This window comes from Strix uralensis, chromosome 3, assembly GCF_047716275.1.
Source record: "Strix uralensis isolate ZFMK-TIS-50842 chromosome 3, bStrUra1, whole genome shotgun sequence".
Taxonomy (NCBI): domain Eukaryota; kingdom Metazoa; phylum Chordata; class Aves; order Strigiformes; family Strigidae; genus Strix; species Strix uralensis.
The window spans coordinates 101,127,492-101,415,849 of NC_133974.1; the positions used below are offsets into that span (position 1 = coordinate 101,127,492).

The 288,358-nt window shown below is 38.4% G+C and overlaps 3 protein-coding genes across 6 annotated transcripts; 2 read left to right on the plus strand and 1 right to left on the minus strand.

Annotated features, from left to right (window-relative positions):
* Window positions 1–57,991: 57,991 nt before the first annotated feature.
* On the minus strand, window positions 57,992–200,225 carry MTA3 (metastasis associated 1 family member 3). 2 transcript variants are annotated; one of them, XM_074863601.1, is made up of 20 exons: window positions 200,120–200,225; window positions 197,880–197,947; window positions 195,947–196,040; window positions 177,191–177,317; window positions 161,621–161,684; window positions 160,314–160,431; window positions 143,438–143,540; window positions 132,158–132,257; window positions 126,973–127,161; window positions 123,345–123,419; window positions 118,050–118,108; window positions 115,410–115,534; window positions 114,003–114,154; window positions 113,275–113,497; window positions 104,699–104,785; window positions 99,285–99,431; window positions 87,466–87,497; window positions 79,901–80,055; window positions 75,053–75,080; window positions 62,260–62,376 (listed from the first exon to the last, which is right to left on the minus strand). In XM_074863601.1, exons 1-20 carry the CDS (start codon window positions 200,145–200,147, stop codon window positions 62,365–62,367), a joined length of 1,986 nt encoding a protein of 661 aa, XP_074719702.1. In that variant the 5' UTR covers window positions 200,148–200,225; the 3' UTR covers window positions 62,260–62,364. The 2 variants fall into 2 exon arrangements, with proteins under 2 accessions (XP_074719701.1, XP_074719702.1); XM_074863600.1 differs by lacking the exon at window positions 75,053–75,080 and having other exon boundaries at window positions 57,992–62,376.
* A 19,689-nt stretch (window positions 200,226–219,914) lies between these two features.
* On the plus strand, window positions 219,915–235,163 carry KCNG3 (potassium voltage-gated channel modifier subfamily G member 3). 2 transcript variants are annotated; one of them, XM_074863596.1, is made up of 2 exons: window positions 219,915–220,655; window positions 229,597–235,163. In XM_074863596.1, exons 1-2 carry the CDS (start codon window positions 220,000–220,002, stop codon window positions 230,240–230,242), a joined length of 1,302 nt encoding a protein of 433 aa, XP_074719697.1. In that variant the 5' UTR covers window positions 219,915–219,999; the 3' UTR covers window positions 230,243–235,163. The 2 variants fall into 2 exon arrangements, with proteins under 2 accessions (XP_074719697.1, XP_074719698.1); XM_074863597.1 differs by having other exon boundaries at window positions 219,915–220,622.
* Window positions 235,164–248,171: 13,008 nt separating this feature from the next.
* On the plus strand, window positions 248,172–259,197 carry COX7A2L (cytochrome c oxidase subunit 7A2 like). 2 transcript variants are annotated; one of them, XM_074863598.1, is made up of 3 exons: window positions 248,174–248,460; window positions 256,847–256,981; window positions 257,868–259,197. In XM_074863598.1, the coding sequence occupies exons 1-3, from the start codon at window positions 248,389–248,391 to the stop codon at window positions 258,009–258,011; spliced, it is 351 nt and encodes a 116-aa protein (XP_074719699.1). In that variant the 5' UTR covers window positions 248,174–248,388; the 3' UTR covers window positions 258,012–259,197. The 2 variants fall into 2 exon arrangements, with proteins under 2 accessions (XP_074719700.1, XP_074719699.1); XM_074863599.1 differs by lacking the exon at window positions 256,847–256,981 and having other exon boundaries at window positions 248,172–248,460.
* Window positions 259,198–288,358: the final 29,161 nt, after the last annotated feature.

A 288,358-nucleotide genomic window follows, 5' to 3' on the forward strand; every position in this document is an offset into this window, starting at 1 on the left:
AATGCACTCCTGCTTACAAAGCGCTTGCTCATGCATGTCCATGACAACACACCAGCACAAAACCACATCCTATGCATAGACACAACTGTTCTTCTTTCCAGCTCTTTTTATACAAGATGCACCTGCACCCTGATTTGGGCACCCATTTTCTGTCTGAATCATACAGATATTGTGTCACCTCATATTTAATAAACTTACTACATTTTAGCAGGATTGTGCTAACCTCATTAGTACAGTATTGCATAGACAGTCCATCTGTTGCTCAGTTTCTCCGGGACTCAAAAGCAAAGCCTTTATACAAACACATATTCTAAGCAGTATTACAATAAAGCCTACGCAGACCAGAAGCTATACCTGCATCATGCTTCATCAATTAATTATTACCTTAAAACACAGGCAGGATTGTCTGGAATCACACACTGGAGCTGACTTGAAAGCTTAGAAACATACACAAAGGAGTTTGAGTCTACCTACAAGCATCCACAGAGAGTTATTCCAAGCCTGAATCTCTCCTATCGTGGAAGGCAGGAGCTTTCCCCTTCACTTCAAATGGGAAAAATTGATGCAGCCCAATCCTGGCAGCTGTTAAGTAAAATATCAAGAGAAGCTGTGGTTGTTCAGTGCCTTTAAAATGTTTAATCCCAATGAGAAAACTAGTAAATCTGGTAAAGAAAGATAAAACACTCCTTTTTAGCTATTGATATATTTTGATTTCTATTATTATAGCATTTAAATGGTATAATGAGCGATATAAGCATTATTATAGTACTTCAAATTGAGCAAGTAGCTTACATCTTACAGTCAGTCTTTCAGTTCATGTAAATTCACAATATAGATTCAAAATATTTAAAGTAATTAGTGTCTCCTATTGCCACTAGGCTAGACCTGATCTGATAGGGTACTCATGTTCTTGAGTTATGCTGACTTACATGAATTATGGAAATAAATTGATAGTGTCTCAATACAGAGGAATATAGTAAGTGTTGAAATATGAGACCATAACAAGAATATGTTGATTGGCAAGGTTACATTATACATCAGCACCACAACTAATATTTCTTGAAGTAATCATAATACTTTAAAAAAGAAATAATCCCGGTACAGTAAATAAAGCTTAAGTCTTCACCAGCTGTTTCTATAATATTGAAATAAGATCTACAAAAAGCAACTTTATGCAAAACATGTTATGCTTGTGGTTCTGAGAGAACTACAAGAGAAAATAATGACCTTCAGAGATCATGTAGTAAACATATCAGAGATCAACAGCAGAGCTCAAGATTGTTCAATTAAAAAAAAAAAACCACCAAACAAAAAACCAACACAGAAGAGTTAAGGCAAAATAACAATCTAATGCTAACTACATTTCATCTTGCAGTGCATAAATTGACAGCTTGTAAAAGTCAAGAGAGGAACTCTTCTTCCTCCGTGCCTGCTTTATTTTTAGATCTTGCTTGTTCCTTTGAAGTAACAAAACCTACCAGAGGCAGGAACTAGACTAGATGGATCAGTAAACTGGTAAAATCAGGTGTGTTGTAGTAAACTCTTTCCTGAAATCCACACAGCATTTACTCATACCTGTAAACAAATCTTATCTTGTTGCAGGAAGATAATAAATGCTTTCATTCTCTTGTTAAAATCATTCATTGTACTCTGATTTCAGCTCTCCAGCCACATTTATTTTATAGAACAGATGCACAGAAAGCAACCCTCCCACCATCATTGCATATAAGTAAAGGAAGAAAAATTACTTAAGCTATTTAACAAATTCCTACAAAACCAGCTTGTGTTCATAATGCAGCCATTTCAGGGCTTTGGGCTTTCTTTTTATTTATTTTATTTTCAGTTAATAATCCAGAGTGCACTTGAATGAACACTTCAGGCTAATGAAGGTCATCACCTCCTGGTCTGTTTCTGATTGAAGGCATAAATACTTGGAGAGCTACTCTTCAACATCAAAGTATGCAGAATAATAGCTGGTTGGACCCAAAGTAAAATTGTTGATTTTAAAGTAATAATGAAGAAGACAAATTTAATACCCACTCTGCAGCTCAGGATAAATACCTGACCTACAGGTCCTAGCACTATCTGGTACAGAAGGATCTTATGCTGGATCCAGTCAGCAGTATTTTCAGTGATTGTCCAGAAAGTGGGGACGTGCATAAAAACTGTCCCTTTTAATATTACTGGAATTTTGATTGAAGCTTGAAAGCTAGGGTAATAGATACACACACACATGATGTCAGACAGTTTGTATTCAGCACCTTTTCAGAAACAAACCCTGAAATGACAAAATCATTTGGCAAATCAATGCAATGCACACAACAGATTCTTTTCTGCAGACAGCTTTCCTATTTGGGGGTCTACAAATCATAGAACAATTCTTTCTAAATTGCTGTTGCTGTAGGTTAAATACATCTCCAAGATCTCTGGCCTGGTAATTCATTATAAATTGCATCAGAACCACGCGTGTAGAACTGAAGCTTGAAAGCTTCAGCATAGAGTTTCCAAACACTACTGGGGTTTGATCCTGAAATACAGTCATTCCACCTTACGTAGCTTTTTGGTACCTCTCCCTTCCTCCAAAAACCCCAGGGCAGCTTCTGGACTCTGTGCAGAAGGCAGATATGGGCACCTCCAAATAGGCTCAGCAGTAACTGCTGTGCTGAGCAGAGAACTGCAGACACAACACACAGCTGTCCACGGCTGAACCACAAGGAAATGCCTGGAGGGTCATTTAAATGCCATCCTGCCGCGCTCTGCTCTCAGGGTGCTGCAGAGCCACCAGGCCCTGTACTTTACTTTTTCAAGACCCAAGCAAAGCTCATTCTCTTCTTGCAAATCACAGCAAGATCTAAAACCTCATTTCACCCGATAGTCCCAGGAAAAGAGCAGTCTCCCAAGAAGCCACCCCAGAAACAGCTCCCATCTCTGCACAGGAGAAGGAAGTCAAACTCAAATCTTTGCTGTCCTTCAGGAACATCCCAGTCACAGAGACTTCTCCTAGAGGCATTTCCACCCCCTCTTGGTACAGCTCCACAGTATTGCAGCAAGATCAACTGAGCCATGCAGGAAGTACCACAGTGTTGCCAGCAAGCTAGAGGATAATTCCTATTCCCCAAATACAGTTACAGAATATATTACTTTATAAAATAGAAGCAAGTATTGACAGAAATCACATACCATTACAAAGCCATTCTTCCAGTGGCAATTATTTGCCTGAACACATTTGTGATCTGGGCTGTCTATAGCATCTTTGCATACATTACAAAAAGAAGGTGAACAACACATTTTGACTTGGGAAAAAATCATCAGCAGATTGTCAAACCACAAATAGACCAGCTTTGTTTATGACAACCTGAGGAAAATGTGAACAGTTACTGATTGCTTCCTGATATTTGTGACTAACAACCCACATGGTTCAAACCCTATATGCTTTATTACCAAATGGCAAATAAACATTCAATGCGCAGGTCCCCTCATTAGACAATATCTTGTTATTCTCTTCAGGAGGAGAATTGTAAACACTGAAACTCAGTAAAAAACTTCACAGAGTGACAAGAATTTATTTCATTTTTTTATCCACCAAAACCTACTGGATTAGCTTTACTTTTAAACCAAGATAGGAAACTGTATGCCAGCACTGGAATCAGGAATCAGATTGCCTTATCCCATCAGACTTAGAGTTTAAAATGAAAATCAACCAACTCTGGCTTCTATTTCCAATACGGATGACAATGTTCAGTTGTCTAAAGCTATTTCTTTCATCTTTTGGATATAAGCTAGGCAATTTACACCCAGTTCTTCAATGAAAGCAATTTGCCACTACCTACCTCTTTGCCATTTATATGCAGCTGCCCCGATTTATGCCAGTATGTTAACAGAATCAGGCTGCTATACTACAATGATGCAAATTTTACTTTGCAGAGTTCTGCATCCCCCCGAATACCATTGCATAGTTGTAATAGAGTTTATTTATGTTGTATATATACACACACATACCTATATGCACCTTCTGAGTATTTTTATGCAGCAATTAGTTGTATCTTGCCCATACTGGTGAAATTCGTGCCAAGCATACCATGTGTGCTTGGCGTTTTGTAACATGACTAGCCCATTACTGGCAGTCAGAGAGACAGAGATTGATACTAAAGGTCATTTTTATTTATGTCAGACACAGGATGTTTCAGAAGCTTTTATGGAGCAGCTACATCTGTGCTCTCTGTGGGTTGGATCCACTCCATACATACTGCTGGAGGACAGAAAAAGCAGATCATACAAGAGGGAAGCACTATCCTGGGCTTCATTGGAAGCCGACTACACTAAATGCTCTACCTAACCCAGCCTTTTCACAGCATCCCAGGCAGCTGTGCAGCTCACAGATGTTCCTCATGGAGGGCCAAAGGTTGTTTTTTATTATCAGTTTTAATCTAATAGAAAGGTTTCATGGCATTTATTTCCTCTATAGCAAAATTAACTCTACTTGCAAAGCTTCCTCCCCCTCAGAGGGAAATAAGATGTAGGCTCGGAAGCCCAAATCTGCAATGATATTTAAGTGCCTGAGGAACTGTGCCAGAGTGTCTGGCAGGGGAAGCTAAACAGACTCAATTTTAAAAGGGAACATAGTGAATGGAGAGACAGACTGAAAGCTCAGGAGAATGAAGTACTCCTTTTATCTACTATGGGGGGAGCTGTTAGGTGGCAAAGCAAGCTTCTTTTCTGTTCTTGCTCATCTGTGTGCTTTAACTCACCATGAGTGCCATTTCCACCCGTATTTGAGACTGGCTTTTGCTGCAGCTGGCACCAAGTTAGTCACAGATGCTATTTCCAGGACATCAACATCAGTGCAGTAGGAGCTGGACACAGATAAATACAGTTTGTATGATCACATGGACATCTTCAAGTTCTTTGCCCTGCAGGACTAATAAAAATATTGTTTGTGAAAAGCACTAATATTCATCTTGCTTAAAAACAAGCCACATAGGAACAGTAGAAAATATTTTGAAAACCTGTGTTACTGATTATTTTATTCAGTCTGTGTGTTTTCTCATTAAACTGCTATATTCCATATTTATTTCTTAACATTTTGCATTGAACCCATTTTATTAATTTCTTCATATTTCTATATTGGGACAAATGCTATTCTCAGCTGTATTTGTGTAAATATGTAGCTAATGGAATTACCCTGATCTCAAAGCACTGCAACACAGGACAGTTGGTGTTATAGCTAAAGGCTGACACAAAGATGGAACTGCATCAACACGTGAAGCTTAACACATGACACGCTCCAACGTGACACTTCTAATCTGCAGGTTATAACTTTTCTCTGTAATGTGCCTTATTCAAGGTAATAGACCAAAACTTTTGGTGCTTTAACACCCTTATTACAGGTGAGTTAGTCTTTACAGAAATGCTAGAAAAACAGAAATTATTAGCTACATTCTGTTAAAAAGGAACAGCTTCCAGATGTTGATGTTAACATTTAAATACATAGAGAAGACAGCACCGGAGAGCAATGAAAACATCTAAAAAAAAAAAAAGTCAGTTTACTAACTTCTTTCTCATTATTTTGGAATTCAAATAAAAATTAAGTGTAGTCCAAAGCAATCTCTAAAATAAGCTTGCTAATCATCTAAACAAAAGAGTTATACATTGAAACTGAAAGACCACTCATATATTCCATTTTTCAGATTTGACCCTGCCCTAGCAAAGATTATACCTGCTCAGAGCAGACTCTACAGTACAGCAATGGAAAACATTCAGATGCCAGTAATGTCTCCCATATTTGTATTCCTAAAAGCTCAGCATACATAAGGTTCATCTGAAAATATTTTAGGGGACTAGAAGCTAAAAAAGATTTCTTTAATTCATAGTATTGCTTTCCCAAATAAATGCACACTATTGGAATCTGACATTCATTTATCAGATTTGAAGAAGGTTAGGAAACGTATGCTAGAACAAGCAAGTAGTAGTTCTTGTGCATGTGTTTTAAAGGCATGCAAAAACCCTTTCACTCTAGTGACTGATGTGTTTAAGGAAATAATAGACATAATTTAAGTTATCTGCCATAAGGTCTTCACTGAAGAGGTTCATGCTGTGAGGATTTCCATGGCAACTACTTAAAGTGACATAAGTGTTCGTTTTTGAAATTGAGAGTCCAGGGACATGATTAGCTACAGTAATAATACCACATAAACTACCTAAACAGAGATCTTTTGTTCAGGGCCAAGTAAACTATCTTTCCTTTTTCTCTATGGGAACCAACTTCAGAATCATTCACTACATTAAAAATGTAGTATGTTTTCTATCAAATTTTTTACAAGAAGCAATAATGCATTTACATATACACATATAGCTGAAATAACGAGTTCCTTAAATTACCTAGTATACAGTACATCAGGTAGCCTGTAGAAAGTCTACGTGAAGGAGATTATATCAGGGTCAACCCAAAGAGGCACAAGACCAGATTTAATAGAAAATTTCCAAGACTATTGAAATTCACCCGCAGAGAGACTCCAAAGAGATGACAAGTGCTCAATAGTCATTATAATATTTAAAAAATAGGTACTCACCAGTATATTGAAACTGCTATAACAAATTGAAGTTCTGGCATGGTATAGAAGTAAAAAGGGAGACCTAAATTAATAAGCATTGCTCCAGAGTGAAGAAGAAGAAGAAAATAATAATCTGATGCCTGCCTTAGCAAACACAAAATGGAGCAGCCAGATCCTTAATACCCATTTCCCTTCCCTCCAGGTGTGGCCTTGATTTTACCAGGCATGAGTTAGGGGCAGGAATTAAACACACTCGGCCAATCCTAACCTGCAGACTCTTTAGAGATCACAACCAGCCAGCATAGATGCAATCCAAGGTTAATTTATAATGGGATTGGGCTGATAGGGAACAAGTCCTAAAACCACTTGGTCCCAACTAAATGTTCTCAGCCCTGGTCTTCATGGTGGTTGCTTGATCCAGCTGGATGTATTCATCTCACAGAGCTGATGGCTGATACCTTTACACATCAGCCAAAGTCATACTTTAAGAGCTCTCCTTCTGCAATATAGTGCAGTTGATATAGATCATTAAAGCCAGCTTGAAAAATACAGTTTACTTTTATACAATTGTCTGAAAGAGAGAATTTTATATCAACTCAAGTAAAGTTCCACAGAATACCTAGGTTTTATATTCTCTTTAATTCTCACATCTATTTCAGACCCCCATTAAAACTGTATAACATTAATTTATTAAGGAAAGCTTAACAGTCTCCTGTTGGAAGTTTTCTCCATTAAGTTGGTATTACTGTCACTTCATGGAAGGCCTGAACAGATGTCCTTTTTTTCCTATAAGGGTTATTATTCAGAGCTATGCTCGCAGAGGCAGTTTCTTACAATAAAAGTGCCTGGAAATAAATGTTCTCTGTGATATACCGTTTCATCTTCTTATCCTCTGACTGGTCAAACAATGGCAAAACCCTATTGTTCATTTTAAAGGACATTTAAGGACTCCTTCATGAAAGACATAATAGTGGTGAAGAAACGTATCAAGGAAGAGCAATGAGTCAGACTGTCGGCAGCCACGTTAGCTGGAGAAAGCCACATACATCCAGGCTGCACATGAACTCCCTGAACAATTCTACTCTGACTATTTTTAGCACTGAAAAATACTTTAACTCTCTTGGGAAAAAGGAAGATGGCAAGGTTTAAAGGGACTTGTCCTGGGACTGCAGTGATAGGCAGCAGAGAGATCGCTATGGGTGCCCTTCAAATGGGACGAAGGAAAGGATGAGCTGAGCTACAGAAGAACAAAGGCAGAGTTAATGAACAAATTCCTATACCTGTTCATCAGTGTGTCCTGCAAGCAGGCACTGGGCACAGAAACAACTCCATTGCCAGAGGTGAGTGGGGAGGGGATATTTATTCTCACTGGCCCCCAACAGCTAATGTCATTGCCTGTCAATCTGGCACTGGAGAATGGCATATCCTCCTTGTCTTTATTTGTTCCCAAGGAGTTCATTAAGTGCTTTTCTTCACTAGGGATTAAAATACTGAGTTCCTGAACATGCTGTGTGTAGGTTTTTTACTGCATTCACTACCACATACAGCTACAAAGCATGTGGATAAAACAAAGTGTGGTCCCATGTGGCTTGGATAGACTTTGCTATTGCAGTGTGCTCAGGGGAGTTTTTCTTTATGATTCCCTATCCTCTGGGAGAAAGCTAACCCTCTCTCTGCTTAGGCTTGTGCTATTGCTGGAGACTAGGAAGGAAAATAAAAGCTGTACAGAAAGTAAATCCCAGCATATTTGAGTGATCAATAAAGCAAATACTCTATGATGTAAGGCTCCCATGCTCAGCAAGGCACTGTAAAAACTTAGATTGAGACAATCTGTTTCCCTGAGGCTTGTAGGCTAAATAGCAAGCTAGAGAAAGGAGCTACACAACAAGCAGAGAAAGGCATCTGACAAAAGCCTCATTAACCCTCCATTTCCTTCACCCACAGCATATGTTTGTTTCTTCTCAGAGCTGGCATTTCTGAAGGTCTGTATGCTCAGTACTTATCCTAAATATCCAGCAGTGAGAAACAAAGACTGCATAGTCTTCTGAGTTAAAGAGTTATTGTGTTAAAATTTTGCTTCTCTAATCACTCGATGTTGTGAAAATTCAGGTGCCCGACTGAGAAGACATCTAGAGTAGAACAGAGATGACTGAGAAAAAGATTCCTGCCACTTTAATTGCTTTTGTACCGAGGTATTACCTCTTGATGTGTTAACATCAAATTAGCAATATTCTCAGGGTGAGCAGTAGTACAGCAATCAAATTCCTTCCAGCTATATAGCAACAACTATGTGCTCTCCTGTCCCACTGTTTTTCCCTCTGTGTTAGGCACACTGCGCATTGAGTATACTTAAAAACATCCCTATGCTGTAGACAGTATTAAATTCCAATTATTTTAGCCCTTTGTACTAACTTCACAACTTTGAAGCTTATCAGCACTTGTGTTTCCATTTTACAGAGAACTGTATGCTGTGGTTGGCAGCAGTAACATGGGAGTCAGTGAGCCAAAATGTTACTTCAAGACCTGTGTTTATACACTGATGGCTCTCTCACATATTCCACTGGAATATGCTACAGGGAATTTGAAATCCAGCATTATCGAAACCAAATTAAAAATAATCCTAATATTTCTTAGCATTAAAAAATAACTTTCATGTAATTTTCTTTTTTTAACCACAGTTCTACTTTAATCAGATCAGTTTCTGAATATTACTGTCCTATCACTACCTCACACCCTAATATCCTTTGTAATCTGAGTACATACTTTATCAACAGTTTAGACATTGTCTAGGGGATCTTAATTCCCGTTGCAAAAAGGAAACCACTCACATTTTGGAACTGTGAACATGGCACAAGTTCATTCAGTCTTGGATTGCCCTGTGACTCAGGATGCATCTCTGTTGCTGAACAGGCAAGTGCTGGAAGCGAGACTAAGACCTGTTCCCAGTCTCATCCCGCAGCTCTGTTCTGGGGTGTTCCAGCTAGTGCCCTTCAAAATTAGGGAGTGCTTTGAGGGAAGAGCACTCCTAAGGACCACTCGCTGCAGGATGAATGAGGTTACAGGTTTGTCTCCCTCCAGCCTTTGGAATCCTCTGGCATTACCCCACCATGGTTTGCATTCTCTATCACTCCCGACATACCCTCATACTACATCCCAGACCATAGAACAAGTGGCACGAGCTCCTCAAATGCACCATGTCCTCTCAGTGAACACACTATGTTTTAGAAACTTCTCATTTAGACCATCTTGTTTTCAAGTCAAAACAAGCTTGCATTATTATCATCCACCACTCATTTCCTCCTTTCCCCAGACCACAGATCTATACATTTATCCTTTTTCTATGCCGTATCAATTTACCTGGCTATGCTAATACACATGGCCACATTTAATGAATATTTACAATGAAAATGTTGTTTCAGTGAACGCTAAGGATGTGTTCCCTGTTCTCTGAGTTCAATCAGCAAAAACGCAATGGATGTCAACAGAGTCAGTTGGGATTTTCATCTGTATAAATAGGAGCAGGATCTGACAGCCATACAAATCACATCTGTTCCATTGCAGCCATCTGTAATTCAATCTCCAAAATATTAATCAAGTTTATCTGACATGATTTTTCCTCCATCATCAGCTCATGCTGCTTATTGCTTCTTGGTCTGTCACCCTTATACATTAGATTTTTATTCCCCTTAATATTTATGCCTTTACCTTAAGAGAGATTGAGTTAGATTTATTGGACAACATTTTAGTGATCAATACCACATTACCTTCTCTTTAATCATTCTATACATATCATTTGTTTGATATATGGCTCTCTGTGGTCTGGTCTTTCTTTGCACTGCTAACCTAACACGACATGTTTAGGTTTAGCAATACATTTCAGTATTATAACCCCCTACACATTCAAAGACTAGTAGGTCAAGCACCATCTTGATTTTTAGGCCAATTTCTTAGAGTTTCATTTTATTGTCCTGAGTTCTCAGGCCTTACTGTGAAGTAAGGTTAAATTTCAATTTTCTCAACAATGACAAGGACTAGAGTACTTCTTCCCCCTACCCTTTTAATAAAAGCTTTGATTTCTTTAAGCAGTTCATTTCTGCCAGAATTCAGAAAAACACTACCTGTTTTGAGATCTGACAGAAATGGCTATACTATAAAGACTTCCTGAAAAACCTGTTGATACTTAAGTTTTTCTACAGTGAAGTACTGCACTGTGACATTGTTTTACCTTACTGTCTTCTCCAGGGATGACTGGCTGTCCCACTTTTTTTCTGTGCATTTGTTCAGCTGTACTTCATATTATTTTTTCCTAGAATTAATAAACCATATAAACATAAGAATCAGAAAATACTTGTCTAGAGCTCCCCCCCTCTCACATCACAATATATCAAAACACTTCTATAGTCCAGTCTTGGCTACTGAATCCACTTAAATAAATATGGGATTGTTTCACCACAATATAAATTTGCCACTTCCAGATGTTATGTGATTTTGAAAGACCTCTACTGAGCTTCCTGAAGGTATCATCTTTCCAATTCCTGTTAGATCTCATGAACTATTCTAAAGAATATTTCAGTAGAAGCAAAGAAAATGATCCAGGTGTTTTATATTTTTAATAAATATCTTTGACTTCCCTCTAGTTTGACCAGGAACAGTCTACCTTTTTTGATCTTTGAGTCTTACTGATGCTATGTATGGCATATGGAAATCTCTGTTTTTCTTAAAGAATCTTTTTATATCTTATTAGTCTCATTACCCAGCATAGAACAGTGTACCAAACCAGTAATTTTTCTACAAAAATACTTATACTGTATAAGCCTACAATAGCTTGTATGGGTTAACAACAACTAACATTGGGTCAAGCCTATCTAATTTCCCTCTAGAAACAAGGGAGATAAAGGAGAAATAGTAACGGTCATATTTTGACCACACTAAGACCCTAGACACTGGTTCACGTAGGAGGAAAGCAAATCATGAAAGTATTGTCTAGGTAAAAATACTCACAGTTGAACTTCAAGCAATACTTAAAACTAGTTGAATAAAATACTGGAGAGAATTGTTAGCCCTTGACTGGCAAAATGGTCTTGCATTCAATGTGTATAAATCACAGTAATCTGGATGGTGCAATAGACAGTATATGAATTTAAAACACATATAATACCAAACCAGGTAGAATTCCAGTATCCTAGAGGTCAGACTTAGATTTCAAAACTTTCTTGATACATTTGTAGAAAGTTCTAAAAACAATAGAGTGACGTTCACGGAGGACAACTGAACAACAATGAACACACATAAGCACAAACAAATCAACTGCATAAAACATGGGCCACAACTTGCTATGCAAATGTTCTACTGGAAAACCTTTGGAGGTTATTGTGAATCACAAGATGAAAATAGATCATCAGCAGGGCATTAGAAAGGAAAAAACAAACTGTACTGAGATGCACAAACAAAATCCTAAAGGAATTCCTTTCAGTCTATGGGGGACTCATAAGGCTGCAGGTAAAGTCTTGCTTCCAGTTGTGAGTACCGCATTTCAGGAGGGAGGTAGGCAATACATAGTTAGGCCCACCCCACCTCAAACAACCACTCTGCAAAAATGTCAGTCTAGGTTTTTTGATTAATATGCAACATCTGAACATGTTCTCCATTAAGATGGAAGATACTTGTTCGTGAGTCTTCATATAAAGTTTGTGTTAGACTTCTCAAAGCAAAACACCTTCCAAAGATTCCCACAATATCTTAGGTTTTTAAAAAAAAAAAAAAAAAATTATTTGTAGATTTTAAAAACTTGTCTATATCAGGTTTTTTTTGAAAAAAAATTAATTAAACACAGGCTAATTTTCCACATGAATGTTGATTTTAAGTATGGCTGATAAAACCTGAAAGGCTGAGGTTAGTAAAGCAGTGTCTCTCTATTAGATGCTTATTATTCTTGTCATTCTTCAAATGGAGACTTCAAATTAGAAAGACTTGACTTGTTCATCCCCTGATAGAGCTACCAAGGAAGTCAGAACAGCCAAGAAGACTGCTGTTTCTACCCAACACTACCAAGCGAAAGTCAAGAATCTTAAATGAAAATTACCTCAAAGTGACCAAAGGACAGCCAGTGTTAATGATAAATTATAATAAAATCTCAATAAAAGTTTTCTACTTCTGGCACTGCAGCTCAAGAGGACATAAATTACTGTTTCATTCCCCAGAGGGAAATTCAGCCTTCTTTTTAAAGAAATTCTAAACCTCGTAAACTCCAGACAAGTCTCCCCACATTTGGCCACTGCTCTGCAAATATTAAGGGTGCCTAGATTTTTAAATATTTTTAGGCATGTTGATGTGACATACACCAAGATGTAAATTATCTAATTTTGGCCTCACTGTTTCGCCCAACTTTTTATTAAAGTAAATCTAAACTAATACCAGGTAAGTTTAGGGGAATTGGTACTGATTTCAATAGCAGAAAGTTGTATCAGAACACATTTCCTAAACAAAGGACACATTTACAAAGGTTTTGTTGCCTTCTGCAGAAATATATGAGTTTACCCCTTAACAGTCAATATTGCTACTTTCAGATACTAAAAATCCTAATCACAAAACTGATTTAAAAATCATATTTTGTAAAAATAAAAAAAGTATTTAAGATTTCCATTTTTACCCATCTACTTTAAGGTTTAACCCACCTCATTTACAAACTTTCCAGCATCATCTCAAGAGCTAGAGACATCTAGGAAGCAGGAAATATGCTGGAATTTATCCCTCTCTCCCTCCCTCTCTCCCTGTCTCGCTGCCAAGTATTATATGACTGAAAAAGAGCTGGCAATCCTGGTTATCAGCATTAAAATTTCAAACTTTCTAGGGTTCAAGACCATAATCCAGCCAAGCTGTTGCTCCTTCCCCTTTCTCATATTTATAACAGCATCTGTTCCCTCAATCTTCATAGTGAGTAGCAAAGTTGAAGAAATAAGGCAATTTTTCCTTTTTTTACTCATCTGCATGGCCTCTTGCCTACCTACCTGCCTGCCACTCAGTACACGTAGCATGTGAAGCCCATTTTGACATGAGCCACTACCTTGTTATTTTTCATGGAAAGAAGAGAAGGAATTTTCAAATTGTAGTGAGGGGGGATGATTACAGAAGGCATTCTTTGTAACTGCTGCCAGCTTTGCAGAACTTGGCTTAGTAAAAGAATGAAACATGTTTCATCATTGAGCTCTCCTGCCCTTTCCTTATCAGCAATTAGCACAAATACCAGAATGTGTGCACTTCCTCACTGGAAGCAATTACTGTGTAGAGGGCCAGAAGTTTTCAAACTAAAGCTTAAAAGACATCAAAATGACATAGGCCTTCTGCAGGATTTCTAAAGGGACAATTTTTTCCTCTCTCATTCAAAAAAAATTCATAACTGTATACCATAGTCTATATTTATAAAAGACAGCATAATAGTGACTAGGCATCCTTCAAGGCTGGACCAAAATTCTTGTACTGTCATGATGAACTATCACAGACACAACAGATATCCAGCCTGCTGTCCAAATCTTAAAGCATTTTTGCTGTCACTGATGAGTTAGGCTTTCCAACTTCACTCCTGTCTTTCACAAATCAGCTTTTCTTTTCAGCAGGAAAATACTTCAGTCTCTGGAAGGAAGAAAACAGGAAATTTGTAACCAGCCAAGAAATTAAAAACAATTCTAAGTTTAGGTTAAAAGCAAAACTCTTCCCTGCCACCCACCCCCACCCCGATTAAATACAATAACTCTGCCTTCTCTCAACAGACCTGCCTCTTCAAGTCATGTAAATGCTCTTCAGTCTCAGGCAGAAGAGTAGAAGAGATCACTGAGGTCAGTGTGAGACAGGTCTTGCCTTTCCTGGGACTACTGAAGACACTGAAATACACCCAACAGTCCTGTGTTCATGCTTATCACTCATTTGTGAAAGGTAACCAGAAACATTTTCAGTGAGTTCATGATACTCAAGGCTGAACAGAAGAGAAAGAACAAGCACAGACTGAAGATAATGTGTGAAGAAGGGAATAAAAAAAGGTAACAGTGATGAAGAATGAGGGACAAAAAAATCACCACTGAAAATAATTACATCCCCATAACAGTGGCTCTCAGAAGAGGCTTTTCTACTGGTTCCTACAGGGCTGAAAGGCGTAACACTGAAGAGAGCAATTATTACTGGTAAATATGGAAGAATATCATACTGCCATAACTATGAATAGATGTTCCCTTTCCAGTAACTTGAAAAGTGCAGCTAAATGTTTAAGAGAGGTGTAAGTTTCCAAGTCTCAGACACTAGCGTGGGATGCCCTAGTGGCATCCTAGCAGGTAAGTGACAGTGCTGTTTTGGAAGCCACTTTCAGCATGTACCCAAATTAACAGCATCATAGAGAACACATTTCCTCTACAGTGTTCTAGGGAAGTTTCAGAAACTGAGATGACAATATGATACCAAAAAGCAGCCAAATATATCTGCTATTTTAAAATAGTCTGAGTAAAGAGTCTCCTTAAAGTCATAGAAACAGTTGTTCAACACCATGTGCCAGAGAAACATGCTAATAAATCCAGCATTTCACCTGTGGCTCAGGATCACACATTTGAGTGATGAAGGCTTTTGGTTTTGATAATATGTTTTGTGTTTAGCAAGGAATGGTAAAGCAAGAGAACTTGTGGTTCAGCCTGGAGGAGATCTGCCCCCAGAATACGTGTGCTACACACTGAAAGAGAGCTTCAGATACAAGTGCTATCAATACTGTCATTAGACATGACTCACTGATTTCATCTTGGTGGTGGTCTCTAACATCATAACAAAACAAAACAGTTTTTGAAAAGGCCCAAAAAAGCTAGGTACTTAATTCCCATTGAGGTCTTTGTGGAAAGGATCTCAGTATCATTGAAGAAAGATCAGATTAAAACAGATCAAGAATTTTCCTGTATTTGTAAGTGGGAACAGTTTTTAGGGTAAGCTGTTGTTGAACGGTCATGGCAGATAATAGGGTTTGTGGGGCAGGGTTTCTGGCTTCAGAGTACAATTTATATATAAATATCATTTGAGACATGGACCATTTGCAAAATTACTCATCTGCCTCCTCATGGATGACCAGGCAAGTTGGTTTTTTTTTATTCTGTGTAATTAAATCAGCTAACTTGAAACTGAGTGATTCATATTTATACAGAAAATTTTATCACATAGTTTACCACTGATTTTTTCCCTCCCATTCCTCTACAAAGAATTTGACAAGGCTGGACTTAGTGGATCATTTGGCTTTTAGTTCTGTTCATGAAACAGGTGCATGGATCAGATCTCCTGTTCAGTCACCCAGAACTTTCTATTGATATTTCCCAGGTAACATCAACAGCTACATGAATTCTTAGCCTTTCTGCACCTCTGTGTAATGCTAAACCAGGCACATTCCACAAGCTCTGGAAAGGTCTCAACTCCATTTGTTTTCCGGAAGGGGCTTATTCCATTAATCACACAGATGGATGGGCTCACATTTTGTACTATTGTCCTACCTGACACAGCTTTCTTTGGCTTTCATAGCAAGACATTCATTATTGCTGATGTCCAGGGAATAGCAGGACTTCTGTAGTGTCCACGTGTCTCCTTGAAAAATAGCATGCTCCTGAAAGAATCCCTGTCTGGTCTACAAGTTCCTTTCCTGAGATCCTTCCAGCCTTTTTCTTCCTGCTGATGTCTGAAAATAAATTAAATTAATGTTCTGGATATCTGGCCACATCATTTCTGAAAATGCTTCTTCATGAAAGCACTGTACGTTTGCAGCACTCATTAGAGTGTGCCTGAATAAATGTGTGTGTGTATAGTCCCTACCTTATATCTTAGTCAACCTACCTCACTCAAATTTTGCCACCCCAGAATGTGACAGTTAACTCCTGTTAGAGAATCTGGGGACTCCAAGTGCATAATAATGCAGGTACAATTTAGGACAGGTCAGAGAGAAGCTCTATTAACTATGAACACTGGGACAGCATCTCTCTCTCTGCTCCCTGGTTCTCTGTCAAATGTTTGCAGAGACCCAACCTATATACTGTTTCAGAAAAAAATGAAAGAGGTGAGGAAAACCAATCATTTCAATGTTAACAAAGCAAGGTATCCATCCCTGGGAGGGATGAACTCCTTGAGTTGCTTGCTAATGGCCATGTTTCAAGGAATCAAACAGTAAATAACATGACAATATGGAGAGATGTCTCTTGGTGTAGCCTACAGGAGTGGCACACTCAGTATTATCTTGGCTCAGAAGTGGGGAGTTGAAAACAATCACAGACTGTTAGCTTTTAGTTGAAAGGAATGTTCTTTAAGTAAAAGCTCTTAACAACTATCTTAACCTCTCTATCTTAAATATTAATAATTTTACCACTGCACTCTTTCCTCTCATCATAGACAATAAACGGTCTCAGCATGTGGGGAGTATTTTGTAGGTGTTTGAAGTTACTGTTCTGGATTCCAAGCGCACAGTAGCTGTTCCTTCTGCAAGAATTACCACCGATGGACTTTAACTTGCCATACAACATGCTGCAGTGGATTTCCTACACTGTCCTGTAAAGACACTCTATACTTCCTGAGTGGGCAGAGAGTTCTCTCCTAAGTGAGAAAAACCAGCTGAGAGTAGCTGTGGTACAGCACAGATAAGATTGCCAAACTTGCAAAAGACTGACTGCTTAAACAGCCAGATTTCAGAAAAACCCAGGGACCTCGAGAATAGGACTTTAAAAATAAATCTTCAGACTTACCTACAATGCATGACAGTTTTAGTGTCCCATAAAAGATGTCCTTCCTTTCAGTGAGAAGGGGTTTATAGGAAGAGAGCATACCTTTTATTAGAGCAACACAGATAAACTCTGCTTACTCTTCAAAGTCTCACACTCAAGGTAGTTATTTCCTGTCCTCAGACTAAATGTAGTGCCTAATCCTGCCAGGACTAATCCTGCCCACATTCCTCTCCCTCTGTACCTGACTTGTCACATGGGGCCCATGTCATATGCCTGTGACCCTAGAACATCATTTTACTGGGGGCAACAGTGGAGGCTGTGCTGGCATGACATTGCTTCTAATGGCACATCAGAGGCAGAGCACACCATAACGTAACCCCATGCAAGATGAGAGACAGGCAGACTTTCATGTCAGCGGGAATCCCAGCTAGCTGATCACAGGAGGGCAGCAGTCCATGACATCCCTCACAACACTGGCAGCACACAAATATGAGAGAGATGAGGATCCTCAGCACCATCTGTTTTGATCTACTGTTCCACTCCTGTGTGCTGAATTACAAATGTAGACAGAGCCCAAGGGAACTAATTAGTTCCCTCCAGAAGAGGGCTGGGGAGTGAACTAATATATCCACAAGTGTGTATAATCAGGGAACCAGGAACCACATCAAGAAGCTGTGTTACACAACAGCATAGATGCACCCTTCATCATCTCTTTTTGCAATGATCCCCACTGGTCCTGTAAGGAAACAGCAACTTACAGCTGTTGGTAACACCAACGTAACACCATTCGTTTAAAAGAAGAGGCGATGTACTACATTCTCTTTTTCTTTCTTACCTACCCCTCCTACATCAATAAAAGAGACATAAAAATTTAGGCAGATCTTTGATTCCTATGGATAGGATACAAAGGCACAAGTGATACTGCAGGAAAGGAGGAGCGAGGCATTACAGATGTGGGATTTCTTAGGAAAAAATGTTAAAAGGAGACAAAAAACAGTTTGCCTTAGCTCCTTCCATGAGAAGAACATTTAAAATCTGTCAGTTGAATATTATTGTCAATTGCAAGCAAAATCGCAGTAAAAATTGTGGCTGGACCCAAGCATGGTGGAAGCTGAAGAATGAGGAACCATCAAGCAAGTTACATGAATCCCCATTGTGTTGCAGCTGCAAGTCTGGTAAGCAAGGCTGTGAACAAAAAATTATTAATCCCCTATGCAATTCACATTGTTTTATTTAATCTGGCAATATACCAGTTTATAACCAGAACAATCTGGGTCCTTATCTATTTTTATTGCCTGTTCACCTGGTGTACAGTTCCAAGAAGAGATATCACCTTCCTTACAAGCTTTGTATGTCCTGGATCTTCAAACAATCATGTTTACAACAGCAATGCAACTATCTCTATCTAACAACTACTGTTGTAAGCAACAAAGTGGTGTGTGTTAATATTTTTATTATGCAAGAACACTGTATTGAGCCAGATTAACTCCTTATACATTTTCCCTACTGTTTAAAGGGCTTGAAAACTTTATACTCATGTGGTAGTTGTGTTCTCCACGGTACCAAAGTTTCATTTACTACACACAGAGAAAGCTGATTCCTGGAGAGCTAACACCATTGATTTGTTCTTGTTACCACTGATTTGTTCCTTATACTTCTACTGTTTAGAGCCCATAAGAGTACCCCTAATCTAGGAAAACACTGTACCCCTTCTTCCCAAGTCTCATTTTATTTGGTTTACTGCCTAATAAACATGATTATTACATTATTCTTCAAGTTGAGCCATTTACTACACATTTACATTTTTAAAATACTTAGCTTTTTTAGAAAGAGAAGCATATAATCCACGAGCTGTAAAAGTTGATTTATGCTGAATATAAAGACTCTTGGGAGAGAAATTACAATAATATAAACACATAAAAACTCCACTAATAAAAATTGTAAATGATCTTGAAGCATGAACTGAAGTAGTCATATATAATTACTGTATATATGAAAGGCAGAGACACTTCATGTCATGCATTCTTTGAAAAGAGTGATAATTTCTACTTGTTCTCAGGCCAAAGAGGGAACTGGTTTCTGAATTTGAGGCTTTTCCAGGGCTAAGTGATTTTTTTTTTTTTCCCTATCAGGCACTGAAAGTCTTTTTTAGCTTTAGCCCTACTTCTAGACAAAATCCAATCACACAAACACAAAGGCACAGAAATAAGCTTACTGTGAGGGAAGTTATCTAAACAATTAGACACCTGGAAACCTCTGCTTGATAGTTATATCATCTTGAAGTGTTTCATAAAACCTCAGAGGAGAGGTGAAGGACTCACTCAGAGTTTGTCTCCATAAAATGGCAGGCATTCTTGTGAAATATTTACATCAAATTTTCAGCAAAACTAGTGGGAGTTAAAGACTCCCACCAGCTCCTAGAAAAGCTCAGCATCTTGCAGTAAACCATAAATGAGCAAGAGGATAAAATATCTTCCTTACACTGTATTTCAGTGCTTTTAGATCAGAGTTAAATATAGGCATAGTGGCTAGATAGAATAAGAAACGTATGTTACCTCTGCCAGTGGTATGAAGACTGTCGGTTTGGCAGCTTCCAAGACTATAATTTTGTACATGGACTTTTATCAAGAAAGTTTCCTATTCTACATCAACAGTGCAAACAGTACACAGAAACACATGTAGTCGCCAGCATCTCTGTACTTTCTTATCTGTGTGACTCATCTCTCAAAATAGAAGATATTTTATGCCTGTGAGATCCTCGGACTTTCTGCTCTGAATTTTCAGCTAGGATGCCAAATACAATTAGTGTCAAATGTGTGATGGCTGTTTCTGAGACCATGAAGGTGTGGTCAACTGATCGCTAACTTTCAGCCAATCATTTTCACTGAAGTTGTTGGGCCTTCTACTTCTTTCCTGAGCAGATAAAGCTATTAAGAGTTTGTATAACACAGGAGTGGTCAGTGGGGGGTTCTGTGAAGTCAATTACCCTCAAACTAAAATTCCACTGAAAGAAGCCTACAAATATTGAGCTGTTTATTTCCCATTCCTGTTGATTAAAGTATGAGGTCATTTTTCACTCTGCCTCTCTCACACTCTTAATAAACTCATGCCCTGTGGTACAGGTGACTTTTACAAATCAACTTCTCAACTACCCATCAATCTTTACACAGAGCATTAATGTTTTATTGTTCTTGTTCTGGTAGTAATGATTTTTCACTTCCTCTGCTGATTTTTTTAATCAAAAGTAATTTACAGCACTCTTCAGGATGAGCCTTTGCCAGTTCTAAATACATCATATGTGTGTTCTCTGCCACTTGGTCAAATTAGAAATTTGACTTATATGCTTTGTTAGCTTTAAATCAAGCCATATTAGATAATAAATAAAAAGTTCCTGTAGGAATTTCCTTAACCATTCATTTATAAAGAATAAATATAATTTAAGTCACTTTAAATTCTGTTTTTTCTGTAAAGTGTTTTTGCAGGTAATTTTACTATGCATAACTGCATGAAATAGCCTTTTAAAATATCTTATAATGCTTTGATCTGCAGTCTCATTAAAAAAACAGGTTTTTTAACACAGCCAGATGATTTGTCACTTTTTATGAAACAATCACTTTGGAAGTTACTGAGTTGATTAAAAGCTGTTCAGAATCAATATGAATCAAGGCAAGCACCTACCTGGCTTTTCATGTATGGTCTATTCTACAAGAAGCTGTTCTGAAGTTCTCCAAGACCTCACTTAACAGGTGATCAGCTTTGCCAAAGATTTTCCTTATAACATTGCCATAAACCTCATTTTCAATTCTTTGCCATGCAATAAAGATAAAACTACTTCCTTTCTAACTGTTTTGAGTGCTTTTAAGCTTGTAAGATCCTTGGACTGTGATAGCTTTCTACTATAGGCATTGTATAGTATTTCTTATCACTTCCAGTAGGAATGATAGTAAAAATATAAAAATAATACCTATTAGATCTTCTCAGCAATAATTTATAACCATTTGCTAAATGCTCAGCAAATATTTTCTAAGTCTTTTTTTACATTTCTGCAACCAAAAAGTCAGCTGGTTATACCCATCTGTGAATTTTCCATGAATGTGCTTTATAACATTGTTAATGCTTAAACATCCAGTCAATATTTGTTAACCTTTCTAAATTTAATATTTAGATTTGCGTATACTTGAAATTTTTTGTATTTTGGAAGTTTTTCGGAGCTGAAAGCAAGAAATTATCTCGTCCCTTGGCAGAGACATTGTAAAAATCCCTTTTTCTGTCCATCTCCCCGCTGTTTAAGAAATAGGCTGATGAGATCACAGACAGTAAGTGCTTCTTCCTTCAGACCGTGTTGCCAGAAAGCTTCAGTCTACAGAAGAGATTCTTCTGGCAGTGTGTAATCCTTGAATTTTGAACAAGCCTGACATTTATATTATATAATTAGGAGTAGCAGTTATGTTGCTATGCTGCTTTTCCCATATGGCACAAAAATCCAACATCAGAGACTGAAAGTTCATGACACCATTATACATTCAATAGCCCATCTCCACTGAAGTATATTTTTCCCTTCTCAGTTGTGTTAGGTAGTTATCAGGTTTTATTACAGGGAATATTGCCAGATGGGCAATGGAGGAACTGGAGTGCAAAGGTATGTAGGAGGGGAAAGGGTGCAGGGGTGAGTTACCAGCTCACGAGGTGCAACATGAGGACACAGAGTAGGCACGTGGCTGAAAGCTGCATTTGAAAAAGAAAAACAAAGTAATTAAACAAAAAAAGACCAGCCTACGCTATAGTTCTTTTTTGGCTACGCACTGTTTTTGTGAACCACAGGCCCCTTAAAGTGCTTGATTCACCAGAAATGGAAAGCAAAGCTGCAGCAAGCATTGTAAGACCTACAAATCTATATGCTGCCTCAAACAGCAGCTGAAACCATACCGCTATCAATCATACATTAGAAGCAAAGAAAATTCAGACCCCATACCATTATAAATCATAATAAGGAAACATTTGGAAGAATCTGCATGAAACTATGAGGACCTTCCACCAGACTTATCTCGTTGCCTACTCTGTGGTATATTAGAATATATTTTTTCAGAATTCTGCACAGATTTGTTATCAGGATGGTTATACTTAATACTAACATTCAAATGTCTAGTATTGTATTGGATATCCAGACATGTTAAACCATATCACAGATGCCAGTGTCCCTTGGAAAGAAGTTCTTTTGAGTAAGAATATGATGTTTAGAGAGATCAGAAGAGCCCACTTCCTTTCCTATCTTCAGTATAGACATCTTGTGATGAGCTAAATATTACCCAGTCTTGTCAGCTGCTAAAGAGTACCACTCTCACACTTACACTGTGAAGACAATATTGGGTATCTATTAAGCAAGAGCTCTGTGAGGCATAAATCCTGGAAGAAGAGCTAGGAATGCAAATTAGCTTGTTCAAAAAGAGTCAAGAGCCAAAGGCCTCAATTATTCTTTAAAAAAGAATAAATGAAGTCCATGGTCAGTTGTTAAAAAAATGCTGTTGTCAAAGGATTACACCAAGGTCACAATTCAGCTTTTACATTCCCCCTGAATGCGGAAAAGGTAGTTCAGGCATAACCTTGATGTGCAGAAAATATATTTCTAATGAGCCCTTCTGTCAGCGTATAGCCCACTAAGTAAAGACATGACTAAACCCAGTATATTTTTATCAGAAAATAGGGAGTTTGGAGGATATTTGTAAAATCCAGATTATTTCACTCACATCTACCCCTATAATATTCTTTTTTATTTGATAGTACTGAAGAAGCTCAGCTCCTTTAGAGTGAAAATAACTGGAATTTGGTTTTGGAGGGCTAAAGTTTTTCACATATTCAGGACTTAAAGTGAAAAAAAAGTCATTTCAAAAGCTGAGATAGAAGGATTTTATTAACAACAGCTGGCCTTTTTCATGACACACAAGGAAAGAGAGCGGGACTTTTTTTAAGATAAAATTATTAATTTAGCTTCCTTTAATGTTCTCAAAACTCTAGCAGTATCTTCAATGATATTAAATGTTAGGGGAAATATATTTTAGGACTTGTCTGTGCATAGAAAAATTGCTTCATTCACATCTGTTACTATTGATGCAATCACAGCACTTTTGTAGAATAATTTGGAAGAGAAAATAAAAAAAATTCATACGTGGGAAAAACGTTTGTGCCAGGAGAAAAACTGTGTGTAGACCAAACCTTCATTATACAATACTTACAAAGTCTCATCAGTGGTTATTTAACTTTTTTTTAGAAAAATAAATTGAATTAAATGCATCTACATGAAGATCTTGGTCCTAGAAGTCACCCTCATCTTTGAGAAAGGCATCTTCAGGTCTCACTGGTATGTGAAGATACTATTACAGGAAGATAATGATTTACAGTAAGCAGTTATATACTGTCAGTATCAGAGGCACTGTTACAAGATCGTGCTTTAATATTTTCCTCCCTACTATCTATCAGTATTTGGCAGCTGAAATGCTGAAGCGCATGATTTGGAGTCTGCTGGTATCTCGAGAGACAGCATAGCACAGCTAAATATATAAATATTTAGGGAAACTGAAGTAGTAACACTGAGCTTTCCGAAACTGACGTAGGGGTAACTAAAAACTAACCATCTAATAAATAATGGGAAAGCAAACTCAGGGACACCCTATAGCTTGCTGCAATATACAGGGCCAGGAAGCTCTCAGACAGATCCAGACCAGCTGAAGGCCTTAGAAGAATCAAGGTGAACTTCCAGAGATCCTCTGGGAGTTTCTGTGCAGAGGAACAAACGTGGGAGTGCACATGCCGCAGCCCTGAGATGTGCACAGTGCTCACTGCTCAGTAGAGCGCAAACCCAAAAAGCAAAAAGTTGGCAAGGGTCCTGTGCCCTAGGGACCACTTTGCATTCTGGGAATTTCAGATACTTGCCCATGCCTCACTCTTATTTCTCCCCCTAAAAACAGGGGGAAAAAGGAATGTAGCATTTTGTCTAATAGCTTTTGTGTGATGCTCTGGTAGGAAGGAGTACTTAAAAGAAATAAGAACCTGTCGAGTCTCTTACACTGATTAGCGCTCAGAGTCTCACAGGGTAGAAGAAAAGAGGCTTGAGAAGTCTGCATTAGCCAAAGTCTAATTTGGAAAGGGGAGCTAGAAAAATCAATGGAATTACGGGTGGAATGAATAGCAGAAAATGGAAAATAGACAAGCAATCAGTGAGCCAGCAGTTAGAAAAGCACATTATACTACTTTCACCACAATGATCTGAGGAGGGACTCACTGAGGAAGTATTGGAATGATCAGAAGGGTGTATGATCCCTCCACAAACAAAGTAAATGACGAAGAAAACACACAATTATTTCTCTCTTGGGCACCTATAGAAAACAAAACAAAACAGCAGGGAACAAATAAAAAAGATGCAAAATTGCCGGTGAAAGCTGTGATGACCTCAGACTATGACTAGCCTTAGAGAACACCTGCTGTGTGAATTGCTTGCGCTTTTATTAAAAATTCAATTAATATAAACAGTTGTAATAATGGAACAAAAGCTAAACAGTGGTTATGTACAGCCAAGCCACAGCCCAATAATCCTGTTTCCTTTCTCAAGCAGAAGCCCAATAAAAACAACAAAGTACTCAGAGTGCTTGGACGGGAAGAGCTCAGGGTGTAGCAAAGCGAGACAGGATGTGCAAGTGCTTGGCCACTGCATTTGGAAAGCACAGGCTCCAAATCCACAGTCCAGTGACACACATATGAACAAAAAGCCACCTTTCACTCTGAGGCAATTGCAGTTGAAATGTAGTTGAACACAGTTGTGTGTCCTGTACTCTCACAATATCTAGCTGCCACAAGTATTCAGTGCATTTTGGCAGCAGGTAGGTACAGATGTCTTAGACTGCAGCAAGGGTCCAACCTCTTCTGGCAGGCCCTAAACAGGAGAGGCAGGCATTGCCTCTCTACGTTCATATACATTCCTGAATTTTCCTCCTTCTCTAGAGATATTCAGCTGAGAGATCTTCCTGCAGTGACCTCTTCTTTTGCGGTCTCTTGCAGATGAAGCTCTGAAATAGGATGTCAGGGGAGGCACAAACATCACAGAGGAAACTATGTCACAAGACTAAAGAACTAGGGATAAAAAAAAAATCTCTAGAGCTCCCTAAAACTCCAAGGAAAACATAAGCTCTTTGCCCTCTTTTCACAAAATACATGCAAAACCCATCAATTGAAACCTAACCCAACTTTTCTCTGGGCATTAGCACAGGAAGAGGAATGTACCAGACACAATCCAGCTAACCAACTAGACATGTCAGACAGCATATCGCAATGTCCAGCAGTAGAAGGTGATCAGAACAGTGCAAGAGGTTTCTAGAAGTAAAATCTGTGAAGATTTCAAGCTATCCACGTTTTTTAAAAAATATAAAAATATTAGCTGTTGGTTCTATGCATAGTTGTCTAAAACAAAGAGGCCTTTATCTTTCCAACTCATCATCTAAACTAATTCAAGGCAGAGAAGCAATTAAAATGCAAAAATAAAACAGACAATGTTCTTTGTGTTCACAGCCCTCAATGTGGTTTGGAGTTAAGTTTACATGGGCTTATGTTGGTATGGTTGAAGGAAAAAAAGCAATCATCTTGTTATTAAAAGAGTGTATCAAATCATAAAGCTCACACAACTGGGAACAGCATTGCTCAATTTCTGTGTTGCCCAAAATAAAGTATTCAACAGAAAACACAGCAAGAAATCAGCCATGCCATAAAAGTGCAAGACTTGAGTATTATTTCTACTTCTCACTATGGCTTCTGCCCCTGTTCACTAGCTCCTTTAACTCAAAAAACAGAGTTACAGTATCTCTCATAGGATTAATAAATACTTCAATCAAATTGAAGCTTAAACTCATTTAGCTAATTTAGAGTCCAAACAGGCTCATGAGGCAAAGTGTCCCCATGTCTCCACTGGCAGTTCTGCAGAAAGACTCTCCAGCACATCAGGGTGAATCTCATATTGCTCAGCATTTGTGCCCTTTCCAGAGCTCAGGAAACCACAACAGCTTATTTAGGGCCTGTGGAGGCAGCCTTACTAAACCCCGAAACGGTGCGTACTGCCTCAGAGGGTTCCCAGGGTAGGAAAGATTGTGTCTCTGTCCTCCCCTACATCCAGGCACCTACCAAGAAGGAAAAAAGGCTTAAGAAAGAGCCCAAACCCACTGGATTACCATGTAATTCCTATGGTATTTATATTGTTATAATTTAATTTCTTCATGCATTGCAACTATGAAACCATATGATGAAACTTAAACCAACAGAAATCACTTGGGTTACTGTCACCCTGTGTCACAACCAAACACATTTCAATTAAGAGGACCATTTGACATTCAAAATCTTTCACTGGGATTTATGTGCACAAAATTAGTTTTATTGACTGGTGCCATGCAGGCCCTTCTGTAACTTTCTGTGTGAATTAGGGTCACCCTTTTATTGTCAATACTGGAAGAAGGGAAGTAGGCATATGACAAAATAAGTTGGTTTTTACACATCACTTGCTCTTCCTAACACTCCAGGGTAGTATATATCTTCACAACTACTTCTAAGTCAGCAATATTGGGAGAATAAAGAATAATACTAGGAATATAGAAGAGCACCAATGTTACAAAATGTTCTGGGTACCATCCCATAGATTTTTTTATATATTCTATAAACACACATGTGCATGCTTCTGCAATGACTGACCAAAACCAATAAGAATGGCATTTTGCATCTAAACTTTTCCCAAGATTAATTTTAAATGGTTGAGCAATAAATACAAATATATGCTGAGCTAGTTTTGAAGTTATTGTTGCATTTTTACATCTAGGATCTTGGTTTGCCAATCACACATTTCAGTTGAATTGTAAACGAGTTTCATTTGGCCTGATAGTATCCAAAGATAGCTGTGAGTAAATGGAAAAAGTGGGATTTTTTACATGTTTGAGAAATCCTGTGTAAGCTGTAACTTTCTTGCATGTGTGGAAGTTGCATCAAGAATTACCATAGCACATTATATCTAAAATATAATGAGACAACAACAGTTCACAGAAAGTCAGAACTGCTGCACATAAAACCATCCTATTAAACTTGGTAAACCTTTGCAGGATGATGCAGACTTTTCTCTTAGCAAACAACTTCTGTAATAGTTCTGAAATGTGCCATGAAAGACAAACGCTGCCTTACATTTTAGGCATGGATTATGCTAAGAAACCATTCAGTCTAATCTTTCTATTGCTGTTATGTCAAATATACTATTTTTAGCTGAAATTTTCTGAGCAATTTCCTTTTGCCAAATCTAAAACATGTCTCAAGAATTAAATCCATACAGAAGCACTGAGAAACTACCACAGGGGCACAGCATGGACCCTGCATGCATAACACTGCATAACAAAGATAACACAGAGCAAATTCCCCACCTTCAAAGTATCATAGGTGAGACACTGGAAAAAGACTGTAATTTATAAAGGTTCCAACGAAGGATCCTCACAAAACCATGTCATGATCCTTAATTAGTTGACTAGTGAAAGATGCAAAATTAAATGCACCAGAGCACAAATAAAAATGTAGCTCTAGGAAGAAAGGGCAGGCAAATTGCTGACTTCTAAATTCTGCTTTCCCACATGAAGGGACAAGCCAAGTGACATGGGTGTAGCGCTCTTTACATCTGGTCAATGGCCTGAACATTGCTTGTTCAGCTCATGCGCAGCTTCATGGGTCTTTGCCAATACAAGCCCTCCAGAGTGGGCAGCAGGAAGGGTAAAGCATGGGGTACTCCCCATGATGAAGAAGCCTAGGAACCTCTGTGTCCAGCTTTCACAGCTGTTAAGCTACCAAACTAACAGGCTTTGGGGGTTCCACACATCCTAGTGAACTGTAGAAATGTTTTGTAAGGGTGAAATTATAATTTTCTTACTCTCTTATTCAAAACAGAGGTCTTAATTCACATTATACAACAAAAATCAACATGTCAAATTTTTTTCCTATTTAAAAATTATTTGCTTCTTGTTAAGAATTTCTTCTAGTTTTCTGACAGCTGTGATTTAATCATAAAAACCATAATTCTTCACATCACAGATGAAATGAGTAAGTAGTACTGTGATAAATGCTTTGAAAATAAAGAAGCTTTTTCTTATTTCCTCTGACAACTCAAGAAAAAGGGGATATGCCAGAAGACCACATACCTGAAATTAATGCATAAGAATACATTATTTTACAAGGTACAGACATGCCTGTAAAACTCATTTCTACTAGTTAGCTTCAGCTATGTCTAGACTTCATATAAACCTTAAGTCCATGCCCCCGTTCATACCTGAATTGAATTGTTTGGAGATAAGACCATATCAGGGCAAATGGTGCCTGCTATCCAACAGAACAAAAAGAATAAAGTGAATGGCTTAGAAAGATTACCTGGGAATGTAATATTTTAATGGGGAAAAGGAAAAACAAAAGTTTAGTGACAGTTTAAAATTTTAAAAGACATTACATCATTAAATATTTTGTTTCAGTGAACAGTCTGGTACATCTGATGAGGGAGCACAAGGAATCTTTCCCTCTTACCTGGCTTCTTAGCTACAGTGTTCCTTCCTTGTGCTGATGTTGATGGCTGTTGATGGCACTTGGAGAAAGAAAGAACTGAATGGATGTGACTCTGATGATTACGCTGTATTTGTTGACTAATGAACACTGATCTACAGATTTAGTAACCCAAATAAAGGAAATCACTTGTTGGTGTTGGACCAGATCTCACAGAATGAGACTGAATGAAAGCAAGAACAAAATCAATGGTTTTAGTGTATATATGGGTTTTCTGGAGACCTAAAAACTGTACAGACAGGTTTTGCATGCTATGGCAATGCTTTATCTGAGCAAATATTTCACTAGTCACCTCTTTCAACAGTTTGAAAGAGTCCATCATACTCACTATGACTCATAATTTGCATATAAATATACAACATCTTGAAACTCCACTGTACTTCACTGCAGCTCACTTCATGGAGTCTTGGCTAGAAAACAGCTCAATTTACCAAGTGACTGTGGGCAGTAGGCTTTGAGCAACAACAACAACGATTATGATGAAGCCAGGAAAAGCTCCAGAACTGCAGCAATGATTAAAATGACAAGTGGACATTATACAGTTTTGATAATCCTTGACCCTGTGCTTGGTAATAGAATTGCTTTGAGCATCTTTTGAGCTTTTATAGGAATACCTGGAGACCAAGCACCATTTATCTATTCAGCATAATTGTTGCTGATTTCTTACTGCTGATTAGTTTGTCATTTCATATGCAGTACAACCTGAAAAGAGAATATTGGATTTCCAAAGAACTTCTCGTTTTAGTCTATTCATGTTGCCACTGAACAACACAGGGAGTATTGTATTTCTCGCTGTCATCACATTAGATTAGTTATTTAAAGTTGTTCATCTGCACCACCAGTTGCATAAAATATCAATACTTTGTGCTATAAAAATAGTTATGGTCTGTATTGCTGCTGTGCTGCTGAACCTCCATGTCATTGCCACGAAAGCTTTTCATTATGACAAATCTTGTCAGAATTACACACAGTAAGATACAAGCAGCAGTTGTATGGCATAAAACTTAAATTTGTTCTTGATTTATTTTCTGCTTTTTAGGCATTTTCTTCAGTATTTTCTGCATTATCTTCAAACTGAAGCAGCTGGCTGAAGGGAACACAGTCCAAAGAGCTATAAAGCACTAATAGGCATTGTTCTTTGTTTACTGTTGTATATAGTGCCTGCTTCTTTTCTGCTCTTTTGTTAGTTCTGACTGGCACTGTGGAAAGCATTAAAAGAACTGTTGGTGTTGTAGTCACCTTATTCTGTGCTTTAATTGCCTTTACATACCTAAACAATGTGCCTGCCTGAACAAGAATGTATTGCTTTTAAAGTCCAGGATTCATAAATAGACACAAAAAGGAAAAAAAATCTACACCTATTTAGAGAGACTCCTGTAACAGATGAAAATGACAGTTCAGCAAGAAGTGCAGAACAAAGACTGCAGTCTCTCAAAGCATTAATGTTATGACAGTAGAACTACTTCAGAATTGTGTTTGCATCGCTCTGTTACTCCTGATTTTTATTTACTAAATTGAAAGGGTGCTTTTGGGGTTTGGATACAACACAGCATCATGGATATATGTGTGATCTGGATACAGTAAGGCATCATGGCCCAGCATTTCAAGAAAAATGAGCATGAGGGAATCCTTAGTTAACATTTCTAGTCTTTTTCAAGCAGGTAAAATTTTGGGCAAGTCAAGCGCTTCAGAGTTCTGATTTGGCTTCACTTAATCTTGTATGTATTCAGCTAATGCTTTGTTTGATTTTTCTGGGACATTAAGGTTTCAGATGAAATCTGAGTTGCCCAGACTTGGAGTCTAGTCAGTGCAAACACCACTGTAGTCACTAGAAAGAGACAAGAGCACATCCAGATGGTGATACATATCATAGAGAAGTAGACCTGTCTCCTTAGACTGCTTCTCTCCACCTACAGATTACAGAGGAAATCTAGCATTACTCAATTCTTGATACAGAAGCCTTAGCTAAATTGCTGATAGTAGGTAGGGTGAATGAGTGTAAATGTTATTACCTCTGAAGTCCCAATCTCAGAGGGACTCAGCTTTCATTTAACAGGAGTGGAAAAATCTTTTTAGAAGATCTTAGCACTCTAAAAAATTATAAATCTGGCCAGTGTATAACCATAGGTGATGGAAATCTATCCAATTGTCTCTGCCCAAATACTTTTCAGTCTGTCTTTGACAAATCCAGATGCAACAAATTAAATTTGTCTCTCAGAAAGCCAACGGGAGTTTTACAATTATCTTCAATGAAGTCAGAATTGTGAAATAGAAGTATGAGACGAAAACCAAGGTATAAGAAATAGGTTTTGAGAAGCACTTTCAATAATGTAGTTTACATGCTTGACATACAAAATGAAAGGCTTGTCCAAGCACAGGACATATATCAAAAGAGGCACTGAAGTATGAAGCAGAAGACAGAATAATAAAGTGAGAGTGGAGGTGAACAGATGAAGCACTGGCAGAAAAAAAGAGGAGCAGGGCTTTGAAGTCATGGGGACCACTTCAGACTGACACTCAAATACTAAGATCAGAAACTGGCTTCTCACAGTGTAAATTCTGCCTTGGTTAACAGAAAAGAAAACAAACCCCATTTTCCATGACTTGATTACCACAATCTAAAATCAAGCCAAATTTTTTAATCCAAATTTGCTTCCCTTTGTATCCAGTGCAGAATGAACAATGCACGAACAATGTAATGAACAGCAGATTGTGAGAAGTCAGGTCCAAGTCTGTTGTTTACATTATTACCTAATCTCTAGAAAACAGCTAAACAGCAAGAGCAGTTTCTCTTAGGAGGCATATATCATGTTGTGAGTTATCGTCTTTGAGTCATGCAGAAAATAATCCGTGAGTATATTTTTTTATTGGTATCACTAGCTGATCCAGCTATGGTTTCACAGTATTTTACTAAAGCAGCAGTTCAGTTCTGTTAGCATTGATTAACCTGTATTAACTCCGTATTAACCTGGCATTAAATCAGAATTCTCATATGCTTCATTTAAAGATCACAGTGTTTAAATTTTTTATATGGCTGAATTCTTCTTGCCTTCATAGACATTAGAAATCATGTGTCATCTCCTCCTTTAGTAATAGTCAACATTGTGAAGTCAAATAGTCAACATTGCAAATGGAGCAATGTCAAATTGTATCTGTTATGAAGCTGGCCAAGGTTCAAAATTAATTTAAAATTTCTAAGCTATCATAGAGCAGGCAACAGTCATGCAGCTGAAAGCATTACCAGAGAAAATGCCAGCAGTAGAAGAAATATAGTTAACTTCATCTGCTTATTCCATATCCAGATAAGTGAATTTACTGGCTAGGGATGGTAAGAACAACTTCAAACTTTCAGGTGTTCTTCTTCAAATGGTCATGCAAAAATAATTTAACTCTGCTATTTTTTTCTTTCTTTTTTTTTTTTTTTTAAATGAACATTGCTGCCTGAAGGGGTTGTTGTAAGATTAATTCCTTGATAGGCTGCTAGATGGACAGTGGCAGATCACCAGTAATTCTTATCAGAGAGGCTTATTGTGGATATATTCAGAATTACCATCCAGCCTCAATTTTCATTTAAAAACTCCAGAAGGAAAGGCTATGCCATATTGCTACAAAAGGCTGATCTGATCTTCTTCCAACTGAATGAAATCTACCTTATGCTGATATCATTAGAGTCAGGCCCAATGCTTTAAAGGGAGACGCTGTTTAAAAATCCTGATTAAAGCACATTGGATTTTTATGGTTAATTTCACACCCTGCACATGTTCAGAGCCACAGCTGAGTTCCTTAAGCCCTTCATTTTTGTGCAGAATTAGCCCCTTCCTTTTGGGCTAAAGCAATAGCGCTGTAATATTTCGTTTTATCTCATGAGATTTTTGGTAGCTGGATCCTGAGCAGAGAAAACCAAGCACTGTTTTCATTTGCCATTATCTTGTACGCTACACAGTGGCATGAAGTTAACCAAAGTACAACTGATGGCATGGAATCTTCTGATATAAATTTCAAGAAGTATTTTAAACTGTTAAGAAGTCCCTCAGTATGCCATCCCTCTATTTTTGGCTGTTGGCTGGTACAGAGTAAGATGCAGTGGGCATTGTTCCAAAAGGTTTGGTAACCACGGATGGGGTTTATCGCAATTCTTGTACGCCGTGAAAGTTCTCCGCCAAACACCTGTCCAAATATATTTTCCTCACTGAATGGGTTATTATTCTTAGTGTGCTAAGAATATTTCTTCTCTGTAGTTGGGCATAACTGCAAAATTAAAACTCACTCAGCCTATTTGGCATGAAGTAGTTTTCCTGTGCCTACAGATTACTACCATACATTCTGAATCAGAGTGTCACAGCAGTCGATGACAGGTGCTTCAGTTATATTTAAGGATATACCTACCCTTTCTCCATTTTTCTTCCTGCAAAGGGACAAACCAGCTACATTCATTCATTCTGGTCAAGAAATAAGGAAATTTGCATACCTGCTTTTTTGCAACATTTATTAATCCAAAACAATAATGGAAAATATTTATGTCTAGCTAGCAATCTGTTTTGGACGGGTCTTACACTTGCTTTGCCTTCTTGGACCTAATGCTATGAATACAAGACTCAAAAGCCAGAAAGAATAAAAACTTTTATCTGCAACACAATCCTCAGAGTTTTGAATTAATTACAAGCCTTTTACTTAACTGAGAAAGGAAGAAATATTTCTGGGATGAAAGTTCAACTCCTGTTAAAATTACATCTTTGAAGCAGTCTGCTTCTACAACCGGGGATGCAGACGTGTGCATGTGTTGCATGCAAAAGCAGTCTTTAGCTAATCCACATCTGCTCTTCTGTGAGCGCCCTGCAGCAGCCTAGCCATGTTTTACAGCAGCCAAAAAGCTGCACTGGGAGCTACTGATCCACAGAGTAAGGATGAAGAACAGGACCACTAGTTGCAGAAAAGGCAAGCCTCCATAGAGAAACAGTCTCAGCATCTGAGACACCAGGTTGAGGGCCAAATAGCACTTTCCAGCTCCTGAGCCTGACTGCATATGAGCCAGCGACATCTGGACTCCTTGTCATCCTAGATTCAGATGTATACCAGCGTCACAGGGAAAAGGAACACCAGACAGTGTGACACTGCTAAGCTCAGTTTATTAAGTGGATCAAACGAGGGATACACTTTGGCTGTAACAGCTTTACACTCAAATACACCCCCCCACCCCCACCCCACCGCCCCCCCAAGACCCACTCCAGTTACCACTTGAGCGGGTTGGCTCAGTCTTGCCTGGAGGAAGAGGTGACACCCACTGCGACCAGATCCAGTGCCGGGCTCTGTTCAGCAGCTCAGCACCAACAAGTAACACTTTCACCTTGGGTCCCTCTTCTTCCACACAGTGTTGGATGTCTGTCTGCACAGCAATGTTTCCCTCAATCTCAATTACTGGGGGGTTTTATAGACAGGATTTGGCGCAGGCTGCCAATCAAATCAAGACCCAGCGATATCACTATCTTCCTAGCAGTTTCAAATAAAATACTTGTTTAACATGTTGATCCATGGCCCATGACAAGGCTCAATAAACTCAGTTCTTGTTTTCATTTTCTTGGCAGCTATTACTCATTATACTCAACTGTGGATCAAAGCATGGTCATGAAGGTACAGTGACAATCAACCTGGCCCCTTCTTCCTCTTGATCTTCCCTCTGACAGTCCCTCCTCCTCATGGAGGAATCATTCATAGAAGCAAACCAGAAAATCTGAACAAAGACATTCCTGCAACATGCTCTGGACAGAGGTCAATTCTTCTTGTCTAGATATACTTTAAAGATCCAGACTCTACTCAGAGTGCCGGTGCAAACAATCAAACAGCAGATGATCCACCTATCCAAAAGCAAGTTCATACATGAACCTGACCAGAAAATGCCCCGATAAAGTGTTTCTAATTTGGCCCTGCTTTGAGTGGGGATCAGACCAGATGCCCTCCAGAGGTCCTTCCCCACCTATAATGTCCTTTCCAAACTGGTTTTCTATGATCCTCTGACATGATCTTCTTTCAACACAAGCTGTTTGCTGTTGACTTTACCGTTTACATAAGAAAACCCTGAGGCAACCCTGAGGCAATTTGCATGTACCAAGAAGGCAGACAAATCCTCAGCTGGAACAGGTATCAGGAGAACTTTCCAACATCTCTCTCAAAGTACAGGGTAGAAGCCAGCTTTTGGAGAACACATTTTCAGGGCACCTGTTCATTGTAATAATTGAAGTTGTCATATATAAGAAAAATATTGGTTCTTGCTACTGGCCTAGCAACCTTTTTTCTCTTTAAGGTTGCATTCAGGAGCTGTAACATGTTGATTCAATGCTGCAACATACTGAAAAAAAGCTGTGTTGATGTAATGTAAATACAATCCATTGATCATCTTGACACGCAACAAATAACTTTCCCTCTTTAATCTGGAAGTGATGGCTGTTGTATGTGTTACTAAATCATGCTATTGTTATCCTACAGACAGTCTTTATTGTTCGGCTTTAGGTTTTGGTTTTTTTCTTTTCCACTGGCCCATATTTCCAGCTTTCTCCTTTCAGGTGCCATTGTGACATTTCCTTTACAGGGGAATGTGGGTAGAGCCAGATGAGATACTTACAGTGTGCAGTTCACATATTTGTTATTATCTACAGCTCACATGATACCAGAGAGTAAGAAAAAGCCCTTTTCCCAAAGACCAGCCAGGATAAAAACAGCACAACCTAAAAAGACTACCAAAAAAAGAGAGCTGGGAATCCTGCTGGGATAAGAAACCAGTACTTACAGATTTTGGTTCAGTACCCTACCTTTCAGCTGACTGTGCTGGCCTTCCTCATCAAATACCCATGAGATGTTACATTGATTGAAGTACTTAACAATTTCCCCTTCTTGAAAATGATTAATGTGCAGATTTTTTATTGATTAGTAATTTGTTGCTTTTTTGAGATATTAAAAAAATTACTTCTAAGAATATAAATCAGACCATAGATTCCCTGAGAAATACTTGTTATATCATTTTACTAGGTATTCAACGTTTATGCTTATTACAGCTATGCAGCTGCCCTGTCATCTAATTTACACATCTTACTTGGCAAAACCCAAATATTTTCCATGGGACATTCAGCTTGGTGGCCTGAACCACAGCTCCTTTCCATCTCTCATTACCAGGTTTCCTTTCCACATGGAAGAAAGCATCAAGGCAGAAGGTCAGCATACACATCTGAACCTGGAGTTCATGTTCACAACTCCAATTTAGACAGATTTGTATCCTTTTTACCAGCATTGAATACAATTTCCAAATCAGTTCCCTGCAACAACCACAGACTAGTCACCATTTTAAAAATAAATATTTGCCAAGAGTTGCCAGTGCAACTGTGTGAGTAGCATTAACATCACCAAAGACATTCAATTTGCTTCTAATTAGAAATGTGATTTAATGTTTTAACCACCCTTTTTGTTTCCTTTTTAAAACATCCATATGTTTGACATTTTGTTTGGATGAATATTCACAGAAATGAATTCTGGGTCCATGGCTGAGATAGATACATAAGGAGATTAATATTTTTGTTTCAAGTATAAGGCACTTTTAAAGGTTCATTTGTTGAGTCAAAGAACTAAAACAGTAATGTACATTCATAATATAACATGTCACACAGCTTCATTATTAATCATGAATACTAAGTACCTAACTAAATGAGCTGGTAGAAAAAAATTACTTTTCCCAGTAAAATGCTAACAAAAATGAAAAACAATGAAAAAGAGCTATCGGCAACTTTATAAGGAACTATTTCTGTTCCTCACCACCATACCCACCCCCCTCAAAAGGAAACCTAACAGCAAAAATTATTTCAGAAGAAAACAAAATATTTCACTTCAGAAACATTGCCAACTGGGAGATACAGAGGAACTGTATTTCTAATATTTCATATTACTAGTCTCCCTCACTGATTTATCTTCTCAGTTGCACACTTTCAATGGTGCAACATAATCTTTCACATCCTGAGAGAAGCCAGGTATATCATGAAAGTCTGTGGTCAGAGCGCATCAAGAACAATTTAATGGAGCTTGAGAGTCCAGTCTTATAATCTAAGAAAAGACAACCGTGATTCCCATGATGCACTGTAGCAGAATTTTTGAATGAAATGTCTTATTATCAGCCAAATATCGGCATATTCAGCCACTTGTATTTTTGAAGGAAAATAGCTGACCCGCAAGATACTTCTGAAAATATCTGTTTTGTCAAAAACCACTTTTTCTACAAAATAGCAATATTGACTATAAAAAAAAAATACAATCAACCTGACTATTTAGAGCAAATGGATGTAAACACAAATAATTTCATTGGTTAGGGAAATTATTTACCTATTTAACTTTGTATTCAGGGTGCTACAGTATTTCTATTTCTGTTGGCAAGGCTGGATTTCATGGCAGTATATTGCCCCAGCAGTACAGTGGCAGAGAAAAAAGCTATTCTACAGCTTCCTCTGACACAGTGCATGAAGAGTGACACACAGACCAACCATTTAAGTAAATAATATTTGGAAGCCTTTGAAATGTAGAAGCAATATAAACATAAGCAGGGAACTTTATTAAATGGAATAGTTACCTACTTGAAAAGGATCTTTTTCTCTCACGCTCCCACACACCATTTCATTGATTTCTGTGAGATTGGTTGCATGCATCTGGGTTGCAAGAACCTCTGACAGACAACCTTTGAGCAAACAAAATGGCTGCCTAAACTGCAGTTTTGTATCCAAAGCCAGTTATGTCTCTGCTTGCCATCTACCATGATTATTATTGGTTTTTCTGAATGTTCACTGCATTTGAAACGTGTTTGAACAACATTGTTCTTGCTAGTTCTAAAATGGTTCTTATAACGGATTACCAAATTATTAATTCAAAGCTTTGTCATAAGTCAGCCACAGAAAATAGCATATTCCATAATTATGCATTTTGCAGAGGCTTAGTATGAAAAAAAAAAGTAACTAAAAAGACGATTTTTTTGTTGCTTCTTTTACCTTACTTATCCATCTCTTTTGTCTTAAGTATATTTTCCATAGTTGATCCAAAACTACTATGCAGGAAGAAAATGATCAATAGACTGTCAATTCTCATATATTGATTACTACAGTGATTAAATTTTTGATGTCCAAGTTCGCAGAGTTCAGGGATTATATGAAAAATTTAACACACTTTTGTGAAGTGAATAGAGAAAGTGGAGAGGCTTGAGAATATCTCTCATGCATTTCCTTGTGTTTCAGAGAGCTGAATGCTTTTTGGAAAAAAGTAATGATTTTACTGAGCCCGGAGGGTTTTTTAGAAGTGTAAGTCAGTCCATTGTGAATTTCTTTTTTCTTATAGGAGTTTGATTAACTGTTCTTCATGCCAAAGAAGTCAGCTATTTAATATACAGGGTGGGTCTCTAATGTGGTAAAGAGCCCAGCTCTCATGGTGTTACGCACTGGAAGGGCTACTTTTCTATTTCAGACAGAGGAATGAAACAATCTGCATTACAAAACATTTTGCTGAAGCAACCGCCCCTTCTTGACTAGCTTGTAATGGACTTTGGAGAGTGATTCGTTATGGGCCAGGACATAAGGCAGGGATAAAGTACTGCCCACTTCCATTAGCAGCCCACAGGGTCTAGGATGAAACAGGAACAGCCAGGCCAAAACTCTTAAAGTGACAGAGAATGCACCAGATTTTTAAAAGCTTTCTCCTAAAGCAGGGTGCTGGGGCAGGAAGGGCTACCAGTGTTACTGAAAACCCCATTATAAATCATGTATACCTGTAGCACACCCAGAAAATGTCTGTCACCAGCTCTGGAGATTGATGATTTGCGTGCTCTTCCCTGAGCGCAGTGTTATAAACAGCGGCTGACAAGGCCCAGACAGGCCGTGCCGAGTGACCCACTGAGGCACGCTCAGCCACTGGCCTCCACAGCAGCTCACCTGGAGGGCAGCCATTTCAGGGCGGCCATTCCTAGGCAGCCATTTCAGGGCTCCCTGCTGTCAGAGCTGTTCCCAGCTGGAAGCCATGGGCTTAGAGGGTGGTGAGAGGTCAGGTTTCCTGCTGCCTTCCCTTTCCATTTCGATGTACTGACATGCTCCACAACATGTGCCTCACAGCATGGCAGCCTGAATCCAGGCAATCAGCTCTGAGTACTCCTAGATGCCTCATCAGATGAAGAGTCCAGCTACGCACAGCTCTCACCAATTCTGTATTTCTTACAGCAACAGAATACTTTCAGTTTTTCCATGACCAATACCTTTAGATTACATACCTGTAACTGTAACTATCATCTGGTTATTTCAGGATACACAAGCCTTTCGAAAATCACCAGCATTTCAGCAATAAGGCGGCTATAACTATTTCTCAAAATAAAGTAAGCTTTGAGTGGAAGGGGGCTCTTGACACTTTATTCTACTTTTCATTAAAAGTGACTTTAAATACTTTAAAGACAAAATTAAAACACAACATGGGATAAATCAGGTTGGAAGGTATCTCAAACAAAAAGTATAATGAACTGCTTAAGGATTTGAATTTATTTCCCTTAGTCCATGTCTTTAAAATTCTCATTTTCTTGCAAAAAGATAGGAGACAGATATATAGAAGCTTACCATAAAAAAAAAAAAAAAACCAAAATGTTGGGAGCATAGCCTGCATGTGCAACTCAGCACTTTGCTAGAAGAAGCTATTCTTTGCTTGCCAAACAAACAAAAGCTGTTTTTAAATAAGGCTCCTGTAATTTAGTGAAGAGATAATGCCATGTTATTCAATAATAAATGGTCTCCCTCATATTGTAAACAAACACGGCAAAGAAAAGACATTCATTTTCAAAGGGGGAAATATTCCTAGTGTGACAGAACCATTACCATGCCTTTACTGTCATGTGAAATAATTGATTTGGACACAATACTAACATGTGGTGTGGGGAGAGAAGATCTTCAGCACAGAAAAGAAATAGTCTATGCCTTAGAGTAACAGCAGTTATTCATGCTTCTACCTTTCTGGTAGAAGACTGCTCCCAGTGATTGAAATAGAAACATTTATTGGTACCTACCCATAATAAACATTCTCAGTTTGGCTTCAAATACTTTACCTCCAAACTATTTATTGAGTATTGGTTTTCAGAGATTTAAACTGTTTCTTAAAAATGCGTAACCATTTTAATGTAGCCAACAATAAAGGAAATAAGGACTTCATTACACTAATACAAAGATATTCACACAGAAAAATCATGACTTAATAAAAATTCTGCAACCTGTTCTGTGGATTTGTTCTTCTTATGCATTTAATACTACCATGGGTCTTTACAGAATGCTAAAAAAACAATTTTTGCAAAAGCCTTTTCTCCAAGGACCTTACAGTCTTGATCAACCAACTTAATGATATTCCTTGTATATCTAAAGACAAGGATAAGATATTCAAATATCAGAATCAAACCATATGAAATTAAGTGCTTCCATCCACTTGCAAGCCTGTGGTATTTCCATGGACTAAGTTTAGGACCACATAAGATCTCTGGATTAAAAACTTAGAAAAGTAGAAAATTTGATGGGATTTTTTCATTTAATATTTTTATCTCATTAATTTTCTGTCTACTTTTATCTTTTGAGAAGAATTAGCAATAAGAGATGATGAGATCTTGCATTTTGTGACAACTGTATTTCTAAGGACATGCTTGAGGTCAAGCTTGTAAACTCCTGCCTAATACCATATCCTGGAAAAAAAAAAATTATGTAACATAAAAATATCTAACGTTATACTTTTATCAACAGAATCTTAGTGCTGGCTGCAATTTATTCATATTAAAGGCATTTTTTTTGTCTTTGAATTTGAAAACAAGATTTTTACCATTTTGCTAAGTTTCAGACAACCCTTAAATGAAATTCCTTTTTTTTTTTTTTTTTTCTCTGCAGTTTGGTTTGGTTTTGGAAGCCCATTCTTTCACATTTGTGATACAGAACTCTTCTGAAATCAAGAAGTAAATGGGGTTGGTTTCACATATCTAGGAAAATGACTAAATAGCTCTATGAGAACTGAGCCCGATCCCTACCCCTTCTGTCCGATTCTTCCATGCAAAGCATAGGAAATTGAGAAAGAGATGCCAAGCAGCTTGCCCATCAGTGTGTCACACTCTTGAAGTTACACTCTTTGTCCTTGCACATCTATGAACAACGGACAGTCTCTTGCTGAAAAGTGATTTCAATAGTACCTATTAATTAATTCCTTTCTGTACTATCTCAGATGCTGACAAGGAAAGATTTTTTTTTTCCCCCTGATGTGTGTTGTACACAGCCTATGTGCATCTTTGTTGCTTTTCTCTTGGACTTTTGTTGTAGTGTTTTCTAAAAAGTGAAATAAACTCCAAATTTAATTTAAAAACAGCAATCCAAATGAATTGCAGCAAATTCAATGGCAGTGACAAATGTAGCATGCAGTCTTGAGTAAAGTTATCCAACTTTGCATATTTACCCTAATGGGTTTTTTTGCTACTGAGGTGTCATTGAAAAATGTCCCTTTAGATGTTTCATTTAATGTATCGTATAATGGATTAATTACTATTCTATAATTTTATTTACTTTATATCCTCAAGTTTTAAACAACAGTAGAGTAAGAATACACTGAAAAAACTAGATATCAATTTGTCCAATGGCTTTTACAACACAATCTCTTAATTAGTTCAGGATCCATGCGACCTAAAAGTTAGTTCCTGGAAAATACTGAAAGAAGTTCATGAAAGGCTTTCACTTTAATTCATTGTATGCAATGGTACTTACACATCAGGATTGTTATACCTGCATGGAATAGTCTGCAATATATACAATCCAACATCTTAATTTAAAAACCCATTTGAAAGCAAGTGGGAAGCAGATGCTGTTTTCCCTTATACGACACCAGCACAATTCCACTGGAATTCAGAATATTCTGGTGTAAAGGCGCAGTCAAAATTTATGCAGAACTCTTGAGCAGCTGCCAAAGTCAGCTTTAGCTGGAAGGCACAGCAGCTCTTTCCCAGAGACAGCTTTCTGGGACTGCACAGATGTGTCACCGCCAGATGGGCTATGGGATGAGCAGCTGCTCCATCCACCATGAATGGGCAGTATGAAATTTCCTGACTGGACTTCCCTCTGACAGCTGAGGCAGAACAGTTGCTCTCTAGAACATATACGAGCATTGGTAGGAGTGAGGCTCCTCTCTTTTCTAGTCCTGTGAAGGTCCAAGGAAGCATAGGGACCCCAGCCACTAGGAACTGATTATTCTGACATAACTCGCATCACAGGTTAAACACACAAAACGTATCGCTACTGTAACCCTACTGGTCCTGAAAAATAAGACAACCTCTGTAAAAAAATGAGAAATGTATTTAAATTTCCCACATACTCAAGTACTAAAATATTATATTCTATAACCAATCTTTGGTGATTACCACATCAAGCTTGTCTCTCCACAGCATGTCTCCATTACGCTCTTCCTAATAGAGCACGGGAAACCGCATGATCTGTTCTCAGTCTCTCTTTGTCTTGGTAAAATCCCTAGTCATTTTTATCATTACACACAAAAGTCATTTCAGGTAACTGCTTTCCATTTGCTAAGAAATGTCACAAGAGCTTGCCCCATACCCTACCTGCCCTGTCAATTAAAATTTGCCATATCAACAACGTTTCATCTGTGGACCTCTTCTATAACTTATGAAGGGACTGTGAATACTTTGTCCACAAATACAAACACCAGTCAACTAGCATGGGCAGCCAGTGCAGGTTACGGAAAAGCAAAGTACTATGGACATCCCACAGCAAGGAAGCCTATGGCCAAAATTTAGCATTTGATCTAATTGTGATATGTTTTTTTTTACATATTGCCCTGCAAAGCGAAGTGTATTGCAGGAATCAGAACCCAAAGATGGAATGCCATCATTATCATGATATTACAGCATTAGAGCAAATGCTGCAAATTACAACAAAGCCAAGACCTGGAAAAAGATTTTTCATTCTTCTTGATCACAGGTACTGACTGAGCATCTAAAAACTGTCTAAAAGCTAATAAGGTTCCTAAAGGGTGAAGCAGAATAAACAGCTGCACTGGGACTGTTTAGCTTAGAGAAGAGAAGGCTCAGGGCAGATCTTATCAATGTATATACAAATACCTAAAGAGAGGGTGTAAAGAAGATGGAGCCAGGCTCTTTTCAGTGGTGCCCAGTTAAGAGGACAAGAGTGCCTGGGCACAAACTGAAACGCAGGAGGTTCCCTATGAACATTAGGAAACACTTTTTTACTGTGGGGGTGACTGAGCACTGGCACAGGTTGCCCAGAGAGGTTGTGGAGTTTCCCTGTTTGGAGATATTCAAAAGCTGTCTGACTATGGCCCTGGGCAACTGGCTCTAGGTGCTTGAGCAAAGGGTTGATCAAGATGTCCTCCAGAGGTCCCTTCAAACCTAAACCCTTCTGTGATCAATACTAATATAAAATGCTAACATAAATTGTTGATACAAGCCATAGCTATTTTACTGATTGGGATACTACAACTTTATGTCAGTTCAACTTCTGTCTGTTTGTCCTAATTGATATTTCTGTCTTATTCAGATATTGTTACTCATGCAGTTTGGGCAGCTACAACACTTGATGTCTTCAGTACAGTAGAGATATTGCCCTCTCTTCCCTAATACAGGGAATCCTGATGAACTGTACTCTCTAGGGAAAGAAGCAGATCATCCAAGCTGTCCCTTGGAATTACACCAGAGCATCCCATCTACACCCTGGTTAGAAACTTCAACCACAGCCAGTCTGTGTTAACAATGGACTTTCTAGCACTAAGAGTTCATTAATTCCCTTACCATTCTCCTGTGCCATATCCAAGCATCAAAAAGAGGTAAAACGGAATCAATTGCAACAGGCATTCCTGCTAACCCTCATTCTGTTGGAAAGAGATAACAATTAAGTCATTAATAAGCACACTTAGATCTAAACAGAAGCCTTTACAAGCAGCTAGCATCCCTTTCCTATGAATACAGACATAATCTCTAAACCTATATTTTTGTGCAAGATGTAACCAATCATTTCCATTTATTTCCCACCTTATCCAGAAAGGCCACTGGTTTCAAGGAGATGAAAATATCATTCATATTTGAACTTCATCAAAATTCTAATTTTGAAACTTAGCAAGAGCGTATTGAGAATGAGGTTCTATTTCATCCATTGCAAATCATCCGCAAACTGTCATGAGATCACATTACAATGGGCTCTCATATCCAGCTATTTTTTAGTCCTCAAGTATGCTTCTGTCATGCAGTTTATGCTGTGATGATGACATTTGTAACAGCATGCTTGTGCATTCTTCAAGATAACTGTCATTGCAAATGCCTGGTTTCTTTCTGCTCATCCAAGGAGATACATCGTTTCAGGAAGCACGCTTTTCACAACAGTAAATCAACTTCATTTTAAATTGAAATGGATTGCTAAAAAGAATTACTTCCAAGGAGCTGGAGGTTCAGTCCCCTTCCTGTTCACTGAAAACAGAGTTCCCTTGTTTCCTCTTCCATGAGCAGGACAGTCAACCCCTGACACTGCACATCACATTGCACAGTGAGCATTGCATCATGACTCAGATACTGTCAGTAGCTACCTGTCTCCTTCAGAAGTTTAGAGTTTACTGTTAGCAAGTGAGAGTTCCCTGTTATGCTTTTGGTAGGGAGTTTGTCCTAAAAGCAAAACAATAAAAGGGATACAGAGAGATCCTAATGTTCCCTTTTTGACCATGTTTGCACAGCATCACAACTATTTATGATGAAAGAGACCCCGGGAAGATGTTTTACCCATCTTTCTCAAAAACCTCTCTTACCCTGTACCAGAACATTCCTAAGTGGCTGTAGGAGTACATATAATCCGGTTTTGAAGGGAGCAGAGGTCACTACCTGCAGCTACACTAGTTATTTTAAGTAACGCCATTTCTTAGTGGCGAGAACATATCTTGAGTAAGCACTTGGGAAGGGAAGACAAAGCGCTTTCCAGCTGGCATCTCCACCTCTGAAAGCTCTGAACAGAAGGAAGTGGCTCAAGATACTTTGATTTCTGGATAAGGTGAAAAATGTGGTGAGCCTCTTCAGAAGAGCTGTCTCTTCATAAGGAGGACTATATGCACAACTGCTGAAAGGTAAGAGCACAAAAAGAACATTCACCCTTAGTAACACACTTGTAATGGTAGCTGCATATGCAAACACTTACTGAGATACTCCTTCTGTAATACAAAACACAAGAAAAACAAATCTGAATATGATTCAAATACTAGGAAAAATGTATTTGAATCATGATCTCTGGATTTTTAAAAAACTGAACATGAGATCCCAGACAAAAGACACCTGGCTCCAAATTTTTTCACAGAGATAAACCAGAGAACTTGAATTTAATACATTGCAATTGTTTGCTTTTTATGGAAATATTAGCACATGTTCCAGATTTTTAGCTACACCTGTCAAAAGGAACCTAAGACACAAAGTTACAAAGCCTCATGCACCAGTCTTTCATCACTGTCTGCTATAGTCTGGAAATGCTGGATGAAAAAAATCAAAATAAAGTTTGGAGTAAAGGAGAGCCCAGAAAGGTGCCAATTACAGGCAATAATTCTGAAGACAGGACATTTTATGATGAAGATTCCAAATTTTCTTTTTATCATTAAAAAATACTACTCTGCTTTCTGATTCAGCAAATTAATTCAAGGTAACTTGCTAAAATAGGAGGAATGCATTAAAATACAGCTTTTATCTAGCAAATAAACCCAGAGCAAAAGTTAAAGCCAGAAGAAAAACTACAGTCACTATAAGTATCTAACTAGAAATACAGAATATAACCCAGATGAGAAAGAAAGTCAGCAAATTCTTGGTCTGCTCTTCAGCTGATTAAGAGGAAACATATTAACATTGAAACAAGATGCATTGATTTACAGCTGCTGAGAGTACCTGTGGATCTGACATGGCAGACAAGTCTGATGGTATGAAACGGAGTCAGAGCTCTGTGCTGATAAATCTACAGACATGGGACTTGTTTTAAGCAGCAAGATCCAGATTGATTGTACCTTGTTTCTGACAAAGGATCTAGGGCTTGGATCATTAAAAATTGTACTGGGGCATTATCTACTGAAACCTGGTAGCCACTTATTCCTGCCTTTTCTCAACTAGCTTTTTGGTTTATAAACAGTAGTCTTTTGAGGGAAAGTATTCTTAGTAGAACACCTTGAGTATGGAGACATTACTGTGGGTTCTAGAGAAGGCCCATTCCCAGGAGACAGCCCAGAGTGAATCCTTTTAGTCTACCTGTCATTGCCAAGTTCTTTGTGGATACGAGGAAGCACACAACCCTGATGCCCACTGTAATCACTGGGAGTTTTGCCTTGATCAAGACTTACACTCTTCATATGAGCTGTGCTGGTTGGGGACAGTTTGGGACATTTGTATACATGTATTAAATGACCATTCAAACTCCAAATACAAGCAGACAAAAGCAGAAGTCTGTTTAGGTTGTCCTTGTACATCTTTCTCTGGCAGATGATTCCTTCCAACATCTCTCTCCTGTTTTTCACATCCAGACCAGAAACCATCCTTTATGCCTGTGGCACAGTATTTTAAGGGTTGCATTGAATTAATAGAAAAAATGAGGACATGAGGGAAATGAGAACTTGCATAAGGACAATTTCTAGTTGCTCTGCTGTCAACTGCAGTAATGTAAAGTTCAAGCAAAACAGTCACTGCTGCATCACCTCTCCTGCAGGGTGGCTTCTGCTGCAGGAACAACGCAACTGTTGATACAGCAGATACTGAATCATGGCTATTAGTCAAAAATATTTAGAAGAACAAGCACTAAGGTCAAATTACTTTCACATGCTGGGTTTTAAATTGTGATGGTTTAACAGCAACTATTCAGAACAGTAAATACACTCTCTAAAACAAACTACTTGGGCCATCTCAGGCTACACTTGTGGTTGCTAATGAAGAAGAATCTTAAAGCATGCACTGAAGAGCTCTAGTTGACACTGTATCAATCTCAAATCCCCTGCTAGGCTTACAGGCAGGGAAGATGCTATAAGGCACAATTCTGCTGCTGGGTTACAGAATTGTTGATGTGAAAGACTAAACAGAACAACGAGCAACACGTATATTTGAACAGCTTTTGTTGTCTATTTCTATTTTCTGTTATCTCACTGATAGCTAGGGTGATTACCTTCAGGAATAACACAGACAGACTAAAAAAATTATCAGTCACATTAACGACCAGACGCAAACAGGGAAGGGATTAACATAATCTAATCCAATTACTCCTGAAAGCACAATATGCAATAGACCTATATGAAAAAATAGCAGTTATAATTTTCCATAAAGGATGCTCTTCAGTATAACCACAGCCAAATCAGTCTGCTTCTCATTTGGTCTTAATTTCCCTCTTCAGAGTCATTATATAAACATTCCCTGTTAAACTAACCAATTCTCCTAAGGCTGTTTCATTTTTATAAGATCAACAAGATTTTAAGTATTCTTGGGAGCTGCTCTCAGGCCAGCATGTGGCCTTCAGACTCTGGCACAAAGAAGTATTCACTTATGATCACAAAAAAAAAAAAAAAAAAAGTGAAGATTTAAGGTCCCTGGACTCTAAAAAAAAAAATATATATATATATATATACATGAAAACTGGAAATGCAGATAACCTATTTGTTCAGTCAGGCAGTCTGTCTTCTTTCATGAGAGATCAACAAATAACTAACATCTGGTAAGATGAGCTCAGCCTATTCCTTAACTTCACAGGTGGTATACCAGTAGCACATAGACAGATGACTAGGTCGGGGAATAGGACTGGTTGCTACTTTTTCCACAGAATGAAATGACAGAAAATGACATTTTGACAGAATTATACTGTGCCTCTCAGGATACCTCTCTCAAAGCCATTTCAGTTGTGCTGGTAGGAAGCTTGGAGTGCTGGTGTTCAGACTTCCCCATTCACTGGCGGCAGACCAGCAGCTCTCCTCTTCATTCACTGCCTTTAAGAATTAATTGTTCCAATTTTAACATTTTGTGTGGGACTGTCACAAGCACTCAAGCACAGACCCCCCTTGCCCTTGCGTCTATGTAGACTGTGAGCTCTGTGGTGTTAAATCTGCCTGGCTTCAGATGGCAGTTCATGCTGGGATGTCAGATGTCCCCTCCTCATCCCATGTGATATGATGACCCAAGCTTCTTCACCCATCTGTCAGATTTTGACTTTTAAATAAACTCTTGGAGGGGGTGGGGACCTATAAGTGTTTGCAGTAGACTTAACAGTCTTCAAGTATTACATAACTACTATTGAAGAAGAAAGGAGTTAAGCCAAAACTAAGTGCCTTTAGAACCACGCTCTTGAGAGAAAATAATACATATCTCTGCTTACAAATAGAAACTCCATTGAACAATACCATCAAAAAATACAATTTTGATGAAAAGGTAGAATGGCAAATCTCTTGAACTATATTCCAAATAATAAAGCCAAATTCCCTGTGAGATACTGAAATCCTGTATTACCAGTAAAGCCCTACCGGGAAGTGGTTCTTTTCCACACAGATAACTTTAATAGCTAACTGTGCAGGGTGTATTAAAACACCCAGGAATTAAATGCTGAACTTTTTAGAAATTACACAAAGAAATGAAGAACAACTGAAGCAGGGCTTTCTAGGAGACTGCACCACCAAATTCTCTTTGCTCCGTGCTTCAGGTAAGCAAACCAATTCCAGTCGTGCTAGAACCAACATGCTTAACTCTTAACGTTGGTGGCATTTTCTATGCTGCATACCAGAAAGCAACAGTTCCGCCTGAACTTTGGCAGGACTGGAATAGAAATCATGCCTTAGTGATGTAGGGGGCTCTGCAAGTCCCTTGATATGTGTGTGTGGTGGGAGGAGTAAGGTTGAAGACTAATAATTTTACAGCCCTTATAAATCACTTCACTGTGGCTCTCTTCAACATATTCCCACTTAAGGGAAAATAAGTAGTTCCTGTCTGCTTTCAAGCCTCTGACAAAGTATACATTTGTGTGTGCTTTTGTAATCAATTTACCCATGAAAGTTCAGATCAGACACAACATCTGGTTTGCAGCAAGATTTTCCTTTCCAAAAGAAAAAACTGAATTAGTCTGTTATGAATCATTCAACAGTATTGATATTACAATCTGAGCTGAAATAAACGTCATAAAACTACCATATAGTAAACATAACACTAATAAGAGTAGGGGATCTAACTTTTTTCAAAAAATTTAACAATTTTCAAAAAATATTTTCATGAATGTTTGGCATTCTCAATTTTTTGCCATCTCACCTGAATTTAACACTGAGCCACCCCCTTCTTTCCAGCCCAGTATATTTTCCATTTGGTATCTCACTCCTAGACTGTATCAAATGGCTAGAAAGAAATAACTTCCTCTACCTAAAGAGGCTACCTCACATTGCATAGTCAGCATAGTCCAAAGATAAAGTGTTTTGGATGGAGAAGGTAATTCCCACCAGAGGATCCCCCTGACACAAGCGTTTCCTAAATCTGTTCCCTAGATCATGTGGCATACAACTCTCACACATGCAAGGGGATGAACAGTTTTCAAACCCCAGTGGGTGACAGGGTCACTCACCATAATGTAGTTTTTATCACTTATTATCTGGACAATATATTTTGAAAATTCATTTAATGTGTGGTTTGGTGAAAAGTCCGCAGTTTGTACTGCACTACAGACCAGATGTCTGGGTAGCAAGTCAGCAAATGATAGGTCAAGTTCAAAAGCTTTATACAAATACAGCTATTAAGCATTAAAAATTTCAGTTATCTATCTGAATTATTTCAGATTAGAGCTAGGTCACACAGAAACACAGTATCAGAGCAGGGAGCTCTTAAGTTTACCAGAGCACACAGGCCTGTTGAGACCAGTCATGTCCATTCCCAGAAGCCTCCCTACCTTGTTTGAACTAAGAAAGAGAAATGCCCCAGATAAGCTTTTTTCTTTCCTTAGTCCTATAAAAAGTTGATTCTCTGGGTTTAGTTTTACCAGCTTTGGCTTTCATTTCAGGGCTTAATTACTACTGTCTTGTCTGCCCTAAGCAGTCCCTGTTTCATAAAATAACAGCAGCAAAAAATCAATAGGGTCTCAAGCCCAAAGTTTAAAAAATCTTGGTAACATCCCCTTCCTTTGCCTTCCACTTCCCAAAAGAATAGTTCACTTGATGAAAAAACCATAAGCTTTAAAAAAAAAAATAAATCTAATGGTAGGTTTTGATGTCCTCCAATTTTAAAACCACTCAGAAACCAGAAGTGCACATGGGAGCAGGAGATATTTCCCTCATCATGGGACTGGTGATGGATGCATGAGAATCAGAAATGCTCCCCAGCAGCAGCTCTAAATCTTGTTATACTGAGCAATGCGAGGTTGTGGGGATTCTAAAGGATTTCCTGCTAGGAAATCGGCATGTGAGCAATCCTGCATAGGAGCAAGGCTGGTAAAGCCTCAGCGTTGGCAAGGATGTGATGAGGCGATGACCCTGGAAAAATGAGGAAGAACCCAGGAAGTCAAACAACTTCAGGGTGTTGGTCTGGGCAGAGAAGAAGTTTGTACAATGTCGATGTGGCAGTTCTCATCCAATCAGAAGAGAGCTTAAGGAGCATGTGCAAAGCTAACTGTCCAATCAGAAATAATTGTACCATGTGATTGTATCTTGTGATTCTCACCTGCATTATAAAAGGCTTGTCCACCATATTAAAGTAGGCATTGCTTAATCACTGTGTGATCATCTGCATGCATTTAGCTCCCGCTCTTGGCCATGTCCCTGTTCGGGTGCCAGGTGCCAAGCAGGAAATCCTTTAGAATCCCCACACGAGGTGACTAGAAAGAGGGCAGAAGTTACTGCCAGAAGGTCTTTGCAACACAGGTGCAAACAAAATGTATTGCAAACAGCAGTATGAAGTTCATCAGCAATGGTAATAATGGATGGGCCTCTTCCATAGTATGCCATGGAACACATGCTGCATGAAACAACTCAAATAGCAAAAGTAACAGCAGAACTTCTCATAAATGCATTCCACTCTGATCCAGGCACACAGGAAAGAAATTCATCTCTGACTGTATTCCAAGTCTCAGCAAGATCTAGAGAACATCTGCCAAGATACATTTAGCTGAAAGCTAGGGGTTTGGTGGAGCAGACAGTATCAACTTCCAGCAATGTGCCGGACTCCGCATTTATATTTGCATGAATATACAAATTTATATTTGCATTTGGAAAAAAAAAAGCTGTTGATTTTTGATTTTTGTATTTTTAACCTGCTTGTAAATAGACACATTTAGGTTTTCTGCATTTCATTTCCTGCATTTATTTTAAGTGTAAGCAAGTTTTCAAGTGAGGCACAAATTAAAAGCAGGAGGGGGTCCATAAGAATGTATGTCACTTGAAGCTTGTTTTACTGAAAGTTAGCAGGTCTTAACTCTGATGTGCTTGTTTGCTTTTGATATTGAAAACATGCCAGCACTTCCACTGCTAAGTGCCATAATGAACTGGCCTTCTATTTATTTTTTAAATTATTTTTATCATGCACACTAGATGGTGCTCCAGTTAAAAAATAAGTGGCAACTTCAATAAACTTTTCATGAGATTAGCAAAACACATGTTCTTCCTTTGCAGTACTTATAACAAGAAATCAGGAAAAATTGCCCATTTACCTGAGTCTCTTCCTGACTGCTGATCATCATGCATTTTACTAAAATTGTATTTCACAGGCTTTGTTCATAATCACTGCTGATTTTTAGTTGGATATTTATGAAATTTTCACAGTCACTTATAGAGGCCTGCATTATTGAGAGATGAATGAATTACGTGAATGTAAGTACAGTGCTACGAACAATATGGAAATACATTTCACCAGCCATCAGAAATACAGTATCTGTGTTCATGACAGTACTGACTTGTGGAAACATCTGAAAATAGAATTATTTCTTTCTCAGTGATCATATTGGATTAACCTATTAGTTTATGGAAAAGTTATCGTGTTACTTGACATTTCAAACAGAGAAACTGTACCAAGTATGTCACGGACCTTTATCCTAGCTGCAGTCTAAGTTTTGAGCAAATCAGGCTCTTTTCAAGCAGCACAGAGAGAAAGGACTAAGCAATTCAGAGTTTGACACTGTTTAATAGGTGTCCAGTCCTGGCTGAAGACTGACAGACCCTCTTGAATTGGCAGTGATTGAACACAAGTGGTCACAATCAGACAGATGAGAACACAAAATTGGTGAGGAGCAGAGACTGACAGCAATTTGGATTGGTCACAGGCTGAGAGACATGCAGACCTTGAATTAATCAGAAATATATAGATCCTTGAATCTGGCAGGTGACGTTCCATTGATTAATTTGAGATCTTTTCTACTTTTTCAATACCTTAATAGCTCCTCAAGGAAAGTTATTTATTTCTGCAAGGTTAATAATTCCTTAGGTAAACGCAGAGTCTAACTTGGGCTGTGGATAGATGTCCTCTTCCAGCTGAAGATGCTGCTGAAAATGCTACTGACCTGAGCTATTTGTCTTCCACGGCCATCAGAGGTTCTTCTCTACTCCCCTCCCTCCTTGTTAGTGGATTCACATGAATCCTATTTCTTTCATTTCAGAAAATACCACACAGTTAAGCCTAGTTTTCAGCCTAACTTTGAAGCAGAAAAGAGCAGAATCCATGCTATTCTCTCTGCTGACCTCTGCAGAACCCCCCAGCAGAGGATTAGCAGCAAGTAGCTGTTCCAGGGTGACACCTTCAGTCAGCATGGCTGTTTGCAAAGCGAACACCAACCCCACAGACTTAGCCCAGTCCAGCTACCAGCTCCAGTTTTGGAAAAATGATGATAAATTATTCCAGAATTGCAAACCAATGGTCTAGGGAAAAGGAGGTAGGAAGCAAATCTAATTGAATTTTACAGTACTCCACAAATGCCCCTAAATATTTGCACAAAACCTGAAAGTGATCTTGATTCTTTTTATCTAACACCTGCTGCTCTGTCACAGTTCAGCATTAAAAAACAAATGACTCCAATCTGCTGAAAATAACAAAAGGTAAGAGAGTGTCAAGTGCTGTTTGCACAAAGAGAACTGTGCAATAAAGTTCATAAAACCATGAGCAAAGTTCACCTTTATTCTCTACAAATAACATTTCAACTTCCCTGTGTGTCTATAATAAAAAAAGCAATGTTTCATCACATACAACTATCCTGTACCTTTCACTGTATTATCCTATCTTTTTTTGCCATGAAGTGAAAAGCATTTAAAAACCTGTGAATAGAAATCACCGCGGATTTAAATGTGGAGAGACCATTAGGAGCTAGTAACCCTCACCCACCCCTTGATTCAGAGAAGAATACATCTTTTTCTTCCTCACATTAGATAATAGCACACCTCTTCTGCAGAAACTAGTGACATCCTCTCCTGTGTCCGTCACTAAGAAGATCCTATACTTACTACCAGCTCTTGAATCTTTTTTTTTAAATATCATAGCCATTGTCACAAAGCTATAAATCTAAAAAGCATTTTTTAATAATTACAGGAGGATATTAGCCCTAACCTAAAGAGCTCACAGCTTAGCCTGCAATCCCACTTCAGAATTCTTTGTTGCCTTCAAGAGGATTTGCACAGATGCAGGAGTTTGACCAGAAGGCCATTTCTAGAAGCATCATGTGACTTTACAGAGATTAATTCTACAGTTCTTACGGTGAGCATGGGATTTTTTCAGAAGATCCCCAGACAGGATAAACTGATCAGCTCAGAAAATAATTTCCCTGTCTATGCAACTCCACAGTCTTATATACTGTCACCAGATTTGAACATCCAGAGAACTAAATGGTTAAATGGGATATTTTTGGACGGTCTGTTTGATTCTTTCCCAGGCACAAGACAGAATTAATTGCAGAGTAAAGCCCCCTCTTTCACTGAGGATTTTACCCATAAGAAAACAGAGGGTCGATGTACACTGTTGCAGACAGCACTTTGCTGAGTTGTCAGGCTGAGTATCTTTGACTTTAGTGATGTGCACCAATGAGTTTACACACTGGTTTTAGAACAGTATACGTAGGTTGGCCCAGATGGGCAGAAGGCTGAAATCAAATCAACAAAATGAAAAGAGCTAGTGAATCAGATTTTCTCAAATTAACTGCTATTTAAAAATAATAAGCAACTGCAATTGATTCTCATTAGTGCATCAAGGGAAGATGGAGAAAATCCAGAGCTAGGCAGTCACTTCATTTATATTCTTCTACTGAAATCTTTCAAATGTAATCCACACAAGCAGTAAACAGAAGAAAGCTAGTGAGCATTCTAGTAGCAGGTCTAATTACAGGCTGGCAAGGCATGTGTAAGGTACAGTCAAGCCAAACCCTAGAGCAGAACTCCTCTAAGCCTTAAGGAAGAGTAAAAAAGCCAAACATTCAATGTGATGAAAGTCTGCAGTAAGCCCCAGTCTTTGAAGGGGACAGTACAAAACCACTGGCTCCAAATACCTGAGAAACTGAGCAGCTTTAAAGTATTAATCTGGATTTGAATTCTGATGATTTGGCTATATCTAGGTTTATTGAGCTATAAACCCACATCAAATGTTCACTGCCCTCACCCCAACAGGTACAAATTTGTGATTTTGAAGACTATGTCATATTTCAAGTAAGAACTGAACATATTAGATGAATCTTTATCAGTAAAGGAAATAACAGTGGAAAGGAAGGTGAAAAGAAAAGACTAATAGAATAAAAATGGCCTTAAAATGGAAAATGAAGAAGGGGTGAGAGAGCAAAAACTTATAGATGCTTATAGCATCTTAATTATAGTCTTCCTTGACATCATTCTGAAAAGTGAGATAAAATTCACAGAGATTAGGGTTCAAGGAAGCAAAGTGAACATAACATAGCAGGATTAGGGTGCCTGAGCATCGGTGAAGCAATTTAGAAGGGGAGTGTATCCAAATATGCCATTAAATGAGAGGGCTGGCAGCATATTCCAGTTACGCAGCAGCAGAATGGGAGTATCTCCAGAGGACTCAGCCACTCTGAACCATTTATTACACTGCAGAAGTGCCACAGAGCCTGCTTTAGCCACAGAACAGGACACTGTTGTGCTATGGGTGACAGCAGCATGAACCAGGCAGGCTGACCCCATACTTAACAATTTTAGAATAAGAAGTATCAAACTGGTTTGTAGTGCCCAGCACACAGTCTGCACAAAGGGACACTCCGCAGTGTTTCAACTTTTCCTTCTGCCAGGCATTCAGCAGCAACTGAGCCAAACCAACACACACTGGGAAGGGGAGCAGCAGCGGGCTCTCCTTTTTTCTGAACATATATAAGAAGCAGGAGAGCAAGCAGAGATCATAATAAAGGAGAAAATATTTAACCATGCCTTAACTGTGCACATACAAATTGCAGGATGGAGTCTAGTCCACTTGAAAAGGCCAATCAATACTGCACTTAGTGTTACTAATAGGGAAAATAAACAATGGGGCAGGATTAACAAACAGCTAGAATAGAATCAAGCTCCTTCAAGCAGATCATGCAACACAACTACCTTATGGATTATGGATTAAATGCATACTCTAAGGACCAAAGGCATCTAGTATAACTTTTCTTAGATTCACTGTCTGAAAAGAGATTAAAATTCTAATGGAAATCTAGACTGAAGGAAAGAAAACAAATATGGAGCCATTCATCAATATTATAGTCTCTACATTTCCATTGCATATGCCCTAATAACTTATCTTACTGAAAAGTTAAAAGTATCAGTAGTTCCTGTTTCCAGTATGTGACTACTGGGCAGAGCAAACGGCACAAATGGAGGAGTTTGATGAATACAGCAAAAGCAAGTGCAGTGTCCAGAGAACTGGAACGGAAAGGACTGCTTGAAAGAATGATCCTTTCAGTCATGGTCAATTGTACCCATGTAACAAAAGGAAATGATGTTCAGTGTCCTATTCTGCTATATCCTGCTAGTTTAAGGTTGTACTTTACTTATTTCTCAGCTTCACACAAATCCTTGTGAAATTCATTTTTGCTATTATTATACAGAATGTTCTTTTATGTGCCTAAGCAGAAGAAACTAAAGAAAGAGCCACTTTTAGCCCAAAGGTGATACGAATGCTTCCTCCACATTAATGAAACTATTGACTCAGATTACTGTGGAACAAACCTCCAAAGTAATAATACAACTAGCAAGCAGGGGAAAAAAAAAAACCCTACAAACAAATTAGGAAGTCATCATACTCAACCAGGCTCACTGCAGCTTAGCTTTGGGGAGGAAATTCTGCAGCCATGAATTGCTAACTTGGTAAGAAGTCCTTTTCCTCCCATGCTATTGCCCAAAGCAGTACAGACTAAGATTTTATTCCTGCAGGAGATTTTGTTCATTACAAGACTCTGTTAAGCCACTTAAATACAAATGTCCTCATCACATAATATCAGTGCCAATTCTAGGGCTTAAGGAACATACCAGCTACACAAAGCAGACTTTGATTTGAGTGTGTATCTCAAAAATTATTGGCCACAGACAGTGCTTTGGCCTGACATATAGGTTTTATCACCATTTAAATGAGTAATAAAGAATTTAATTTCCATAAAGATCCCTCTGCTTAATTTATAAGGAATACACATTTAATGTATACACAAATAACATATAGTTGAACTTTTTGGTCTTGTCACAGTGGTAACAAGTGGCTGTAATATAACAGGGTCCTAAGCCCACGTATGGCCTTTATGTTAAATTGAAATGGTAACAGTCACTTATCTGCTAGTTTCCAATTGTATAAAACAGTCATAGTGCATCTGACCTCATAGAAAAGTGTCACGGTGTCAAACCAGTCTCACAAACAATGTATTTTGCATTTACAGTGTTTTATGAAAGTTCTGCATATACCAAGGACTGAAACAGAACTCAGCTCCTAGTAAAACAATAATTTCTGCTTTCATGTAGATGGAAGAGCCTTTTAAATCTTTTTCTTTTTTTCTGACTGCTAGTGCAAGCGAAAGAAAAACACTTTAAGTCCTCTCATTGCTGAGGCTTTGTATGTGTGATCAATACCTTTACAGTGGGCTAAAGAATTAAGAGACTGAAGTGGTCCCTCAAGTACATATTTCAACTAGACAAGGGAAAGGCTTTACAGTTGTACTTTGGAAGTGATGAGTATCTCAGCCCTCCTCCTGTTTGACTGAGATTCCTTGTAAGCCTGGTTAAAGAAATGCCCATTTCCTCAGTTCCCCCAGCAAAGGACTGCTTCCAGAGATTATACCCTCCTTGATACCAATACAACTCACCCAAGAGGACTAGTAAATGTAACCAAATAAATCCAACCACCACAGAAGAACGAGTTTTACTACTTGGAATCTGGACAGGTGTCTTCAGGGGAGGGGGAAAAAAGAGAAAAAGATAATCCATTCTAATGCACACACTTGAAACAGAAGTTAGTGTGTGGATCAAGCAGCATAGATGCAAGTAAATCCTGCCTTCCCCAGGACAGATGGGGGAATTAGGACATGGAAAGAGTTGCCTTGAACAAACCTGTGAAGTAGTAGCCATTACTTCTGTTCAGAAGCCCTTTGTATGACTCTCCTTCTTTGCAAAAAACATCTAATTTAATTGGGGAAATTACTTCAGATGTTAGTAAGGAAGAGGGTTCAGATTATGTCCCATATTCAGACAGAAGTCACCAGTTCTATGTTCTATCAAATTAACAACATGCCAAGTTTTTGACACTAATGCTGACCTGCAAAGTTTAGATGGGCCAATGCACTGGGGACTGCAATGCACTGTAACTTCTAGTATTTTTTGTGGACTAGGAGTCCTTTTGCCTAGATTTCAGTTCAATCCTAACAAGTTTTCTAGTGTTCCAATGCAATGACCAATACCTCATGTCTCTCTCTCTGCTTGACTTTTGAGTCTTCTTTCCTCATCCCCATTTCAGCTGCTTGTGCCTTTAACTCTAGTGCAGTTTAAACAGCTCATCAGTTTTTAGTCTCTTGATTATTTAGTAGTCTACTGTAAAACACGATGACCGTGTCAATGCAGAAATTTGGTTTCCTGCAAGAAGGGCCAAGAGTCACAAAGTTTGTACACAAAGACACTTTAATGCAAATCAAATAGTACTATGTTTCATTCTAAGGTGCTCCACATCCTCAAACACTCAACATTGAGCTTCCCAGTTTTACCATTCCATTGAGAAATTCACTTTTAGTCTAAACAACAGAACTGAAAAAAGAAATCTCTTTAATGCTTCTCTTTTTTATTTAATCAATACTGTATTTCAATAACCAACTGTTAAATCTTTATGAGCAACAGGAGCATATTCTGCAAATTTGTTGATCACTATATAGTACAACCTCAAAACTCTTATCCAAAACCCATGTATTCCAAAATTAGGTTTCCTCCCTCAACATGCAATGTTTGAATAAAAAAGTCCTGACTTACTCAAAAAAATTCCACTGTGCAGTTATATAAACTCAGATCTCTTGACACCCACTCTGGCTTATGAAGACACAGGTTTATATAAAGGACCTTCAAGAGAAAATGAAAAATGAACATTATTCTGCTGAAATTTCCAGAGGATTCTAACACTTCCATTACCATAGCAGTACACACATATAAAGACATTGTGTCCACTATATCGTATTTCGCAATATAATATTTCTGAAGGACTATAATTGTTCTCTGCAAAAGGCTGTGGCATGTTATGCTGTGACTGTATCAGAAACTACTATGCAGCCATTCCATTTTATTTAAGCCTTCATAATTAGGAAAGTACCTGTGTCGAAATTATATTTATTAAAAAACCCTCTTAACTTTAGATTAATAAAAAGTGCACATTTTGTAAGTGCAGATTCCATTTCACCATTTCTACTGCTTGTTTGTTCTTCATTTCAGTTTTAATGCTCAGATTTTCATAACATGCTGCAAGGTTTGGACTCCAGAAATGAAGGTTATATTTGCCCTTAATCAAAACACTGGTTTAAAAAATGTTGTTTTCATACCACCAACACATTTCAAGCAGTCTCAAGTATTTCAAAACCTCACTTTTCCACCCCACAGACCCAAAAGTTCCATCACTAAATAAGGGCCTTTAAAAATAATCTGAAAACAATATATAAAATATTTCAAGAGAGCAGAATAGCTATATAGTTGAAATCAGCAACACAGACATTTTAAATGTTAAAACAATCTTCCTACTTTTTATATGAGACCTCTGGAGACAAAAAGATTGTGCATTTTGCATGTTTTTCTAGCCCCACATTTGTAAGAGGAGAGGCAGATTTTCAGATAGAGTTCTTATTTAGATAACAGGAAAATAAATCATATTGCAAATGCAGTGCTGATTCTGCCTAGATTCTCTTGCTCACATCCATGGTAAGTACCAAACTTCTTGTCCTTGCTTCTGAGGTTTATGTTTATACTCAGTGTCATTGCTGATGACTGATATATGTTAGCTAGTTTTAAAATAACTATCTTGGAAAGCTTGATAAAAACAGTACTGAGCTCTCATTTGCTGTGGATATACTGTTACAGTTTACACAGGAATGTGTTATCTTTGCTCATAACCAGTGGAAAAACCTTTAACTCAACAGAAAGCATGGAATTCCATGACATTGTGGTAAGGAGTGTCACAATTTCTACAAAAATGTAAATCTTTATGCCCAAACCCATCAGGAACATGTCTTCATCTAATCTTCCATCAACTCTTCCGGTTGAAATTCACAGGTAAATCCTGTCTCCGTATCTGGAGAACGTCTTGCAGGAAAGGTAAGATGGAGAGAGAGCAGGTAAAGACAAAGGTGAGATACATGGCGTGCAGTTTCTCCGTGCACTGTGTGCATTTCAGGGGAGGGAAAGTCTCTGTGCAGCTGCATGCGAAACAGTTTAAAGACAGAGCAGAAGTGATTCCAGCAGTCTCCTCCGTGCCTTACCCACCTCAAGGGTCAGCTATTGCAACCTGTGAAATGAATCTGCCAGGCAGGGGCACAGCATTATTTCCAGTGTATCCAGATGAAGCACCTCAGCTTGAAGCTGCAAAGGATTCTTCTTTACCTTGGCTATTTGATGCAAAAGATAACAGTATCAGGCAGCTGGCTGCATAACAGGGAGTCGTGTTACCAATCTCTCTCTCCTCGGAGGGAAAGAAGTAAAAATGACTTCACATGAGACTATTATGGATACTAATACTTTTGTCAAAGGCAGAAACATACAGAGATTTTACAAAATACTGTCTAGACACTGTAGCACACTGACTAAAAGAAATAATTTCAGCACAAGCTTAATAAGGCATGGTAAAAAATCCACCACCTTACAGCTAATGACACTTTGAAAATGAGTCTGCTGTGTGTGATTTCACTGATGCCTAAGGGAGACAAAGCTCTTTCTGTTCATGTTTTTCATACTTTCAGTCAAACAGATTGCTGAATAATCATGTTTTCTTTATTCTAATGGGTGAGGAAGCTATTATACAGAAGGTGTTTCCATATGTCATAGTCAATAAAGGCAATTCTTACTAGTAAGAATAGGTTGTCTCCACTCAGTTATCTGATGAAAAGCCCTCCTGTTGTGAGGAAAAAGCAGATCCTGTGGCTAGAAAAGACTCCTAGGGCTGCACACTTCAGTGGCTACTGAAAAGAACTGTAAGCAGATGAATCTCAGGTCTTCTCCAACTGAGTCTAAATCAGTGACATTCACTAGGGTGCTCAGGGTACTGGGAGCACTTTGTGTCATAATCTCTTCTTCATATTCACCCTTTTCTTGCTGGTGAAGGACAGTGGACAAGACCTGAATCCATCACTCCAGAAAATCATCAGCAAGTCCCTTCAGGAGGTCAAGGTGCTTTCTTTTTTGAAGAAGCATCTGGGCCATTGTCTCAAGAGCTCAAAATCCTACACTGAGAGTATCACTACTTATAGGCTGAGACCACAGATGCTCTTTCAGGCTGGAACCTTAAATTGCATGGAGGGGAAATAATTTTTGGGGAATCACCCAGAGGTATGAGACACCACTACGTCTTTGTTTTTCTACCCACATAGCTGAGTGCACGTCCACAACTGGATGAAAACCTCACATCTATACTATACTGTTAGAGCTACCTAGTAAAGAGAGAGAAAAAAAAGTCTTGAAGCTCATCTCAGCTTACTATATGTTCAGTGTCTGACTATCTCTTAAAAAGCCGTATGGAAACCAAACCTATTGAAGGACACAAACTTGCCTCAGATAATCAACATACCCCAACTAGGTTTACACAGCAGTGCTACACACTGGTGGCCTCTTGATTTCAAAGTAGGGCAGAGATTGTTCACCTATAAGTACCTGAGTAGAAAAAAGACCTGCCTCTGTTGCCACTCCCACTTTCAGGGGGACTGACAGTTTCCTACAAGTAGTTTCAAAAGGCACATCATCTCTCCATGGTAAGTATCTACCTGTAGCCTTACAGTTAGGATCTTCAAAGCATTCTGCAAGACATCTTTTTATCCAGACATATCAAAATGTAGAAACTATTTTGTGGAGAGACATTTCTAATAGGAAATACTGGGAAGGGTGTTCTGCTGGCTTTCACTATTCAGAATAGGCTTCAAGAAATGCAAAAAATACCCAAAGAAATAGGTGGATGCCTGCAAATATATAGACAATGGGACCAGTTCCTACACATGCAACTAGTCCAGCTGGATGTTCACTGCCACACATAATACTTTCCAGGATTTTAACCAAAGCTAACATGGCCAGCATTTTGAAAATTGGCCACTAATTATGGGTACTTCCTAATTCAGATTAAGTTTCAGAACTGCTAAACAACTCCCTGTCCTCATTTCAGGGTCTGGATGCTCAGCAGTTCAGAAAATCAAATCCAAAGTGACTCAAGCCAATACTGAAAAATATGAACACCTAACGTTTGCAGTTGTTTTTGAAAATGCAAGCCGCTCAAGGCTAAATCCCGCTTTAAAGACACTGCAAAAGTTTTGAAAGCTGCATATTTTTTGTATCAAGTCACTAGAAGGCATAGACAAACATGGTGGGTGGACTTTGCATCCATACTCCTTCAGTGTGGTCAGTGCAAACAGTCCCTCCCTGACCAGCCAATGCTGATGACTAGGAATGGAGGGAATAGCAGGACAATCCTGGATAGGCCTGCACAGTGAACCAGAAGTAGCCCTTGCAGAGACGAGGGAAAACAAGGGCTGCTGTTGGATCCTGCCCAGAACACAGAACCCAGACACAGTCTGTCCGTACTGTGTTTCTGTCTCGAAGATGTGGAAGGTCTTGTTGTATCTGCATTCACAATTAAACATGATTCTGACATGATTATGGTGCTGATGCTCTGATGTCTTCAGTGCATGATGGTTCCTGGCTCTGTTCGTGCCTGCCTATTGTTCATGAGAGACTTTGTCTTTGCAATGATCGGAGAACAAGGTGTTCTGGAAGCTCTTTTCAGCTGTGATCTGGTGAACTTCTTACGGATTTTTCTGTAAGGAGGGAAGGAGGAAAGGAGGGAAAGAAGAGAGAGACAACAGAAGAGATAAATCTCAGTCTTTAACAGAAGACTGCTCAAAAGCCAATAACAAACATAACAAATACTCTTACCAGAGCAGGAAGGCTAGTTCATGGAAAAGAGACTTGCAGTCAAGCCCTGTCCATCAACTGATGATTCACAGTTGTCTCCAACTGATAATTGCTCAGTGAAAAGTGAGTTGGTGTTAGACAATATTTGGACAATAACATTTAATTGTATGAAATTTTGGGCCACAATGCTCAAATGGTGAATTCTTACATGTGATATCAATACAGGAATGAAGGACCACAGAAGAAAGAACCTCATGAGCACCCAAGTGAATGTGTTACCTCTGTAACTGGGAGCAATTGTTTTTTGCACTGTATCAGTTTTGCAGATAATGCATGACCCAAGTCTCTGGGCTTTCTGTACTAGTGCCTTTCAGGTGCAGTAAATTCACTTTAATTTTAGACTTTTAGATGATAAATCAAACATATTAACTACAGGCAACCATGTTGTTCATATTGTAATCTTATACATCCAAGGATAGTTATTCTGAAGCAAAAAGCTTTGTTATGTTCCAGCTGCTCTGTCTCTCTACTATTATAAATCAATAACCACAATGCTGAGTGTATCCCTGGTAGAGTATCAGAAAACACAGAAGTGACACACACTGAGTATGTCAAGAACCATCTTCATTGGCAGAGTCCTGAATATTAGATGTTACTGGAAAATTACCTATTTTTTGAATTCACTCAAGTCGAGAATCCCAGCTTTCATTTAGATAGCTTTATAAATTACAGAGATTTTGAGCTTATGGAAATGAATTAAAGCAAACTGGGGCCTCTAACACTAAAAGAGACCAAGCTTTCTAATTCAAACCTTCCAATTTGAAAATGTGACCTGACTACAAACTGCAGGGTGATGAAGTGCCTACCTGCATCAAGGCTCTGAGATGGTAACTCAAGAAGTGATTTGTCCCTTTCGTCTTAATGGGCTGTTAACGCTGAAACTGAAAAATGGTGGCACGTGACATTGAAAATACAGGATCAGCCTAAAATAAATTCTATTGAACACTAAAATAATAATTTGCATATTAAATTTCAAGCATATATTTAGTTACTGATTGAGTATTCCCCAGGAATGTAAGCTTCCAGTTGAGTAACTGGGCCACAGAAAAGAACACAAAAACAAAACAAAAAGTCAAAAATCAGGATAATATATTGTGCTCTTAGAGGTTAAAGGGACTCTGAAAAATACATTTATTTTGGTTAATATATGTAAAAGATGCAGAGAAGTATTCACTTTAGCTGCCTGAAAGAAGGATGTCATCAGCATCTCATGGTCTGGAATAGCAAATTAGGATTTAGCATCATTAAGTAATAAGCACAACAGAAGAAAAGGAAAGGAATTGCCAAAAAGTTAAGTTTAGACTTTTCACACAATCCCACAGACACACAAACTTACTGTTTGAGTACTTACTTTACATGGTTGTCTTAAATTAGTCCTAAGAAGATATTAAACTGATTGACAAGATATTGCATACCTTCCAGAATGGTAAGATCATAGAAAGGTAACCTGAGACTGGTGGAAACATGTATTTCTAAATGAGACATCTAGGTTTTATAAACTCATGTGAGTAGACAATAGACAAATACTGATTATTAATGGGGATCATTCCAGCAAAAACTTACAGAACTGGATCCTTTTTGATATATTTGTTTGCAAAACTTGTATTTATTTAGAGAAGAAATGTGGTCATTAATCATTTGAGAAGCCCATGGTTTACAACAATATTAGATAATTGTTTGCCCTTCTGAATTTTTAATGTGGCAACTTCATAAACTGCCAAGAGGCTGCTGCTAATGAAAGCAATTTGCAGCTGACACTAAATGTAAGGACAGTAAAGTATTTGTGATTACAATCTGTGATTATTTTGTAAGTCAAAAGATGTAGCTATTCTCATTAAATATTGGTTTGAAATTAGCATAAAGAAAGGCAGAACAAAAAAGGGGGAGTCATCGCATTATCATATCAAGCGAACCACAAAAACAGTCAACTCCTCGCTTAGTATAAATGAAAGTAGCTCTACACACACAGTGAGAAGAACTAATCTGGTATGCATCTAAAAAGACAATCCAGCACTTCTGTTTAAACAGAATTGTGAAAATGCTTCCAGAAATTAGCTTTCTGGGATATAGCCTTTCAGAAATAAAATTGTAAGAATGGAAGTTTCCACTGACTTCATTAAATGTAGTATTTAAACAACCATTTCACTAAAAGCAAAAACTGTTCTTTTTACTGCAAAAAATATAGAGGGTGGAGGGAACTGATGCTTTACACTGAAGAATTCAGCATCTAAATACAGTCAAGTTTTTTGAGAAGCACTGATCAGGTTTTATAATGCTTCAGAGGTTTTTTTAACACTTAAACATGCAGGTTGTAATAGTAGCTGATGAAAGGCAGGAAATTCAAAGATAAAGTTGTCGCCGCCCTTTCACTACAGCACTTCTCCTCCTTTCCCCAGTGATACAGTGAATTAAGGGCAGAGTCACCTTTAATGTTCAATTTCCTGTCCCTTTTTCACTTAATACCAGCCACATGTTTTAATTACACAAAGCTTTTATTTGGTGATGACAAATAAATGGCTTTAATATCTGTAGCGTTGATAACATCCTTTGCAGTTGTTATGAAAGAGTAATTGCTATTTTCCCCTGCTTTTTCCTTTGACTTTTGTACTAGTGCTTGAAGTATGATGCGTTACATACTTCATTTGAAATGTGAATTAAAAAGTATTTTAAAGTCTTCTAGCCCTCCTGAGACCAAAGGTATGAGAATGAATCAAACTTTTAATAGGTGATTGGTATATAAAGCCCACTGTGCTCATTTTTATGTCAAATGTGATGCACTGCTGTACAGTAGGAATAAGACAAATTCTTTATGTCTGCATGATACTTCAATTAGTAACTGCAGATGACAGTACGCGAGACCCCTGGCACCTATTCAGAGAAATACAGAAATGTACGTAAGTACCACACACTATTAAGACCTATCTTCTCTTTGCAAGTTTCATACACAGACTGAAACCTACTGGGTAGAAATAATAGTTAGGCTATATAGGGCCTATTTATGCCACGCTCAAATTTAATCAGGCAAACCATTTCAATGAACCAAACCTTTCTCAGGATCTAAGTGAATTCCATGTAGCTAACCATCTGGTGAAGTTAAGCACAATCCTATATAATCTGTTATGTCCAGATTCCTCAGGAATAGGATAGCTGGTAACAAAATTTTTCATTAATAAAAGTTCTCCCCTCTAATTATGCCACACATGAAAACAGCAGCAATTTTAAAACTTGAATAAAATAAAGAAAGGTGACCTTCAGTTGATGTTAGTCAAGAATGTGTTTTTCAAGCCTTTCCTAATAGGAGTTAAAGGCATTACTTGCTTTAGCTCTGTTGGTATCGGGCGTATCTGCCTGTTACCGCTTCTATATATAAACTGTTGTGCATCAGTCTTGCCTCCTCTGCATTAGACTCAGAGTTGTGATCACTAGAGTGATTTTGGTCTATTCAGCTATACCAACAGCACTTAAGAAGTAATACTAAATACATTAAAATTATGGCAGAAGTTTTTACTGTGAGAGAAATTCATTGCATATAAAGGCCTGCTGACATCTTAGCAGATGATAAATGCTATTTTGAAAGAAACATTTTCCTATGAAGGGGAATTGCCCCCAACACTTACACACTTTTGAGATGTCCATAACCTTTCTTAAATACCAAGGCCCAGAAGTGGTTTTGATGCTCTGTGTCTACTAAAAATGTATTAAGGACCTAATAAAAACCTGGCTACAGAGTCTTAAGCTGAAGGGCATAGTATTGTTTCATGCTCTACCTAAACCAATTTGATAATTTTGCCTGAGTCTTTCTTAGCTCATTTGAACAACCACTTTGTATACAAAGACCTACTGCTGTGGAAATGTATTATTACCCAATTGTTGCTGGCAGCACAAGGAATATGCATAGGTCGGCAGCAGGCATAAGAGAACTGTTTCCCTGGACAATTGTAGCTGAAATTCCACCCAATCTCTAGATTGGGGTGACGTATTCTGGTATGGCTTGCCAATTGTAAACAGCAATTTAAATGTGCCAGGTGCACAAAATACTGCCAACCCTGAAAGGAGGTGGAGTTTTAGACATTAACTACAGCAAGGCAGGATTTTGCATTCTGGCACAAGTTTTATATGAAACTTGTAATCAGTCTAACCATCGAGACTTTCAGAGAGAAAAACGAAACTTTAAAAAAAAAAAAGTCTTCTAGACAAAGATTCCTGAAGTTGCTGCTGCTCCAGGGCAATGTAAATTTTGTGCAATGTAAATTTTCTGTGCAAGCTCAAGTCCAGTTAGCAAAAGCAACTACTTAAAAAATAACCATAATTCCTTGGGGTTATTAGACCCAATTATCACTCATTCCTCTGAGGGCTTCTTGTACCCAGAGGTACACTGCAACTATGCAGTGGATTAAATTACAAGAGGGGGCACTATTTTAGGAAGCTGATCGGCTTTCTATTAATTTCAACATGCTTTTAAACAAAGTGGAAGGCCAAAATGTGTGCAATGTTGTCTGCTCAGAGAGAATTTAACTGGAATGAAGCTGTAGGCACAGATCCTTAGAAACTTGACAGGTTACAAAGAGACTGAATGATTCACAGCACTTCCTACATTTCTACCTGTGTGGAAATGAGAAGTATTTTATTTAACTGCCTATCTGGCTTGCTGACATCTTTTGGCTTTTTGTTTTTTTTTTTTCCCCTCAGCACTTTGAGGCTAAAGCTTACCCATATTCCATTAAAGTTTTAATCTAACCTCAAAATGACAGAAAGTAGGAGAAATATATTTGGAAGGCAGAAGTGGGCTGACACTGATATGCCTTTTAAAAATAAGCTCCTTTGTGAAATGTTCATTTATAAACAAAATCGGAAGTGTTTTAATAAGCATCGGGCTAATGGAAAGCAGTTACCATGAGCCACTTAGTTGCATTATAAAACTCATACAGATGGCAGATAGAGTGGTACAACCTTTGTAAGATTAAAGAGGTGCTGCTGCAGACATGCCAACATCATCTAAATGTTTCAAGAGCTTGTCTTATCTTTCTCCTCCTAGCAAGGAAATGTTTTCCTTTGCTGGTGTTTATCTTCCAACTTGGTATCAATATTTACGGAGCAAAACTGTTCTCTATGAACAATAATTTATTGACACACCAGTTACAAATTATGGTGTCAGATCTTCCTAAACAGCTTAATATAGCATTTTCAAGCATTGCACCACCTTGAGGGCTTCTCTGATGTTTTGTGTTCCAGAGCAACAGCTTACAGCTACAATGTGTGTATATATATATATATAAAGCAAAAAATAATGTTTTTTGACTATTTTTTTTACTGGGAGGCAAAATCCAGGTCAAGTGTTTAAAACACAGACTTCTATGACTGTGTCATGCCTGACCTGTTGCATGGCACAAAGTCACCTCTCTGTTTCATTCTACCTGCTGCTGATTTAAAATCTACAAGGACCAAAATCTCCTCAGAGCAGAAATTACCTCTTTGTGTGCATTTTCAGAGTGCCTAGAACAACATGAACCTTACCCATTATCGAAATGATTTATATCCAGTTTTACTGCAAACAACTGGCATGGCTTTTGGAAAAAACACCTTGTTCAACAGATTTTTCTATGCTTTCATTTCCCCTGAAAAGGGCATATTTCATTAATATTTTAAAGTGGTTTAGGATGCTTGGAGAGAAGGAATTAAAGAAGTGCAAAGTCTTATTCTCAGCATTTTTCAGTTGAATACTGGAACTGCAAAAAACTTTTAACCCCTAAGAAACATTATAAATAGATGCTGTCATACAGCAGTCATCACACGATGACTAAATCTAAATCTTAACAATCAGCAATGAAATTATCCTCCTAGTTCATCTGTGAGCTTGGTACTTACCACCAAGAGCCTAAAGTTACCTACTGCAGATGGCTAGGATGAAAACAATTACACATCAGTCTTGGTGCAACACTGACTTCTTACAGAAGCCAGAAGCACAGAGGCCCTACCAGACTGATTTATGGTAGCCACAGTTTAAAAAAAACCCCTTGACCTAGTAATCAAACTAGGAATGATGGACACCACAGAGCTCAACATGGATTAATTAGCTCAGGCCTTGCCCTGCATGTTGGATGGAGCTTTGCTAACTCAGCAGGGACGGTATCTCACTTTACACACCACGCAGCAGTGATATGGCAGATGCATGCACAGAGCCATGCTCCTCAGACAGTTTTCCCCTTGAAGAAGGGAGAAAGCCTTGTCTTTGGATTCATGGCATTTCACCAGAGTGTCCAGCTTCGTAGAGTGGATTAGAACCAATAAGTCCTAGCAAAGGTAGCTCAATGGAATGGGTAAAAAGTAAATTATTCATACTCCTTAAAACAAAACAATGGCTCAGGCTTCAACAGGCTTGTAACCTGAGCTACAGGACACCTGCTGTGCACCTTATCTGAAATTCATTAGCCTCTCCTCAGTTACCATCTACTTCAGAGGTTAATAGAGCAGGCTTCATGCCTTACAAAGAAAGAGTTGCTTAACCTCTCCTTCCCATGAACACACAAGGTCACTGCAGATTTGTCAGTATGTAGGCACCCTGGGAATCCAAGCAGCCAGAAAGCCTTCTACAGCTCACAGGCACAAATGCCAGAAGATCTCAAAGCAACACCTTTATTCTTCCTAACTGTATCAGCAGGGTGTGGGTGAATTCCTCCACTGCACAACTTTATACTCTAGCAATAGGAATTTGCATTACCATCTAGTTATTCTGCAGAAGGATGGCCATTCTGTATATTGATTAAACATCACCTGCTATTAGATTAAAATATTACCCACATGACAGCATATATTTTTTCCTGAGACAGGCAAGAAATTGGAGAGAAGAGGCATCAGAGCTGGCTAAGAGTGGAACACAATGTTGCTTTCAACTACTCCCCAAACATCTTGTATATTAATTCACAATACCAGCGTTATCCCAGACTTTAAGATGACAAAAATGTTCAGAATATGCAACATCTGTTTCTGGCCTTGGGCTACAAGCATTAAGTGCCATTTCTCCAGCAACATTAGATAGTGTTGAAAATTTAAAAAAATATTGTGTTAACTAAATATGCTTAAGTCCAAGATAACAGAAAACATTCTATTATATGCTCCGGGGGGGTGGGGGTGGGGATAATTTACTTTTGTTGCTGTTTCCAACTTTGACACCCCCAGAGAACTGTTTCAACACAAAATGTTATGTATGGCTTTTTATTAGTTTCTTTCTTTCTCTTTCTCTCTCTTTCTTTCTCTCTCTTTCTTTCTTTCCCTTGTTTGATTACTTCAAATTGATTAGGTAGGTTTCATCTGAGGTTTTTGGCCTGGACACTGTGTACAGTATTAGAGCTTATAATATTACCTGACGCTCAAAAAAATTGACAATATTTTTCCTCTTTATCAATTATGCATATACTTTTCCTGGAATAATATATGTACCAACAGAGGTATCTGGAGGAGTTTCTTGGCATTCTGGCAACTTGCTATTAAGCAAGGGCTGAAAATCAAAATTAATCAGTCTTACCAGAAACAGTTGGAGAGCAAAGGTTCCCTCACAAAACCGTCCCCTGGGGCTCTACTCCACACCATCCATCTCTGGCATAATCAGCACTTACTCTACACACAGAAGCTTCAACGCAGAATATGGATTAGAAATCTGTATTGTGGCATCAAGAGAGGAAAGCTTTGCCATAGAATGATTTGATGCTAATTTCTAAGGTCAGCTTCATTTCTAAGATTGGATTTTTCTTTTTAAATATTCATGTTACCAAAAGTCTATTCGAGTTCATTTTCTGCCACTCATCCTGCTTTCCACTCTACGGCTAGCACTTTTCATGTCAGTATCTCATTGTGCTTGCTGGACTGCTTAATTAAAAACTGCACAGCATCCTTAAGGGTAGGTATACATCAATAATATTCTAGTTTACAGATAAAAAGGTGGAGCTACTCAAAGGTTAAATTACTTGTCTGGTGTCTCTCACATCAGGCAAAAGACACAATGTAGGAATTTTAAAGTTTGGATCTGTGCTTTTTCCACTAGAACAATGCTTCTATTGTATTTTGTCAGGTAAATGTTTTAGCCTCTATCCACAGCACAAGTAAGCCAGCCACAGAACTGATAGTTATCTCTCTGATTGGCTTTCACAGTCACAGTCATTATGTTCCCTTCAGTATTTTACATTTAAAATGCCTATGTACTTACTTATGCAAGCTTTTCCACAAAAAGAGACCAACATTTGTTTTTCCACAGCTTTACTTACATTAATGCCAGAGGGTCATGCATTTAAAAGATCTTAATGTGTTAAAAAACCCCACATCACAACTATCAGAGGAAAATAATAAGAATGATTAAATACATACATTGAAATATAGACTAACTCAGAATTAAGTCCTCTATCTGCAATTTGAAATGAATACTCCAATACAGGACAATTTATAAATGAAAGTTAGTGGTCAGTTCTGTGTGAATTTTAAGACTGTGAGGATCACTGACATTATATTTTTGTACATACTCACCACAGGTTTATCATCTTCTTTGCTATTTAACTTTAGCAACAGTGTGTTCAGCACAGGATTTTACCTGATTTCTATACCTACGTGAACATTATTGCTCTGTATTTCTCTGCCTTCAGATGAAATAATTCTTAACCCTGTGTCCAGCTTCTACTAATTACTATTGCTCACATGGCACAGAAATTGTAAAAAGGAAAAAAGGTCTCTTAAGGCTGATATTGTGCAGTGTTTGAGGATTACAACCATCAATAGCTAATATTTAATGTGATAAACCTCTGTGGTTTACACATAGAAATGGTGAGTGTAGACTAATTTTAGTTCTAAATTAGTGTTACTCTAGCCTTGCTATAGGTAACAATTGTATAATCTTGTCTTTATCTTTTCTTTGATACTTAAATATGCAAAAGACTATGGTGGTCTGGCAAGTTAGCATTTTTATTCTTATTTTGTATGCTTCCCAAGGCTTTGAAAGAGAAATTGGCTTCTCATACAAAGATGCTTCTTTATAGAAAAATTTCTTCTTGTTCAAAACCAAACTGGTTTTAACTCGCACAATAGAAGATGGCCAAATATTACAAGATGACACATTTCCACTGGGGATGTGGATTTAGGAAAAAGCTGAGCAGCAAACTAGCAAAAAGCTAAGCCCTAAGACCTTCAGTTAAAACATCCTGTAAAGAGGATTGGGTTCAGCTACATCAAATCCTCTGCGCAAACACAAAAGACAGCTTCTGAAGGAAAACCTTTTGAAATGGCCAACCATACTGCAGGAAATTCAAAATTTGTCAAGAACCATGAGAAAACAGGTTAAAAGAATTGCATGACATCCCAATTTAACAACTGACATATAAGGTGTATTACTGACTACATGATGTACTCTAGCTGAAGGACTGTGCTCAGTGGGAGTCAGGCATGCATGTAAGAGCTTTGCTGAATTGGGTCTGGAAGGACTAATGAAGTGAATGAGGTTTATGGTAAAATTAAGTACTTATACAGGTACTTCTCCACCAACATCTGTGTTTAAGACAATCCTTAATGCACTTATCATCATCCCTGTGTTTCATTTAAGTTTGGGGTTTTTTTCCCCCAAGTCAATAAAATTTTGAAAAAAATATAATTTCAGAAATTATATTTCCCTTCCCAAATATAAAATGTTCTGGCTACTTCTGCAGCTACTGTTTCAATGTGAAATGACTTTCATCAAAGGGAGCGGAGAAGATTGCAACTGGTTGAGTAACACCTCTAAACGTGTCACTGCTCTTCAGCTGAGTCATGGGAATTAACCACATTCAAGCTCCTACCTAAGAGGTATTGCAAAATATACTTTGGTATCTAAGCCACCATAGAGAGGCAGCATATTTGAATTTCTGCTTACAACAGGGTAAAATCAGACAAGATCATTTTACAATATCCAATGGTGTGACTCTTCAGGCAGCAGTAACTAGGTCATTTACAACCATCTGTTCTTGGCCTCAGTCTCCCTGTGGTCATCACTGAAGCTGTGCACTAATTAATTTTCACCTGCTAATCAGTGGAGACACCCCTGAAACTAACAAATCACCTAGTTTCAGTCAACAGTTTCTGGACTCCTGTGGGTGGCATTTCCATGAGATTTTTATCACCAATAAAGGTAAACAATTTTCTCTGAAAGAAGATCCCCTGTAAGGTTTCTGACCTGCTCCATGTACAACAGCCCTGTGAAAGAACAAAGTACTCTTCATCTGATTCTTCAGGCAAAGAACAGAAGGTACATTGACAATTTCCTCCACATCTTCAACAAAATATTTAGGCACCTTGTTAATTTTGATGTGAGAAGTTAGGTATCTCAATGCTTGGACATATGGACTTAAAAGACCTGCTTGAGGTCTCCGGGAAGTCTATGAGGGAGCAAGGAAGTGAATCATGTTTTTCCAAGTACTAGGTAAGCACTCCAACCACTGCAACATCCTTCCCTTCTCAGGTAGCTTTAAATAGGGTGAGTAGCTTACTACAATGTCACTGAAACTTCATCTTAAACTGCAAGAAAATTAATACAGAGCTCCAAACCAAAATGGTTGTACTTCATTTGTTCTGAAGATTGATAAAACAAAACTCTTAATACCATATGCTCTTCAAACCTACCAGCTCTAACTAGTGGCACAACTTATACTGAACTTTAGGTTTTGTTACGTATGTGTTTTCCATGTATATATCTATTATTCCTTTTATAACTTAAAAAAAAAAAAAATAACATTCTTCAAGTGAGTTGATTTTAGCTTCATGGAATGATCCTGCTTTTAAAAACAAACTTTTGCATTATCACAGTGGTGACTTAGCAGGTGCTGTAAAAGGAGCCAGAGGAAAAACTCATGTAGATAAATAGCAGAAGAATCTGTAGACTCATGAAAACTGCTCAATGAGAAACAAATGGCAAGAGATTACCATCTAGTTCCTATACCGCTGCTTGTGATTCTGTATCACAATACCTCAGCTAGAGCTCAGAGAATTATGATTTATAAAGTGTGAAGAGTGCATAGCACTCATGAGTAGTCTACACTAAATAAGGTCAAAATAACAGCTCACAAAAACTATTATTCACTCTCATGAGTATATAACAACTTTGAACAGTAGCTAGCCAAGCAGGACCACTCCTAAATTGTAGCAAGGACAGTTCCTCCCCAAACTCCCCATATGCAGTATGGTCACAGTGACTGGATATGGTTGTCAGCTCACCTGTAGTCTGCTGCAACCAAGCAATAAGGTATCTGCAATCCTATCAGCAAGGATTAGACATAATTCTAAGGGATATATTCTGTAATGCCTGTTTTTCAAGATGTGTAACAACTATATAATACAGAAGTAGTAAAGGAACCAGAGAATTACATCCTTAAAGGCTGATATTTTGGTTAGAGGGCAGTAGCTGGTGCATCATGTTCTCAGGCTTGCAGCTGATGCTCCATGGGTGCAGCCAGGCGTCTTCATGCAGTCGGTTACAGGGTCGGGGTCTAATGGCCACAGTGCCATGCAGATAAGAAATTAAAATGCACTATGCCCTGGATCCAAGTATGGTGAAGTTCAAAACCAGGATCCCAATTCAAATCAAATTGCCTTGTCTTTATGAAAAGCAGAGGTCATCCCTGAGTGTACATTAAAAATACTTTCTTTTGGTGCACAAAGTTTTTGCACAGTTGTGGACAACTGAAAAAGAAAGAATAAATGTACCTATGAACACGTCTGTGATACAAATTGCACATGTGAAGAGGAAGAAGGAGCAGAGCAGTTAGCACTGGAACTCTGACTTTGATTTAGACCTGCACCTATGTACTGTATGTCAGACCCCAGGCACTGGAGAATTACTCCTCCACTTTTCCCTGTTCTCCCAGCAACATGCTACAAGTGGTAACTCAAACACCGTGCCTGACCTTGCCTAGGCACTGATGAAAACACATGTGAGAGGAGAAGGGTCAAGGGCAGGTCATTCACAACTCTTAATATTGGGTTTGGTTCACCCACGTTTTCAGTTTGGTTTTAAAGGGGCAGGTTTACACCAATAAAGCTACAGTGCAGAGTTAGTGGTATATGCAGGAGCACGAAGGGCTGTGAGCACTAGCATGATTCTCCCCCACTTCTGTAAGAGAACCAGATCACTGACAGCAAGGCAAGACTCAACGTTTTGCTGAAGTTGGTTGTCAGCCTTACATTCTCTTCTTTCTCAACATGCAACTTTGGTTTTTAAGCTTTTTGTGTGTGCTATGAGACATGCATAAATAAAAATGAGTGCTATCAGGTAATTATCATAGCAATTGTGATATTCTTATGTAGTACCTCAACAAATCAAGGGAAGCTTTTCCTTTTGGAGACAACACATGAAGTGAAGAATATGAAAATTGCCTATATAACGCTGCCACATGGATGCCTCTCAAATAATTTTATCAGCAAAAAGGAAGCAATGTCTGCTGGTAACAGCTAAAGATCATGTTCTAATTTTAGCAGTTGCAGTTAACTCATTCCCAATGGAGTTGCACTTACCGTGAGAAGGTTTCTAACTGCTTCAGCACTGAAAGGAAACAAGCATCGAGTCATTCAACTGCAGTTCTATATGCAAATATGCTTTTTGGCCCATGAAGGGAAAGCATATGGAATCTGCTGCTATAACCCATTCAGCCAAACATTTCCACACATTTCTTATAATGCAAATGCTGAAAAAAAAAATTTCATTTTCCACACAGTGTTTTAGCTGTCCCTATACAAGTATGATCATTAGCATGCACATGCGTTCTGTTAGAGACAGAGCATGTGTATAGGAACTGTATGCACACTGCATACCTAGAATTGATAAGAAAAGTTTTAAACAACAGATACATTTCCCTTGACATCCAACAGCTATATTACAAATTTTATTCATAGATTATGATTATAGCTTATAGAACTCAACAGATATTAACTTGATATATTTTTATTAAACTTCTGGAGACCATAATATGAACTGTCCCACTTTTTCAATTATTATTTAACTCCCAGAATGGTGATTCCGTATAAAGAATTTAATCACATACAATATAGTAATTTTCTGCATTAACCTCTAACAGGGCCTACAACAGAATCCACATCACAGCTAGTCAACAAAAGGGGAACAAAACCCAAAAAGCTTCCTTATAGTGAAGGTGATTCAGTGCAGTCCTGAATAAAATTCTTCTATAGTTATGAGACTTTTGGTTGGTCCTAAAGCATGCATTTAGTGCTAGAAGAATCCTAGCAGCTAATATCTAAGTATATTAAAAAGAAATAAGGACACTCCCTTGGTGAGCAGTGCTAAATGTAAGGTTCTTTAAAGAGTGATTTTTCAACGAATTGTGTAAACAGATTTGAACTTTAGAATAAAACCTTGAGCAAGTTATTTTGCAGAAGGGAATGAGAATTCCTTTTTAATTCAAAAAGGGTAAGAATAAACTAAATACAAAAATGTTAAATCCGGCAGAGGTCAACATAAAATTATGATGTAATGTCAAGGCAAGCGTTCTTGAACTGTCACCTGGTTTTCTGCCTAGATTAATCCCTCCTGTGAGCCTGTGACTGAACAGAGGTGTGCTGGACTCACACAGGCATCAGGACAGTTTCTGAATGGAGAGTGCAGCTTGTCACTACAGATGGAATAGCAAAACTGGGGACCTCCATATTTATTGGCAAAATTCACTGAGCATGCTGATAGGTATTCAGGAAGGAGATCTACATATACATATATAGATACAGAAAAATCAAGAAATTCATATGGGTGATTCATTCATGGCACTAATAGGTAGGCAGATGCAAATTCATTCTGTCCCTTCCCCAAACTGGCCAGGGGCTGTAATGACTGGGACTCAGCACCATGCTAATGTGCAGCCCCACTTTCCAGAGGCCTCTGGGCTTGGAAAAAGGGGGAGTTATGCTGGCATATTCCCCGAGATGTGCAGATACTGATACACAACAGGGGAGGAAACTGCATTCAAATAGCTTTAACTTCAAAAAAACCTGAAGTGTATGAGGATGCACATTGTAAGTGATATATAGTACATTCCTGTTCTATTCTGAAGGGCAGATCAGAACCTAAAATATGTTGAACTTCAGATGTAAACTCCAGTCTTTTTGTTTCAATGATACATATGCTCACACTAAATTTTAAGTGTACCTGCAGGCACTGTTGAACTGTGGCCTGAGTGAAGAGCAAAGGGCACTGTCCTAAAATTCTAGGGTAACTCCAAGGGTTACCTTGGAAAGCTTAGATGATCTATAATTTCCACAATTATTTTCACCACTCTGAATATTCAGCTTCCTCCTCATCCATTGCTACAAGTATCTCAAATCTGTGAGCAATCAGATATACAATAGTTTACACAAATATGATTGCTGCTTAAACTCAGCAGGAGGAAGGATGATAACAATTTTTTAAAAAATTTTTTCTAAAATGGATCTATAGGCATAAATACATATATTCACTTTATCTATTGATGGATAATAAAATTTAGAATGCTCATGTGCATCTCTTGCTTGGTCAGCATGAAACAGACTGGCACCTCATTTAGTTTAGCGGCAATACTACTATATGTTTTTCTCACATAACATCAACCAACTAGCGTAGTATAACTTTTTTAGCTAAATGTCTGAGAAAATTTACCCACTAGACTCCCTACTTGATGTTTTATAGAAATACGCATCTTAAACCTTAATTCACTGCACAAACAAAAATGTTTTAGGACGGAGAAATGAAAATTTTATGGACTGTTACAAACAAAACATTATACTGAAAAATATTTTCCCTTTTGCACACTGTAATTATACTGGAAAATATTTTTCTTTTTCTGTCATTCACATGTGTCTGTCTTGCATGTATTTTTAATGAACAAATACACATGATAAAACAGACCGGATCCTGATGCAGCACAAAACAAGTGCCCTAAAGAGCGAGCTGTTACCTTGACTCAAATGGGGTGATTATTTCTGAGCTGAGTGTTCAGAACATATTTAAACACCTAATGGCTGCAAACTGACAACTGACCTTTTTTTTCATTCTATGGCAGGACTGGATAAATTGTGTGCTGCTTTTTCACAAACGTCTCCTCCCTGGATATCTCTTCCCATTCCCATTACATTGCATTCAACCCTGTCAGGGCTGTGCTCAGCTATGTGAATTTCTATCACAGGACAGGCTGACTGTCAGGGGCTAGTGTCTATTCCCTCTTTCCCCTCCTTCCCTTAAAGAGTGGAGCATTTAATTGTCATCTTGGGCATCAGTGCATTCCTAGCAGCAGAACCAGGCAGTGCTTTCCACTTCGAGCTGTAAAGGCTGGAGGCAAGTGAGAGCCAAGAGGAGAACAAGCTACACCATCTCTTCTAAATAATCTTGGAGTAAAGGTGGAAGGAATCAAAGCATCAAAGGAAAAAGTTAGAAAGGAGAAAGTACACCTGAGGTAGGGGAGGAATCAATAGGGATGGGATGGGGACAGGGAAAAAATAAAAAAAGGAAAAAAAAAGGAAAAGCCCTGTGAGAGAGAAGGAACAGGTCTCATGTGAAATGGAGTTTCAAAGGATAAAAAGTTGCTGTCTCCCATTAGTTATAGTTTTGAAGGTTAGTGTGTGTGAGGCACTAATACTCCTTGTGTGTTGCTATCACAGAAGGAAGGTGCATGCACATGTACTGGCATCGAACCTACGGGGTTAGCGCTTGTCAGACTGGGAATGGCTGTACAGGGAGCTCAGTCCACGCTGCCCCTTGAGCGTTCCCTGCTGTGCTTCCTCAGCACTGGCCAGAGTGATGCTGCGCGACACTTTCAGGCACCTCCTTGTTTGAGGGAGTATCAGTGAGGTCTAACTGCCCTGTGTTCCCCATACCAGGAGATTGCAAATGTTACTCTTCAAAGTTTTAATGGTTTGGAGAAGAGCAGCTGACACAGAGCCCTGTGGACTAAGGCCCTTGTTTACCCACCACTGTGGGTGCGGAGGGGGAGACAGTGCAAGTTCTGCCTTATTGCCTGGCCTGGGTACAGTCTCCACAGCCATGGGAGTGGAGATGGGGATTTCGCAGGAAGGGAACAGGCAGGGCTATCATGGATGAGGGATTTGTAAAGGCAGGATTCATCTCAGCATACTTCAATCACCTAGAATTGAAACATCTAGTGTAGGCCAGTTGTCTGGGCTAACTCTGAAATCAGTGGGGAGAGGAAAACATTGTCAGTGTAGGACTTATCCTTTGACAGGCACTTCTCTACAGTAATTGAGAAAAAATTTTCAAAATTCTAAAAACTCAAAAGGTTACCAGTCTCACTTTGAGGGTACATGCTACTAAACTTTGCATCCAACAACTCAAAATAGTGAATGCTATCAATCTGGGCTAGATATCAAAAGGCTAAGAGCTCATCATCCTCCTACCACTCTCTCTGAATTGTCGCATTCCTCATACAAAAGAAAAATGAAGTGCCATATTTAATTAATCTTGAAATAACCACCAAATTGTCACATACTAGTATTTTGACTTCCCTAGCTAAATCTACTAAATATGCACATTTTCCTTGGTTAGCTCTATATTTACATAAGTTCTTTCTCTTCCTCATTTTATTTTTCACGTTTTTGCTCAACTCCCAGCTTTTCTAGGCTTGAGAAATAATCACAGAAGTGAGAAGCAGTCTGATGTTACTTGCCATAATAATCCCCTTGCTTAAGCAATATTTTAAAGGCTTTTAAATTACAGGCCCGGCAACCACAGCTTACAAAAATAGACAGTAACTTCTTGTCTTAGTCTGAATTAACTCAGGGAATGGCCAGATCTTAACAGGAGAAGAAAAGAACAGAGGAGCCTCCAGAAAACTAGTGACTCTTCTGTGATATCGAGCTCTATTGGGAAAAGCAAAAGCTCATCAGATTTTACCAACTAATTTGTAAATAAAAGACTGAAAACTACGATCACCTTAGCTGCTTTTAAAGGAAATAAATTTCTAGCCTGGAAAAGATGCTATCTGCTGTATATTTCTCTATTGTGTGCTGTATATTTTTCAAGTTCTGAAAATTAATTTAGAGTATAACCTACATTGTGGATGCATTTACATTGTACTGAATGATCAGAGGAGCCTTAAACTTCATTGTATATGAAATACAACTAGTAACAATTAAAAAGTTCTAATCTGTGCCACAGAGAAGTAGCCCTGACCGAGTAAGTCGTCTTAGTGAAATACTGATAATATTAGTATGCAAGAGATGCAAAATTGGGTGTATGTTTTGATGTAATATTGCTCTTCACTGTAATGCAACCTCAAACAATAATGTCAAAAACTGTTATTCAAATAGTGGATCAACAACATGGATGCAGTGAAGCCTCGTTCCCTGCTTAGATTTCATTTCTCTTACCTGGTCTCTTCTGTAGCTATAAAGAAACCATCATCTGAAGCATCAAGCCAATTTTGCCTCTGTCTCTTGATCACTGGAATGGTGCTTGTCTTAATGGCACTTGCAGTGGCTTGCAAGGCCTTACCATTAGTCATATGAACATGGGGAGCAGCATGCTGAAATCATAATAAAAGGGAAAGGTATTTGCCTGAGAATAACCATAATTCTGTTAACTAGTCCTGCTGTAAAGGGCAGCCTACACACAGCACCCTTCTCAAAAACCAGCTAGTTTTCCTCAACCAGTACCTGGGGGTCAGATAACGCCCTGTACGCATTGACATATTTTATCCACAGGTCTTAAAGCTCTTTAAAAATTAAATTAACTACTGCTAATGCCATTTTATACAAAGAGAAACTGAGGCATGAATCAGTGCCACAAACTAAGCAGTTCCACAACAGAAACCCCTTGATTTTAGGAGAGAATTCACATTTTCTGAGCAAAAACCCAGCATCCCAACCAATGAGATATGAGACTTGTTTTTTCATCCAAGTATAGCATTAATCTGATTTTAAAATATCCATACTTCTCACTTCATCAGTCCTTACTCTGCCTGTCTGTCTTTTTAAATAATAGTCACTAAATAAGACAAGTGGTTTGGTCCTGCTGCTAACCTAAATGGAAGCAGGATAAGAAAGGTTTGTATCACCTTGCTGTGCCATGGTTCTTAGGTTTACTCACCAGTCATTATATATTAGAACTGACTGCAATATGTACACATTCATTTTAATACAGGTAACATCAAACATAAAACAATGCATTAGTTTTCCACTAAACCTTTACCTGGAATAATTGGGCAACAAGAGCAATTATTCAGATCTAATGAGAGAAGCTGACTTCTGATATATGAAAAGGAGAGAGTGAAAATAATGTTTTCTATATCGTCTATAGGCAACATTCTGGAAGAATATCCCATGACAAATATATTAATCTTGGAAATTAAAATCTTATTTCCCACATAATTGATTATCAGCAGGACTAACTAATAACACTACTTAACTAAAACAGATATGATAGAAGGCATTATACAAAGAAGAAAGTTTGATTACTTTATCTCACATGGATTCAACATCATGTTTTCTCAGGAAGAAGCACTATTTTCTTAGTGAAACAGCACCAGTATTCCACATTACTGATAGCATTTTTGTAATATCCCTAAAATGTGCACAGTGCTGCACATTCATGGGAGCATCCTCTAATTAGGGGACCATTTCCTGAGTAAGGAAAGGGCTGGTAGTATCCACAAAGACTAGCAGAACAGAACGTAAAACTGATCTCTTAAATCATGTCATAAGAACATAATAACCAAAAATAATAAACAAGGGCCTCATTTCTTCTACACAATTCTCACATTCATATTCAATGCATTATGTTCACATTATGTCACCACTTTCAATACACCTCAATCCACAGCATTTGCTCCCTCCAGCATGACAAGCTTTATGCCTTTGATGAAAAATTCCAGCGTTCATCATTTTTGTGCAAATAATTGAACAATATCCTCTATGATTCCTTAGATCTGATGTAACAACACCAAATAACAACAGAAAGAGCAACAAGACATCAAATTTGAGTGAGTCACATATATCTCTTTCTTAGAGCTAAAATATTTGCCTTTGTGTTAGAGACAAACAAGGTTTATGGTGAATTTAGTTGCTGTTGCTCATAGGGCTGCAGGTCTATCTTTGTAGTCCCCCTAAATATTTGCCTAAGTTTTTCATTCAGTGTCTGAATTCAGTCTAGACTGCAGTTTGGTTTTCACATATTTTTCTGTATTGCCTTTGGTGGGAGGAAGAACTAAAGGACATGCTACTAGAAGTAATTCAGCTATTAATTAAAATAAATTCAGGATAAAATACATAGCTTGAATGAAATTAGAAATTCATAAAGGTATTTAACTGAAGATCTCTTAGTGTACAAAGTGGATAGTTCTCAAAAAGTGAGTAAGAATTCATGCATGGAAAACATGCATGAAACATGGAAAATACTGTCATACATCAGACTTCACACTAATTATTTTATCTGGCAATTGCCAGTGCTATACGTCACAGAGGAACATTCAAGGGCTCAAATGGCAATTTCTTGCTGTGCTTCTCCAGTCAGAAAAGGTTTTAAGTTATCAAATACAATGGTTTATATCTTTTCACAGGCTCCTTTCTAATACACCACTGAACGTTTCGTTTACTCAAGACAATACATAAAGGCAAAAAATGTTCAGAAAACATACAAGGTACAAAAAAGTGTATTTCCTATGGCATAAATTCTGAAGAATGGTTAAGCCTGATGGAAAGATACGTGTTTTTTCACAATACTTTTTCCCCTGGGAGATACAGATATCATTACTAGTTCTGAACTTCTGTTTTGTCTACTTTTATTAGACCCTAACTCTTATTCCAGGCAAGAGATAACATTAGAGAAAATGGTGCAAGGGTTACAATATAATCTCATTTCTGTTGCATCATATTGGTTAGAATTGTCTCTTTTATTTCCCTTCTCTCCTGGTCCTTTCAAGCTATTTGAAGAAATTAATTACATTTCACTTAAGGACAAGAGAAAGTAAGATAATTGTTCTCCAGTCTGTGCTAGGGACCACATTATCTTTACTTTCTAGTTAATCAAAACAATTGAAGTTCTTGAGTAGGAAATCAGTTAATTAGTTCCTCTCAAAAATATATATTTACCACTGTGTATAACAATGAGTATTCAATGCCTCTGTCATACTAATATCAACACCAAGAGCAAAATGAACTTTCATACAAAGTACTTGTTAAATGCTTTTTTAAAAATTATCATTATGATTTAAAATTTTCCCCTTCCATCACACAGTTAGGCTAGAAAGTTTATGAAAGCCTCAGGAATACTACCTGTACTACCACAGAAGCACTATTCATTCAAAAACTCTGCATGCAGAAAGCTCCAATAATTTCATCATAACACTGCCATGTGCAATTAGCAGCTGGCATTTTGATTTCGACTGCAAACATCACTAATAAGCTATGCTGTGGTTTTGCAACAAAACCACTGGTATTAAGAGTCCACATACCAGTGGCAGATCACAGAGCAGCACCTAAGCAGCAGGAGCTTTACCCAGAGTTTGCCAATGGCATGTTGGACAAATTCTCCTCCGTGCTGAGTGACTCCTTTCTCCCAAGTTTTTCCTCATTACAATCTGGGTACATTCACTGAGTTCTCTTGTACCTCTAGGACAAAATTGTTCCATGCCCAAAAGACATCATGAGAAAACCAAAGCACTTGAAAGAAAAACCTCGCAAGGCTGAGGGAGCTCTGGTTCAGGCAATGTTACATCCAATAAAGAACACAAATATTTAAGTCAGCACAGAGTTATCTCTGTGAAGAGCTTCACCTCCCAAACAGGAGGCCTTCATGCTGCAGACTGAAGACATCCTCAGAGACCTCTGAGACCAAAGACAATCTTTTCAAGGTCTTCAACAAGGAGGAGTTTATGGAAAGACTGTTTATTAAAATGTCTTCACAGCTTCACCTGTCCCCTGCTGAAACATTTCTCTAGGGCCACCGTTCTCAGGTACTTCTCTCACAGACAGGCGCACAGCTCAGTTTTTGAGAGCTGCTTGCAAATGCTGCTTATCAAAACTTACCTGGCAGGGTCACGGATTTTTCCATTTGCATACACAAACATCCATTTCCCCGGGCAACTGAAACACCTCCAATGTTCAATGAGCGAAACAGTCCCTTTCATGAAGAAGCTACCTACGTAAGAATGTGTTTTGCTCTGTCAAATCTGCAAGCAGCAGCACAGAGTTACTAATTCAATCAGTTGCTTAACTGTAAATCCAGGTCTTTCAATACAGGGTGCACTAGGCATAAGGCTTTGCTGTGCCTGGGAAAGAGAGGAATTAGTTGTTGAGCATCACTATACACGTGCTATGTGCTGTAGTGGCAGCTACCAGTCCAACAGTTTGGATATTATTCCAAAGACACCTACAAAGATACTCCACAAGCACCTTATATTAAAGTGGCAACTTCATATAGCATCTTTATTATGGAGAGTAAATCTTCTATCCTCACTAGCTCCCAGAGGAATTTCAAGCACAAGGACATTAAGAGGCACACTGGAAAGTCAAGAGAGGAATCTTGTACAAATTCAGAAACAGGACTCAGATACTAAATCACAGTTGAGGTTCCTGTCTACACATTTCCTAACTTGTACTGGCATAAAAGTGGCTGAGCATTTATTCAATGAGAGCCACTGAGGATTCTGAAAAGACATCCAGCTTTGAGATAAATACATAACATCGACAGGCACTATAAGTGTAAAATCTAATGATGAATGTTTATGCTGTGTCTGAAAGAATGTTTAATTAGATTATCATATATTCCTAAGTGGACTTGAATTTATGATCTCTTATGTTTTTCCCCATCCTTTCAAAAAGGATAAAATTCGCAATGCCTTAAATTAGCATTTTTAAAATTTCTGTCACATCTTTAAATGAAAAAAATCAAATCAAGCAGAGCAAAAGAAGCTCACTACCTGGAGGAAAAAAAAAAAAAATCACTAGAAGAAATGAGGCATGCTCAGATGATTGGTAATAATCTATATTAATTGGTTAATATATCTTGCATTGATCGAATTATACAGGATATTGTGGAAAACAAGTGTAAATTATGTTAAGTTTAAATCAGGTATTGATTCTGTTTTGCCACACCTGAAGTGTTCTTATTTGCAAAGGCAAATAAGCATCAAGGTTTCAGGGCTGGTTTAGTTTACTTATTCATAGAGATTTGACATGAATACAAAAATTACAAAACACAGGCTCCACACAGCATGGAGTTGCAAATGTTGATACTAGCATACAGGCACTCATCCATTTTGGGTTTAGAATTTCATTTAAGAAACCCAAAGGCTATTAAAAAAGCAAAGATTTTCAAACAACAGATCACATACGAGAAATTAACCCAAAAGTCAACACAAGTATTACTTTTGAAACTCCTGATTTTCTATCAAACCTTTCACAAGACACCTAGAATAGATGTAATGATGAAAGTCCAAGTCAATGATTTTTCTGTGCAGGAGGTTAAAAAAAAAAAAAAAAAAGATGACAGTTGACTTTCCAAAGCATGTGAGCTATAATACTACAATGTTTATAGTTTTCATGGAAATTACATAAAAGCTATATAGCCTCTGAAAAAAACATGTCTTTAAAAGCAGCATTTTGAAGTTAATATTTATTTATATAAATCAGTAAATTAGTAATGAAAGACTAATCTATCCACAGAATATGAGGAAATTTATTTTATAGTTAAAACATAGAATATCCCCTCCCTCCCCCTCCCCTCACACAGACCCTTAAAGAATTTTCTAGTTTCTTATATTTCTGAACAAGAATCTGAAACAAAAAATAGGGAGACATCATTGTATCTAAATACAGAAGAAGAATTCTTGTAATGTTCTCAGAAAAACTGCACTTTTACCTTAGCAAATTACATTCTGTTCCTCATTGGCTTTGATTTTAACGTAAATCTGAATCTTCAGAGACAAGATCAGATTTTAATGCCTTACGTTATTTCACTACCTATAAATGCAACTTAAAAAGAGTTCAAATACTTCGCCTTGGTAAGACAAAATCTTTTTTGCATCAAAGCATCTGAGGCTGTATATAGAGATTTGCTGCTATACCTGTCATATCCTGACTGACTAAAGATCATGCTTTAACTTTTTATCTGTTACAATATTAATCATAATCAGTCAGAAAAAGGGGACTTTATTTCAGAGTAATTATTTATTGCAGTAGTCATTCAAAAATGGATCTCAGATGTATTGCTTTACTATGTCTGTATTAAATAGATAATCTCATACTATTTCTAATGCAAGGAATAGTATATTTTCTGGCTTTACTGACATATTCTACCTACTCATTGGAGAGTATGAAATTTTCCATTATACATTCAGTTATGCTTTAATTGTAGAGAAGAGTGGACATATTGTTATAAACTTTTCACACTAAACAGAATACTTTAAATTGTCTTTTTAATTATTTAGGTGCAACGGACAATTACTGCACATTGACTGCAGAACAGTCTGAATGATCTCAGTTGTCAGCAGAGAGGTCTGGAGGGGTTCACGACATAGGAACCTCAATAACTCAAGTTATTTAAAAACCTTTCTCTTATCTCTTTAAAGTTTGGCCATGTTTTGGTGTGAGGACACATTTATATAGGCAAAACCCCCATTTCTTTGGGTCTGTTTTGATACATTAATGGAAAAGAGAGACTGACAAAATGTGCTACCTTCAGAGTAAAATTAATACAGAAAAAAAATAAAGGGAAATGAAAAGTGAAGTTTTCACCAGCTTCAGCATTAACCTCTAGCTCTTTTCCTGACACCAATGCAGGATTTGAAAGAAATTTTGAAAAAATTTTCAATTCCTTCTGAAATTTTATAGCAGAGGAATACAGTTAAATAATTCTAAGCATCTTATTTTGAAGTAGGTCTATTTAAACCAAATTCATGACAAAGAAGGATTATATCACATCCAGTAAAAACCATCACTTTTTCCAAACATATCTCTACTATTTTGAAATTTTGTGATCTGTAGTCCTTACATATTTATTATCCATTTGCACTGGACTATTAATGACTATTGATGATAAAGCTAGTGAACTAAATTTACCCATTGTTCCCTGCTGAATCAAGTATCTGTGTGGGAATTTACATGTCCCACAAATGCTATACATAGAGAAGAGGCACTAAATTTGAAGGGGCATCCTGAAAACTGTAGGAATGAAAACAAACAAGCTCACATCATGTTTTGTTGGGTTTTATTCTAAAATTTGAAAACCTGCTTCAAAAATTGGTATTTTTCCGAAAGTGGATAGTCCCCCCTAGAAACATCTTACAGGATAGGCATGAAACATTGCCAGTCAGGGAAAGGTTTTTTTAATGTGAAATTTTGTTCAGTCCTTACCTAAATTTTTAGGAGTTTGAAACAGAAAGAGACTAATGAAATTTCTCACCCTATAAAAACCCAAGATAGACACTAAATCCATAACATTTTTACACATGAAACTTTTAAATCTCATTGTTGAAGATGTATCTATCTGTTTAAACATTTCTCTGTTTCTGGAACCCAAACTGTCAAACTCAAGGTAAAGTCAGAAACCAGCTTCACAGGAATATGATGCCAGAAATTACTCAGCTATTGTTCTGAACTTTAAATGTGCTCTGACATGTGATACACATAGAATGGAAAAGATTTTTATCAACTTTGACATATCAAAAATCAATTAAACACGTAACACACAGAATTGTAACTGGATTTTTCACCTATTCAAACCGACAGCGCTGCTACTTAAATTATTCAACCTCACATTTTTTCCAAGATTTCCCATGAAATGTGGTAGCAGACAGACTCATTTTATCTCTACAGTGATAAAGGACTTTATAAAAAAACATGCCAATGGCTTAGGATACTATCATATCCCACTTTATTTTCAAAGAAAAAAACACATCTATAGATAGGTCGATACCTATAATCTCCTCTACACTTACCATTATTGTTCTTGTTGTATGGCTGGATGATTCTGGAAAACAAAAGAAGCACAGCATATTAGAGTATAATCTTTATCCATAAAAGCCCTGTTTTTTGATGCTCACCCTGAAGGCTAAGATGCTACTCTTCAGCTACAACGAACATATCAAAAATGCAGAGATTTGAAAGATTCCTCAGGAAATGAGCACAAGAAACATCACTGGTCCTGAAAATATACGGCACACTATAGATTGGTGTTAACTGCACTCATTCTCTTTGCTTAATTATCCTCTTCTGCAAGAAAATATAAAAATGGAACTAATTCATAATTCATGTTTCAAGAAGTGGTTTTTCTCATTTTACTTTTAACATATGGCATCATTTAACATGGAGGATTAGCTCTGCAGAAAAAAATACAAACAGTATCAGCATAATTCCATTACTATTCCATCATTTGAAAAAGCTTTATAAAACTAGACGATCCTTTTTCTGAGAATTTTGAGATGGATTCTCAGTTTGAAATTGACAAAGTATATTGAGAAGTGTAACATCCAGAAACCTTAATTATTCTCTCCTATATGATAAATCAGGAGTCAGTCAACTGAACTCACAATTATATTTATATAAAATTGCAGAGGAATCACTACTAGGCCAATGGCTAAGATAGATTTCACCCTGCAGTTTAAATTAAATAAGGTTTCCTTTTTTTCCCCCAAGGACAGAAATCTCACCCTCTTTGGCTTTAAAATGCTACATATTACAGTTGTGTTCTTTTTCGAAGCAGTATAAATTCTGTAACTAAACAATTAAAAAAAACTGCAAGAAAATTTGCCGCTGATCTATAAGATGGAAGACGATGATACTAGCAATCTCACAGACTTGCTCAAAAATTTGGGTAAGTCATCATATCAGCTATAGTACACAGAGTTCTTAAGGAAGAGACATTTATCAACATTACTCGCAGTTCTGGGTAAAATGTACACAATTCTGCATGAATTGAATCAGCAGAGTCTCAAATCAGCAAGTGAGATAAATGTACAATAATTACAATGGATTAGTTATTCTTGCCCTGGTTCCAAATTGCGATTCTTATGGGGATCTCAACTGGCATCACTTACATGAAGAATTCTCCAGGGGTTTTGTTATTGTTAAAAATAGTATTAAAGACATGAAAAGGACATGAAAAAGAACAACTGCACACCTCTTTCTGAAAAAATGGCAATTACACTCTCAAACTGGTGCTTCTCTTTCACTTTGAGAAGTCATCTTAACCAGTCTGAAGGTATAGTTCAATCACTGATAGAAACAAAGGCAAGCCAATTTTAAACATCTCAAACTATTTAGAAACTTCAGTCCTATATTCAGCAGTAATTCCTGTATCTAGTTTACATTTATATTTGTACAAACCTTCATCCTTAATCAAATCTGATTAAAAAAAAAAAATCAGCACAGGTATCAATAACTTCCCATTGATAAAGGTTCTGTAATGTGAAAACCTACCTAAAGCCACTGATATTTTAGTTGCGAGCTTCTCTCCCAGCCCCCTTTTCCTCTCTTTTTTCACACAAAAATTATCATATATAAAAATACATTTAGGTCACAGTCCTCCAGGCAAGTTTTAATTAAATACTGCGACAGTCTCCTGTTTCCTGATACCTGAATATATTTGGCACTGTTATAAAGTAAGAAAAGATCACAGTAGAGTGAAGAACTCTATAACCTATTCAATTTTTATCTTCACGGCAAAGTTATTTTTGTTTTTACAAGTTTGTTTATTTTTTCGACATCCCAGTGAAATAACATTTCAGGACCTGAACGTTCCTGGGAAAACCCAGCGACTGCATTCATGGAGGTATAACCACCTGAATAACTCTTGAGACTAGGACTCATTCTGTTTATAAACCCAACTACCCAGAAAAAAACCCACCAACCTATCTTCAGGAGCACAACTACATTTCCTAGGAATCCTCAACTTAAGCAGAATTAACAGGTTAAACAAAAAGGATGGGGCTTCTCTCTTGAAATACAGATAAGATACGTTATACAGCACTTCCAGTCACCCCCAAAAAGATCAAAGTGAACAAACAAAAATCCATACTCTTTATACCTAGATACTTAGTAATAAAATCTTCACTCTTCCTCAGAGGTGCTATGCTTTTGGCATAACTTTATATGCCAAATCTAAAAAAACTATCCTTAGCCATGATTGTCCCAAAATACTCACTCACCCTCTCAGTTCCACAGACAACTGAGAGAGAGAGAGAATATCTCCCTAAAGGGAACTGAGCTGAATGACCTGGAGGCTGTTAAACAGCGTATTAACTCCACCATATTACCATATTGATAACCTATCAATAAAACCAAGCAAAGAAGTGAAGAAAGATCTGTTATATTTGTGGAGTAATATCCCTGTGTTATATCATACAATAAAAATTCTCTGGTTTTTGCACATCTTTTCTTTGCTTTTACTGCTGTAGATACTGAAATGTCATCTAAGTTGCCAAACATCTTTTAGAAAGACCTGAGTATATCTATAAATAAAAAGCTACAGAAAGAACTGTTTAATAAGTAGACATAGTCAAAAGATTCTAGGATCTAGGACAGACTACTAATTAAGGTGCCGTTGTTATACAATTTAAACTCTTACATACTCTGATACCCAAATATTCAGATTTTAGAACTGAGGAGACACTGATTTCTTCCAGAAAATAATTACACCCAGATTTGGCAGGATTCTGACCAATGTTTATGCATGAACACACACCAGCCAATTCTGTGGAAAACTTTGCTTTTAATTAAGGCAACTAAGGAAGAAAGCCCTTGCTTTCAATTAAAAAGGCAGTCATGCAGCACTCAAAAAGGCACGTTTTACAAAAGGTCTGCACACCAGTGCAACCTCCAATGCAGCTTGAGGGCAACAGAGCTTATTTAAAAACCACAAATATGTCTTGGTGTTCAACAGAACAGAAAACAAAACTTTGGATTTTCAGTTTTATCTGTTAAGTTTTAGAATGCATTAGGGAATTCAAATAATCAGGGTTGAACTTCAGTGAAACTGGTACCACTAGACACTTGGTTTGTGAATGAGTTCTTATAGAAAATTATTTTGTGTAAGGCAATAATCTGTACTTGCGCTTCTTCAGTAGAAAGGGAACTCCAGGATACAGAATGATTCTCTCCTTAGGGCCGATGAAGTGCTAGTGAAGTGGATTACTCCACTTTAAACAGAAATAGTCAGACAATGTCATTTACAAGGGGTTCTGGTGATGTGATGTGAGTAAATGACAGTAAATGCAACTTCAATACTGACAAGACACTTAGAAGTTTACTGTTGTGGAGAAATTGATGCACCAATGGCAGAAACTGCTTAGGATGCTCCTATGCTCTTTCTACAACGTATTTATGTGAACTCAAATAGAGATGATAAGGTGTAAAAAGAAATTTCCTCACATTAGAAGTTGCTTCTCCAACCACACTGACCAATCAAGTGTTTCTCTCTGTTTACAGGCAGTAGGAGACTATAAAATTTCCCACTGTAAAACCATTTAAGGCTAAAACAGAAAAAGTTCACTGCTAAGGGATGGTGCCAGCTACAGAATTATTCCAAATTTACATATTATTCCCCAGCAACATTTTTTTTTTTCCCCCGCTTAAGAGCTCTTTGAGCCAGGACAGAAACCACATCCTTACTCACACTCCAGTCCTTTTCCAGGTGTTCATGTGTTAAGTGTCATTCTTTAGTTCTGCTGATAAGAAACTTAGTTATCTGATATTCATCTTTCTCTTTTATATTAATGGGGTCATCAGCAATACTAGTGGGTGAAAGGTGCCCTTTTTCTAAACCTTCCAGAATTAATATGCTTCAGGATAATGTCATTTAGACATGTGGAAAATAAAGGCAGACAGGCAATAGCAGAGGTGTTTAATCCTAGTAACACTCTCAGTTTATCATGGTGCATAAGACTATAATGAACCTTTTCACCCAGGAGGGACTATCTTATGAAATAAGCTGAGAAAGGAACACTTTCATTATTTCTTCTCCACTTGGGTTATGAATATTTTAAGTAATCAAACATCATTTTTTTTTCCTACCAGTTTGTAGCAACTGAACAAGTGACAGTAAGTGTTACTTCTAAACTATTATTAAAAAAAAAATTATATATATATATATCTATCTTACAAATCATACTAAGAATGAGTTTGACTTAATTTGAGGAAGACTCTTAGTCTCCCCAGACAGAAATTTGAAACACTGGAGAAATAATATACAGACAAGAAAAGCAAAAAGCACAAAAACATACAAAATTATCACAAAGCATTTTCCCCGGATGCAGAATCTTTCCAGTTACACTACCTAAGCACTTTCTGAAGGTGCCTTCCCTATTACATTATGTACTGAAATTGTTAAGAACTATTGCTCTGCAATCACATCTTACAAAAAATAATCAACTTACTTGACAGTAATAATACACAGAAGCACTTTAAGTATGAACTCCAGGTCTTGAGTCCAGAACACATAATTCACGAGGTAATACGCTGCTAATCCTGTTATCCAACAGACAGGATTCTCTTTCTGCAACTTTAATTCTTTAAAATAATACTAGGGGAAAGTAGCGATTCCAGGAATTAGGTTCTGGTTATCTGCATTGTGTTTTAAATGCTAACTTAATTGTAGTGTTGTTCTTACTATTTAAGAGCTGATTTATTCTGCCAATTAGAAAAGCAATTTCATGCCTACACATTACCTGTATATAAAAAACCCCACTGATTCAGCAGCAGAAATGGGGCAGTTCACCATGAAATGCCTTCTCCTCCACCTGTGATCCCACATAGCTTGCTCTTTCTAACCCCTGCTGTTATCACAGTTATCAGAAGCACGTGTTACACAGGTGAATAGAGAGATACAATGCTATAATCTTTTCATAAGCTTTCATTTTCTTGGTACAACAAAATGTAAGTGATATATGGCACACTCAAAGTGCTGCATCAAAGCATGAATGTGATTCTAGTTTTGTGCTTTTTGTGAATCAAATGTGGGCAAAGAAGCCTTATAAATCCAAAGAAACATTTTTGAAAGAAAGGAAATAAAAGAAAAAAAAAATCCCCTCTACAATTTCTAGTGTACTTGCATCCTTGGAAATAACTCGCATTTCACAAGATACAGTAAGCCTGAGAACTACTGTTGAATGGAAATTGTATTTTGACTTTGGCAAAACAAAAGCAATCGCTGTATGTATTTAAAAAACCCACAACACAGCGCTATGCTATGCTAACATTTAGAAGGAACAGTTCTTTCTCAGAGGAAATTCAAGGAAACATGGGTTTGCAGAAATGGTTTTGCTCCTCCCAAGTCCTCCTGTGACCAAGTTCATCACAGAGAAGTTACACTGCTTACCTTTACTCACTTAAAAAATAAGAGCAGTTTGAGCAGTCTTCGGACACAGAATGGAAGCCTGTTCTTTTATTTGCAATCAAAGAACCTCAAATACTTGGGAGGTAATTGTAACGTGAATTCAATATAGGCAAATGATGACCACGCATTTATCATTGCAAGACAATAAACCATTTTCTCAACTTTATGAAATTCGGGGGGGCGGGGGGGGGAGATATGTCCTATTTTTCAGGCAAAAATATTTTCCTCCTAGTTGATTATTTTTCATGTTAAGTCCCAATGTCATTTGCATCACTGGGGTTGGAGGAAGGAAGACCAAAGTGGGGAAAGAGGAATCATCAACTCATTGTAAGCAAACTGAAGGAAAAACATTGTTTTATAATACAAAAATTTAAACAGAAAAAAAAAGGCTTAAGACGTGCAAACAAGATGTAGTAGCTTAGTTCTACAAATGATTGACAATGTCAGCAATAATACCCTGGGGTAATTAAGGCCTGCGTCATTTTCCAGGTACATAATTTGGGCTCTGAAGGTTATCACTAGTTCATCATCTCCAGTATCAACATTTGTACCTCTGCAAAAACAAGTGAATATGCTGACCACAGAAATGCAAGCTTTAAGAGCATTTTAGTTTTCTATTAAATATTTAAAATTATTGCTTCCAGTTGGACAGTGAGAATAGACACAAATTGGCTACTCTTGGGCAAGTTGCAAAAAACAAAGGTAAAAAGGTTGTTCGGTTAATCTCTTGAGGGTCAGAGATGGCTTTAATGACTTTGTATAGAAAGGCACGACAAGGCTCTTACCATAAATCATTTCATATCTTGACATAAATAAACGCTCTGAGTAATATATGTTGGGAAATAACTAAGAGTCATAAACACCCTTTTCATAGTGTTCTGCTTCTCCAGTAAATGACAGTAACACAACATCATTTTTTCCAGAGAGATCTACTTTTCATGCTCACATTTCCATCAGTATCAGTGCACACATTTCAGTAAGAGATCTGTAGCCAAATATTTCAAAACATTTGCTGGCTATACCAAGGAACAAAGTTAGAATGCACATGCCCAAAGCAAATTTCAGAGGAAAAACTGACCATGGAACATAACTTTTGTTTCTCCCTTTTGGGAAGAGTGGGTATACACAATTCAACATCAGTCATACTCTGTGTTTCAGCATGGAAGAAATGGCAAAAGTGGATTCACATAGTAGCTTGTGTATCACATCTCATTTCTTCTTCTTTCAGTTGGAAATCACTGGTATGTAAAATGAGGTTTATAAAAATTTAGGTAGGTTTATAGTTTATTAATATGTAAGACAAAATTTAAGGGTTTATTTTTTAAAGTAATGGAGTGCCAGATGTTTTCTGGTATGCGTTTAATCCTGATAGCCTGCCACCACAGTAGAACATCTCCATCTCTACCAAAAAATAGTATTGTGATAACAATGATCAGACACCTTTGAGAAAAAACAACTCTCTCTCTTGAGAAATTACATCCTACAGTGAAAACTCCTTCCCTCTAATGTACCTTCACATAGGGTTATGTGAAGTTAATTATGATGAAGTACATATTAGGATTGTTTTATCTGTCTCAAGAAAATTTAGGGCAGGAAAGGCTCCAGTCTCCCTGCTTGCCCGTTAGGCTGCTTATATTTTCATGTGTTTGTCAAAAGAGAGTCTCAAATTCCCCATGGAAAAATAGGAGTGAAATATAAGCCTTTCTTCTTTGCATATCTCCTCAACAGCCAATATTATTAGTCATAAGTAGAGAGAGAGGATTGACCAAAATAGCATCTAAGAGAGAAGGTAAATTTTTTTGAGGACTTTCTTCCTTTGCCAATTGCTCATGTCACTTTCTCATCTTGCTGTGCCAGAGATGTGTGGGTTCCAAGGAAAACAGACCCAAAAATTGCTGTCTCATTCTTAGATATAGCTGCATACTTCAGTATATTGAAGAAATCTGACTGTTGAAAGAATCCTCTTGAAGGCATCAGCATATCTCAGCCTGAAATACAGCATTAAAGGTCTGGGCAGGGGAAGAGAGAAAGAGGATCAGGGCTGTTGATTAAAGTCTCTTCAGCTATGAACAATGGGTTCTCTTCTTTCTGCCCACGAGTCATCAAAATGGTATCAACAGGCACAGACTGATTTCCATACCTCATTAGTGACGTTAATATCTTGGACATCCTGTGGATATTCTGGTTCTGATGTATGTAAAAGTAAGGAAATGCCTGCCAGCTGACAGAGATTATACCCATGTAAAATACCTCTACCTGATCTTTCCAAATATTATAAAGAAAATTATCATTACTCACCCTGCCAAAACAATAGCCTGACATGAAACTTGACTGCTTGGATGTACTGTTGCTCACAGTTAAGCAGCTTGTGGGTGAAAGTAATTGCTCGGAATAATTTCAGACACTGTAATTTAAAGATCAGATTCAAAATATCTACAAAGCACTTTACAGTCACACCTAAATCTTCCCATCATCAACTCCAGTCATAAAATTGGATACACGTAACTTCCTGCAACGTTGTGATTTTCTGAAGATGGAATTTTCCCATTTGAAAGAGACTGTCTTCACCACTGAGAACCACTTAAACATCTTGTGTTGACTTTATTTTCAGCAGCAGTGGAAATACTGCATCTCAGAGTAGTTAAAAGCACCAGCATGCATATTACATGAAAACTCCCCAAAGTACTGTGATTTATTTCCAGAACGGAAAAAAGCATTCTGGCATTTTTCATTCCATCGTACAGAATGCGAGATTTGCTTTGTTTGAAAATAAAAGGAAAAACACTTTTCTAAGACCATCCAGAAAAATTCTCCCACCTAGAATAAAGGACACAAACAACTAAAAGACCTTCTATCTAGCTAGTTACAACACACAGTGCTTAAGCAGTGCAATTTTACTTATGTCTATGCCTTATACATGGGTCCATGCACACAACTACAACTACATCTCTCAGCCATCAGTGACTGACACTCAGATCAGCTAATAGCAAGATACCAGGGCACAAGCCTCATCATTTATGAAGAGACATATGAGCTCCCTCATCACTCTTAATAAAGAGCGAGCAATAATAATCAGAAATGACAGACTCCTCACCCCTATCAGTTGCACCAAACTCTTGCTGAAGGTGTATCCACAGAAAAATGCAAGGAAAACTTGTGATGCATTGGCCAAAATCAAGACTCAAGCCAACATAAGACTTCTCTAAGATATGCTAATCGTGTTCTTGTTTATTACACCTAAAATCATTAAACCAAATATTAATGATGTTTCTCACAATCTTTCCCCACTCCCCCATACAGGCATAAAGAAGTGCCATTTCCATATTACACTGTTCTGAGCCAATAATTATTATCTTGTTAATAACAAATTCTGTTAAAATATGGCACTCAATTCACCTAGGCAGTACGACTGACTTTAAATATGCCAATCTAAATACATATTTGCAGAAGCCTAAGTGACATTTACTTGAATGCTGTAAATTATTGTATATCTTAAGTAAACATATTTATATGGCTTCTTTACAACAAATTTCTAATGCTGTTGGAAAAAAGCAAACCCAAACATGTGGACGTTTTTATGTCAATAACATTAACATTATGAAAATAGCAAGAGATAAGACTTAATATAAGCCCACTGTGCTCCTTTTTGTTTGCTCATTTCATCAAAGCATGCATTGAAAGACAGAATATATCAACAGCTCCATAGCAGGCTTTCTGGATACTGTTAATTGACACAATGCATAAACTTTGCAACTATCAATAGTATTTTGGAACCAAAAAAAGCTTTTTAGTATATTTATAGTAACACTAAAACTCTGTAAGTTGGCAAAACCTGTCATTGTACAAATGGTACATCGTGGTGGTGCAATTATACAGAAACCACCATTTCCCAAGTTGATCTGGTCACTGATTTCTTGCTGTGTAGCTAGATAGTTTTTGCTAAAAGCTAGATAAATTACAGCCAAAAAAATGTATTTTATATTTACCAATAACCAGAGGGGAAGTCAAATGGTAAATATTGAAGGTAATAATTTTTAAATCAAAAGGAACAGAGGACCTGTGCAGTTAAGTATCATTACTACTGGTTTGTTGCTTTTTCTTTGCATGCTTTTAATTAAAGAGAGGGGCTAGTTTAAGAACCAAAATAGCCATTTTAAATACTAAAATAGCCATTTTTACACTGAGAAAACATAGAATTCAGTTATTTAGGATATATGCTTTCCAGTAAGCTATGTTTTCACGGGAAATAGATAAGCAGAAATGGTTATCACCTAAAGCAATGACTTGCAGTTCTTAATACTAATTTTTGAAACTACATGTTATTTTGTGCAGATTGCCTTAACGCAGTTAGCTGTTTGATACAAACTCATCAAGTGGCTAATGACTGGTTTTATACATTCTTTGCTTTGAAGAGAATATCTGTACTAAATAGAAGAAAAATTTTAAAGACTTCCAAGCATGCCTCCTTATGGGGACATAAGGAGGGACATAATCATAATAATGTTTACCTTGAACTTATTGCTACAGCCTTCTCTGCAGTAGAAATGTAACATCACCTTTACTTCCAGGTTAAAGTCATTCACCACTCAAAGCTCACATGGAGAGTCCTGTCTAATGGTCAGCATTGGTGGAGGGGGAAAGGAGCCTTCGTCCACATTCCCATGCAGCAACTACCAGACCATCCCTGCAGAACTTCACACCCAAAGACTGTAGTAGAAATACAGAATTTATGGCTATGCCTATTAATGTCATCCTCTTTTCTTCCAAGTACAAGTCACATGGTTGCCATCTTGGTCCACTGAATAGCTTGTGTTGCCATGCACACTATTTGCCTGCTGTGTAATGGCTGTGTGCACACTGAGCAGAGGTCCAAGAGATCCTCTCTTCTGTGTATACTAAATAAGCACAGTTTGTCAAAGTACATAGTGATTTCTATCTAGGTATTATTAAATGTACAGTAGGTATTTTTACTGCAAGATACAAATAGCATTGGCAGCAACAGAAAAACATGATCATTATGGGAAGATGATGGATAATGGATCAAGTTTTTCTTCCTGTATTTGAAATAGTGTTTCTATTAGCTTGTCTAAAAGGCAAGTCCCTCTCAGTTTTACCTCAAGCTATTCTGTGAAGCATGAAAACAGACAGTCACCTCTTTTGTGCAGATCTTGTCCTGAAAAGCATATTTCAGAGCCTAACTTCTTTCAGATTTCTAATCTCAACAACTTTATTCAATTACAGAACAGATAAGCTAATGGCTTACAGAAGTTATATCTCACAAAAAGACAGTTCAGGAATGCATGCATTTCTTTCCAGTGCCAACAAATTATATCCTGCTGGATTCTCCTCTTATCTGGACATGAGGTGAAACTGTTCACAGTTCCAGTTGAAAATCTTTCTTTTTCGTAACGATTTAAAAAAAAAAAAAATCAGAAATACACAGTCACTTTTCAGAATAAAAAATAATTTGGGAAGTTAGTCTTATCCACAGATTTCCATCACTTTTTTGCACAGCTTCCTATCTGCTCTCCATATGAACCACATGGTAGTGAAGCGGCTGGATACACCAGGCTTAAACATCATCTCTCTTACAGAAGCCTAAGTGACATTTACTTGAATGCTGTAAATTATTGTATATCTTAAGTAAACATATTTATATGGCTTCTTTACACAAATTTCTAATGCTGTTGGAAAAAAGCGAACCCAAACAAATTATATCCTGCTGCACAGTGTCCTGCTACACAGTGTGCTGCATGGTGTACAGGAAAAGCCTCTCCTGTACCTCTGTGATACTCCTTTTGCTTCCTCGTCTGCAAGCGGTATAAATGCAGAGACAGTCACTTTCTAAGGAGCTCCTACCTTCCACCAGTCCTTACTGCCAGGACTACTTCTTGTTTTAAATGACTCTGTGACGCCCGTCTTGTGCTGCAAGATGCCAGAGCTATCTTCCCTCTGTTACAAATCACACTGTTGAGAATCCAGACTAAGCCGTGTTTAGAATTCACATATGAGCAAAGAGATTGGCTGCAAACTAGCAAGCCCAGTACATATCAAGTAATTTCAGAGTAATTAAAAAGGTCTTGCATATCTGCAAAATATTTCTTCAAATAAAAATGCAATAAGCCAAAATAAAATGTGTTGCATCTCTGCCTTCACCAAACTTGTTTTATTATTTTCTGGTCCTTTTATATCAAGATTAGTAAGAAAAAAGGTAAAAGCAGTTTTTGTAAGAGATGGCATTAATATATCCACGTTCAATGGATAAGCACCACCACTCATTGCATTAAGAATCTATGCTATAAACACACTATCCATATCTTACATTTCGGTTGGTCTGCACCCCCTTATTTAATGTATTCTCAGGTTGGCAGAAAGTTTTGCAATTTAGAGCATTAAAAGATATTCCTTTTATATTCCTTCACATACCATCAAGACCATTATGATGGCTGTAGTTTCTTTTTCCCAAAATACTTAATGAAGAGTGATTGGAGGGTGCAAGCAGCCGTTTTGCACTTGGACTTTGAAGGCTTGGTGTTGACCTGATTACATTGGGTTTCACTGCTGGATGAATCTCTGTTTGAGATAAAAGAGAGAGAGAGAAAAATTATACATACTTTTATACATACTAAAAATAGTCTATTCAACATACTAAATTTACATTTAAATTTCTAGTGAAAGGAAAGGAAATTTCTTCTGCATGAGTGTTTACAGGACCTTGCATAACAATTCAAACACAAGTCTTCATACCCACAGTTCCTGCAAGTAAGAAAAATCTATTTCACTTTAGATTGTCCAAGTTCAATACTACGGTGTAGATGCATAAGGATTTCAGAGGTTGAACTGATAATACAAATCAATCTGAAACAGGTCTGTGTTTATTTTTCCGACCCTTTTGAGGTTTGTATTGGAGCTACACTCCTACAGAATTTTTAGCAAGCAAATAAAAGCATTTTACTACAGTGAAATCACCTCAATACCTCAAGCTATTCAATATTTTCTGTCACAATAACAAGCTTTAAGGGACTTTCCCAAACACAAGTCACCAGGTGCAAGAGTCAGGGGGTCAGCCACAGCAGGGCTCTGAAGGTAAAACTACCTCAAAACCACATGAGAAACACAAAAATTGTTAAGACTGCACTGGGTTCCCAGGTACTGCCAGACTTTCATACAGAGTCACTACTGGGGAGCTTTGAACATCCCAGAGTATCCAATACGGTTCATGGAGCAGGATTATTTTGGAGAAGGAGGATGAAAGGTGGTAAGGGGCAGTGAAATGCATCTGGGCAGCACACTTCAGGGTGGCAGCTGCTGTGTTTGCAAAAAGCTGATACAGCTATATGGAAATTTCTCAGTTATCTGCCAGATAAAAGTGGCAAAAGGAAGCCTCAGTAGAGTCCGCTTATCCTGCACCAGAAATTTGCTGAAGCAATTAACTTATTCCCACCACACATTTGGGTTCAGAATGCCAGCACTGTGTACGTCCTCGGACAGACCCAAACTTGTGAGGGAAACCAGACTGCCAGAGGGCAGGTCCCCATCCCTCTGACACAGCCACAGGGCACCCGCTGCTGGCACTGCGCAGGTTGTGAGGTGCTGGCAGCCTGATTACAGCCAGCCACCCGAATTCCCCACGGAGCAGGAGAGACCTCTGGGCTGAGAATGCGAGGGCAGAGGGGCTGGGAGACAGGTCAGGAGGGTCAGATGCCTAAGGGGAGCAAGATCAGAAGACAAAAATTAAGTACTTTCTCATTTGTAGCCCACGTTTGCACCTCCTGAATAGTGTTTCTTTCTGCTTTTCTGTTTATAAAATAAAGCACAGAAGCTGGGAATATGAAAAACCTAAAGTGAGGCCAGGCATCCAAGGAGGAGGCCCTCCAGCCTCTGCTGCTCACAGCTATCACGCAGGAGAAACAGAAACCATTGCACACAGTCAAAGTCCACTGCGATAGCAGGTTTTTCCTCTTTCAGAAATTCCAAGGAAGTCTGATATCCAAGTGCTTGCCTGCCTGGCCTCACGCTCTCGCTCCCACAGCAAGCCTTCACACACAGCCTGCAGGCACTCACTCCACCCACCCGGGGCTGCAGGGGAGGCTGGGGGTGCGCTGCGAGAAATCGTGATAACCTTTAAAAGGCAGATACATAAAGATGGGACAGCCAAACAGTTTCATCAGTATCCAAACAGGTGGAAAGGAGTGAGTTGGCCAGGCTTACTGGGAAGAGCATGCCAGGAGGAGACAACGTCAATAATTTTCACATTTGAAATGACTTTGCTTAAATGCTAACCACTGGTTTGGTTAGTGCTTGCAATCATACTCTTAAAGCATTGAACCCCCTCATCCAAGATGCTTCAAGAGGGTCAGATAAGAAAGAGTAGAGTCGAGTCATGCACAGGCAGGTGTTAGAATAGCACAGAGCTAGGGTACAAGTAATTGCTCAGGGCAGTTCTGCAGATTTGGGAATGTGTGTAAAGGCCAGTTTGATGTCACTGATTTTCTCACCACTTAAGATGAGAGCTTTTTACTGCCATTCACTGCAGTATTCATCTGCTTTTCATATAAAAGAGTTTAGGAACACCACGCAGCCAGCAAATTTCATGGCATGTCCCATTTTTCATACTATAGAGAAAAAATGTCTGTTTTGCTTTTTTACTAAAATGGGAGCAGAAGCATGCTTAATGTTATGAACACTACTGATGGCTAAAGCAAAACTTTAAACTGAAATAGAAAGGTTTGTGCTGTTTGCTGAAGATGATTGGAATTTGGATTCTAAAATGCTTGTATGGCAATCTTTCCCAATTTTCTGAAAGAAATGGTTAATTTTCAGGTCTAACACCACTAAATTATTACCTTTTTTGTCAAAGAGCTCCAGCAGCAACCACAATAATCCGAGCAGCTGCATCAACATACGAGAACGCATAAACTCCTTCTGTCTGCAGCGGATAGGAGATGTAATTTTGTATTTTTGGGGTGAGTGAACAGTTGAAGAAGGAAGCATTTCCTTTCTTCGACTTTTCTTCAGTTTGGAGGTCACTAATCCTCCATTAGTTTACCGCAAAGGCTGTCCTTTCTTTTTCTGCAGTAGAGGAAGGTAGCAAGACCAAGCTCTCCCTTTAAGTTCTAGAAACAAACTTAATTAAACAGCCAGGACCACTCCCCAGTGGATTAAGCCCTTCATGTGGGATCTTTTCACTTTACACTCACTCATGCTCTACGTATAGAATTGCTTCAATATTTGCATGCTTTAGATCAGCACTTTCTACCTAGCTGCTTCATCACACCTGAGAGGGGTAAGGAGACATTTCAGGGGTTTTGCCTAAATTGTATTATGGAATAACAGTAATTAGGGATTTTTTAATTCCTGCTGCTCTTATCCTTGTTCTATTGCTTAGTACTTCACTGAAAATCTCCTCACCACCTGTACCATCTGTTAACTCAGAGAATTAACTATAACATCCAAACCACCCAAACAATAACCAGTTGGTTAGATTCAAACTGTACAATCATTTCTGAAATAAAAATAAAACAGGAGTAAGAAACAATACTTGAACGACATAGTAGGAACCCTCTCTTTAAGATCAGGTTGCAGCCTCAAACAAGTAAATAGCAATAATAGCTCTAAAAACTTCTCTCATTTCCACTAATATCACTAGGGTAAAAGAAAAAGGAAAAATCCAAAGCAAAGAAAGAAAAGTTGAATGGTCCTACTGAGTTGCTTAAATAACTATCCTGGCTTCCAGAGGTGCTTAAGCAGCTGCACCTCTCTCTCATTGCATCTCAACACGCATCCCAGCTGGAAATGTTAGCCTGGTTTCCTCCTAACTGGGAGGTAATAGAGGACATTTAATTAGCCAAGGGGTTCACCTCAGGGGGTTTGTTTAGTAAGCACAGTGATGACTGAAGAGATTACAGGGGATTAGCCCCAGTTCTCTAGAGGACAGGGCCTACTTTTAATGCTTAACCTACCTCAACTGTGGAACTGGCAGCCAAGAAGCAGAACAGCAATAAAGGGAACCGATGACCCAGGATGTGCAGGGCACTGAAATCCTCTCTGCCTTACCAGTCAGGCTGAGAATAGTAGTGCCCTGAGACACACCCAGTTACCTGTATGCCAATAAATGTCTGTGGGAATGGCATGGATGGAATTTTAAAAAGAAAACAAACACCTCCTGGATAAGCTATGATGTGATATTTAGTACTAAATTTTATGAGAAAAATAATGCAAGCATTCATATTCACTGGAACATGCAAAAATCCCAAATAAACAAACAAACAAAAAACCAAACTAAAAAAACCCTACCAAGCTAAATGGCAAACAAAAAGCTATTTTCTAGCCATCCTTACACAGTTAATACAGATTCATGTATTTAATACACTCGGTACACTTCATATCCCTGTAACACATATTGTTTGCCTTCAACTGCAGTGAGATACTTTCACTTCCCATAGAATCAAATGCTAAGTAGACTCTACAGATACCTGGTATATTTTAGCACTGTTAACTTTCTACAAAACCTTCACCTAAGTACACATAATGCTGTCTGACACTGTTTGTCCATTTACTCCCATTAAACATACAGACTTATGCTCCCAGAGGTATCAAGACAATCTCTCACCGACTAAATAACATGGCACTAAAAACATGCAGTATCTTCTGAGATTACTACACACACTGCCATTTCTTCTTTCGACTACATAGACGGGTCAGCCAGGAGAACCATCTCCTGTCTGACTGTCCCCTCTTACAACCACAGCTCCACCAAGACAATCTAAGCAGTCCTTTCCTCATCCATGCTAATGACAACATACGTTACACATGCAGCTGGGATGCCTGTAGGAAATGATCACTGGCTTTTCTCTTAAACTCCAGGGCAGAAGGAATCAAAATTCAGTGAGAGTGGGCAATAATTCTTCATTATCCAGTTTTCTGAAGTTTGGATTTTGTTAAAATTGATATTGTGGAAGAACAATTATAACTATATTAATATCTATTTTCTATTTCATTAAGTTAAGAGACTGTTATTGTTTACTTTGTTCTACCATAAAAAATCTCCCGTTAATTGAAATTTTGAGCAAAACATCTAGACTGAGCTCTACCCTCAGCTTCACTTCTGTAGAATGGGATTAATACAGTGCAGAATTATTCACTGTTTCTCTGATCAGTGGATTGATTTCTATATTCATTTGAGGATTAATAGAAAGCCATTGGGCTTTCTTATATGGCTGTGTAAATATTTAATAGTCAGTTCTGGTTCCTTGCAAAAAGGATGATTTTCATTTTTTTAATAAGGAATTACAATTACTAGAATTTCCCCTCTCCCCATTATCTTATGTGAGTTCATTGTACTCTTGACTGTGATCTCAGTACAGATTTCATCGCATCTTTTAAAATTATGTCATCATATTAAAAGATCAGTGTCTTCCTGAGAGACAGCTTGAGGTCTCCTCCTTTTAAGTACATACGAGTATTACAAGTGGATTCAAGGAGCACAGTAGAGGAACACTGAGCATACTGAGTATCTCCCCTTTGAGCGCTTATTTTTTAATTTAGACTACCAGACTGTTTTTCATATTCTAAATTACATCAGGTTTCATTTTAAACCTGTATCAGAAGGTCTTCTGATTCTTTAAACCAGTATCAGAAGGCCTTCTGCCTACATTCTGCAAGTTCAGTCATGTAGTTTTGTAACTGATAGTGGACCAGAATTTTTATTGATTTATTAACTTTATAGTTTTCTTGTTACTAAAAGCATAAATCTCTCATTCTACGCATATAGGATTCTTAAGTATCAGTACACACTGAATGTTCATTTGGTTTGTCATTCTCTGGAGGCAGATACGCACCTAAATACCCAATGATACATGACAGTGGTTTTCTGGTGCTTTTTATCTTCAGAGGATTTCCAGCAAGTTCACAATGTCGATCTGCATCTGAGAATTTTAAAGAATAAAACTCAGTTTAAATATTTTACCATGACAAATACAATTAGGACACACCAACCAGTTTCTGACTTGCATTTTTACCACAAATTTCTTTTTTCCTTTTAGCACATGTTCTTCTTTTTCATCAGTGCTCATAATGATGGATACCTAAAGGGAGGCTACATCCTCATTCATGCAAGTGATAATATGATTATTTTTTTTTAAGTTAGTGTAAGTTCTAACACAAATTTGATTGCATTTTTGCTTACAAAGTCTTTTTGGAGACAGTCAGCTAGGCAGATGAAACAGATGAAAACATGAGTACTAAAATAAAAGGAGCTCTGGCTGTTAAAAATAATTTACATTGAATTCTTCACTGTTTTCTACAAGCTTGTCTGGCTCTAAACGGGGTAATACAAAGGTAAGAAGGATTTAAAGTTGGGACTACTGATTTCTGTCATTTCTTACTCGCATAGTACAGTGATTCATTTCATTCTTAAGTAAAACAGAACACGGGGGCTATCATGGCAAGACGAGGTTTAAAAACAAAACCAAAAAAAAACCCCTGTACTATAAACTTTTGAACAGTGCTCAGCTGTAACCAAGTATGACAGAGCTCAAAGGTCTCAAACTTCCTGCAAGGTAAATGAAAACAAGCAGTTCAGTAACTACCTTAAATTTGATGCTACAACTATGAACTCACACCTTTAAAGACACCGCAAATACGAAAGAAGACAATCTGTCTAAATGCCCCGAACATAGAAGTGCTACTATGAAGAGGTTCATGCTTAAACAGCAAAGTCAGTCAACCTAAGGTAAAAATTCGCAAGACTGTAGGTTTCAGTAGTTTCCAAGACTACTGGACCTATACTATCTTTTTTTTTTTTTTTTAAACTACTCAGAATGATTCGGTTATCTGTCTTCCAAAAGCATTTAAGTAATCCCCATATAGGGCTTCCAGTATCCCTAGAACACAGGTATTCTGTTTTGTACAAAACTGCATTCATATGTTGATTGTGTAGATCTAGAGTTCTCACATGCAATTACTTCCCACATACACATACCTACCTGTACACTTTTCTTTCTATAGGTTTCACATCTGCAGATCTGCATTTTCTAACAAGATTTACAGGAGCTAGATGTTATAAATAGATTATAATAATTTTAATTCCATTTTGTCTCTACCTTGTGCTTTACCAAAATGTTCCTGTTTGCTTCATTCCAGCACACACGATGGAGTACATAGTCACACAAAGAAGGTAAGACACTATATAGAACAATTAACAATCTCTTCATATACTCATTCTAGCTCCATGCAAAAAACATGTAAGTCATGAAACCACAGCAATGACTGAAATAAGTATTTCAGTACGTTCACAGATGTTTTGAACGTAACAGACAACGCACAACTTATTTCAATATATTAAGGAATCTACTTGAAATTCTGGAAATGCTAGCTGGTATCTGGGCAGCCCAAAGGTTCCAGAGCCCTAATGTTGAGTACAAGAAGTACTTTGTTATTTTATCTTAATAACAAAATATACTGTTCTCAGTGGAAAAAAAAAAAATGCAATGAATCCGGTGCCTGGAATATTTTTAATATTCCACAGCACTTGAAATATTTTAAGTGACAGAGTCGAACAATGTGTCTCCACTGTCTCCCTTAGTAAAATAAGCACAGACTACACAGTAAGTATTTTATAGTTACTCTGGGAACTGCAAAGCATGGCCTAAGAAATAATTAGCAAGAAAATTTTCCATCTACATGTTTTCACTGTAAAAAAAGACATTGAATCATGGTGTGATATTAATATGCTGACTGAGAATACAGACCGCAAAGAGAGCACAATATCCATGCTTGAGGCAAAGCATGTTCACCAAAGGTACTGAGCAGGTATTCCAAAGCACACCTATCTGTTAAGCCAGTTAAATATGTTTAACAACAGCAAACTTTAATCCACAATATGGTACTCCCATTAAAGGTATAATAAAGTTTATGACCTTTACGAACTACATACAGAAAAACACAGAATTTAGATTGTGCATCACTTTCAAGTGTAAAACTATAGAATAAAATTTAGGTAGGAAGTTGTCAAAAATAAAATTTAGAAGTCCTAAAATCAAATATGGGCTTCCACATGAACAATAACAATCTTAGTAAGATCAGTGAAATAGTGGAAGCTATGAGAAAAAATAATACATTAAAAAACAACCCAGGAGTATTATATTTGATAGAGTATTTTTTCAAACATAACAAAAGCAGGAAGTGTGCTAGTGCCTGTAGCAATAGGAGATGATCAAGGTGTGAGGAAAATATACAAGAAAGATAAAGGCATGGCAGAAAACCTAAATGCATTCTTTGCATCAGTGTTCACTGCAGAAGAACTTAAAGCAGCTCACTTCCAAAATCCTTTTACAAGGAAACTGTAAGAACTGTGTCACATTGAAGTGTCCATAGGAAATATTTCAAAACAAACCGGTTAATGAATAAAAACAAGTTACCAGAACCAGGTGGAATTCATCCAAACAGAAACTGCTGAGCACGTACACTACTGGTGTTTAACTAATGCTTAAACTGGTCTTGGTTCAAGAGAACAAAAGCATGGCAAACGTGATAACATTCTTCAGTAAGTAGGTCTGCAGACTGGCAAAAGGGTTGAACTATTAACAGAAGCATACAGTTAAATATGGAAACATCAAGGGAGCCAGCAACGACCTTGTAGAGGGAAAGCATGTTTAATGCATTCACATTATTCAGCAGCGTGTCCCTGAAACAAGGACAACTGCATACTGGGCCTCATGAGCACCAGTGCAGCCAGCAGGTGAGGGAGATAACCCTTCCCTTCCACCCCTGGAAAACACATCCAGACCCTGTGTTGACTTCTGGGATCCCTGCTACAGAAGAGCTACGGACATACTGGAGCAAGTCCAGCTATTGGGGAGCCACCAAGCTGGTTGGGGGCTGGACTACAGGACATTCATGGGAGAGTCTGAGGGAGCTGGGTCTGGTCAGTCTTGACATGAGAAGGCCAAGGGGAGACCCAATTGCTACCTCTAACTACCTAGCAGCAGAGCAGACTGAGCCAGAGCCTTCTCAGAGGTACGTAGGGATAGGACAACACACTGTTGCTGTCTGTGACAATGGACACAAGCTTGGAGATGGGAAATTCTTCTTAGATGTAAGGAAAAGATTATTTACTGTGAAGTTGAACAAACACTGGAACAGGTGCCCAGAGAAGCCGTGGAGTTTCCACCCTTGGAGATACAATCTGGACAAAAGGCCCATGAGCAAGCACATGAACTTTATGCGGGGGGTAGAATTAGAGACCTACAGAGGTCCCTTCCTACCTACGTGTCCTGTAAACCCGTGATTGCAAGTGTCACAGGTCTGCCAGGATCCTCTGAAGGAATCGTGACATGTACACATGCAGCTGATCTGGCATCCAATTTGGCATTTCAGTTAGCTTTTAACAAACTGTGTCACCAAAGACCATTGCTGTCCAGCTGTTACAGGGCAGAAGATAAGTTTTTTTTCAGGGATTAGCACCTGATTAAAATTAATTGTCTATGCAGCCCCAAAGGACCTGTGCTGTTCAACATACAAAAGATCAGGAAAAGAGGCGATCAGAGAGTTAAAGTTTCCTGATATGAAATTATGGAGCATAATCAAAGCTAAAACTGATTGCAAAGGATATCAGCAACATCAAGTAATAAATGTAAATTAATTCTCAAGGGGTAAAATGACTGTAATTTACAGATATAACAATGGGTTCTACACACCACCACGCAGAAGGGAATTCATGGAGTCAGTCAGTGTCAACAGCTTTCTAAAAATATCTAGACAATACTAAAGAGTGGTCACTTACAAGGAAATTAAAATCAGAATATTAGAAATTATGACGACAGGAAAATAGAAAACATTTGACTCTCTCTAAAATGATGGGAAATCTGTATCTTGAAGTGCATGCAATTTGGGGCACAATAATCCTAAAGAGGATACAGTACAATTAGAAAAACTCCAGGGAACAACATTACGAACCACAGCATGAAATGGATTCTTTATGAGGTTTTAAACAGACCAAGTTCTAACCTAGAAAAGTGATGACTGTTGTGGGTCTTACAGAGGTCAATGAAATCAGGAATGTTATGGAGAAGCTGATAGCAACTAAGGCTTGTTCTTTTAGATTTGAAAGGTTTTTTAATTATTTCCTTTTCTTAAACTAGATTTTTAGGTCTCTTAAGCTTAGAAAGACTCTCGGGGAGTTATTTCTCTTTGAAGTTCCATCTTATCTCTATCAAAATTCAGATTATCTAATGAATGTATTGTGCTCTACGTATTCCCTAAATTGTATTCTTCTTAGAAACTTTGGGAAAAAAATAGTGTGCTCTTTTAATTATATTACTGGCTACTAAAATCTGGCACAAACTATATTTAAAGATAACAGTAGAGAAAATATTTTCACCCTAGATGCAGCCAAAATATCTTCTGTAGCTATCCAAATCAAGGATGTAAAACACTGTTTGTGAACCAGTACCCATAAATGTTACTCACTTCAGATGAATGGGTAGTTTTATATCAGTAAAACATAGGCTATATGCTTACAAAGACAAATCAGTTACATTTTGCGTATTCTACTTAATTTTCACTTATCTTTATCAAACCAGATTGGAACAAGCAAGTACTGTGTACCAAACTTGTCAATAAGTCTGCAGATTTAAAGGTATGTTAAGTTCTGATCATGAACAGTATACCCGCTTCCAGAGAACTATATATATATTATACAGATAATATATTACCATCCACTGCAAACATTTTGACAATCATGTCTATACATAGACAGAGTATAGTTACCCAAATTCAAATTACTATAATTAATACATATATTGATAAAACTATATTCAAGCAGGGGAAAAAAAAACCCAAAATCCCTCAAAAATCTTCCTGTGCTGAAGGAATAAGGTTCACAGATGCATGGCTTGCTGCCATGCATATATCAACATGCTTGCAAGCTGGCAACAGATCCAATGTTGTCAGTGACTGTAGAAGAATGCCCACTTTGGTTTCCTCTGATTAAGAGACCTTCCATAGACAGGATAGTTTTGCTTAACTTACTAAAAACCGTGCAATATATTAAAACTAAAAAGAAGGTATTTTGCCTAATTTAGAGCATGGGAATTTCCTCTTATGGAAACAGTTTGCCAATTCTAATTATTAGTGAAAATCCATCAGACAAGTTTACTGTCAACAACTACAGCGAGTCTATTACCTTCAGGCCGAACAAAGTTTGAGATTTCCATGATGGGTAGTGCTCCTAGCAGGAGATGCCATGCCTTCTCAACCTCCTGGTGACCATCCCTAGATTGAACTGGGATGGAAATGCATCATCTCCACTACCTCCTGCTGGCATCTGAGCAGGGGTCATGCTATATGGTTCATTAATGAGAAGAATCTAATTCTCTGCACTAACTGAAGGAATAAAGAACATAGAATAGGACCTTGTTTTCTGCCAGTGGATGTAATGGGCCGAGGCAGATGATGTGGGTGGAATTACAACAATAAAAAATGCTCTGTCTGAAATGTGGTTTCACCTAAAAGATGGTTGGGCCTGAGGTTAGCATTCTCAAAGGCCTCCATGTCCCTTCCAAGACAAAAGAAGTATCTGCAGATGAGTTCAGGTGGCATGCAAAAATCAATTTATTTTACGAGCAAGCTCCGACTGGCTTGTTCAGACTTCCTTTCTCAGAACTGGGAATTAGTTTCATTTACAACGTGACAGTTCAACAAATTGCATAAGACTGAGAAGACATAAAACCTGGCATGCTGCTGGGGTAAGTGCTCTACCATCCTTCTGTCTTTAGGTTTTATGGATTCTGAGTGTTGGTATGGTGCCTGCTGCAATAGAGTTGTGAAATGCAGTTAAATTTTCAGGCACTGGTTTGTCACACACACAGAGCCGAGTGAGTCTGACCAAGCATCTAAGCAGTCATTAGATTCAAGTTTCAGCACACCTACATGGAAAACAGACTCCAAATCAGTTCTTGCACATCCTAACCATCTCATGCCATATCACGTCATGGGTGACCTGCTACTCTGGCCAGGTTATCATCTAAGCACGATTGTAACTTTTGTAACACCAACACAGACATTTATTCAATCTTGTTATTACTCACCGGTATTCAACATATGAAATCATTACTCTTAATTAAATGTGTCATTTAAAAATTAAAAAAACTTAAAAATTACTTGCATCAGGCTACCCTTAGAAAAGGATTCAAGGCATTCTCAGGAAGAAAGAGCCTATTTAGTTATAACATTAGAATCTACAGAGTTCACTGAACACAGGTCACCAGATAAAGTACAGGAATGAAACTAGAAAATAATTTTTTATTTACTTACTTACTAGACTTTACTAGAGTAAGAATATGACAATGACAATGCAGCTAAAATCATTGTATGATTCCACAGAGAGATATTGCCAGAAACAGAGTATGTGCATGTGTGTGTGTGTGCATATATGTGTATGTGTGCACAGAGAGAAACATGAGTTAAATTAATTAAATAGGGTACAATCTGGTTTCCACCATTGTAAAATAATTTGAATGTCGTGTTCAAAAAGCATTGACAACTGTGCATTTTTTTTTCCAATCTACACTAGGTCTAATCAGGAAGCATCAGCATTCAAAAAGACAAAATTGCAAGGTCCAAATTTTGCTTTAAGCAAAAAGAATAATGAAAGACAGAGACTACAGGGGGAAAAAAAAAATCTTTCAGCTCTTGATGCTAATCTGATGTGGCACTTTTTCATTCAAAGGAACAAAGACGAAGCACTCACAGCACTGCCAGTCTGATACAAGAATGACTATTTCCTGCTGAAAAGCTCAGCCTTTCACTCCTTTGTTTTAAAGTTGAAGTGTGTATATAACACTTGTTCTAGTAGGATGATTAACAGTTGGATGAAACTTTTTTTCTTCTATTTTTTCTCTTCCTTAAACAAAAGCTTCATCTTCTTTTGAACTGAGTTACTGCACTAAGTGAGAAGAAAGAGGGGTATGGATAAAAAGATTCAAGGCTCAAGTGACTTCTTAAATTAATTTCCCTCCATGATTCAGCAGAAATCAGTGCCAAATACATGAATTAAAAGGCAGTGATTTCCTGTCAGAAAATACCTCATTTTGTATTAATAATTAAAAATATAATCCTAGTCCAGTCTTAGACAGAATTCTTCCATAAAGTACAACCCACTTTATTCACACAGTGGACATATGGTTTCCTTAAATCTGAAAGCTGCTCCTGACTTGCATAACTTTGAAAGAAGGAAGAAAATGGCCAACAGGACAACTAAATAAATAAGATGACAATGAACAGAAATATTCACCAATTCTGGATGACTGCAGAAGCAGGTGAAGAGTTTGCATGTGAAGAATGGCTGGTGTAAAAGTACATAGGGTGAAAATAATTACTCAAAACCAGATTTTAAGCCTCCACGGAGAAAATTTCTTATAATCAACACTGACATCATCAGCATCCCAGTTCAATATGGTGGGAAAACACTTAGTGTTTAAACTAGTAAACACGGTTATAAAACCAACATCTACTACTCTAAAAAAGGTCTCTTCGATTCTAATACAACTGACAGTACGATGAGCCAGCATGGCTCATCTTCGAATACCAAGCATCTGCTCCACGAACTGCACCTATGGAATACTGGGAAACGTAACCAAACAGTGGGAGCAGTAAAACAACACGCTCAGCACAGATATAAAACCTGCTGAAATATTCAGTGACTTTGCAACAGAACTTACACACATATGCACATAAAGAGACTTACTGTTGCTATCTACAACTCACAACATTTTGTCTACTAGTGAATTTATCTGTTCTTTATATTTTGCCTATATGAAGAACAAGCATAATATAAAATTTTATTTAAACTAAAATTTAAAACTGGAACAGACAAAAAGAAAGATGCAATTATGATGAAATAATAAAACACGGCTATCACCACCATCTGATCACCGCAGTAACAAAGGGCTGTATTACATGCCAGATTTAAATTCTTATGCATCCTCAGCTCTATTCCTTAACCAACCCCACTGAGAAAAAGTAAAACATGTACAGATCTATACCTTCTGCTCAGCTAATGAATAAACAATATAGAAGCAAACTTCTTTCACACTGCCTAGTAGGAAGCACGTTTTTTATGTCACAGCATTGATTTCCTCTCCCTGCCCCTGATTTTTTTTAATGACAATTTTTTGTAAGTGAATGAGGTAACAGTTATCCCCTTTTTAATTCATATGAAATGTTTCCCCAGCCTGAAATCTGTTCAAGGCAGCCAGAATTTATCCAATGTGTTGGTGATATGCTGGACAAATGAAAAAATGAAAAGCAAAAGCATATAGACAAGAAATGTTTATTGAAAAAGAAAATAAAATTAAAAGACAAAAATGGGTGGGAAGCACAGCACACAGAACTAAGAATTAAAAAAACATCTTACATTCTGCCTTAATGGCAGCACAGTTAATAGGGACAAAGGGACGTCTTGCTGCCTGCCGCAGCCGGAGGGTATTTTTGCAGACCTGACGGGCCAGTTTTGTCCAACACGTTGTGTGAAGAAAGAAAGCTTGACGTGTTTTCACTGCCGACTTTGGACTTCCAGTGTTACGAACTGGAGTTCCCTGTGTGGCCTGCCGGGACATGTGAGTTCTAACGTGGGATTCCTATAAAAATAAAACAAACAAAAAAATCATAACATGTACACCTGAATTACAGCATTAAAAAAATTCACAGTTTGGATAAATTCACAAGGTTAATCAAATAATATATATAAGCACTATACAAAAAACCTGGGGCTTATGCAAGAAGCTGTGTAACGCAGTAGAAAGCTCTATTGTGAGTGGATATATAATGCCATTCTACATGAGATATAGTATAGTCATATTAACATTTTATAGATAACACACCATTTGATTGACAAGATGACATTTGTCCACCAAAAATGCATGAAGTGGATGTCTGTTTATCTAAGACTTGGTCATATAAAGACACAGCAGGACCTGCACACTGTTCAGTTCTACTTAAGACAAGAAAAGGATTAATAAATTAACTTTTGTAAAACTGAAGTTGAACACACATATAAAAACCCATGCCATTAAATATTCAAATCACAGCAGCCTTGTGAAAGCACCACATTTTATTTTAGGAATTCTACCTATGCAATCCTACCTCTGTAGGTTGGCTGGAAGACAGTTTGTCGTCATCTGTCTGTGTGGGCATTTTCAGGCCACCATATTTCTTCCAGTAAATCCAGCAAGATGCACACAATCTACATTGCATATTAGGAGGACCCCAAGAATACCACTGGTGAGACTGTGGAGCTAAGAGAAAAAAACAGCACAGCTGAAGTGGTGCATGCCTCATTGAATATAAAATCCAAATGCTGTAATAGATGGCATTCCCTAAGAGCATTATATGGATAAATATTTAATACATTTCAGATGGAGAAAAGAACTTGGATTTTTAGTTTATTTTTTAAAAAAGCACCCCAAAAGTCAACTCCAAAGAGAAATTTTGAAATACTTTCCTACTTAATTTCAAACGAGGGACTTTGTATTGCCAAGAAGAGATTTTCTTCCAGGGGACTACAAAAAATCCCCCAAAACAAACAAACAACCAAAAAAAAACCCAAACAGAAAAGAAAAAAAAAAAAAAACCACAAAAAAACCCCCAAAACCAAAACCCTATAAACCCTCCACTACTTCTAATCTTACCCTGGAAGACAGGCTTATTAAGTTGCTTGCTACTTATTAGAATTACTAGAGATGTGGGGTTTTTGCCCAAGTCATGCAAAGTGAGTACTTGTAAGTCAAAATCCGTATAAGAAAAGGACAAGCACTTCTACTGACCTTGGAGATTCATGTGCACCTTTATCTTGTGCATGTGGAGACTCAGAAGGAAACACTAATTTAACCTTTTTGTAATCTTTCACAAGAAAACTTATTTAAAAAATGTGATTTGAAAAACAACAAAGTATATAACTGGAACTTTCTATATACAGAATATGATTTTAATTGGTGTTTAAGACACAGGGAGCCATAGCAATGATAAGTAAATAACTCTCATATGGTAGGCCTTTTCAATTCTTTCCAGTTCTGGATTGTGCTACATCTTCTCTCATATAATCCATGTCGAAACCTGCTATTTCAAGTCCACCAGGGACCACCAGAAACCCACAAAATACTAGAAAAAAACATCACCTTCCCCACCCCCAACAATAACAGAAGGGGGTGGGAAACGACACACACCCCAAACAACTCAAAAAGCCCTGCAACCTTACAGGAGAAACAAAAATAAATTTGAATCTAGTATTCTGAAGGAATAATGTATCAGTGCCATCATATTATACCACTTTATCTTTCTGTACTTTCTGACTTGTTAAAAAAAATCATAAAGTGGATTTGAATATTGACATTTGATCAACATATTGAAGCCAGCTCTAACTTGTTTCTGCCACACAATTCATTGAAAATTATCCTCTATTTATAACATGCAAACAAAAGTAGATATATTTGTTTTTTTAAAGTGCATATTAAAATTTAATATCATTATTATTATTTTTTAAAAATTACTTACTATAGCAACTTTCACAAGCCCGACCTATTAGTGAGGCCTGTGCCTGATAAGAGGCTCCCATTGCTCCATTGACTGCAGCAGGTTTCCCATTGTTGCTGGATATTTGATTGGGATTTGGTTTATTGCTTAAAAAAAAAAAAAAAAATATATATATATATAATTAAAGAAAAGATTTTACTAACAAGTTAGGCTACATGAAAACAAACAATCTAATTCTGGAATTCTGATGTGTGGTGACAACACCTGTAAAAACTGCTCTAAACAAGACTAATTTTTATACTCTAGTATTTTCAGCACTGTAAGAGACTTGTTCTGTAAAGAGCTGCTTTGATACTCAAATTTACAGATCTTTGTAAAATGCTCTCACATGGTCTAAGCTACCTGGCAAGCTAGTAAGAGACCAAGTCTCAAGGTGAAGCATTAACATAAGCCTGACACAGGACAGAATTTAAGAAGGGGATTCCAGTCAACAGATGAAGCTTTACAGCGTGAGGCTGGGCTTTGGGTGAAGTATAGCAAGTAAGAACAGTAACACTGACTATAATACTACAAAGGCTGTCCACCCTAGAAGAGGGTTTGCTGCCTCATATTACAAGCAGAAGTACATACCTCCCCACCAACTACAGTAAATGCAAATGCCATATAACCCTGCAAAGCTCACCCATGTAATATCAGGCTGTTCTACCTGGGTTGTGTCCTAAACATCTTTCACACTCTGAGAAGGCTGAAGAACTGTTCTTGGATTTTTTTTTGTTATATTATGATGATGATTATTTTACCTACTAATACTTCACTGACTTTAAGGTCAGCTAATTCAGAGGGAATTAATATACTCCTGGCTAGGTTAAGTACAGCATTTCCAAAGCCTTAACTCTGTAGGTGTTAATTACCCATTTGATGTGCTATACTCACAATACAATGCAAGGCTGGATACATTGATTCATAAGATGATTATTCATTACTTTAAGTAGCATAAAACATATCCAAGATTAGTTAAAATGACTAATTGAAGAAACCTTTGCTGTATCAAGTCTCTACTCCAAATGCCACAAAGTTTGTCTCCTGCCTTCTCCTTTTTCACTATATCCAGTGAGAGACTATTTAACAATTTCCAGATACGCTTTATCAATTATGTTCAAGAGAAGTACCTCGGGCTCAAGGTACAAGAGAAGGTATCAAGAGATTATTTTCTCCCACGTTATGATCTGTTGCTTAGAGACCTTCCAGAGAAAGCATGAATTGAAAGGGACTCTGGTTACTATTAACAGAACCTTGCTTTTACAGGAAATACCTTATGATCAAATTCAAAAAGGTATTCAGCTCTGAGAATCAATTCTACTCAGATTTCAGATACACTAAATCAGTCTTGAAACAGAGCATTAAGCAATCAATTTGCCCAGGAGTGCCCAGATTGCACAGTTATCAAAGACTTGAGAAGTCCTACCCTCTTACCATTGACTATGGATTTTGTCTTGACATGAAAGTAAAAGACAAGACATTAAAAAAGATAAAAAAAGTAAAAATCCTACATTTCAAAACAGGTTTTGTCATTCAGTACAAATAGTTCCCCTACTGTGAACATACTGGCAAAAGTCCTGCGCTGTCCACATGGACCAATGAAATAAAATTGAAAAAGCATTATGTAAAGACTGAGCATCTTTCAGTCTTCCTAAAGCAGCCACTTCCCTGAGAGGGTTAGGGAACGCTCATATTAAGACTTTTCAGTGCTTTTAAAAAGGCATAATTTATTAGAGACTTGAGCTTCAAAACTCAAAACATTTCTTCAGAGATGAGATTAAAAGACTGAATTTAAAAGTCTGCTGCTTGTATTATTAAATCTGTTTAAGAGAAAAGTCTGTATGGAATATGGAAATGAAGCTCTACTGTATGCAATTTATACAAGTCATCAAAATGACAACAGTGGATTTTCTAAGTATTTCATTTGGTAGTCTTCTGTTATACAAACACTTATAACAATGGGAAATTCACATGTATGTAAACTGAATATAACCACAGAAAGCTTAAAAGAATGTCATCTGTAATCCTTTATTTTCTCATAATCTTGAGGAAATTATGACTATGAAAGAGACAGATTATATCTTGTTTCTGTAAACTACACATTAACAAAAGCAGATACTGCATTGAGTTTAAATCTAAAAAAACAGATTAAACCCCTCTCAGAAGAAAACAGATTTCATTAATAAGACCTGTTCAAAGATAAAAGATCACATTAACAACTGCTTCTGTTTTGAAATACTGCATTTACACAAATATGAAGTGTTGTGCTACAAGGGTTCGGAAGTGATTATTCTGGGAAAACTTCTTTTTAAATGATAAGGCCCTTTTTGCATGTGAGCAGTCCATGTAGCACTTGACCGCCTTTTGTAAAACTTCTCAGCATTCCAAAACAGGCAGTGCACAGGTCAAAGACAAAGGGCTCAATTAAGTATGAAGGTTTCACTTATGACAAGAGTTTGTGGCATTTTCTGATTATATCTCTGTATATTCTGTTTGTATATAGTAACTATTAAAAAGACAAATAAGAAAATATCATGCATGTTACAGCATGCAACTGCATGTTACTGTTTCAATTTTACCTGTACATTATTAAAAAAAAAATGACTTTATTGTTATACTCACTAGGTGGGGATGTATACTTGTTTCAATTTACTTTCTGCTTCAGCCGCTTTCAGACGTTTCTAGTTGAAAAATTAACACAATAAAATATTTTATTATATTCAAGTACAAGATTTCATAAAACTGCACACAATCCATCTTTAAATTATTTTTATTTTGTTATTTCTCAAGAGCTTCCAAAACAAGTGTAGAAATCTACAAGATGAAAACCATGAAAAACGAGTTCTCTATTTTTATTATTAGTTTGAAATTATAGTATACTGTCCTCCCCAGTAAAACTCACAGGCCTCACATATGAGAGCAAAACTGTAAAAATGACAATTACAATTTACATAAATTACATCTATATAAACATGTATGACATTGTGGCTAACCCTCACTGCAGAATAAGTAGAAAATAAATGAATGAAATTGCACATGATGAGTTCCCTCATCAGTCATGTAACTCAATACTACTTGTGTGCTCTGTCAAGCCCGAGGCTAGTATTTTATAACCAATATAAGGAAGCAGAACAGTAAAGTCCATTGACTGTTAGAAACAACTAAACATCTACTCCCATTAAGTGCCATTAAAACTGTAGATCAGGAACACATCAGGACAGCTACACTACCATGAAGATAGCCTGTGAATTTACTAAATTATTACTTTCTTCACATTTGCAAACTGAAAACATGTTGTGCTCAAGGTAGTATTACTAAGTTCCAAAATGTTGAGAAGATTTAGTTACAAGTAACTAAGACAACAATTTTTTCAGCAATGGCACAAGAAGTACAGAGTTCAGATGTCTACTGGTTATCTGAAACATTTGTCTGTATGTAAAAGATGAAGGAAAAAAAAGATTATTTCCCTGCTATTCCTGTACTCTAGACATCACTTCTGTCCACTTGAGGGGAAAAAAAAAAAAAAAAGAAAGGACAAAAGGAGTTGAAACAAGGTCAATTTTATTGCTGAGGAGTCAAAAAAAAAAAAAAAAAAAAAAGAAGAAGGGGGTGGGAACTGCACTGATATCCAGCAATAATAAATCAACACTACCTGCCTGCCTCTCAAGATTCCCCCTTTCTTTATCAGGTGTTTAAAATTCAGTCCTGCATTTCTCCTACAACAGCCAATTCTCTTCTCAGCTATACTTCTATTTTCTGATATCCAATCTTTGTGAGTCTCACAAACCAGGAAGATATTTCCCATCATTAGAAAAGTATCATCAAAAGACTCTGCTCTGAGAATCTCTTGCCTGAGCCATGAGGCGAATTACAGGGTGAATCAGCTTTAGTGGTCGAGTAGCCTGAGTAGGCCACCTCACGTAAACCGCTGCTCTTCTCCACTTCAGAAAGTTGCCTCTGTGCCATCCATCACCATAACTCTCATCTATAAAAACTGCATCTTTGAGGCGCAATCTATGACAAATTGAGTCCTAAGCAGTCCATGCCACCACAAATTAATTCCCATGCAATAAGAGAGCTCTTTTCCATTTATTTCCAAGATAGGCTTCCCCCCCGCGGGTCTCTGCTGTTCACAGACGCCTAGTTGAGTTTGGAGCTAGAGAGAGAAGTGACTTCCATTGATACATCTGGTGCAGTTGCAGTCTTTCCCCAACACCAGGGCTCGGCAACACTGCACTACCTTCAACAGGCGCACAGCAAAACTGCAAACATGCGATGCTCTGCCTGCTTAAGACAGTTTTTACAAGGGCAAGGAGAAAGAAGAGCAGCAGCAGCATGCCCCAAATCTTGTAAACTGATACTTTTTAATCTGAGAACATTCCACAGCCCCAGCAGAAGAGCTCTCAACAGTGACCTCTTTCCACTTAACAGCTTCAGGCCACAGGCTTTCCACAACTGTATCTTTTTCCTTTTCATATGATACCCAACAATACAGAATTTGTTTTCAGACTGAAAAAGCATGGGAGACTGCAGGTCAGCAGGTAACACACATTCAGAGGTTCATGACAAACTGGTCCCATTCTACAAAAAGAACAAGTAAATCTCGCTGCATACCTAGCAAGATCATCAGAGCAAAAGAAAAAAATACAATAAAGGGAAAGAAATAAGGAAAGTAGCCTTGAAGCACTGTCAAAATGTAAAGGCATTTTTAGGAAGCTGTATTAAGCCCTGATGTCAGTGTCAGTGAGAAGTGACTATACACAGTAACTAAATTTTAGCATACTTTTATTACTGGCATGAGGGTTGTAAGGAATGCAATTTTAGCAATTGCTTTCCTCCTTTATTTACTAAAATTAATAATATACTGCTTTCTACAAAATAATCACACAATACTGTTTCAGTATAAACTTTATTTTTATGCACCAAAACTACGGTCACCATTGCTCTCTAAAAGCAACAGAAAATGTCACGGCTTAGATTCACACTGACCCATCAACTCTTAAGTATCGAGAGAGAAAAAAGGATGCAGATACAAAACTATTGAGAAATAGTTGCAAATTCTGAGATGAAAGTTCTGCCTGTTGAAATTTAGAGGATGAAAACTGGTAAACTGTAGAGGTTGGACATTGAAATTGAAAACATTTAGACAAAAAACAAAGCACCAGTATGTAACAGTAAGTGTAAGAAATCACTGGAGCAATGTGACAAGAGCTGATGCTTTTCCTAAAAAAAATTATTTACATCTGATCTTAAACAGTAACTATTTCAAACAAGTTTCACAGACTACAACGTAGGGGAGGTTGAACTACAACTAGCCCAGCTCTTCACCTGGGCTCTGCTACTTTTAATCAACTACCTTGAAACTGAATGTTACTTCTTTTTAAGAACTTTTGTTATGAGTATCAACTAACAAATATCCCAAGAAATTGCCACTTCCCTACTGTGGAAATAAATAAATGAGAGCGAAATGTAATATTTTGATATTTTGTTGTTGTACAGCAATTTAGTTATCCTTACATATGTTCTCCCTTTTTCTGTTGCAAAGTCCCAGTAAGTCTTTTTGCATTGAATCAGATTTTTAAGGAGAACACCACAAATAATGAGAACACATTTCATTCAGTGGAATGAGCCACCTGGTCTTCCTCAAACTCTATATAATGTAGTGGTCATGAAAAGTGACATATCACCAAGAATGATTACCCAAGGTCTGAATTAGTTTTGCTAGACAGGTTCAGCACAGACCGAGAACTTTAACGTATCTATTTCCCTTCACCTTGACTTGAAGGGAACAAGCTCTGAAGGCAAGGTGGCAGCAGTATCTCCATTGCCATTAAATCACCAGCTTTAGCTACCAAGCAAGAATAATATTTAGTAGCAATTATGACAAGGAAACCTTTCTTATGCCTGACACAATGCAGCCAATTCACACAAAGAATAAAGATAATTAAAGAGCAAATTTTCATATTAAATCACACTGCTCTACAATTCAGAGACTGTATTTTATGCATAAGATTCAAGTATACACAATGGGAAGACCTTTTTGTCTTCCCATCCCCCCAAGCTGCCCTACCCCTCAAGCATGATGTTCAGGGAAGAATGACTCGGAAATTGCCACTTCCTTACTGAACACATTTTCTCCCTGAAATAACTTTAACTATGACAGCTTGTTCTGGTTGGGAAAACAAACCTACTGATACATTTTTTACTGAACTGTATTATTCTTACCATTTCAAAACAAACTAGCAAGGGCAGGATGAAGTTCTGATCTCTCATTAGGAAGGATTACAGAAATGTTAACCAGGATAGAAACAAAGTTTTTGGTCTACACTGGTTTTGTTACTGATAATCATACATGACCTTGAAAGAACATGTCTAAAGCAGTAAATCCTGTGATGTACTACCATGTTCTGAGTTGGGATTTTCTAAGTTTACTTAGTTACAAGTAAAACACAGGCATTTGTAAGAGCATTCAAGTTTTAGATAACCATAAAGCCTACGTGTATGCGAGGCTAAAAACCTAATCCTGTGGGAGGATACACAAACTCAATGCACCATCACACACCTTGATCACTGTAGCAACAGAATCACAATGATGCCCTAGAGAACTTTAGAAAGGGAGTCTCAGCCTTCTACCAACCACTCCAGAGCAAGTATTTCAGAAAAATTTCACAGAAAACAAGATCTGTCTCCAAGCAGCCTAAGGGTGTTGACAAAAGTCAATTTGTACTTCAATTTATCCTTACTCCATGGCTTTCAGTATCAATAAAATCTTTTTATCTGATTCTTCAAGATCATCTGTTGCCCAACCCTTAGGAGCTGACAAACAGCACAGCAAATCTCTGCTGGCAATACCTTTCTAGGATAAAGATTAACAGTGGAAAAAAAAAGTGTTAGAAGTGAAATGAATGGCCACAAACCCAGAAAAACGTGCCTTTATACACAGCATATTATTGTCTATTTGTATTATCTATAGAACTAAAAAGTCCTAGTGATAGTGCAAGACTACTATGTGGTAAAAGACTTTACCATTACTTTCCATACCCTAATAAGATGATGTAGAAATGCTTTCAAATAAACCAGAACAACCTGAAGCACTCATCCTCCTGGCACAATGTAACAAAATCTGGAACAATTCCAAAGATCCATCTAACAATACAGCTGTAACCATTACAGCAGAAAATTTCTTTTCAACGTGCTGTATGTACATAACATTGCTGCTACTTATGCAGCAAATAAAGAGGCTACAAACTTTAATGTTAAATCATAAATTAAAATTGATTATTTTAAAATATTTTATGTATCTAAACCAAGGAGTAACTATATAAAGACTGCAATACATTAAAAGCACCAACACTAAAATTTTGCCTAAACCTGCTTAAAATATCCCAGTGTCAGTACCCAATATAATCTTACAATGTTTCTGCCCAAACAACTGAACATTCAATGAGAAGGATGAACACATCCAGTGCGTGCAGAATGTTCGCAACTTTGTTTTTAAATCCTGGTAATGGCAAAGCAATGTTTTAAGGTGGAGTACCAATAAAAGGTTCATAACGTTAGCAGCCACTTTAACACAATGTATTTTTCCTTTTCCTTCATTCCCATGCACAGATTCACAGCCTAAAGCATTTGCTCTGCAGCCCATTTCCTTCTTAACTCATACTGCAGTAAGAACCAGGAATCACGTTGCTACAAACCAGCATACAATACAAATGGCTTGAAAAGCTCTTCACATCTATGTGATGTACAGTAGGCATCAGAGGACTTGACAATGCACCCTGTGAACAGCAAAAAATCTAAAACATTACCATAGGGCTCCCACCATATCTCTTTCTAAGAACAGAAACAGATTTTTATGTTTTAACAAGTTTAGTTTTTTTGGCAGACTGGTTCATGCTGAAGTAGTCATTAAATTACCTGCTGCACATATCTGTCAGTGGTTTTCCACATGTAATAATACTCAATGATGCTAGTCAGCGACTTCCAAGGGAGCTGAAAAACATTTGTTACAAATTAAAGAAATTGCCATGTCCCCATCTTAGTAAACACGTTAAAATCAAGTATAGTTGATACACAAATGCTAACATGTGAATGTACTAAATGCCTATATTAAAACCCATATGCAAATGAATATTTATTACTATTAACAATAGACAACCTTTCCTTAGAGTTAACAAGGATGCAGAATTACAACAATATTATACATCCAAATCTAAATGTAATTTATTCTGTTTAAGCCATATGGTTAAAAAAAAAATCATCAAAACAGAATCCAGATTCCTATCAGGAAACACAGAAGGTAACAGATCTATTATAAAGTGTATCACATGGAGAACAACATCAGGACTAGAATAAATCATCTTGACAAGACTGTGTTCGAGTCTCATGATAATTTCACTCTTAAAAAATACAATGGTCACTGTACTTAGTTCACAGGTTTTTCAAGTCCCGTAATTCAGCCGCTCATATAACACCACTAGTTTTGCATAAACCTCCACATACTGTTGGACCATGAAACAAGAAACAAAAGGATGCTAGGGACAAATGCTACTGTGAACAACAAGAGTGATACTGACAATGAATATTTCACAAAATTCTCTGCAAACTCAGGGCAACTGATGAAGATTATTATTATTTTGAGTGCACATGTTCATTGGCAAAATAAAAATGTATCAGCCTAAATTTAGGGAAGAAAATTAAGCATACAGCAGCCACTTTTAATTACTACTGAATAATCTATTTAACTCCATAAATTCTTTCTATAATTTAAATTAGTACTACTTTTACAAAATTCATGCAATTTCTCTTCATAACCTGTAAATATTCTACTATTTTGTGCATTGTATTTTCTAGATGTATGCATCAACACTAATATTCTCTGCTTTACAGGAATTAGGATGATTTTTAAGAAGTCCCAGAAAATACAGGTGCAGAAACTTATCTTTCCAACCTTACTCACTCCACTTGGAGGCTTTCTGCATGTCTTAAGACAAAAGAACAGCTTCATGACCCTTTATCAAGTTCCTAAAACAACAGAGGAACACTGTATCAAGCTGCCTCTCCCTGCATGCAGGAGCCCACAGCGAGTTTTTCATGCTGCTTTCTTGCAGACACTGAGAGGAACTGAGTCTGGCTCCCACCTCTGCCTTTCAGAAGCTGGGATTCAGGTCCAGATTCAGCTGTGAATTCTTTCTCAGACAGGGGACCACAGTGTCTAAATCCCTGTCCATTTGCATTTAATTAAAAAGTACAAGTGTAACAAATACATAAGCCGATATTCCAGTAAATAGCACCATAATTTAGTTTACTAAAATCCTTTTACTTTCTCAGGTAAAAGATGCCTTAAGAGAAATCTGCCCAAGAAAAGGCCAGTGATAGGAACACATGTTCAGTGTGAGGTGACAGATCAGCTGCTTCTCAGTCTCTAGGTCCATATTCTTCCTGTTATCCAGATGAAACACTGTCACCTCAACTACCTGCTATCTGTCAATGAGTACATTTTAGCATTTCCATATTTATTTTCCTTCCTGAACACTTATTAACATATTCATGCTACAGATTACATTTGCCATGTTTCTAGAAGGTACTTTAATCTGTTTTAACTATGATTGTGACACCAGTATGTTCATTCACTCAGTAGGTATCTACAGTTAAAGAAAGGTAATTAAGGTGCTTGGACTGGATAACCATAATCCTTTTACACTTTGATTCACAACTCAGAAAACCTGTTCGACAGACTAAGTATGAATTTCCTGTATTCTGTTTACCTACCCACTTAAATGACAAAACACTGAAGAGGCATGGGAATTTTCCAGAGGTTGCTCTGAACTGCCAGAGAAGCTGTGAACAGCCATAGAATAATGTACTCTACCAAATTCTATTAAACACTAATTGAAAGAAGTAAAAATGATCATCCGCATGACATTTTTGTATGAGAAAATTAGCAGAGAGGTGTCAGCAGTACAAAAACAGGGAGAGGGAATTTTCAGTTTATTTAATTTCTTCAGGGTAAAAAAGGACTACTCAAATCAGACCAGCAGAAAAAATTTAGGATTATAAAGTATCTTAAAATGAACATGTTAACTTTAAGGCATGTTACCACAATTTTCTGAAGTTGGAAAACAGTTGCTCCTGTTTTCTATAAATGGTACAAGTCTGATTCTCATGGCCTTTCCTGGCACGTTTGAGATGTAAGAGTTACAAATTTGTGAAAACTGTTGATAATGAAAAAGTAAGAATTAACAAGCGTAACAGCTGTCTCTTACGATTAGGAAAATAGCTATATGTAGAGAACATAAAATATTCAGTCTTCTTTCATTCTACTACCCTGGGATGTGAAATAATTCAAGTACATCAAGTAAATTCAATTAGCTTAAAAAGTTTAGGTTGATTAGGATTCACATAGGTTCTTAAAAGACATCAGAACCTCAACAAATGAGCTCCTATAACAGTTGATGAGTCAACAGCTGATGAAAATGATTATTCAAAGGCTAGACTCGTAAGTTGGTAACAAATGAGCTTCTCCTGTCTATTAAAAAAAAGGTAAACTCCTTTACACTGTTTAATTTATAATAATTGTCTCGCTGACTAGTATTTAATGTTTATAGCTTAATGCTTGAGCTGCACATTGAATGTCAAATAGTGCCAATTCTTACTAATTGCTGGAAAAGTAAATGAACCTGCCCTTTAGAGAACTATCACGTAAGGGCTGCAATTGCAGCTGCCATGCCTTACAAATCCAGGCCGATTCAGAAAAGCAACTTCTCTGGCATGTAATTACCCAAAGCAGGTATTACATAACCCTTTTGCTTCAGAAGAGTGCTACCAACCACCTTCTGCCATGCAACATGACAGTCTCGCCTGTACTGTGTCATCACTGCATGACTGCTTAGGTTCAAGTTTAATCTCAGGCACCATAGGATTTAATTTTACCATTAGATCCCACATGGACACTCGAACAAGTTCATTACTCTGCATGAGAATTCAGCAAATTGAAGCTTTGCTCTCTGTAGTCTGATACTTCAGTACCAAAAACAGCATAGTTAGTACACATTGGAAAACATTTCCTTTGAGAAGTGCCAAAATACCTAATATGTCAAAATAACTTCCTGGAGCGCACCTCAAACGCTATCTGAATATAAATTTCTGTCTGCTAAGGAGGAAACTCCAGCTTTCCAAAACCACTCAGGAGAGTCAGCCACGTAGCTGCTAATGAATTTCACTAGAAATTGTGGAAAAGTTGCTGGAACTTTTTCAGATGCTTGTAAAATCCTTGTAAAAATCCTTATGAAAACACACCCGCATGAGACATCCTACCTGGTATTAAACCATTAAACAGATTATCTTCTGTCAACATCTTCCCAAAGTACAGCACCGAACAAGAAAGCATATTGACTTTCAGCCAGATAAGAAGTATATGTATGTTAATTACACATATTAGCTGCACAGATTTCTCCTCTAGCTAATCTTCCAAACCTACAGAAAACAGTTATGCCCACCCATGTGAAACCACAGTAACAGAAAAGTGTACTAATTTCATACTTACAAAGTCTTGTCGAATGTCATTGAAGTCCTTGCCATACTTTTCCAATGCCTCTTCAAATAAACTAGCTTCTGATGCTGACCACTCTTCCATTTCATCTCTACACAAGACAGGCCCTCCAACTGGCACCAGAACACTGATGGCACTGCTCAAATCATAGTTGTGTTTATGCAGTGTATCCATTGCATGAAACTAGCAAGGTGAAGGAAAGAATAAAAAAACGTGTTTAAATAGACAGCAGTCCATTTCAGTTAATGAAAATTCAATGTATTATTTTCTGTAAGCCACGCAAGAAGCCTCAACTAATGCTAAATTTAGAATCTATCTTGATATTGTAGGTATTCTGCTACAGAGCATAAGGAAAATAAATTGTTTATTGCTTAGTTTGGGAAAGGAAATGCCTTAATTAAACGTTTACTAAAAATGACATTAGTTTATTAGTTCTTGCTAATTTTTAAAAAATTACTAGAAAACATTTCTCGAGAATCTTTAGTTGGTAGAAATTGGTTCCAAGTAACCCAACAGAGACAGTGGTATATATTGACTGAGGGGCCATTTTCAATTAACAGAAGTTCTAAATAGTAGCTAAGCAGCTGCCCAGACATTTATGTGCTCAATATTCTCACTGCTCAGGAAGGCAGGCATTTACTGTTTTCATTATCATCAAACTGAAAAACTAGCAAGATTTTTGTCCCTTGCTAAGCTCTTTTGTAAGAGATGGGTAAATGAGGTTTCTTTGGTTAATTCACTTTTTGTTATAAAAGAGGAAAACAAAAAATGAAGAAGTTATAGCACTCTTCACTTTACAGGTAACACTGAATGCTCACATCACTAACCAATGATGAGGAATATGAAAAGTACACAACTACATCACAGATCCACCGGCAGGTAAAACGAGCAACATACAAGAAGCCTTTCTGACACAGCATCCCAAAAGACCCCATCACCACAATCTTAAATTGTTGTGCCAAAGGGGCTGTTAGAGGTATAAAGCTCAGTAAGGTGTGTGACTGTGCAACATCAGTCTCCTACTTATTTGTCCCACCACAGTGATGAGCTGTAACTGTAGCATGCAATGTTTCACACAGCCTTAAACTCACTTTGAGACGCGGCACCCAAAACCTTTCAAGGAACAAACACTCTTGAAGTATGTGTCAATATAGCACTTACAGAGCAATTCCAGTTGAGCTTCTACATACAAATGTACGGCAAATAATGAATTCTCCTTACCTTTTGCCATCTCCTATGAGTGGCTAAAGTCTTTCTCCAGCTTTCAATATACCTCTTTGAAAGCTATCAAGCATAAGATTCTTGAACTGTTTCATCCGCAACAAGTAATGTCAGTGTTACCCTACAATACATCATTTTACTTATGGTTCAAGCCAAATTCACCAATCTTGAGAAAAAGCCACTGTTAAAATGAAGTATTCTAATCTGGAAATATGTAACATAATGTCTAAAATCCATAATCTTCAGATTAGGGAATTTAAAATAAAACCATTGCTTATCATTTGGGCAATGAGTAAATCAGGCCTAAAGACTGAACTCTTATCACAGTGTATGTGTTACCAAGGTTTAAACCTTTGTTTAAATTGCAGCCCTTGTGGAAAAGCAGTACATACCAGACATTTTCCAAGCAGCTGCTAAATCCAATCTACTCACTGATACCAACTTTCTTAAAAATTACAAGAGAAGTGAATAAATCAGGATCTTGATCTTGCTTTATGTTCATTTTTTCCATGTATAATAAACATTTGATTCCATAAAGCTTTTTTTTTGGTATTACTGAAGATTCATAATGAACTCTCTGGATAAGTACTGTCTCCACTGAGCTGTTCTGTAACAGAAGACCACTGATAAGTTCCCATAACAACAACACTTTGTCTTTTGTAGGTTTGTCAGCCCTCACCTGCAATCAAATTCCCACACTGCAGTGAGTAAACTGTGCTAGCAAAAGCAGCCTGAAGACATTACTTGAGCCCAAGACACAAAGTCCTGGAGTATCTCCTTTTCATCTGTTTCACCCAAGGATGAGAGGACTGCAAGAAACAACTGGTGGGTAGCTGACACCTAGGGAGCAGGAGGCTGGGAAGACCTGGCATTGTCTCTCCCAAATAGGAGCTTGAAGGACAGAGGAAGAATGACCCTTCCCTAATAACTCTTGCCCAAAGCATACTGTCCAGCACAGACAAGGGTTCCCAGCAGACAAAAGGTATTAGCCACAGATAGAGGGAATTTCAAGTCCAAATTTAAGCACGTAAAGGAAGAAACTCTCCACCAAAAGCTAAGGAAGGGCTGCATGCAGCTGGGAAGAAAGGGAGTGACAGGGCATGCTGCAAACAAGCTGTAACACACAGCTCACAAACCAGCTGCAATTTCAGTAGTCAGTTAAATTAATTAGACTGAGCTGCCTCCAACAAAGCACTCAAACTAGAAACAGAGTATGGGTTCTATAATTCAATTATATTTTCGGCATGGTTGTCTTACAAGCTACATATATGGAAGTCTAATAAAAATCTTTAAGAAGACATCATTCAAAATGTGAAGGAAAACCCGCTCATACTTTTTGTTTTGAAGTGACATCCAAAACCAGATTTACATCCTTACAGTAAAGTCGCACGGGCTCTTCCAAACAAGCCCACCACAAAGAGCAAGTGATTCCATCAACTTGCTTTGCTTTAACAGCTCTCATTGTCAGTGTATGCACTATGCAATGGTTAGGAATCTGCAACAGGAAGTCCCTCCAGTTTCTTTCTCTTCTGAGAGATCAGTTTTCATTATAAAACACTGCCTCTAAGAAGGCCAGAAATTCAAGTTTCAGTGGGTTGGTTGTCTCACAAATCTTTGTCACTGTAAGAAAAGAACATCTAGTTTCATCTAAGAAGGTAAATACACATTGTTTCACGTCTTTCAGTAGGGTTTTCTAAAAGCACTGGTAGTTTCCTGCCTTGTCTCATTACCTTCCACATGTTTTCAAAATAAGGAAGTAGCATCTCACTTGCTGCTAAGCTGCAAGACCTCCCTATTGTGTACATCCACTCTGAATTTATTCATGTTTATAACCTGTGTATTTATCGAATTTTTTTTTAGGATCACTCTGTTTACAGTCATCTCTAACCGAAACAACTAATTAGGAATACTGGAAAGCCATAGGTGTGGTGTACAGAAATCCCATTAATAGCACTTCAGGTGCAAGGGTTATCTGCCTTGCATTAAGAATACAGACAGTATAATTTTCTTAGTGGCATGCACCTACATGCCTTCCAAAGCGTAAATGAGATAGACCACAAGTTCTGCAAACGTCTGTACTAACTTTAACGGCTGCTCCAAATATGCTCCCAATTAACATGGAATGTCTGAAAGAGTAACTACTATAATGACAAATATGTCTTTTCTTAACTTAGAAGGAAGTACATTGCCAAACAGCAAAAGAGAAGGGTTTTAAAAAGCTGAGGGGGTAGGAAAATGAGAACAGACACAATAATTAAACCTGGGGTGGCTCCTCTGGTGCCTCATTATAAGATATGCCTTTCATTAAGTGTAATGGAACTTAATGGATCATTTGCCATGGAGAAACATTTATACAGCACTCAAACACTAAATGTATCCCTTTATTAGCAGCACTGCACATGTACTTTCAAACAAGATGAAATTGCTGTAAGGATGAATCTAGCCCGTTAACCACTGAATACAGTAAGGAGGACTGCACAATGTGTGGTATTTATTAGAAATTCTCAATCCAACGAAATCTTATAAAATTAAAAATGTTAAACTAAAGAACTACTTTGAGGGAAAAAATAAAGTATTTAAATATGAACAGAATTGTGGTGGTAAGGTCATATCAGCAAGTATGAAACATAAAACTCATTTTGAGTATTACTGAAAATATTACATTTTGCCTTTGCCTTTACTACACTATCGTAGCCCAGACTAAAACAGTTTCCTGTCTAATGGCCTTTGAGTACACTGCAAAATGTTAAGAAATTAAGTATTTTTCTCATCATACTAATGAACATATTTTATCTGGAATGTAAGAACTGCTCTACTGAATCAGACCAGTCATCCATCTAGCCAAGCGTTCTGTCTCTGACAGCAGCACCAAGGGTTGTTACTTAGAGAAAATATGCAGGAAAGTCTAACTACAGTCTGAGGTCAATTCCCATTTCATTCACCAGCATCTACAAACCTTGGGAACTAGCAATGCCAGATGGTACACCTCTCCCTATTCTCCTCAGTACCCATTTATGGAACCATGCTCCACAATTTTTCTAACCCCTTTTTTTAACCTCCTGATAGTGTCTGTTCCCACAAAATTTTGTGTAACTAAATTCCAGGGGCTCTCTAGCTGCTTTATGAGGCAGTACCTTAACTATTTTAATCTGATCTGCTAGTTTTATTGAGCGTTCTCTAGCTCAAATACTCAAGTATCTGATGAATAGCAGATCTACTTTAGCCTTAACTATTTTCATGATTCTGTACACACTTAAAATAAACAATTCCTGCTGATGTCTCTGGAAATCTAAGTCAAACCTGATTCTACGGAACAGTAAGATTTTTTGTTCTCATACAGTTTTCCTGGCATGCTTTTATTACTGTAGCACATCTTGTAATCTCAGCTAATATCAATATACAGAGACAAAATTTTGGTCTCTAATAGATGTATTTTTAATTTCTCTAAAAGATGCAGGTGTTTACATTACGGTGAATGCTTTAACAAACTAAAGAAACATCCTAAGGATATCCTAAGCAAAATGTTCTTCAAAAAGTTGCTTACAAAGTCAGATTGCTTATCCTTTAGTAAATTTACTGACACACACATCTAGTAAGTAAAACATATTATCTAAACAATTTTCAATCAGCTTACCACATACTTTAAATCACACTACTGATGAATTCTACCGAATGAATCTCTATAAAATGTGTATTATCCACTCTGCTGTGCAAATTACAACATATGAAGATATTTAAATAGATTTCAGCTAAACTCAAGTGATTTACAGTATGATTACAAGGGCATCACCAGTAAGCTTACAGAAAACACACAGGATTATCTACCATACCCACATGCACCTTGCACACAGGTATCGAAAGGAAAACAGGTATCCAGAGGACGGGGACTCTGTAGTAATAGATACTGCTGAATTCACAGATATAAAAAAAGTTGTAGGGTTTTTAAGAAGCCACCTACCAGTGTGATGTCTCGGGAAGCAGCAGCTGCACTCATGTGTAAACTAGGTTGCCTGACAGAACTACTGCAGTCCAACGCTCGAGCAAACGTGCCAACCGCACTACAACAGAGAAACAGTAGACAGTAAATGCACAGAAAGATGGAACCTCTTTTTTATTATCAGACTATGTCATATGAATAAAAGTGTGCTTTTAAAAATAAAAGTCACATACTGTTACTCTTAAAATTCAGATCTTTGCTAACAAAGGACAATTTGATAAAGACAAATCACTAAACACTGCAGTAAAAACTCTGGCCTTCTCCCCTAAAAGTAACAACCTACATATAAGAACAACAGCAGGGAAACAAAAGATATTCCACGAATTCTAATGTACCAACTTCTTAATGTACCAATTTTTTTATTAATTATGAAGTTAAATATTCTACTCAGTTTGGGTTTTACAACCATGACTATTATTTTTTGAATTAAAAAACCACAACACTGTTTAACAAATTACAATACAATTTAAAAAGGGAGGTTCACCATGTTTCCATGAAGAACTTAGTAACATTTTATTCACTTCAGTAATGTATGTCTACCACTTCCATTAGTAAGGCAAAGAAAACATATTAGCTTAGTCTAAGGTACCTCCAAAATAATATTTTTGTCACAGGTTTTAATTAATAATGAAATAAATGGATCTCTCAGCCTACTTAATAAAAGCATTCCAGCATTATTGAAATGGACATGTTCTTCTCCAAACCTTTACCTTTTTTTTCCACTTTTGTTGACAAATTGTATATGGCATTTATTATACTTACTAGAGAAACAAAATATAAGGAATGGAGATGAAGAATTAGTGCGATAGTGACTGTTCTAAACTGCAAACTTTTCTTGGAAGCACATCTGTATCATGCACAGTGAATATGTGTATGAGAAATTGACTGGGCTCAGCATATTAGACAAGAATGAGCAAAGATGCAGCGACTTGTGAAAAAGATTACTAACTAATAGAATGGAAATTGCTGCAGTCCTCCGAGCTGCATAATGCCTCTTGAGGTGCATTGTGTCACTGTGATATTAGGAAAGAATTATTTGTTGCAGTTATGACGTAAGTCCTTCTAAATTCAAAGATCCAATACTCACCTAACATTTTTAATATAGTCTAAGCCTCTGGACTAAGGACTGGAGCCTAATTCAGCGGTTACACTCCACACAAGTTACAAATGCAGATTTATACCAGTGAGAAATATCATTGACCAAGATCAACGCACTGAAAGTGTCACATTACTGTGTACTATAAACCCGATATTCAACAACAAAATCATGTAATGTGCATCACAGTTTAACTCACTAAGGTGTATTATTAATCGTGGAGAAGCTGGTAACAACATCTCCTATTGCAATTTTATCTTGAATCTCAAAACATTTAATACTGAATGCATGTTTCAGTACTTGCTGCCAAAAACTTGTAAGACACAGTTAAGATTCAACAGCAGTGATTCACACTCCAGATATTAACTGCTTAAATTTCTAAAGGCTGCGGAATAAATTATAGCCAAACGTTGTTTCACCACCTTTGCTCCCTCTTTGCAGAGATGGCAAATACGTGACAAGAATACACACACACGTACTATTTTCTTTTTAAAAAGTTTGGCAGTACATAAAACAGTATTTGTCCACAAATCAGTCCTGAGAATAAGGCTCTATTGTGAACACATTTCCTGATAGTCAGTCAACCCCTTTAAACATGTTGGCATTGATAAGGGTTGTAGCTAAACAGTCTTTCCTGTGATCCTTCTGTCGCTACTGTTCAAACCAGTAAAGCAGCATGCGGCATGACTGTATTTCCCTTCTGCTGCTACCTACTAGCTTCTTCTCTTCCTTTTACATAATTAACACTATTTTCTTTTGACCATATTTCTAAAATAAAATCAGAGTATGCCATGAAAATTACAAAGAGTATGTCCTCACGAGTCACTCTCTAGCACATCAAACTTTTTAGGTTGACTTCAGAGCCCAAGCATATGTGAATTATGTTGCCCACTATGCAAAGTCAAGATTAAGACACAATATAAAGCTAAGTTTATTTTGAATAAGTGATAAAGAGATAAGAATTGATGCACTAGTTGACATCGCCTCCAGTGCTGTACTGAGTAGGAGAGGATCGCAACCATCAGAGGAACGCTGCGTGGGAGCGTGGGGTACGTGAGTGCAAAACAAATAAGAACCACCATAAAATGTAGGCAGGGTGCCAATTTTGGGGCGGGGGGGGACACGGGACACAACGGGGGGGGGGGGGGGGGGGTGTCTGTGGTTATATGTTGAAATCATCATAACTTCCAGTTCACCTTTCCCTGGAGACTTCTGAAAAACAGTTATTTTTTCAAACAATCCAAGTAAGTGTAGGAATTCTAAAGCATTTGGCTACAAAATGGTAACTAGTCTCAAACCTTAACAGTGACATACAGTGCTCTGTATAATCTAGCCATACAATCCAAACCCAAATTCAATATTAATTTTAGAAATCATTAAAATACCTTATGTTTTATGTTTTTCCATTTAAAATACAGATATGAGGAACATATTGATACAAAGGTCAAACATTTCCTTTGTCATTTTTCCTTGCACGATTTTTTTTTCTAATAATACCACCATCAAAGAATGGTTTTTAAAATGTTAAAAGGAAAAACACTATTGTCTTCACCTACCTGTTACCAAAACTCAGTATTAAGCCAGCACAGGCTGAACAGTCAAACCCCAACTACTCATTTTTTTCTTTTACACACTCTCTTTAATGTAAATGTTCCATTAGGTTAGTAGGATCCAAAAATAACTGTAAATGCTTAATTGAAAGTACATTTATTTCAATAATAACAATAATAAACCCATGTAACCAAAAATATGTGCTCAGCAAGCTGGTCACAAATTAGTTATTCAATGAGTAATTAAAATATTGAGACTTCAAACAGAAACCAACACTCCCCACACTGCCCAAAATAAGCTGAAGCCAAAAGGCATACAGACAGTGAATGACACACATGGCAGAGATGGACAATGATAAACAATTGGTGATAGCTGCAGAGAGATCCCTCTTTGCACAGACTGTAGCAGCAATCAGGTATAAGAGCTTTAACGGCTAGACCAAATGATCCACTGTTACCTTAATTAGGCTTTCCTTAGTTTAATTATCTTAAAGACCAGAACCAAGAACATTCTCTCAAGGACTTATAACAAAGATTATAGCTGACAATCGTACAAACAAATCATGATAATTCAGTACCAGAATCTAAGACCATGGAATAAATCCACAAATTCAGCAAAACTCAACAATATTTATGTCCAAAAAAACCTGACAGTGAACTCTCTAGGGATGAAGTAGCTCATCATCATTTTGTTGTGCCTGTGTGCCCTACGTTCAGGAAAAACTTCAGATTATGTATTGAACACAGAAAATACATTGCTCCACATTTTTTATAACTTAAGTTTAAGACATTAAAGGAACCAATTGTTCAAATTTTTGCATAAGAATAGTATTAATGGTAGCCAATGAAATTGTGAAGCAGCAAATGCAAAAGACTGTTCTAAAGATTCAATTGCTCATCAGTAACTAGTTCTGAAAAGGGACATTGTTTACCAAAGACAATCTGGAACCACTGTGACTATACCTCAGGATAAATATAGTTACTAGTCTCCCCGGTAGCAACAGCAGTCCAGCATCAAATCAGACCCAGAAAGTTCTGGATCCAGGCCAGTAACTCTTTTTTCTTCTACCTTGTATTCTCAAAAACCCAGCTGAGACAGGGATTCTTTTTAATCTGAGGATGTGTATTTTTAAATTGCTCACTTTTATACATTGTTTCTCTGTTTCAGTGATACGAGATGAGTAGTGGATACACTCTGGTCAAATCTGTTTAAAGCAAATTACCTTTGTGCATACATGAATCCACAAATTCACAATTTTCCTCACATATTTGCAAACTAATAAATTGAGACCTATGCTTCACCTCAGAGTTAATGTTTTTGAGGAAAATAATTAAGTGGATTTTTCATGGTTTCCTACATATTAGGAAAGCTTTTTGATTTCCTTATTAATACATCAATGATGTAATAATTCCCTTCACTATGAGTTGGAAACAGTCCTAGAAGATGACCTCCTAGACTGCTATCAATAACACTATTTTACAAACAGTCAATTAATATCTGATTGCTCTGTAACAGAGCCGCGTGATAGTTAAAATTGTGGAAAGAAGATAAAAAATACTCTTCAGTGGAGGTATGCGACATCAGCACAACACTGAATTTGAAAAAGAACCCTGAGATTTTTACTACTGCAAAATCTGACACGAAGAACATATCCATAGTAAAATGATGCTGTTCCAGAAGACACATTTTCCTTGCATTTCCGTCTGTACAGCGCTATGCTTCATTATTACCACTTCAGATACTTAGTGTGCAAAGGGAGATGACATGATTAACATGAAAGTCACCTGTCACTATTCTTTCTCTGAAAGAATCTCAAAGTTAGGGTAGGATGTGGCATTACACATAATGTCCCCTATGCACCACAACTAACCTTCAGTTTCATTACTAAATGAATAGAGGTGGAACATATGTGAAATCTTTATTACTCAACAGAATAGAATCCAATACATACAAGTAGTTTAATTCACAGCATATGATTTAAGTGATCATCTGTACACCATCCTGAAATTTTAGTCACAGAGGAAGAAGTTTACAGCCCCCAAAAAGCAGGTCCATGAAAACGCTGCTGCAGAAATCTTTTCTTTATAATGGAATAGATCAAAATTCATTAAAAAAAATGCAAAAAGAAATTCAGCTCCAAGTCTGAATTAGCCGTTTTGAAATTAATTTGGTCAAGAAGAAATATAGTAACACAAAATGCACAAAGGAATAAACATGTATTGGCCAAGCATGAAAGACAGGCAGAAACGTAGTATTTTTGATACTCATAGTAAACTTGATGTGAACATATTTTTCCTTTTTGTTGCCAAACCATCTGCCTACCATTAGATGCTGTAACTCACCTTGCTAGCAAACATCTAGTTTTGTGAGTGCAGCATTGGCATCCAGATTTTACACCATCTTTATTGCATAATTTTATGTTGCAATTCTGCCATTAAATTTCATTACCTCTTTAATGAACTCCAATTCCTCTCACTTTTCACCACCTAAAGAGAATCCAGAAGCACACTAATACTGAAGCTTTCGAACTAGTGACTTCTATGTATTTGTTTTCATTGACGAGCTTTGGGAGTTTTGTCTGCTGCCACTGACAACACTGAATTATCTTGCAAGAACAGAGTATTACTATCTGAGCACACTTTTAAATGTTTTTACTTATTGTTCTTAGTTGACAAGTGTATTCTTGTCTTCAATATGATGAAAGACACATTGCTAGCTGAAGTTGTATTGTGTTCCCTTCAAAAACAAATACACCTCCATATACCATGAGCACTTATAACTAAATCAATAGTAACTAACAGAAAATTAATATAATCACTGTCTTAGAGAAAATGGAAAAGTGGGAACAACACAGGAAGGATCAAGGTCTAATTCAAAATGACTAACACATAATCTTCCATTCTTCTGTGATTTTCTATCAAAAAATAAACTGGCATTAAAATGAAGACAAATATGTTATGTTAGCCTGTGGTATGCAATGCCATTTTAATTTTAAAGAAATAAATTTTAAGGTAGAGATGCAGTGCTTTAAGGCTCTTTTAATAAGTCTTCAAAACTCTGGTTTAGTTGGAAATAAGCTGGGACCACAAATGTCTGTAAGAAAGCTTGAATTAAGAGATATATTCCCTCCAGAAGACTATGCTGATAATGTAGTTACATGAAGCAGAATAAAAGAAGTTAACTGTTTCACTGCATCATAAAGTACACAAATGGAACTAGAACATACCAAAAATGTATCGGGTAACGAATTATAGACTAAATTAGCAGACAGAAAGAAAATGGAAAAAATGGGTCGGGTCTACGGCTCTCAGCATGTCTGGAGTGAAGCCCACAACTCCTACCACTTCTGAGTCTGGCCAGGTCCATTTTCAATTTGAAAAACTAAAAAAAAAGACAGAACTATTATGTTATACATACAGTAGGAAAGTTTCTATTTCCTAATACTATGCAACTTGGAACAGAGTTAGAAAGAGAACAAGAGATCTCACAAAGAAATTAAGTACTCCTTGTATATTAGGAATGATAGACACTGATGACTGGAGAAAACGGTGCATCTGTATCAGTGTTTTAGTTCAAATTAGGAATGGAGTTTCAAAGCAATGGTCCCCAGTGTCTTTATCTACTGTATCATCAAAAGGTCTCTTGTAGCATACAAACTGGATTTCTGTTAAGTACAGTAGTTCCACATACTCAATAGATATTTAGTCCACAGAACCACATCAGAGTTAGCCTAAAAATAAAACTGCTCAAAATGTGCAAGTGTGGATGCTAGGTCCTCAGCATCAAACATTTCAATTCTACAAATCCACTTCTACCGTATTGTACTATTTGCTAACGTGGACAGATCTAAACTGTTGTGGCAGATTCTCAGAGTCCTGTTCTTTGAAGCTAGTAGACACAGAAGAACTGTTGTCAATATAAATGACGGAACAAAAATTGGTTGATGAAGCTGTATCTTATTTGAACAGAGTAGAAAATGGTGTTGGAATTCTCGTTGCCAGAGTAAAAATGACAGCGCGTTACACAAAAAACAACTCAAAACCAGAATACTTTAATCAGTCTGATGCCTCAAGCTTCACCTACCAGATGCTTTCACTAGTTCGGGCAAGAGCTCTTGCCCAAATTATGCTTCAGTAGTACCAAAAGGTACTTTCAAGATTTGTAAATCCACAGTCAAGCAAGACTACCGAGGGAGCTCAAGGTTAAGGACCTTTCTGCTCAAGTACTCTTACACTTTTTTCAAAATCTCCACAGATTTTTATGGCACTGCTATCTCCAATTTCTGGACAGGATAGGCATATTATTCTACCTTTATATCCAGCAAATTATTGCATACTAGGGCTTACTACCAGGCTCGGACTGACCAAGCATATAAACCTAGAAAAAAGGCCTCTAGTTCCTGAGACAGTAAAAAAACCTTGTAAGACTGGGAAAGCTACATGCCCAAGACCAAATATAAATGTTCTTGCAAACGGGCAACACAAATAGAGAGTATTTAAACACCTTCTAAAGAACCAACAAAGTGTGCTTGTGTGATTGAAAAAGCTAAAGCCTGTAAGAACAAAAGCAACTCTTCCTTCAACCAGAGCAGACTGAAAAAACTGAGAAGAAATACTCATGCCTTTGATGCAGCATGTAAAAAGGATGACGTGAAAATGCTTTTAAAATTTCAAATATAGATAGCATACACACACTTAACCAAAATCACATATAGGAATGCATTTAGGAAAGAGTTCTTATATTGTCAGAATTTCAAATCTGCAAAACTAAACATAACCAGAGGAATACCATTCTCACTGGAAACTCAGCAGGCACAGCCAATGTCCAGTGAACTGCAATTAGGCCACAGCAGAGCTATCTCCTGAGTCTGTAAACACAGTTTACTGTATCATAATACCAACTCCACTGTTACTCAAGCAGCTTTTAGTGGTCCAGTATAATGAAAGCTTTTACCTGCAAGCACACAACATACTGAATTTAAAGCTGCCACAATCATCATAGGAGAATTGTTTCTCCAGAAGTTGGTGAAAATCTGTCTCAGAAGCACTTAATGCAACAGAAATGTGATCTTGCAGCCTGTGAATACAAGCATATAAGAGCTTGGAAATAGCTTCTATCAGTTCCAGAGGAGCTTAGAAAGATGAACGGAGTTTTGTGGAAGCACATCAATAAAGTGGTACCTGAGTAACATCTGATTACAGAAGGTCATTAGTGACTGCCTACCACAAGATCTTGTGGCAAGACAATAAGTCAGATATGACCAAGACCCACTCTGCCATAACAGAAACCTTCTTTACAGAAATTTATCAGCTTCTACACAAATGCAGTCTTGGTCAGGGCACAGCATTACACAGGATGTCTTAAGTAAGGGGAAGAAAAGAGAAGAATTTAAAAAAAAATAAATCATTTATTCTCTGTCACTTCTCAGCAGACTGCTTACTGGTACACTCCTCTGGGAACATTTTCAGCTTCACACTATACTACTTAAGCTCCCCAGAGTGGCTGCAAGATGGGGAGTGGAGGGATGTGAAGGCAATGAATGAACTCTTCAAAAACATACATAACCTTCATGCAGATGTTTTTTTAGAGTACCCCATGATGGTCTGCCCATAGATGTTCAGGTATTATATTGCTCGTAATAGAAGTAGTTCTTTTTCTGGGTTCTGTTCTATGGAGCATCTACCAGGCATTGTGATCTTCTGAACAGATGTGTGCTAACAGCTCTACCCCTCTGGCTTGCTTGGAAATTCAACAGGGCCAGGCAATTTTTACTACTGTATAGAAAGGACACAGCACTACAAAGTGAGGGAGGAAGAAGAAACCCAGGTGGATCAGCATCTGAACTGTAAAACAATAAATCAGCAACTCATTTCACCATACACATAAGCTGGAAAATATAAAGCAACTTCTCTATTTCCTTCCTGAAATGCTTTGTTCAAAATGGAGAAAGAATAAAGAAGAAAAACTGGAAACAACATATAAAGATTATTTACCTAAGAAGATTTGAGACTACACTCTGCAACCAGGTTACAGAAAATACAGGGGATGGAGTGATTCAGCATAAATTAGGTGTGATTAACAGTTCTCTGCCATCATTAAAACAGTACCTTCGTACTATATTTCTAAGTATGAATTACAGGACAGGCGAAATATGCTGTATCTTATGAGTGTAGCTATGTCCTTCAGTAAGAAGTCTATAGAATTTTGAAAGTCAGGTTGGTTTTTTTTTTAAAGTAGAGAAATGGGTTTTTTGGATATTTATGAATTCCAAGGGCTTTGATGTTCCTCTCATAAATCTGCATAATCATATGTTAATTTATAAATTAACCTGGTTACCTGGGATATGGAGAAGGTTGAGGTACTCAACAGCTTTTTTGCCTCAGTTTTCACTGGCAAGTGCTCCAGCCACACCACCCAAGATGCAGAAGGCAAAGGCGAGGACTGGGAGAATGCAAAAACCACCTACTGTAGGAGAATACCAGGTTCAAAAACATCTAAGGACCCTGAAGGTGCACAAGTCCATGAGACCTGGTGAGATGCATCCACGGGTCCTGAGGGAACTGGGAGATGAAGAGGCTCAGCCACTATCCATCATATTTGAGAAGTCATGGCAGTCTGGTGGTTTCTGCTGACTGGAAAAGGGGAAACATAACCCCCATTTTCAAAAAGGGAAAAAAGACGACCCAGAGAACTACAAGCCAGATAGTCTCACCTCTATGCCTGGCAAGATCATGGAGCAGATCCTCCTGGAAACTGTGCTAGGGCACATGAAGAATAAGGAGGTGACTGCTGACAGCCAACATGGCTTCACTAAGGGCAAATCATGCCTGATGAATTCGGTGGCCTTCTGTGACAGGGTTACAGTGCTGGTGGAAAAGGGAAGAGCAACTGATGTCATCTACCTGCACTTGTGCAAAGCATCTGACACTGTCCTGTACGACATCCTTGTCTCTAAATTGGACACACAAGGATTTGAGAGATGGACCACTCAGTGGATAAGGAACTGGATGGATGGTTGCACTGAGAGTTGCGGTCAACAGCTCGATGTCTTGAGTAGAGAGCAGTGATGAGTGGCGTTCCTCAGGGTCTGGTGTTGGGACTGGTGCTGTTTAACATCTTTGTTGGTGACATGGTCAGTGGGAGGGAGTGCACCCTCAGCAAGTTCGCTGACGACACCAAGCTGTGTGGTGCAGTCGACAGGCTGGAGGGAAGGGATGTGCCATCCAGAGGGACCTGGACAGGCTGGAGAGCTGGGACCGTGCAAACCTCATGAAGTTCAGCAGGGCCAAGTGAGAGGTCCTGCACATGGGTCGAGGCAATCCCAAGCACAAATACAGGCTGGGCAAGGAGTGGATTGAGAGCAGCCCTGCAGAGAAGGACTTGGGGGTATTAGTGGATGGAAAACTGAGTATGAGCCAGCAATGTGTGCTCACAGCCCAGAAAGCCAACTGTATCCTGGGCTGCATCAAGAGAAGTGTGGCCAGCAGGTCAAGGGAGGGGATTCTGCCCATCTACTCCCCTCTCGTGAGACCCCACCTGGAGTACAGCATTCAGCTCTAGGGCCCCCAACATAAGCAGGACATGGACCTGCTCAACTGAGTCCAGAGAGGGACATGGGGATGATGAGGGGGCTGGAGCACCTCCCTTATGAGGACAGGCTGAGAGAGTTGGGGTTGTTCAGCCTAGAGAAGAGAAGCCTCTGGGGAGACCTTATAGCGGCCTTCCAGTACTTAAAGGGGGCCTACAGGAAAGATGGGGAGGGACACTTTATCAGGGAGTGTACAGATAGGATGAGGGGTAACAGTTTTAAATTGAAAGAGGGTAAATTTAGATTAGATATAAGGACAAAGTTCTTCACTGTGAGGGTGGTAAGACACTGGCACAGGTTGCCCAGAGAAGCTGTGGCTGCCTCCTCCCTGGAAGTGTTCAAGGCCAGACTGGACAGGGCTTTGAGCAACCTGGTCTAGTGGAAGGTGTCCCTGTCCATGGCAGGGGGGATGGAACTGGATGATCTTTAAAGTCCCTTCCAACCCAAACCATTCTATGATTTCATGATTCTATGAAAATTGAACTGACCAGATTTTTTTACACTAATGAAATACATCACTTCAAAACTTTTATTTCAATATTCATCCAAAATAATTGCACTGCAAATTATTCAGTTTATATGTAAATTGGGCAAGCTCTGCACCCATTTCATTTGTTAACATTTTATTTATTTCTATTCTTAACTTTTATTTTACACTATGAAATTCCAAGTACTATATAATACAAGACTGAAATATTAAATTCTGTTTCATTTACTCTGAAGGGAAAACAGACTGTTTTCTACATTTAAAGTATCAAATTCTACTATAACCTGAAATACAGGGAGTGTAGCATTATTCCAAAACTCACTCTCTTTTTCTCTCTTCTGTATTGGTAGCTTCAATAAATATGCAGAAGGTTATGGTCTGATTTTCTCTTTTAGCTAACTGTGGGAAAGAGAAGGGCTCACAAAATGGCAAACAAATTGAGTAACACGATATAGGGGAATAAATAGTCAGTAGGAAAAGGAAAAGGAATTTTTTTTTATTAGAGGATTTTAATCTTACCGTGCTACAACTAAAAACTGGTCAATCTGACGGTCAGTAAGGGGGCTATCTGGATCCCATACTTTTACTTCCAGCTTTGCCTGTTCTCTGTCATCTAATTCTCCTGTCAAAAGGTAGATGGGACAAAACACTTATTACTCACAATGTTCTTCTCTGTGTATTTCTTGTACTATGTTTAAAAGAGACATTGTACATTTTTAAACACACACACAGTATTTAACAATCAGCAGTTATTCATTTAAATTCTGTAATGCAGCACCAATAAAATAAATCTCTTCCCTTAACATCAGCATTTCAATTTCAGGAGGCATTCTTAGGAGGCGTAGTATCAAAGAACTTTAATAAAATGTGATTATAAACTTGAAACCATTACCTAAGTAACCAGTGGTTTCTTTAAATTGCTTCTCAACTATATCAAAGTTACTGTTTCACTTCAGCCATATTAAAATTAATTTTACACTTAACCAGCTTTAGCAATTAAATTCTATGCAATTTGTATTCTATGTCCCCCAAACAAAAATCATTATGAAAAAATGCTGTCTACCACATTTAATTATTTTTTTCACCTTTTGCTCTGAGTCACTACATTATCTGTATTGTTAACTCACTTCATATTATTAAAATTACTGTGTACATTGACTAGTTATATCCTCTTACAAAATAATATATAAGTCTACAGCACAAGAAAGTTACTATATGCTACATCATCATTTCCCAACTCCATTTGTCTGAACAGAGCAATCTGTGTACATGCAGTGGCCAAAACAATGGTGGTGGTTCCTGAAATTTGTTTTGCCCTGTATTTATTATTAAAAGAGTATGGCATTTATACTGCTTGCGAGAACAGTGAAGTGTGAAGATGCTACAATGATTCAGGTTCATACGGAAGCCCACTATGGCCTGACTACTACACCAGTAACTTCTGCTGCAATATGAGAAACGTTACAGGGGTTGATTAAGTAGGCACGATATATTCTATCGGCATGAGAAGATTTACCTGTGGGATGTGGCCAGCACATCTGTGGCCACAACAGATGACAACAGCAAAATTAAAATCATTGTCCCTCCTTGGTATTTTAGAATATGGGCATGTTCTTCCTTCAATGAACACGTAAAAAACTCCAATGTTTAGCTGGCTGTCAGTACTTGTCTCTGATTTTTATGAGCTACTACAAGAATAAAAACCTGTTCTCAAATACAGCCATTCCATTTCCTTTGAAAATCCAAGCTGTGTAGGTACCTCTCTGAGCATGTAGATCTTTAGTCTATGCTACTTCTTATGACTTAACAAAAAACGCCAGTCTAAACAGGCACAGTATCAAGACATGAAATAACCTGTACCCTTAAGAGTCTGGAGGCAGGCTGCAAACCAAGCACTGGCTCTTCTGAAATCTAATCATATATGGCAAGTTTCTCTAGCACTTTCATCCTGGAAGGAAATGAAAATGCAGTATATATTTATCCCTACCAAATACACAAGTTAGAGCTGCACCGTGCTGTCTGGCTAATGTTTCAGGAACAAATTTCACAGTCACATTCTCAGCAAAACACAGTAAAGTACTTTCTTCAAAGAACTGCCTGCCTAATGGGACTTCTGCTCCTCTTTAAACTCATCCACATCCAGTACTGGAAACCAACTTAATTTCTGGCAATCTTGGGTAGGACTTTATTCAATGGAGTACACACCTGTCAATACATTATTTTTTCCATCTGTGACAGACACATTGTGGGTGATGTTCTACATTTTATAAATAATCTCTGAGCACTTCATTTCAATCTGTTAATATATAGTTCTTAAATCTTATCTTTAATGTTAGTTAACTGTTTCAGCACATCATATCCTGGAGATCATAACAATACTCAGACAGGGTATACTTCTTACAAAGAGTAAACATCATAGAAGCACAGCACAAGTATTCAACCAAAACATGTCACTCTCCTGAATTAAGTTTGCAAAAAGATGAAAAAAACTGCAATACTACACGTCGTACTTCAATTACAATTACTTCTACAAAAAGTCGTTTTAACTCTTGATAAAGGTAAATTTGAAATATTGCCAAACAGTATTTTGTAATGGCAGTAGACATAAATAGGATATGTGCAATGGAACATCTATACCAAAAGAATCCAAACACATACAATATTTGCAATATTAAATATTACTGCAACAATGGCAGTCAGAGAGGTTTCCAGAACATATGTGGTCTCTGCCAAACTGCACTTACAAAAAAAGCTTCATTCCTGATTTTCCCTTGAAATGGCAGGATATTATCACTTAAACAGGAAGAAAAGTAACCTAAACAGATCAATCATGGAGACAGGGAAGCAGTGCTGTAGAAATCTTTGCAAAGTTGAGTTCAGGAATAAAAATTTTGTTTAGTTCCTTTGAATGTGTTGCAAGAATCAGTATAGGAGGATCACATAAGATAAACAGGCCTTCCTTCCAGAGGTCACCTTTAAAACAGTAATTACAAAACCCCCTCTGTTTTCCTTGAGCTGTCTGTCCTTAGTTCATCATGCCTGTACCTTATACTATAGGATTTTTAAGGTGCCAGACCCCTTTAAATCTAAGACGCTATTTCTCTGTTAACATCTCTACATTTATCTTTCATATTGTTGAATTTGACACAGAACTAAAAGACATTGAGACTGAACACGTATCCAAGTTGCCACAGTATTAATTCCTTACATTCCAAATTTCAGGACACAAACAGAATGGGGGAGGTTAATTTTTAACATTTTCAGCCCTGCATATGAGAAGGTTCTCATTCTCTTTTACAAGTGCTCTCTCACCAACATACCAATTACAGATTCTGAGAAGTGCTAGGCAATTTTTTTGAATGGCTGGTATGACATACCAGCATATCCAATTTATTTTGAGCTCTGCTTATAATTTTATTATAGCCAATCTAATCCTGAAGATTAATTTTTCCAGAAAACATTACTAGATGGCCAGAAATATGCCTGGTTTTGTCTTCATCAATCATTCAATGCTTTGTTTCTCTTGGTTCTCCCCTAATAAAAAGCAAAATGTTATTTTTTTCTTAATAAAAAAAAAAAGTTCTGCATTTCAGTTAGTCATTTTAAACAAAGGAAAGCATGATATGCCCCCCACAGAAAACAACTGTAAAAAAAATTTTACAAAACGGAAGTAAATCAAATGAAACTTTTAACTGAATGCAGTTAAGATGAACAACAAGAAATTAAAGACCTACTTCGTCTTCTAGACTTCACTTCCTGCAGATAAATACCCCCAAGGTAATTAGTACATTAGATTCAGTATGATTCTATGTTCTTATAACATATCCAATTGAAAGAAAATAACTTGCAATATGAACTATGAACATTTTCCTAGACCACAATTCTTTTTAATTTTACAGATATATAACAATGCTACAATATTGTATCCTGTTAAGAAACTGAAATAGGAAATTTATAAAAATTGGATTTTTTAAAAATGGTTTTCAGGGAAACAACGCCAATTCCACCTTTAATGACAAAAAATTGATTAGATATCTGACTGAAATATAGCCAGGAAGACAGTTTTTACAGACATCACTTGTCAGGTACAATGCCTTATTTTTGTATTTTGCACAATTTGCACTATTTTTCAAAATACCTTTTTATTCTCCTTTTCAAAAACTAATTTAACAGTCACTTTAATCCAAACATATGAACTAAACACCTGCAGTGCTCAGCTTTCTGAGTGAATCCATTTTTCATGATATGCAAAACAGAGGTACCAGCTGCTGGATCCTTAATCACATGGCACAGAAAATCTGTAGTTGCAATTTTTTGGTCAGACTAGGGCAGACAGAACCATGGACAGCAGTTGGACACCAGACCAACAGTTTGTACCACAGAGTTCCTCCTACTATGGAAATTCATTCAGGGCTTGACACAATCTGTTGAAATGAGCCAGGAGTTTTGACTCATGCAATTAACCTGGCTCACTAAATACCTAAGCACATAAACACGAAGGCCTGTGTAGAACTTTATATTCTTAAAGCTTGGCACATGTCTAAGAAGTAAATTCACTGTCTTCATCTTTGTGCTTCAGTTTTATACCTGTGAAATAGGAATATCTCCTGGCTACGTCACAAGAATGCAGAAGAGGTACTTGTCAGTTCTTATTCCTCCCTTACTCCAGTTCAACGTGCAACACAACAACATTTCTATTACTGAAACAGAAGATGAGATTTAGCAGATAAAGCATTTAACAGGCTTTTGTCAGAACTGTTTGGCAGTATACTAACTGCAGGTAATCCTAAATGTCTTTTTGAACATAGCATCATGTGCTATGTAACATTGTAAAAAAAGGCAACTAATCACTGAAAAAGGTTTCAATTCATGAACCACCTTCTCATGCAGCTACTTAGACCACTTGTCTGTAAACTTCTCCAATTTACAGATGAGAAAAGTATCATTGCATTGGATTTTCTCACACTGTCTAGCTATGAACAAAGTTCCAGACACTAAGCCTGCCTGTTTAAAATCTGAGCTTTCTCCTTCAATGAAAAGTTCATTAGTTCCTCTCTAAAACACTCAGCATCTTCATTCTGCATAAAAAGATAAATTATACAGTCATACAAAGGTTAATTATCACAAAACATCACACAGCTTTTGACAAACAACTGATTGGGGTGGGGCGCATACAGCTTAACTGAGAAAGCTGGTTACCAAACGTCGAAGTAATTGCCACTGGGAAAGTAAGTTTTACATGAGCTATAGAAGGAAAGACACCTTTCAGATCTATGTACAAACTTTATCTACTGACACTCAATGAGTTCAACTCTGCATAAACTGAATTCATGGTAAATAGCTAGCTGACTGTTAGTCTTAACTAACTGAAATTACAACCCTTCTCACTATAAATGCTCTGCAGACATAGAATTCTTACTACTCTTTCTTTTTTTTTTTATGATGTGATTCTCACCAGTACTAACAATCAAAAATCATTCAGAAAAAAAGTTCAAAAATTTACACTCAACTCTGCAAAAAATAAAACTGAATTATGTGCAAATAATTTCTCTCATTAAAGTAACATGAGAAAGCTTAGACTATTTTAAAAGTATAGGCAAAAGGAAAATTATTACATTTCAATTGCAGAACAATTCCATCCCCCTTAGCTTGCCTGACAGATGTATATCCAAGATTTCAATTACTCATTCAGATGATGAGTTGTGTATTTACACAAATCTTATGGTAAAACTCAATTTATGAACATAACGCATGTATGAAGACTAGAAATGAAAAACAAACTATATAAAGACTACACGTATAGAGACAAGTGAAAGATATCAGGTAATACAAGCCCATTATTTGTCTACAACAACTTAAACTGCTACTGAGCATTTTCTAAGACAATAAAACATGCATAGTCCAATTGCCTTCTATGCTCTAGAACTCTAGCCTACCAAACAAATTCAGTCATATTTCACTTGAAAAATCCCTTTCGAATTAAACTTCCTCCAACTCCAACAACCTCAGAGCTCTCTCAGTGCTCAGTCTTGCAGTGCTTATAAATCAACCACTGATGATCAAAGACCTCAAAAGCACTCAGAAGAGCTTTTTAATTCATCATGTTCTAAATTCCTAAACAGAAAGAATTACAGTTGGGCTCAGAACAAACTTAAAAACTGTAACCACGTAGTAATGACAAACTTCTCCATAATGCTGCATCAAGAACGGCTGACTTATGGGAATGTCCAGTGCTGGAAAAAAAGGAACAAATAAGGTTGGCTCTTTCCCAAAACCCTGCAGAACAGTATGCAAAAAGAAACTTCCACAGATCAGAGAACATGGAAGCATAATGTCCTAAAATCACACCATTCCTCACTTTATAGTCCTTATTAAATAGTACTTAGATAGAATCCCCACTGCCACAGAAATGAAATCATAAAAAAGTCAGCCCTTTCATTTTAGCTTTTTATGGCAAATCTAAAGACAATGACCTAAATTAATATATTGCATAAAACTACAAGGTCACCTTCAGTTCAAAGGCAAGGGTAAGTATTCAACTAACAAAAAGATACTTGAAATTCACCTTTATTTTGGAATTAGCTTCTTGTACTCTGATATTTATGAATAAATCTGAACAATAAGACTTGCACTCAGATTCCCTGCCCCTCACCCCCCCATTTTAGATGATATTTTGGTTGGTAGACACTGTGCAGTGGTCTAGCACCCATTCCAATCTGAATACAGAAAGATTGCAACCATTTTTCTGAATTCCTGACATAACACAACCTGAGGCAATACAGTTTTCAGGAAAGCATAGTGAAAACGATTCTGTGTATAATAACAGTACCATACTACATATGATTATTAACAATATTTAAAATACTTGTTTTAGAAAGAGGGATACCACAATGCCTAGACATTGTATTCTTCAGAAAAACCCCACTAAATTAAAATGAAATCTCTGGTTCTGTCTTTTTTTTTTTTTAATAAACTTAATGTTATGAATATGCAAATTCCCTGTGACTATAGTATTCTAAAGATAAACAGGACTATTCATTTGCATAAATGTAAACAAAACATAGAGAAAAACTTCTTTAGGATGAAATGTATTTTGATTTATTCAAATGCAAAAAACATTTCACCCGCATCTGATATTTATTCTGTAGAAGATGAAAAACAAACTTAAAAGAAAAATCAGACTTACAATAAAACAGCAAATGAAACAAAAATCTCAACTTACAATAAGTCCATTTAGGCAAAGTTACTGAGGTAGAAAAAAAACCAGCAAGGTCAATTAAACTCTAAGATGTTGCTGCTTGAAAGGTGATTTGAGTGCTCACTGCGATACATTATTTGGGATAATAAGCACATACACAGCATACAATAAATAGCTGTATCCTTCGTAAAACTGCCTACCCAACAGAACTCATTTAGTATTTGAACAATCTCAGCCAATGCTCTACAGCTATTATTAATAAAGACATCTTTCCGACAGCAATCATGCACAACCTTCCACGTCAACACCGCAGCACAGACTATTAACGTTGCATTGCAACCAGAAGGCAAAAAGAAAAGACAGCTACTTTAACCATTTCCTTCAAGTTATTGAAAATAGGAGGTTCATAACAAACATAAGAATGAGAACAGATGCTTAAGTCTCCTCAAGAAGCTAAAGACAGTAGGAAATCATGGCTCTCTTGTTATAAAGACTAAAACTCCAACTGACTTTAAGCATAAAGCAAATGAGAAAGGCAGACCTGCTTTTACAATTCAGGGCAGGGACAGGGGTAAAAAAGACCAAACAATCCCCAAGCAGAAAAACTGCACAGCTCACCTCAACTGTTGGACAGATTTTATGAGCTAATTGCTTAACAGAACCATTTCCAACTCTTCTAATTTACCATCTCACTGTTAACACAGAAGTTGTGAGTGATCTGAGAATTGAAGCTCAGAAATTTCTATTACCACATTATCTAAGAATAGCGTAAGTATAGTAGGTATATAAGGAAGAACCAACATAACCCATGTAACTGCTTGTTTGATCAAAATTATACATGCACTTAATACCTCAACGAATTGTACCGAAAGGCAACAAACATTTTTAAATAGCATTACTGAAAAGACTTCATAAAGTACTGTTTTATAATGCAAAGCTTCCAAATACCTAACTGAGCTTCTGTAGTATATGTGGCTGCAATCCTAAACTACAGATTTCCCTTGCATCTGCAAGGTTAGGCAGAAGTAAATGAAGTCTTTACTGAAAACAGGCACAAAGAGGCCATTTACATGTGCTTTATCTGATTTATAGTAAAACTGATAAAAGTCTATAAACAGGCATTTAATTGGCCAGCACATAAATCACTAATTCAGCTCCCTGGAAGAGAAATTGGCAAGACTGATGTAAAGGATATTATAATCCTATTAAAATCTGACATGAACAACATCGTAAAGAGTATTTTACTATTTGTGATAATCATGCATTTGACAGTTAATTATGCAAAATTTACTCCACTGAGCTTAATAACAAGAAAAAAAGTCTACAAATCAGACAAGTGACTACCACATTTAAATTTGCCTCAAGAAACAGCTCCTTCTTTTAGAAGATATTACAGAAAAAATTTCATGTAACTCAAAGGCAAAAGTGCAATCAACAGAAACTCCATATAAGAACAAAATATGTTTGAGTACTCATAAATGGGAGTTATTATAGTATTTATAACAGTTTATTCTGGTGTACTACTTCTGTTGAGATTAATCTCATCAAACCTTAACCGTCCTCTGATCTATTTTACATATCCATCTTCAGCTGATATGAATCAGGTTTAGGCAACATTCTTCTCTGACCATAAAGGTAAGTCTTACTGGGTTAGCACAATCACACCTTTTATGTCTGGTATTCTACTGCAGCTTCCACAGGTAGAACTCCTGAATTGGCTTTTTAGATCTTTTGTCCCACACACTCCTTCTGAAAAATTCATTAAAACAGAAAGCCATCATCTTTTAGTTGACTCAATCGCCCTCAAAGACCTCTCTGCTTCTGGCATATTCTGACTGGTATTGAAGTTATCATTTGTTTTGCTGCTAACTTATTAGATTTTCCAACAACGTTGAAGCTTCAATGCATTTCAGACTGAACTTGGTGGAACAGATTTCTACAAGGTTCCTGGGCATCCACTTTAAGCAAATGCGAGTTAGGCATAAACATCTCCTTTCATACTTGCTCCTGAAGGTAGTTTTGGCTTCAGAATTTGAGCTTTGACTTCTCCTGTCTAGATCCCAGTAAGGTCACCTTGAGTTACCAGGAGATCTAGTTTTAGACAACAGGCTATGGACTCTCAAACTGCTGTATGTAGAACAAGAGAGGTGTACTACACAAACTAGTCCCTCCATCCCATCCAAAAAAGTAATTTATGGCTGACAGCTTTCTCCATGAAAATCTTTTCCTCACATACCAACACACCACTCAAAGAGCCTAAAGCTGCTGCTGTCACCTTCTGTGTGCGCACAGGAAAAGCAATTCTTTCTTCGATGATCTTACCTACGCAACTAGTTTTGCACTAAATCCACTAATTTATTCTTGTAATTGCAACTTGGTTCACTCACAAAGGAAATATTAACATGGCCTCAAAATCATCAGTCCTCATGATTTCTTAAACCCAGTTAAAAACAAAAGGCTAGACATATACTATTTGTGAAATACTGAACTCGGGAAGAAAAGAGGCACTATTTTCTTCATTTTATTTTCTAAGAACTGCCTATTGTATTAACATGCCCAGATCTCATATTCAGCAATTGTCATAAAACTGATCACTTAGCACAAATTACAGATCATATTTTCCGAAAACTGATAGGATGCTAAGACACAATATTTGTTTATCCTGTCAGACGTTTCTCATAGCCACACATCATCATCTTCAGAGTCTAACAACTGCATAACTCTCTAATTTTTAACTTAAATATCTGAATACAGAATCTTCTGAAAAATATTTCATATTGACCGATTTTAAAAAGGCCTGATTTTTATCTTCTCACAAGAGAATGCAATCATTGCAACTACATCAACACCAGCACACAGACTTTTGACAAGAAAATCAGATGCACCATTCAAGCAACTCCTGCAGGTCTCTGGCTAGTATGAGCGATTTTTCAATTCAGCAGTGGTTCTTCCAATAAATGGGAGTATTATGTGCCACGAAGTAACAAAACAGATCCCTCCTCATGAGATTACAGTTGGGTTCCACTATTCTAAAACATATTTTTCATTTATTAAATTACAATAAAAATTTAACGTATACGGGAAGCATTTAAAGAACCAGAAAATAAAATACACTGAGTCTAAGCATCCTGAACTTTCATAATGTTAAAAATCCAAACAGTATGAGTTTCTTATCTGTCTCTTTACATGGAACCATGTTCAAGCTTAAAATCCTGAAATTCCAATATTCCCAAACATTAACAGGCTTGAACTCTGAGTTTAACAGTTTCCATCTGACATATCTGGTCCATTAAAAACAACATGCTCTTACAACTGACTTGCAGGAGGAAGACACTAGGAAACACCTCTAAAGGAATTATTTTGTTCTTTTCCAAAACAGAAAAGTTTTAGAAGTTTTGGACACAGATTCTCTGTGCATCATCCAAATTTTATAGCTTAAACTTCCCCACCTGCTCCCCTTCTTCCTATTAAGCACTCAGCTACTTGAACTCCATTAATTCTAAAATGCCTTGCCTTCAAGAAATGGAACCAACTGCACAGCAGGTGCTATTTCTAGATGCTCTCTGGATATTTTCAGATGTGCAAGAGGGAGTCTGGGTTTTTATACAGATACTTTGAATATAGTTTATAATTTTATTTACTACAAAGAAAAAAAACCCCTTCAAACAGAATGTCTTTCCTACAGGCTACTTCTTCCTCCATTTCAGAGACTCTCATTCCTCTTCCTCTCTGTGTCTTAGTAAGTGGGTAGTCCTCTTCCTTGCCAACTCCAAACTCTTTGTACTGCTTTAAATGGCCACAGAGTAATTGTGTCAGATCCCAGCTCCATAAAGAATTCCCCAGAATACAGTGGTCTCCTTTTAACCCAGATACAAGAGATAAGCAGCAGTAGGCTAGGAACAGGACTGCAGCTGGGAGTGGACCATTAGCATAAGGAAAATTCCATGGAGCAGTACACTGACATCCCCGTAACAGTGACTCTAACCAAGATCAGCCCTCTAGCTAATTAATAAAACAGGGATTTGCAAACAGTTTGCCATTGCTGGTGGCAGTACTCAATTAGCACTAGCAGCCTGTTCTCTAGATAAACCTTTAAACCTAATTATTACCCACCACACCTGTCAACACCTTGATGCTTGTCTCCTTCCATATACCTTTGCATGGAGACTGAAATCTCATTTCCCACCAACCCTAACCCTTCATGCATCCATCACCACATTTCCCACTCTGACATGCCTCTGTTTTGCCCAGTGATCTCTAGCTCCACATGACTTGCTCAGCTCTCAGAATCCTTACAGCAGGCACTATGAGCAGAGCCAGATGAGCTGACAGAAGCTGCTGCTATACACTGACAATTAATTCACAGCAAAACGTTCTTACTGTGCACTTTCCACTGCTCAGATAAGCATGTGCACACTGATAGCTGTGAATAGCTGTCACTGTGATGCTGCCCAGGATAACATAGATGAGGAATCTCTGTGTGCAAAAAGACACCTTTCAACCACCTGAACACCTTAAGACAGGTAGAGAAAATTCAAAGGTTAATTCCCTCTACAGCCTACTTTCAAGCTGGTGGTTTTGTGCTAAATCTCAGAAATCATCCCATGTTTTTACAAGAGAGAAATAAAATTTTTAAAGGTTAGTAGTTGCTTTGTTAACTGAATCATACTGTGCATATGTTATACTTTTTCTTATTTTACAGTATTATAATCTAATTATACCAAAGACTTTTTGGTAGGTATTAATGCTGTTAGCTTAGCATTAGTGTTTGCACTTCCTAATCTTCGGGTGTTCCTTTTATTTTTAGACTGAGATTTGCTAAAAGCTCAACATATTGTCTCAAGCCTTTATGGAAAAGTCAGCTGAAACTGAGCATGTTAATGGCAATGACTGAACACGTACGAAGAAGTTATTTACTACCCTGCATCATCACCGGAGGGAAGGTAGCATTTTGAGGTTTCTCTTTCAGCTTCTCTTAATGAAATATGAATGTAGATAAGCACAGAAAAATATGGGGCCTAAGATCATCTTTGAAGCATAGGTGTTTTGAATAAACAACTGTCCACTCATATGCTTGTTTAATAAGAGGTAAACTTCCAATCCCAACCCACTCTCTATGGATGAAGAAGCACTTCCCCAGGGTAAAAGGCTCTGGGCTGAATCTCATAAGCAGGTGGTTAAACTGGAGCACCATAGTAGAATCAGTTCAAGTTGGAAGGGATCGCAGGAGATCTGTCGCATATCCTCCTCCTCAAAACAGGCTCAGCTGTGAGATGAGACCAGAGCTTTATCCACTTGGGTCTTGAAAACCTCTAAGGACAGAGATGACACAACCTCCCTGGGTACTTGCTCCACCACCTGACCATACTTATGGGAAAAAAACTTCCTCTCATGGCCATTCTGAACCTCTCCTTTCAAATTATATCTGTTTTATCTCATCCTCCCACTACGCACCACTGTCAAGAACCTGTCTGTCTTCTCAACAACCTCCCCTCAAGTCACTGGGGAGCTGCAGTTGGTCCCCACCTTGAAGCCAACTCTTCTCCAGGTTGAACAAGCTCGATTCCCTCAGCCTGTCCTTGCAGGGCAAGTGCTCTAGCCCCGGGAAGTGTGATTGCCTTCACAGAACTTATTTCAGTTTATCAATAACTATCCCATACTGGGGGACCCAAACCTGGATGCAGTATCTAGATGTGATCTAATGAGTGCTCAGTAAAGGGGGATGATCACTTACTTTCCTTGATCTACTGGCTATGTGCCAGGTGACACAGCCCAGAATGCTGCTGGCCTCCTTTGCAGCCAAAGCACACTGCTGGCTTACATTCCCTTGCTGTCTGCCAGCACCCCAGGGCTTTTCCCACAGAGCTGTTCCCCTCAGCCCCCTCATTCCCCAACAAATTTCTTACTTTACTAAATATATGAATAAGAGTACGTTCATGTACTATAATTTTCCCTTCAGCTAGAACCAAATTCAAGTCATCTGAAGCCACAGAAAACTGTCATTGTGATTAAGACATGCTACCAGATGTAGGGTTAATTATTACTTTTTTTAGTCTTGTCACTCTTCTTTCACCCTCCTATTTGCTACAACATTGTCCAAATTTCAGAGGGCATTCAAATGACTAAAGTCTTCTCAGATAATAGCCATAAGGTCTATAAACTACCTAAGGGTCTAAGATCTTAGCAACATGCTCTCTTTAAAAAGGGAGCAAATTAGAGAACTTCAAGTTAACTGTTAGCAGAATAATTCATAAAAGTATGCCTTTCAACCAAATAATAAGAATGACTTACCCAAAGCAAAACTGTATAGGGTTTTTTTGCTGTTTGTTTGGGGGTTTTTGTTTTGTTTTTTTGAACTTACTAGTCACATATTTTATTAGCTGTTGACAAATACAGTAGGTAGATGCCCCAGACAGCACATACAGAGAACAAGGTACCTTGCTCTGGGACAGTACAGGAGGGATGCTTGAAACAAGATACTCTTTGTCCAAATGCATGCTTTGGTTCTCAGAGATAAACCTTTTTATTCTTGCTTTGTGCAGAGGAGCCAAATGTTACTCCACACTGGAAACAGGTTTGAAAATAAACAGCTGCTATATTCACAGAATAAGCCGCTGCAGAATGTGTGGTTAAAAGCAGAGAAAGAACCTTCTTTAGTATCACACTAGCCAGAATTTGAGTCAATGCTGTAGAATATAGTCTCCAGTGTAATAAGAGCAACTAAAAAGACTCTCAAAATCTTCAAACTAGAGTCTAGAAAGACTGGAGCACTTGCCACTGGGGGGAGAAAGAAGGGTTTCACAAAACCATAATATCACTTGAATCTGACAACTTTGATCATAGGTTTACTCCCAAAGATGTTCATAAATGTTGTAAGAGACTGGCTGAAAGAAATCTGGTCTGGTCTTTCTCCAAAGTTACAGTTCTTCACTAAATGTGTAAATCTAAGAGATTTAGCTAAACCACTACAGACAAAAGCAGCATAGATAAACAAGGCTTAGGCATCTTCAACCGGTTTTAAACTTTGTTTATATTTGTTTACTGTAATTGTGGAAAGGATTTATGATTCAATGTATGTCAAAGTGGAAAAACAGTTGGACCTGTAATACTTTATTATGTATCTTGATTTTAATAACCTTTTTACTCTTTTAAAAAGTAAACATTCTTTTCATTTCAAAAGTTAAAGAGAAATATAATGTTATCCAATTCATCCATGGTGGTGGTAGAGGGAAGAAGGTATGCTGCATTATACAAAGTTTGGTCTAAACACCAGGTTTTGGAGTATGTTCTACTCAAGGACAGAAAAATGGTAACATCAATGCAAGGGGAAAAAAATAATCTATTCCCACAAAAATATATATATATAGTTCTCCAATGAACACAAAAAAAAAAAAGAGATAGTAGTCCATTCAGACAGAACATGAATTATCACAGTATAGAGAAAATGAAAGCAATTTGATTTTTTAATCTACTAGAATACATCAGTGTGTTTACATCAAAATAATTTAATGTTTATAGAAGATGTGGAAGGGCTTTGATAGTTCAAAGAACTTTTTTTTTTTCAGCCACTTTGTGACTTGTCTTCTGAAAGCTAATCTGACCTGGCATGCCTTCAGTCATCTGAACTACATTTATATGCCAGTAACTTTTAAAACAAAATAACTGATGGTGTGTGAATCTTCATTTTTTCTAAATTTTTTAAAATGGTTTGGGGGATTTTCTGTAAACATAAAATATTCCTACCAACAACATTCAAAAAGGTATACTTCCTTTACATTAAAGGACAAATTATAAGTGTGAGTAAAGTTGGCAATGCTTTCTATTTTATTATCTAATACTATTATTAGATGACACAGAACCTAATTTTTCTCACATGATCTCTAACTGACTCGAAGTTGTCTAAATTATTTCTTTTAATTTAAGGTGATTGCTCTAAGCTTTTAGTTTTAAAGCATCATATATTATGGCATAATAATTTGGACATACAGATCATTAGCCACTTTTAAAAATACAGGCTCAAAAATTTATTTCAAAATTCAGAAGTCTTCATGGAATCCCATATTTCCAAACATCTCTATTTTATTCTATTAATTTTAAACATTGCTTAGATTTGTTTTCATGAATGAAAAGGCTTGACAGCGAATGGATTAACTTTCAGGCTGTCAGCTTACATAAAGACACAGTAACAGCTGAATCGTCTTTTTCTTCTCCTTGGAGGTCAGAAGACTACAGAAACATTTAGATAACAGTCAGTCAAATCTACAATAATTCAGATATTTTTATCCTCCTAAAACCAAACTCTTTTTTTCCACCAACCACTGGGAATAAGTGCAGATTGATCCAACTAAACTGCCAAAGTAGTGCTCTGTATACCACCTGGTCTTTGGTTTGTGGACAGCTTGGTGTTTCTGAATCTTAATAACTGATGGACTATTATTGCCTACTAGAGACAGCAAGAAGACTGCATCACTTACTGCACTTTGGGGATTAATGGGGTGTGAGAAAAACAAGACAGTAACACACAGTGAAATCCTGTCTTCACATAAAAAAAAGATCTTCTACTCGTTTAACTGAATCAAGGATTTAACTCAGAAAGTTAAGCTCCAGAAGAACTTAACTTTTAATAAATATGGAATTTAATTTTAGAAAAAAATAAGTAACATTTCCATGGGAAAAACATTTACTTTATATGTAGTATTCACTATTCCATAATTAGGCTCTGTCTTTAGTAATTTAAAGTAGCAGAATTCAGTAGGAAAACTCTTCCTGCCTGGCAGACACTCCAGCTCATCCTGAAAACCCACCAATTCAGCCAGCTACTTCAGAAGCACATCAATACTCCCTGGCTACTTGATACACACATCGAGACAGTCATTTTCACTTAGTCCTCTGGGAAGCTTTTCTCTTGAGCATATGAATGTCTACATAATTATCTGCTTCCCTATGACAGGCACCTTTTACAGCAAGAATTGCAGTGTATCATATTCTAGTCATAAACTTGTTCTGAAACAAGTCTGTACGCCTTATAAACAAATCTGGAGAAGTCTTCCTATAGTTTATTTCTGGCTATTAAGAGTCAGAATAATAATGCAGGTGAGCTACTAAATGGCATCCATTGTAAAATAATCTGCCACTTGCCAGAAATCAAATCATTCTTGGTTTATACAGTTTATTAAATAAGACTTGTAGAAATAACGCTTATTTTGTATGAAAGAAAAAGTATAGCAGAAAAAAAATCCAGCCCATTACAAATGGAAAACACACCATTTAAGGTTACAAATATACATATTTGGGGCATTCAGACCTCCTTTGACTTACTGCAAGTGATATTCCTGTCACATAATCTTTTCTTATTAAGGAATAAATACCAAGATTCTTGAAAATAGTATTTGTGTCTAGATACTCCTCAGGAAACTTTTGGTTTTGTTAGCACTCAATGTTAAGTGCACATTTCGCTGACAAAACCAGCTCATTTTAAAATTTACTATGTAAATATAATTGCAAATATAACAAGACACAGGTGCTGACGCCTCTTAAATAACATCCAAACACTAAACAAATATTGTACTTGAAATTTTGTTTAAAAGAATAAAGTTTCTACATAGCAAAAGCCTAAGGCAAAGATAGTTGTGCTAGATTAGAAATAAATAAAATAAACTTTAAAAATACCAGTGATTTTAAAGATATGTCAAGGCTTGAAACATTTGTTTCAGTCCTGCTACCAAACAGAGAAGATGAAAGCCAATATTTTAACTATTTTGAAAAATATTTTAAAGTAAGACAACACATCGACATACATTCTCTATGCAAATCCTGTTTTAAAAGTGAGTGAAGGAATACATTTTTCATTTGTTTGTTACCATGTTATTATTCTAGAAAATGGGTTGGTCCTCAGCATCACCTTTCCATGAGGCCTATATCAAACAACTAACCAGACCATATAATAAGTAAACAAACACTGAATGCCTAAATTGTATTATGCACAAACTGGAAACGGACAATATCTTTTCAAAAGCTGTTCAAGTATCCTTTCCTTCTTTCTTTCTTTATAATATCTAAAGGTATTCATCAATTTTCAAAGATCTACTATTTTACTCACTCTGCCTCTATGCTGATTAGTTTAGTTCAGAAAGTCAACATAAATAATAATGCAAGATGAGGATTATTTTGTTGACTAATCAAAGATCATATATTTACCTTCTGCAAGCATGTCTGGCACATCTGCTTGATATCTAGGCCCCACTCTGATTTCTCCCTTGTCTGCTAAAAGCGTTTTCAGTGATGGATCATACACCAATGAATAAAAAAAAGTATCCTAAAAAAGAAGACACATTTGCAACAGCATAGTAATTTTTAAAATTAGGTCTGTAAACCTGTAGCACTTTCCATTTGGAAATTATTAAAGGAACCCCACTTGCACGCTTTTGCAGAGCACAGGTTTGGTACCTTAATCCTTATTTTAAATAATGTACATGTATCATGAATACTTTTAAATGGCTAACTGAAGCCTGTCTCATTGCTAGGAGTTATTTCAAAATAGAGCAATAATGAAAAGATTCATACACAAAAATATATCAATAGATTTGAAAAGAATGAACGCTAACTGCTTTTTGAATTTAACATGTTTCTTCCCCTAAATACTACCATTTTGACTTTGCATTATAAATTACGTCTCAAAAAAGCATAAAACACTATCAGTGTCTGAAGAGGGCTTACACAAAAATAGTATTGGCATGTCTGGTACAGTCACCTGAAGTATAGGGCAAATCCTGTTTTCAGAAACATTTTTACTGATTATCAGTGGTTTTGGTGTAGAAATTTAAAAATAAAAACGTGCTAATTTCAGCTAAAAACCTCTGTCTGTCTGATGTCATATTAAGCCACTCCAAAGAAAATATGTTTATTCTGAATGTATTTTGCAATACAATTCTCTTTCAAATTCTTGGGGAATTTTCTTCCCCTCTTGTAAAGCTAAGCATCCTAAATTTCTTCCACGGGAAATGAAAGTTGAGGAGATTCTTTCCATACAATAATTCAGAGCCCTTAAAATTAGACTCCTATGCTAAGTTGCCCTCTACAGGACCCTCTCTTCTCTCCCTGTCCACTGACTACAGGAAGACTCTTCTTTCTACAACACTGCTAAGGAAAAAAAAAAAAAAAAAAAAGGAGAAAATGAGAAAATAAGGAAAAAAAAAGCGCCATATGAATTCCCCCTTAAGTAGCCACTCCAGGAAAAAGTCTGTATATTTTTCTTTTGTAAGATGCCACATGAATTACTTCGAATTAATTATTTTCCAAATACAACTATATTAATAATAAAACTGTCATTTAAGAGTGCCAAATTTTTATCCAATAAGATTTTTAAAATCAGTGTTTTCAACATGATTTTCTAACTTATTCAAGAAAAATTTTCAAAATGTGGTCTCCCCATTTATTAAAAATACAGCCATAAAAAAAAAAGCATAAACCCATCCCAATATTTACCCAAATAGAAGTCACATTACCTCTTTCTCCAGATATGACAGCACAGATTCTGTCTCATTCAGAAGTGCAACACTGCATTTTCCCCTACACAAACACAAGGAAGAACTGTTACTTTGTAAAAGTTCAAATTTTTATTGTGAAAAAGTTATTTGCAAGAAAACAATCTAGACATAGTTTACTTTAAGAATATAGTAAAATGCACGTTGCCATACTTCTAAGATATCAAAAATAGTATCAAAGCAACAAAATGAATGGCTGTACTGACCCAAGCACTCAAATACATAGGAATTCTGCCAAACTGGGAAATAGTTTCAGAAATAGAGAAACAATGAAGGAACAAGAGGTATTACGACAAACAATAAATACACATATAATTAATAAAAAGGCCTGGATGAATAAACATCACCTCCGAGTGACTTACCTCCAATAAGTTCAGTGCCTAAATTGAAAACAAATAACCCAAAATAGAAACAATATAAGGTTTACCAATGGCCTGTAGAAGTAAAGCACTTTTCCTTTTTGAATGGAATTATTTCTAATAATTACTCATGGAATTCTATTCATCTCTCCTATGGCCACATTAAAATGTTAACTACCACATTTTTGTGCAGGCTGCCAGTAGAAAGCTTCCCGTTACTCAGTAGTGGTACAGATCTGCCCATGTATAACACATGTAGATAACGCAACGGGAGTTTGCCCCACTACCCCCACCCCCTTCTCTCCCCTCTTTCTCATCCCCTTCTCCCTCAACATTACTTTGGCCTCAAATTACTCTGCTTCCAACTTCTCTGCAAATAATCTGCAGAATTATTTTTAACAAATGGTATTTTAAAGAAACACACATAGCTGCGGATGAAAAATGTTAAGTGTGCTGAATCATCTTGCTAGCAACTGGCATTTTTATGCTATCATTTTCAACTGAAGTACCATTTTATAATAATATATATTTCTTATCACTTACATACATCACCTTCTATTTCATGCACCTAAGTTCTATTCAGTTTCTATCAGTTTAGTCTGTATTTACCAGGAGGTTCCAGTGGCCTCATACATATGGCTACAGGACCTCTGCCCAGAACACCCTTCTCCCATCTTCTACCATGGAACAGAGCAGCAAACAAATATAGAAAAGGTAATTGTTTGCGGAAACCTTGATTTTAAGATAACACCAAAGAAGTTATTGCAAAAAGCACTGTTCATTTCAGTCAATGCTGACTGTTAAACTCAACCATAAGCATTAGACGTCAATTGTTAAAGACTGATCGTTAAGCAAACATACCCAGCTAATGTCTTATTCATTACCATTGCACATCATAGGAAATGGGGTTAAATCACATTAAGTCTGCAGTACATAACCTCCTGAATTCCTCTTCATCTCCATATTTGTCAGGAGAACCACACCACCAAAGTGAAATGGTGGAAAGATGAGCGAGAAAAATCTGAGCACAATACAGAACAGCAGAGGAAAAGACTCCTGCAGTAGAGAAGTAGGAAAACCTCTCTATACCCGACCATGCATTTGAATGGCTCTTGAAGCTTTTGGCCTTGATAATTCCAGAACATCACTTCTAAAAATTAATTATATGTTGTACCATAAAGTCAGTTCGTCAACTTTATTTTAACTGATTTTTTTCTGTGTGTGTTAAAGGATAAATGGGAGTTTACCTTTCCAGTTTGCTTCTATTCCACATACCTCTAGTATGCTCTCTCTTCACTACAGCCTACCCTTATTTAACTCCAATTACTGCAGAGGCATTCCTTAGCTGTCATTGCGACTGCAAGAGTATTTTATTGACTGACCTTATACCTTATTGCTGGTAATTTAAAAAATTCATTTTATTTCAGTAAGAGACACGATTAATCCCCCTGGCATGTTTTCTAAGTGAGTGAATTTCTATTTGATGTTAACACTTCTTTGTACTGCATTTTAACCATCTAATGTCACAGAGTCACAGAGATGAGATTTTACATGCATGTATGGTATCTCACATGTATGGACTAGTCTCAAAAAAGACAATACTAGACATAAAGTAGTAGATACCACACTAAAATGAAAAAAAAAGCCATCTGAAAACAACAGAGTCAAAACCAGAAAAAAAAAGTATCTGTATTACAGTTACCGGTTTCTATAATATAGAAACCTCTGATACTTTCTACAGAATCACAGAATCATTCAGGTTGGAAAAGACCCTTGGGATCATCAAGTCCAACCATCAGCCCTACTCTACAAAGTTCTCCCCTACACCATATCCCCCAGCGTCTCATCTAAACGACCCTTAAACACATCCAGGGATGGTGACTCCACCACCTCCCTGGGCAGCCTATTCCACTGTCTGACCACTCTTTCTGTGAAAATTTTTTTCCTGATGTCCAGTCTGAACCTCCCCTGTTGCAGTTTAAAGCCATTCCCTCTTGTTCTATTGCTAATTACCTGTGAGAAGAGACCAGCACCAACCTCTCTACAATGTCCTTTCAGGTAGCTGTAGAGAGTGATGAGGTCTCCCCTTGGCCTTCTCCTCCTCAAACTGAACAGTCCCAGCTCCTTCAATCGCTCCTCATAGGATTTGTTCTTCAGGCCCTTCACCAGCTTCATTGCCCTCCTCTGCACTCGCTCCAGCACCTCGATATCTCTCTCGTATTGAGGTGCCCAAAACTGGACACAATACTCCAGGTGTGGCCTCACCAGTGCAGAGTACAGGGGCACTATCACCTCCCTACTTCTGCTGGTCACACTATTTCTAATACAAGCCAGGATGCCGTTGGCTTTCTTGGCCACCTGGGCACACTGCCGGCTCATGTTCAGCTGCTTGTCAATTAGAACCCCCAGATCCTTCTCTTCCAGACAGCTCTCCAGCCACACCTCCCCAAGCCTGTAGCCATGCATGGGGTTGTTGCAGCCCAAGTGCAGGACCTGGCACTTGGCCTTGTTGAAGCTCATCCCGTTGACATTGGCCCACCAATCCAATCTATCCAAGTCTCTCTGTAGACCCTCCCTATCCTCATACAGATCGACACTCCCGCTTAACTTGGTATCATCTGCGAATTTACTGATGATACACTCTATGTCCTTATCAAGATCATCAATGAAGATGATAAACAGAAATGGTCCCAGCACCGAGCCCTGAGGAACACCACTTGTGACTGGCCGCCAGCTGGATTTAGCTCCATTGACCACCATTCTCTGGGACCGTCCATCCAGCCAGTGCTTGACCCAGCAGACCGTACGCTCATCCAAGCCATGAGCAGCCAGTCTTTCTATGAGAATTCTATGGGGAACTGTGTTGAATGCTTTTCGAAAATCCAGGTAGACAATATCCATAGCCTTTCCCTCGTCCAATAGTCAGGTCATCTTGTCGTAGAAGGAGATCAGGTTTGTCAGGCAGGACCTGCCTTTCATAAACCCATGCTGACTAGGCCTGATCCCCTGGTTGTCCATTACATGACTTTTAATGGCACTCAAGATGATCTGCTCCATGACCTTCCCCGGTACCAAGGTCAGACTGACAGGTCTATAGTCTCCTAGATCCTCCTTTCTGCCTCTGTTTAGAATCTTTACAAAACACAGAAAAGCCTACTGTTTACATATCCCCTCTTCCTCTTCTTTTCCATCAGAGGAAAATCCTCTCAGCCTATTGTAAATGGTCTACTGGGTTGAACCAAGCATCTAGCTCATTATACTGTCTCTGGCATCTCTCAATCATGGATGCCTAGGAAATAAGTGAATACAGATTTGCAGTGATATGTCCCTAAATATTCTCCAACCACCACTGCACTTTTCACCCTTTCTTCCAGTACTAATAATCAAAATGCCCTGGAGAGAAAGTTATGTGGGTTAAACCACATTACGACAAGACTTGGGAGTTCTTTCTCTAAGGCATGTATCTAAACACTCTGAGCTTCTCTGGATTTAAATACAATATTCTCCTCCTCACAGTGTTCTGGAACTTTGTTCATTGATTTTTTAAACAATTTCAGATAATTGAGACAGATGGAGTTGTATCAAATATAGAATCAATGTAACAGGATAAAATCTGACTATTCTAGCATAGAGGAAAACAAGGGGGGAGCTAGCTACCTACAGAGACAAGAGGACATACACTGTATTTACCAGACTGCAAAATCAGTTGCACACCAAAATAATATGATACCCTCTTTGCAAAGACACTAGGATTTCTGAAAGTTCTATTCTTTAGACTGGTAAAGTATAATGCTACAGTTTCACTGTTCTATTGCTGGAGTCTCCTGTCTGAAATGTGTCACAAAAACTAAGCAAACTAAGGCAAAAATTACAAAGAACTACCCAGCTTCCATGAAATGAAAAAAAAAAAAAAAAAAAACAACAAAAAAACCCACACAACTACTGGAGAGTTGTTTACTATTTATTCAGATGTGAAACCTTTTTCCTCTTATCTGACTCCCATTCTCTGATTTATGCTATACTACTCCAACAAGCAGCATTCTTGACTTAATGGGTATCAACAAGGTGAATTACTAGTAAATAGCATCAGAAGGTCTCAATGACGTTAAGATTACATATCTGGTTTTGACCTTTTCCTCACAATGAAAAACATTCAGAAAAATTATTTTTACTTCCTACAGAATTACGCAAAATTTATCTTGTATGAATGTTGAGGGAAAATTTCAGATACCTCAGCAATGTACAAATAACCGCAAACAAAAAAATCAGTTAGCTTTTATGTCTTCACTTACAGTTTAATTCTGATGAGACTAAATTGTCCCTTCAGAATCCTTCCTGCTCTTAGATGTACTTTGAACTGGTCACAAATAAGAAGTTCTTCCATTGAGCTGACAACAATACCAACAAAGCTTGTTATATTATTAAATCAGTCAGCAATAAAAAGTAATTTAGAGGTCTTGCAGTAAAAGGAGACAATGAAGCTTGCCTATATATATGCTCATGGTATTACCAACCTCTATCATATAAACCACTCAGGATTCAATTGCTTCCCCTGTCCTAGGAACCAGAGCTACAACTCATTATTTTTTTCTTTCTTTAAAGCATTAACCATGTGAAAACCATCAAATGTTACACCTTCCTCTGTTCTCATCTGTTAGATGCTCTTATCTGCTTGTAATTTTTTTTTATGTTTCAGGTGACTCCAACAGTAGGTTGACTATTCCTGATCTTTTACAGCCATCAGCTAAGGGATGCCTAACAACCAATTTCTTCATGCCTACAACACACTTCCATACCTCAGCAAAGCCCTTCTGTTACAACATAGAAATGAGACTCAAACACTTCCCACAAAAATACTCTAAAATACTACTTTGGAAAAAATGCCTTAATGATTTTGTAGAAAAGGATTTATTTAAACAGCCCAAACAGAAAGTCAGGACCATAAAGTCCCAAAACCAAAATGCCAGCCATCTACAACTGAAGCAGCAAAGCACAGAGGTGCTAATGAGGATTATAAGGAAATGGCAAGACATACTAGTCATCATGGTAGGTAGAAGTCTCAGTGCAGTGAACATAAGGATATAATGACTTATTCCCCTCCTCCCCCCCCGCCCCGTTTTGAGGAGCTTTTTTTAAATTATTATTTCTTTTACTGTGGACCAAAGAAAAGGAGCATCAAAACAAAGAACCAGAAAATAAATGGCAGCTTTGTGAGCCAGTCATAGATAAGACTGTCTTGGACAACTCAATAAGGAGCTACTCAAAATTAACACTCTATATGAGATGTCAGTTGGCATGCGAGTCCTGAAGGAGAGATTTCAAAGAGAGTAAGCAGAGATAGGACCTAACAGGCCTTGAAAACTAAAGACAAGAAAGCTCCACATTTGAGTGAGACCCAATGGAGGAATGAAAAGCATGTGGGAACATTATTCAGACGAGACCATGACAACAATCAGTATTTAGAACAGAGAAGTACAAGACTGCCCTTACTAACCTGTTCCAGTGAAGACAAGACAATGATAACCAGCTCAAGAATTTAAGCTGTACAGAAAAAGTTGCACCAAGGCTATTATACAAGATAAGATTATGAAAACATTTCAACATAGCCTGGCTAAACAGCCTAGAGCAAAACACCAAATTCTCCAGAAGATACACTTAATAGCATATCTGGGAAAGAAAAAATTAGACTTCTTGTTTGCACTGTCTGTCTAACTGTCATTTAATAAGTTTTTTCTTAAAAAGTAATCAAAAATATAGTTTCAAATATTTACCAAGATTTTAAAAAACTGATGCAAACTCTGATCTTTTAAAACTACCAAAATGAATTGAAATCAACATCAACTGTCTTGATCTTTTAAAGTCCTTGTCTGTTTCAGCACAACCCCTACTTTTAAACCAGTGGAAAGCTCTACAATTCCCGTTCTGCTATTCTTGCAGGCTATTTCTTCATGTTTTCACCAAATGAATAAAACAGCCTATGGAACAAATCTTATATTAATAAGGATTCCTTGGGACAGGAGGTATGCAAACAAAAATTACAGAAAGAAATTACAAAAGAAACAAAATGCTTAGTGCCTGTTAACCAGGACAAACCATAGGAGTGGAAAAGGCAACCTCACGGGTACAGTATCACATCATCTAAGTTTCCTGTTGGAACGTAGATGCAGTTTGGGTGACATTGATGCAGTGCAAGAACTCATTGCTCTGGGTTCCCACCAAGTCAGCGAAACTTGATAAGTGTTGGTCATTCAGATGCAAGTTGAGGAAAGAAAATAATATATGCAGGCATGATCCCACAGACTTTGAAATTCTGCTATTAACAATTATTAATTGCCCTCCTGAATATGACAGAATTATGTTGAGTAATTCTGTACAGATACACCAATTGTCTCTTGCTGATCTTGATGAAGAAATGTTGGTCTCTCAGTAGAGATTTGGAACACAGAAGTGTGAGTCACTAGCTAGACAGCCTGAGAATAAAATGAAAGAATATTAGGAAATATTATGCTTGTGAGGAAAATCTGATTTGATTTTAACATATGCTGTTACTTCAGTGACAACCAGAGATTAAACTAAAAAAGAAAGTACATAATGAAGAGGGGCAGAAAGGTTTTGTGCAGGAGTAGAACTCAGGAGAAACTTTTCCCATATTCAGCATAAAGGGAAAAAGGGGGGAAAAAAGGCACAAATATTGAGTAGAGGAGGAGAGAGATACCTTAAATAAAGAAGGTTTTTCCTTAACTGTCTTAAATGGGAAAGTGTTTTGAAGATTACCAATCAAATAACCACTCTGAGCCAAGTCTTGATCCCTTAACAAGCCGTCTAAATTGCAATGATGATCACCAAACCACAGACTAGGAACTGCAGAGTCCAAAGAGCTTCTGATAATTATATGAAATTGATTCCCCAGTTATGGAAAGCCGATACTAAGAGTACATGCGTATTTTACTTTTAAGAGAAGTTTAAGGGGCACAGAACGATGCTGACAGACATGTACTAAAGTCTTTATAGCAAATTTCAAGTTCTCCAGATTGCAGAGATATTTACAACTGGAGAGCAACTGCTCAACACTAAAAACAAGAAAACAGAAGCATCATCCTTGTGATTTAAATCTGCAACAGACCCCTAACTAGAGTTTGACTTTTAAAATATTCAATCAGTATCTATAATTAACAGAACAAAGATCTGCATTTTATTGATTCATACTTAATTGACTGCAGTTTGGCTCTGCTCATTTACAGAGCTGTTTTAAACACAAGAAAAAAAAAAAAACAGCAAGCAAAAAACATTTGATAGGTGAATACTACTGGAATCTGTGTCTCCAACAAAATTATACCAATCTCCCAAACAGTACAAGGTTGCATATCTGTGGCCAAAAGATAGATAAATAAACTTGGTATTACCTGATTAACACTCTCCTGATCAAATAAAATTAAAAACAGAATGTACAGCAGTTTATGTGCATCTAAATGAACCAGTAAATGCTTGACATCTAAACATATGCATAAGATCATACGGATGGCCCAGGCTTTTTATGCTACATGTGGCTTTTAGTCAAAAAATTCAGTTTTAATCTTAATTAAAGCTGGAGTGCTGATTTTGAGCACTCAAAATCGGTAAGATTTAAAGGCAATCTCTTGGAGCAATCATGCACAACTGACATAGATTCAAACGTAATTTGTAGATAACATTCAATTTTTTTTAAGTATTCTTAAGGTTCCAACTTATATATAGTTCTCACCACTGTTGTCTAGTCACAATCTAAACAGGACAAAGCATTCAAATTGTGAAATAAATTTACAAAGGACAAAATTAAAGAAGACTTTGCATTCAGTAACAATTTACGTAGTTTATATGTTTAAAGTACTACGCAGTTAGATGAAAAGCCAAAGCATTCAACAGCTTTACCAGAGTACCTTACCTTAATAGTTGCAGAAAATGTTAAGAGGTAAATGTATGGATCTATGAATGTACACACATTTGAAACAAGCTTTAACACATTATCACTTAAAACTGGATTTACACTAGTATTGCTCCAGTCTACATTACCGACTGAATCTTGTGTTCTGTAGCTGAGAAGGGTTTGCAAGAAAACACTGAGTAGAAAGAACAATGCACTGAGTGCCACAGAGAAATGTAAATGTTTTCTTGGTCTGGGCACAATAGAACTATGTGTTTTGATACCTCAAAATAAGCATACTTTCTATAAACTATTGTAGGAAACTCAAGTCACTGATATTTTTCCTCTAAGGATTAATTCATGCTAAAAAGTGAAAAATTGCTACTTTTTAGCACAGCAACAGCAATGCTCATGCATTGAATAAAAACACAGGAGGCCGGTTAGGAATGTTTTTTCACAGAATCATAGAATCATTTAGGCTGGAAAAGACCTTTAAGATCATCGAGTCCACTACAAGGTTGCCCAGCTCAGAAGCAAAGCACATCACTCCATGCAACTGAACTTAAAAGTTTTGCACTATATGAAAGACTCCCACTTTGCAATTATATCACTAGAAGGGAAATATGTAATGATTTTCAGGTATTTAAGTGACAACCTTCCACCACTAGTACTGGCAGTTGACCACATCCAAAAACAAGATTCTGGCCTATGTTGAATTTTCATCTTAATTCATGTAAGAATTCTCCAAATTCTATTGAAAAAGAAAAAAACCCCAAACAAGCAGACATGCTTCAAAAGTCCCTTTGCTCTACATAAACTCAATCCAGAAAGGAAGAATTCCTTTCTTAACAATCCAAATCATCAGGTAAGCACATTCCTATGCAAAATAGATTCACTCCTTATCCAGTCTGATTTATGCCAGAAAATAAATCAGGTTTATAAGGCTCAAAGTAAGCTTTTAAAAGTTAGCTACTGTATCTCATATATATACACACACACACGCACACACAGAGGTATATAAATTCATCACACACCACCACCCTGTATGTCAGAAACTTCTACTTCGCCAAGAATGCCAAAACTAGAAATCCTGAGGTAGTACCACTAAATGCTAAGGTGCCATGCCTTAAAAAGTTGCAACATTTCTTCTATAAAATGACCTGCCCTATCTGGCTTAAGCTTCAGACCATTTGCTGTGTTTTAAATGAAAGAATCCCACATTCAGAAAAAAGTATTTCTCTACACCTTAACCTTAGTTGTTTGAAGTAACAATATTTGCAAGTCCTGATGAGATCATGAAAAAGAAAGTGCGGCATAAAGCAAGCTGTATGATAAAACAGAGTTATTTATTATGCATCTAAAAATCATCACACCCTTACAGGCAGCTTGTAAGCACTACATGTTTTTATAAACGGCACATACTTGTGCTACTTTTTCTGATATGTCTACAAAGTGGTACCAAAGTTACTTTAGTCTACCCAGTAGCTAGGGGATAATTTAACCAAAAATACAAAACCAAACCAAACCAAACAACAAAACAAAATGAAACAAACACCCCCCACCCTACCCCACCCCCCAAAAAAACCCCACAACCACCAAACAAGACCAAAAAAACAAACTGAAAAAAAAAAGACACCGTGTTCTAGACTGCATTATTGATCAGAATGATGTCAAAAGATACAGAGAAAAAGAGAGTAAAAATGTATTAAACTAATACAGGGAAAAATTTCAGAACTGAGGGAAACCAAGATTCTTACAGCTTAATACTTTAGAAGATTAAGTACACTTTTTACATGCTTAAATGTGAAAATATGCAGAGGCTCAAAATTCCTTGATAAAAATTAAAAGAGCTCCTCTAACGATAGTCCATTTGGAAGCCCTTTAATGTCACATATGCACAGGCATTCTGCACAAACACTCACCTTATCCCCAATCCTATTAATGAGTTCTTAATAAAATGATCTTATGCAATCACAATCTTTGAAAGGCTCATGAAGTCCTTTCTGTGTGGGAACGGAATAAATCAAGCCAAGAGCATTTTAGGATAGTTTGGGGTTTGTTGTTTTGGGTTTCTTTTGGTTTGTTTTTTAAATAAAGGGTATGTATGAGAAGAGTTCATAAATTAGAACTGAAGATTTCAGAATCAGAGTTCAGAAAGTTTTTCTGAATTAAGGCCATAGACACACAGAAAGCTTGAATTTGCTGCTTATGCCAAGCAACAAATATAATCCCCTAAGAAATAAAAGAAACAGTTAATCCAATGACAGATTAAATAAATACTCCCCATTAAAGATTAGGGCGTATATTTATTATAGTTATTTGAAAAATCTCCATAATGACAAACATGCACATAATGCACAGGTATCATACACAGTCATGTTGAGTGCAGAAATCAAGCTCAGCAAGAAATTTTAGCATCTTGAAACTGTGTGCAAGACAAGCAAAAAGGATTCAGTGAAAACACAGTCTCCAGGAGAAAAAAAAAAAATAAAAGAAATACTATGTGACAAGAATCCTTCCCCTTATAAAAAGAGTAGACCAGTACAAAACACATGTAATTAGCAACTGATAAAACTATAAATACAGTAAATTATCCATCGCTTGGAAATCTGTCAGCCAAGCATGGATGTCCCACTGAAATACACAATTTAATTCAAGCACAAACAGTTGGGATCACGTCAACAGTTACTGCACAACACTGGGTGGCCTGAATCAGGTAAAAGAGCAACTAAAGAGGTCATGACAATCTCATACTGCTCTTCTTTGGTCCCAGGGAAGGACTCTTAAAAACTTGTATTCAAACTATAATTTCCCAGAAAGATTGTTGAACAGAAGTAATTTAGAAAATTTAATTTTTATTTACTCATGATAAATATTTGTCACCCTGCTGTAACTAAGAATTTTGACATAGTAGTTTATTCTTTAACCCTAACAAAAACCACACGACTGCATCAGCCAAATAGATCACCAACATTATAGCAACCAAAGTGACTACATATTTAAAATCCTCTCTCCCCTTCACAAATGGCCACCACTCTTTCAAACTCTTCTCCACTCTCAAGCTGTTTTGATGTTAGTCAAATGGTCTGTATACAAGCTTCTTTGCATAAATGAGGTTGTTTTTTTTTCAAAGGGGGCATGTGTGTTATTGCAGTATAGAGCAGCCTAAAAGATTCACACCTGATTTTTATTACATCTGAGAAGGCTTGGCTTATGTATGCTTTCCAAACACTTAAAATAAAATAATAATAATAAAAAATAAACAAACACAAAAAACACAACCCCAAGACAAACACAGTTATTGGCAAACAAGAACTAAGCAAAGATAATGAAATGGCAAGATGAATCCTGATGGATAAATTCTTCTACACAACTCATATGAAGTATTAAATTTAAAATCAATTACAAATGATCTTAGAAGTCAACGCAATTCTTACAGCAATCTAAATCACCTCTTAACTCTTGAGCTCTTAAGAATGAAAAATAAATTTAAAGCCCAAATCAGGTAACCATTTGCAGCTTTTTATACAAGGCACCCATTTCACCATGTGCTAAGTTTTATGGTGAATTTTACAACACTGGCAAACAATTTCATCTTTATAACAACTTTCAACTTTTCCCCTGTGCCTTCTCATGCCTTTCCAAAATTCTGTATTTGGTAATTGCTCAAATCTCTGAAAACCCAAGTTAAAGTACACAGAACTTCAGCTCAACTCAGCCCCTCTCTGGGACTGGCATTACTTACAGGAACCATCTGCATGAATTCTGGTGCACTCACTGTGTGACATTAATAAAGGAGAGTGTTGAGTGAGTCTGGCTGGCAGTATAACTTTGTTACAAGGACATCTGGGGATTACAGCGCCTGGCAAAACTGCATCTGTAACATGCTGGGATTAGGAGAGAAGGAGATAATTCACTGAAGGGATGCTACTAACCTTACACTTTTGAGCAGATAGGGGAGAGAATAGTTTCACTTATAACTTGACAAGTAGGCACTGAGGTAACAAGCCTTGTTTTGAGACCCAACATCAGTACATCAGCTTGTACTGTACCACACGCCATCACTCCAGAATGGTGCTGCACTGAGCTAGGCAATTATACCTTCTTAAATACATTCCACTTGCAGGAACACTGCGTCCACAAGGCAGCATTACCATGTTTAATTACTACTACACTACCCGCTTCTAATTCTTTTCTAAATCTGGCTTTTTTTTTGGTGCCAAAACTTATACCACTTCCTAAAGCTACTAAAATGGCATAGTGACACCTAATGTAAAGGGGAAACAAGATTAAGTCTAAAAAATCCCAATATTTATAACAAAACAAATTATATCATGAGAGATACATATAATGTATATAGCAAAATAAAAAGTATGAGAATAAGGAATGAAACTGTATTTCAGCAATTCAAAAGCAAACAAAGTACATCAGAATCATTCAAACTCAACATTACAGACCAAACAACTTCAGAATTTGACTTGCACATCAAAGAAATCTAACCTGCTAAAATAACTGCAAGGCATCTCAACTACAAAGTAGTGACACCAGGTGTATAAATGAGACATTACTGTATTTGTAACTGAGAATTAGAATAAAAGTAATCCCAATCATAGGGTTGGCCGGGGGGGGGGGGGGGGGGGGGGCGGGGTACTGTAATTTTCTCTGACCTTCAGTTTAAAAAGTGTAAAAGGAGTAAGGTTAAGAAGAAAGATGAAACAAAACCAGTTAAAGTATATTACTAAAAAGTAAATAAAAATATACCACACCAGATAAAAATATTTTATTCCCTTAAATTACAAGCAGAAGGTCAACCAATCTCATTTTCTTTTCTTGGCTGCAGATCTCAGTAAAAGTTCAAGATCTGCAGCTGCCAAAAGCAACTATAGATGGTTCAGTCTCCTCCATTCTTTTAAAATCACTTTCAGCTTTCTTTGCTTCCAAAGCGACTGAGCTTTTGTATTCTTACTCTTGAGAGACCTGATCTCCATTCCCCACTCTATTCCGTCGTACCATTTATTTTTTCCTGTAAAAACAACTGTTCCTATCTAGGGGCTAAAACTGCAGGTGGTAAGAGCAAAGGCCCACAGAATGGAGCTACTCAGACTTTTATTGCATGAGTATCTGCCAGCTTTCTCTAAGGAGATGACTGACTTGCTAGACCAGTGACATCAGTGAATGTCAGCCACCCTGACTTTAGCGAGGCCTGCAGTGTATTTCATAGTGTGCTTTAACCAGATTGGTAACACGTGGGCTAGGTAAGCAGACAACAGGATTGGAAAAAAACTAGCTGGACCACCAGGCTGAAAAGGTTGTAGTGAGTGGTACATAGTCCAGTTGGCAGCTGATTATTGGGGGCATCCCCCAAGTGCTGATACTGGGGCCAACAGTTTAACATCTTTATTAACAATCTGAACAAGTTAACTGGATACACTTTCAGCAAGTCTACACATGATACTAAACTGGATTTGTTCACTCTTAAGGTATGACAACTAAAGGGAGAAATCCTACTGCTGTCTTCAATTACCTAATGAAAAAATATGTAAGTAAGATGGAGTCGGGCTCCTTTCAGAGAAGCACAGTTATAGGACAAGAGGCAGTGGACATTAAGCTTCAACAAGGGAAAGCCCAATTAGATGACCTGAAAAAAATTTTCACAATGGTGGTCAAACACTGAAACAGACACGCAGAGAGGCTGTGGAGGGTATTTTGGAGTACTGACGGGAAAAAGTTGCAGGAATACCACATTCACATTTCTTTTACAGGACAATCTAACACAAGTTATGAAAACTACTGAGAATCACAAAATCTGAACATTAGTAAGTTAAAAAGCTAAATATGGAATATGCTACAGTGTATTGTCCTTCTTGTTTCTTTTTACAATAGAGTTAAGATTGTTAAAACATCATTAGACTGCATAAAGCTTGTTCCAGATTTCATCTGGTAACAGTCTTAGTAACACATGACAGCACAGCCTACAGCACTGATCTGTTCTGAAAAGTAGATGCAAGTCATCACTCTGCATTTGCCTGCTGTGCACTGCTGTATGTACCATGAATTCACATGCTTTTCTGGCTTCTTTGTGAAGTATGTACTGGAGAACCTCTATTATATTTGCTCCCTGAGTTGTGAGGTGAGAAGACATTTACAAAACTTCTATGCAATCTTCTCTCTACAAAGAGAATACCTTATTTCTATATCTAAATGTCAAAGTAAGTAAAAGAAACTGTGCAGGATTATTACCTCTATGCTATAGTTGCAGAAGCAGAGATTTGACAGTTAAATGACTTTCTCAAAATCAGAGAACAAGTAGCTGAATCAAGAACAGGAGATTAATACAAAAATTTCCAACTTCTAGTTTTTGTGATGGCAGTGAGAAAGGTAAGTCACGCATTTGCCAATGAAAGAAAACACACATGCACACACAAAGTGTTTCTCCTATTGGAGCATATACACTCTTTTTCTGGTAGCCTCTAGTCACTTATGGTCTGAAATGGCCGAGGGGAGCTGCATGTAATGAGAAAATGAAAATTCCTTCAGAACGCAGTGTAAGAGCCCTTGTTTTACACTTACTACACTCCCCCCTGTCATTGTGCTCTTTTTTTTTTTCCCCATTTCTAGGTACATGATCCACCCCATCCCAACACAAAAAGAATTTGCTTGACTGCTAAATAGGAGATGACATGAGCACTTACATAATTTACAGAAAGAAATCATTTTTGAGCTTTAGCAAGCCTCTTCCTACATTAGCATTAGGGCAATTTAAAACAATACTTGAAATGCTTTTGCAACATTTAGCCAAACTCAATCATGACTTCTTCACATTTACTAAAGTAAGTTGGGGCAATTTTATTTTTAAATGCATGCAGCCCTAAATTGCAGATCTGACCACTGAGTCACTGCCTCCTTTCCAAACCCATCTGTGGCTTCCCTAGGCAGACAAAACGGTCGAAGTTCCTCCATTCAGCAGAAGAATAATTAAAAAACACAACTCTTCCAAAGTAGGAACAGACTGACTTTATACCACATTATCAACTGATGCTCCAATCGGCAAGCCAGAACTCTGAGGCTCTTGTCCCTTCCGAGGTTCAAACATGAAATAACAGAAGGAAAAACCAAAGGCGGTTCCAAAGCAGATCATGGGACAACCTGGTACAACTCAGCTGTGATCACACACATCCTTTTCCAAGATAGGGCTGAAGTGTTCAAGCAGGTGGGCACTGGTAGGCAATCCACTCCAACAGAATACACAGAAAAATATTTACTTTTTCTTACCTGATATGTGTTGCCGGAAGGGACTCATACTGGCGAGAAAGGAAGAGCTCTCTGTGCTTCAACTGATGTTTCTGTTTATCAGTCAAATCAACCTCAATTGTAGTTTCAGACTCTTCTTCAACTTCTTCTGCAGAGAAGCAGAGCGTAGGTCGAAATTAACTCTGTTGCATAACACCATTGCAGCCATTTCACTTGACATCCCCCCCACCCCTTAGTATTTCAAAGAAAAGATGAGTTTAACAAAACTAGAGTTTATGTAACTTGACAGAATATTAAGTATTTTGAATTCTATACCTTCTACATAAACTCTTTAAAAAATTATGCTACTTTTCTACTGCACTACACATTGATGTGTTTCACACAGCTGTAAGAACAATTCTAACAACATTACTCATTCTTTTTTCATTTTCTTTCATTTGTTTTTTCTCTGGGGGTGCCTCTTGCTTGCTGACCAGTTCTGGTTTAGATTTTCTGTTGCTAACTTTTACAGAAGTCCTGGAGAAAAGCATACTTTCTATGAAGAGAAATTTACTAAATACAATTGCAGTATAAGACTGCCAAATTGCAATCTAAGAAACTGAAAAAGCCTACTGCTTTCCATTATGTCAACCTTATTATTAACTGACAACAAATACAGTTTATTTTCATATTTAAATAAGATTTAAAATTATTTCTATTTTAAAACAGCACTATTTAATCTAGAAGACAACATCTAGAACAGCAAACCATAAATTATAGTTCTTTTTGAAGGATATTTTCAGTTGAAAACTATCTTTTATAATTAGTCTAATCTGAAATTCTCTAGTATTACCTCATCTATGATAAAACCAAGAAAATCATTCCCTTTTAAAGATTTAAACGAACTGTAAACTGGGAATATAAAGGAAGAAATAAAAGCAGATACTAGAAAGTGTCACATACAGAGTTAAAGAGCAATGTTCACAGTGGTTGCTAACATGTCATACGATGACAGGCTCTCCAAAATGGCTACCCTGGGATCTTCATGGCTGAAATCTGCCTTCCTAGTGGATCCTTGGGACATGTGGAACTCGCATCTATACTTACTCTAGCTTCCCAGAAAGGACAAAAAGTCTCCATGAATACTGTACGCAAAAATACAGATATTTCAATAACTTCTCTAAGATTTGGCATTTTTTCACCTGCTAAATTATCCATCAGCTGCAAAACCAAGTGTACTTTATAAAATATGTCTCTGAAACTAAACAATTAAATCTCAGCATTAGGTAGCATTTCATGTAACTAACTACAACAGCTCAGCTCATCCGCTCTTCCAACAATAACCATTTTAACAAACAACCTACAGACACTACCTCAAAACGAAGCCTGCCTGCATCCTCATGGCAACCACAGTTCTCTCCAAATGCAATACTTTATTCATGCCTGTGTGTAGCTCATTCCACTTCTAACAGTTCCTTCCACAAAAGTGCTAAAACAATACACTCTGATACAACCAACTTCTTCAAACCCAATTCCATCCACTTTAAGTCTATCTTGCTGTAGACCCCCCCAGTTACCTTGCTTGTTTTGGCATATTTTGTGGGGAGACAGAATAAGAAAAACAAAAATGAAAATAAGACTCCCTTAGTATCACCTGACACATGCACAGGTACAAGTCAGATCGTAACTCAGTTCAGAATTATTCTGACATCTATAATACTAACAATGAATAAAGCTTAAAAAAATCTGTGCAAAGGCAAAGCATTTTTTTAATTAAGCAAGTAATTAAAGAAAAAATAGATATTAATGTTAAAAGGTTTCTGTTTCAAGCAATTAATATCTACGACTGTTTATTACAGTAAGTGACCATTAAAAGCTACATTTGTATTTCAAAGTTTAAGCATTAGTATTTCTTCTTAAAATACCAACACATGCCAGTGCTTGCTTTATTGGTTTGTTTGGGTTTGTTTTTTTTTTAATAAATGTACTGCCTGTAGCATTCTACAGGTCCAAAGTTCTCAGTTGGCTATTTATTTTCTCTCTCCTTCCTGAAAAATATCAAAGCAAGGTAATTCTGTGTTATAACCATCTGAAAACAGCTGACAAAAAGCAGTCCATTAGAAAGCAACTTAGGCATCCAAACAGAGGTGTCTGGGACCATTTTAGATTGACATATCCAAAACATCTGACTGCAGATATGGCACAAAACACAGGCTGCAGGGAGACAGAGATGATATTCCAGAGAGTTTAAAATGGCTTTAGACACCTATGCTCAAGCATCTTAATAGCTCCTGCAGAGTAAAAATTTAAACTAAAAAATAATTTTTAAAAAACCCAAAACTTTAATCATATATTGTACTAATCTTACATAAACCAAGAAAGCGTTGATCCAAGAGCCTGAAGCTGAAATTAAAGGTCTCTTACACACACCTCTTAAAACACTCCAAACCTAAACATGAAACAATGTAACTTAGTCTGTTGTATTTTTAGAAATAAAACATACATGTTTCACTCATGATGACCTGACAAGCTCAGTAGTAAGTAGACAAACCACACCAGGCAGAGAACAGTTCCACTCTTAACACAATATATCACCAGGATAATTTTACAATTTTCTTCTTCACTGTTATAATATAAAAACAATTTTAACAGTAGGATTAGCATTTAGTAAAACAAGCAATAGTTTGCCTCAGCAATAACACAAACCTGTACCAGGGAAGGAAACACTGGATAAAGAAGTAATAAAACTAAATTTGCTTGATAGCAAGTACAAATACAAAACCAATTTGCTTGATGGCAATACAAAGAATTCTGCATCTGAACAAACCTTTAGATAGCTGCTTTCGAACCAGGTTTTTGCACAGATCAGGCCTTAACACCTATTAGAGAAACAAGTGGTGACGAACTTCCAGCACTTTTAGAGATCTCGTCACCTTTCTGACTCACATTTGCAGCACATGTGAAATTTAATTTGCCATCCAAGGAGAGATTATTCCTTCAAAAGGAGTGAAGTGGAAGGTACCTACAGGAAATCATAAAGTAGCACTAAGCTAAGCACATTTTCAGCACTCAGGAAGAGAAATATAGCAATGGCTCAGAGTGAGCAAATATTTTAATGGAGCAATATGGTGATGACATACACAAGCCTCATTGATCCAAGATTAGAGAGAAAACACAATTCAATTTAAAATTGCTCAGCTTAAAAACAATTTCAAGTCTTAGGTATGACTGCAAAGATGAATACAATCAGTCTTTGAAAATGACACAATCCCCTTTGGGCCTTGGGTGAAGTTTAAGATAATTCTGTCTTGTAGAGCTTTTCCTGGTTTACAAGAAATATTTCATTATTTAAAGGAAAAATCCTAAAGAGCAAAAGCAGGCATCTCCGCTGAGCTTTTAAAGCTTTTCATCTATTTATTATACATGGGCTTTCTAATCAGCGATTGTAAATACTTACTCTGATCCTCAAAACCAGAATGATCTGGTGATACTTTCAGTGGCAGTGCTGCGGACTTACCCCTTGCCTTTTTCCCTCTGATGTAAATAAGGCTTAATTGACTCAATCAAGCAATGGGTACTGGGAAGAAACTGTAATCCTCGCTCATTTTACATATGCACCACCACTTTTAAAAACATGATGAACTTTTTCTTCCTCTTTCATTTAATTTGTGGGATTCCCTGTTATAAAATGGTGGTGTTAGTGAGTGTGAGAAGAGACAACTGTCCATGCCACCTAAACTTTGTATACACTGTCTTTGTTTACAGTTAAGTAATGTGATGACTCAAGCGTGACACTAGGAAGAACTGCTTGTTTTTACAACTAAAATCAAAATAAACTGAGGGCAAGTCTCTAGAAACACAATACTCCCATTTAATATAAAATGGTTTAAAAATAACTTTAAAAAAAAAGTAAATCCTGAAAGACACTTAAAGGTTTAAATGCAACTCAAACCACATTATAGTTAACCATCAGCTAGCAAACAAATTCCTCTAACATATTATTCTTCCTTAACTAAGTCAAAATAACCCACCATGTGCTCCCCTTGTCTACTGCAACAGTAAATAGATTAAACACTGAAGCTACCTTCAGGGAGGAGGAGTAAATCTTCAGTTTAAAAGGAAGAAGAAAGTTCTCCCTCTGTTGCCACCAAACTGCTGACAACATTATTTTCAGCTAGAGGTTGGCTGGATCACAAAACCATGGAAACACAGAGTAATTCAGGCTGGTAGGGGCCTCAGGAGGTCTCTAGTACAAACTCCTCAAAGAAGGCTCAGCTGTGAGGTCAGCCCAGGTTACTCAGCATTTTATTCAGTTGGGTCTTGAAAACCTCCAAGAACAGAGACCACGTAACCTCTCCAGCAACCCAGACATGGTGAAAAAGTTTTTCCTTCTATCTAATCTGAATCACTCCTGTTTCAGTTTAGTCACGCGAAAGGTCCAACTCCATCTTCTCTATAACCTCTCCATAGGCACTGGGAGTCCACCTCTTCTCCAAGCTGAATAGGCTCCATTCCTGCAGCCTCTCCTAGCAGGGTAGGTGCCCATCATGGTGGCCTCTGCTCAACTTGCTCTGATTTATCAGCAATTTTCCTGTATCAGAGGCCTAAAACTGGATGAGGTACCTAGACATGATGCAACGAGTGCTCAATAATCAGGGAGGATAATCACTTGCCTCAATCTACTGGCTATGCGCCTGGTGATACAGTCCAGGATGCTGTTGGCCAACTTTGTTACCAGTGAGTTGCTGTCTGCCAGCACCCACTGGGCCTTTCCTGCAGAGCTGCTCCCCCAAGCCCCTCTGTCCTCAGCCTGTATCCCTGCCAGGGGCTTTTCCTTGCCTGGCCAAGACCTGGCATTTGTCACTGCTGAGGATCTTCAGGTTCTCGACAGACCATTCCTCCTGCCTTCTAGCAATCTCTGACTACCAGCCTTTCCCTCAAACATATCATCTGGTCATCCCCCCCCAGTGTGGTGTCACCTGCAAACATGATGAGAGTGCACCACATTGCCTGCTCCAGTCACTGATAAAGGCAGGTTCCCCTACAGATCCCTGTGGGATTCCACAAACAGTATGAACCCTTAATCACCACCCTCTGACTCAGACCACGCAATTAGTTTTTTATTCACCTAGCTGTCCCTTAATCCAGATCAATTCCAATTCCTTGGCCTGGTGTGCCTACCAAAAATGCTAGTGCTGGCACAAAAGAAAAAAGCAGGAATAAGAGACTTAAACTGGGAAGACATGATGGGAAAAACCAAGACCATTCCTTTCAACAGCAGCACAGACCGACACTAAATTAAATCAGCAGTGTAACCAAAAACTGAGGTGCATTAACTTCCTACCTCTTAAACTTAATTGCTTCCAATTTTGAAACCATATCTCAGCTTAGCTGCATCCGGCTTATGAAAGCTTAGATGGAGAGATTTAAATCACTACCACAATTTGTGGTGTTAAAGCAGTTTCACAGAGTTTGTTAACCTACCTTTAAAATTATATTAGATCAGTGTAAATTTCAGTTCAAAGAATGTCACTAAGCCTTACTTTTAGAACAGTTTCTAAACTTTTTCCTTCTATACTCAGCCCAAAAACTATATACATCATAGGTATCACCAACATATTTTAAAACCTACAGATAAAAAGCTGAGAATGCTTAACAGCAGCAAGTTTACCACACACATCAAAGGAAAGATGGCTATGCGTAAGTCTCTTTTAAGCTTAGCTGGTTCTGGCAAAAACATCAAGTACACATTTGGCAGTTAGATGTTACAGCAGTAAGAATTATAAGTATATATTTTGGAGGAGAGGGAGTAAATCTATTTACTGCCAAATTGAGTACAAAAGATAAACATTAAGTCTAATCATCTGAACAACTCTATTCAGACTGTGAATGAAGAACTCTCTTAGGTGAGCAGCTGGCCAATTTGCTTATCTTTGTGAGGCTTCTTGCCACGTGTTGTGTTTTACTAACTTAGTTGTGATATTTAACCCTCTAGTGCTGTAGTAAAGCATTTTAATCAACTTTGTGAACTAGACTATGCATGGTTATACTGTCAATTTGACTGAGAAAGTGTTTACCGAAGCTGAATTAATTAGCTTTCCTTACACCACGTCTGTTAGTACAATGTTCAGAAGGCTGTTAGAATATGTAACACCAATTTGATATTTGCTGTTACTGTCAGATAGGAATAGAAATCTAAAGCACAATTTGCATGGATTATGAGTCATTTAGATAGCATATTACTATCTGAAGTGTGAATCTGAGCAATTCTGTAGATACAAAAAAAGATTGATCAGTTGTGTTTACAGGGAATAGGTGTATTTTTAATTCCTATTGGATAGCACAAATATACACGTGGCCTCTAAGGGGTTAGCCAGTTTTCTTACACAATTATCCAGATGATCCTCCCACACTATCTCATCATTATTTTTTTAAAGGAGGTCACAAAACAAATAAATAATTACACTGTACAACCCCTAAGAACTAATATGCCACACCTACTCCCCAATAATAAAACTTATTTCTAAAATCATGCAGAAAGGTTTTTTTGAGTACCTCCAAGTAGCATGTTACAATAATAACAATTCCCAGGACAACAGTCAGTTATAAGCAACTGGGTAACTATCTCCTGTTTATCATAGGCCTGTAGCAAAAATATTTAATGAAAACTATCACAGTTTTCATTACCAGAAAACTCCCACTTTCCAAAACCTGATGGATGGGTTTTTTGGATAACTGGTTTTGGAAATTTTTGAAAGCAAGGAGCTCATGGGTGGAAGGCAGATAAGGATTACCTTCATGAGTATTATGAACCATGATGCACTGCATTAATAAATATATCCTAATAAATTAAATGTGACATGAAAAAAATGCAAGAGTAAGCACAATAGTTTAACCCTGTTATTCAGCACTGCAAACTAGTTTATGACAACACTACACAACATGAGGGTCCTGTAGAAGCATGAAAACAATGACATGCAGGCCATGGTGAAAGAGCTGGTAGTTCTGTATCATAAATCTAAAGAGACTTTTCCCTCTCTTCCCCTTACCTGTTTTTTGTCTCACCTATGCAAAAGCAAACTCTTCCAAATGAGAAAATATCCCCTTACAAGGCTCAAAATGTGTTTGGTCATGTGTACACCTGTATGAACTGTAGCAACCTGTTGCAGGATGTGTGAAGCAACAGTCCTGCACAGGGTTTCTTTAGGCAGCTCGTTAACAGCAGCAAGCAGCAGACTCAAAATTGTGCCACAGACACAGCAATTTGCATTAGGATGAATATTTTCAATGTCCAATTACTGGTATCTAGCTCATCAGCTGAATCAGAAGCCAATTAGTAATTTTTCCAAAGTGTAAATATGTTTAGAGCTGTGGTGGAAAGAAAGTGGAAAGTCTTAGTTCTACCCCCAAATCCATGCTGGCAGACCATCCACAGAGCAAAAGTGCCCACGAGGAATCTGCCACTGCCCAAGAAATAATTTTTTTAATCTGTCACCTGGCTCAAGAAATACGAAGGCTATCTGCAACAATGCCATGTAACCTGCATGAATAATTATTAGACCTGATTTTGAGAAAAGGGAGATTTGTATCTTCCATTTCATGAGACTGATGCTATTAGCAACTTTTCCCATCACTTGGATTTTCACATTACCATACACACCTCCTGCTCATAATATCTTGTTAAAACAAGGTCTTTCCTTTAAAACAGGCAACAGGTATGCTTGATCTAGTTAGTTAACAAGTTGTGTACTTGTCTCTCGGCAAAATGCAGTGTAACTATTTAAAAAACAATAAAGGTATCATGTAGAGGACTAACACCACCAAAAATCTCATCAGTTTTCTGTAAGAACTCAAGAGTCCACATTTAAGATATACACGTGAATTTTCTTTCGCTGTGTGACAATGATAACCACAAAGCTTCAGAGATATAAACTGCTTCTCTAACACAGAATTCACATCCTCAATAGCAGGTAAACAAATTTTCAAAATCTGTTGGCAGAGACAAAAAGGCACAGATTGTACAAGCACTTTCCTGCCCCTACTCAGAATGGTGTATTATTCTGCCTGTAAAACACAAATTATTTATTTTCTACAGTATCTCCTTCCAGGATGGCTGAATTTTGTTTGATTTTTTGCAGGAATGAAAGCAGTAGTAGGGGGAAAAAAAAAAAAAAAAAAAAAAAGAAAAGGATTTGTATATCCTGTTCTTGAGTAAACTTAACCAAGACACATTAAAGCTCTATCTGCAGGATTTTAAAATGGGAAGAATGTTATCCAAGATAATGTCTGCACAATGCCAGCATGGTAAGAAAGCTTTTGTGCTTATAGACTGAGGAGTCAAGCAGGAAAAGGAGTTCATTTACTCAGACTGTCTGTGTAAGATTTAAAAGGTAACTTTTTTCCATCTTCAGCTATGCTGGAGATTTATCTTCCAGGGTATATTATTTCCTTGATGCATGTACAGAGATCTTAAGATTCTAATTAACGGGAACTATATATATGAACTGAGAAAAGTATAAAGAGATATGAATATATGTATCACTTTAAATTATTAAAATCTTTTAATTCTGATGCCAGTGGGAAAAAAACAACAAACAAAACAACACAAGAATAAACATCAGATTGTATTAATTAGTCAAATCTTTAATACATATGTCATTTTCATCACTTTTTTTAAATAAATGGAAATAAAGATCAAGTAAACCAATGAAGTTTTTCTTCTACTCTCAGTACTTTTTTTTGTAGACAACACATTCAAGTGCCATGTTTGTTATAGTATCAAGTAAAATATTAAAAATCATCATTAATTCACTTCATACATGTTGAATTTTCAGTATGACGATCCTGGCTTTTTTCCCTCTTATTAAGAAAAAAATTAAAAACAGAAAAAAAAAAAGGGAAGAGCATTTCGAAAGTATATGAAGCTAGTCACCCTTTCAAGGCAAATATAAACATAAAAGCTGTCCATATATCAAAGCCCTTTTTCTTCTATACTTGGCCACTCTGTCCTTGGCCCCTTGACGCCCCACTGAGAATTAGCAGCATCAGGATTTCACTCCTGACAGCAGCACATCAGTCAAAGGATCTGACCTAAAGGAACTGTCACATAGCAGAGGGCCACAGTGCACTGTAGGACTAGGTTACAGGTCACTGACCCTGCCAACACTAACGATTTCTGCACTGGTTTAAGTCGAAACAAGGCTGCACTTCTCATACAGAATAACTAAAACATGACTCTCTTCAGCGTTGCGTATCACTGTCACAATCGTTCATAGAAACAAGAACAGACAAACGAAAATTTAAGTCTATCACTCAGCATATCAAAAATGGGAAGACTGCTAATTTAGTTGTGCTGGTTTTTGATGGATGCTTAACCTGTTGTGCAAGTAGAAAACGCAGGTGTACTTACATAACCTCTGGGTGTATGGGTACATAGCGTTCTATGCATAGCCCAGCAACTAGGCAATCTGCACAGAGAAGACATCTTATGTACTGTGATAAATCTGCAAACAAGTTTTGGATTCAGACACTGGGTGACAGTCAAAATGAACTACTTAGCTTCCCAAAGTCTTTTAGGAATTTGATAATGTAGACCAGGCTTTTACTGAAAAAAAATTGTACTTTTTACCACTCAAACTTGTTTTGCTCATGGGAGTGATGTATTCTATATTAGCACAAAACATCTCTCTGCAAGGATCCTTGCAGAAGCATCTGCGTAGCATATAAAAATCAGAATCAAAGCTGGTTCTCACTACAAATCTTCCCTTGCTCAGATAAGGTTACAAACAGTAGTTGAGGTGAAAAACAAAGTATTGATCAAACAGACAAATCACATCACCAATAGCACAGCCATTCCAGCCACCCACTCTGACACTCATGTGGTTTGGGGCATGTCAAACTCAACATATACGGTAACTTTGCGCACATATCCTGTTATTTGTGCAGGCTACATTTAACAGAACGTGAGTTTACAGACAAACCACAGAAGTACTTTACAGATTAATCTTATTTGCTACTTCTCTACCTTCTCCAGAATACCTCACGCCATATACATACTCAGCACTGCATGAATAAGCTTGGGTAGGAAGCACTGCGTTCATCCTCACACAGCACTCTGCCCCAGCTAATAAGCTCCATCTCTATCATCATGGGTGAAGTTACAGGCATGCGTGAGTAATAAGAAGGACAACTACTGCCGACTTCATTCCACTGCATGATATAGATATTCAAGAATTACTGCTGGTAAGCCTTTAAACCATCAGGCCTGATCCCCAATTCATACATTTAACTGCCACTGTATGATGGGAAAAAAGTTTTTCTATATTAATAGTGAGTTTACATCATTCAGATTTGTAAATGATATGAACTACTGATTCAACTAGACTATCAGAGAACTCTTTGAAGCTGTAAAATGTATCTCTAATTTGAGCTTTACAGATAAAGATAACCTAGCAATGTTTTTGTAGTCTAAAATTTGCCTCAGGTGCTTTGGTACACTGTGGGTACACTGAGGAGAATGTGGGAAGAGTCACTTAAAATTAGTAGCCAAGGAAAAAAAAAAAGAAAAAGTAGAACCATCTGAAATTACAGAAATCTAGGAGCTGTGAAACATCCTATTTATCTTCAGGAGACAAAAATTATGATCAATAATACCAATTTAAATGTTACTGGTATTTTGGAGGTCATCAAGAAACAATGTGGGATCACTGGCCTGCAAAATTAACAAACATTAAGGAGACAAGAAAGTTAGCAGCTGAGAGGTGATAGTTACGTGCTTTCCACAAATCAAAAGAAACTCTGAACAAGAAGTACGGTAATACTGATGCACCGTACTCAAACTTCACCATGGGGAAATGAATCCTAAGGAACACAAGGAAACAGAGAACACACAATGCTTTGGCAGTTTCCTGTGAATGCTGTCTCCTTGCAAAAACTCCAATGTGAAGAATTTATTTTGTGAGTGGAGCTCAAAAAAGTGCCACCTTTTCTACCCTATTGAGTCCCTCCCTACTGAGGAAACACACTAGATAAATAATTTCTGTAATTAAGTAATAAAAATAAAAGCTGAATTTCAGATATCTATTAAATAGTTTTAAACATAAATATGAACTGATACTTTGCAGCTTTCCACTCTCCACAGCAAACTCACGGAGTTAAAACAGATTCTGGGTTTAGTTTGGTTTTATATTCACAGAGATTGGCAGCAATATGTTCAATCTTTTTAAATTATGTGTTCAAAAAATAAAAAAAATCTAGTTATGGTTGCCCAAAATTATAAATCTATTCTTAAGTGGTCAAAAGATGAAGCCAGCAGTTACTAGCTAGTTTGCTAGTTCGTGCAAAAATTCAGATGCAGTTATACAAACTGCACAGAGTGGACAGTATTTTTATATGTGCAAAATCCTGCATACCCAAATACAGATCACATATACTCAGATGAAAAAAATGTATTTATGCAAGTTTTCCATCAGAGCTAAGAACTACTAAAATGATGAACTTAGATGGAAATCCATTCACTCCATTAAGAGAAGATCATTAACATTCACCATCTAACAAGACATTCTGCACCAAAGAAGGAGTCTGAACCACCAGAGCAGTTAATAATTCCACAAGATACTTAGAGCTGACAGTAAACTTGTTAATGAGACAATATACACTACTGTTAACTACTAATTCTAAAATGTCATTCACAAAAAAGAAGATTCTGATATTGTCAGAAGCAAAAAGCTCCTCATTACTGTCTCTTTATTGCTCTTACCGTTGGGGGGGGTTTGGGGCGGAAATCACAAGTATGAAGTTCTTGCACAAAAACCAAATGAACAAAACACATAAATTATGAGACTACCCAAAGCGCCCTTGAAAAGGATAATTGGGAGCCTTGAGACAAGTTTCTCCTTGGTGACAAGGATGTAATTTTGGACGAGGCTCACTATTTCAGCAAGTGCTGAATTTTTACCCCCTCTCCAAATAAATTACAGCTGAAGAAATTCTCTTGGGTAAGTGAAGGAAAACTTCATGTTCCCTTGTCTCAGGAGATCAAAAAAGTCATGTCTTCCCCACAAAAAAAACCCAACTATTTCTCAAGCTCATTTTCAGTGAAAGTGATAGTTACACTAATAGAAAAATACCTTAGCATAAAAGCTACTCTGCCACTGATTAAAGAATTTATCTGTATCATCCTTAAATGGTCCTCCCAGGGTGTGTCTCACCCACATCACAGACTTCAAGATCCCCAGAAGCAACATAACATACTTGAATTTGCTAGTGCTTAGTTTCCATGTCTCTATTAGTTGACTGCAAATAAGTATAACATGTAAAATTTCAGTCTTGAGCAAAAAAGTGGTTGGAACTCATTCTCCTAAACTTTCCTGTCCTACTATATTTGGTTTCGTCTGTTCACCACTCCATCTTCAAAGCAAACCCAAGAGTCTTCTGATCGCTTGCTCACAGACATGGACTTCTGAAAGACTTGCCTTTTCCTCGAAGAAAAGAAGGCAAATATGTGAAGTCAAAAATAATCTTCTCCTAATTCTTGGGTACTCACTGGGGAGGCATGGGGGGTGGGGTGGACACAGATGACAGAGCCAGGGACACTAAGTTGAAAACAAACACTAGTTTATATTTACAGAAGCCTTGACATTAAGAAGGTAGTATCTCACTGAACCAGTTACACAAGTCTGCTCACCCACTCCTTGGGCATATCTAGCAGTCAAGCCTTCTCCTTCCTTATAAATGCTCCAAGAGATTCTCCTATTTTTGATTCCCAACTCTGCCTTTCCATTCCTTAGTTCCTTTCCCTCCTATCTAACATCCAGAAAAATGGTATTCTTCATCACAGGGTAGTATCAACAGATCTGTTTTCTTAACAGCAAGCAATAGAGAGGCCTTCTCACCAAGTGCAATTAAAAAACAAACTGTAACCTAGCAGAAAACATTCCAAAAGTCACTGAATTCCGTGGAAGAGCCACTTACACAGCACTGTAAGACATGCAGATCAACTGAACTCTTGAGCTCTAAAGACTTCTTTTATTTTGCACCCACATGACCACAAATAAGACCCAAAAGGCTTTGTTTCTGGTTTATTTGTATCAAAACCAATGCAATACAATCATCATCTTTTCATTCAAAGGACCACCTGCTAAACAGGCAGCTCTTTAATCTTCAATTCGCTTGAAGGAGTAACTGAGAACTCTCTCTGCCTCAGAGAATCCTATCCTGTAGGATAGATGTTAATCTCTACTAGCCTACCACTAAAGTGAATAAACTGTCTTAATTCATTCCCTGAAAGTTGTATGTAGGGTACAACAACATAAGCATTCACCATGTTAAAAAAAAAAATTATGAATTATTTCAACATTTAAAATTATGAAGGTGGAAAAAATGGATCATATGCAATGGAAGAATTAACGCTTGTGTCTCACATTCATTTGATCAAAGGTGCTTCTAACCAGACACAGGTTGTGGAGACAACAGGTATTCAAAGGAACTAACAGGACCAAAAAAAAAACCAATTTAAGGGCTCAAATAGACTCTCCAGTCAAAAGATACTTTTTATGTTAAGACATTATATGATTTGAATTAAGTAACAAGCCTCACATCTCATTTTTCAGAAAAGGGATTGTGATTAAAGATGCATTATATCCTTTCTGAAAAACAGCTTTTTAGTTTGATGTACAAGAACTACTGTGATGAAAAAGAACCACGACCAAAAAAAACCCACCAAGTTTTTGGCTGTGTTATCATCTGATTTGGCAAAAATAACCCAGTAATACTAAATTATAAATGCTCTGAATTACACTGAGTCAAATATGTGACTAAGAGAAAACACCAAACAACACAAAGCATTTTAGGCATTTTACTCTGGAGTTCCTTACTGAACCCCCCGGGTCTCCACACACACATAATTTTTTTTCTTACAGAATGAATATATGAATTGCCCTATTCCTGTTTTAGTTCTATGTACACTTGAGAAAAATACTGAAAAATGAAGCTGAGCTGTGTTTCTTCAATTGCTGAAGAGGGCAGGAAAAACTCTCACGTGTTTTTCCTGGAACTGAGTATTAAGAATACCACTATGCAGCAGCAACCATATATTAAAAAAACCTGATGACACACGAAAGGAATTTACATTTCAGTTTTGTGTATCTTTGGGAATATTCATGAGTAATCTGCATTACTATTAAATATATTAAACACTAACTTAACTCTCAAGTTAAATTCATCTTCTTGACATCTTCTACGCTACCTACTAACCTGCTGCTCTACTGAAATCCCCAAAATCAGATGGAATATTAACAGCTTCATTCTCTTGGATGCATCTGGAGCGTTTGGCAATTATTATAATGCTAATGCAGATTGGCAATATGCAAACTAATTGTTAATTTTTTCACAAATACAAAGCATCTTTACATAAAAGAATTCAACAGGAGTAAAACTGCTCTGTAAGATCAAACCATTTCCAGCACTGTTGGAACATTCTTGATACAAATAAGATTTATTTTGTGTATTAGTAAGGCACTGAGATCTTTTAACGGGAGCTATAAAAATGTATTGGTGTATTAAATATTTTTCACCAACCTTAAGAACTTCTAATCAGAGCATTACTTTACAGATAAAGAAACTAAAGTACAGAGAGAATATTTGAATTTGCTTCTGATTACAATACATCAGTATCATACCAACGTCAAAACTGAGTATAGACTCCAGCTGTTCAACAGTAATCACCAGATCACTAGCAGGACCCTTCCTTTCTTCCTAGAAATCTATCGTGTACAAAATTTCTGTAGTAGAAACCATTTTGCAAAGCAGTGTGACATGAAACATAAGTGTTCAAGAGCCAAAGGCTAAGAAAGCCCTAAAAAAAGTGCAACTCTGAGAAGTAAAGCCAGTAAGTGATCTCTGCAGTGCAACTGAGACTGAAGAAAGGAGATTTTTGACTACAGCTTCCGTAATCTAGAAAAATCTTTTTAACTTTGATCTCTTGGTCACTGAAACCAATATGCCTCCCATTTTTTTTAAATCGACTTCTGTCAATTTTTGCTAATGAGAAAGAATACATAGTGCATGGGCTTTATCACAGGCCCAGAAAAATCCTGGGCATTCAGTCAGGAGCTCAGCACACCTAAGTCAAAGCAAGCTCTCTTAATAAATCCAAAGACAAAGGCCTCCCCAGGTGGTTGAGCAGGCAAAAGCTGTTTGAGGAGTTGCAATAACAGAATGACTTCAGACACAGTATTACATGGTACCACATGACCAGATAAAGAATTTAAAATGTGAAGAACTGTAAAAGAAGGCATCGTGTACTCAGGCCACCCTACTCAGCTTCAAGAAAGTAATAGTGCATAAATCTAACCCAAAGCCAGTGCTGACACAGAGCTAATATAGTCCCCCCTCCCCAGCTATTAAAACCTTGCCCTCCAATATTTACATCAACTCCACTTTATCTAAAGGATCATCTAAATTTTATAGATCCAGCTACAGTTGGCAATTGCTCATTCAATCACACCATTTGGTTAGAAAACATCTCTATGCCACCCCTTTATGTTTGGTTCACCCATTTTAATAAGCTGAGGGGGTTTGTCCCTTCTTTCCAAGTTCATTTGCTTATGTACTTCAGTCATCTGTTGCCATAGCTCTTGTACTGCCTGCTGTCTTCTATTCATCTCTTTTCCTTCTTTTCCCCATAAAGCAAGACTTGCTCTGCTGCCGGAAGAAAGGAATGACCCCCTCGCAATAACCCTATGGTAACAGCTACAACCTAAGACCTAGCAGGTGTTAACACCCCAACAGAACTCCCCTACTCAGTTCAAGAGGCCGCACAGGGTCAAGAAGCTGATCTCGGCCCATATTTTGTTTTGGCTTTCAAGTTGGCCTCATCATAAACTCTGTTTTACAGTAACAGAAATCAAACTGGGAAAATGCAATGTCTTCAAGGGCCCGTAAAAATTCCAAACCCCTGGATTTCAGTGGCTGCACTCATCTTATAGAACTATTCCCAGATCTAGACTGACATCATACATGATGCTGGTAGACAAATAAAAATGCTCGTTAATTAACTTCCACCAGAAACACCAGAGAAAAAAAAGGAGGAAATGCAATTTCCTCACAGATTAGTGTCAGATGCTTTGAAATCAAGGGAGCTCATCTGTACCCAAGTATTTTAGAATGGCCTAAGCAAAACTCATTTCCCCTCCCCCTGTTTCTTTTTATATCCTGAAACTTTTTTGAAGACAATGTAAAAGCCAAACAAAAAAAACCCCAATAAACAGTATCTTGACTCTTTATCAGTGTCACACATCTACTTCATTCCATTTTTCCCATTCTTTAAAATTGTTTTGAAACTTTTTCAAGTTATTGAAAATGCATTCTTTAAAAGTTCAAAAATATTTTCTCATGAAGCTATTTTCTTATTAAATGCGACCATACCTACATCACAAAATGCAATCTTCAGAAATTGAAGTGTCACCCAAAAAAAAAAAAAAACCACACACCACTAACCCCACCTGCCAAAATCTTCAAAAGTGTATTACTCAGGACAGTTTTCTCCATCAGAAAAAAATAAAAAGAAATTGCTAGCAATGTAAAATGTCATTAGAAAAGATCAAGCAGATCTTATACTTAAAAGACTTCTCTAGGCATGTATACTGGAGTAACTAGTGTCTGAACTGGAATTTCCGTTCTGTAAGAAACTCGTATCTTTTAGCATTTATTTTATAACAAACCAGGTAAGTGTTGAAGCACCAACATGTTTAGCTATATAAAACATTCCCAAAACATTCAATTCATAAATATACAAATACTTTGTTTACATACATCATTTTTTTAAACAGACCACTGTGGTATTCCAGAATCAAAACATTTAAATTGATTTAACATTTAACTACATCTGCTGTATGAGCTGTATGAAGATCCAGGCAAGCAATGCTTCACTATGTGCTGTTCCCTGCAACTGTAACATATATCTTGTAAGGTAACTTCACTGTATAGATTTCACAGATTGGTCAGAAAGAAAACATTATGTACAGAAAAAACGTCCAAACCTAATCCATAAAAACGCTGTGTTAGAAGACTTACGACCTGTGAGACAGAGGCATTCTAAAGATGCTTGTTGAATCAGCTAGAAATTACATTTCTATTTTCTCACTAGAAAACAGCAAGAAATGTCAATAGAGAAAATGTGATGGAAGATTCCACGGCACTTCTACTGACACCAACAAACCCCTAGTATGCTATAGTGGAAGAGCAACAGACCGTCAACAAGTCCTTTATATCAAAGTGCTGACAAACTGGCAATCTAAAACTCACAAAGGAAATAGAAAAATCTTATTCACTTTTCCAGATTGAATGATGCCCACAGAACTAACACAAAGTGTTCAACTAAAGTGTTAAAGATTCATGTTTTAAAAATAAAACGAAAAAAAAAAAAAAGTATTTCCAGTAAAACTGTTATCCTTTTCATCCTTCCCTGCCTCCTCCATTAGAAAAGAAAAACAAAAAAATGTGCTGGAAAGCTTACTGAAGCTCACTAAAAGTTCTGTGTGTCTATACATTTCATATGGAAGAACTCAAAAGACTATAAAGATTGTGGGGGCAGACTACCATAAAATAAGTCACCAATAATTATAAAGCGTACCCAACTATATTAGAAAAACATTTCAGTAAATCATTCCCTTATAACATAAGCAAGATGTTTCTTCTTTAAAAACCAAGCTAGTACTTCACAGTACATACTCAAATCACCTTCACTTCTCCAGGACCAATGAAAAAGTAAAACAAAAGCCAAAAGCTGGCTGCTTCTCTTCACTAATGGTACTTGTATGAGTAAAGTAATCAGAATTTAACATTAAACAAACTGTAAGGTATTTTAAGTGCCTAATTACTCCATCATATATCTACATACAAAATATGGCATTAGGTAATGTCTTTAAAGAGGTTCATCTCGACAAATTAGAGAACAGAGAATTATAATCCCTACATCACTTATTCACATATTAATTTTGAAAACTGAAGTATCATTTATAATCAAAATGTTATTTAACAGTATATGGCAAGAAATTAACTGGATGTTGACATGTTTAACACTTCAGTTATTTACAAACATGAGCACAATATTTTGCAAATAACTGTTTTCTCAAACATCCCAGTTTCTTAGGTTCTGTTTTTGTCTTCAGAATTATATTTTTAAAGTTACAGAAAAATACCATTTTTCAGTTGCAGGCCAAATGGCAGCTACCAAAAAAAGTTAAATTCATGATGAAAATGGGACTTTTTTCCCTATTAACACTTGTTGCTTTTCTGAAAAAAGTGAGATGATGCTTGCTACTACTTTACTGATTAATGTCTACAGTTAGCATAAATGCACATAACAGCTACGTAACAACCTCCAGTGATTTTCAGTCTCCAACAATACACTTCATTCTTTCCAGTAAGCAATACGCGTTTATGTCTAACTCAAAAAAGTCAAATTAAATCCTCACGAACACCCTTTAGCTTAAATCAACTTACACCCAAGATTTACTTTTGACATAAAAAAGAAATATAGCTGTATCTTCCAGATTAAAAAATATATTCTTTTTTTTTCAAATGGAGACTTTCAATCACTTCAGCACAGCTTAAGTCCCGGAAGCAACTACTAGGAGAAGGGCCAGTATCAGATAATGCTAAGCATCTAACTGGGTATTAATTAATGCCTTGTATAAATATATATGTTCCACATGCCAAAGAAATGCAATTTTAAGTAGCTGCAGAAACTTAACGGGCTGTGACAGAAAGAAAAAATGCCCTATACAATCTACTTACTAGCATGCTTATCTGCAAGCATTATAAGGCTGTTGGAAATATCTCTTCGCCTATAAAAACACACCACTTTTGCTTCCACGTTTCCATTGGCAGTCTACAAAAGAAAGATATATCAAGTCAGAATGTATCCTTCCTCAGCTAAATAATACAAATTAAATGCCCTCTGCTTGCAATTCTCCCTTTTATTAGTAGTTGTCACATGATCAGTCAGGCTGAAGTCAACAAAATTACTCAAATAGGTAAAAGCCTGACACGGGCCAATATCAATTTCAAATCAAACAATGGTATTGATTATAATTATTTAGTCCTAAGAATGTATATATTACTCAGCTGTTTAGAGATGTAATGCCAGTATCATGTTAATGTAAGAATCCTTAGGAAATATTAGAAGCTTGTGAACATTTCTTTGCAACCCAGCTTTAGACAGAAATCTGTACTTCAAAGTACTCTGGCATTTTTTTCAGAATCATATTTAATATAACATTGTTTATTTGAAAATTCACTGCAGCTCATAAGATAAAAGAGCTATTTAGTTCACAGCTGTTTTCATGACTCATTACAGGATCATGCTCTGTAGCCCGATAACTGTGGACAATCTACTAACATTTGAAGAACTGTACGCTCTTTCTTGTTATGAGAAGTACAAAATTAGTTCATTACCTTGAGCTGCTTATTTAAAAGTCAAGTTGTGGCACTGAAAAGTATGACGTTTTAATTAAGTTTGTTACAAAAAAAAAAGAAAGCATCTTGTCTCTGGTAAAATGATAACTAAAGCATTTCATTACATATTTACGTAACATCTCCATGTTTGTTCAATGCCTTTAACACATGAAAGCACATAATTCATAATTAAGATATCTGGACTATATCCTTGAAACTCTCTTAAAAAAAAAAAAATCAATACTCTACCATCCACGAGCAAGATTAAATTATAGCAATGCAGTTTAAAGATAATAAACATTACATTCAGAACATGATTGGAATCAGTTCAATTACTGTAAATAAAAAATATTCTTCTCCAATAAAAGTCCAAAATGATTTGTCATGCACAAGTTCAGTGGATGTTGTGTTGGACAGTACTAACAGGTGATGTGGTTGATGTCTGCTATGGAATAGTGTTATGTTCCATTAATAAGAAGAAAACTGCAGGTCACCAATTTTTTAACTTACTTTCCAACCACAGGAAAAAAAATCTTTATCATTATTTACATAACGATAAGCACTTTGATCATTAACTTTTGACATAATGTATCAGTAAAGCTTTAATACTGCTTGATGAAATACTAAAACTATGCCACACAAAAAAAATAAAATCCCACACCATTCCTAATAGTACAAAAACGAAGAAAAACAATTGTGCTTTCTCCAAAATGACACTCTCAAAAACTTCCATTCTTTATAAAAATACACTCAGGTTAAAGAAGTAGAACACAGTCTCTGTTTCTATTCAAAAACCTGTCCTTCATTGGCAGCTGCCAATAAGCAGAGCAATTAACAGAAGTCACATATTCTGTTACTTGATCACTGCAAAGTCTCACTGATACTTACTAGCTCTTTCCACATACATCCAAAAGGAGACACATTGCATGATCACTATCATTCCAGATGGATTCAGTGTCATCACTATACACAGAACTAAATGCTTTTCCTCAAGCATTCATAGGATTCATGTGGAAATTTTTTACAGCAAAGTAGTCCTGTTCACAAGGAATATTTTCTTAGGTAACACGGCAGAATTACAGGATATCACATAGCAGTATTTCAGTAACTGAAACATACACAAAATACACGGCAAATCTCAAGAAGGCAAAAAAAACAAAACCAGAAAATTCTACCACAACAGAAATCTTACGGAATGGAAATAATTTTCAGTTTTTGAAAAGTGCACTGACTGTTGTCAAAGGTTAAGCAAGAATCTTAGATACTTGTGTACCTTGTTAAGTTCTTCAATTCTCCTAATGAGATATGGATTGCTGGAAGAATTTTCAAAATAAACATAATCTGCAATGAAAAAAGGAAAGATACTGAAATACCAAAAAATAATATGTAAAAGTATATCATTATTAATGCAAAACTTTTCTTCTAAACCTAGAAGCTGTTAAAAAGCTGAGATTTCTTAGTCAATGTTAAAACAGTAAAGTATTTCTATACTGAGATTTAACATAAATTTTTCCTAAAATCTGGTTACAACTGGACTATACATGCTTTAACAATCATGCTGAAACGAAGTTAAATGCCTTGTGTTGGAGCTTACATGTAATTCAGTAATACACATACTTTATAAATCTTGATATAAAAGCAGTGGTTCCTCACGATCAATTAGGGAAGATTTAAGAATTGAGTGCTTTAGTGAGTTTCTGTATTATGTAGATAAATATTTCTGTAAAATATGCTTCCTCACACTTATTAACAGGTGCTGTGGTAGTACAACCTTCCAAATGAGTAATGGACATTTTCTGATACTTGCTTTTGTTGTCATCTCTGTTCAGCAACATGTAAACTATACTAAGCAGTAATACTCATGAAGTTCGTGAGGTTCTTCAGGACAAAATCTTTTACAGCATCATTAATATAAAAATATTTTTGTAGAGTATATGGATGTTTACACATATCCTGAAAGCTGCTCCCATGTAACATACAAAGAGTTGACATGCAGCACATTTCCTTCAACCGTTTTCTCAAAACTTGTTGTCATCAAACGCTAAGCACACTTTACATTTGATATGACTTCTGCACCACGCACCTTGTGAACTTTATTTTTAAAAATTGGGTGGGGGGGCCATAATGATGTATAAAACTCTTCTGCAATGCTCTGACACTGCATTACAGACCCTCGGGTTGCTCACTTAGCTCTAAAGAAAGAGTATGATCTCTGGATTTTGTTCACAATTGCTTATTAAGGTTACAACGCCAAAATTTGGAATGGATGACCTAAGAAGCAAACCCTACCCAGATTTCAACAGCGCTGCTCAGCGAAGGATTACTTTCATGAGTAAAGGCTGATGGGATTACAACCTAAATGCCCTAATGGACTATGCAGATGGACGATTCACGGATGTATCAGCGTATCTCAAAACAAGAGGCAGGAAGAGATTCAAACTATCACCCCTCGTTCCCTTGCGTGTTCCCTCTCACCTCAGGCTGATGAGGAGAGAGCAGGAGAAAATAAGCCATTTTAGAGCACCAAGTACCGAAAACCTAACTTGAGCGGTGCACCTGAGCCCCAGCGCTGGGCACACGGCCATGTTCACTCCCTCAGGGAGGGCAGTGGAAAGTTATCAGTGTCTGTTTCGACAGGCTGGGGGTGTGAAGAGGCACCTTTGCCGTGTTTTTTACCGCCCAAGTGCCCCCCCTTCGCGCAGTGCCAAGCGCACTTGCTCGGGGGTCACGCCGGCAAGCAGGAAAGCTGACAGAAACCTCCCGGTTACACAGTCGGATTTATTATGGATCGCCGGGAGCTGAAAGCAGACGCGGAGACACTCCGCGGCTGAAGGGAGGGAGCGGGGTTCGGGAGGCGGCACGGAGGGAAGCGCCACCGGGCGCCCCCCGGGGTGGGCGCCGTGCCGTGCCGCCCGGGCCCGCCAGGCCGCAGCGGCAGGGCCGGGCTTGGCCCGGCAGGGCCGAGGGAGGCCCCTGGGCCGGGGGCGCACGGCCCCACTCGGCCGCCCCCCGCGAGCGGGCCGGCCGCGGCGCGCTGGTCCGGCGGGTGGCGGGGCCGGGGGCCGGCCGGGCGGCCGCTCAGTGGGGAAGGAGGCGAGGCGCGAAGGGAGGCCATGCCCGCGCCGCGGTGAGGGGGTAGGAAGCCGGCGGCGCCGCTCCCCACTTCCCCGCGGAGGGCGGCGCTGCCCTTCTCCTCCTCGGCGGTGGGGGCCGGCCTCCCACCCGGCGCACAGGGCTGGTGGGGGAGGAACCTGCGTCCTCCCCCTCCGCCCCGCGGAGGGCCCGGCGGCCCCCTTGCCGGGACCCGCCGTCGCCTCCCGCCGCCCGCCCGGGCCTGGCCGCCGCGCTCGGGGCCACGGCAGGCGGAGGGGGCCGGCGCGCCCCCCTTCACCCCGGCGCGGCGCGCACAGCCCGCGGCTCGGCGGGACCCCCGGGCCAGGGCCAGGCCCCGTCCCCGCTGCCGGGCGCCTGGCCCCCCCGGCGCCGGGCGGGCGCTGCCGCGTCCCCACATACCTCCCACTCGGTACATGTTGGCCGCCATGTCTGCGCTCTGCGCCCTCCTCCTCCTCCTCCCGCCGCCACCGCCTCTGCCGGGCCGGGCTGGGCAAGGAGGGAGCGGCTCCCGCGGCCCCCCCGCCCCGCGCTCGCCCCCACCCTGCGCCACCCCTCCCCGCCCGGGCACAGGACACAGCGCCGCGCCTCACGGGGCCGCCGCCGCCTCGGCCGTTTCGGGAGCCGCCCGGCGGCGAAAGGGTTAAACAACCGCCCCCCGCCGCCTCCCTCCCCCCCGCGCACCGGCCCCGGGGCGGGTCGGAGGCGGCGGGGGCCGGCGGCCCGGCCGCAGGTGGGGCGGCCCGAGCGGGCGGTCCCGGGGGCGGTGCGGGTGCGCGGCTTCCCCCAGCCTGGCGGACACCGAGCGAGGTGCCCCACCGCGGAGTGGGGGCTGCCCTCCGCGCACCCGGAGCCCGCCACGTTTTGCGGGCTCGCACCGCTTTGTCCCCAAACTCGGGAGCCCCGCGCTGCCTGAAAGAAGCGGGCGACTCTGTCTTCCATCTCCTGCGGGGTTTTGCTGGCGGTTGCCTCTCCCCAGGCGCAGCCCCCTGGGAAACACCCAGAGAAAGTTTCTCACGCTCGAGTGTGCGCAGCACCTGCTGGGGCTGGGCCCGGCGGCTCCCCTGTCGGCCTGGGAGCGGGGCGCAGCCGGGGGCCCCCGCCGGGCACCGGGGCTGGCCGAGCTGCCCGCCCGTGGGGTAGCCGGCTTGGTCGCAGCAGGCGGCAGAAAGCACCCACGGCAGAGTACAGATTAATCTAGCAGCTCGCCTCGGAGTCAGGAAGCGTTGAAGGAGCCGCTTACAAATCATCTGATGAGAGGGATGCTTCAGAAACATCAATATTGATATAACACGAAGCCATTTCCCCGTGTTTATACAAAGTTCACACCATCGCAAACAATCCCTACGCTTTACGAACAAATTGATCCTGCTGTGTAGTGCTTCCTTGGGAGAGAAATGCTTTTTATCATTTTCTTGCAAGGAAGGTGAGGATTTACTGTTTGTTTCACATCCTGGATTTCCGTGCATCTAGTTTGAGCTTTACCAAGCTAACATTTCACTTCATCCTGAGCTGCAGGGAAATGTGTTGATTAGGAGAATGAGCTTCCCTGGTGCTACAAATAATCGTATGGTCTCTTCCCTTTCCCCCTTTTAAGTGAATCTGGGACTATCAGGTTAAGATTTCTTCTACTTTTAGGGCACTTTCAATTTCCTGAGTGACTACTTTGTGGCAAACAGGCAACTGAGTACCAAATTCCTGAAATTTGTGAAGTAGGCATATGATATTACAGAATCACAGAATCGTCTAGGTTGGAAAAGACCTTGAAGATCATCCAGTCCAACCATTAACCTAACATTGACAGTTCCCAACTACACCATATTCCTAAACGCTATGTCGACTCTAAATTCACAGTGATTTAGTCCCCTTTAATAAACAGCAACACGTTCATGCATTGAAAGGGAAAATCTAAAATCTTCCTCTGTTTTGTCTCCTGACAAGAACACCTGTGGGAGTCAGCAGAAACTGCTTGGGAAGTAGCAGCTCTATCCAGCTGGTTATTTCTACAGGCACAACAACACTACCTTAGCAGAGACCTAAATACAAATAGCTAGAAGTTAAATGGGATGTTACTTTTACTCTTGTGGTTTACTGCTTGGTAAAGGAAACAGGTTAAACTTCCAAGGCAGGAGAACAGTTAATTCAAATAGTTGGCTTGACATGGTCATTTATCAATTAAACAAAATGCCTCCAAGCTCTCTTCTCCTCAGTTTAAGTCTGCACTTCAAGATGAGAGGAATTTCCCCTACTTTGAAGCTTATAATGTACCCTCATCCAGCAAGGAGTGGATTTCGATAGAAACAGACTCTCACTTCCATCATCTGAAGGCATGGCCTATAGAAAAGGAAGGCAGCTCCTGAAGATACAGAATTCACCTCTCAAAAAGATGAGAGCGCAGCCCAGGTGAGCCCATGGTCCCAGCCTGCCCTTTCAGGTTGTCAGCCTGAAAACAGTAAGAAAAAACCCTTTATTTACAGTTGCCTGACCAAGGCATGCATCACAGACCAGATAAATAAAGAATGACATTTATATATACCTTAGTACTGAATCACTGGGCCTTAATATTCACACTAACACAGTTTGTATAGCCACAGACAGAACAACCTGATACTGTATGGTGTCACACTGCTGTATTTGCATGGTTTAAAGTCACTGCTGCAAACTGAGGGAAGTAGTGGGCACAGCTAGCTGTGGCTGGGTGCAGAGCTGCAGGGCTGGCAGTACATTTTACTTTGGTGTACTGTATACAAAAGCCTGGATACAGTTTATTTTCTGTGCTATCTCAGTGCACAGAACGGGAAAAATTAAAGTTATGTAAACATCTTCATTTTTCTAGATTAAATGCAATGGAAAACTCGTTTCAACCACAACATTGTTGAGAAAACAATTCAGATAATAGCTTTATCTTAACAATGAACCTGTATTCAGCTACAGAATGAGGTTACTTGTGTGTTCAAAAGAAATCACATTTCTGTGGCAACTTTAAGTCGCAAATAGGTTATTCCTGTTAAAGAGAGAGATTACTTGAGAATTTAATTTCACGACTTTTTTTGTTGTGTCATCCTGAGCAGTCCATCATTTCTCCTCATACTTCTCCAAAAATAGCCAAGAAGAAAAGTAGAAAGTGTAAAGGATCATTTTAAAACATAGACCAGTTGCCTGGTCCAGGGTCACCAACTGCCCTCAGGGTGAGCTAGATCGGCAGTACTGAAGGAGTGGAGATGAGGCGCTAAGAGCAGGGCTGGTATTACAAATACAGTGTCTGTTGACTTGCCCAGGCCACACCCTCTTTATTGGCTTTTTCACTTTAGCATCATCAGATGCATCTAAATTAACACCCATTAAGCTGGCTGGAGCTATACAATTTTCTTACTGTATTTAAAAAAAATGCAATGATGAAATACATTTTTTTCATTAGGGATAATGAAAAAGTGAAACTTTGTTTCATAGACAATTCAAGGCTTCTTTCTCATGTGTGGAATTAGTTGGACAAAGAGAATTGGAATCTGCTATCATAGAATTTTATTCCTGAATTTTTATTTTCAATTCCCTAAAGCTTTTCAGAGACCAAAAGTTTTATTCAGCCAGTGGCAGAACTCTGGCTGTTTGCATTAGTTCAGAGGTTGTAGGACAAATCTTCGAGGATTCTTGCATCAGACACAAAAAATCCTCACTGATGGTCTTTTCCCCACTGTTGCAGAGCCAATATGAAAGTTTCAAAAACCTCTGACAACCTTATCACCCCAGAAAGAGGCAGAATAAGGGAACTTCCCTTGCAGCTGTTGTGCAATGTCCTGTTTTGTGTCCAGAGAACTTAATTTCTAAGGTTCCAGCCCAGCATCTTCTCTAGATAAAAGCCTGAATCTAACAAAAAAAAATCCCAACCAAAAACCCCACAAACTTCCTCACAAAAAGACACCGATATGGAAGACAAATCTTCCTAAATTACTTGCTTAAGGATTAAACTGACAGTTCAGACGTCTGAAGTAAAGTATGTTGATAGAGGTGTGTTTAAGAATGGAATACTTTGGGATCTTACAGGTAGAAACATCTTACTGAAATCAACAGAAGAATTGGAGAGGAGAGTTGCTTGCACCTTAATAAAAGGTGCTCAGCTCCTTCAGGAGCTTTCATAGAGATCACCCTCATGCTGATGCAACAGAAAGGAAAAGACATTTAGACTTTCCCCTCCTTGGGCCATACTTACAGGACCTGCCTAACTCATAGTGGCTGAGCCTAGAGTTTCGTTTTGGCATGGGTAATCTGGAAGCACAAGAAACATGCAGCAGTTCAAGTTTACGATCTCACACCAAGGGAAGGTGGCTCCCTTGCTAGTAAAACTTTGCTACAACGAATAAACAGGCTGCATGCATGTAACCCATGCAAAGAGTTAAAAAAATACAAAGGACTTTACAAATGATCATTTCTTGTAAGCCTAAACTCCACTTACACTGCGAGTAATTCACTGTCAGAGGACTTTGGTAGTTCATGGGCTTGTCCTGTGGCTCAAAAATAATATGTAGTCTGTATAAAGTCACTTTCATCTAGTGTGAACAAACATGCCAGCTAAAACAGCTGCATATCCATCAGACTGCCTTACAGGCAGCTAAAAGAACATGGACTTTTTTTTTTTTTAACTAATGCAAAGCCACACCATAGCTTGAAAAACCTCATTAATGAACTTGTAGAAGAAACAGAATTCATATTGTTGTCAATTAGTCACCAAAGAAAAACATTTTTCCATGTCAGTAGTCATGACTGTATTTATAAAAACCTTAGATAGCTTTTTTTTTTTAAATTTACAGGAGTATGAAATTCAATGTTTGTTATTGTAAGCAATAGAAAATTTTAGCTGCCTCTGCTGAAGCAGAAGCTAGATGCAATCTGTAATAGATGTTTCCATCTCAACTTCTTTATAAATCAGGACAAGATATCCCAACCCTCTCACAAGAGAAAAATCATCTTGTCTTAGCATCAGAAATAACATTGGCTTTTTTATTGACTCCGTGAGTCAGATCTCTCAAGAGACTCTTAGCTAAATATGTCACTATTTTCATTAAATATGATTTAAACAATATCCTAAAGTTAATTACTGAATTATGAATAGTCTACAGATTTAGTTGTTCAATCCGAATCTTAAAGTTGTAAGAATACCACTAAATCAATGTGCAGAAAAAAAAATGGTGCTTATGGCTGGCAACAAGTTATTACTTGAGTGGGTAGTGAAAAAGAGATATTTGGTAATGGTTTTTCAATATGTATCATACTATTATATATGTAGATGCTACAGCCTACCATAAGGCACTGCTTTGACACCATACATAATTTCATTTCCCATAAATCATTCAATTGAATTAAGGACTTTTTTGTGTGTGCAAAGTAAGTCAGATCTGGACCTGTATGTACCTGTCATCTTGTTCTGACTGAATTTGCTTTAATGAGAAACATTCTATTGCAATGGAAATAATACTATAGGTTTGATGGAGGGAGGGATCGTAAAGTAGGGTTTATTATTAATCTACGACTAAAGACTAGATATGCAAGAAATGCATTTCTTCCACTCCACAGGCATAACTCTCACAGTTTTTGATAATAATCTCAGTAACAGAGTAAAGATCTTATTTTCTAATCAGATTAAAAAAATAAAAGAAAATTTGCCCATCTAGAGCTTTTGTTATGCCTACCAATTTATTTTGCAGTTCACATCCTGATGGAGAAAAAGCCTACAGCTCTAGGATTCAGTTTTGTACCCTATTCTGTTTGCCAGTTTTAGAGAAGACTTAGGTTCACATCTTGTTTCTGTTAAAGTCATTGTGTTTTGTGGCTGGCTCCAGTAGGGCTAAGGTGAGACCATTATATACCCTTGTTATCTTTGACGTAAGCAAGGCTGCAAATCAGAGCAGCTGGAAGCACGCTAGAGTGTTGCGTACATCTGCAGCACTCCTAAATGAAGCCATTTTGGGCTTGAACACGATGATACTAGATAGACATTAAACACACCACACTGGATTTACTGTTTATCTCTCCTGTTCTCTCAACTGATCTATTTTTCGTGCTAAACACCTGCTAAAAAGCTGTCAAAGGTGCTTAATGACACATATTTAAGTACAGTACATTCATCTGAGCAGAATTAATTTAAGGACTCGGCATCTGTTCAGTTCAGTTTTTCTGGGGATTGAACAGGCAAGCAACACCAAAGCACAACTTACTGATCAAATGTACTCTCAGTCCCTCAGTGCCTTACCATGTCTCTAAACACTGCCTTGTGCTTCCATTGTAGACACGTTTGACCTGAAATTCTCAGGTACTATTTTTCCCTTTAGTTTTGACAATCATTTATGCAGGTAACCATTTATGCAGGTAGCAAGTCTTCAGGTCAGTGCACTGAGAAGACGATCACTTATTATTCTGTTGGTAGGATGAACTTCCGAAATGTCTGGGTGAATCAGGGACACATTTATGAGTGGTATAATACACACACCTTCCTCTTAAATCAGGGAAATCATCCCTGCTTACACACAGTGAATTTAACTTTGTGTTCAAGTGACCTTTATTTCCAACAACAGGCAGCATCACAGAGGACGTCAGTTTGTCTGCCTTATTAACAGGCTTTTGACTAGATGACTTGCTTCCAAAATCAATCTGTGTACTGGTGAGGAAGAACAGCAGCACTCCGCAGAATGGTATAGTAATACTGTTATTTTGAAAAGTATTGGCGGTTGCTTTTAAGCAAGTCTTTTACCTAAAGACAATCACATACCTGGTTGAAGTCATGAAGTTCATGAAGCGTTTTCTGAGTGGAAAGAACAAGTAATGTACCTTCAGGTAGCCAGATTGCTGCAGGTAGTTAGAGTTACCACACCAGGTTACCAACAGGTGATGACACAAGAAATACCGTAAGAATGAGAGGCTCCCTAGTTGCAAAGCTGGCATGGGTTTTTTTGTTGTTGTTTGGAATTATTTTGTTTGTTTAATTCAGCTATGTGTTATGCCTGGCAAGAAGAAATAAACAGTTTGAAAATCCTCTTCCCCATAGCACACAATGGACTGACAGAGAACACTTGTGCACTCAGAATACCCTGAGTATTCCCCTGTATGCAAGGCAACAGGAGATTTGGCATATTTCCTAAACAGGACTACAGCAAGGAGCCTAACTTTGGATGTCATACAAACTGGTACTTCCTGCAAATTGGCTGTTTGTGCCAAATAGTCACAAACAAAAAAAACCTGAACATATTACCTGCCTCTGAAACATCCATATTCAGTAAAAATCTCCCCTCTATTACAGTTAAGTCTCTCTTTGTAGGGGGGTGTCCTGGTTTAGCCAGGATAGGGTTAAGTTTCCCCAGCAGTGGGGGGGAAGCTCTAGCCGGGTTATTCATATATCATGCTGATGTCACATCCTGGCGCGAGCGCGGGAAGAATCGGTGATCGCGTGGGTTAACGCAGCCGGTTCTCTCTTTGCTGTATCGGTATATACTTTGCTCTGTTCGTTGTTATTACTGTTATTCTTATTGTTATTGTTTGTTGTGTTGCTGTTACTCTGTTGTATTAAACCTTTCCTCATCTCAGTCTCGGGGCTTTGTATTTCACTGCCTTTGTGGGGGAGGGGCAGCGGCCGTGTGGTCTCAGACCCTGGCAGGGGCTAAACCATCACAGGGGGGCAGATGCCAGTTCTACTATCTGATAGGTCTGTCATGTCCATGCTCAGTTTTACTCTTCTCCCTGGCAGATTGAAGATTTTTGGCTCTACAGTCTTCAGGCGCATTTATCAGATGAGCCTCTCACTATTCTTTAACCTCTGCAACTAGACCCTTTTGCAGCTTGGATCTTGGTTACAGCTATGGATGGAAACCTGTAAAATCTGGATACCTGAGATTAACAGTCTGCAAGTATCTGAGTTTTAGTATTCTACAATATTGTCTAGAATACCAAGGAATATTTTATGTGCTTACAAACCAGTTGTTCTTATAATTTAAATTTCAATATAAACAAACAAGCAGGGTCCATTAGCCCTCTTCTCCTTATAAAGTTCCACTGGAAGGCAAGAGTACAGCATATACCTGAGACTAACAACACATAAAGCCAAAATTGAATGTTTCCATTCTCCTGTCTTCCTCAAAGATACCCAACCAACTACTCTGAACTGGGCAATCAGCAATGAGGAGAACTGCTAGGGGAAAACAAAAGTTCTTGCTCTTCAGGAAGAATATGACCAAAGAAGTATCTTTTACAGTATGCTCTTTGAAATAACCTAGATTTCTTGATCCAATGGTTCTGCCATACAACTCTGAAAATATTTTGGGATCCATCCTGCAAGTTCTGCTTTGGGACAGAACTCAAAGATTCCTAAAAAAAGAGACACATTATAGAAAGAAGGGAGGAGTCTTGGGCTCACATGCATACAGTGTGCTTGTTTTCCTATTATTCTAAGCACAAGAATAAGCTATACTGGAATAACCCCATTTTATACTGTTACAGCTTCTTTCCCTTTAGGGATCTGTAAAAGTTTTTGAACTAATGCATATCAACAGCAATTAAAAAAACAAAACAAAACAAAACAAAAAACAAACCACCCAATCAAAACCAAACCACAAAACAAAACAAAAAAACCCCAACAAACCACAACCAAAAAAACCCCAACCCAAATTAGGCAGCAAGATATCCAGGAATATTTTCACTGAAGCCAGTTCCCAAATTTCACCAGAGTAACAACCAGCAGCCAGGTCAAAGTACAAACATCTGTGTATGTGAAATGCCCAGAAGACATCACAGATAAAGTAAACACAGCTCACAATGCTAAATCACATACACTCTGAGACAGAAGAGGCCTGCTTATGCATGTTTCTCAGATCTGCTTCCAGAAGTTCTGGTCTTCTTTCCAAATGAAGACTCATATCCCTTTGAGGACTGGCTGGGTCTGTCAATAAGCAGCGGTCAACATCCAAATCCATCACTGCAGGGCTCAGTTTTAACAGGTGCTGAATGCCATCTGCTTTCATGAACATCAACTGGAAGATACAGAACGTACAATACATGTAGAAGGCCCTCCCACTTTGCAGTGCTTAGGAGTACTGTGTAAGTTCTTGTAATAATTATTCATAACATCAGTTCCCTACAGACTTTTCCATGAAAACAGTCAAAAATAGTGCACTGTGACAGGAAGGGGAAAACTGCAATAAAAATATCCTAGCCATAGTGACCTTCAAGCCTTTCAGAATATGACATTTTTAATGAATATTTTAAGATTTCATGTTTTGATTGGGTTCCTCTTTGGTAGTCGCCCAACATTTTGGGATGAGGAAGGTTATTTACGATTGATTAATGTCTTCTTCTGAACATGAGTCATTGTGTGTTTGGCTGTCAACCTTTTCTGTTCAGAAAAGAAAATAACAAATGATTGAATACAGCATAGTGATCTGTTGTGATGGGAGAAGTAGGAGGAGAATGTGTTTGGGCCACGGTTGCCTTCTATAGGGTGGCATCTGGACTCCACAGAGTTTACAGTACTTAATCTGACATTTTTACCTTAGCTCTTTAGCAAGCTTCATACAATCTATAAAGCATAAAATATATTAAGTATATGTTAGTTCTATCTTTAAAGCTTGAAGAGGTACACTGCTTAATAGTAATTGTGACTTAAAGGCAAACAGTCATTTTTAAAGGCCTTTTATAGTTTTGTACATCCAGTAAAATGTAAAACTGAAAGTATCAACTGGTAGTTTAAGCGTACCTCTTTTTTTTTTTTTTTTAATGGGACAAACCGCTGCTGAGCAGCTTTCTTCATCACCTACAGATTTCTATGATGGAAGTATCACAGGGACTGAAAGCAATATTTGCTGCTGTATTAGTCCTTAACAAATTCAAATAGATTTCCAAATGCAGTGCATAGTTCCAGAACTGCCTTGGTTAGGGATGCGCTGTTCCCCACAAACACTGGGAAACCCCATTACGCTACCATCAAAATTATTTCCCCACAAATGAGGACAAAAGTAACTACAGTTCTTCATGATCTTTCTGGAATGGTGTATTAAATTGAAGTATTCACCTTCTGTTGGAGTCTGCTGTTCTGAACAGCAAAAGGTAATGCTGCTCTTTCAGGCACACCAGTTTTGCAGTCTCCTCCGAGTACAAAACTTCGAGGCACAGAGAATCTATCACGTCACCATTCATAACTAAAATTTTCTCCATCACTGTTTCCATTACCAACCTCTGTTGCGAGGTTTTAACTTGGCAGTAAAAGTTTATGCTAGACTGAAACTTGTCCTGTGAGGTTTAAGGAACCCAAGAGCAATTTTCTTTTTTACTACAGAAGTACTTCTCTGCTTGTAGGAGACAGAGAGGATTGTTTTTATGTCAACAAAATAGGCAAAGAATTTAATGCCCACAAATTAGGCAAAGAATCTAATGCCCACAAACAGTTATACCAAACGATTTCTCTGTAGGAAATAACTTTTCTGTTACTCAGAGCATCCGTCTCTTGAGCCAGTTGACCTAAATGGTCACAACTTCTGCAATGCAGATTCCTTTCCATAGAATTTATCTAAAATTCCTTAAATACAGCAAATACTGGAATACTAGACAAACCATCATTGTTAGTGATGAAAACGTATTATTTTATTTGCCTACAGAGGCTCAGAAGTACTAAACCATAATTAACTCTCAGTCACACCATTGTAAATTCAGATTAACTCTATTGATACTGTTGAGTTAATCCACAGGAATCGCAGTCTTGGGGAAGGCAAGAGAACTTGGTTACATGATTACAAAATTCAGCAATAGATTGAATCTTTAAGGCCCAACCCCATGAAAGGAAGACTGCACATCTATCTGCTCCGCTCCCAGTACGGGATGGGGACCCACACGCTTCAGGTTGGTGACTGGTCTGCCAGACCTCCCTGGTGCACTGGGAGGAGGAATACTGGCACACCTCAACACACTCGCTCCCACAAAGCTGCCAAGAAGTGCAGGGTTAGGAATCACAGCTCCACAAGCTTGTTTTCCTCTCGGCTTTCAAGGACCACTCCTTGGGGGATAATGAAAGCGTAAGAGTCTGTAAAAATCAGCTGCATGAGTAGACAATCCAACTCATACATGGCCAAGTATTTTTCCTGTTCTGTGAAGTCACTGAAACGTTGCACTTGAGAGATGAGGAGGTTGTAAGGAATGTTTTCCAAATAATCTCTGCAAATAATAATAAGAGAGACACCAGGCTCTGGCACATCCCCAATTTCTGCTGAGACCCAGGCCACAGCAACTGTCCACATCTTTGAATCAGTGACCACATCCCAGGCTGAGTGGGGAACTCCTCACCATCCTCTTTCTTGGGTCTGAGAAGAGAGAAGGAGAGAGGATGAACGTATGACTTACTGAGTAGGACACTCAAAAGTAGGGCTCCCAGTATAGCTCCTGGAAAACAGAAGCACAGAACTTCAATCCTATGTTTTAATCAGTATTTGGGGCTTGGGGGTTTTATTTGGTTCATTTTTGGGGCTCTTTTGGTTTTGTTTTGGGTCTTGGGTTTTTTTTAAAGCTTATTTTCCCTATTCTTCTCTTTTGGAGAAAAAAAAAAAAAAAGAATTACAAAAAGTGTTAGGTAGAAGACACAGAAAGCCAGTGATATAAATTGGTGAATTAAAGACAGATATCAGAATTAAAGATATAACTATAGGAGGAAAGAAATCAAACAAACAAGGCACTGCAAACATGAGATGTCTGTTCCCAGTTTGAAGTCTGTTTGGCAGCACAAATGTTTAAACAGATGAAATTTCTAAAAAAGAGAGTCACATTTAAACCCACTGAGGGAAAAATGTGTTGATGATCTGATAACAATACTCTTCAGAAAATTAAGGAAGCCACATGATCTTGAGGTCATGTTTTACAGTCTTCAGCATAAGACCACAACACAAAATAAATAAATAAATCAATAATAAAAAGTGCAAACTCCCAAACAGAAAGAAGCTTCCCCAGCTGAATGCTGCAGTCTGTGGGCAGAGACTTTCTGCAAAGGGTAGGAGCCTTCTGAAACAAGCTTCTGTGATTGTTACTATAATTTCCCACCTTTGAGAACCAGGGCAATATCATATTCATTGAAGTGCAACACAACACAGTGTGTCTCATTAAATGATGCTAAGCTTTTCAAAAGAGACATGTACAAATTTCTTTTTATTATGATTTCAAGGTAACTGATGTCTCCTGCCTTGTTTATGCAATAGTTAAAAAAAAAAAAAAAAACAACACAAAAAAACACAAACAAACTCTCATGGATCACAGGAAAACATGATTTAGAATCTGAAATGAGTGATCTATTTTATTCTGGCTCTTGCAATTGAAAGGCACATCTATAAACCTGCCTGGGCAGCTTAATGTGCAAAAACCTGTACTGAAAATTTACCAGAGATCTTTATCAGCATAAGTTAGCATAGCTCTGAAGACAGCATTAATAATTTGTTTCTTAGCCATCATTTCCAGAAAATTTCTGGTTTGTCATCAATATTGTGACATTTTGGTTTTCTGCTAGATCCAGGCTAGGATCAGTCCTAACGTGATGGCAAAGTTGTGCCCAAGTCACTCCAGCCTCAGCAGTTGGGTTCCACAGTTTATCACAATGGGTAGCAGGGAGATGAGGGGATGTCTAAATTGCTAATGTTGGTTGATTAACTTTACATCCTGCAGGTACATTAGTAGCTGAGTCAGAGAGGTAGTGGCCATTACAGCAATGCAGGTGGCCCACTTGCAGTTTAATTTCAGCATGACGCAACTGTTTTTGAGCACTGCAAAGTCCACCAGCAGCACTTTCCAACAGATCCCGTGATGGCAAAGGAATGCATATTTTTCAACTGCAATGTCATTATGGATTTGGCACACATATTAGGGGGGTACCACTGGTAAACTGCTCCTCCTCTGAATCCCACTCCTCCCTCCCCAAGGGGAGTGTGGGGAATTCACCTTCCCCTCCCATAATTAGCAGAAAAAGAACAATTAGTGAACATATTGCAGCTTTCCAAGAAGTGACTCAGGAACTGTGACTTCAGTGACACTTGACTTAAAATGTGGGGGCAGGTCTGCACGTAGGTAGGATCTGCAGTTGCCAGCATAGAAACAAATGTGTGTTGAAATAGGCAAAAATATGCGTTAAAAAGAAAAATCATTATATCAGTACTTGCACAGAATGAAGCTATAGTAACTTATACCAGAAAACAACGCAGCACAAAGACTGTACACAAATGTATATTTTTACAGTGTGAAAGAAATAAAAAAAATACATTCTCATGCAGTTGTTTTAATCTCAAGAACCAGATTCTCAAATATTTTGCTAACTCTCTTCTGTCTAAGAGGTGATCGATCTACCAGATTGTTCTGGTGGATTTTGTACCTGATCCAGACCATTGGTGCTTACATCTTGAAGTCGTAGTTGAAAAATCATAAGGAATATTATACCTTCATAAAATGAAGGCAGAGAAAGACAGACTCATTCTGGCTGCAAGACATTTCTAGCTGTCTAATGGAGATAACAGTGTGATCACTTTAGCTTCCAATTCCGGGACATAATCCAGTCTCTTGTGTGATTTAGGAAGGAATCATTTGATGTAAGGGGTGAGAAGTTACCGCTTCTGGAAGCAGAAGCCCACTTGCACCAGTGATACAGCAGTGAACTCAGGCAACATCCACGTAATTCACTTAGATGTTGACAGCGATTACGTAGGCACAGGGGGAGACCTGTATACAATTTCTTACATGCAACCCAGTTTAATATAATCTTTTTGCTAGAAGCCAGAGTCCTCTCCGATATACTGGAGATAAGTTACAGAAAGTACTGAGGGATCTTCAGCTTATTTCTGAACTGCCATGAAAGGCAAGCTGCCATTTAACATCCTACGTTGTAAACTCAGGCTGGAGCGGCTTTATTGGCTTCCCTGTAACAGTAATGAAGCTATGCTCCAGTTGTTCCTGAAGCTCTGGTAATGCAAAGGTTTTAACACCTTATTGTGCTGCAGAACTAGCTCTGCCTGTGTCCCGAGGAAGGATACAAGCACACTGCACTCCCCAGTGCTGCAAGAGGCTCAGGAAAAGAGATTTTTAGAGAAATCTGGTCTCATTTTCACTGAGAATCAAAGGATTTATTCGTGAACAGAACACAAGACACTACTGGTTTATTAATTTTAACTGGATGAGTATTTGACTTCAGATTTAGTATTTTAAGAACCTGAGCATCATCTTTAAGTTTTAAATAGTCATGCAAATGTTTATTTAAGTTAGCAAGTGCAATCATTTTTATAAAACAGTATAGTCAACAGGAAAAGTTTCTGGGACTCTGGAAGAGCAGGTAGGATTAGACTAAAGACATGAATAACTCTCTTCAGAAATGAAAACCTGCATGTAAGGGGTCAAAGTGACTGAATTTTGTATGTCAAGTGTTATAGAAGACCTGATTCTGCATCATTTATTGTAGTTCAGCACAATCGAGTGGTCAGTAGTTAATAACACAGCATTTGAGAAGAGCAGTATTTAAGAAGTATTTCCCCAGTTCATCAGGAAACAAGTGAAAGGTCTTTCAAAAACACCTTATTTAACTTTATTTCCTCTGAAGTGTGAAGCTTCAAGCAGTGTAACAGCAAGACAGAGTTTCTAACTCTCCTTCCCCTGAGAGCTTAGGTATCTAAAATAGAAAAGTATACTGTTTCTCACTAAGGAATAACATAAATTAACCAATATTTCCAGAAACTTCTCTTTAGAATATTTTTTCCACAAATCCAGGAAAACCCTACTCGTGGGACACTAACTCACTGTGGTCAACTCTCACCTAATTAGACCTCTAGGCTTATCACCTCCTCTAAATGAGCAGGCAGGGCTATGTGTGCTGCCTTCAATGGCTCTGCAAGTTCCCAGCAATGGGATTTCAGAGTCCCAGCTGTCTGAATTCCCTTCCCAAAGACCACAGGTGACTCACCAGGGCATCTGACCCCAGTCCCAAGCAACACAACTTTCAAGTTTCCAGTCCTGTTCTTCAACAAGGCATAACAGATGCCTAGGGCTCAATTCAGTTACCTGAACACAGGCATGAAGTGTCCCCTGTATGGCACCCAGGACATCCATGGGGGCTAGTGGACAGGACACAGAAGGCTCATGCATTACTGGAACGGCAGGTGGAGAATAGGGAAAATGGAGGGCATCTCAAGTGACACTAACTCATGTATATTTAAGCAAGTGAACTGAGCTCATTGCCTTTGAGGATGCAAGGGGGAAAAAAAAACCTACAAAAAAGCACAACAGTAACTCTTTATGTTAGCTAATGCAAAAAAATGTAAGATCGTGACAAAATAATGTTTATATGCATTTATCTGGCCCGGTTTTCTTCCTCTTCTGAGAGCATACTTTGAATTCACCCACACACGGCTTCTCCAAATCCTAGGATTTCTCTCCATCTTCTCCACCGACAGTTTCCCTTCCCCTTGGTCGGCATTTAGAAAAGGATCTCACTGCTGTGAAAACACATTCCTGTGTTGTACTCTCCTGTGAGAATACGTTCATGCCTCTGAATTCCCTATTAGCAAGTCTCCTTCTAATCACCTTCCTCAGGCAAGCAACGTCCTGCTCTCTGTGCTTTGTATCTGCCTGCCTGGAGTTCAGATGTAACAAACTGGTTTACCCCAGCTACTAACAATCTCTGTCCAAGAGGGCTTCGTTTGATTCAATAATCATTGGCATTTAATAGCCTTCAACAATTAGCCCAGCATCAGGTACAAGAAGTTTTGCTGGGATTTTCTCAATATGGAGGTGAAGGACAACAGAGAGGGCAGTTGTGTCTCACATTAAAAAAAAAGCTCACAGTCTGACCTACAAATACATCAAGTCTCCAGTATCAAATCTAATTGTTCACAGCCAAATTTACCAAATTGTTAGCATGTTTCATGAAATAAGTTATTCTAATTATAAATGTCAACTACAGATTGTATTCTGTGCACATGTATATATATGTGAATACCCAGCTCCCTACTAAATGTCATTCATCCGCTTTTAGAAACATTCATATTCAAAATTATTCAGATTTTTCTAAGTGCCTCAGTGACAAGGGAACTTGTACTCTTATGTCAGGTGCCACTGACAATCCAAACTGCATCTGTCATTAGACTGTTTGTTTGGTAATTATATGTGGCAATAGGCTCACCTCCTGAAAGGTTTTCTACGTAGCCCACAAATCACATTTAAGTAGAGGGGCTTTGTTGCAGAGAAGTTTGATTAAAGAAAAAAACCAGCTATTTGAAACTGTTTTTCCCCAAGACCTAAACTAAACATAAAGACAAGTCATAGTCCATCTGTGCATATGGAACCTTTTGAAGCATTTGTTCTAGTCTTTATGTATTGCCTTTTCAAGTAATTAAGATAGATATGGCCAAATGCAGTATGTTTAATAGCAAAAAGCATTGGGTTCCCGCCCCCCCCCAGTTTTATATGTTATGTACTGTATACTCCCTGGCCAGGAAGATCTTTTTGTTCTGTGTGTACAAGTCTATCATCATGACAACCTGCTCCACTGCTAGAGTTCCTACATCTTGTGGTCATAAAAATAACCAAGATTCCTTGCAGAAGACACCCCACCAAAAGCCAATTTTGCTTGCACTGAAATCAGCATCACTCAGTTAGTACCTCAGTAGGAAGAGAATTTCATGCCGAGTTATGAAAGATGCCTGCCATCAAAATCTACCACTTTGCTCACATACAAAATTCAAGAAAAGACTCCCTTTTCTAAAAGCAAACATAGAGCTGCACTCAAAACACAGAGCAATGGGCTCAGCGCGGGGCCAGAAAGATTTGGAAACTGTAGAAAATTTTTCAAGTTCATTAAATGCCCCTAGGATGCAATAGCACAGTGCAAGCCTTGGAAATAAGTATTGACACAAAGAAAGCTATTTTTACATAATGACTATTAATTGTGAAGTTCCTCCTGGGCAGCAAATGATAACAACTATAACACCAGGAAAAGAGTAATTGCTTTGATTCAACATCCCAGCATGTATCTCCAGGTCATAAAAACCCAAACCAAAACCAACCCAACCACCCCCAATCACCCAAACTCAACTACTTGAAAGAGGTCTTTATTATATTTTCGATTATTAGCCAGCTCAGTCCTTCTAAAGATTCACTTTACGCTTCATACTTTACCATTTAACATATAGGTTGAATACTCTACTAATTTCCATGTTGATCTATTTAAACAGATTTATTGGCTTACTTTTTTTTTTTTTTTTTTGCTAATTAGGTACCATCTTTCAAATCAGGACAGCTGGAACTTTCAAATACACTTTTTTCCCCCCACTCACAATAGCCTTTAAAAAAGGTCTTTTTCTTAACAGATTACTAAGTGTCTTGCTTACGGTCACACATTTTAAGTGTTTTGTCTCTTTCAGGCTCACCATCCTATTTGTTTCAAATTCCTTAAGACTTTCAGTCACAAAATTCAACACCACCAAAAAAAAAAAGTTACACTCACTGACATTTCCTGGAAAATAAGACATATACCACAACAACCACTGAACTGACACTTGTAAATTCTGAGTAACTCACATGAAGCAATGTGAGTTACCACAAATTTACTATAAAACAGCTATTTCACAACTGCAGTGGGATGACCAATCTCAAAACATCAAAAATCAGAACATGCACTGAAAAATTACAAACCCTGTCTAAAATCTGAGGTTTTGTTCCTGCTAAATTGTTGCTCTTGGGGCGAGGTGTTGTTTATAGCTGTTGACACCAGCTCACTGTAACAAAATCACCTCAATTGAAAATCAGTAATTATAACTAAAACAACTAAACTTGAACACATCAGACTACAGAGGAAAATAAAACGTTGCTGTTATCAGGTTAGCTTTGCTTACATCAAATGTTTGACAAAGTTATTCTGAAGGAGGAAATCATTGTATTCTATATTTAAAAGAAACTGAAAACCAGAAATAAGCATCAAATCAACCTACAGTACTTCATCAAGCAATGCACTTTAAAGACAAAATCTTGTCAGCCCAGCGCTTTACCTGTTCTGCCATACAGGTTCACAACACAGCACATAAAGCTTTGTTCATCTTGAAATGATTTCTAGAACATACACCCCAACCCCTATTTCTATACGGTTGGTAAACACATGCCTTCAGGCCACATTATCTGCACTCTCCTCTTCCTTTGCCAGCTCCTTGTGTGGAACGAAAGGGGTTAAAATGTATGGAGCAGGAAGCATGACAAATTGCAAAGCCAGAAGCACCTGGATAGCTGATTATCACTGTCAGAGTTCTAGTCAGGTTTTGCTATTTATTTTTTTTAAACAGATATTCTCGTAATTGTTCCTGAAAGAATGAAATATAGAAGCATACACATCAAAGAAAGGTGAAGAGGTTTAAAATAGTGTTTGTTGCTTGTAAAATTAACAGGCAGCCACAATACTTTAACTGAACACAGCTGCTGGAAGGAAAAAAACCTTTCCAGCTATGTGAAAACAGACACCAGCATGACTAAACAGAGATCAAAAATGACCTTACTGCAGAACAACACGCTGGCGTGCATACTTTACCACATTTTGTAATTGGAGTTTGGGTGGGTTTCTTGTCATTCAGTAAATGAACAGAGAAAAATGACTAACCGTGACCTCTAGTGGATATTCTATATAACAACCATGGCAGGGCTTGCAGAACTCTCTTAGTGGTAACGTGGACATTTATTCGAATCTTTCTCAAAGTATTTTTCAGAAGATGACAAATAGGGTTAAAAATAGTAGCGCTTAATCGCATTATCCTTTAAAACAACATTTTTTGCTACACCTATGCTATTTTGATACACCTATGTGTGCCTTACAAGTCTTGGCTGAGAAAGTAACATGGCAGCAATAAGAAAAAAAAAAAAAAAAACAAACCAAAATCAAACCCACCCCATAAAGCCAAGTACCTACATCTAGAGCGACAAAGAACGGGGCTGGTAAAACACTGGTTTAACCTGGATGTCCTTTTACAGACAGTGCTTGAGCCACAGATCTTTGGCATTGATTTTGAACGGATATACTCACCTGCCCTTTCCTCTGACAACTGCAGGCACATTCGCAACTGTAAGCACCTCACTGAAAGGGAGAGCATGTCTTGGCTGATTTTACCCCTTGATGCTCCCGATAAGCCTAGAAGATACCTCAGCCTGGAGAACTGTCATACCAGAATCAGAAGTGGGAAGGAAGAACTCTACCTAATGCAACTAAATGAAATCAAAGCTTTGCAGAGCAGACAGGGTCGTAGCAGCTGCTGAGTGTTTCAGTGTGGTAGATAGGTGCGGGACACAGGACCGGAGGGGGCTGCACGAGTGAGACGTGAGACTGAGGGGGCAGGAGCAGGGAAGAAGGCGCTACCCGAGGCACCCGACTCTTCCCGGTGTCCACACACTACGTGAGGAGGGAAAGGAGAAGCGTCTGCTGATCCAGCTGTGCAGGGGGGCGGGGGGGGGGACACACGACACAGGCTGTGAAAAAGAAACCCGCGTTTCGCAGGGAAGCCCGGCCGCTGCCCCACGCAGGCAGGGCCGCGGTGAACAGATGAGACGGGAGCGCCTGGCGCTGGCAGCCGGCTGCCGTGGGCAGGGAGCGAGCGCTGCCGCGCTCAAACGCTTCACTTGCAGCTTGCTTTTTTTTTTTGGCGGGGGGGGGGGGGGGGTTGTTACTTGGGCTTGGTGGCCAACTTCGCCCAAGTGCCGCTCCTCCGGGCTCTCCCCCGCCGCAGCCCCCTGCCCGGCGGGCTCCCCGGAGGGCCGGGGGCGGCGGGAGCTCCGCGGCACCCCCCGCTCTCCGCCGCGCTCCGCCATGTGCGCGGGCGGGGGAGGAGGCGTGTCCCCAGCCCCCCCCGCCGCCGCCGCGCCGCCCCCCGCTCGCTGCCAGCCGACACCGGCGGAGCGGAGCGGAGCGGCGCCGGGCGCGGAGCTCCCCGGCCCCGCCGTGCCCCCGGCCCCGCCCCGGCGGGGCCCCGCGGAGGCGCCCGCCCGCCGGCGCTGAGGCCGCGGCCGCACCTGCGAGCGGCATCGCCGGGGGGGGCGCGCAGCCGCCGCCGCGCCCCGTCTCCTGCGCGGCCGCCGGGGCGCCCGCAGCGGCGCCTCTCCCGCCTCCCCTCCCGCCCCGCCCGCCCCGTCGTCAAGCGGGAGCCGCCAGCGGTGCGAGTGGAGCCGGAGCCGGGGCAGCCTCCGCCGCCCGCGCTGCCCCCCGCCTCGCCTCTCGCCTCGCCGCCCTGCCCGCCCGTCCCCTCCTCCGTCCCGCCCAAGCCATGAACTTTGGCCGCGGCCCCTCGGTGGTGTTGAACGTCGGGGGCACCCGGTACTCCTTCTCCCGGGAGGTGCTGAAGGATTTCCCGCTGCGGCGGGTGAGCCGCCTGCACGGCTGCCTCTCGGAGCAGGACGTGCTGGAGGTGTGCGACGACTACGACCGGGAGCGGAACGAGTACTTCTTCGACCGGCACTCGGAGGCCTTCGGCTTCATCATGCTCTACGTGCGGCACGGCCACCTGCGCTTCGTGCCGCACATGTGCGAGCTCTCCTTCTACAACGAGATGATCTACTGGGGGCTGGAGGGCTCCCACCTCGACTACTGCTGCCAGCGCCGCCTCGACGACCGCATGTCCGAGACGTGCACCTACTACGCGGCGGACGAGCCGCCGGGGGAGCCGGCCGGCGGCCCCGAGGGCAAGGGCCGGCGGCCGCCGGGAGCCGAGGGCGGGAAGTGGCTGGAGAGGATGAGGAGGACTTTCGAGGAGCCCACGTCTTCCGTGGCCGCCCAGGTCCTGGCCACCGTCTCCATCCTGTTCGTCATCGTGTCCATGGTGGTGCTGTGCGCCAGCACCCTGCCCGAGTGGCGGGCGCCGGAGAACCGCAGCGTGGAGGAGCAGAGCAGGTACACAGCAGAGTCAGTGAGGGAGCCCTCAGGGTAGGAGGATCCTTTATTTTCCTGCTGTCCGGTCCCCGTGTGTCCCGTCCAGTGTGTCCTGCCCCTCGTCCTGACCGTCTATACCTGTAGCCTGTGCGCCTTAAAACGCCGGCCCTGAACTGGGGGGCCTGGGGGGGGAGGTGGATGTGGGGGTGTCTCGGGAGAGCGGGCGCTGCTCTACAGCTCCGGCTGTCGCCGGGCGGCTCCGAGGGCAGGGGCCGGGCGCGGGAGCGGAGCCCTGCGGCGGGCGGGGCCGGGGCCGGCGGGAGCGGAGCCCTGCGGCGGGCAGGGCCGGGGCCGCCGGCAGCGGCCGCGCTACGGCGGGGCGGGCAGCCCGGGGCGGGCTGACGGCGGCTCAGGTGCCATCGGAGCACGACTCCTCTCCTCTGGCAGGGTGCCTCCGCCTGTGGGGGAGCTCGGAGCTCTTATCTCCCCGCTTTGAGGAGCTCCGGGACTCCCTACCCACGTAGAGAAGTTCAGACACTTGGAAAATCACATGAAGCCTTACGATTGTGGGAAGAAGGGGAGATAAAACCCTAAAAGAATGCAATTCCCTTCTCCTTTGGGAAAAGCACAACCCTGTATGTACTCTGCATGCATTCGTACAGGTCCTTCTGCTGGAGCAGATCCAGTGCCTGTTACGGTTGTGCTCTTGTAAAATCCAGTATGTGGGAACACCCGTTCCTTTTTCCATCTCAGATTCTCTATGTATGTGGGAGCACAGGAGATGATCAGGCTGCGCGTTAAGCTCTTGCAAATACATCGTATAAGTGCCCAAGTGTATGAATGTAACAGATGTTTACATTTCCTTTAGATAAAACATAAGCACCCAGAACATTGCAAAACAGTTGCAGAAACCAGGGCATGGGGTGTAAGGCTCAATCCCGAGCCTTACTAGTAGGAACAAGCCCTTTCTCATCTTCTCTGCGACCTCAGTTTAGGGTTACGTCGATGCAACTCTGCTGACTTCAGTATCATTGCTCTCGTGCGCTGTCTCTCTCTTCTGCTCCCTAGAGAACAGACTCAAGACCACTCTGGTAGGATTTCTCCCATAAATAAGACTGACATATAAAGAAAGAAGCAAACATTTCTTGTATTTCCTAGTGTCTCCCCTTCTTTTAAAACAGGATATTCAACAAAGTTTTCAGCTTCTGCTCTGCTAAAGGGGCCCTACAGTGAAATCGCAGACTTGTCATTATGAAATCATCATCTTTTACCATAGAATTAATTGGAATGTGATATATTATATCTTAGTAGCCAAATTAATTCCTCAGAAAGTATTTTCATAGTTTCCATTAGCTTAATGGAAAACTGCACCTGTATTTCTCACTGTAGCTGAGCCAAAGAATTAATTGTATGAATAAAAAGAATGCAGATACAGGTTGAGCAGCTGTTGATTCCTGCTTCGATTCAGTTATGTCAAAAGTTGCTCTTACAGGTTCTTCAAGTTAAAAAGCCTTACTTAAGCTTTGCAAAATTATTTCAAAGGGTGGATGCTCTGGATGATCTTTTTGTAAGGCAGCAAATTGCTTAGATACCCCCAACAGACAGGGGAAAATAGGTGCAACGCTACCACGGCATTAACTGCGTCGGTCCTATCTTTGTTCACATCTTCATGGTGCCGGAGTCAACAATAATTTTTCTCTTACTGAAAGAGTTCAACTTGCAGAGGAACAAGGCATGTGACGTGTGAGTTTTCTTTCATAGTGCTTTGTTTTCAAGAACACGTGTGTATTATATACACACATAATTTTACTTTTCTGAACAATTGCATATTGTATACCAAGTGTTTGAAGGATAAGGGGTCCTAAATACTTGCAAGGTACAGTGTAGCCAAGCACTTCACAGGGCAGTGAAGGCTGCTTTTAAAACCAGAAGGTCTGCTATCAATGGTAGGGTGAGTTTCTTCAGTACTGGTTGTAGTACTCCATGGAATTGCAGGAAAAAAAGAGGGATAATTGTAAAAGTTGCGGCTGAAGGGTTTCTAACCATCTTCTTGCAAAAGTGTTGCATATAAACACGATACAGGCTGGTTCATTTCATGTGTGACTTAACCCATGTGTTCTCACTGCACAGGAACTGATGGCAATTTAATGGCAAACACATGGAAAACAGATACAAATGTGTTCCTTTCTTTCTACAGCTGATCACCTGCTGAGGTGGCGTCTTGTTCTCTTAGGGGAGCCACTCCTTTCTTTATTGCATATGCTGCATCATGACTAAAAAGCCTGTTACATCTGGGAAAAAAGGCGTGAGCTACAGTTGCTTTTAAGTCAGTGATCCAGTTTAGTTACAACTACTTATACATGCCATAGGATGTGACCTAACATGCCCAGCTGTCGTCTGACTTTAATTCCCTTTAGTTGTTTATATTTTCTTTTTAGTTATTTCATTTAAAATGAGTTAGGTTTTCAAAACCTACATAGTTAAGTGGCTTCTTTGAAAGTCTGTCCACAGAAATCACACAGGAGTGTCTGGAATTGTGAACTCTGGCAATACTGTCCATCTTAGGTGAGGAGGCTTTTAAAAATATGGCCACTAGTTTCTGATGCATTTAAAAGTTTGAAGTAAAATTCTGGCTTTTGTTTATTAACCAAAGCTCATTGAAATAAAGAAATTCTATCTAACATGATAATAAATAATTATTTTTTTGTTAAGAGAAATTGTGACATAAATGTTGTATACAAATGAGTTTTGACTCACATGGCACTGTAATTACCAGTACGAAGACTTTACACATTATCCTAAAAATTTTTTTTTAGGAGTTTTAGAAATTAAAATTGAATGGGCTTATCTAGAAGTCCTTAAGATGTGGATTTTGGATGCAACCGACTATTCAGATCAGCATAAGGCACTGCTTAGAGGAGGTGAGAACTACCTCATGAAATTCAGCAACTTTGATATTTTTAGTCTCTCACATGCTTACTAATAAAAACCCCTGTCCTTCCCTCAATGTTATGTTACAGTTCAGAAGAAAGGTGCCACATGGATAATTTCTGTGACTGAACTGTAGTAACCGTCCCCAGAACCGCTTTGGGCAGCTGTAGTAAAAACAAGTCTAGCAGTGTGTCTCCAGCTTACCTGGGTATCATCTCTAGGACTGAGGGGGTCACTAACTCAGTAATTTACAAAATCAGCCTCTTTAATGAGGTTTGCAGTGAGGGTTACTGCAGCTGCCAGCTAATACCAGCTGTGTTTATTTTTCTTGTATGAACACCTCTTCACCAGCAGAGGAATTGAGTCCACCAAACTTTTCTCAGAAACCATTATGTTGTTATGACTTTTCCTGGTGGCCTAAGGCTATCTATTTCTGATCCTTTGGAGTAACACTCTTTAGAGGGCAACAGAGAACAGTCACGAATAAGCCTTTTTAAGGACAGTGATGGGGAATCTGACCTCTGAATTTCACAGATCTTACAGACATGGACAGTATAATTCCCTGATTTGCAGAGGGATTGCCTTCCCCAGGTCCGTTCTCAGGATGAGGGATGAGTTATTAAATTTCTTATATTTTAAGATTTTTGCTCTCTTCCCTGCCTTGGCATGTTTCACTTATCAGAGCTAAAGATTTGCATCAGATTTGCACAGTTTAGGAGCAGACAGCAGGGACACCTGTCTCCCCTTCTGTTGCTTCTGGCAACTTCAAGTCATCTTTGCTCTCCTCTGAACTGTGCCAACAGATGCATACTGGGAGTCTCTGATCAGGGGCCCGTCCACACACTGATCGTAAGCAGCATCTTTTGTGGAGAGCTTCTCAAGCCTGTAATAGGAAGTCATTTGAAGCTGCTTGACTTACTGCCAGCACAGTTCTATCTACCTGCCTTTAAACTATTTTTCTAATGCTAGGTACGAGTAGCTTGTTAGCACAAAGAAGAGACTGTTGCCCCTTTTCCACCTGCTAATCATGATTACATTTGTATTGAAAGAATCACTTGGTTATCAAGCCTATATGATTGCTGTGTTCTTAAGCGAAAGCAATTAAACACAGTGACTTCTCCAAACAGCATCTCTCAACAGATACCAGTGGGCTTTTCTTCATCTCTGTAAGACATCAGCTTAAAAGTTGCATCTGAATTTCAGACAAACAAAAATCTTTATTCCTTTATTGTGGTGGAATTTCAGAACACCGGAATGCCCAAGTCCAAAAAAATAAGAACTTCTTTCCTGGGTAAGATCTAACCTGAACACCACATTTTTGCTAAATTAAAACAGTAAGCTGAAGGTAAAGATTGGAACTACAGACCTAAGTTAAAAACATGGATGTGGATTCTTCTAATGGATTCACAAGCTTTTTGAAAAATAGAGGTAACACAAAGAACAGATATGTATCACTGCCTGGCCACAGGAGAACCTTAACGAACTCAGCAGGGCTAGGTGCCACTCGTATTCAAAGTATACGGAAAAGATGCTGAGGACTTGAGATGTTCATATCCAGCTATCCCCTGAGAGCTGTGAAAGGCATTTGCCCCTGCCCTGGGGAGTGCTGTGTCATTACAGCCACCCACATAAGGCACTGGAGTTTAATGCTTCAAGACATATTATTGCTACCAAACCAGAGAGAGAACAGAAAAAAGCCAGCAAGGTTTTTAATGCAGGGCAACTAGCTGTTTTGTGGCCCTTAATCTACAGTTTGTAGTGAGACAGAAACCCTATTGATTTCAAAAGGATTAAAAAAAAAAAAAAAAGACATTTGCTGAAATGACTAGGAGTCTTCATGAGCAGGAATTTGATCATTCTGGCTACTGCTTGGCTGTTTTTCAGGTTTAATGTGCTTTACATGGAAATAGGCTTTAGCAACAATTTAACAACTCAGTGCTGACAGACTTTAATCTTTAATCCTGTCATATACTGTCTTTAATCATATCATCTGTTTTCATCATGTGTCCCGTTGATGTGTATGTTTTATTTACAAGCTTAATAGACAATAGTACCACGAACTAATATTTTGGCTAGATTTCAAGCAACTCGCCAGGGGATATTGAAAGTATACAAATTGGCACACTGGGGAAAAGAATAATGCTAAGTTGAAATATTCTAAGACATTCACGACATGATTTTTTTTAGTAATAACAAACTAGTCTTGTTAGTGATTGAAAAAATTTCCGAAGTGGTTCAGCTCATGGTACATAAAATAGCTTATTCTGAAAGGAAGTTATCAGATGGAACAGAAAATTGAACAGTCATGGGATTACAGTAGAAACAAGGCTCACAAAGGCTTGATTTTCCATTTATGGACAAAAGACTCATATGAGCAATCTTGACAGACTGTTAAGTACCATGAGGCTTAACATTTTAGGGGAAAAACTCTCTTTCACGTGCTTAGGTCTGGGGCAATGAACAGTAAGTTTCAGCAGAAATAACCAGTAACTGAATAAAAATTGGGACTTAGTATTTTCTCCGATTGTTTATAAATTTTGTGGGGAATCTTCAAGGAAACGCTTCATGAGTTTGTTTTTAATTTCCCCTCTCCTTTTTGAATGCCAGCTATTTTAAAACTGAACTGATGTGGGGGAAAAAAACAACCAAAAACTGTGATAGAAGTTTATAAAATAGGTACTACATTTTACCAAATAGAGCTCATGATTTAATTATATAGTTACAGATTTTAATACAGCACTATTCCAGGAATAGAAAATAAAAGGCAGTCTGTCCTGTGAATATGTAGCAAATATTTTAAGGATTGGTTACAGAAGAATACAGTAACTTTAGTCTTCTGAGTGCATGCATTTTATTTGGCTTTAACTTCATACTCAGTTAAGTTCTCTTTCCTTATTAGATGTTATTTATCCATTAACAAGGTTAGCTATAAAGGTAAGTCACTACAAGGAGAGAGAGAGGGAGACTTGACCTGAAAATGGAAATGTAGTCTGTAGCACTCCAGATTTCCCAACAGGCCAGAGGTTTCTAGTTCTTCTCACCAAAGCACACGCTTTTACGTGATTCACCAGGACTGCCGAAATCCATCGACACAGGCAAAAAGGAGTGTCAAGAGAGGAAAAATGAAAAATGTTTCACTGGTGGCTAGGAAGTAAGGAGACGAAAGACAAAAATAAGGGACACCCTTCTTCATTATCTTCTCCCTAGCCAGGATGCCTATAATTGATGACAAAGAAGGGTAGATAGATGTAGAATGGAGAAATGAAAGTGCAATATGTAACGGAGTGGCAGTAATGCATCTCCCACTATCCTGATCTTGCTTTGTCATTTTTGCATCAGTGATGTTGCGTAGCTCTCTTCAAGTCCATTCCACAATAAAAGGCCTCTTCAGGCCTTCCTACTGAAGTATAACTGATTTTCAGTATCTCTTGTGCTCGGAACTGCCAGACTTAAACAATGGATTGATCACATTTCATGGATTTTTACTTGTGCAACTATTCCCCAAATTTATAGCGGACCACTGAATCAGTGTTGATTCATGAAGAGTAATTCTACTGAATCACAATAATCAGGACCTAACTTCCTTCAAGTTCAACTCGGAAATAACCAGTATAATGGAGGAATCACATTTCCAACATTATCAGGGCATCGTGAGGAAATACCGAGTTAAAAAGCTTTAAATTCTATAATTACGAATTGCTTTTTCATTTAAATGCTCCATGTCATAGGATACAGGCAGCACTACCAGAGAAATCTCGTAAAATGTAATGAAACAGAGTCTGTTGGGATTGTTGAATATTCCTGGCTACAACTTTCTATCCAGATACTATTTTTCTTTTAGTCATTGCATGAGATCTCAACTAGTCAACGTATAAGTACATTCAGACTTTATCGGTGTGTCCATTACTATGATCTTGCTGTTTGACTGATTTTACTAGGGAAAGGCTTAGGTATTTCCTCATCTTGTCTAAAAAGGATTTAAGAGAACTTACCCATTAACATTTTTTTCTTGATTTTTTTCAACATAAAGGAACAATAATCCACATTCATACAATAACTTTCATATATTCTGTACATGACTTTTGTTTAGAAGATGTTATGATCTGAGCATTTTTTTAAAAGAAATTAAATCGGCATCTGAGGTAGTTATCACTGAGTGTCACTATTAAAAGAAACCCTGGTATTTTCAAAAGCTTAATTTTTAAGAGAACACATAATTCTTAAGAGCAAGCTATTTTTGAAATTCACAGGTCTTTCCATCAAAAGGTGCTAACGTGAACAAGGGTTTTATAAGCCCTTTATGAAGAAAGGCCACTTGCTTACAGAACTTTCATCGTTATTCATGAAACAAGAAAAACAAGGTCTGATTTTATGTGAATAACTATTTAAGTAATTAATTTATGTTCATTTCAATTTGCTGTGGCTGGAATTACAACACACCTTGTGACTTTACATCAACTGACTGTTACTGTTTCCTCCACTTTTAGCGTAAAACTAAAGTGAATGAATGAATAAAATTAAATTAATAAAAAAATTTAAAAACTTTAGTGTATCAAACTTTTATGAATGTTCATTTATAGAGTCTATTAGTATAATTACAGCAGTTACAGAAGAATATTGTCTTTCTAACAGGCCATTGTCTTAATAATAACAATAGACTTCAGAACTGGTAAAAAATTATGCAGATGTGTTAGGGAAGCAAAATGTGAGGTTTGAAATGACAGTCGGATTATTACTTGCAAATCATTACGTTTCTACAGACACTACCTTGTCAGGATCCCCGCAGTAGCAAAAAAGCTCTGCTTGTATGTAGTATTTTCAAATCCCCAATCTCGCATCAGTTCAGTTTCAGATCTGTTGGCATAAGAAGGCATTGGTGATTGGCTTTTTCTTTGCTCAAATTGCTGGTAAAAAAACAAACAAAGGAAAGAAGGAAAGATTAGCTCCCATTCCTTCCTGTATTAAACAAGTGAGCACAGTCTGAATTCTTAAGAAAAGGGTTATTTTCAGATGGGGGATTTGAGACTACATGCACAACAGTCACTAAATAATCTTGGAGCAACATTTTTCATCTTCTGTTTCTACCTTCCACCAGTTTCAAGTTGAGATATTCTCAAGTCTCATTCACTGCACTGGGACTTGAAAATATTTAAGAGCATACTGAAATCACCTTCCAGGATTTATTTTCTTAAGGCCCTTGTTTCTATTTGGCATGAAGATGATCTTGCCCATTGCTTTGGTTACCTTGACATTTTTGCTGCAATACAGTTTAGGTGGAGTTACATTTAAAACAAAAGAAAAAAATCAGTAATGCAGAGCATAGTGGGAAATGGGAGGACACAAGCTTATTATGTTGTGTACCAATGATGAAGAATAAAATACCATCTGTATTTAGTGGCAATACCTATAAAGTTCTGAATATAGTTCTAGGTAAACCCCTGTTTGGGATGCAAATCAGTCAGATTGGTTTCAGTTGGTTCCTGAAGAGCCAATTTACATGAATTATCCAGTGCAAAAGATGATTTCTGCCTACTCCATTTCTTCACTTCCATTTTAGTTTAGCAGTCTGGTTCTATACATTGCTGTTCATAACCAGCCCGTTCACTCATCCACAGTCCCTGGAATTCCCAAGTGGATCAGGACTCACAGATTTAAAACAAACAAAAAAATGAACAAAATTCCCCCAGATCCAACCAACCAAAACAAACAAAAAAAAAAGCAGTTCTAGATAATGTTACACGTTGGCATTGGTGGCGTACCATTTCCTGTAGAGTTCCAGTTTTTGTAGCTATATTTGCCCAGTATTAGGACCAGTAGCAATCTATAATTCAAAGAAAATGATCAGTGAGTGAGCTTTTAGCAGTGATTGGTTTAAACTCCTCACTAGATCCTCAGGTTAACTGCTGAAATCTGGTGCTACCATGCGTAGGATAAGAATAGCATGGCATTCTGTTTGTCATTTGTGGAAGTCTGAGTGTCAATTTGGTAATATCTGTGAACAAACCAAACATCCACTAAAGCTTTTGCACACAACATAAATACTGTACTTTGTTTCTTTTGACAGGATAATTGAAGCTATCTGCATAGGCTGGTTCACTGCAGAGTGCATTGTGAGGTTCATCGTCTCCAAAAACAAGTGTGAGTTTGTCAGAAGACCTCTCAACATCATTGATTTACTGGCAATTACTCCTTACTACATCTCTGTTCTAATGACAGTTTTCACGGGGGAAAATTCGCAGCTTCAGAGGGCTGGAGTCACCTTGAGGGTCTTAAGAATGATGAGGATTTTTTGGGTGATTAAACTGGCTCGTCATTTCATTGGCCTTCAAACACTTGGTCTGACTCTGAAGCGTTGTTACAGAGAGATGGTGATGCTACTTGTCTTTATCTGTGTTGCTATGGCAATTTTCAGTGCACTTTCCCAGCTTCTTGAAAATGGGCTGGACTTGGGAACAAAGAATAAGGATTATGCCAGCATTCCTGCTGCTTGTTGGTGGGTGATCATCTCGATGACCACGGTTGGTTATGGTGACATGTGTCCCATCACTGTACCAGGAAGGATTCTTGGAGGAATTTGTGTGGTTAGTGGCATTGTTTTATTAGCCTTGCCAATCACTTTCATTTATCACAGCTTTGTGCAATGTTACCATGAGCTCAAGTTCCGATCCGCTAGGTACAGTAGAAGCCTCTCTGCTGAATTCTTAAATTGACTAACCTTGCATTCTGTTGTAGTTACTTGCTAAGCTTTGTCTTAGAAGAGAATGGTGGAAGGTCCCTTCGCGTGTCCTCCTTGACTGGATGGTCCCATGGAACAACATTCTCGCCAGCCTGGAGAAAGCCCGTCACCATTCAGACAGGAAGGATGGCCATCTGCCTTGGGCACCTTGCAGGGAGAGGGACTGACGTTTCAAATTTGAGAGAACAAAATTAACAAAAGAGGATTCAGAAGTCCTCAACCAGACTAGTTTGGTCTTCAGTTTGCCTTTCCACACAAAAGCAGAACAAAAAATGGGCTTAACACTGAGATCTGTCATTCCCATAATTACATCCTATACCATTCTAAGCAACGTGTAGCAGAAGTTTTTCAAATATTTCAGTATCTAAATGCTCCAGAGAGGCATTGATAACTTCTTGCCTGAAGTTTTAACTTTTAACTCAGATAACCGAATTAGATACTGAAGGAGAATCACTGCTACTTTTGAGCTTCGCAATAGAGTAGATCTGGTTCTGTAACTCAGGAAACATGAAGAATATAGGTCTGTAGGGCAGAAAGTCTTGAGGCCTGATGCTGATCTTTGATGAAGCACACAAATCTTCCGTAAAGCCAGTGAAGTCCGTGGCATTGCTCTGAATTTGGTAATTGAAAGAAGTGCAAGTACACCTCTGAATGTTATAGCAAGGACTTCCTTAGCCACAATTAATTTCTACTCTGGAACCAAATTGTTAGTAGAAGCAAGTGATGTACTTTATAAAGATCAGCATAAAAATCAGGCATTGATAAATACATTTTCTGGTAGCTTAGTGGGGGACCTATCCAAATTTTACAAACATTCAGTTCAACTTCACCCACCTGAAGTTACTCATAAGCATAGATTTTTTCCCCCCATTTAATTAAACATATCTATCATAGCGAAAGTTCTCGAAGACAACTTAAAAGATTCCATCACTTGAAACAGTCTGGAGAAAGCACTGGAAACCAAGAGTAGCTGCTCCCTGTCAGATGAAACCCTTCATCGTCTTATAATTCTGCAATCCTTACGGAAGGATACACTTTAATGGAAGTTCTAAAAACAACTGTAAAAAGCCCAGAGCATACCAAAGAAAGTAAAATATAGAAGTGTGAGTTGCACTTGGCAAAATGGTATATTCTCCAATGTAACTAGAAAATTAAAATGAATCAAGTTAGGTTCTGAAATATTGTTCACTACATTTCTTGTGTAGTACTGCTTAATAGCCTCATTCAGTATCATTCTGAAAGGCTGCTACGTAGAAATGTGCAGTTAGATACTAAAACACATTAAGGTCCAGCTTTACAAGTTTGGGTACCAACAAACATCAACAGGGAGCTTTCTTACTAACTAACATGGAAGTTCAGAGTCATCAGCATAGTTGAACTTGGTGTGCTTGCCTGAAAATACTGCATTTACTATTACTGTGCTATAGAACCATCTTTTATATACATATTTATTAAAAGCTTTAGAAGTAAAATGAGTACCACCTAGAAAACATATCTCGAGAATTGCTCACTCAAATAAAAGTACCACATTGGTCAGTAACTAGTACATTGAAGGCTCTATCCTAAGACCTGAAAATTCATTATCATTTTAAGTGGTCTTAGTCTTAAGTAGTCTTAGAGAATTACATTGCAAACACATTTTTTCTGAAAACCTGAAAAGAATTTTAGTAGCCTTCTTACAGACGAGCTTGACTTCAATAGTTTTTCAAGACTACATTATTAACAAACGTTACAGCCATACCTCTGTTTCTTGCCACTGACGCATTCTGGTGTTCAGAAGGTTAGCTCTGTAGTTCCTGTACTACTGTATTTATGTCTTTTATATCAGAATCATGGCGTTCAGAAACTGGCTCCAGCATTCCACAGAGAGGTGAATATGAGATAAGCAAAAATTTCTTTCTTAGGTGAGATTCACAGCTGATGTTAGTTAGGCAAGTTGTGACTTCAGAGACACTTAGATGTTTTACACCAGCGGAGATGCTGGCTCTGTATTCCTGCATGTGTACCTATATATATCCTGCATATATTATATATTATAGTCAGTCAAAATGTTTTTTTTTTTTTTTCTCTTCACAAAAAATTTCTTCCTTGACAAAATTGAAATTTCAGACCTTAATCCAAACACAGCTGTTGAAGAAAATGACATTTTCATCTTCTAATGAAAAGTTTATTTTGACAGTATCAAAAGCATTTTCAAGGGGAAAATCGCTATTTTTTTTGTATTCTGTTCTAATTTTTTTTTCCATTAAAAATAGGTTAAAAAAAAACCACGTAAGAACTTAGCCCTACAGATTTTTGTATGCTGGTTTTCACGCTTGGGAAAAATACTGTTTTTCATAAAACTCCTTAAAACTTACTTTGTCTTTTGTCCATGTGTTGTATTTAATCAGACCAGTACTCTGAGATACAACCCTCCTCCCACAAAACATCCAAACCATCATCACAATGACAATAGTTTGAAATCCATACAGAATGTGAATATACTTGAAAGTATGTTGCAATCTTGATTTCAAGACAAAATAAAATGTACTTCATCACTACCTATAAATTTAATCTTTAGATGACCATACAAAGGAAAAACTATAAAGTAATGCACATAATAACTTGTGAATACCAATTTGCACAATGAATCATTTTGTATAAGCAATTAAGGACAGGAAGTTTTCAAAGATCCAGGCTATATGTGATATACAAACAAAATGTTTGATCCTTTATAAAGTGTTTACCAGCTAAAGAATCCTTTTCCAGTGTAAAAAGATTACCTAATGAACATCATCATGTAAAGGAGTAAATCTGTGGAGATTATCTTAAACCGTACTTTTTTTTTCTTTTTTTATCAGCTTATGTTCACTTTTTATACGGCAAGATGTGAACAGAATGACCTAATGTATTTTTTGAGTTATAATAAAATATTTTGAAACTGCTCTATATAAGCCCACTAAGGCAAGATACTGGGGTGGGTTTTTTTGCTTTTTTATTGTTGTATGGTTATCAGTGTGTAGACTTTAGTTTCCTTAGAAACCAAGTTGAAGTAACGTGATCTCAACAGTAGCCTTAAACCAGAATTTTATAGTAAGCAAATAGGGTTCCTGACTTCTAATAATATATGTCATCTTATTTTCAATGGACCAGTGGTTTTTTAGTGAAACTTTAAAAGAACTGAATTACATGTGTAGTCAAAAATAAGCATACTTTTAAACAAATGCAGCTGTTTTACTAAAAGTTTACTTGAGACCATGTTTTATGCAGACATGGGGTGCAGCGCTCTATTTTGAAATACAGCATTTCAAAGGCAAGTGAAGACAAGCTGGCTCATTTCTAATCATTGCCAGTTTGAACCCTATACAATAAAATACTTCATGGGCAGTACCTCCTTCAGTATCAGAAACATTAACCGTTGGAACAAATTAGATGAAATACAAATATAATAAAACTGGGGATAAATGAAGACAGCTTATATAATTGTGATCCAGCCTTTCTGTTCATCTAAAATTAAAACCAATGCCAGTGAGTTTTGAACTGCCATTGTATGTTTTGATGGTAACAAAGGTTAATCATATACTGTGTACTAGGTTCAATCCTTAGGACTGACCTATTGGGAACTATATATTGGCTGCAATCCTTCAAGGTTTTGCGTGTCACTTAAAAGCATTTGATCATTAATGAAATCACTGAAAGGAAAGCTGTCTAGGGTACATTTTCCTTCTACAGTTCCACATGAAGCATCCTAAAAATCACAAAGAATGGAAGATTATAATTTCCCTTGATGTAATACTTGGAAACAATATTGTCTTGATGAATACCCACCAAAAAAAAAAAATTGCCTGATGATTTTAAACAGTTTTATCAGCATAGGGATCAGCCATTTAAATATGTGATATTCATTCTTACTGTACAATGGCTTATCCTGGTGTACATAGCAGCAAGTTTGAGGAAGATAAAAATCCTGTTAATGTAAGATTTCCATCTTGATACCCATGTATTTAAAGGAAAAGGTATTGGGTTTTCATATCGTGTATGCAATTTGTGCCCGTAAAAGAATCGGTCTTCAGCTTTTGTAGCATTCAACCCTCATGTTTCCAAAATAAACCTGAAGTCCTTATGGGTTCAAAACACCTATCTCTTCTCCTCTGGGTAACAACTACAAAAATCTTACCAGGTCTGAACGTCTGCCAGGAAGTGGTCATATGCACACACCAGCCAGCTACATTCAGCAGCCAAACCAGCCAGTTTCCTGGGAACCAGCACAACGAACAAGGTCTGCTGTGCTCTGAATTTTCTCCCACCTGAGAGGTTCAGGATAAAACTTCTGATTAAAGTTTGATCATTTCAAGTACCTTGAAAATTTTAGAATTATCCTTTCAAACAAGCTTCTAAGAAGACATTTGCTGGAAAATTAAATAAGCTATGTATAGCAAAAAAGATTATATTGCTTTATAAAAATTTTTTCACTATGATTTTAAAAAAGAAAATTGACTCTCATTTTCTGTTGTTTGTAAAAGCAAACATGCAGGTCAGTATACACTGCTAGTTAAACTTGCTACATAAAACAGATCCCGGTTTAAAATAAGTAGATTTAGTGAGAAAGGTCTTCCAGTTTGGCTAGAGCTGTAACAGTTAACACTAGCCGAAGACCTGCCCCAGCCCATATGGAAGAAACAACAAAACGCTGGTTTCACAGTGAAAAACTAATATGATGTATGACCTGTGAAATGCAACACAAAATAGGGAGTATCTTTTGCAGATAACTGGATAGGTTAAGCATCAAGAAGGCTGCACAGTGAGCAACCAAGACTGACAGTCTGTTTGACAAGAAGTTTAAGGAGCCACAGAAGAAGAAGAATAATATAAATCTTTGGTCAAATTAATAAAATTTGATTGTTTGCAACTACGCATTTTAGACTCATTCTTTACAAACGCAAAGGTTTATAATTTTATAGAACATTAGTTTTATATAGTGTTCGCTTATCTGTGAAGAAAAAATGTATACTATAATTTGAAAAGGTAATAAATGTTTTTTTTGATGTGAATACAGAAATAGATGCGTAAAATCACGTAATAAAATTTGCTGGTCTTGTTGCTATATTTCATGGACTACTGGTCAAAACACAAATGTTTATAAAATGTGTTCTTTTTAACAAATTAATTTTGTGGCTATTCATATTGCTATTGTACCTTGGCAAAAACTTTTTTCTTTTAACAATTTTTGACTATTGAAAAGTCTGCTATTTAGAACCTAGGAATTTTACTCAGTAGAAAATTTGAATATTTTATCCAGAAGTTAGTCTGAGCCAAAATATAAAGTTACACCTACACAGGGTTATTCTTCAGCAACTGAATATCTATTATAATTATGGACAACAGAACTGTCAGAACAAAATTAAAAAGCAGCCATGTACCACAGGGATTATTTATAAAAACAAATCTGGAGAAATAGAGTGAATTTGGCTTCAAGTTCACTGAACTGTATTTATATTAAAAAAACAAACCACCATCAACATGGTGTTCATTCTGGAATTTCAAAACCAGAATTATCACCAGCGCAATGCTTGCGTTATTGTGAACGGATCTGAGACACTCTGGTGATTCTTTAAGTGCAGCCATTTCAAACGTACTTCCAAAAATAATCACAACTAATGTTCTTTTTAAAAAAATGTTGAGTATTTTGAGAGATCACTGAATTATGAACTATTCTGGCACCAGCCCACTGCATTATGAAAATGAACAGACTTTTCATTTAGAAATCATGAGCGTTTTTATTTCTTGTAATTAATTTTCTAGTTTTAAAAGTTTTACATAAAATCAATCAGTGAAGCAGGTGTCCACATAGTAATATCAGTGTATTTTAGAAGTGTTTTTCTAAAAGAAGTTCTAAAATATTTTGGAAGCAGAAGGGTTTTTTAATGTTTTAACACTGTTATTATTTACAGATATGCTCAGCACTTGCACCTCCTAGCAATCTGAGATGCAAGAATAAATACATAGAACCCCCCAAAGTAAGACTGATTCTTGCTGTCCTGGGGATCATTTTTTACATTTGTTTGCCACAAGTATTTTAAAAAGAGAAAAAAGAGGTTCATTAAAATCTAGGAAATCTTGAAGTTCAAATTGGAATTCTTTCCCTTGTGCCACAGAAATCCTCCACTTCAAATTTTGTATTTCTTTTCACTGCTCATTTACCAATATTGAAGTAGCAACTAAGAACTACAGTGAGGACTAGGCTTCTGTTGTACTCAGTGCTCCACAGCCACGGATCAGAATTACAATGCTGCTCCCAAAAACCAAATAATCCAAGACTGAAACACAAGTCACAAGCTGCATGCAGAGAACAGTGCAAGCAAACAACATGGCATTTCTCTGTATCATAAGTGTAGCTATTGAGTCTGATATACTTTTAAGTACTAAGTATTCAAATACAATTTTTTTTCTCTCTTCCATTTAGAGAGGCTCCCAGAGAATGCAGCACTTAGAAGACAGTCTTTTATACATTGCTAAAGGCCTTGTCAGCTGTACTGGCTGTGCCAAGACAGCACAGCCTCTAACCATGACTTTTGTTGTTACGGTTTAATATTTTAACTTGATGTCATTTGATGGGATGCTCTGAATGAGTAAAATCGGGGCCATTTATTAGAATAGCATCTTGAATCCTTGATGCTATATAAGGATGCTATTATATAGATGCCATATAAAAGCAAAAGAGAAAAACAATCCCAACAGCGTATTCACTAAGCATAGTCATGCAGAGACCCACTCGAAAGAAAAGCATCAGTAATAGATTACTTCAAGAAAAATAAAAAATAAATAAATACAAATCTAAAAGTGTGGATTCCTGCCAGAGATTCTTGCTCATAGCCCTCAAATTTATATGGATTCCTTGAGTATCCCTGCTTTTGAGTGCAGTGTCTTTAGGGTGTACCCATTGGGCCCTTTGATACAAACTAAGCCTATAGGTCACAGCAGCTTTTTGGCCTCCACTGACTCAAGAAGCTTAAAAACCAGATACAACTGAAGAGAAAAATCTTCTTCAAGTCAACCAGCAGTGAACAAAACCTGGCTAAGATGAATATTGCTTTGTTTTACAAAATCTATTTGTCATATGGGTTATGGAAGGCATTTTCATTGGATGTAAATGCCAGATTACCCTTCACACAAGACCAGGGGCCATGCAGCTCATCTGTTTCCCTCTTTATAGCAGACTCCAGTATCTCTATTTTGTTTTAAACCTTTCTCTTTCTCCTTTCACCTGATACTCACTCAAGGAGCATTAAGGTTAAACATTAACATTCAGGGACTGAGGCTGCTGTTACCTTTGCCTTCTCTTCATACAGACTGTCCCATTCACATATCAAATGCCGTTCAACTCCAGATTAGATAGCTGAGAATAAATATCCATACATTTCTCTGTCTCAGTGTAGGATAAGAAGATCTTTCCTCCCCCACAATAAATGTCATATATAATGGGAAGAAACAGTCATGCAAAGCAAAGCTTTTACAAAGCAACACTAAATAGCCTAAACCATCCACATCCCACCCTTCATCTACAGTCTTATCTTGGCACCTTGCATCCTGCAGCCCATTCAAATCCTCTCACAACTCTGCAGTAAAGATCACCTATCTGCCTTTGGCCACCTACTCCTGCCAACATGAGTGACAGCATGTTTCCACTGGCTGGTCCATGTCCACCAGCATATAATAGTCACGCTAGAAGAAACTAACAGCCTCGGAAACTGGTAGGCTTTCACTCTAGTATTAAAGATCCCAGTTTAAGATCTATAAGAGGAATTACTACTTTTATGTTCCCTGCTTTAGGGATTTATCCCTACTTAAGAGTTCAGGATTGTCATGTGTACTGAAAGAACATTGCAGAGAGCGGGTGGAAGACTAATTAATTAAAGAAGGGAAATGGGGTAGAGGGATAGGGAGAGGTTAAAAATACTAAATCCAACAATGCGAAAGGCTCTAAGACAGTAATAAAGTCCTTTCTGAGTGACTCACCAAAACCTAAGAATATGCAATGCAGATAACTCTCAGATACTAAACACAGTAAGGCTTCGCTGTGCTTTTCAGCCCTCTTCGCCATCACTGCTGCTGCTCTGCCATACCCTCCCTGAAAACACGTCTCTGCTTTCTTCCTTTGCCAGACTTTTTCCATCCAACTCCTTTCCTCTTTTTTTCTTTTTACCCTTTTCCTAGCTGCCCCATTTTCCTTCTGCTGCTAGCCACACTGGCAGACTTCTGCACTGGCCCCAAATATTTCTGAAATCACAGTGCCAGCCCACTGTCTGCCATCCCATCCTGCCCATTCTTTTCTGTCCTACTGTCATTTCTGTAGGTATATGCTTATATAAATTGAGCATCCCGCCCCTTGAGGAACTGTGCTAAAAAGCAGTTTCCCAGTCCACTCATGCCTGATAAGTGTAACCCAACTGATACGTGCCCACTTTGCTAAAAAGAAAAGCTTTCACCCATTTCTTTGGGTTATATGCTGTGACAATAACTTGTATTGCCAACATTTGTGATTTACTATTTCCCACTAAATGTCTTCTGAATGTGTCTGCTTGCAGATGCAGACTCTCAGATCAGAAGAATAAAAGAGAATCTGGCACCATCTCATTGCATTCAGCAGTCACTTCCCTTTCCATCATGTGCTAATAACTACCAAAAAGCTTACGGCATCCACAGTAAGGGAATCTAGGGACTGCAGGCTCCAACCCAAAATACACACAACAGTAGACAGAGGGCTCTGACTTAAAATCTCCCCAAAAGTCATATCCTTTCCTTTCAGAGATGACCACTGGAAACTTCCATGGAACTGTGCCATCTCAGCATGGAGGGTCCCTACCCTACCCTTTAATCATGATAGCTGGCACACCAAACACAACGTTTTGCTGCTTACGCAGGCTAAAATTGTGGTCAGCACCATGTCAGCCAACTCCACTCCATTAGCACTCTAAGGCTAACAGTAATATATGCAGCAAATGCTGCTGTGTTCAGCTCTATAACTTGGGCTCCCAAGTCACATCTTTATCCATTTACTCCTACTATTTTGAAGCAGGATATACTACAAATACTTACTACTTTACTTTTACAAAGAGTATGAAACAAAAGCTCAGCTAAAGCACCATAAATTGTCTTGGAGACTAGAGCAAGAATATAAGCACTACAGTACTTGATTAGGTATTTTCACTGCTCAAAGGAGAGATACAGATCTCCCGAATCAAAAGATGTTCAGTTTGAATGTTCAGAGGGAAAATTGGGTAAGTGCATTGTAGAAACCTGAAGTTATTTACCAGTAGTCATAAATAACCCATAAACTCTCTACTAAGTCTTTTATTTCCTCCTCATCTATCAAATGTGCAAATTATATTTTTTTGGTAACCAGCTTTAAGAAAGTTTTTTAAGCTTTAAGGCCGCACTCACCCAAAAAAGAACAAAAGGGAACACACATAGGTTCAAATTCTTTTATGTGTGAATCAAAGTCAGCTCTTAAGATTACGTTGAAAATATATGGGACCTTAATTAAAACCTTTTTAATAGCATTTAGACAATGTTTCCCTTGTCTCTACCCATAAAACTTTCCTGTAAGGCAAGCGTGTAGATCTCACTCCTAATTCATTTCTCCCTGAAGCACTACAAACATGATGCTAAAATTCAATAACCTAGTGGAAGCAAAGAAAGAACTTGGAGTAATTTGGTTCCCATTATTTTAGTGTAACCCCTACACTATAATGCAAGTGTTCAGCCAGTGCAAAGAAGTTTGAGTTTGTAGGTTCAAATTATGTTAATCTGATATCATCTGTTTGGTGGCAACTGTATCTGGGACAAGCAATTTAATGGGGTCAAAGCGGTGCCTCCAGCAATTCTGAGGATGCACAGAAGCAAGTTTCCATTCTGCCTTTGAACAGTGAGCAACAAATACTGTAGTCTAAAGGAGATGGGGAATCCTTCAGGAAACCATAATCACATCAGATCCACACTGTAAAGTCTAAAAAGAGAACTATACTGGGGAGGGGAAACAATCAAGAGTATGCAAAGTAAAAAGCAAGTAAAATCATGGTGCCAAATCGCTGTTTCCACACCTCCTCACCACCCCTTTTTAGTTCCCTCAGGCTGCAGAATAGGATATAACACTCTTAAATGAACATGGCTGCACCACCAATGGTACTGCAAGCTCTGATACTCCCTGGGAAAACAAAACTCAGATTTTCCCATTAAAAAAGCCCAGGCTCCTACATATTGAGCCAACTGAAACTCTCTGTTAGCAATTGGCATCACAGAACCTACGCAAGACAAGGGAGCCAGATACAGTTCAGCAAAATTTGCTGTGAAAAATCTTTAGGAGGAGGGAGGGTGTTGTCAAAAGACATGTTTTCAACAAAAATTTTTACTCAGATGTTAAGTGTGGTCAGCAACTGAATCACACTGCTTCCATCCACGTACACATACCTGCACTCACACAGGTCATCTCTTGCTTGGGAGGAGACTATAAATAGAGATGCAAAGTGCAGTATGGAGAACCCCAGTCTAACTATAGGCTTTGTAAGGCTGTGTATGCTCTGCCAAATAAAAGTTCCTGCACAACGCAGAGGCAGATGTTGCAGGCAGCATTTACTTGGAGGGCTCCCTATTTCTGCAACTATCCAACCCTTTAATGTGTGCAAGGACTTGGCTCAGGAACAGCTCCTTTCAGCTTTCCCTGCTGTTGCTCCACTCACTCCAGCACACTTCAGACCTCTTTTCTGCAGAGATGCTACTCAGCTTCCCTCCTCCCCTCACTCCGGACTTTATCTGTGTTCTCCCACACTGTTACCTAATCTTCTGAACTTCCTTCTCCTATGCAGGGGTAATGCTGTGATAAGGAGGGAGATAGTTCTTTCATCTGCTTGTACTCCCAGTTTTACAGTGTCGCTATTTTGATGTCAGTAAGGAAGCACAGACAGATATACAACAGCTGACAGAATATTTTAAAAGGAAAAAAAAACATCATTTAAAATGTGGCAAGACAAAGGGGAAATGCATCAGAAAACCTGCAAGACTTCCTGAAACAGATCTGAGTTACATTACCATACAAAGAAACGAAACCATCATAGTTACAAGCTTGTAGGATGTCAGTGAGACTACAGGATGCTGCAGGAAAGATAATTAGGAGACTGTCAGTTGTAAAGGTATCACAGGGTAATGGTTCCTACTCCTGGCAGAATACAATCATCAAAAAGAAATGTAGTCAAAACTATGCATTATTTTCAATGCAGGAGACACTGATCTCATGGCAGCAATATATTTTTGTTATGTTACCTCTGATGTGCTAGATGATTCATAAAACAAGATTATTTTCTATGAGAAAGATTTCTCTAGTAACCAGACAGTTGACATTAGTATTACTAAATTTAAGTACGCCTTTTTTTTTTTTTTTTTTTTTAATCCCTTAGAGTACTTGACAAATAATTTGGGCAAAGCTGGACCTTCTACATGACTGTGGTGATAGTTCAGCCAGCTCTGAATGGCTTTACCCCATGGCATTACTTGGAAAAAGGATTTAGAGGTAGTAGCTGTGAATGAGATTCTAGGCAGGCATTAGGATCTATAAAAATCCATCCTCACATCCCATCTTCCACAATTTACCAGGTTGTGCCTACTGTGGGAAGCAGTGGAGACAAGAGGAGCAGAATGAAACAGCTAATGCTGAGGACCTGACACCCCCACCACAACCACACACATTTCAGGGAGGGTCACTTCAGACTAGTTTTAGTTTGGTCCTATTGTCTGAATGCTCGTTAGCAACTGGAGCACATTAGGTGTGTTCCTTCAGTGCCTTTTTACAGTCGACCAGGAAGTCCAGCTTCATCCAAGAAGACAGCCCATCTGTGAGCTCCAAGCCCGCTCTGTGATTCAAACCAAAGCACAGGTATAACTTGAAGGTTTACTTCAAAAGCATATTTCTGATTAAAAGCTTCCCAGCTGAGGACATCTGGAGTTCTCTTTTTGCTCCTTACATTTCAGCTTCTCCTGTGTAACATGCTGGAGATCTGCTGTTCTCAGCCTTTGTGGATCTACAGAACTGCAGACATTTCACTGGAGTTGCAGGTCTAGGCTTTTCTTAGACTACATCTTGGCTGAGTGGCCATGGCACACTGCATGGTCCTGGTTTCCCATCCACTCAGTCTAGAGACTGAGCCAAAGGCTGCAGTAGTTCCCTACCCATGGAAAACTGTGTCCAGGAGCAAACTGGGAGATGACTCTGGCTGTGCATCCTAAATACATCCTTAGCTAAAACACAACCAAAAGATTTTGCAAGACATGTCTAGAGCTCTCACAAGGATGCTTGGATGTAGAGTACTGCTATTTGATGACACCACCTTAAGAATTATTAGCAAACAGTGATCCTCTGGTGGAATAATTGCTGTTATTCTTGTTTCTTTGTCCTGAACAGCAGGGATTCAATGCACTCTATCAGATAAACAGGATTGCCTCAGCATGTACCTATAGGTCACTTTGCACTATGTTGAGGGTGGAGCTCTAACAAACAGTTTATATCTTCTTCAGGAAATTACAACCCAGAAGTTGCCAACTTTTGAAATTTATTACCTATGATAGTCTTTAAAAAACTCATCGTGTGAAATGAGGTTTTCATCTATGCATGTTCCTTATATCCTGAGGTGTGAGAGAGAAGTGCTAAAACATGATCACATGCTAAAACATGAATAACTGAAAAATTTTTAAACCCAAGCTCATGATTTTTGAACAGCTGGTGTTGGTGATCCTGCATGTTCATTGATCATTGCCTTCTCCAAGGAACTGTTAGACTAGATACAGGGCACTGTCACTGTTGGGAAAGGATAAATTAAGCCCAAACATAGCTGTATAGAATGTACTGAAATGTGGCCGATAACAACTAAAATTAAGTGACTAACAAGTGGGCACTGGACCAAGAAAGCAAAAGACTTGTGTATTCAAGTCAAGCCACCTGGCATACATTGCCCCGTGCATTAGTTGTTAATACTGAGGAACAGTGCATGGGATTTTTCCTCAGCCCATCACAATACTCTACTATCTATCTGCTACATACTATACAAACGTACAGAACATTTTCTCTAACACATGTGCAGAGGAGGTTTTTCAGGTCTATAAATCTTGCCTTATTCAGGAAAGTTTGTTACAATACTGCACTAAGGATGTGGTTGTCTCTGGACACCAGTCTGTGGATTTGTGTATGAAAAGGCTGACAAGAAGAAATGAAATATAAAGACAATGCATCATCCTCCCAGTATTTACAGCATATCTGAGAAAAATAAACTTCTGCTGCAGACTGTTGACTGTTTGAGAGAGAAACATTTATAGCCTAGGGAGGGAAAAGGAAGAAGTGAAGGAAGACTTTGGCAGCAGTGTGAAAACAGAAAACCTTGCAGATGCATTTTACCTCTCGATGTCCAGAGATACTGCTCACTTTATTTGGGAACCTATTTCACTACTTGTGTAATGTTTAAAGAAAAAGTTCAGGCAGAATAAGGTACTGCCATCATGAGATTTCCATTACGATTGTAAAGGAAAAAGATACATCACAGCAGAAAGCACGCACACAGAAACACAGACCTATGGTTGTCCTCATCAAAGTCAACAGCAAGAGACAAAGTATCCAACCTTCCAGTACAGTATTTCTGAAGTGAGAAGTGTTATAAGCCACAGAGATAGGGCCTGGGGATTTCAAGATTACTTGCTCAAAAATAGGGCTTTTAGGTAATTATTATTTTACTGAAAGCCGACATCGATGTCTCAATCAGAGGAAAAATTTACCTTTGCTTCTGCAATCCTGAAAATAAAGGGGGAAAAAGGAAAGACAACAAAGCTGAAAAGTCATGAAAGCAATATTTACTGTAGGTTCCTATAATGCTTTTCACATGTGGAGACTGCAGGATAGAAGAATACTTAATTGCTAACCTGGAATAAAACAGTGCTTTCACAATTTCCATTCTGCTTTTATACAGGTAACACGTAACTGCAGAGAAATGGTATATAAAAAGCATAACTTGCTGCTCCAGAGGCATTATTCAATCGTTAGGCTTTACAATAATTATATCATCAAGTTTTCAATTCCTTAATTTACTTTCTCAGACAAGTTCTGCCTGAGAACGTGGAAAGAATACTATACGTGTGTAACAAGAGGGAGATACCCCCAAATAAAATTCAACACCTTTAAAAAGATTCCTGATCCCCATCATGCTACAGTCAACACAATGCCCTTATTGCCCAGATCGCTATTGCTATTAAGCAACTAGTGCTATCAAGTATTTCACAAGTAGAAGCCTTATGTCAAGACAAAGAAATGTCCATGAAACAGAAGCAAAATATGAAATTATTTCTAAATTCATAGAGAAGAGCTAAATGGCTGTCTCTTTAATCCCATCTCCCTCAGAAAAAAAAGCAAGAATTTTGTTATGAGAAAAATACATAGTAAAAACTTTGGTTAAATTTATATTAATATTGTAACTGTATGAACAGTTTCAAAATTAAAAACTGTTTTTATTAATTTTCAGTATTGTTAAGTCTATCAAAGAGAAATCTCTTTGTGGACAATAGTAGTCTATTTCCAAGAGTCATCTGTGCTGTATTCAGTATGCATGGGCAATAAAGCACCAATAAATTCACGTAAAGGTTTGAGAACTAACTACCGCCGTATTTTGTGCATGGACTTAATTTCTTTCAGTTGATAACATTATTCAAATGGAACATGTTTGCAGTGTCACAGTCTCTTGCATTAATAGAGCTTATGCTTGGTGATCATCTAGTTTGAGGGTTTGTATATATTATGTATACACACACAGAGACACACAAAGCAAATATTAAGCACATCCAATCTAGTACTCTTAAAAACGAGTACTGCATAAACAAAACATAAGCACACACGGCAATTTCATGTTCTAAATCCACCCACATAGTTGTTCTCAGCAATTCAAGAACAGAGCTGCATGGGCAGATTGACAGAATTTGAGTTACAGACATCTGTGCTGAAATAATGATCAGCATATGAAGGTTTTGTTCATTAAGCAACAGAATAAGGTCTTGGGTTTTTATTTATTTTATCCTCAAAAAGAAAATAAATACACAAAAATCACAACAACAACAAAAAAGAATAAGAAGCTCAAGGTACTCCGCTTCTTTCATTCACTCTCAGAAATCTACTCCTCTTGAAGCATCATCTTATGCTATTCCAGGAACGAGCCATGATAAACAAACCTGCATGTATGAAATCAGTTACCTTAAAAATCTGGAAAAAATGGAATAGATTAAACTACAGTGTAGCCTGTAGGACAGTGTTGTCTTTAGCTGCTGCCAATACCACGCTGCAGATGAAAATATAAAATCCCTAACAGACCCGATGTAGAACTGCCAGTCCCCATAAATTATTGGTCTCAATGTCTAAAAGTCAGAGCTCAGCTTAAAGTCCAATGCAGGAAGGCTTTTCCTTCCGGGACACTCTGTTTACATTAACTGTACATAGTTTTATGGTCCACAAAGATGCCTGGTCTTTCTTTGAACCCTACTAGGGTGAGTGGCCTCATTTTGCCCCAATTACTTCCCATGTCAGTAAGTTTTACAGTCTATTTACCCATTATGTCATCAAGTCTGGTAAGCAAAGCAGTCTTGGCAAAAGTCTAGAGACTAAAGCAAAAGATGGAGCAAAAGCCTAAGGCAAAACCAAGTTTCTTCCTTTAGAGGAAAGACTTTATGCTATTCTGATTTTACTTTCCTTTTCACAGAATGTCCCCATGCTCCTGTGTTACAAGAACAACAGCAGAAGCTTCATTTATGACTGTAATTTTATTCATGTCATCCTCCCATCCATCCTTCTTGCAAGGTAAACAATTCCCCAGCTTCGATTTTGTGAGCTAAAACAAGGCAGAGGCAGCACCTAGGTTTTGTTTCAACAGCTTGCAGCAGCAGTTTCACAGCTTACTTTTAAGCATCATGACTTGAATTGATTAACTGAAAAAGGGGATAAACCTGTACGCTTTTCACAGCCTCCTGGAGCTCCAGGGCACGAACCGTTCCCTTCTATAGCTTTCCATCAATATTGAATGACTTTTCAAGAACTTGATTCAAGAGCATCAATAGAGCAAGAATGAGTTATACAATGGCATTATCTCCATGCATGACCTGCCACAAAACCTGTGATCCTCTAGCATTATAGTATGTGTTAATGTTGGAAAAAAAGGTGGAAGAGCAAGATATAAAACAACCTCAGTAAGTGAGCTTGCCAGGCACATCTATTTCTTCTGGTAACTGCTGAGATAGCTGGACAGAAGGAGCTATAGTGCATCTGCAGAAGATATGCCCAGGGAAGGTTCCAGAGTAGTTATAATATGAGCCAGATCTGATGCATTTCAGTAGGTCAGGACTGTTACACACAAACCTAGCCATGATTCACAGCATTCCACTCTAAAATAGGTATACCCCATCTTCAGGGTCTTCTGCTCCATTACAGGCAGATTTGTAATCAAACATAGCTTCCCGTTTAGCTTTCTCAGAAATAAGTAGAATCCTGATCAGCAAATTCTTTTCTACCATAAATTATGCAGCACATGTTCATTAATGCTGCCTAGTGTTGAAAGCTGCAGGGATTTCACAATTCTTCCTGTAATGTTTACAAAATATTTCCTACTTACTGAGCAAATAACATATCCTATCCAGTTAATGTTCCTAGCACAGTCAGAACATCAACTCAGGGTATCATGTATGGAACAACCAGCTGGTTCTCTCGACGAGAGGACAGCAGAGATGGGGCTTGTGGAACTGGTCTCACCAAGAGGAAAATCTGCCTCCAGGGCAACAGGTACAGATAAGAACTAGTGTAGCAGGACCTACGCTTCAGGTTCACAGCCCGACTTGCACAAGTAAATGGGACACACAGAGCTCACAGGGGCTTTCCTTGTTTCTGAGCAGTGGCTACTCTGTACAGGTCATGTCTGTTCAGAAGGTGATAAATCCAAAATTCAAGTCTCCATTTTGCTGCCATCAAGCTCAAATTCTTAAAACTAAGTAGAAGGCGTTACACGGGTGGGTAAAGAAGTCATATCATACATATTTTTAAATTTTACTTTCTAAAACATCTCCTATGAATAGATCTTCCTCCAGTCTATAATCAAAGTCTATTTAAACAGTTCTCACTCAGTGCATAACCACAGATATTTTTACAACAAGTGTATCTGCAAAACTGTATGTGGGACTCCTAATAGGCAATACGCTACCTGGTGCGGGTCACTAATAACTACTACCAACAAATTCTAGAAACAAATTCTAGATTTCAGATGTTTTCTAAAGACAAGTGGTAGAGAAAGGAATCACTTGATAAAAGTGGAGACACAGAGAAGATAAAACGGCTGCTGCTCCTTCTTAATTCCTATCAGAAAAGAAACACTTCAACCCACCAGCACTACCTCAAATTCTAAATACCGGGCGGTAAGGGGCAGAAGGCGCCCAGGTCGCTCGCCCGCCCGCGGTACCCCCGCGGCAGCAAGGCGGCGGCCTGCGGGAGGGCCGGAGCCGCCAGCCCTCAGGAGGGGAAGCGCGGGCTGCGCCACCGCGGGAGAACCACCGCGCACACGAGCCCTGTCCCACCCGCGGGCACCCGCGCTCCGAGCTGCCCCGCGGCGGCTCCCTGCTCCCAGCCCGACTCCCGGTGGGGGCGGGACCTCCCGCCCGCCTGCGCTGATTGGCTGACAGAAGCCCCGCCCCGCCACACCACCTGCCGCCAGCCGGCATCCAGCTACCGGTGCCCTTCGGCGGGCAGTGCTGCGCACGCGCACTACAGCTCGGCCTGCTAGGGGCCCGGGCTGTTGCCTGACTGAAAATTGCCCCCAGCCTCACTTTAAGAGCTGCAGGCATTCCAGGGAGAGAGGCGCTCCCACAGCTTTAGTAACGTGTCTTGGATTTCGCTTTTTTTTTTTTTTAATCCCGCTCCTTTGACGGCTTCCCGGGCACAACGCTCTCAGGCGTTTCTGACGGGTTCCGCGGGCCGGCGGGCCCTCGCACGTTAAAGCGTCGCAAAAAGCCGGCTGGGGTCCTTCCGCCTCGGGCGTCGCAGTCGGTCGGCCGTTGGGAGCGCGCGTGCCGGTGGCCCCCGCCATGTATTACAAGTTCAACGGCTTCACGCAGAGGCTGGTCGGGGCAGCGGCGGCCGCCGCCTACAACCCCCAGGTAACGGGGCTGCCGCTGCCGTCCTGGGCGCCCTCGCGGCGGTGACCTTCGCCGTCCTCGTGCGGCGCCACTCGCTTCCCCAGAGCCGCTGGAGGAGCCGGGCCCGCCGCCCGCTGCGGGGCGAGCGGCTCTGGCCGCCGGGGGAGCCCCGGCCGGTGGAGGCGGCAGGGCTCTGGCCGAGCCCTGGGTGGCGGCGGCAGTGGGGTGGCGGGGGGGTTGGAGTTGGCGGACCGGGCGAGTGCGTGCTCCCGGGCGGAGGGCGCTTGGCGGCTGCTCTGGTGCTTGCCTCGCCTGCCGGCACCGGCCTCGGGACCTGGTGGCGTTTATTTCGCCGGGGAGGGATCTTGGGCGCCCCCCCGCCGTGCGCCCCGCGGTGCTCCGAGAGAACCTCCCCTGTGGCCTTGGACAAGACAGACGCTTCGTTCTGCGGTGCACCTCTTGATTCAATTGTGGGATGTATTGGGTGTTATAGCAAGAAATTAACACATTTTCATCATGTAGGACTGTGCCTGAGCTAGAACGGTGGCTGGTGGTGTTTTAAAATCGCAGCTGGCAAATCCAAACAGCACTGCAGCTGGTCCCCCTTCTTGTCTGTGCTGAAAAAAAACCTAATTACTGAAAGTATTAAAACCCTTATTAGGGAGGACACAGATTTATAGAAGTTTGTTTAAAACAAAATGAAAACCAGCCTTTTCTCTGTATGTTGCTGATGTGTTTACTCCAGATTAAAGGTTGCATTCAGTAGGCATATACTTTCCATGCTTTATAGTTACAATACATGGTTAATTCTGTGGCAATGGAGGGGAGAATGAATCCTGATTACATCAGGCCATTACATTACAATCAGCCATTTCAAGACATTAAAGAGTTGCACAGTGGTGAAAAGCAATCACAGAACTTGTTTGCTTTTATGTACCTCAACATAGATTCCTAGGTAATACTAGAAAGATTTGTAATGTGATTTTTTGTCACAGGACAAATGCAGCATGGTTGCTATACCGTCTTCCAAGTTTCCGAGTAAACTTTGAAAAACTTAAGTTCTTACAGTTTAGTAATTAAAAAAAACCAACCTGGAGGTTTAAGGATTAGAAGAATGATTTTTTTTTAAAAAAAAAAAGTCAACCTTCCAAAGAGCTGACTTCAGAGAGCAAATGTATCTGTTATGACTTGAGGTTTCTAAGAAAAAAAAAAGATACATGTGTACACACAGAAGGAAATCAAAGATATATTTTGGCTTTTTCCTGATAAACTCATTAATAAAAGGTAACTGAAATATACTACATTTTTGTAGACTAAAGTGTATTGTTGTGATACACAAGTAACTTCCTATTTCATTCTTTCTTAGTTTAATTCTGTTAGCAACCTACCTTACAGTTAAGCTTTCCTGGATAACTTTGACTATGCAAGCTTTACTTGGAAAATGCAGTCATCTGCAAGCAAGAAAGTTGTATTAAGCTTCTGTAAAATCTCAAATTGTTTCAAGGGCCCCAGACCAACTACAGAGCTCTTAATTTTGAATTTTTTTGAAGGTAAGATGTTATAGTTTAGATGGATAGACAATTAGAAGGGTTAAGAGAACTGGATGATCAGGCTTAGCATAGTGGCTAATGGTCATACTCTGTGGGGATGCTCATAACAAGTGGAATACTGCAGGTTACTGCAGGAGTTTATCAGTCAGCACAATAGAGTGCACTCTTGTTTACAGAAGACATCAAGGCAGTGGCTCCAAAACATCTGAAGTAGAGCTGCCATTCAGAGGGACTTATCTAGAGTGGAGGAATGAGGTGACAGGAACACTGTGAATGTCCACGAGGAAAAAAGGCAAAGTTGTGCATGTGGGAAGGAAGAGCTGGTGGCAGGGATACAGGCTAGAAACTGACAGGCTGGTGGGAGCAGCTCTGTTGTAGAGACCCCGGGGTGCTGGCAGACAGCAGCATCCTGGGCTGTGTCACCATGTGCACAGCCAGCAGATGAAGGAAAGTGATGATGTCCCTCTGCCCAGCACTCATTGGATCACATCTAGGTACTGCATCCAGTTGTGGGCCCCCCAGTATGGGAGTGTTCTTGAACAACTGGAGCAAGTTCAGCAGAGGTCACCAAGATGGTTGGGGGGTCAGAGCACTTGCCATGTGAGGAGAGGATGAGGAAATGGGGCTTGTTCTACCTGGAGAAGAGAAGGGACGGGGGGGCAGGTGCAGACCTAAGACCAGCCAGCCTGCACCTACAGGGAGGTTATCAAGATGATGGAGCCAGGCTCTGCATAATGGTGCATGGTGGGAGGGCAAAAGATAACAGGCATAAGCTGCAACAAGAGAGGTTCAAACTGGGTATAAGGAAAGACATTCTCACGGTGAGAACAGTCAGGCAGTGGAGCGAGTGCCTGGGGAATTTGTGCAGTCTCCATCCTTGGAGGACTTCCAAGGCCTTTCAAGGCCAGACCAGAAAAAACCCACAGCAACCTGGTGTCACCTCTGTTTAGACTAAAGAGCGCTAGAGAGTCCTTCCATCCTGAATTACTCTATGATCTTAAGTAAACATTGAGGTACTAGTGACTTTCTGATATGGCAGTTTCTGTCTGAAGAAGATTTTTATCCTTCTCTTTCCCCATCACTCTTTGGAATGCTTCCTGGGTACCTGTTGGGGACAGGGGTTCAGGGCACAGGGAAGACAGTGGAATAAATAATATGTTCTAGTCTAAAAGTAGATCTGTTCATTAGAGTACGTCCAACAGGCACCTCTGCTAGAAAACACTTGCCGCTATTGCAGTGTTTGGGGCACTTCTTACCTCTTCTACAGAAAGATATATTCAGAGAATAAACATCAATTGACACTTCATTTGTGTAGAGGAAAGCAAAGGCTAGGGCTACCCTTGGTGTTGGGGGGAAAGGGCTTCAAGCCCAAGCAGTAAAATAACTCCTTTCTGGAAGAGTATAGCTTAGAACACTACATATTAGTCTCTAGGTCATTGTGACTATTTTTCTGCAAATAATGCATCCTTTTTAGGATCATAAGAGAAAAGCCCCAGCACAGAAATACAGAAAGCTCTGATAACTACCTGGAGCAAAGTTGTCCTAAAGACAACACTCTTGGCTTCTGGAGCCCAGGTTGTGGAATATTGCTTACCTTTCTGTTCAGCAGCCTCCATTACATTATAACAATCATCCCATTTTAAGTACATCTTTAATTTTTAGGCATTAAAAAGGCAGAAGCAAGATAAGAGGGGAATACAGAATTCTCTTATCCCACATTCTGTTCTGTTAATGAATATTAGATATGTATGAATATCGTTGCACTAGATACAGAAAGACACGATAAATTCTGAATTCTTGACATCTTCTAGATTAAAATGCTGTAGTGTCATATATCAAAATTGGTTCATAAAGAGTCTGTGCAAAACTAGCTTTACATACAGGTATTATTGCAGATAAAAAAGTCTAGATGGATCTCACTTCTGTCCTCTGCAAGGCAGGAAAGACAATGTCCAAGGAATAGAAATAGTTTTCTTCTAGAACACTGTAGTTATTTCTTTTTAGGTCATCATCAGGCATTGTATTTCATTTAAGTGTCATTACTGAAATGTTAAAACCTAATTTTTGAGAGAATATAGTAGAGAAGATGAGATTGTATCCAAGCAGGCACATTTCACATAAGTCTTATGAATATTGTCTCACTTTATAAATGTTTTTTTTTTTCATATTGATGTATGTAGTTTTTTCATGTTTGGCTCACCATTCATATGGCTTAGTCCTCAACTGTGGTGTGCAAACGTGCTATGCAACAGAATAGCTTCATTTTAAAAAGTTACTTTCAATCCCTTTTTACAATGTTGCTAGGCCAGTTTTTTGGTAGATTTTTTTTTTTTTCCTAGTTTGACTCTATTCCCAGGTGACACATTCAGAAGCATCAGTCTGATAAAACTGTTTGCAGTAAATAGGATTAAAATATAAGTACTACATCTACATAAGTAGATGTTAAGTCTAAAACAAAGTAAATTTTTTCCTATTGATTTCATTTCTGTATTTAACAAAACCACAGCTCCGCATGTAAAATGGTTTGCTTTTTATGCTTCTATTTATCTTGATGTTTCTGGAAAAATGAAGACATCCTGCGATTCAAATTCTGCTTGCTCAAATATGCACTATAATAATTCACTTTGTTCTGTACTGTTACATTCTAATGCTTCCCTGTGGAGTATTGTTCTGATACAGGTTTAAGCTTATTGTGGGTCTGCAAAATATCAATCAAAATGTATTTCAGAAATTCTTTTGCTGACAGTAACATAACTAACAGCTTACACTAACAAAAAAAATCTCTTAGTTTGAAACCTGTCTTGTTCTTTCCATCTCAGTCTTAGCATTCTTAGAAGACTTAATTTTACATTTAAAAAGGTTACATAAAGTAGTATGAACAATTTAGCCTGTTTGAATAAATGGGAACTTTCTCAGCTAGTGGAGGTGAGGAGGTTAAAAATTACTACTCATATTTAGTATAATGACTGCCATAGCCATTACAAATACAATAAAAACTATTAATTCAAGGAGTTGGTTTATGTTTAAAGTACAAATAGTGGGACCAGATTCAAATGCCATCAGGTGAGGATGACTATATGAACTTTTGGCTAGTTCAAGGCTGACCATGATCCTGTCCAGCCAAAACCAGGACATCCCGGTAGAAATTTAGTCATACTTCGCTTGATACAACTTACTTTGCTTGTAGCTATTTTAAACCCCCACAAATCACAGATCTCTTGATTTTAGCTGTTATGAATTGCTTGGAGTTCGTTGAGAAACTGTAATGGTTAACCTTTTATGCTGCAGACCATACTTAAAGTGTACACAAAACCACTTTTACTTAAGTGTGTCATTCCAAGACAAAGCCTCAAGTAATCCTACTTAAAAGCATCCTCGGGTTAGTGGTAACAAGTATATTTAACCTCATATAGTGAGGTATATTCTACTGTGAATGACCTGCTATTTAGCTTAGCAAGTTCATATTAGTTACTTCAGTGCCTGTTCTGAAATAATAATTCTCCTTAACTTTCCTGTTTCCCCTTTTCATTTTGGTCCTTACCTCAGTTTTTGCCACGTTCTCATTCTCTGATCTGTTTGAGCAATTCCCCTAACATTTAAAAAAATTAAGCGTGGTGCTATTTCCATTAAATTGTGCTCCAAATCCTTAACTGTTTCATGCTCAGGAATTCATGCTAGCAAGGGATGTTTGTTTTAACTGAGCATGTTGGCCAACCAACAGATAGACTGGGTCCTAAAACCTTCAGACCTCTGACAGGAAAACAAACACACTTTTCAGAGGGGTAGATAGAGACTTTTGTTTGCTGTTTTGGATTAGCTACATGTCCTGACCTTTCATTGACGACTTCAGCATTTCACAAAGTCATTGCTGTAGTGTGCTGATGAAATCAGCTGATGTTGACTCTTCTGCACAAGTACATGTGCTGTACTTTGTCTGAGAATTGGAACAAATTCTTGTTAACATGATTAGAAATAAAAGATTAACACCTTAATATCAGAAGAGAAATTATCAATGTAAACATTTTCTTATGAAGCATAGGTGAAATGTTTAGAGGCATTCATTCCTCAGTACTATCTTGAATGTAGTGAGACTCTGATGTTGTTAAATAACCTGCAGTTTTAGTCATGTTAAATACAAGTGACAATTAAGTTAGGTTATTTAAGGTGTCTTAATGACTTGCATAAAAAATTATCTGTACTGAAATTCTTATGTGTGATACTGAGGATTTCTCTTCAGCCACACTAAGCTTAACCAGCAGCTGGGTGTGAGATAAGGGACTTGCCAGTTTCTCTCAATAAACACAGACAAGTACCCAGCTGGAACAGCCATGCGGTTATGCCAGTTTAGCTGAGCTTGGTTGGAGCTGACCACAAGGTTCACATTCATGGATGGAATTCAAGTGGGATTTTATGTTGGGGTGAGGGACCCTGATTAATGCAGTGTCTGTGTTAGGCAAACTGAGCTGTCTCTCTTCTGCAGCATGTGTTTTGTTGTACTCTTTCCTGAAGCCAATCAACCATGTAAATGATTTTTATTTAAATTGCTATGCAATGTTCTTAACTGGCACCATGTTGCTTTGGAAGTCATTTACAACAGTACACTGATTATTATATGAGTTTTCTGAAATGGTTTCATTTGATTTTATTATGAAGTTAGTCACCTGAGTCAGGTTTGAATCTCCTGTTGCTCCCAACAGGAGGGGATCTTATAAGTATCTGGACAGGAATGTATTTCTAAAGCCTGAAAAAGTATGTGATAACTTACAGTTGTTAGCATGACTGATTTCACTATTCTAATATTAATCTGTAGTGTCTTGCATCCAGGTGGTATCCTGTAGAGGCAGGAGTTTTAGCAACCCCTACCATTTGTTATTAGTGCTAAGCACATTTTTAAGCCCTCTGTCTGTGAGTTTAGGAAAGATTAAAGAAGTATCTTTATCATGGAACTGTTTGAAGTAGTTTGCAGCTTACTCCAGTTCTCAGTATTTACAGGTTTTATACACTACATATAGCTCATGAAATAAAGTAGGCATGATGACAACAAGCAGAAATTGCAATGATGTAGTAACTTTTGAAGTGATCTCAAAGACTGCTCCTGAAAAAGTTAGGTCCTCAGGAGGGCAAAAGTGAGATTCAGAAGTGGAAGCCTAAAGCAAGATGAAAGGTGCACCTTGCTGCAATACTAACAATCAAGAAGGTGAGAAAAAGTCACCTGCACATGTGGTGTAACCATCTGTTCTGTAGTTTTTTCTATCAAATCATCAACCTTTTAAAGACAAATCTAATAAAGTAGTTAAAGTTCTTAAAGACAAAAATATGGGTCCAAAATTGCTTGCTTCAAGTATTTTTGACATAGTTGGTACTTAGCCTTGAATATATATCCAGTAACTTCCCTGGGATAATAATAGTTTCTTAGATGCATCCTTCTTAGTGGTGTGATCAGAACTGCCTAGTCTTAAATAATTCAGTACCTTCTGTGCAAGCCTGTTCAGTAGGAAGGCACTAGTTACTGAATGTATCAGAGAATCCAGTTTTGGCTGCTGTCTTTCAAAACATAACCAAGAAGGTCACAAAGGGATTCTAATATTCATTCAGGCACTAGAAAAGTGGGAAGTTGGACCCATGTCTGGAGGATGGAGCCCTGATGATCATTCCACAGGCTATTTTGGGATGTTGAGAAATCTGGTCTTTCTGTTGAAGATGCCTGTTGCAGCAGAGAATTTAGAGACTTTACGTATGGAAAAAACACGTCTGGTCTATGGCAGGCATAAGAGAAAAAAGAGTGCCAGTCTGCTTCTAACTCCAAATACTGTTCAGGCAGTTCTCTTAAATACAAAATGCATCAACTAGTCCTTTGAACAGAAACTAGAATTTCAGTGCAGCCTTAACTTGACCCATAGAGAGCAATTGCTGCTTCTGTTTGTAAAGAAGACCTGTTGCATTAACCTACTTGTACAAAGCTTTTCATTTCTGTGGCAAGTGAGGAAAAAAAAAAAAAATATCACAGCTGTTTCAGGAGCCATAATGTAAAGTATCACTGCCATGTGTCCAGGCGTAACTGTTAAATCTAACTATATAACAATAAAGGCAAGGAGGCCACCTCATGATGGCTGTGACTTTGTGCACTAAATCTTATCCATAGAACTGCGTTATGTAGTTTCTAATTACGGCAAATGTAGAGTACAATCGTTTGAATTGAAAGCGAGTTAAGTTATGCTGCTCATGGGGAGTCCATTGAGGTGTGGAAAGTTGTGGCAGCATGTGAATTGTAGGGTGTAGTTACACCTGCATAAAATATCCACCATGTCAGGGCTTCTAGAGTGTCCTTGAGCACCACTTACTACTTTTGTATGAAACAAGTGGTCCTAACCCCTTTTATTTTTTTCCTCAAACTATACATCCAAGTTATTTAAGGCCCAGTTATTTATGGCTACTGCTTGCAGCCTTCAGGAGGAAGAGTTCATTGAAATCTCCTCACTCTGTTTGACCCAAGCATCAGGGATTCCCTGCTTCTAATCCTGCTACTCAAATAGAGCCCTAGATAGTCTGTGTGCAAAAAACAAGCAGCAATTTGGACCAAGTACCAGCACAGAAAAACTTAAAATTGCTATAAATTTATGTCATGAAGAAATCAGGAAGGATGCTTCTATTCTCCTTGCTAAGCCCTAACCCAGAGTTGTAGCTGAGAAGTGAGTGGGCCAAAAATGTGTCTTTAGCTCATCGTCACTGGTATTTGTACCAGATAAATAGTCTTTGTAATGTATCCTTGTAAAGACTGGCAGTGTGCCTGCCTAATGTGACAATTGGTACATTTGCAAGTGTTATGTACCTTGATATTTTAATCTTTATTTATGCAGGGACTCAAACCAATAGTTTCCACTGAATCCCCCGCTCTGATATTTGGGACAACAACTAAACTTGCATCAGATTTACCAGCAACTGATTCATTCTTGGGTAAAAACAAGGTGCCAGACCTACAGAAACTTTTTCAGGTAACAACAACTTTGAGAGTAACTTAAAGAAAACTGGAGAGTGGGACATACCTTTCCTTATTTTAATGTGGCTAACTACTTTTGTCGTTCTACAATACCAAAATTTTGTAAAGTCTAGTTAAGAAAGTGTCAAGTACAGTATAACTTGTACTATACTACAAGGTATATATGCCTTGTACAGGAGATAAATACAGAAAGTGGAAAGTCTGGTAATATTGTCTGTCTTTTCGCTGGCTTCAGAAGAATGTTTATTGTATTATCTGACTATTAGAAGCACTTTCTGTCTGGGAATCCAAGTGTATGCCTTAAAGCAGATCTGGAGGAGTGAAGTAGATCATTACTGTTTTGTGTATAATTTGAATATCACTGAAGCTATTTATAATGCAGCATAAGAGCAGCACAGTACAGTTTTCAAAACCAGTTAGCTATGCCATTTCTAAGTGTACTAGGACTTTTCATAAAACAAATCAATTAAGCATTTTTTTAAAAACATCAAGAATGTGCTTTATATGATGTTCCCTTTTCTCTCTTACATGCCACTTGCATTTGGAATGTGTCAGTCTGACTTGGTGAATAATTTTTTATACATATCTTTTCATGTTCTTTTATTAGTGACACTTTTTCCATTCAGGTCCTCTTGAGAAATATTTCAAGATACATCCTTTCTGCCTGCACTTAACAGCTTTGGCTAATAAAATTAACTTGCCTTTGTATTTGTCTTGCTAAATGAAAAACACGTAATACACTTGACTGTAGATAGCCTATTTGTCAGGAGGTTTCCCTCATGGAAGTCTCTCAATTTACATGAGATAGCTTGTTCCTCATGGCCTTGGTATGGGTGTTAATATCTTTTTTTGTTTGTTTTCTTTTTAAACTCTTCCCACAGAAAGCAGATGGACTGCCAGTACACCTGAAAAGAGGAGTTCCAGATAAGCTGCTTTATCGGACCACTATGGCTCTAACAATAGGGGGGACTATCTACTGTCTAGTAGCACTGTACATGGCCTCACAACCAAGAAGCCAAAAGTAAATGAACCACGACTCACGGGACTCGTGACATTTCTCTGAAGGACCTCCAGCATGTATCTCTCTGCACTTGCTTTAATTCTGTGATCCTATAGGATTTATTATTAGATCAAGTTTCTTGGAGAAAATGTTTTTAAATTGGTTGCCTTATGTGTTCTAGAAATCAATACAAACAGACTTAAAGACATCATTTTAACATATGGTTGTAGCTTTGCAGTTGTTGTCTTGCAGGAGTATATGAACAGTTGGAGAAAGATGAGCTTTTCCTTCCCTGCCCCAATTTAATGTTAGAGATAGGACAAGACAAATACTTTGTGGTCTATGCTCCACATTCCTCAGTGGGAAGGTGCTGCTGGTTTCCAAAACAGTGAAAGCAAATAATTTAATTATTATAACATACTGGGAATCGCTTTCTGTCAAACACAGCTCATTGTACATAAGCAGTGGAACTTTTCCAAATGCTGCTGTATTATTAAATATTTGTACCTCTGCTGATAGGACAAAGGGCTTGTCTCCTTGGAGCATTTAAAGTGGATTTATTCCATAATGTTAGCGTTATGTATGTATACATTCAGCAGAGTGCACCAGTATTGTAGCATCAGTTGTACCAGCTTTTGGACTTTATTTGTCAAACAGTCTTATTGTGCAATAAAGATAACCACATGAATAATAAAAGAGGCAAGTGTTGAAAGTTTCAGACCACTTTGGCTGGCCTGCTAGTGAAATAAACATATTGGTACACTTTTGTTAAGTTCAACTTGTAGATCTCAAACCAAACAATTGATTCAGCTACCTTCCTGTAATCTATTTGAGATGGAAATACTCTTAAAATTCTCTGTTGGAACTCATTGGGTGTTTAACTATACTTTTTGGTGAAGCAGGTCACTGTCATGGCTCAGCTGCATATTATTTTCAGTGCACATACATATCTATGTACACACATACACACACATTTCCTTTGCTGTGTGGGTGGAAGAGAGAGGGGCCAATAAAACCCTTTATTCAAAAAAAGCATCCTGTGATTTGATAGATCCTCCTCTGTCTGTGACTCTTGGTCACCCAGGCTCTGGATAAGCATGGATTCACTGGCCTCTGTAAAGACCCATCTCTCCCACAACTGTGCAGAAACCACGTTCCATGTAAATAAGGAAAACAGTTAATAAAGGAACCTAAAATTCCAATTTCTTCAATCTTTTAGTAAAAACATCCTGATTTTTTTTCCAGTCAAGTTACATCAAAGCCTTATTACTGTTCCATAGGAAAGAAAATAGCTGCTTCTACTGTGATCTCAGATTTCAGTCAATGTTGGTATTTCAGGATGGGAGAGATTAAGTCACTGAAAAAGAAATTTCTAAGGACAACAAGACTCAAAGAATACAGAGAATAATTAAGTTCTCCAGGTATTGACAGCTATGTTGCCTCTACTGATAAAATATTTTATCCTCAGTAGCCTATGCTTGAAAGAAAAAAAAGAGAGAAAGATGAAGCAGCATGATAGGTTATTGTCTGTCTTCCTTGCATATCATATATTCAGCACTGCCTACAAGAATCTTCTAATAAAGGATACTGCGCACACAAACTTGACAGGTAGATTTTCATGAGGATGAGTTTTACTCAAGAGAATTTCTGTGCTCTTAGAGGGGGTTTTTTTGTTTTGTTTTTTGTTGGGTTTTGTTTTTTTTTAAAAAAAAAACAACTATTTTTAGAGTTCACATAGAGAATAACAACTTTCTGTTTGTTGCTAAGGCAGGTGTTGATAAAGCAACTAAACTGTTATCCTGTAGCCCATTAACCGGTGGAAATACTCTTCTAAGTACTTATGGAAAGAATTGACAGCAGAGACTTACTGCTCAGGTCCAGCTTTCTTAAAGGGAACTCAACTAGGAGATTGCGTTCATATATTGCTATAGAGGTTATGGTTGGAGCTATGGATATCAGAATTGTCTTGTCTTGGGTCTAGATTTTTCCAGCTCATTGTTAGCAGCTAAAAACACACATGCTAAGGGGAAGGGATGACATCATCAAATTTTGAAAATAACCAGATACTAGATAATTCAGTAGGGTTTTTTTGTTTGGGTTTTTTGTTGTTGTGGGTTTGTTTTTTTTTCCCCCCCCCCAGTGTTTGGATTTTGAAAAACTATTTTCACTTTGCCCTTCTCAAAGAAACTGGCCCAGTTGAAGCAGGATGAGAGCACTGCTTCAGCTTGTCAGATTTGCATCCCTGGTTCAGTTGGAGGTTAAAGAACAAAGAGGCATTGCTTGTCTGCAGCCACTGGGCAGGGCTCCAGACATGAGAGAAAGAGGAGACTGCATTTCTGTATTCCCACAGCAAAGTGCTCTGAAGAACAGGAAAGCTTGCAAGCTGTAACCAGAAGGTTAGGCTGTGGCAACAAAATCTTGCCTCTTTTCTCAGTTTTGAGATCATCATAAAGAAATTACAACATTGTAAATCCTTCTTCCTTCTAGAAAAAAAATCTCTGTTAAATATCTATTTAAAAGATATTCCTGATGCCAGACTTCTATGAGGATTCAAGAGGGTTTAAATGTTTTCAATTATTGTTTGTGATAGAGACCTTCTCAAGCCTTAGAGATATTTTTTTGTGATAAAGAGATCTTCTTAAGCCTTCAAGAACACCCTTACCTTTAAAAGGAATAGTCTGTCCCTGGCCTCATGTTAAATAAGGTCTTACGTAAGGAAAACCAGGAGTGAATTGCAGAGTCAAGGCTACTTCAGTGTTCTGAGATGCCATTCCCAGAAGTAATAATCTGACTTGGGTACTACAGCTTCATTATATGTATATTATGTTCTGCTTTATTTTAAAGACCCTCTCAGTTTTGCCTTAGAAATTATGCAACCTACCAGCACTGAGAACTGAGAAAACAAGATGCATTTTTAACTGATAGCTTATACTCTAGTGTTTTGTCTTGAATGCACAGTAGAGAATAAATTATAATAAACTGTCATACCCCAGGGTGCTGGGTTTGGAAGGGGAGGAAGCTGAGATTACAATACTCGGGAACAAAATTATCTCATGGATAATCATCCATCCTCCATGGTATTATTGTTGAGAGACAGTGGTTTTCCTTCTTAAATGATCTCTCTGGCAACTTGAATTCAATAGTTATCTCTTTATAATGGTTTTTCAATAAGATCTCCCTCCTTACTTTTTATGTGGGAGTAGCAGAATAAATGCACTTGAGAAGACATTGATAGTATGCATGTATGTCTTTCAGCTGCTTTAAAAATAGAAGTATGTTAAGGAGAGGATTCCTCCACAGTATTCCAGTATGACCATACTGTCTCAACAGGCCATAACATTTTAAATTGTCAAAAGACTGATTATTTCAATACTAAGACATTAATTGATTGATCTTCCCTTAAAGTAAATCTTGTCAAATTAAAAGGCACTGTAAGGAATAAAAGCAAGAGAAACTAGGAAAATGGGAATCTAATCTTACAGACATCAGAAAGCTAAAAGAGTGTTTAAGAGCTGTATCCTCACACATATATGCATAGTACTTCCTCCCTCTGTACCCTCCTTCCTCCAAGTTCAAGCCTTCCAATAGGCTTCAGAAGAGTCACAGATCAGATTTTTCCACTCCTGTCACAAACCATTGCCCCTGCAGATCTTAAATTTTAAATAATCAAAGTGCTTTTTCAGTAAGAGAAAAAAGCGTATGTATTGGATTACATGTAAAATCATGCTAAACTGTTCCAAAAAAAAAAAAAAAGTTACAATCTACCTGCATTTTATGACATAGTATAGTAACTTTTTTCCCTCTCCAGCCCTTAACCTCACTGTAAAGTTTCACGGGAAGCTAAAGTCAGATCTCTGTTTTAAAATGGGAAGTGGGTAGAGCTTGCCTGTAATTTAAGCATTAATGGGCATGAAAAACAACTTTTTAAATATTTTGTATATTCAGTACTAATTGCATCTTAGTTTATTAAAGATTATTAATTTGAATCAGTTCCAGTTAGCTGCAGTGCAAATGATGCACAGATCGCTAGGAAGTAGAAGCATATTTGCTGTGAAAGGGAGTGCAAGCATGCCTGTGGATCAGGAAACAGGGTATATGCTATCAGGTATCAGTATGGCATCTGCCTAGTACCAGATCTTATCTCCTGGTGTTTAGATAATCTCAGACTGCTTTTGGTTATGGTACTAGACAGAAGGAACCATTTTATTTGTACATTATCTCAAAATACAAGAACGTTAAATTCAAGGGTCTGTTCCCTCCACACCTCAGTCTGTTGCAGGCAGCCTGTATCTGTCCTCTGGCTTCAAAGAGAGATGATACTATTCCATGCTAAAACATTTTTCTAAATTACTTTGCCCAGCGGATCCAGTGCTACAAAACTAGGGGGGTGGGAGGGAGGAGGAAGTACTTTGCCTCACACTTCGTGTCAGCTGCACACCACCATCACTTTTCCCCCTTCCTCACTCCCACATTTTTATTCTTAAAAGACCATGAAAAGTTTTCTAGTTTACTTCCTTTATTTTCCACAGCATTTTTAAAATATTCTGTGCCACAAAAGGAATGAAGTTCATTCTAAGTGCTTCGAGAAAACTTCTGAAATGTTCATATCAGAAGATAAACGTTTTTCACATGTATTTTTTCTCTGCAAGTTGGAACAAGCCCTGGAAGTCTCCTTTGAGAAGTACGTGATCCTGTCAACCCAGCAACTTGCATCTGTTCCAGGTACACAGGTGAACATACTACAGTGGCAAGTCTTTGAAGAAGCTGTTCTACAGTTGTGCAAATATAGGGGCATCAAATGACTTATGCTTCCAAGCACCCGGCTGTATTCAAAGAAATACAGAAAATACCTCTTCCCTGCAACATTCTTACACTTCAAGCCATGTTACCTCAAATGTATATTGTACACATTTTTGTATCTTCCTTGCAATTCAGTCACACACGTTAATCTTGCTATTAATTGCTTTATCTGTTTATGGTGTGGTGGTGCTTCAAGCATCTTGATTTTGCTTTCCAACTTTATCACTGAGCCCTAATCTTGAGCAACCAAAATTAGAAATGTAGGCATTAATTATAACGTGTGTCAGTTACAAAACTTTCACTCAAGGCACAGAGCAGAGACAGCTAACGGCATCCATAGTAGAGTTCAATACAACCTGCCACCATAAACCAGATGTTCTTCCAAACACACAAAGCCATCCTTAGCATTTTGCATAGTCGTTCTTGTACATGTAAGGAAGATGATCTGTATAATCTTTAGCCATTTGCAAGAAAAGATTGAGCATTGTCTAAACCACAATACTGTATAAGTGCAAACTGTGTTTTCCCTTAAACTAAAACCGTAACAGCACTTCTTTGGAAGGAGGCAAGGAGAACATGTTTGGAGGATTGGAGAGGTCATAAGTGTCAGTTCCACCAACATGATCCTGACTTGTAGCCAAGAGAGCAAAACTAATGAAAGGCAGCTTTTCTGGCATAAAGAACAAGTGCCTCTTGTTAAAGCTTATTCTTGCATAAGCCTAAGGAAAATGTATTAGGCTTCTAATTGGAACTGATTAAGCAGCTCTGCTCATATGCAAACCAAAAACCACACTTCAGCATACTCATTGTTAGCAGCTTGACCCTGCAGAATTAACAGGAGTCAAGACTTAAGGCTTTCATAGAACAGCAGCAAAATCCTACGTTGCAATAAAGCAAGCTGAAGTCAACACACGTTCACCAAGATGTGGAGAAACCAAACAGCTCGTAGTGCTGTGCCCTTCTTGCACTCTTTTCAGGAAAGCATACTTTAGAAACAGACTGAAAGAATGGTCTCAGAGACTTCCTGGTGTCCCAGAAGTTCACCTGGAAGCCTTTCTAAAGCTCTATAAGAGCTTTCCATGGCCTCTGAAGAATAGCTTGCTAGACAAAGGTCTGAACTTTCATTTAGACACACTCCCAGCTATGCAGAGCCTGACGGATAATGCTCATCAGATCTGCCTGCAGAGAAGCTGTGTATTTGATCCCTCTGTACTGCAACTTGTAGAAAATATAATCATAATACAATATCCAAGTGTGACAATATTAAAAAAATTTAATAATTCAGAGGCCCATGCTCTTCAAGAAATTTCTCATCTATGTGGGACATATTTACTTTCACTGACCAACAGGCTGGGAGAAAAACCTATGATGTCAATCGGATTTCCTGGATTACACACTCAAATCCCATGTTCTGTATTTAAATTGTATGGGATAAACCAAACTGAGTAAAAATAGCAAAATCTGTCAATAGCAGTATTAACTAAAAAGTCATCCCTTCTTCCTTGTTTGCTGCCCCTCCTTTCCAGGAGCGGATGTCAGTGCCTGTGCCCTTCTTGCTGCTTTTTCAGGGAGCAGGAAGCAACAAGCAACCATGCACCTATGCACAGTATGATTTTTCTTGCTTCCAGAACAAGAGAGATTGGGTGGCCATACAGTAACCAACTTGTTTCCATGACACCCACTGCTTGCTTTGTGGATGCACCCAGCCAGCTAGACTCTACAGTTTTCTCTGAAACCGTAGCACCTTGCATGCCTGCCTGGCCTAAGGAAGAGATCTCCATGAATACTCTGGCTGGTCAACAGCAGGCCCAGCTGCTATGGCAGCGAGAGAAAAGGGAAAGTGATGTTTGCTGCCTCTGGAAAAAAAAGCCATCAGGGCTACATGAAGGAATCACCCATAAAGAGCACCATCGAATGCCAGCAGGTCTACTAGGAACGCTACTTGTGACCATGTGTCAGATGGTTATTCCATATATATATATATGTGTGTGTGCATGTGTACACTATTTTAACTATAAGTTTTGGGTTCCAGGTTTTCAAAATTCAGCAGCTTTCACCAGCTAGATGACCATCTGACATGTGAACATTTGTATAAGCCCTTTAGTTTTTACACACTGTAAACTCAAATAACCATCTGATACACACATTTCACCAGGATCACTGGTCTGCATTTATCTTTTTATCTCTGTAAATTTTAACTGGCTGCATAAGAGTCTTCAAATGTTAGATCAAGCCCAAACTGCTCTTTTGACTTCCATTGCTTTTATTAGGTATTTCTAGTAAGTGTTTGCTGGACAGAGCTATAGTATCTTATCTTGTGTGAACAGCTCTGCTTCTAATAACTGAGCCTGAAAGTTGCTGAACACAGTGCATGAATGAGCAATTACGTGCTTTATTTCTCAGGACTAACACGCAGATATACATACATGAGCCCTGCAGGTTTAGTTCTGTTTTTCAGTTGCACTTCAGGAAAACATATTTCCAGGAGCAATAAGCAAACAGAATCTAGTACCTGTAACAAAATTTTGCCTGGTTTGCACCACTGGCTTGGAGAAACTAAACTATGCAAGACCAGCAAAGCCTGTCTTCACAAGGCAAAGGAGAAGTTTAAAAAAGAATGTTTTTATCTAACCTGTTGAAATTCACTCTAGACAACTTAGAGTTTAACTATTACTGCACTGTCTACCTTTGGATTTTAACATACATTTTGCAAGAATACACTACCCTTTTTTCCTCACTGAATAATTGTTTCAGTTTTACACTGTGAAGAGGTATGAATGCTTGGAGACATGATGGTCTCCAACTCCACAGCTTGTGAAACATTTCAAACAAAATGTTTTTCTGCTCATGCGTTTTTTGTGTGAAAAAATGCAAGGATCCTATATGTTATCATTTTAGAGTTCGCTTTGCTGGTACACAGAGTGTTAGGCCAGAACTAGAAGAGCCCTACCAGGTTGCCATTATCAGAGGGATCCTCTCTCCTGAGGCTGAATCAGAACGAGTCTTGTTTCTAGCACGGTACAGACTAATTTTTAGGTTGTATTTCCATACTCTTCACTATTTTATCAGCAGAACCTATGTTGGTTCAGGTTTGCATAGCAACCTCCCCAAGTTTAATTCCTACTGGCAAAATCCAGGCCAAAGTGGAAATGGTACATGTGAAAGAAGAAAGTCCTTTATGTTTCTGTTAGAATGATCTGATACACAAACATTCAAGGTTAGGGTGAAGAGCATTAGGGTAAAAAAACCAAACCAAAACACACACACAAAACCACACACAAATAAACAAAAGGCCTGGCAGAATTTCTGTCTGTTTTTACAGATTATGACAGGAAATCCCTACAGATATTTCTCTTCTCAAGATTCCTTTCACATTTCATCTCTCCCGATCAGAAAGATCAAGTAGCAGAGAGCAGTATCTTTCTTATGAAGCAGTTTGTAATAGGCCACATCTCCGCAGGTCCCGACACAGGACTCATGCTGACGTCAATGGAAGTGCTAACTGTGAATTTGTGATAGTGTATGTGACCCAGTTTGATGCTCTTTTGGGACCAAAAAGTTAGCAGGACACTGATTATAGATCAAACTAGAGAGCAGTTACACTAAAGTGGTCCTTTTGCCATCTGAGGTGTCCCACATAAATCTGTGTTGTCATACCTGCCCAGTGAAACAAATACTGTTCCGATTGTCCTGTCAGCAGGGACAATATAACCTAGAGGCTGCAAGATGGGTAACGTGGCTGGATTTTAGATGTCCCCTTTGTTTTCTGTGATGAGACAAGAGCGTTTAATAAAAGCACTGTTTGCGTATGGTAGACTTAGAGTCTACCATTTACCAAACATTGTTACAGCAATCACCAAAAGTATCTTTTTTCTTTTTTTTTTTTTTTTTACTATCTAAATAAAGTTACAGCATTTTTCACTGAGTACCAAATAATTATAAACCTAGGATGCTGATTTGACTTTCCCTACAAGGACAAACATGCCTTGACTGACCCTGGTGCTACCACCTTGTTCTAATTTGGTTTTTTTTTTTTTTTTCAGACTTGATTTTCCCTGTTGGAGTAAAAATAAAGAATGCAAGAGTGGTATGAAAAAAAAAAAAAATCATTGCTTAAGTGTGCAGGAGGAGCAAGAACTAGTCTTGTACAATTAAGATTGAAAGTTCCTCAGTTATTTCATAATATATTTCTATAGATACAAAGCTTCTTGAAGCTTTGCATTATATTTTATATATAATACCATTTACAATTTTTGATTTTCATCAAAGTCCTTTTGATTTACTCATAGCACTCATTACAATACACCCTCAACTGTGACCCTGAAGCCAAGTATTACAGTCCATGTGAATTGTGGCTGGAGTTTCACCTGAGTGATATATGAAAGGGGATTACAGAATCTGATATAAAAAAGTAACTGCATATTCCCTATAATTTTTCAACAAAGAACAATTTATGATCAGACACACTGGAATAAATCTGAAGTGTATTAGCTTTCTTAAGTTTACTCTGAAACCACCTTTTTCTCAAAGTCAGTTATCTGTTATAAGATACAGCAGCATTTTTAAAAGACAATGACATTAATAATTATAAGAAACTTCAGTTGTGTTTATATGGTTCTGTGAGCCAGAAGAGACAATCAGATTTGGCAGCCTGAGTGGCCATGGAGCATCATCTTGTCACTATAAATTTTATTTTTGTAGCATTTAGGACAAGCTCTAGTATTAATTGCAATAACTCAATTTTTAGAATAGACAAATGCATAACGGTTCTCTCTTTCTCGCTATTTGTATCATTTTGGTTACAAATCAAATGTGATTTACTCTATTAATCCTTCATTAATAGCATTTTGTTAGGAATGAACTATGCCGGATATTCATTTCAATATAGTAAAAGAGGCTTGAAATGTATTTCATAGCTGCACAAGAGGAATTGGAAAAAAAGATTTTAAAAAGAGGCCTGATTCTCACCGATTTTATCTGTTGCAATTGTTATATCTGTTCAAAGTAAACTTATGATAATGACATTTCAATTCAGTGGCCAGCTAGGGGTAAGAAAAATTCTGGGGCATTTCTATTTCAAGTTTATCTTAAAGCAATCCATTCAGTTTGAAACAAAATGTATTGATCTCAGGTAATCTAACCTTCAGAAGTTAACTTTAAAATAAAAGAAAGTACATAACATTTCTGAAGCTTTAAATGATAAAAAAAAAGAACGAACCTATAAACCACTAGAATCTCTGGAGTAAAACCATCACACAGAAACACATACGCTATTTCTTACTGTTTTTTCCTCCTTGTACAGATGAAACTATTCACTGAATCCAGCCCAAGCCTGAGTATCATTTAGCTTCCACAGAAACTGACTCCCTTAACAGAAAGTTAAGAAAACAGAATAAAATTCATCTGGCTCTAGTGTAAATGTCTTGATGGTGTTCTAACACATGCATTTACCATTCACAGGGCTAAATTACTAGAGTGCACACACTAGAATAGAGCATACAAAGCAGAAGAAAATAGGGAATCATGACAGAGACTAATTTTAAGGCTAATTTAACATAACTAAGACTGGAAGAAAGAAGTATGGAGATAAAAAATTGAGTGAGGTTTTACAGTGAACTATTATAGATTTTAATAAAACTAGACTAGTATACATGAGCTGAAACCCAGACTCTGCTTTATAAAGGCAAAACTGAATGCAGCATCTAAGAACAGAAATTATATAAATTATGATACTGAATTTCCTGCAATGTTTCCCTAGAATGTCCAAACTACTATGCAAAGTCATCATCCAGATAGTTTTACTTCTTGGTGTTCTATTAGGGCTAATACAAATAATTACATTTACAATGGAGACGTTGGTCTAGGAGTGGATGGCAGAAGGCAGACCTTCCATTAGAGACCATTAAGAGTTCTGCGTGAGCAGAAGCTTATTTCTCTCAGAAGGCAATGAGGGTGTTCAGACATCTCAGTGAAAAGGATTATTTGTTTACAAGTGTTTCTCAGATGAACATATGCCGAGACCATAGACCTCAAGATGAAGAGGTCTGTAGATAAACACTTTAAAATTATTTGATTTCTACTATTTAGTGGAACTCTGATGATGCAGAACACTCAAGAGTTTAATAACACAACATAAAGCAGTGTTTTCTGTCTGGCGCTTAAGACTCAATTATTAAAGTGACTATACTGATTTTTCTAGCTAGAATGTTTTGAAAATAATTTCTGATTCATTGACCTCTGTGTTTTACCCTAGTTATTGAATTTTGATATTGTGATATTTCATGTAAATATGTTTTATTTTCTTTGTTGATGACCTGTCCTTCCCCATTCAAAAAATATGGAAAATGTAAGATAATCATATCTTTGAAATATTTTCATTTGAATTTGATAAATACCCAATATTAATGCAACATAAAATTATGCCAAGACTGACCATGACTTTGAGGGGAACACATGGCTTCAGAAAAACATTTCTGAGCACCCAAAGAGGACATGAGGCATTAAGAATAAACAGAAATAAAAGTCTGTTTTATACAGGGCTGTATGAAAGGGAAACACAAAAGGCTGGCAAGGTGGAATATATTCTCTCTACATTGGCTTTCTTCCATTCAAACATTTTCATTGTTGTAATAGGACCTTTGCTGAAAATCTGCAATATTTTATGTTACTATGAGCCCTTTCAGTGTCTCTAAACAACTGTTTGTCATTTGCCCCAGAGAAGGACTATGGCCCCTCTTAGATTTTTGAACATTTGCAGTGCAGCTTTGCAAAGGAAACACTAAACATTCAGCACTCGTCAGGATTGCAGCATGGGGGCCATCATGATTATTCTGCACAAGACTGACCTTGGGAATTTATCTTGTTTGTAAAACATGGTGGGGGGAGAGGAAATAAGCTCAGTACCTGTTTTGAACAGGCAGAACACAAAGGTTAGGGGCCATCTGTGGAAGACAAAGATTTGTGAACAACAAGGCTTTGATCTTCAAACTATAAGAATTTATTTGTTTCAACACACAATTGTACGGATGGTACTTATCTGCCTTATGACCTCACTGTGCCCAGTATTTTGTTTTCTCAGGGTTCTTCTTGTGTCAAAACCAAATCCATGTGACATATTTCAATAAATCTTTACTAACTAACTGCTGCGGAGAAGCTATTTCCAGCCAAAGCTGAAAGGGCATACCACATTCATGGGGCAGTGTGGAAGGATGCAAGTAAGGCTGAAGACAAGCTGCTCTGTGTGCAGCAGAACTATTGACACCTGGTCTTCTATGGTAGTCATGCTTTGTCTCTCAAACTGGCTCCCTTCCCTTCAAAGTAACACTTATCCTAGATCTCCTTTAATATTTTAATCAGGTAATAGACAACATGCAGATAATCTGGAGCTACCAACAGTCTGACAGACAAGATTACAGCTGGCAAATTAGCCCCAATAAATCACAAGCAGCAGCTGAATTCTGCTGATTATCCTGACACACTGTCAAGACACCAATTTTAAGAAGCTTCCAGGAATTTAATTTTCTATAATTTGAAGGAGATCGGCAAACATGTTTAAATCATTATCAGTGGGGGACTGATAGATGGACAGTAGATTAAATCACATATTGCATAACTGACTCACTATGTTGCAATAAACCTTATTCCTTGGTACAGTAAGACAGAGCTGCGAATGAGGCCTCTGGCCAAAGTAAAGAGGAGAGGTGGCAGTGCATCAAGACACTAATACTCTGTAGGAGAGAGGGTGGTGACTAATATAACATGGGATGGCCCATAGGACCCAGACAACATGGCCAAGTTGGTTTGTGAGAGTGACTGTCCTCTTTGGGGTGCTCTGACTGCATTATGTCAGAAGTACTGCATCACTATCCTCATCTGTCAGAGTACTGTAATTCAGCTGTATCTTCTGCCAGGCATAGTAGTACTAAAAGGTCTTTTTTTTTTTTTTTTAACAACCCATTGTAGTCACTCTGCAATTCTATACTGCAGCGTAAATGCGCATTTCTGATAACAGTATCAATCAAATATCTGACAGAAAACACACAAACCTGAAAATTAATATTTGCCCTAGGTAAATATGGGAATCCCAGACAGTGAGCAGTATAAAAAAGGAGCAAGAAATGGGCTTTGCCCTAAAATACTTGCTGGTGAGCCTCAGCTATGTAGACAAAGGTATAAGGAGGTACAATTCACTGAGGCATGTAGCAGTTTAGTGGCAGACAACAGCCAAGGCACTGGAGAACCCTACTCACTGCATGCTACTACATCTAGAGTACTGTTGTCAGCAACCCATACTGAAAATACCCGTGCTTCAGTAAAATGCTGTTTAACTAGTCACTTAGTCAGGACAAGTGACATTAACAAACACTGTAAACCTCATCCAACTTTGTGGGTCATCAAACAGTATTTGTCATCAATAAAATAATAAAAAGATTTAGCAAGTTGCCATCATGCCTTAGGCATATCCTCTCCACACAGCCTTTACTATGTATCATGCAGCACCATTCCCTAGCAACATGAAGCATTATTATTAGCAACTTAAGTCCCAAGGTTATTAGTGAACTATGAACTCACAATACTCAGAAGATAAAAACCTCTAATACTTTTATTGCTCTCATTCACCACCTGGTGTTTTAATCATAATATGTCATCTCATTAAAAATCATTACATTAATTCTGTATATGATTAGAATCTGCAAAGCCTGTTGCACATTGCCCTAAAAATAAAAAAAAAAAAAGTCAGTTTCCCATAGTATCTGTCAGAGTGCTTACAGGTTTATGTTAAAGCCTTTTCTGAGGAAAGGGTAAAAAGGAATAGCCACACACGATAGGGTTTTCCCCCAAGGTAGAAACAAAGCCTGTGAAAACAAAGGCCTAAGCAATTAAAGTGGGCTGTGTGCTGAAACAGGCTTTATGCAGTTGTAGGTGGAAGGCAGGCAGACTGCCAAAGTTTTAGCTTTAACCACCAGGCTCTGAGCTCCCAGCATAGTGAAGCATTTTTCCCCCATTTCCCCCAGCACAATGGTGCCTCAGCCTTATTCTCAGAAATGCTTGTTGTTGGGCTGTTATTTGCTACATAGGACCCACACGTCTGCTAGGAAGTTTTTAGAAATTCATGAATTGTATTAAAAAGGGTAAAAGCATTGCTGTAGAATGGAAACACAGTTGAGGACTGAACCAATTTGCTCCAGAAGTAAATTAGTGTAGGAGGAAGACCATTGTTTTAGTTTGTGTTTTGCTGGGTCAGCTACAAGCCAGGTCCCTCCTCCTAGATGAAACTTCTGCTTCATCTTATTTTGTTCTTCACCCTCCTTATTAGTCTGTTTCTGCTCTTATGTAAAGTAGTTCTGATTCAATTTACAGGTTTGGGAAGAACTAGTTTTGCTGAGAAATTGCCTTTCCTGCCCTTTAAGACTTGCTTTCAGAGAACTGCTCTTGATGGGTATGGCTGCTGCACACAACATGGGATGAAGCATGAAGGCCTCATTCATTCAAGTTGCAGATTCAGACACACAGGATGTCTGAAATTTCTCCTTTCAAGCTGTTGGGTGCCACAGGCCTACTTGTGCAGCATTGCTCTCAACCATGGTGCCAATTAGATGTCCTTTCCCCCACCACAGGGCTGCTAACTCACATCTCAACAGGGATGTCAATCCCTCACCACAGACTACACGACTATAAATTCCCCTGCAAATGGAGAATGGCTGTCCACTGGGACCAGGAAAGTTCCTAGGACCAGGACAAGGAGGGGGTCTCATGCAATTCAGGCTAATCCTGTGTTTTCAAGGCATCTGACAAAAAACATTCTGGTTCACCCTCAACACTAGTCTCATCCTCATGTCCCTTCATTTCTGTCATTGAGCCTTAAGCAGAAATCTTCTGGGGATATTTCTAAATTAACTTGCCAGTCATCCTCCTATTCAGCATGCAGCAGTAACTTTCCAATTAGCAACTATTCTTTCACTGTAGTCTACATTCTAAGACTCATTATTCCAAATTTATCTACAAATTGAACAGCCCTCTTTCCATCTGCAATCAGGCCAGGTACTAGCATGTTCTAAAAATCTTCCTCATCTGACTATATTACTGCTCATTAATTTTCTTCCTTAGTGTTGTTATTCCAGCTTCACAGTATTGGGTTGTTGCCGGCTATTGACACAAACAACTTCAGCTAAGCAACTCAACACCCTATGTCTAGTCTTTAATATCAGTAAAATAGGCACATTTATGTTCATAGCTGTTGGTAAAGCTGAGTCCTGTTCATAAAAGTCTTGTGTACCACTGTGTAAGAACATCAGCAGAGAGGATTGTACAAACATTTCCAGTCTAATTTCAGTTTTTAATTACTTTTTAATCCTTATTTTTCTAACTGGAGCATGAGAAATTACTATCTGAGGCTGCATTTAAGAAACACGAGCACTAGATTGTTAAGACAAGAACTAAAGGCAAAGGAAGAAAATACACCTTCTTCTAACAGGACAATATTGAAATGACAGAAAAAACAAAGTCCAAAAATATTCCAATATGAAATATAATACATGGTTTGAAATCTGAAAACAGTCTGAGACACCCCCAGTGTAGTAAGCCTCTTCACCATGTGATGAAAATTAGTTGTAATTTGTGAAATTTAAAGAAACTATACCCCAAAACATACGAAACACATGAATTTCCAAGATCAACAGAATCCAGACCTGCAGTCAACCTATCTTCCTCATGCTTAGTCCACTTTTCTTTCCACTTCAACACACCTTGCAGCCCCTCTTCATGAACAGTTTGCAACTCCCCTCCTGGCCCCTCTAATTCTTGTGTTTCTGCACCAGAGCTCTATACGAGCAGAGGCACATGGACATAGCCAGACCTTTCACGCCCAGCAGCTACACTGTTTTCGGACACATCTTTCCCTGTGGTGTCTCCATATTACCCTTCCTATGTAAACAGCAAGAGTGAACAAAAATCTAAATGCAGTGATGAAATGCAGCACAAGTTGCACAGCTACCCCAGTGATTCTTCCAGTTAACACCAGATTGTGGCTTCACCTTACCTCACCAAGCAATTTTTCTCACCATCCTACCCAGTTTAAGACCTGAATTTTGTATCTAGATCTAGTGTTCAGCAAAGCCCTATCATATGCAGTTTTCTCAGAAAGTCACTCCACGAAACAGGGGATGGGTCCCTGCTGTGTTTCTTGCCCAGCTACCACCTGACTAGAGCATCTGGCCACCTGCAAAAGGAAATCAAACTGACCCCTTTCAGGCTGTGATAATTTAATTTCCTCTTCCCAGAAGATAATGAGAGCAAGCAGGAAAACACTCTTTGTCCATGTACCATTCTCAAAGGCACCAAAACTCCTTTACAAAGGTATAATTTTTCTTTCTGAAAGTTAAACAGCACTGAGAACAGACATGGTAACACCGAGGTTTCTTCAGGCTGACAATTTTAAATATCATTTCCTTCAATCTTTATAGACTTCAAATTGAACACTTGTTCATGCTTCCAGTGAACTACGATTATTTTAACTGCCTTAAAATGCTTCTTCCAGTTTTCATACTAAAATTTTCCAGCTCTTATGCTTTGAACTATATAATCTATTATAGCTTTTATCTTCACACTAAACACTTCAGGAGCAATCTGTGGATATCCCAATCCTTCCCCTTCTACCACCATAATGTCCTGACTTTTATTGAAAAAAAAAAAAAAGAGAGAAAGATTTGCAAAGCTGCTCTGTGCCTCCTGTTCCATGTTAGCTGTTGCTAAGTCACTTTACAAAATTATTAAGCAGCCAAGCTTCCATGCTCTATTTGATGTTTTCTTGTAGTTGTGCTCCCTTGCTTAACCTTCCTCTGTTGCTTCATTATGCATAATTTTTTTCTTCAATTCCTAGATTAGTTTCATAGTTCTTTATTATTCCTTGGCATAGCTTGCAACACCTTCCCTCCGTGACACATTTACAACCGGCATATGATGCTTTATTGAACTAGACCAATGTAATGTGAATGCAGAAGATGCATTTCCAACACTTCCTAAGAGTTTTTTTGGTTTGCAAATGAAAGCAGGTTAGGGGGATTCCAATTATGCCAGACAGGACACCTACATGAAGCGACCTTAATCTAACATTGAAGTGATCCCTATTCAGAGAACAAAGCTAGGCTACATAATCTCCAGAGGTCCCTTCCAACCTAAAATTTTCTATGACTAATTCCAATCTTCCCCTTGCTCAGTTCTAACTTACTTTTTTCTTCTTCTGCCTTGCCACAGGCAATAAAGACCTTTTCAATAAGAACATTTGCCCACATACTGATGAAGGGCTACACTCACAATACAGCAATTCAGGTTCCATTCTTCCCTGTCTACAAATTCCCCCTATTCTCTCATGTTCTAGAGAAATGCCTTAAACATCTGGCATAGGTTACTCGGTGGCTTGCTTGTGATTTCTTGATGCACTTTCACTTTGTACAGACTACACAGCAGGAGCCAAGACTGAAATCTACCTTCTCTCACGTGAGCACTCTCGCTACCAAATCGTGCATCATGTTCTCACCCTCTGGTTTGCTCTTCAGGCTCTTCTAAGTGAATACTCGACTATCATGGTATACAATACTCAACACTGTTGTATATAATAGATTGGAGGGGAAGAGGTTGTGCTGTTACCTCTCCTTTATTTTTAATGATGAATTACCTTAATTATTGGGTTTGAATGGTGCACACACTACAGTCTCTGTTTAAAGGAAAAAAAGGAGTCAAGAACAACTGCCTTCCTCCCTTGTCTTTCTCCTAGTTGTTCAGATGAAACCAAAACCTATTTTCACAGCCCCAGCAGAGTATATACTGACTATTTCTCTTGTGTGGTTCCAAGCCAGTGAAACAACACTAATGGCAAAAAGAATAACACTTGGATTATTTGTCACTTAGAAATTAGTTCTAAATAATAACTTACTTCTGTGTCCAGTCAAACAGGAAAAGCTGTGACTAATGCAGGGAGGCCACCATTTTATCATCTATGAGAAAATGCCACATAGGGATAGCAATTGCTTGTATCTAAATGTTTCCTCAGGGCCACTTCTAAGGAGAGACAGAAGGTCATAGACTTATGTGTTTCCGTCCTGCTTATTAGGCCAAGTACAAGCAACAGTATGTGTGGGGCAATGAAGGACATCCTGTAAGCTTGTGGCTTCTGCTGCATCATGTAATTCAAAATTTTTACCTCTCCAAGAGGACCTCATAAGGGGGCAAGAGTCACCTCTCCATCTTTGCAGATCCCGTCCAACACTTATTCCATATTCTTCAGAAGAAAGGCTGTCTCACCCAACATGCGTAAGTGTGCAGGACAACAGTCTCTGTTACAGCCTTAAGACGATACTACCAAAGAAAAAGCTGACAACTGAGGTCATGGTGCAAAACACAGCTATGGCCTGAAGGCTTCATAGAAATCTCTGGAATAAGTACTAAACACATCTTTTTTTGGTAGATGAATTTCTTCAGTACAAACAACCAGATGAAGACTTTGAAGGAGTGTGCGAGAACATAAGTGGGAAGATAATGAGTGAGCAGGGTGGCATTACCATGCCCCAAAGTGAATGTTATCTCTGCACTATGAAAGAAGCTAAAAATGATATCTGCCAACGATGGAACTTTTGCTGTTTGAAGGAATAAGAGATTAAATAGCTTCATGAAATGCCAGAAGAGATGAGTAATTATTCAGTGAGACACCTAGACCAGATTAATTAGAGCTTGGAAAGAGAAGTCTTGATAGGCATATTTCTGTAAGTTGGCAGCACTGAAGGAAAAGCCTTCATGTTCTAGGTAACCAAGAGAATAATAATAATATAAATAAATAAGAATATCTATCATCACCACAACAACAAAACAATAAAGAACAAGCAAGCAAGCAAACACTCCCCACTCAAAACCTCACTCTGCAGAAGCCATTACTTCCTGAAAAGGATCCAAGAACTATTTAGCAGTGTCCACTCTTTCTCCTCTAAACCAGGAAATCCAGTGTGTGTATATATATATATATATTGGGGTACACAAAATATTTTATTAATAAAATATTGAGTTTTATTCTTGCCATTAAAATAGTGCAACAAAATAAATCAACAACTACGTGGAGTCTGTTACAGAAAATTTAAATCCAGAAAGTGTGGAGAACCTTGTGTGATGTCAAGGAGATTCCCCTGAGATTCTAGAAGAGAAGTATTTTCATTCCTCCCTCCCCCACTTCCTTTCCATAAGGTATAAAGAGATATTAAAGAAACTGAATTCTCTTCTGCTGGGCAGAAATCCACTGTACGATCGCAGTCTCTCTGTCTCCCAGTAATCTTTATACCTCTGGACAATTATACTAACCTTAATTGCAGCGACTGACAGCTGCAGTAACAGAAGCCCTCCATCTCCATGTACTTTATTAAAGAAAATACCATACACTTCAAGAGCACATGATTACCAGACTCCTGCCCTATCAAAATTAAGCATCCAGAGTTCTCACAAGTTTTTTGGTCTTATAGAAGAAATATCAAAGTACACCATGATACTTTCTTTCAGAATGAGCTCAACAGCCTTTTGCTTTTAATGAAAATAAATACTAAATTCAAGAAGCACCCCAATTTACTGTCATATTAATTAATTCATGCACTCTGAACAACCATCAGCAATTAACTTTTTTCCAGCAGCAATGTATCACACAGTATGAATATCTTTAAAATAATGCAATTTTAATACCCTTACTCATAGAGATTCAACATTTGCTTTGGCTCATCTGAAATTCCTTCCTCGCCCTCGTTCTCCAGACAAAATTCAGCTTTTCGGTTCTCTAAGTCTAGTTTCAGGTGACTAACAAACAACATATCTTCTGCTGTGATGCTTTCAGTTGTTTGGAGCTTATCCTACAGACACATCATGTCCTACCTTAACAGGACTGCATTTAGTTTTAAACTCTCTTTTATGAGTGAGCACTGGCAGGCTCAGGTCCTAGGATCCTATACTGCAGTCATGTTCACATGAGAACCTCCTTTTGTGCTTTCAGGCTCTGAGCTCCAGCTGGTCACCACCACCATCTCATGGAAACTACCAAAATCAACTCATAACATCTTCACTTACCTCTAAGATCAGTCAAGCTTGTCCAGCACTGCTGTTGCTGGGCTGAGGAAGAGCTTGCAGCAGGGAACCAAACCAGAGAAAAATTCTGCAGGAGCAAGGAGTTGGAGCAACAGCAGCACAAGCAACACCCCAAACAACTTGTGAGGGCAACACCCAACTGATGCTCTCTACCATCTGCTGATTGGGCATTTATTGCCTTGCTATCTCTCTCCTTCTGGTGTAATCCCCTCAGCCTAACATTACTCTACCTGCCTTTCCACTCTTCTTCCTCTCTGGTAGAAAATCCTCAAAGTCTTACCATAAGAATTAGGAAAAAAACCTGAAAGCCCAGTGAAATCCTCCTTTTCAAGGGAAGAGAAAAGATAAGTGGTCATCAGAAGAACAAGCTTACCACTGCTGCAGTCTCACTGATTGCTTTACCTACACCTTATGTATGATTTTCTATTCTTCCCATTTCAAGTCTTCACTCTTTGGAAGACAAAGTATTTCTAGCTGCTCTGTATTTGCAAAATTTTTAAGCATGCAAGGGCTTTGTTCCTGTCGGTTCCTTAATTTCATCATTGTAATAATAAAACTGAATATTCAGAAATATATATTAAAAACCCTGATTGTACAAAAGCCTGGATATTAGGAAAGAAAAATAGTTGGCTTAAGGTGTAAGCTGTTTTAGAGACTGATTTTTCTTTCCCAGCAGACAAGCTGTGAAAATCTAGACTTCGCAGTTCAGTTTTGGGTTGGAGAATTGCCAACGTTGTTGAGAGCAGTCTGGAAGATAATCTGGGATGCAACACACCTGTGTCTGCAAGGACAAGTTAAGTAAGCCTAGTTTTCCTTTTGAGGGCTAAGACAATCATCTGTGCTCACTCAATGATTTTCCCTTATAAAAGAAGACTAATAAAATGTTATGTTATAAAAAAAGGAAAGAACACATATGCTGTCATGTCTGATTAATAGATCAAAGAGCATTATTAGATCTTTGCCTTTTAAAGTGAGAAAACAAACAAAACCCAAAGAAAAATCACAAATCTAATTTTTATATAAAGTTAAAAACAAATGAGCAGCCAGTTCTGCAGCTAACCCCCATGTATTCCATAGTTTGAGTTATAGATTTATTTCAAACAGGTTTTTTTTTCGTTTTCTCTCATAAGATTTTCTTCTGCTTAGAGATCTGTAGAGAAAATCAGCTATTATAGCTGAACATTTTCCATCTTTTCTTCTAGTTAAAAACTATTAGTCCAAAATGAAGATTTTTGCAGAAAATGACCTCCTTACACATCCTTATAATTCTCTTAGGGAGAGAAAATGGTTTAAAAAAACCCCCCAAACTTCAACCCCTTTTCTAAGCAGTTCTCTTTTTATAACATTAAAGATCCCCATGTTCATAGCCCATCTTTGTCTTCAAGGATTTTCTTATTCCAGCATCTTTTGTATTTGTTTGCCATTTCAAAATCATATTTATGGAAATGCACCACATTTTGAAGTCCTCATTCAATGACGATTCACAAAGAAGGTGTCCTCATGATTTGACATCCAGTTTCAGCTGCTTTTTCTGCCTTTCCGTGCCTATACAGGGGTAGGCGGATTTTTGCCTTCAGCCAATTCTGCCTACTGGCAGCAATTAGTTGGTCAGCTAGCTACGGGCATGCTCACAGCTTTGTCAGTCAGATTGACATTGAAAAAGGGATGACATCAGGTCAAAGGTTTGTTCACCACTCACACTAATAGTTTCATTAGATTAAAAGAAATGTCTTACTTTTCTTGTTTACAGGGATCATTAGGGCAATGTTAGGAAGAAATGGAAGATCTTCAGAGCTATTGCGCTGTAAAGTGAGAAATATCTTCAGGCACAAGCTAACAACTTTGGGGAATAGTATAAACAGTTTAATTGCTGGTTATAGGATCTGAACTTGTTTGGTACTCTCCAATAACCACTTTCAGCTGAGAAGTCTAACAGGGATTTGCCTGAGGGCTAATCAGTCAGCATGTATTTAATACACTGAACAGTTCCAGATAGCTTAGGTTGTATTCTCTTTGAGGTGTTATACTTCACATCTTCCTTTTCTCACACAAAATATTAACAATCAATAATAACATCATACAACATTTCAAGTACAAGTAATGACTGATTGACTCAGCTAGCAAGATCTGTTTGTTATCCTGTGCTGCTGCCTGGCCACATTGCTCTCCTGAAGTGTTGATGCTGTGTAGGCAGGTGCTAACAAACATGAATCTCTTGCAATTTCCTTTGAATAAACTGAAAATGATTAAATGAATACAATAAAAATGAAAAATGTAAGTACTACAGCAACAGCTATAATTGGCAATAAATCTACCCTTGATTATATGTTTTTTGCTAGTGCTCACTGACTGAAGACAGTGAGCTGGCTCTACTTTGTATTTCTAGAAAGTTTTATCCCTGGTGAGGCTTTTCAGTGGCACAAGCTTTTTATATTAAGGCATCTTCTTAATCAGTTTTATTTCTGGTACCAAGTATAATTCAGAAATCAATTGGATCCAAGCAGTCTGATAAATGTTTGGTTCATTCAGTTCTATTTGATCAGTTTTGTGTAAAGAAAACATCTTTACAATGCATCTGGTGCCACAAACTCCATCAAAAAGCTCTTGCAAGTGCAAGCATAGCCTGGGTGTTAGCATGTACTCCAAAGCCACACTTGAATTACTAGAGCTACACTGAGGCTGTGCTGCTTCTGTTGCCAGAATCTCTAGAGAAATATCTTACTGTTATTAGCACTGCTCTAAGCCACTTTGAGATTGTTTTGTTGAAAAGACAAAAGTTCAAATCCCCCTTTGGGAGACTGTGACAAAAATTATTGCCATTGTCATGTTTTTCAGCACTCCATGAGGTAGAAAATAATCAATTTTTTAGAATTCTTTTTAAGGTATATTTTTTTTCCTGATGATTTTCTGAAGGGTAAAATGTCATTGTCTCCTTGAAGAAATATCATCGATGTTCTCTTTGCAATAGTAATCTGGTCCTTTTTGGTCATTTTATTTCCTTTTCTTACAAATTAAATTGATTTGCAGGGACAGAACTCTTCAAAGATATTCCCATAAGATCTCTGGTTAGATTAAACCAGTACTTCAAATGATAATGAATCTGTTTCTGAAAAACAAATGTTTGTCTCTTCCAAATTGTGCCTGGAGTTCCCTTGAGCTTTACAATTCAGTGAGCATTAATGTTACATAGCACAAATGATGGGACTTCTCTGAGAAGACAGGATGCAGCTGCTTATGCTTAATTAAAACTTATAAGATTTGGTGTGCTGCTTTGATCTCTTGCTTTTTTGTTTCTTTACCTTTTGAGCAAAGCGTCTATCAAAGTCTAAATGTATGCTGCATGTTTGTCTCAGTGAAAGTCATGCATAGGACCTGTCTCTGAAGCTTTCAGAAGCAAAGGGCAATTCCCATAAAGGTGAAAACATTGACACGTTTAACTGTGTTTGCGTTAAATTTTTAGATCCACATTAACAATATAAATGGCTTATATATTCAGATGATTGCAAGCAGATGACAGTAACATAGTTTGCACACACCAACAAACATGTGCCAAAAGCCATAGAACAGGTGTATACACCTCAATTTAGAGAATATCATTTACGCAAGAAGCCTATACCTCATAATATAGAGTATACATCACCCTATAGAACACTGATACAGACGTTGGGACATTGGGGCAGGACAAGAATTAGTCAGAGACAGCATAAGATGCTGCTGAAATGGATGAGAGTCCACACTGCTGCATAAGCTACAGCAAGAAGGATCTCATTGCTTTTATATCTGCTCAGGGAGTAGCACAGCTCCCAATAGGAGGAGGTCATTGCTTAGCATCATTTGAGGAAAAGAGGCCATGCTGTACGAAGTCAAATCAGAATAAAAGCAGAGAAACCTGCAGTTCTCCCCTCCTTTCCATATTTTGCAAAAGGCATAACTAGGCTGTGCACTGGAGGGTGGGGCTGTATAAGGTTTGCACGGCAAGGTTTTGGTAGCAGGGGTGGCTTCTGTGAGAAGCTGCTAGAAGCTTCCCCCATGTCTGACAGAACAAATACCAGCTGGCTCCAAGATGGACCCGCTGCTGGTCAAGGCCGAGCCCATCAGCAACAGTGGTAGCACCTCTGGGATAATGTATTTAAGAAGGGGAGAAAAAAACCCTGCACAACACCAGCAGCAGTCAGAAGAGAGGAGTGAAAATGTTCAAGAGAAACAACACTGCAGACCCCAAGGTCAGTGAAGAAGGAGAGGGAGGAGGTGCTCCAGGTGCTGGAGCAGATATCCACCTGCAGCCTGGGGAGGACCCCACGACGGAGCAGGTGGATGTGCCCAAAGGAGGCCGTGACCCTGTGGAAAGCCAGTGCTGGAGCAAGCTCCTGGCAGGACCTGTGGACCCATAGAGAGAGGATCCCATGTAGGAGCAGGTTTGCTGGCAGGACTTGTGACCCTGTGAGGGACTCACACTGGAGCAGTCTGTTCCCGAAGGACTGCACCCAGTGGAAGAGACCCACACTGAAGGACTGCACCCCATGGGAGGGACCCACGCTGGAGCAGTTCATGAAGAACTGCAGCCCGTGGGAAGGACTCATGTTGGAGAAGTTCATGAAGAACTGACTCCTGTGGGAGGGACCCCGCACTGGAGCAGGGGAAGAGTGTGAGGAGTCCTCCCACTGAGGAGGAAGGAATGGCAGAGACAACGTGTGATGAACTTAACCGCAACTCCCATTCCCCGTCGCCCTGCACTGTTTGGGGGGAGGATGTACAGAAAATTGGGAGTAAAGTTAAGCCTGGGAAGTGGGCAGGGAAAGGTGTTTTTTTAAATTTGGTTATTATTTCTCATTACCCTACTCTGATTTGTTTGGCAATAAATTAAATTGTTTTTCCCCAAGTCGAGTCTGTTTTACCTGTGGTGGTAATTGGTGAATGATCTCCCTGTCCTTATTTCAACCCACGAGCCTTTCGTTATATTTTCTCTCCCCTGTCCAGCTGAGGAAGGGAGTGACAGTGCATCCAGCCAGAGACAACCCACCACAGAGGCAGAGCATCTGAGCTAGCAGACTAGGGAGAAGGTAAGGTGTATGAACTCAGGCACAGGCAGACATAGCAAAGCCACTTTAGACTCTGTCTCTCTATCTGATGGTGCATTATATTGCATTGATGCAGTTGGCTGAAAATACTTTGGAAATCTCTGCACTCTCCATTACGCACACTGGATAAAGCCCTTAAACCCCTGCAAGTACTGGGGCTGGCCTATAGCCTAGGAAGCAAAGAAACCTGAATGATGTCTTCACAGTCTCTGCATAGCACATACTACTCACTAAATTTAAATTTGCCTGAGGGTGTCTCTCATCAGCTACCAGGATTAATTTTTCTCATCTTCTCAATCAGGTTCTGGGAACCTCTCTAGTAAAAGCAAAACCAACATCATACTACTTCACTCTTTCAACTCCGTGGTTGGATTGTCATGTTGCTGTTTCAGGCAAATACAGTCCAAAAATAGCTGTGTTTTGAACATGACTTTGTGTAGAATAAAGTGCTCAGTGGGTTGCCTTGATCAAGCCACCTGGGATGAAGCAAAAGAAAGAATTTCTTGTAATTTTAGCAGGGTTTGTCTAGCAACTCTCTTTAAAAGATCAAATGTTCATTTACCATAATCTTCAGCTGCTGTTGTTGTCATGAAATATTTAATGAATACCCCAGATCAGTAACATTTTAAGAGTTTTTAAATGAGCAATTGTAATACAGAATAAAACTTCACTTTCTGTTGATTTTGATCATTAGTGATTTCCTAGGTCATTGCAAACCTAACACAGCCACAGAAAAATTATCTGAAGAAGGGGGAGAATCACCTCTGAAAGAGTAACTGGAAACATATGACCATTTTAAGGATCTTAATTTATTGATAGAAACATTTTAACAAAAGTTAATCCTTGTGATTCACAGCCCTTTGAAGTCAATGGAAAAATGCATACTTTAAAATGTTGATTGGACGCCGTTATATATAAAAAGACCTTTAGGGTTACATTTTCAAAAATGCCCACATGAGTAAGGAAGTTAAATCCCATGGTGCTTTGAAAACATTCCTCTTGGTCATGGTTTTTGACTTGAAATCTCTCTGTGTAAGAACAGTTGCCTGACTTGTGAGCCTGATCGCAAGTTTGTAGGAGAGACACAACAAACAGCATGAGACAAACTCAGCCTTGCTGTCCATCTCCCTGGTGGCCCCTGCTCTTTATAGCCTCCACAGCTGTCAGCAGTCCCTGCCTCCCTCTCAATCCCCTTCCTCCTCTGGCCCAGCCATTGCTGGAGTAGCAGCACAATCCGCAGAGGCTGTTAAGAGTCCCTCGTGTCCTGCCCTTATTTTGGCTTTGTCACCTCCTGTGACAATTCTCCCCACATGTGCCCACAGCCCAGGATGCCATGTCACTCCTTGCCCCAGTGATGCTGCAGCAGGGCCACTCTCCAGCTCCCCACAGCCCTGCCCTGCTTGGCCATGGGCCCTGAAAAGCCCAGTCGATCTGTGTGCCCATGACCCAGACCAGCCTCAGCCTGTCCTCATCCCCAGCGATGCATCCAATACCCAGGGCTGCCACAGTGCCCTCGCTGCTCTGCTCCTGGCTGGGGTGGTGGGAGACAGGAGAGGCCCTGGCTGCCAGGCCCTGCCCTGCCACCCTGGGGAGCCCCCGGTGCCACCGGCCCCTGGGAGCTGCTGGTCCCCGCTGCACTCTGACAAGGAGATTTTGGGGCATGAACCCTCATGAGCAAAGGTGCTTCCCTAAAGATTGGGCTCCAGCACCTGAGTCTCTCTCTGCAAGTGGCAGGAGGCACACGAATGCTTTTGCTAGGCAGAGGCTGATGGCTGACCTTGGTTAGAGCTGATCTGTGTGCAGGGGAACTTTAGGGTCAAACCTGGAGCCGCAAACCCCAGACTTGTCATATTAGTCATAAAGTGATGCATGGCCCTGCTAGTGAACAAAATCTTTAGCCCATTACTGTAGCCCTTCAGGAAAGCGGGGTATAAGAAAATTCACTGAGGGAAGCGCAGAGGAAAAATCAGTTTAGGGTGAAAACACCATTGCATGGAGCTTGTAGAAATTTGCTCTGCCATTCCCCACAGCAGGATTTCATCCTCACTGTTCTTCTTGGAAAACAAAAAACATCTTGTAACTACTACAAATAATTTTGTATCAATAATCCTTACAACACAACCTCACTGTGCCCCATGCGTTCCTGTCCCATGGTGCCCACCTGTACCACAGTGGAGGTGTGGTCGGTCCATACCATCAGCCACAGGCATTCAGAAGTAGCTTTACGCAGCCTTTGTACCTTACTGAAGACTGTTATATAAGAGTTTATCTTTCAAGATTTATATGACTTATTTTTGAACATTTGCCACTTATCTTAAATACCAAACAACAGATTACTTTTCTGTCAGATCAAAAATATTTAGGGTCACAGCCTAAGAAGGGGATTGGAGAGTAACAGAGAGTTCTTAACCATATTACAGTGGTATTAGTGGTATGTACTGCTTAAAGTTCTTAGGATAAAAGACAAAAGTCACTTGTTATCCACACTCATGCCATCGAAGGTAGCATCCAGGTGCTGGATGAGTGCCACTTGCATTTCTTTATCAGTGGATAACAAGACTTTTGACATTAGAGTCTCAGCTCACTATTATGGATTTTTAAAGGCAGTCCTTTTGTTCTACTGAAAGTGAAATACGACATATGCAAACAGAATTTGTGCTTCTTTTATTGCCACCCAGAAAAAAGTACAATAAGATGCTCTAGAGAGCGACATGGCCATGATGCCTTTGCTAGCACCTGGAAAGCCAGGCTGGCTGCTGCTGCTGTGCAAAGAGATGGTTGGTCATAAGAAGTGGTGGTTATCACTAGAGTAGCAAGTGCTACAAAAATAAATAACTTTCCAGGGCTCAGCTGTCCCTGACCTACTCTCAGCCATCTCCTCCCTTGGATGGCAAAATTCAGCATTACCTGTAGTGCTGGCAAATCCTGAGCCAACACAAATCTCAAATCTTGAGCTCTTGCTTTGAGCTGGCATAATTTTAGTTGGTACTTCCAGTCTGAAAACGGCACAGATGTGTTACAACTTGGTGGTTATGACTGGCAGGTTGCAACAGGAGCAGAGGAGCTCATCTACTCATCTCTCCATTTGAATCTAGCTTACCCTGCTATGGAGTCTGACTATCCTTTTCTGGATCACTTGCCATACAACATTAGATTTGATTTAACCTCCATTTCAGATAATCTTCAGAAAGGTTTGTGAAACAGAAATTTACCAAACCTTTCTACAAGTAGGATATCATCCTGTAAATTATTACATTCCCCATCCCTCTCTGCCCTCAAATCCTGCTCAGACATCAACTGTTTTGACTTAACATGCACAGTCCCATCTACTGTGCAACCTGTGCCACAGTACAAGAGCTGCTTGTTTTATACTGAACCATTTTTAATTACAAATTGCAAACGTGTTAAAGGGCATGTTCTCAGTCTGCCACACTTTAGCTCCTTGTTTTAAATTATCTTCTTCTCTGATGCATGAATTCTCAGGAGATTTCTAACATTGCATTTTTAAATGAAAGTTTCTGTTTTTAAAATTAGTTTTGTGTTTTGGCACAAACTTGGCGAGGGGGAAGGTGGCTGTGCAGAGAAGACAGCTGAACTGTTGTATTATGAAAGATATTAACATGTATGTAAAAAGATTAATCATTTTATAGGTCAAGCCTAGGGTTAGGGTGCTAATTTGCTAAGCAAGGTAAAAACATTTTATTAAATGAAATAATTAAAATGTTCCTCTGGCACAGAAAACTAGACGTCCGCTTGCAAGGCATGTGTATCACAATATAATAGGCTGTGCTTCTGATAGGTGGATGTTTACAGAATTCAAGCACCATCTAATGGTTTCCTTGTAGTCTGAGCTGCTATGTCATTTTTCCAAGTTACAGATAAAAAAATAAACCCTTGGACACCCTGATTTTGTTCAAACACAGCATGGAGAGACCTTAAGAATGTAAAAAAAAAAAAAGATTCAAGGGGTTGTGTTATTCAAGAAAAATCTGTCTTTGCTGAGTGAAGCAGACGTGTTATCTAGCAAACCATTTAAAAGTATTGGTTAGGGACTTCTCGTGCTAAATGAAAGCTGTTCAACTTTCACTTTCTGCCAAAACTACTTTATTCTGATATTTTCACAGCCTTGGTACTTGTTATTTAAATTTGTTTCATATTACAAACCTCCTAGTAGTTATCTTTCAGACACCTGAAGAGATGCCTTCACATTTTGAGTTTCACTTTGTTTACTGGGAACTGGGAAAAAACATATTAAAGCAACTGAGTACAACTGGGTTTTTTCTATTTAAAAGAACAGAAAGAGATAAGCTCCTTTATGAAACAATTCAACCTTTTGCATCAAAACTCGGTCACATGTAACAACTGAATATAAATGCACATGCTAGGCCACTCAGGAATTTGCATGGCATTGTGTACTACTTGTGTAGGTATATAAGTGTGTGGATAGATGTTGGCATTCTCTACTTACTTTTGCATATTTCAGATTGAAGACAAAACCTCAGAAGCAAACCAGACAAGCATTCTGAAAGATTCAAGATGAGCTTACGAAGAGCTTGTGGACTGAGTGCACAATCAGATAGGCTGCAAGCTGTGGTCAAAGAAACAGATCTGCTGCTGGTTTATTCGAGTACCTACAGGGAAACAAAACCTTGTATTTTCTTTTCAAAGAACTATGATTTTATCAGAACCCTCTGGTTTTATCAGGTTTGCTTCCTAAAAAGAACAAAAGCAATGTTTGCTTCATCCTTCCTGTTTAATGGTGGGGAGCTGCGACATTATTCAACCCTTTACTAGCTGTATTCTTATTTTAGCCCTCTTTATCAGATTGAGAGACAGACATTGCACAAAAGAGCAAAAAATACAAATGGTAAGTAGAAGAATACTCAGTACTGTTGATAAAATGTTCAAAATTACAATTCACATCTTTCAATTCATGAGATTCACATAAAAGCAGCCTTAAAACTATATGCTTTGAAACTTGTTTCATAAATGAGAAAGGAAATTTTCTGCTTGTCTCATCGCTCTTGGACCTGGAGTTTATGGAGGATGCTGAAACCACAAGATTTGCACTAAAAGTCTAAGAGCTGACATCAGTAAAACACATCACCCCATTTCACAAATAAGCAGCTGAACCAGAACTTTCGCAGATCAGATTCTTAAGATTTCAGGGCTGCATATTCAGATGGCCAATGCTGCAATCAGGATTACATTTTCCTGACCATCTAAGCTGCTAGGTGAGACCCAGATTTCTAACGGCACTCATCTGCTGGTACTAACTGATCATACCTTCAGATGATTTTAACATTCCATATGTTGAGTTTTTTTGAAAATGTACCTTCTATATTGGTGCTGAAGTGGGAGCCGACAGCAGGTGCATGTATAT

Excerpts from the sequence above, each read along its gene's own strand:
- MTA3 (XM_074863600.1), bottom strand. The coding sequence starts at position 200,147 with ATGGCGGCCAACATGTACCGAGTGGGAG. Across the intron at positions 196,041-197,879 it reads GAATTGAAGAACTTAACAAG|ACTGCCAATGGAAACGTGGA; the intron begins GTACACAAGTAT and ends TTTCTTTTGTAG. Across the intron at positions 132,258-143,437 it reads CAGTTTTTAGTTGTAGCACG|TGCGGTTGGCACGTTTGCTC; the intron begins GTAAGATTAAAA and ends TCTCTGTTGTAG.
- KCNG3 (XM_074863596.1), top strand. The coding sequence starts at position 220,000 with ATGAACTTTGGCCGCGGCCCCTCGGTGGTGTTGAACGTCGGGGGCACC. Across the intron at positions 220,656-229,596 it reads TCAGTGAGGGAGCCCTCAGG|GATAATTGAAGCTATCTGCA; the intron begins GTAGGAGGATCC and ends TTCTTTTGACAG.
- COX7A2L (XM_074863598.1), top strand. The coding sequence starts at position 248,389 with ATGTATTACAAGTTCAACGGCTTCACGCAGAGGCTGGTCGGGGCAGCG. Across the intron at positions 248,461-256,846 it reads CCGCCGCCTACAACCCCCAG|GGACTCAAACCAATAGTTTC; the intron begins GTAACGGGGCTG and ends TTATTTATGCAG. Across the intron at positions 256,982-257,867 it reads ACCTACAGAAACTTTTTCAG|AAAGCAGATGGACTGCCAGT; the intron begins GTAACAACAACT and ends CTCTTCCCACAG.